Source organism: Ornithorhynchus anatinus, chromosome 5 (assembly GCF_004115215.2).
Source record: "Ornithorhynchus anatinus isolate Pmale09 chromosome 5, mOrnAna1.pri.v4, whole genome shotgun sequence".
NCBI lineage: Eukaryota > Metazoa > Chordata > Mammalia > Monotremata > Ornithorhynchidae > Ornithorhynchus > Ornithorhynchus anatinus.
Window position 1 is genome coordinate 82,824,225 of NC_041732.1, and position 288,358 is coordinate 83,112,582.

Consider the following 288,358-nt stretch of genomic DNA (forward strand, 5'->3'; position numbering starts at 1 on the left):
CACTGACAAAGTGTGGAAAAGCTGTTGGAGGCAAATGTATTCTCTCTGGAGTTATTAACTCCACAAGCTGAGAAGAAGTAGAAGAATTCAGACTTCTTTCTGCAGCAGGGACATTTTCTCACCTTTAGTATCCTCAAATTCATATTTAATTTTGATCAAATTTCTGTAAATGTTTGCTACGTGACATCTATTACAGAAAAAGTAAATTAAGAAATTAAATAAATATCCATTAGGTGGTCAAGATAATGGATGACTGAAGGGGATTTTCATACCAAATTGGAGCTATTAGCTCTTTTTAAATCTCTTCCCCTTTACTCTTCTAATTGAAAGGTATGCTATTTCTCGAGTCTCCAGAGTGCATGTAGGTTGATAGTAGTTTAATCCTCGCCCTGTCCCACTTTCTTCTCTCTAGTGAATAAAGGATAATAGTTCTATTTTAGTCTTCAGTGGAAATTATTTTCTAGGAGGAGTACCTTTGACATATATATTGATCAATATTAATTATTCAGTGATTATTGAATGGATAAATGCTTCATACATCAGAGTAGTAAGTAGACACGTAAGCGCCTTCTCTAGAATGTAAACTCCTTGTGGTCAGAGATTATGTCTACAAATTCTATTGTGTGTTTCTCTCCAAACTACTTGGTCCAGTGCTCTGCCCAGACTGAATGCTCAATAAATACCACTGATTGATTAATTGATTGATCCCTGATCTCAAGCAGTTTGCTGTCTGCATGGCTCAGTGGAAAGAGCCTGGGCTTGGGAGTCAGAAGTCATGGGTTCAAATCCCAGATATGCCACTTGACAGCTGTGTGACTGTGGGCATGAAACTTAAGTTCTTTGTGCCTCAGTTACCTCATCTGTAAAATGGGGATGAAGACTGTGAGCCTCATGTGGGACAACCTGATTATCCTATATCTACCCCAGTGCTTAGAACAGTGCTCTGCACATAGTAAGCGCTTAACAAATACCAACATTATTATTATTTACTGGGAAAGGCAGATACTAAAATCACTCATAGACGGAAGGAGAATTCAACACTGACAGCCTACAGTTTTTCTAGGACATCTCTATATGGATGACCATCACAGTACCTTAAACTCAACATCAAGCATTTAGTACAGTGCTCTGTACACAGTAAGTGCTCAATAAATACGATTGAATGAATGAACATACCCAAAACTGAACTTCTCACCATCCCTTCAACTCCCTCTTCCATCTAACATTCTCATGACAAATGACACCACCACCATCCTCCTAGTCTCACAAGTTCTTGACCATGGCATTTTCCTTGCCTCCTTTTTCTTTCCCCTTCCATAATCTGTCTGTAACTAAATTCCATTGATCTTTCTTTCCCAACATCTTCTGAATTCACCTCTTCCTCTGCATTCAAACCATGGTGGTCCTGGCATTTATCCTATCCTGACTTGATTACTGCAATAGGTTCCACAGAGGGCTTTCCTAAACTCCAGCCTCTCCACTCTACAGTCCTTACTTCATTCTACTCACTGGATTACTTTTGTATAAAAATTCCTCCAAGCACATCTTCCCATGTCTCAAAAACCTTTAGTGGCTGCCCATTCCTCTACATATTAAGCAGAAACTCCTGACCATTGGCTCAAGGTACTTAATCAGCTCTCTTCCCTTCACTTCCCTTCACTCCTCTCCCACTCCACCCCACCTTGTCTGCTTAGTATCTCTCATGCCAACCTACTCTAGTAGTTTATTCTTCTTTCTCTTGCTGTCAAATTTTTGTTCACACTCCTTTCTGCCTGGAATTTTCCTCCTTCATACCACCAGAGTAGAGCTCTCCCCATCTTAAAGCCTTTCTGAGCTTATGGTTTTCATTCAATCATATTTATTTGAGAGCTTACCATGTGTAGACCACTGTACTAAGCGCTTGGGAGAGTATAGTATAACAATAAAAAGACACACACTTTGCCCACAATGAGCTTACAGTCTTCTCTGATTAATATTTTATCTAGTTCGGTCTCCCCAGTTACTACCCTAACACTTTCCACCTATTGCAGACTTGTGGGACTTTTGTATGTACCCAATTATTTAAAGCACTGTATCATGTACATACCCACTTTTCCTTCTTCTTCCTAACTGTAAATTACTTTAGTGTCTGTCTCCCCCACAAGAATATAAACCCCTGGAGAGACGGGATCTTGTCTCCTAATTCCATTGTACATTTTCAATTACTTAGTTTAGTACTTTGAACACTGTAGGTGTTTACTAACTCCTACTGATTGATAGATTGAAAAAATAGGAAAATCCATATTGTGAAATGCTCTGATTTGGTAAACATGGCATAGAAACCACCTAAGGGAAAATATCAAAGCATCTTTTTAAAAAATACTTGTGTTAATTTAGTACGTATCTCTAGCTTCACATTTCAGCAAATGAGTTAGCCACTGGCTGACCATGGCTGTAATCTCTCCCCCTAGGGTATGTGGTTTTGTGTCTGAACAACAGCGATTCAGGAAGTGTCTGTTCTTAACTTGACTAGTGATCCTGAAATCCCCAACTCCACTACTAATTCATTGTTGAAGTCTAAGCACTAATTCCATTTTGCCTCATTACGGGAAGCTCATTATTTCTAACTCTATAAAATGTAGCTTGTGCATCCAACCTAAAATTACTTTGGAAGCAAAATAACTTTTCCATTACTTTTCCAACATCTCTTTTGAAGTAACTTTGGAGCTTCATAGATTAGTCATGGTTCCTTTTTCCAGTAACCAACACGGGCTGATATAAAACTGCTTCTTGGGTCAGCCGGTCATACTTTGAACTATGCAAATTTATCAGTGTGTAAGGAAGTGTGGTTTATAAGCTCAATGAATCAATCACAATCCACTTCCCAGTCTGTGCACATAGAGATTGTTCCAAAGCTGCTTTTCTGCATTTCTTATGCACTGTATCTGGCACTATTTCCACTTCTCCCTTTTTGCTTCACAATCATTTTGCAGTGTGTTTTTCATGGAGAGTCTTCCCATTTCCAATTGCTGAATGCCAGGTTAAGGGAATACCCCTCTGTTAATAGACTAGTGTTCGCCTTGCTGTTTTTCAGGAGTGGTGATGGGCTAGGACGAGTCATCCACACTCTCTTGCCAATAGCGTGTTTTTTTTTTCTTAATGCTATCTCTCAAGAAGCATTAGTAAGCATAGTAAGTGGCAAGTACTGAACAAATACTAGGGTAGATACAAGATCATCAGGATGCATAAATTCATGTCCCACATGGGGCTCCCAGTTTTAATTCCCATTTTACAGATGAGACAACTGCAGCGCAAAAGAGTTAATTGACTTTGCCCAAGGTCACACAGCAGATAGGAGATGTAAGGCAGTTGGTAGGGATAAAGGTAGAGTCTATGGAAAAAGTAGTTCTGTGCTTCTTCTTCAGCTTGTGTCTTCTGTATCTGTTTTTCTATCACTACTGTGTGATGTTCACACCTCCCTCCCCAAGAGGAAAGGTTAACTGTGCCATTATTTACTAGGTATTTTGCCCTGTGCTCAGTGATGAGATTGAGGCAAGATAATCAGATGAGACACGCTTCTTTTTCCACATGGGTCTCAAATTCTAAGTGGGAGGGAGAATGAGAATTTAATCCCTGTTCTACAGATGAAGAAACTGAGGTACTGAGAAGTTAGGGTGACTTGCCCAAGTTCACACAGTGGGCAAGTAGAGAAAGTTTGGCTAGAATTTGCCTGTTGTTGGGTAAGGACTGTCTCTAAATGTTGCCAAATTATACTTTTCAAGCACTTAGTATAGTGCTCTGCACACAGTAAGTGCTCAATAAATACTATTGAATGAATGAATGAATGAATGAATGAACTCAGGTCTCCTGATTCCCAGTCCCATGCTTTTTCCACTAGGACATGCTGCCTATCTTGGAAGTGAGTGATGCATGGCTTAGTGGAAAGAGCATGGAGTTGGGAGTCAGAGGTCATGGGTTCTAATCCCCACTCCACCACTTGTCTGCTATGTGACTTTAGACAAGTCACTTAACTTTCCTGTGCCTCAGTTTCCTCATCTGTAAAATGGAGATTAAGACTGTGAACCCCACGTGGGACAGCCTGATAACCTTGTATTTAAATCAGCGCTTAGAACAGTGAAGCAGAGTGGCTCAGGGGAAAGAGCCCGGTTTAGGAGTCAGAGTTCATTGGTTCTAATCCCGGCTCTGAAGCTTGCCAGCTGTGTGACTTTGGGCAAGTCACTTCACTTCTCAGTGCCTCAGTGACCTCATCTGTAAAATGGGGATTAAAACTGTGAGCCCCATGTGGGACAACCTGATCGCCTTGTATCCCCCCAGCTCTTAGAACAGTGCTTTGCACATAGTAAGCACTTAACAAATACCACCATTATTATTAACAGTGCTTGACACATAGTAAGTGCTTAACAAATGCCACTGTTATTATTAAATGACTAGAAAATATTACTGTTTTCCATTGGAGGAAAGAGTTTAACAATAGTCCAACAAACTGCTGAAGAAAATAGTCTCCTGTGTACTCTCAAGCAATTAATCAGTGGCATTTATTGAGTATTTACTATGTGCAGAGCATTGTACTAAGCACTTGGGAGAGTACAACAGAGTTGGTGGAGATGATCTTTGCCCACAAGGAACTTGTAATCTACAGGGGGAGACAGACATTAAAATAGATGATGGATAAGGGCAATAATAGACTATAAGAATATTTAAATATATACTGTGAGGTTGGGGTGAGTATGAAAGTGCTTAATGGTACTACTAGCTTAATCCAAAGAAAAACCCCAAGGATCTCTATGCTGTATTCAGTGGCCTTAAAAAACATTTGACAACGTTAGCAGACATGGATCCTGGAAATTGCTAAGCAAATATAGCTGTCCTGAGAAATTCACCAATATCCTAAGGCTCTTGAATGACTGAATGCTTGGTAGATTCTGAGTTGAAGTGTTTTATCTGAGCCAGTCACACTCAGAGGGAAGCAGAGTTGTTTGGGTGATGTGGTTCTGTTCGATTATTCTACGCCACCAGGCTTGAGGATGAAGTGAGAGATCTGCAAGCTGGAGTCTGAATACTCTTCACATCCACCAGGAAACTTTTTTGGCACAGCAGCCTTTGAATATCACCTCCTTTTTTCCTGTTTTAAAAAATACTATTTATCAAGTGCATGCCATCAGCTTTTAAGCACTCCATCACCTTATCCCTGCCTTCCTTAGCTCACTGATTTCCCAGCCCACAGACTTTCCTCCAACCTCAACCTACTCACTGTGCCTCGATCTCAACTATCTCACTACTGACCTTTCGTCCACATCCTGCAATTGCCCTGGAAAGTCCTCACTCTTCATATCCCACAGCCGATCACTCTCCCTGTCTTCAAAACCTTACTGAAGGCACATCTCCTCCAAGCGGTCTTCCCTGACTAAGCCCTCATTTCCTCTTCTCTCACTGTCTTCTGTGTTACCTTTGCAATTGGATTTTCACTCTTTATTCAATCCAATTCAGCCCCAAAGCCCTTACGTATATAGTCATAATTTGTTTATATTACTGTCTGTCACCCCCTCAGGACTGTAAGCTCTTGTGGACAGGGAACATGTCTATCAACTCTGTTATATTGTAGTAATAATAATAATAATAATGATATTTGTTAAGCACTTACTATGTGGCAAGCACTGTTCTAAGCCCAGGAGTAGATACAGGGTAATCAGTTTGTCCCACGTGGGGCTCACACTTTTAATCCCCATTTTACAGATGAGGTAAGTGAGGCACAGAGAAGTTAAGAGACTTGCCCGAGGTTACACAGCAGACAAAGGCAGAGCCGGGATTAGAACCCACGTCCTCTGACTCCCAAGCCTGTGTTCTTTCCACTAAGCCACCCTGCTCTCCCCAGTGCTTAATATAGTCTTCTGCACACAGTAAGCCCTCAATAAATATGATTGATTGATAGTCCCCATTTTACAGATGAGGTAACTGAGGCACAGAGAAGTGACTAGTCCAAGATCATATAGCTGACAAGTAGCAGAGTGAGGATTAGAACCCAGGTCCTTCTGACTCCCAGGCCCATGCTCTATCCACTTGTTCATGCTGCTTCTCATCTAAAGTCTTTGAGACAACCATTCAGGACCTGCTATAACAGATGTCAGTTTTCTAGAGGCACATATCCAAGATGATTCTGTATCACACCTTGGACTGACACCAGCCTGAAATAGCAAGATTTTCCTCAGCTATCGACACCCCTGCCAAATACCAATTCACTTTCTAGGGGAATTACTAGTTAAGGATCTCACAGAACCTAAAATTTTCTTAGAATTCAGAACCACCATCAACATTTTGTTAGTGGGTGTTGTATTTCTGTGTCTGTTAGTTTGGAGCCCAAAAGGAATAGTTTGCTTGAATTATTTCAGGATCAAGAGTGTGTTGATTCGGTTCTCTTCAAATTCATCATTGTCCTTTTTCAAAGAACCAGCTCTAGATAAAGGTTAGTGAAACTGTCTATATGTTGGTTGTACAGGCCAGCACTCTAATGCAAAATACCCAACAGCCTGTACCCTACCACCCTACAGAAAAAAGGAAGTCAAGAGTGGAGGACTCTGTCTGGCAGTAATCACAATCAATCAGTCAGTTGTGTTTATTGAGCACTCATTATGTACAGAGCTCTGTACTCAGTGCTTGGGAGAGGCACTACCATCCTTCCCTTCTCACAAGCCCACAACCTCAGTGTCATCCTTGACTCTGGTCTCTCATTCACCCCACACATCCAATCCGTCACCAAAACCTGCCGGTCTCACCTTCACAACATCATCAAGATCCACCCTTTCTTCTCCATCCAAACGGCTACCTTGCTGGTACAATCTCTCAATCCCGACTGGATTACTGCATCAGCCTCATTTCTGATCTCCTGTCCTCCTGTCTCTCCTCGCTTCAGTCTATACTTCACTCCGCTGCCCGGATTATCTTTCTGTAGAAATGCTCTGGACACGTCATTCCCCTCCTCAAAAATCTCCAGTGGTTGCCTATCAACCTTCACATGAAGCAAAACCTCCTCACTATTGGCTTCAAAGCTCTCCATCACCTTGTCCCCTCCTACCTCACCTCCCTTCTCTCTTTCTAGTGCCCTCCCCGTACACAGTGCTCCTCTGCCACTCACCTCCTCACAGTGCCTCGTTCTCAACCATCCCACCATCAACCCCTGGCCCACGTCCTACCTCTGACATGCAATCCCCTTCCTGCTCAATTCTCCAAACTAACTCTCTTCCCCTCTTCAAAGCCCTACTGAGAGCCCCCCTCCTCCAGGAACCCTTCCAAGACTGAGTCCTCTCTTTCCCTCTGCTTCTCCTCCCTTCCTCATTGCCCGCAATCCCTCCTTCTGCTCTATACCCTTCCCCTCCCCACAGCACTTGTATATATTTGTACATATTTATTGCTCTATTAATTTTATTAATGATGTGCATTTATGGTTCTATTTATTCATTTTGATGGTATTGATGCCTGTCTACTTGTTTTGTTGTCTTTCTCCCCTTTCTAGACTGTGAGCCCATTACTGGGTAGGGATTGTCTCTATTTCTTGTCAAATTATACTTTCCAAGCACTTAGTACAGTGCTCTGCACACATTAAGTGCTCAACAAATACGATAGAATGAATGAATGAATAGACATGATCCCTGTTCACAATGAGCTTATGGTCTAGAGGGACCTCTCCAGGAACTTTCTCCTCAGCTAGTTTCTTGAGCCCCAAACCCATTTTAATGAGCCTCTATAAGGCACTTCTAGTAGCTGCTGCACTGCTTCTAATACAAATGGCATTTCTTTTTTCCCTTTTATGGTGACATTCAGAAGTAGAATAAATGGACAAAACATGCATAAGCCTCCTTAAATGGTACGTTATTGAGTTTCATCCTCCTACCTTGATTACAGTGCTGAATTATAATGGGAACTTTATATTGGTTTTAGAAGAGCCATTGGGTGATATTGGATGATTCTCCTAAAGGCCAGAGGAAGTATACAAGTCTTTTTCATCCTCTTTTATCCAAATGGCCAGCTGTCCCTGAGACTGCACGTTGCATTCAGTGCCAGCCTTCATATCACTCTTCTTTGCTCTGTTCAAAGTTTAAGCTACTCACTGTGTTATATTAAACAATAAAGAACATTCTCTATTTGTGCAGGCTTTCCAGGCCAAATTTCCACCAGTTTCCCTCTTCCTTTCCTCAAATGTGGGACCCTTTATAGGAGTGAACCCCAGAAGTCAACAGCAGAGGCTGGGAAGTGGAAGCTTGGTTTTCGGGGAGAGAACATTCCCCCCCAGTCAAAAAAAATGACTGCGTCTCATGCCTGCTGTGTGACCTTAGGTAAGTAACTTAACTTGTCCGTGCCTCAACTTTTTTCACCTGTAAAAATGGAATAAGATATGTGTGCTCCAACCCCTTAGACTATGAGTCCCATTTGGGACAAAGATTGTATGTATCCTACTTCCTTTTATCCACCCTAAACTTAGCCCAGTGCTTGGCACCCAGTAAACACTTAACTAATCCACAATCAATTAATAGAAAATTCTACTTTGAGTGCTCAGGAATTTAGACTTCTTTCTTCCAGTAAAAAAGGCATCAGATCTCAGTAGGTGGGGAATCTCACCTGTGATGATAGTTCTCCTAAGAGGTTACCAAAGCCTTCCATGTCACAGAGCCTACTGTATCTTGAATAACTGTATCATCCACTCCCTGCTTCTTATAAGATGACATATTGACTGTCCCAGACATTCTGATGTATAATCTAGCTAAGATACTGTCCCAGAATATTTCAATGTAATGATTCATAGTGATATTTTACTCCCCAAAATAAAGAGGTGTAGGAACATTTTGAAGGTTTTACATTCGTCCTAGTTTGTCTTTTCAAGTGTGCATGTACGCTATTGATGAACAGATTTAAGTACTGTTATATTTCTTCAGCTCCTGTTAAAAATACTAGGACATTTTAAAATATATTTTAACTGAAGGAAAGCAGGTAGAAGTGATCAGCAGCTTATTATTTTTGATTTGGTATTTTGCTCCCAAATATGTGCAAATCAGCTTGATGTGATACATTGGGGACTGAAAAAATCAAGCTAAAATAAATGATACATTTTCATGACGATTGACAATTCAGCACATACATCCAATGAGATGTCCCTTGATATTTATCATTATGGACTACCAAATGCCCACTTTGCAATAATAAAGAGATCCTGAAATCAGGTAACATATATTGTAATGTACGTCCAGTCTTTCATTCATTCATTCAATCATATTTACTGAGTGTTTACTGTGTGCAGAGCACTGTACTAAGCGCTTGGAAAATACAATTCGGCAACAGAAACAATCCCTACCCAACCATGGGCTCACAGTCTAGAAGGGGGGAGACAGACAACAAAACAAAACAAGTAGACAGGCATCCAAAGCATCAATATAAATAGAATTATAGATATATACATATTATGAATAAAATAAATACAATGATAAATATGTACATATGTACACAAGTGCTGTGGGGAAGGGAGTGGGGTAGAGCAGAGGGAGGGAGTTGGGGCAATGGGGCGGGGAGGAGGAGCAGAGGAAAGGCTCAGTCTGGGAAGGCCTCCTGGAAGAGGTGAGCTTTCAGTAGGGCTTTGAAAGGGGGAAATGTGCTAGTTTGGCGGGTGAGAGGAAAGGAAGGCATTCCAGGCCAGAGGTAGGATGTGGGCCAGGGGTCGGCAGTGGGACAGACAACAACGTGGCGCAATGAGGAGGTCAGCAGCAGAGGAGCGGAGTGTATGGGCTGGGCTGCAGAAGGAAAGAGGGGAGTTGAGGTAAGAGGGGGCAAGGTGATGGAGAGCTTTGAAGCTAATTTTGAGGAATTTTTGCTTGATATGAAGGCTGATAGGCAACCACTGGAGATTTTTGAAAAGGGGTGTGACATGCCCAGAGCGTTTCTGTAGAAAGATAATCTAAGCAGCAGAGTGAAGTATTGACTGAAGCAGGGAGAGACAGGAGGACGGGAGATTAGAGGGGATGCTGATGCAGTAGTCCAGTCGGGATATGATGAGTGATTGTGCTAACAAGGTAGTCGTTTGGATGGAGAGGAAAGGGTGGATCTTGGTGATGTTGTGAAGGTGGGAGAGGCAGGTTTTGGTGACAGGTTGGATATGTGGGGTGAATGAGAGAGCGGAATCAAGGATGACCCAACAGCTGTTGGCTTGTGAGACGGGAAGGATGGTAGTGCCATCCACAGTGACGGGAAAGTCAAGGAGAGGACAGGGTTTGGGAGGGAAAATGAGGAGCTCAGTCTTGGGCATGTTGAGTTTTAGGTGGAGGGAGGACATCCAGGTGGAGGTGTCCTGAAGGCAGGAGGAGTTGCGAGCCAATCAGTGGTGCTTATTGAGTTCTTACTGTGTGCAGAACACTGAACTTAGAGCTTGGGTGAGAACAATGCAATAGGATAAGTAGACCCATTTCCTGCCCAAATGGAGCTTATGATCTAAAGAAGCTTAAAGCTCATGGCATGGATTCCCTTTCCCTCCTGACACCACACACACTGACTCTATGGGAAATATAGAATTAGCTGGGCTTGGGAGACTTTTCATGGAACAAGTTTTCTGGCATACAGAGAAAGGTCATTTTCATTTAAAGTATGAGAGTCAATGCTTATTATGTCTCTAGAGCACTGTTAGCCGTCAACAGGCTTGCTAGATTTTGGGCCACAAACACTTCCATCACCCCACAGTCCATCCACTGGCTCTGATCTTTTAATTTCATTTAGGCTGTCGATCTGGTCACTCCATCCCACTTTGCAGACATCATCATCCTCTGAGGTAAGAGGCCACAGAAGTCAGCCTGCAGGAGGTACAGATAATTTCTCCTGAAACAGAGATTCATCCTGCTCCCCAGAGCAAAAAATGCAATGGAAAGGAAGAGCAAAAGAGTAATTTCCTTTTGGACAATTGCCTAATTTCCATTAAGCCTGCTGCCTGGTTTCTTTTAAGCCCTGAGAGTGTAGGTGCAATTGATTCTCCTGATCAATCTGGGGCACAGCCTACAGCCAATCCTTGATTTCATTAGAGAGGAATGACACAATTTTTTAAAATTTTGTTTTGTCTTTTTTTAATGGTATTTGCTAGGTGCATACTCTTTGCCAGACACTGTACTAAGAGCTGGGGTAGATACAAGCTAATCAGTTTGGTGACAATTTATGTCCCAAATAGAGCTCATGGTCTTAATCCTCATTTTACAGATGAGATAACTGAGGCACAGACAAGTGACTTGCTCTAGGTCACACAACAGACAAGTGGAGGAGCTGGGATTAGAACCCAGGATGTTCTGACTCCCAGGCCCCTGCTCTATCCACTAGGCCATGTTGATTCTCAGTTGAAGCTTAAGTTCCAGCCAGGTACACCGAATTCTTCTCAGTGACCTTCTTCCATGCTGTGGTTTTTACCATCAATAGCTATGGTGCTCTCCTAACTCCAGTGACCAAAGTCCATCACATCTGATTGTGCATAAACCTTCCAGAGCTGACTACTTCCAAAATACATCCCTCAGCCTAGATAAAGGTAACTGAGATGTATGCATGCATCTGTGATTATTTTAATGTCTGTCCCCCACCTTCTAACTTGTAAGCTTGTTGTGGGTAGGGAATGTTGTCTACCAAATCTATTCTACTGTACTCTCCAAAGTGCTTAGCATAGTGCTCTGCCCACAGTAAGCACTCAATAAATGCCATCGATCAATTGATTTATTGAGACAAGAAAATCTATGGAGAAGGATTTTTAGCCATGTTTTTGAGTATTCCACACAGGTAGATGGGGTTTTACGGAAAGGCATTTAGACTGCAAGGCAGGCTCATGCTACACCAGATCAAAATTGTTAACATGTCTTTCTTTTGTTTACTACACATTGGTCATCAGGTGGGAGTAGTAATTATCCTTTAGTCGAACATCTTTGATGCTTTAACAAAATTAGGTAGGGAATTAAAATATTTTCTCAGCTCATACCTATTATAGTAGAGCAAGCATTAATTAGAGATGATCAGAGAACCCACAGATTATAGCTCTGGAATGACTGAGACACAAACTATATACAGACTCCCTGCTGACTCCTATTGATAAATTGGGTGGGTTTTCATTGGCAAGAAGACCACATATGTGATGATCATAGTCGCTGTGCTATGTTAAGTGCTTATTATGTGCCAAGCACTGTACTAAGCACTTGTTTAGAAGTATATGCATATCCAGACACAGTCTTCATCCCGCATGGGGCTCAATGTCTAAGGAGGATAGAGTGGGTGTTTCATCTCCATTTTACAGGTGAGGAACCCGAGACTTAGAGAAGTTAAGTGACTTGCCTAAAGTCACACAGCAGGCAAGTGGCAGAACTAGGATTAGAACCCAGATCCTCTTGTTTCTGGATCTGTGCTCTTTCCACTTGAAAACTGCTTCTGATGCCATGTGCCATATGCTTTATATGAAATTTCAATAGGCAAAACCCGGTTTGAAATATATATTTAAAAATGTGGTTTCTAAGAAATCCAGAGTAAAATATATCCAGACATATTGTGCTTTCATTTTCAAAGTTGACACAACTAATGATTAGATCTTATCCACGAGGGCAAACATGGCCAGGAAGACCAATTCAAGATTGACATTCCATTCCACAGTGCATGTATAAAAAGATAGAATAAAGTAGTAGAGATTCAATATAGAACTTGAAGTCCTGTTGTCACAGCGGTCTGTCAATTTGTCAAATGTCATTTTGGACTTTTTCATTTTGTTTCCTACTTCACTGGATCAGGTTAATAGAATTTTGGCCAGAGCATTACATTGTTGTGATATATCTGAATGTCTGACTCCCCCTCTAGACAGTTAACTTCTTGTGGGCAGGGAACAGGCCTACCAACTCTAATATTGTTCTCTTCCTAGTCCTCTAGGCACAGTAAGCACTCAATAAATGCAATTAATTGATTGACTGATGAGGAGAAGATATGACATTAGGATAGCCCAACAGCCGCTGTACGGAGAATTGAAAGAGGACACATTCAAGTCCTGAGGGCAGAATAAATGGTTTATACACACGGTGAAGCACAGTCTCAAAAATGCTCTCATAGCAGTGGACTACTGGGTGACCATTGTGGAGAACAGCCAGGGGGCCCAAAATTGGGAAAGGGATTGCTCTTTTTAAGAAGTAGTGGTATTCATTTAATACTCCCTGGGTGCAGTGCATGATGCCAAGCACTGGAGAAACCCCAAATAGAGAAATGACACACTCCTTATCCACAGAATGAAGATACCAAGAGGCAGACTTGGAGCCAGGCCCTTTGTAAGGGAGACCATCAACCCAGCATCTCTATGGTATAACACTGGTATTTTCAGCCATAATCGTAGGTATGGATAGGACCTCACATCGAAAGTGTAAGACAGTATAAAGTATGTGTACACACACACATCCCCACACACCAGCTTACAAACATATACACACGTGTATATATAAATATATACTCTTATAACTGTGAGTTTGTGGCTGAATCATTCAATGATATTTATTGAGTGCTCAATATGGGCAACACACTGTCTTAAGAATTTGGGAGAGTGTCATACAATTGAGTTGGTAGATACACCCGGCTCATCTTCCTGCAGAAACGCTCTGGGGATGTCACTCCCCTTCTTAAACACCTCCAGTGGTTGCCTATCAACCTCCGCTCCAAACAAAAACTCCTCACTCTAGGCTTCAAGGCTCTACATCACCTTGCCCCTTCCTACCTCTCCTCCCTTCTCTCTTTCCACTGCCCACCTCGCACGCTCCACTCTTCTACCGCCCACCTCCTCACCGTCCCTCGGTCTTGCCTATCCCACCGTCGACCCCTGGGCCACGTCCTCCCGCGGTCCTGGAACGCCCTCCCTCCTCACCTCCGCCAGGCTAATTCTCTTCCCCTCTTCAAAACCCTACTTAAAACTCACCTCCTCCAAGAGGCCTTCCCAGACTGAGCTCCCCTTCTCCCCCTACTCCCTCTACCGCCCCCCCTTCACTCTCCACAGCTTAACCCTCTTTTCCCCCCATCTCCCTCTGCTCCTCCCCCTCTCCCTTCCCATCCCCTCAGCACTGTACTCATCTGCTCAACTGTATATATTTACATTACCCTATTTATTTTGTTAATGAAATGTACATCGCCTTGATTCTGTTTAGTTGTCATTGTTTTTATGAGATGTTCTTCCCCTTGACTCTATTTATTGCCATTGTTCTTGTCTGTCTGTCTCCCCCGATTAGACTGTAAGCCTATCAAAGGGCAGGGATTGTCTCTATCTGTTGCCCACTTGTTCATTCCAAGCGCTTAGTACAGTGCTCTGCACACAGTAAGCGCTCAATGAATACTATTGAATGAATACATTGGCTGCCCACAGGAGCTTACAGACGAGGCGGAGAAGACATTAAAATAAATTAAGGATATGTATGTAAGTGCTGTGTGACTGCGGGTAAAGTGAATATCAAGTGCTTAAAGGGTACAGATCTTCTTTGAACATAGGTGACACAGAAGAGAGAAGAAGTAGGGAAAATGAAATCTTAGTTGGGGAAGGTCTCTTAGTTAAGATCTGAATTTAATAGGACTTTGAACAAGGGGAAAGTGGTGGTCTGTTGTATATGAAGAGGAAGGGAGTTCCAGGTGAGAGGGAGGGACATGGGCCAGGAGAGATAGATGAGAAGCAGCATGGTGTAATGTATAGAGCACGGGACTGGGAGTCAAAAGGTCATGGATTCTAATCCCTGCTCCATCACTTGTCTGCTGTGTGACCTTGGGCAACTCATTTCTCTTCTCTGTGCCTCAGTTCCCTCATCTGTAAAATGGGGATTAAGGCTGTGAGCCTATGCAGGACAGGGATTGTGTCCAACCCGATTATCTTGTAAATATCCCAGTGCTTAGAACAGTGACTGGCACATACTAAGTGCTTAACAAATACCATTATTATTATTATTGAAATACAGTGAAGAGGTTGGAACTGGAGGAGCAAAGCATGTGGGCTGAGCTGCAGTGGGGAATTCATTCATTCATTAGTATTTAGTGAGCACTTACTATGTGCAGAGCACTGTACTAAGCACTTGGAATGTACAATTCGGCAACAGATAGAGACAATCCCTGCCCAATGGCGGGCTTACAGTCTAATCAGGGGAAACAGATGGACAAAAACAAGACAACTTAAATAGCAATAAATAGAATCAAGGGGATGTACACCTCATTAACAAAATAAATAGGGTAATAAAAATATATACAAATGAGCACAGTGCTGAGGGGAGGGGAAAGGAGAGGGGGAGGAGCAGAGCGAAAGGGGACTTAGCTGAAGGGGGGTGCAGGGGGAGAAGGGGGAGGGAGTAGAGGGCAGAGGAGGAGCAGAGAGAACAGAGGGAATCTGTGAGGTAATAATAGTAATAACTGTGGTATTGAGCACTTACTATGTGCCAAGCATTGTGCTAAGTGCTCGGATAGATACAAGTAAATCAGGTTGGACACAGTCCCTGTCCCATATGGGCTCACAGTCTCAATCCACATTTTACAGATGAAGTAACTGAGGAACAAAGAAGTGAAGTGATTTGCTCAAGTTCACACAGCAAGCATGTAACATTAGAGGGGGTGAGTTGATTAAGTGTTATAAAGTTGATGGGAAAGAGTTTCTGCTCGATGAGGAGGTGGAGGGTACCACTGCAGGTGTTCAAGGAGTGGGGACTGAGTAGTTTTTAGAAAAATGTTTCAGGCAGCAGAGTGAAGTAAGGACTGGAATGGGAAGAGACAGGAGCCTGGGAGGTCACAGGGGAGACTGATGTGGTAGTTAATGTGGGAAATGATTCTAGATTGTGAGCTCTCTAGGCTGTGAGCCCTAGATTCATCCCCCAGACCCCATTCTAGAATGTGAGCTTAGTGTGAGCAGGGAATGGTTACTTTTTATTGTTGTACTGTAGTTTCCCAAGTGCTTAGTACAGTGCTCTGCAAGCAGTAAGTGCTTAATAAATATGATTGAATGAAAGACTGAAATGATAAATGCTCATTTCAGCCTAATAATAGTTTCAAGGGCAAGCAAAAGATGGATTTTTAGCAATGTTGTGAAGGAAAGACCAACGGAAATTGGTGAAAGATAGAATATGTGGGTTGAATGAAAGCGGTGAGTCAAAAAGGTTAAAATGACTGGTAATCGAGAAAGCACAATCATATCTGTTTGCAATCTAGGAAACTGAAATTCTTTAGTTTCTTCATAGGTCCATTATTATCAATTTAGATGATTCTAGGCAGGTCATTTTCATCTGCGAAAACTGTTTTACCAACCATAAAATGTGCAAGATGCTAACCTTCCTCAAAGATTTAAATGTCTAAATTGTCACGAAAAGAGATAGTCTAAATAGCATTTTAATCATATGTAGGTGTTAGGATGGTATCGATGCTAATTAGACTAGAAAAGTGAAAGCAATAACTGGGATCTTTTCTTAAAATTAAAGGCCTACTTGTCACCAAATATTAATGAATATCTCCATGGCCTATGGCAAATCACTGTGCTATATGCCAGTTGTCTGCATTCACAGTATCCACAAACTGAATTTTCAAATTTTTTTTAGATACTCCCAAGTCAGGGAAAGGGAACAATTTCTTTATATAATGCAACTGAAACTTTGCCACATCTTTTCAGATAATGGAGATAGACTTTCTTAGTAAAGTTTGTAGAAGCCGGATTTCTTACGTAGCCTAGGTTAGGCTACAAGAACTGAAGGCTTTAGAAAGTGCTTAGTGACATTACAGCATCTTTGTTCATAGTAAATGGACTTATCTCGAAGATACTGTTTATTAAGCAGGTTTAAGAATATAACTATGGCAACAGGCCCTAGGACTGGTTAGATTACTCGGTTATAGTTTTTATGGAGAACTTATTTTATGTCAAGTATTGTGCTAAATCCTAGGGTAGGTACAAATATAACAGATCGGACACAGTCATTGTGTGTCTTTGTGGGCAGGGAATGTGTCTGTTATCTTGTTGTGTTGAACTCTCCCAGACGCTCGCTTAGTTAGGTGCTCTGCACAGGGTAAGAGCTCAGTAAATACGATTGATTGTGTCTCACACTCTAGGTGGGGGTAAACAGATAACAGATACAAATACATCAAAGTGGATATAGTCCCTGTCCCTCATGGGGATCACAGTTTATCTTGTCCCCATTTTACAGATGAAGACACTGAAGCCTAGGCTTGACCAAGGTTCCACATCAGACTAGTGGCAGAGCTGAGACTGGAAACCAGGTCTCCTGGCTCCAAGCCCTATGCTCTTTCAAATAGATCATAAGGTCCCCCCGATCAGAGGTAGTGGCAATTGTCTAATAACCCCACACTTATCTTCAAAAAACGTCTATGAAAGCAAATCTCCAACTGAATCAAGTGGTTTAAAGCCACCAAGCAGGGGCTCAGAAAAACGCACCTTTTCAGATCTTCAGAAATAGCTTGAGAGCCAAGTTCTTAACTTCAGCTCTTACACGTCCTCAGCAACTAAGCGATCCAGAGATTAATACCACTCAGGGGCCATTTTTCTTCCCTGTCATTCTACCTGCCAAGGTTGTTCCTTGTAAAGTACACACATCCCTGGAGAAGGAACCTACTCAGAATCTCAGTTATTTTGCCAATAGTGTTTCCATCTTTTGAAACATTTTTGGCAACCTTGAACTCCCACTACTTTTGTGTAAGACTTCCAGGTCATGTTCAATAAGGAAATTCATTCATTTGATCGTATTTATTGAGCGCTTACCATGTGCAGAACACTATACTAAGTGCTTGGGGAATACAATACAGGAATGAAGAGAGACAATACCTGCCCACCACAAACTCACAGTCTAGAGGAAATTGAGCTGACATACAAAGCTTGAAGAAACTGAGTCAAAAATCTGGGAATCAGAAGGACCTGGGTTCTAATCCAGGCTCCATCACTTCTCTGGACCTTGGGCAAGTCCATGTCATGTCTCTGCACCTCAGTTAGTTCATCTGTAAAGTGCGGATAAAGACTGTGAGCCCCAGGTGGGACATGGACTGTGTCCAACCTGATTACCTTGTATCTACCCCAGCACTTACTACAGTGCCTGGCACTTAGTAAGTCCTTAGCAAATGCCATAAAACGTCAACTGAACAGTAATCAAATGTGTGTTTCAGCACCCTTGGCCTGTTTTTATATTGTTAGTTTAAAAATGAGTCTTTATTCTACATTAAACAGAATGTTTCTTCTGGATTGTTCAGTGAGATACTTAAAGCAGAGGGAGGAAGCAGTTGAGCCATATTGTTGTCCTGTTGAGGTGTCCCATCCCTTTGCCTCCTCTTAGGAGGATGTTGGAGACCCCATGGTCCAGATGTGGGATCTGGTGAGCCCTGGGGAAAATGAACCAGGGCCCCCTGGGCCAAAGTGCTTTTGTCCTTAAAGAGCAGAATCCACTGGCTCTTCATGCTCTAATGGCAAGAGCAAGGGCTTGAAAGTCAGAGAATGTGGATTCTAATCCTGATTCCATCACTTCTCTTCTCTGTGCCTCAGTTGCCTCGTCTGTAAAAGTGGGGATTAAGATGGTGAGTCCCATGTGTGACAGGGAATGGGTCCAACCTGATTACCTTGTATCTACCCCAGTGCTTAGAACAGTGCTTGGCACATAGTAAGGGCTTAATAAATACCATAATTATTGTTATTATTCTCCCTGCTTCCCACCTCTAGTGTCTTCTGGACAATTTTTGATGGGACAGTTGGCAAGAAGGTATGTAGTGTTTCCTAGCTAGCATCTCTGGGCCCTCCTGATGGCTGTGCTGGGTCACTTAGGCAAAGGATCCTTGGTAAAGGATCAAATAGTCGGTTGATAATGTGGCCCCTAGCATTCTTCTACTACTGACTTACAAATTCTGCTATTTAAGCACTGAATTGTCCATTCTGGACCTCTGCTGTATGGAGAGCCCCAACTTGGATGTTTATCATGTGCAGAGGGTGGGTTTCATCAATCTATGATATTCTGTGATCAGTGATATTCTGTGAGTGTTTACTCTATGCAGAGCACATTACTCAGTGCTTGGGAGAATACAATATGACAGAGTTGGTAGACACATTCCCAGCCCACAGTGAGCTTACAGTCTAGAGGAGGAGACAGACATTAATATGACAAAAAGAGTAACATATAAAATGTAAAGATCTGGAAATAAGTGCTGTGGGGTTGAGGGTAGACTGGAGCTCCCCTCCTCCAGGAGGCCTTCCCAGACTGAGCCCTCCCTTTCCCTCTGCTCCTCCTCCCCCCACCATTACCTCTTCTCTACCCCCTTCCCTTCCCCACAGTACTGGTACATATTTGTAATGATTTATTACTCTATTTTATTAATGATGTGCATATACATATGATTTTATCTATTTTGATGGTATTGATGCCTGTCTACTTGTTTTGTTTTGTTGTCTGTGTCCCCCCTCCCCCCCCCCCGTTTTGGACTGTGATCCCGTTGTTGGGTAGGGATTATCTCAGTTGCCGAATTGTACTTTCCAAGCACTTAGTACAGTGCTCTGCACACAGTAAGTGCTCAATGAATATGATTGAATGAATGAATGAATATAAAATGTTCAAAGGTCACAGAACAAAGTGCATAGGTGACACAGAAGAGAGAGCAAGCCAGGAAAAAGAGGCTTAATGGGGAAGGCCAAATGTTCTATTTATTTATATTGATGCTATTAATGCCTATTGTTTCAGTGTCTGTCTAACCCCTTCTAGAAATGTAAGCCTGCTTTGGCCAGGGATCGTCTCTCTTGATTGCTGAATATTACTTTCCAAGTGCTTAGTACAGTGCTCTGCACACAGTAAGTGCTCAATAAATATGATTGAATAAATGAATGAATTTGAGAACATACAGCAGGAGTGGAAGTACAACTGCCTGTACTGTAGGAGCTAATACCATCTTAAATGTGATCACTGGATATTAGTGGCAGGTGTTCAAGAAAAGAATCTCAGAGTTACAATGTAATAGAGGATCACTAACACACCTGCTGCCTGTGAAAAATGCACTGTACTTTCTAAGGCCCTTGGCTCACGGAGTTGGAATAATAAATGAAACAACAGGAACAGAACTCGTGGAATATCAAGGGGAATGAGTCTCAAAATGAGTGTCTCCAAGACCAAGTGAATGTGTGATGCATAGTTAAAAGCAGGATCTGTTGAAGACAATGGTAAAACAGTTGCAATCAGCCATTATGTGTAACCGAGACTTGGGGTGAAACACAGAAATGGCTTTGATACGGAAGGCAGCAACAGAAGGCAGCTCGAGTCAGACTAAATAGAATAAAAACCTTTTCAGTGGGTGGCTAGTGATTGATGAGAAGGAAAAGAAGGCTAAGCTCAATTGGGACTAGGAACCGCATATGGGACCGGGACTCTGACCGAACTGATTATCACATATGTCCCCCAGTGCTCAGAACAGTGCTTGATACATGGTAAGCATTTAACAGAGAAGCACTGTGGCTCAGTGGAAAGAGCCCCGGCTTGAGAGTCGGAGAACATAAATTCTAATCCCGGCTTCACCACTTGTCTGTGTGAGATTTTGGGCAAGCCACTTAACTTCTCTTTGCCTCACTTACCTCATCTGAAAAATGGGGATAAAGACTGTGAGGCCCACGTGGGGCAACTTGATTAGCTTAGAACAGTTCTTGACACTTAGTAAGCACTTAACAAATACCATAATTATTATTCTTATTTGATAAATATAATGATAGTACTAATACTACAACTAATAATAATAATAACTCCACTATTGAGCCTTCACTGGTATAAAGTGCTAAAAACTGCCCAATAACTGTGGATGAAGAAAATCAGTGACAAATATCCAAAGAGAAGGGAATGGAAATTTATAGAGAACACCTAGGAAGATTGTATACCAATTGTTAAATAATAATTATAACAATAACAATAAAAACAGTAATGGTTTTAAGTGCTTATTATGTGTTGGGGGAGATGGAGCCACGTGAAGTAGCACACAAGAATATTAGCACTTATTCATGTCCTTAATTCTGCCCTCTTGCTGAACTCCACTCTCTTCCTCTCTTGCCTTCCTTCTGTCGATTTTACAACTCTAATCCACAGCCCTGGATCATTCTACTGTGTGCTTCTTCCACTCCCATGCTGCTGTTGGTGGAAATCCAGGCACCAGGCCAGGACTTTGTTGATTTCAGATTCATTCTTACTAGCTAAATCTCTGTCCTCTCTTTTGCTTAGCAGCCGTTCTTCTCTCTCCTGCATTTCACTGCCCATTGCCCATCTTTAACTCCATCCTGAGTCCTCCAGTTTCCCTGCTTTGCCCACAGTGACCTGGTCAACTGCTTTGCTAACAAAATCAAAATGATCCAAGAGCTCCTCCAATCTCTCCCTCATTTCCCCAGCTCCTGGTCTTCCCAACATTCAATATCCCTTCTTTCTTGGGTGTCTCTCAAGAAAAGATCTCTGCCTGCTTTCAAAATCAACCTCTCCACTTGGTTGTCTGATTTCATCCCTTCTCACTTTCTAAAACCACCTTCCCCAAACTATGAGAGTAGAAGAAAGAGAGATAATTATTGGGGAGATCCTATCCATGAAAGCAAGTGTAGCTAGGAAGTCTCATCAGCCAATCAATCAATGATATTTATTGAGTGTTTACTGTGTACATTTGTAGTAAGTCCTTGGGACTGTATGCTTGTCCTCTAAATTGTAAGCTCTTTATAGGCAGGGGATGTTTATGCTAATTCTTACAATGTAGTAGAGGAGATAGACATTAAAATAAAAAACATCTAGTGGTAGAATAATAATAATTATGGTACTTTTTAAGCAATTACTATGTGCCAAACACTGTTCTAAGCACTGGGGTAGATACAAGTTATTCAGATTGGACACAGTCCTCTCCCAAATGGGACTCACAGTCTTAATCCTCACTTTACATATGAGGTAACTGAGGTCCAGAGAAGTAAAATGATTTGCCCAACATCACACAGCAGACAAATGGCAAAGCCAGGATTAGAATCCATGACCTTCTGACTCCCAGGCCTGTGCTCTAAGAAGAAAGTATAAGTACAAAAGTGCCGTGGGTCTGGGGGTGGGTTTCAAAGTGCTTAGCGGGTACCGAACCAAGGGCTTAGGCAATGCAGGAGGTGGGTGGCAAATAGTGTGGGGAAAAAAGGGGTTGGTTAGGGAAGACTTCTTGGATGAAATATGATCTTAATAGGGTTATAAAGTGGGAGAGAGAGGGGCCTGCATGACTAGCTATTTTTGGCATTATTTTCATGTAAAGATATTTCCCTGTTTTGCTAATGAGTTCATCTCATACAGCACCTGCCTGTTTCCCTTGGAATCCTGTTCTTGGTAAAGTCTTTGCTTAGGAAGAGCCATCCTTCCCCCAGTAACTGAGTAGGTTAGTCTATTGTGCTGGTTTTCTCACACTACTCTGTTGCATTATTTGAAACCGTGCTTCACTCTGACTTTAAACTACCAATTTTACACTCCTGGCTATAAAGGCACACTCCCAGTTCATCACATGGCAGCTTCTGGAGAGCCAACTGCATCCTGGGACCTAGTTGCTGGCTAATTTTTCTGCCATTTGATATTCAGTGTGTTTGCTAGGTGAAGCTGATCAAACTGGCTTATGACCTGCCCAGTAGTTCAGCAACAGCAACAGTATTAATATTTATCGACTGCCCACTTTGAGCAGTGCAGTGTACTATGTCAGGTCCTGATCCCACAACTGTATAGAGGATTGGACACTACAGTCACTTTCTAGATCTTCATTTTGGTGTAAGGTTTATTGTCTCATTCTCACCCTACTCTGTGTGCTTGTAAGACAAGAGCCTTTTTCTATTTCTTTGTCTCTATATGAATCGTTTTTTGTAGAAATCCCTGGTTGCCCCCTCTGACCTGGCTAAAACAAAACCTAGGTTTTCCTGCTTCAATGTATTATCAGTCCATAGCTCTGTACCTCTTCTACAAAATGATACATAATCACCGGTACCCCCATGTTTCTTCTGAATGTGTCCAAAGAGAACAGTCATCAGTTTGCAGAAGTTCCTAAATGACTATTTCAAAAAACCTAAGATGGTGCTTATCCACTGCTGAGTTAGAATAGTTTCATACTTGCCTGATCCTGAACAAATTTCTAAATGACTGTAATTGATCTTTCATACATTTTTAACAACTTAAATCTTGTGACTGTAGGCTTTCCTGACTTTCTGGCACATCTAGAGGCAGCTCACTCAAACTAATAATCTATAAATGAATCTGAAAGTCCAATTTGGAAAGAGCTCTTCAGGTTATGTCCAAATCTTTCCAGCTCAGACACCGTCTTGCCAAGATGACAGAGCTTGGAGAAAAACACTTTCTCTCCCAACTAGAAATTGTCCTCACCCATCTTACTGGGGGACTGGGTATGAGAAGCAGCGTGGCGCAGTGGAAAAGAGCATGGGCTTTGGAGTCAGGGCTCATGAGTTCGAATCCCAGCTCTGCCACTTGTCAGCTGTGTGACTGTGGGCAAGTCACTTAACTTCTCTGTGCCTCAGTTCCCTCATCTGTAAAATGGGGATTAAGACTGTGAGCCCCAAGTGGGACAACCTGATTCCTCTGTGTCTACCCCAGAGCTTAGAACAGTGCTCTGCACATAGTAAGCGCTTAACAAATACCAACATTATTATTATCTTACTCTTTTTCTCTGGATTACAATCAACCTACTAAATCATAGTTCAAAGAAGAGATGTGTCCAGGTGTCAAAGGAGGTTAGGTGAAGTGGAGGAGCTGAAGAGTGCCTGATGCCAGGGGGTGGAATAGGGTTAGGGAATTTGAAGAAAGTATGGAAAGGAGTATAGAAAGGAGTCAGGGAATCACAAGACATCAGGCGAAGAAGCTCCCTAATCAAGAGGTTGGATTTCAGTGTCCGGGTGGACAAAGAATCAAAAACATAGAAATGGAAAGCAAAAGAACAATATTCTATTAATCCTCAACAAGTATGTCAAACATTCACTCGGAAAACTGTCTTCCATATCTCAAGAGAGTGACACTAAGACCTTTTTGTTACTTTCAATAAATTTACAAAACATTTGATCCCATCAGTAGATTAGGGTTCTGAAAATTGCTCAGAAAATTTGGCTGTCTTGAGTTCACCCAAGTCCTTCAGCTATTCCCTGATGCTACAATTGGCTGAAGGTGGCCTGGGTGACCTTGTACTCGCTTCTTTCAGAGTGAGCAGGGTTATAAGCAGATTCAGTCCTCTTCAACCTGTTCTGTGCTGTTCTGCTTGAGAATGAGACAAGAAGTCTGGAAGCTGGAGTCAGAATGCACTTCTACTACTAGACCATCTCTTCCAGTTCCACAGGTAAAGAGGATCATCAAAAGTCTCTGAAACAGTGGTACAAGAACTGTTATAAACATACGATGGTACTCTTGAGGCATAAATGCAAGAAAACATGAAAATGATCAGAGGTTCATTTGCAGATGCTAGGGACTGAAAATAGTCTGGAAAAAGCTGAAGAGAGATTCACCTGAAAAACCTTACCCACACCAAGATTTTCATTAGCCTAACAGAATGTAAAGGACTTTTTAAAATGGCATTTGTTAAATGCTTACTACGTGCTAGGCACTGAACTAAGAGCTGGGGTAGATACAAGACTCTAGACTGTTCTCCTCTAGACTGTAAGCTTGTTGTGGGCAGAGAATGTGTTATACTGTACTCTCTCAAATGCTTAGTACAGTGCTTTCCACATAGTAAGTGCTCAATTAATACAGTTGAATGAATGAATGAAGACAATCTGGTTGGACACAGTCCCTGCCCCATATAAGGCTCCCAATATAAATCTCCATTTTCTAGATGAGGTAACTGGTGCAGAGCAGTTAAATGTAAGGACACACAGAGGACAAGTGGTGGATCCAAGAATGGAACCCAGGCCCTCTGACTTCCAGGCCTGTTCTCTTCCCACTAGGCCATACTGCTTCTTGCTGCTTGCCAATTGCTGCTTGATAGGTAAGTGCACTGTCCTACCATGCAAGAACAAAGAGAAAACAGAATAAAACAATTAAAAACACCATTAAGGCTTTCCACAGATTACAAGACAAAGGCTGTCGAGGGCTGGAAATCAAACACCAAGCTGAAAGCTTTTAAGGCTTCTCTGGTGTCCAACTTCCTATTTGGATTGGAGATCTGCATCTATTACAGAAGCTGCATCCAGATGCTAGAGGAATTTCACCAGCGCAACCTATGAACCATACTCAATATCAAATAGAGGGGTGAGATTCCTGAGAATAAGCTCCTGGAACACAGCTCAACATTAAAGTAGTGTTCATAGTGACACAGTGCCCAGTGAGGGACACTGAAGAGAACAGATGACAGCAGGATACCCAAGCAGTTTGCTCTACTATGGAGAGCTGAAAGAGGCCATATAACCAGATGGGAGGGCAGAAGAAATGATTTGAAGAATAGGGAAGCACAGCCCCATCCAATTATGATTTATCATGTGAAAAGATCTTAGGTCTGGGAGTCAGGGGACCGGGGTTCTAATCCGAGGACCTCCACTTGCCCGCCGGGTTATCTTGGGGAAGTCACATTCTCTTTGCCTCAGTTTCCTCTTCTGTAAATTAAATACCTGTTTGCCCACCTATTTAGACTGTGTGTCCAATGTGGGGCAAGGACTGTGTCTGACCTGATTATCCTGTGTCTATCCCAGTGGTTAGTACACTGATTGGCATGTAGTAAATGCTCAACAAATGCTACAATTATTATTACCAATGAACTGTTGGGAGACCGATGCAGTGGATAGACAAGGCTGGTGAGCAACCATTAGGACAAAGTTTTCTTTCCTCAAGTAAAGGCTTTGTCACAATCAAGATACCAATCGGCAATCTCAAAAACAGAGCTTGATCCTGCTAAGATAAAATATATCAGTATAGTAATTACTTCCTCTTACATGCAAACAATGCAGGAGATAGAGTGTCTGACCATCCCCCGGCCATATCTTTCCAGTCTCTCCCACACTCATGTACAGGATTTCACTCAGTAATGTTATCTTTGAGGAGAAACCTGGCTTAGTGTAAAGAGCACAGGCCTGAGAATCACGAAATCCAAACTCTAATTCTGGCTCTGCCACTTGCTGTTTGTGTTGCATTAGGCAAGTCACTCAACTTTTCTGTGCCTTGGTTTCCTCATCTATGAAATGGGGATTCAGGGCCTGTTCCCCCTCCCTCTTAGACTGTCTCTTCTGCTTGTAGCAGATATACCCCAATGCTTGGCACATAGTAAGTGCTTAAAATGTCCCATAGTTGTTATTATCATCTCTGAAAACAGTGGACCCAAAGGATGGATAATAGAAATTAGCAAAGTTAGATCTTGGTAAATGTCCATTGATGAAAATGACACCTCAGAGTTGTTTTATTTTTGAAGAGTTATTTTTGACTCATTTGATCCTTCCCTGATTTTCTCTACACCTTTCTAATCATCAAACTTCAATTCTATTCACTTGAGAGTTCTAAGCAGGGTAAGCATGGAGAGTTTCCTTTTCATACCAAAATAAGTCCATTCTTCAAAATGGGTTTTCCTGGGTTGTGGGAACTCTGTATAAAGCACTAGAGTAATGACTTGCAAGCCTTTGGTAATTATAGCTGTTTTAATTAAAATGGCAGTTCATTCTAAGCTTCTGAATTAATTATTTGTTGAACTGCCTCTCTGTCTTACTAACAGAGGGTTTGTCAGTTTGGAAAATGAATAGCTAAACTGGTAGCTGTTCACTTCATAAAGCTGATGCAGAGAACACAGAGTAAAATGAACTGTGATTCAAATATTTGTCAGTACAAGCTCATCCTGTTCTTTTAAAGATGGGAGACTTTCTGGGGTAATTTACGTATTTGAGCTTTGAGTGAAGGTTATAAAAAGAAATCAGAGCTCACACTAACATCACCATCCTAAAGATGTTGAATTTTATTCCAAGGCCAACTTTAAATGAGGGGTTCTTGTGTGTAAAAAGCATTTCTTTGGAGTCAAGTGCTTTCTACCCCATGGGAGAGCTTTACCAACGCCAGAATCTCACCCTTTGAAATTCTTGTATCAGCCGTTGGACAACAATTCAACTTTAGGAAGAAATCCCATGAGAAAACTGCTCCTCCTGCTCTGCATCATTCCTGAAAGAATTAGGTACATTTGGGTCATAAAGAGACAGCAGTAAAAATAAAATCACAACCTTTAGTCATTTCAGGAAACTTGCATCCTCTGTTCAATAACCTTGTGCAGGGGACTGTATGTTTTTCATTCAGTAAGTATATGGAAGTTTAATTTATTCAGAACTTGGACAGTATATGCGCTTTCATTTATATGCTTTGCTCTCCTTGCCAAAACTTAAGAATCTTAGTATCCCATAATAAGAATGATGGTATTTATTGAGCACTTATTATGTGCCAAACACTTTGCTAAACACTAAAGGAGAAACAAAAGAATCGGACCGGAAAAAGCCCATTTTCTACAAGGGGCTGAGGGACTAAGAGGGAGGTTAAACAGGTATCTCATCCCCATTTTACAGAGAAGGAAACCGAGGCCTAGAGATGTTAACCAACTTGGTGCAAGTCAAACAACAAGAAAATGCAAGTGGTAGAGCTAAGACTAGAATGTGGGCAAAGCATCACTCTCTGACTCCCCAGCACTGTGCACTTTCCACTAGACTTCCTTACCTTTCCACACAGTTCAGTAACTGCTTAGAACTAGAGCAGATTTTGAGGATGCAATGACTGAGTGCACCCGATAGAATTTTTTTGTTTGTTTAGCAGTAATAACGATACTTATTAAGCACTTGGTGCAAAACACTGTACTAATCCCTGGGAAAATAGATGAGAATTAAACTCAGTTCCTGGCCCTCAAGAGCCTTATAATCTAAAAGAAAGGCAGGGATGGGGGTGGCCACAGGGAAAGATGAAATCATAAATAGATTAGAAACAAGGATAACCATTAAAATGATAAAAGCAAATGGGTAACTGTAGCTAGAGAAGTAAGGTTTCAGGCTTCCTGCAACTGAGTCCTGCAATTACAGAAGTCACAGTACAGTTGCATAGGACTTTGAGAGAGATACTTCACCCTTTCCCAATCTTATTTCTAAGCTGCTCTTTGATTTGCTCATAATGTATTGCTCACTAATTGTCCCTCTTCACTGAAGTCAAGGAAGAAGCAGTATATTCTCGTGGAAAGAGAATGGACTTGGGAGTCAGAGGACTTGAGTTCTAATCCACACTCCAACATTTGCCAGCTGTGTGCCTCAGTTCCCTCATCTGTAGAATGGAGATTCAGTATGTTATCCCTCCTCTTTAGACTGTGAGCCCCATGATGGACTATGCCCAACCTCATTATCTTGTATCTAGTACAATGCTTGGCTCATAGTAAGCACTTAACAAACACCACAATTATTATTAGATTCCCTGATCTGTCAACTGAGATGAATGGACAGGGAAATAATTGGGGTGAGGCAGGCATCACTCTGAGAAAGAGAAAAATAGTAATAATAATAATTGTGGTGTTTAAGGGCTTACTATGTGCCGGGCACTAAATAGAAAAAAGTCACTTCTACTTTTGAACAAGAATCCCCAGGGGCATCCAGCTATATATGTACAGGGAGGTCTTTGCTCAGGTTGGAAAGGGACACCAAGGGTTTTTTTTGCCTACATGACGCGTGACCTCCTCCTACATCTTCAAACAGGGATGGATTCCAGACTAGAAAAGTTGGGGTGAGAAGCTCTGTTACACTACTCTGTCCCACAGTAGCAATTCTCTGAAGAGAATCAGCATGACAACTCTCACCTTTTGTAACAATCAATTTTTGTTGTTCTCTGTGGGAGCCTGCTGTCAGCTGAAGTCACCAGAGAATCAGCAGTCTATAGTTTGGTTTGCTGAAACTTTCAAAGAGACAGTGTGAAGCATTCCAATTTCAAGGCAAGAAGGGGACTCTGTTCCAGACCGGTTCAGGGGGTGCGATTTGCAGAAGAGGCGCTTAGTCGGCTTACAAAATTGTGTGGGCATCCTTTCGACTCTACCAATCCCTAGGTGAAGGGATTGAGCTACGGTCCAACATGGTGCCACCTCCCCCTTTCAAACACAAGATACAATCTGATGCTAGCCTGGTGTCCCTCCCCCATGTACGGCCCGTTCGTGGCGCTGCTTCTCTCATCGTATGATGTAATGTGACTCACAGTCCCACTCCTTTCCCGACTTGAAGTTGCCCCACCTCAGACTGCTGCTGCCTCTGGGGGATTTCTTTATTTAAAAATAAAAATAAGTCAAGCACAAAAACTTCTGGCAGGTGCTTCCTTGTTTTCCTTGCTCCAGTCTGGTGAGTGCTTATCAAGTGCTGACTGTGCATAGAACACCGTAGTAAGAGCTTGGGAGAGTACAATTTCAAGTCTCACGTCCTTCCTCTGGCCTGGAATGCCCTCGCTCCTCTCATCTGCCAAACTAGCACACTTCCACCTTTCAGAGCCCTATTGAAACCTCACCTCATCCAGACCTTCCCAGCCTGAGTCCCCCTTTTCCTCTGCTCCCCCTTCCCTCCCCATCGCCCTGCCTCCCTCTCTCTGCTCTACCTCCCTCCCCACCCCACAGCACTTGTGTAAAAATGTACATATTTATTATTCTATTTATTTTATTAATGATGTATATATATCTACAATTTTATTTATTTATATTGATGCTATTGATGTCTATCTACGTGTTTCGTTTTGTTGTTTGCCTCCCCTCTTCTAGACTGTGAGCCCGTTCAGTAGGGATTGTCTCTGTTGCTGAATTGTACTTTCCAAGCACTTAGTACAGTGCTCTGCACACAGTAAGTGCTCTATAAATACGATTGAATGAATGAATAAAACAGAGTTGGTAGATACGTTCCCTGCCCACAGCAAGCTTATAGTCTGGATGGGGAGACAGGCATTACTATGAATAAATCAGGGATATGTACATAAGTGTTGTGAGGCTGCGGGAAGGCTGAATGAAAGGAGGAAATCCAAGTACAGGTGTGATGCAGAAGGGAGTGAAATAAGAGGAAATGAGGGCCTAGTCAGGGAAGGCCTCTTAGAGGAGATGGGCCTTCAATAAGGCTTTGAAGATGAGGAGAGTGAATAGACAGGATCCCACCTCCCTGTTCCCTGGTACAACACCCGACTTGGAAGATTGGGTGACTTAGTAATTCAAACTCTTAAGAGATCAATCACTGGCATTAAATAGAGTAGGTTATCATATCATCTTGGAAAGACATCCACCTGAATAACATTTCATAGAATGAAGTGTGCCAAACCATCTTGGAACTCTCTTTTCTACTGCCATTTACGATTGAGAGTATTTATGAGTTTTTACAAGATTCAGGCATCAATCAGTCAATCATATGAATGGAGCATTTACTCTGTGCAGGGCAGAGAATACAATAGGATTGGTAGACATGATCACTTCCTTCAAGGAGCTGTCAATCTAGTGGAGTAGTAGGGCACTAAATTTAACTTTAGTCCAGAAATTTCTTATTCATTCCATCAATGGTATTTATTAAGTGCTTACTATGTGTAAGGCAATGTTCTAAGTTCTTAGAACTGCACTTATTATGGGAAGGAATCATGTCTACCTACTCCATTGTATTCTCCCAAGCACTTAGTACAGTGTTCTGCACATGGTTAGCACTCAAAAAATACCACTGATTTATGAACTACACACAGAAGGAAGAAATAAGAGTATAAAGATATGCACCTAAGTGCTCTAAGTAGGAGGGTGAAAACCCAACGCTTAGGAGACAAGGAAACATTGTAGTGGAAAATGGAAGAGATATAATGTGGGAAGTTGAGCGGTTAGCCAGGAAAAGCCTCCTGGAGGAGATGTGATTTCTGAAGGGCTTTGAGGATGGGAAAAGGTGTGAAGTGGGAGGGACAAGTGGTGGTAGGAAACATGAGAATGAGGTACAGTGATTAGATTGGCTTGAAAGGAATGATGTGTATGAGCTGCGATATGGGGAGAAGAGAAAGAGAGGAGCAGTAGAATGGAGAAAATTTGATAAAGTGCCTTAAAGCTGGTGGTCACAAGTGTCTGTTTGAGATGGAGAAGAATAGACAACCACTGGAGTATTTGGTGAAGAGAAGCACGGTTGCCTCGTGGAAAGAGCATGGATCTGGGAGGAAGAGGACCTGGGTTCTAATCCCAGCTCTTCCACTTGTCTGCTGTGTGGCCTTAGGCAAGTCACTCAATTTATCTACGCCTTAGTTACCTCACCTGTAAAACAGGATGAAGACTGAGCCTCACGTGGGACAGAGATTGTGTCCAACCTGATCAGCTTGTATCTACTCTAGTACTTAGTACAGTGCCAGGCATAGAATAAGTGCTTAACAGATATCATTTAAAAAATAGGGGGAGATGTGGACAGAACAAAATTTTAGGAAGATAATCCTGGCAGCAGAGTGAATTGTGGACTGGCGCAGGGAGAGCCTGGAGGTCAGAAGGTCTGCAATGAAGCTGATGCATTATTCAAGTCAGGATATGTTAAGTGCTTGGACCAGTGTGGTGACAGGTTGGATAAAGAGGAAGGAGCAGATTATGGAAATGTGGAGGAAGAACTGATGGGATTTAGGAGCAGACTGAATATGGAAGTTGACAGAGGGGGAGGATTTAAGGATCATGCCAAGATTATGGTTTTGAGAGAAGGGGATACAAGGGGACAGTTAAGGGAAGAGAAGATTTGGGAAAGAAGATGAGGACCTCAGCTTTAGGACAGACTGACTCTGAAGAGCTGGTAAAACATCCTGTACATAGCAGTATGGATCACTTATATTGAGTCCTAACTGTGTGGAGAGCACTGTACTAAGCTCTGTAGAGATGTCTTCAAGATTGCGGAGAAGGAGAGAGGTTGGGGCTAGCAAGGTAGATTTGTAAGTCATTCATGTAGAAGTGGGTTTTGGAACTAAGTGAGCAGATGAGCTTACCAAAGGAGCCAGTGGTACGTTGAGACGAGAAGGGGATGCAGAATTGAGCCCTGAGAGACGCCTCAATCATTTTGCCTATGTGGGGAGCACTTTGTATTGAGATAGTACAATTGATGGAGGAGACACTATCCCTGTCCACCAGAAGCTGGGAATCTAATGGGGAAAATCGACTTAAGGAACTTATTGAATGTCTATTTTGTGCAAGCAGCATGGTGTAGTGGATAGGACACAGGCCTCGGAGTCAGAAAGTCATGAGTTCTAATCCTGGCCTGGCCGCTTGTCAGCTGTGTGTCCTTGAACAAGTCACTTTTCTTCTCTGGACATCAGTTACATCATCTGTAAAATGGAGATTGAGACTGTGAGCCCTCGGTGGGACAGGGACTTTGTCCAACCCACTTTGCTTGTATCCACCCCAGCACTTAGTACAGTACTTGGCACATAGTAAATGCTTATCAAATACCATAATTAATTACTGAGCTCTTGGGAAAGTATAACAGAAGCAAATTGAGTAAAATAATATAATCATCCCAGTAAAAAGATATTTTCAAAATAATATAATCATCCCAGTAAAAAGATATTTTTTAACCCCAAAAAGGACAAATACATTTGATTTTATTGAGTAGAAAATCTTTTCCTTTTTTTCTGTCTTATTTTCATTCTACTCAGGGGGTGATATTTAAGCCCTGGTGGATAGAGCACAGGTCTGGGAGTCAGAAGGACCTGTATTCTAATCCCAGCTCCTCCACATGTCTATTGTGTGACCTTGAGCAATTCACTTAACTTCTCTGTGTTTCAGTTACCTCATCTGGAAAATGGGGATGAAAAATGTAAGCCCCATGAGGAATATGGACTGTGTATCTAGCCAACCACTTAGTACAGTGCCTTGTACAAAGTAAGTGCTTAACAAATACCATTGATAAAGAAAAATTTAAAAAAAATCACTTCCCCCATGGTGGGTCCTATTGTGTGGTGTAGAAATAAGTGTAAATGAAAGGTCACTAGAACTGTGACATAGTAAATAATTCATACTTATTCCATTTCAAATTGTTAGCATGAGATACCAAACAAAAATAATGCACTCATTCCCAACTTTTTTTAGATAAATTTAGATAAACTTCAATACATTTCTTTAGCAGCCAGTGGGTCTTGTTTGCACATCAATTTGGCTAATATTAAGAACTTTTTAAGGTATTTGCTAAGCGCTCATTATGTGCAAGGCACTGTACTAAATGCAGGGGTAGAAACAAAGTTGTCAGGTTGGTGACACCGTGCAGTTTAGCACTGTTGATGCTAATTGAAGACATGAAACTGGTTGGGTGGCTATTGAGCGTCACCATGGAAACCCTATGAGTGGCAGATGGCTAATCATTGGCCTCCATATGAAATCAGCCCTTTGAGATCTCAGCAGGCACCAGTCTTATTTTCCAGACACTGAAAAGCTCTTGGATAGATGAAGGGCTAAATAAAAGCGCCAGATAGGGAACCATGAAGACTGGGGTATCTTTCCAGCTCCGTTAACCTTGGACAAATCACTTAACTCCTCTGTGCTTCCATTTCTTCAGTGCGGAAATCCAAGAAGATCAAAAAACAAACCATCTCTTCCATCTGTCTGAGTAGTGAAGAAAGAATGAGGCAGGATATTGAAATCCTTTACCAGTCACAAAAAAGTCATCAAATTTTAAAGGATTATGACTATTTAATGTTTCCTTCTTACGTTTTCATGAAAGGGGAAAAAACATTCCAAGCATCTCCACCTGGGTCTCTACATCTCTATACCTTGAACTGTCCAGGAGTATGAAAATGATGCAATTGATACTGAAAACTTATCAATGCATGCAGGTGTAGTTGATTGAAATGGATGCACAACTGACAATCCCTTCCACATCACATAAATGTAAAGGTTGCCCTTTGGGCAATTTTGCATATTTTTCTCTGCTATTTTAGTTTCTCCCTGCTGTTGTTTTTTCTTCTTCATCATCATCTTCTTCCTCTTCTTCTTCCTCTTCTTCTTCCTCTTCTTCTCCTCCTCCTCCTCCTCCTTCTTCTTCTTCTTGTCCTTCTCCTCTTCCTCCTTCTCCTCCTCCCACCCCCAAACATTGTACGAAGCACTGGAGAAGATACAAGATAATCAGTCTAGACACGGTCCCTGTTCCATAGAGAGCTCACAGTCTAATTAAGAGGGATATCAGGTATTGACCTCCATTTTATGGATGAGAAAACTGAAGCACAGTGCAGTTAACTGACTTGTCCATTGTCACACAGCAGGGCAGTAGTGGAGTCCGGATTAGAACCCAGATCCCCTGAGTCTTAAGCCCATGCTCTTTCCACTAGGAAACACAGTAGTATCCTTCGCTTACTTCATTTTCCTGGAGTGGCTGTGACAGATACCCTAATTCTGATTTCTGAATATCAAGGTGGCCTGTTGTCTACACTGGTCTCTCAACTGTCCACATGAATAGAGATTTTGCTCCACTGTGCTTTGGAAATATTTCTTCTATTTTTTCTTTGATTACTCACTTCCCTTCATCCTAGAGCAATTATTCAGGGATCCTGTCATAGGCTCCTCACACAATCCTCCCAGTATAGTTATGATGTAGAAAACATTGATTTGATAATGGAGCTTTGTTCCAGGAAGCACTGTCTGTGTTGCCTAATGTGACATTTTTGGTAGTCCCATATCTCATGAGCATAGAGAAGCTGGGTGCTATCAGAGAAATAAGGTGGCTCCTCGTCTTCCTCTCAATCCCTAGTGGTGGGTGTCCTACATGACTGTGTTCTCGATCCCCTCTCTTCTCACTCGGGGAGCTCATCCACTCATATGGCTTCAGTTACCACCTCTATATGGATGACTCCTCAAATCCACCTCTGCAATATTGACCTCTCACCTAATCTGCACCTAATAATCTAATCTAATTCTGCCTCAAATGATTGTCAGCTGTGTGACCTTGGGCAAGTCACTTAACTTCTCTGTGCCTCAGTTACCTCATCTGTAAAATGGGGATGAAGGCTGTGAGCCCTACGTGGAATAACCTGATTACCTTGTATCTACCCCAGTGCTTAGGACAGTGCTTGGCACATAGAAAGTGCTTAACAAATACCAACATTATTATTATTACTAATAATAATCTTTCACCACATTTTCTCTTGCCTACTGGTCATCCCCACTTGGATGGCTGACTGGTGCCCCACTGACTGACTGACTAGTTTCAATAAAACATCTCTTGACTTGCATTTCTTCACTTCTCCAAAACCTCCAGTGGCTAGTGATATCTTTTAGCTACAAGAAGAAACTCTAACTAACTTCCTTGATTAATTTCCCAGCACCTCATGATGAATAAATGTCAACTGACTCTAATAATAATAATAACGTTGGTATTTGTTAAGAGCTTACTATGTGCAGAACACTGTTCTAAGAGCTGGGGTAGATACCGGGTAATCAGGTTGTCCCACGTGAGGCTCACAGTTAACCCCCCTTTTACAGATGAAGTAACTGAGGCACAGAAAAGTGAAGTGACTTGCCCACAGTCACACAACTGACAAGTGGCAGAGCCGGAATTCAAACCCATGACCTCTGATTCCCAAGCCTGGGCTCTTTCCACTGAGCCACGCTGCGACTCTAGCACTTAAGGACCTATTTACACCGATTCTCAGCACTGTTGTATTGGATTATTTTCTTTGGATTATTTTCAATGTAATAAATGGATTTATTACATTGGATTATTTTCTTTATTCAAATTTTTTTTCTTGTCTCCCAATTAGAGAATAAATGCCTTGTGTGTAGGGAATGTGTCACTTCTTTATTCTGGATTTTTCAAGTGCATATTCTCATTCGGTATGAGAAGCAGCATAGTGTAGTGTATAGAGCACAGGTCTGGGAGTCAGAAGGATGTGAGCTCAAATCCCAGCTCAACCAACTGTCTGTTGTGTGACCTTGGGCAAGTCACTTCACTTCTCTGTGCCTCAGTTACCTCATCTGTAAAATGGAGGTTGAGACTGTGAGCACCACGTGGGACAGGGATTGTGTTCAACCCAATTTCCTTGTATCTACCCCAGTGCTTAGTACAATGCCTGGCACACAGTAATCACTTAACAAATATTATTATTATTATTAATAATAAATATGACTAACATCTTGTGAATCTGTCTCAAATCCTTTCTCCTCACTTAAATTCTTAGTCCGTGAATCCCCCAAGGAACAGGGAACATACTACAGTATTTTACCAATACACAGCAATTATAATAATAATTATAATAATAATGATATTTTGTTAAGTGCTTACTAAGAACTGGATATCATGATTATTGTTATTATTATTATTTAATACCAATGATTGCTCGATTGATCCTCCAATCCCAAATAATTGTGGTATTTGTTAAGCATTTACTGTGTACCAGGCACCATACTAAGTGCTGGGGTGGATACAAGCAAATTGGGTTGGACACAGTCCCTGTTCCATGTGGGGCTCACAGTCTCAAATCCCCATTTTACAGATGAGGGAACTGAGGCCCAGAGAAGTGAAATGACTTGCCCAAGTTACACAGCATACAAGTGGTGGAGGCAAGATTAGAACCCATGACCTTCTTACTCCCAGGGCTGGGTTTTATCCACTATTCAATTGTATATTCAACTGTTTTTTCTGCTATTTCATTTTGACACACCCATGTTATTACCTTGTTGAAGCTTTTTTCTGTTTATTTTTTAATGGTATTTATTAAGTTATTTGTTAGAGAAGCAGCGTGGCTCAGTGGAAAGAGCATGGGCTTGGGAGTCAGCGGTCATGGGTTCAACCGCTTGTCAGCTGTGTGACTTTGGGTAAGTCACTTCACTTCTCTGTGCCTTAGTTACCTCATCTTTAAAAGGGGGATGAAGATTATGAGCCCCACGTGGGATAATATGATCACTTTGTATCTTCCCCAGTGCTTAGAACAGTGCTTTGCACATAGTAAGCACTTAACAAATGCCACAATAATAATGATTATTATTATTGTTTACTATGTGCCAGCTACTGTACTAAGTGCTGGCATAGATGCAAGGTAATCAGGTTGGACACAGTTCATATCCCACATGGGGCTCACAGTCTTAATTGCCATTTTACAGATGAGGCAACTAAGGCACAAAGTTAAGTAACTTGCACAAAGTCACACAACAGACAGGTGACAGAACTGGGATTATATTCCAGGTCTTCTGACTTCCAGACTCATGCTTTTGCCACTAAGCCATGCTGCTTCTCTGTTCTTTCTTTGACTCCCATCAGTTAGAACAGTGCTCAGTGCTTAGAATAGGGCTTGGCACATAGTAAGCGCTTAACAAATACCACAATTATTAGTATTATTGGAAAATAAATTCTCTCCTGTGGATCCTCCCCCGGCACTTGGTCCAGTGATATGCACAAAGTAAGTACTTTAGAACTCTTACTCCTAGTACGAACTGCCGCCTCTTACCACTGGCTCCAAAGCTTTCCACCAACTTTCTGCTACATAAATGCTCTCTTCAGCCACGAGTCCTCAGATAATAGTCTTTACTCCTCCCAAACTCACCTTCTAACTCTACCTTGCTTTCAAGTCTCCTAATTCAACCTTTGCTCCTGCCATTTCCTCTGCCTGGAACTTCTTAAAATACCAGACCAGAGCTCTTCTGATCTTCAAAATCCTCTTCAAAGCCTACCTCCTCCTAGAAGCCTTTCCAAATTAATTTCCAAGTCACTTCAAACCAACGGCCAACTTTAAAACTACTGTATTTTTCCCAATACACAGCAAGATGTCTGCATATTCAACTGTATATTCAAGTATGTAGCCTGAGTACAGTCGATTAGACTGTAAGCCCGCGATTAGACTGTAAACCCGTCAGTGAGCAGGGACTGTCTCTATCTGTTGCCTATTTGTACATTCCAAGCGCTTAGTACAGTGCTCTGCACATAGTAAGCACTCAATAAATACTATTGAATGAATGAGTATTCAGTATTCAGTATGACACGCATGTTCTACTACATGTTGAATCTTTGTTCTTTCTTTCACACCTGTCATTCGTAAAATAATTTGTGCCTTCTTGTCTCCTCTGAGGTTGTCAGCTCCCAGAGGGCAGGGACTCTGCTTTCTGTTCCTGGTGTTCCGTAGCGAGTACTTTGTACAATAGGACCTCAGTGAATACCATTAATATCATACTGGAACCACATTCTATCTTTGTGTCCCCTAAAGAGCACTCTGGCCTTCTTGATTCAGTCTTCCACCTCCTTGTCTATCCTTGCATCATCGCCCAACGTATTTTTCAGGTAATGGTATTCAGTAACAACATTCAACTCGATGTTATCCTTGGTTGTGCTAGGTTTTGCCAAGTGTGGTCTGGGAGATAATGACTTTTGCTTTTCTGGCTCTGAGAAGCAGTTCATAATCATCTGCATGTCTTCTTGGGTATTTGTACAGTCATCAGCAGACAGAAGCTCCTATGTGAGTCATTCCAGATTTTTGAAGTCGCTCTCAGTTTGCTGAGTTGAATATGGTTCAATAATTAAATGGAATTCTATCACCTGTGTCTAGATTATGTGTTCATCCTTGAAAGGGGCAGTGAAGAAAAGATTGAACAGAACTGGATCTAGTTCACAACCTTGAAATCCTCCTTTGGTGATGGGGGAAGGATCTGATACTAATCCTCAGGTCTTTCCTAGGCAACCACAGTATCGTGAAGTAAACTGAGGCTATTGATAAGCTTTTCAGAACAGCCAGTGTTTATTCAGTAGTTGCTAGAGACCCGTTCTACTGATAATGATAATGAATAATTTTTATATTTGTTAAGCAACTACTAGGTGCCAGACACAGTATTAAGCCCTGGGGTAGATTCAAGGTAATTGGGTTGGACATGGTCCCTGTACCACAATGGGCTCACAGTCTTAGTCCCCATTTTACAGATGAGGTAACTGAGGCACAGGGAAGTGAAATGACTTGCCCAAGGTCACACAGCAGAAAGGTGGCAGGGAGGGATTAGAATCCAGGTCCTTCTGACTCCCAGGCCCGTGTTCTATCCACTAGACCATGCTGCTTCCCAGTATTTTAGAATGTCAAATACTTTTGTAAGGTTGGTGAACAGTGTGGTTACGTCTTGTTAGTTTTCTTTGCATTTCTAAGGGGTCTGGCATGCTGCAAAGATCAGGTTTACTGTGCCCCATCATGGTCTGAAGCCCAGTTGAGAAACTGGCATTGGTGGGAACCTGTAGTCAATTATTTTCTTCAGGAGCTAGTAGAGGAGGATTCTGGCTGGGATTTTGCCAACAGTGGAGAGGCTTGGGGTGCCATAGTCGTTTCCACAGCAAACAACTCTCTCCTCTTTTATTCTTGAAGGAAGTGATATCTTTGAAATCTTGTGGCATTTCCACAAAAGCACTTGAGCGAGAGCCTGTGACTGAGATGAACAAGCAGATCCCCTCTGTGTGTAAAGCTTAGCAGAGCATCATAAGAGCAGGGGTCCTGGGTTCTAATCCCAGATTCCACTGCATGATGCTATGGGACTATTCACAGATCATTTCTCTATTTGTAAAATGGGAATTACGCAGTCAATCAGTGGTATTTATCAAGTATTTTTTCGTGTGCAGCACATGACTAAACACTTGGGAGAGTACAATGCAATGGATTTGGTAGACACTTTCCCTGTCCACCGTGACCTTATAAATACCCATTCTCCCTCCCTCTTCGACTGTAAGCTCCATATGGGACACTGACAAGGTCCAATCTGATAATCCTAAATCTACCCTAGTGCTTAGCACATCGGTGCTTTACAATTACTATTATTCTTATTACATCCTGAATTTTCGCCATCCTTAATGGCTCTGATTACAGGGGGATTTCTTCAAATGTCAGAATGAAAGCCATGTTTTCACATGAATGCAAGAAAATGAATTGGAGAAGATTAACTCACTTTAGGGTAGGAGTGATGTGGAAGAGGACACATATATACTCTAATGATGAATAATAGAAAAAGTGAAAAAACCTTAGTCAGACAGGCTTTCTTTCTAAAATATCAGAAGTTGTTCTGTACCTTAAGGCATAGGCTTGCTGTATCACCCAAATTTGACAAAGATCATCATTCATTTAGGATGTGGGAAAAAAATGGCTATCTATGAGAAAAACTTTTCTATTTCACTCACATTGTTCAGGTGATCTATAAAGAAATAAATGAAAATAGCTGTTTTGGCAAATTGCAGTTTTCTTTAAGATATTGTGTTTTTGCTAGTGGAGAGGCAGTCGCAAGAATGCAAATATTTTGTTAGTACTGTGGCATTGGCATATTGGCACCAGCCTTCAGTGTTATGGCTGAATCAATTGAGCATTTACTGTGTGCAGTGAACAGTAGTAAACTCTTGGAAGGGTACACTCCAACAACGTTGGTAAGCACATTCTCTGCCTACGAGGAGATTACAATCTAGAGGATGAGACAAACATGAATGTAAATCAATTACAGATATATACATAAGTTCTCCGTGACTGAGGGTAAGATGAATATCAAGTACTTAAAGGATATAGACCTAAGGGCAGAGGCTATACAGAAGGGTCACTTTTTATTGTTATATTGTACCTTCCCAAGTGCTTAGTACAGTGTTCTGCACACAGTCAGCACTTAATAAATGTGACTGAATGAAAAGGGGGAAAGAGGACTTAATAGGGGAAGACATCTTGAAGGAGATGTGATCTCAGTGAGGCTCTGAAGGTAGAGAGAGTGATGGTCTGTCATATGTGGAAGGAGGGTGTTCTAAGTCAGAGGAGGAGCAAGGGGTCAGCAGTGAAATAGAAGGAATTGAAGTACATTAAGTACTTTCCTATAAGTCCTAAACTCAAACCATTCTGCCATTTCTCCATTTGTCCTACTGCAGATGTACTCTATTGGTATTCTTTGGTTTTTATTTGAGGCAGATCAAATTTAAATCCATCAAGCAACAACTCTAGCAGTTATGAACTTATACCCATCCTCAGAACTGTTGTATAGCTTTACCAATTTTACATTGAATTATTTCTACTAAAGCTTAATTTTTCTTTGTTTTGCCCTGGACTGGGGCTGGGCATATCATATCACAAAAAAATGTAAATCATGTTGTAAATATTATCTTGTTTATAAATTAAACAATGTTTTTTAAACTATATTTTAGAAATTTTGACATCATAGAACCTTTTCTCCATTTCTTCCCAGTGAATTACAAAGTTATTCCAAAAAGAGAAAGCTAGACTAAAGGATAATGGCAGAAGAATTACTTAAACGTACAAACATAATTGTTATGATTATATTTATAAAGTGCTTACCCCATCAATCATTTTTATAGAGCACTTAATGGGTAGAGAGCAGCACGGGGAGAATACAATATAACAGAGTTAGTAGACATATTGCCTGCCCACAGTGAGCTTAGAGATTAGAGTTACCAAATACTGTTCTAAGCTCTGGGATAGATGCAAGTAAATCAAGTCAGACACAGTCCCTGGGGTTCATGGTCCAAGTAGGAGGGAGAATAGATGTTTATTTAATCCCCATTTTGCAGATGAGGAAACTGAGGCACAGAGAAGTTGTGACTTGCCAAAGATCACACATCAGGTAAGTGGCAGAGCCGGTATTGGAATCTGGGTGTTGCGATTCCCAGGCCTGAGTTCTTTTACCTGGGCCACATTGCTTCTTGTGGACACAAGGACAGATCATGCATCACATGAACAGTTGATCAAATCATGGACCACGTGGAAAGAGGTACATGCAACTTTCAGTGTTATTGTCTGGACTGAAACAACCCCCTGAATGACATAAACCTCAGTTTGTTCCCAATCCCTACCCAACTTCTAGACTACAAAACAGTACATGAGTCATTTGTTTCCTTAATGAAAAGGTGCATAATCAGATTTATACATACAAATTATATATATTTAGTTTCCATGGGATAGCAAGATTCTGTTCTAAATTTTAAGTCAAACGCTATTATCATTATCCTTGGGAAATTGTATTTAATTAAAATACCCCCCTCAGAAAATCACCCAAATAAAAGCTTAGTTAAGTTTTTCAATTAACTGCATTTAATTAGCGTTATATAATACAGACTAGATCTGCTAGTGCAGTTTGTCCTCATCAAGAAGGTTGTGGTTTGGTCAAATAGAAGAGGACATTAAATAAGTGTAATGAGTTGCAAAGGGAAAAAAACACAGACTTACCGCTAAATTAAGCCAACTCTAAAGTACAACACAAAACAATGAATTCCTCTAGAAACTATTTACATGGTCTGCTACGCTCATTCCGTGAGGCAGGGCTGAACTTCCAAACTCCATTCTATCATGCGCTGTTGTGTTCTTTCTACTCTTTGCCTATTCAAAAGACGGACACGAAACCTCCAACTTCCGTGATCAGTTCTTGCCTGATTTGAACCTAAGATTCAAAAGGGAAAGCAGCCTCGGCTGAATGTTCTCAGAAGCAGTGCAGCCTAGTGAATAGAGCATGGGCTTGGGAATCAAAAGGACCTGGGTTCTAATGACAGGCGAGGTAGAAGGGAGTAGGATTTAATCCTCATTTTACAGATGAGGAAACTGAGGCATAGAGAAGTTAAGTGACTTGCCCAAGGTCACACAGGACACATGTGGCAATCTATTGATCAATCAATCATATTCATCGAGCTTTTACTGTGTGCAGAGTGCTGTGTTGAGAACTCGGGAGAGTATAATATAACAATATAACAGAGTTGGTAGATACTTTCCAGGTCCAAAATGAGTTTAGCGGGATTAGAACCCAGGTCCTCTGACTCCCAGACCTATTCTCTTTCCACTGGGCCATGATCCAGATTATGAAGGTCAACCTCATGCTGGCTCATGTGCACACATTCACGTGCATGCACAGAAACACACACACACACACATACACACACACACGTCCTTTATATTCAAAATGACACTCTTGATGGTAAAATTCACCCAAGTGCATCTTTAGTTGAAAAAGTCAATGTGGGACCCACAGCTCTGGCCACGTAGTGCAACCCAAAAGGCTGTCACTTGTTGTGTTGTCATGTTTTATGTTTGTAGCATCTGGTGCTGTTTTCTTTTTGCCTCCTTGACTCATTAAGAAGCTTTTGTTCAGAAAGAGCCATTTCCTTCTTGATCGCAGTAACGTCTTGTGTTCTATTTTTGGCGGTTGTCTCCCATCCTGGCATTGCTTTTTTTTATGGTATTTGTTGTGTTTACTTTGTGCCGAGCACTGTTCTAAGCGCTGGGGTTAGATACAAGGTAATCAGATCGTCCCACGGGGGGCTCACATTCTTAATCCCTATTTTACAGATGAGGTAACTGAGGCCCAGAGAACAAGTGACTTGCCCGAGGCCACACAGCAGACAAGTAGTGGAGCTGGGATTTTGTTGTCCCAGCCTCAGCTTTCCAAATAGTTTTCTGGGTATCCTGCTACCATTCATTCTCCTCAAATGTCCTGCCCGGCATAGCTATGTTGAAGTGAGCATAGTTTGTGCGTACAAATACACACCCTCTCTTCTTCCCCTTTTAACCCATACCAGTCCCTCTCAATTGCCATCCCCTCTCCGTTCCCCACCCCCAGCCCTGAACAGGGGTGTTTAGGGCTGACTCAAGTTTGAAAACTGCAATTATATGCCCTGTTCTCACTTCCTCTCCCCTCCCTCTGCTTCTATCAGCTTTGCCAGTGCCTCTGAGTGTCCCTTTCTCCATTTCCCCTCCTCTTTCCCTCCCCTTCCTGGGAATCCGTAGCCTGCCTTTCTTTTGCGTGACAGCCATTTTCTTTCATCGGATTTTATAGAAAGTGCTGGATTTATAGTGGTGTACACTAAAACCTCAGCCTACGTTATAATCAATTCTGAGTTGTCAGGGTCCCAATTAATAAGGCTTTACAGTAATCCTCCTCATCATCATTTGTATTTGCACATTTCTTTCCTTCTGTACTCAGCTGGCTTTACTAGTAATCATTTAGAACATTTGCAATATCCGTATGAGAAGTAGGAGGCAGGGATTGTTATCTCCCTTAGGAAAGGAAGATAAAGAGATATTATGTCTTGTCTTTGATTACTAAGAACTAATCATCATACTAAATTACTTTTCCCGGAATTCCCACAAATTTGCTAGTTTCAGTCCTAGTCTCAGAACAAGTATTTCTCCCTGACCTCCAGAAACCTAAACACTACCAGAACCATGTCTAATTCCTTACTGTGCATTATCTCACATTTGGTATTAACCCCACATTTAGTCCCACAGCACTTATAAACCTATGCAGAAATGATTTATATTAATGTCTCACTCCCCCTCTAAATGGTAAGCTCAATTTGGGCAGGGAAAGTGGCTATCAACTCTGTTGCATTGTCGTCTCCCAAGTGCTTAGTACAATATTCGGCCCTCAGTCAGCACCCAATAAATGCCATTGATTAATGAAATTCCCAGCCCTTAGGTGCAACTTACTGCTGGTAGTACATTAATGACACTATTATTATTAAAATGAACCTGCCCTTCTTTCTCCTTTTATGAGATTTCCATCCTCTTTTCCCACCTCTTCCTTCTTTTCTATTCTGTTTTCTAGCTCTTCTTCCTCTCACTCTCTCCACATCTCCTTCTTACTCTCTCCACATCTCTCCACCCACCTCTATGCTCCGCCCCGCCTCTCTCTGTCTTCCTGTCTCACACCTTTTCTCTCTTTTTCCTTCCCACTCCCACTCCTGACCTCTCTCTTTTAGGGTTATGATTTAAGGTAACTATGAAGAAGGGGAAGAATCTCACTTGGTGCAGTAAATGTGGAGAAAAGAGAAAATGTGGGGGTAACATAAAAGACTCTGGGATCCAGAGAGCTGAAAAGAAAATCTGAAGAAGGGATATTACTGCTTGTGGAGAGTCCCCTCTAGAGCTTATATTTCCCTCTAGACTGTAAGCTTGTTTCTGGAGGGAATATGTCTATCAACTCTGCTATAATGTACTCTCCCAAGTGCTTAGTTCAGTGATTTGCATAGAGTAAGTGTTCAATAAATATGATTGATCAACTGAATGATTAATTGACTGGTTGGATAGCAAGGGACTTAGTCGAGGTGATGGTTATTTTCCCAGTGGATGTAAACTGAACAGGGGAGTTGGGATGAAAGGAAGAAAGGAAACTTTGTGGCACATAAAAAACAGAATCTGGGTCCCAAATGTAGGCTTCCTGTAAATGGAGACACTCCCTTTTTTTAAGGCAGGATTGGAATCAGCCTTTCATATCTGTGTGCTCTAGACTGCAGGTCCTGTTTATTTTCAAAGTCCTCCCTTTCTGAAATTTTTTGGACTCACAATAATTCTTTGTAGAAGTGGTAGAGAAGCAGCGTGGCTCGGTGGAAAGAGCATGGGCTTGGGAGTCAGAGGTCATGAGTTCGAATCCTGGCTCTGCCACTTGTCAGCTGTGTGACTGTGGGCAAGTCACTTAACTTCTCTGTGCCTCAGTTACCTCATCTGTAAAATGGGGATTAAGACTGTGAGTCTCATGTGGGACAACCTGATTACCCTGTATATCCCAGCGCTTAGAAAAGTGCTCTGCACATAGTAAGCGCTTAATAAATACCAACATTATTATTATTACTTTTATTCTAGCATTGCATAAAAAACTGCAGATTCTTACCCCACAAGCCCAAAGAATATTTTACCACCAGAGATTTTTTTTGGGTCCCAATACAGCTATTGTGTGTCATCTAAATATATGGCTAGGTAACCATTATCTTGATTGCAGAGGAGGAGGTGGTTTAGGGAGCTTAACTTGATTTTTCGGAAATTAGATTCAGTTTGCTGCCAGAAGTGGGGGAACTGTGTATTTGTAAAACTGAAGTTATTTTGGACACAAGAGTGTCACGCAGCACGCTTTTTTGAAACTATATCTTTGAAGGTTATGCGAAGATGAACGCAACCAATATCTCAGGAAGAGCTGCATTCCAAAGGCTTCTAACAGTGATGTCTGTTTCCTACATTTTCTCTCCGAAACATCGGCTTTGGGGCAAAGCTGGGGAATGGCCAGAGTATGGAGAATTCTTGATCTCCTCAGTTTCCTGATGACCTCAGGTTACAAACAAATTCCTTTTGGGAAAGGAATGTGTCCCCTCTAGACTGTATGCTAGCTGTAGGCAGAGAATGTATTTGTTATATGGTTATATTGTACTGTCCCAAGCTCTCAGTACAGTCCTCTGCATACAGTAAGTGCCCAATAAGTATGAATAGAAGAGAGACCACCCTGGGTTTACAATTCAGTATGGGGTGATGATTTAAGGAGAGTTTTTAAGAGACTGTAAAATGGGAGGGGGAACCGAAAATTGTAACAGGTACTGACTCCAGCGTTTATGAAAAGCAAGGAAAGTTATTAGCACACACAACGTGGTAAGGGTTGCTGGTTATTCGCTGGTTTTATCTCTCCACCGTTAAAGCACCGTAAAGGTTACATTTCCTCCAAGGGGTCTTCCCCGATTAAATGAGCCTGTCATTGGGCAGGGATTGTCTCTATCTGTTGCCGAATTGTACATTCCAAGCGCTTAGTACAGTGCTCTGCACATAGTAAGAGCTCAATAAATACTATTGAATGAATGAAGTCCTTTTTCCCCCGGCTTGCTCTCCCTTTTGCATCACCTATGCACTTGTATCTGTGACCTTTGGACATCTGATATTCTCCACACCTCCAACTCCACAGCACTTTAGTAAATATCTTTGAATTATAGATTATAAATTATTTGTTTATATTAATGTCCATCTCCCCTTCTAGACTGTATGCTTGTTTATTACAGGGGACATGCCCACTAATTTTGTTAGAAGCAGCGTGGCTCAGTGGAAAGAACCCAGGCTTGGGAGTCAGAGGTCATGGGTTCGAATCCTGGCTCTGCCACTTGTCAGCCGTGTGACCGTGGGCAAGTCCCTTAACTTCTCTGTGCCTCAATTACTTCATCTGTAAAAATGGGGATTAACTGTGAGCCTCACGTGGGACAACCTGATTACCCTGTATCTTCCCCAGTGCTTAGAATATGCTTTGCACATAGTAAGCGCTTAACAAATACCAACATTGTTATTATTCTTATTGTTGCATTGTACTCTCCCAAACACTTATTACAGTGCTCTGCACATAGTAAGCACTGATTGATTAATTTTCAGATAAACTTTTACAGACTGAGAAAATATCCCTTTCATTAACTTCATCTTTAGCTCCTTCTATAATATACTATAGTTTTTTTCTATATGCTAGTGCCTTAGAGTGCATCAGACCTTAATTTCCATAGCTCCGTGCAGCAAGTTGCTAATGGAAAGCAGCATGAACTAGACCAGAGTTCCCCCTTCCCCAGAAGAAAGGTACAATTGAAACAAGGAGATTAGCGCAGGTGGATTTGAGATGTAGAGAAGGTAGATTCGCGATACTGAGTAGGATGAACTACGTTCCCAAAATAAACTATAATTCAAATATCCACCCACCGACAAGCTTGCTGCTTGCTCATTTGTCTCAAAAACTGAGATTTTTCTGACTCGATAGCTCATTCGAAAATTGCTTTTCTCCTTGGTTTGTCCCATCACTTCAACGTCCTGGAGGGGAATCGGGAGTTGAGTGATGCCATCTCCCAGAAGCTGCATTCATTCAATCGTATTTGCACTGTACTAAGCGTTTAGCACTGTACTAAGTGCTTAAGCATTTAACGTTCAGGATTCCTTGCCTCTCTGTGTGTATGGAAGGCTGTCTCCATTCAGTTAGATCTCAGGCAAAGATGCTGCAGTCTCATGAGTTGAGTGTCCAGGGGAAGACGGGCCCTGCTTTGAAGAAGGGCATGGCAAAGGATACCATGTTCCATCTTTATGACAAAATATGACTCCCCATTGAAAGGAAACTGCAGACCTGTTGATGGGGACAGGTGTTCTGGTTTTTTACATCAAAACTCTTCCTTAAGGTAAATGCCCCAAATTGTATTTTTTTTTTCCCTGAATATTACTGTTGCGTTCCATTTCCCTCTGGGTACCTATTCTACTTGTGCTCATTACATCGCTTTATTGGAGGCAGAAAAGAATTGTAACAAGATTTGTGTTCTGCACAGAGCCTGATAACTTCGAAAAAGCCTTTTACTTCTTAGTGAGATCAAAATGATGTTTCACTTTAAAGAGTTCTTTTTTTAGAGCTTCTTTTTTGTAAGTGTCTTATCAGTTTCATCATACATGATTAGTTGTTTATTAATCGATATGTGAAAACTTCATGAATTTTAGTATTTCTCTGAATTTGAGTTCCTCCCTGTAATTTGTTTATTTCTATTGATGTATGGCTTCCCCTCTAGACTGTAAGCTTGTGGTGGGCAGGCAATGTGCCTGTTTATGGTCATACTGTATTCTCCCAAGGACTTAGTATGATGTTCTGCTTGCTGTATGCACTCAATAAATTTGATTGAGTGACTGACTCACTCTAAGTTTCCTCCTTGCCCATTTAAAATGATCTCTTGGTTCCTTTCCTTTCTCTTTCTTTCTTCCCTCCCTTCTCTTTTCTCTTTCTCTTCTCTTTCCCTCTCCATCTCTCTCCTCCGGAGTCCTGATCTCTTTCTTCTAAGGCTCATTCCCTCCTATTTCTTGCCATGGATGATCTTCACATCCTGGTGGTGGGTGAACCATGTGTAGTTCTTTCGGTTAGAAATAAGGCTTTTTCTGCAGACGTAACTCCTTCCTCTAAACTATGCTCCTCCCTCAGAATTCTAAGCCCCTCTCTCTAGACTGTGACCTCCTTGTGGGCAGAGATCTTGTCTACCAACTCTGTTATATCGTACTCTCCCGAGCACTTAGTACAGTGCTCTGCACACAGTAAGCGCCCATTGAATATCACTGATTAAGTGATTGGTTGATGTGGATTACGGCTCTCCAAAGTGATTCAGTGATTCCATCCAAATGCCACTGATCTAGTTTGCAAACACAAGTTCCCTTAACAAATCACTGTCTACTCTCTGCCAATATCTATTAATCTAATTCATTTCCACATGTCTTATGTACTAAAATAGATCTTTTTGGGGTATTTGTTGAGGCCCCGCCCCCCACCCTTTGTTTGCCAAAGGAAAACAAAGCATTTCTTGGCATTCCCTAATGTCCTCTTCTGCTGAGTGTGAAAGAGATTGGCAGGTGAAAGAGAAACTGGAACAAAGAACTGGGAAATGTCTTAGCCACAGATACAATGGGACAATTTACTTTCATTTAATAAACAGTGTTCTAGATATGATTTCTGTACCTCACAGCCTCAGGATTTTTCTCATCAGGCCCATCTTGCTCTCTCTGCTCCCATAACTCCAGAACTGTGACTTTACAGAAATCTAAAAATTATTGGTCAATACCCAAAAGACCAATAATCTTCAGGATGGCTGTATAGTCAATGAGAGGGAAGGACAGGAGATGATCTAGTAAATGGGACAGTATAGACAAGGAGTGATTCCTAGTGGAGAGAGCACGGGCCAGGGAGTCAGAAGACATAGGTTCTAATCCTGGCTCTGTCACTTGTCTGCTGTGTGACCTTAGGCAAGTCATTTCATTTCTCTGGGCTTCAGTTCCCTCATCTGTAAAAGGGGATTTAAGTCTGTGAGCCCCATGTGGGACATGGACTGTGTCCAATCCAATTAGCTTGTATCTATCCCAGGGCTTAGTGCAGAGCCTGGCACATAGTAAGTACTTAACAAATCCCATAAAAAAATCAGATCATTCAAGTCAGTAGTGGCAAACCACAGGAATCTGCCCTCTTGACTGCAGACCTCCTGAGCCAACTTTGTCTCTGGGCCTCCGGGCTGAGCCCCAGCAAGTCCAGGCACCAGCGATTCAATGCTGCTCTTCACAATGTCTGAAATCTCCCTGCTCTGGGAAGTAGTGTGGCTTAGTGGAAAGACTCCAGGTCTGGGAGTCAGAAGACCTGGGTTCTAACCCAGGCTCCACCATGGGTCTGCTGTCTGACCCTGGGCAAGTCACTTCATTTCTCTGTGCCTCAGTTACCTCATCTGAGAAATGGGAGTTAAGACTGTGAGCCCCATATGGGACAAGGACTGTGTCCAACCTGATTAGCTCGTATCTATCTCAGCCTTTAGAATAATGCTTGACATATAATAAGTGCTTAACATTATTATTATGATAAGAACTTAACAAATACTACTTTAATAGTAATAATAATAACTCCAACTCTGCCACTTGCTAGCTGTGTGACCTGGGGCAAGTCACTTCACTTTTCTGTGCCAAAGGCTCTTCAGCTGAAAAATGGGGATTCAAAACCTGATCTCCCTCTCTCTTAGACTATGAGCCCCAAGTGGGACAGGGACTGTGTCTGACCTGATTAACTTTATCTGCCCTAGTGCTTATAACAGTGTTCAGCACATAGTAAGTGCCTAACAAATGCCATAAATAAATCACTTAGTCTGCCCTACCGGCTTGGGTCTGGCCCCTTCAGTTCCCCATAAAGCAGTTGGGCATCATGCTGCTTTCCATTCTCCTCTGTTGAGCAGTGCTTTAATGCTGCTCAGCTGCCTACATTCCAGGACCTAATCACTGGGAATCTTATCCTTCTATCTGATGTAGAGGGAGGACACTGATGAAACTGCTTGAGAAGCTGGATATGTTTCTGGGATAGACCCAGTTCTCTTGGAGAAGCAGCGTGGCTCAGTGGAAAGAGCCCGGGCTTGGGAGTCAGAGGTCATGGGTTTGAATACTGGCTCTGCCACTTGTCAGCTGTGTGACTGTGGGCAAGTTACTGAACTTCTCTGTGCCTCAGTTACCTCATCTGGAAAATGGGGATTAACTGTGAGCCTCACGTGGGACAACCTGATTACCCTGTATCTACCCAGCGCTTAGAATAGTGCTCTGCACATAGTAAGCACTTAACAAATGCCAACATCATTATTATAGCCGCAAAGCAAGGTGGATGTTGTAATTGCTTTGGTGATCTTTAGTTTGGTAAGAAGGGGTTAGGTGCTCCACTGTCATCAACCAAAGTCTGTCTCCATCCCTGCAAATGCTGCCCTTCTTCCTCTGGCCTCTTTTTCTTTCTGAGCTTCGTTAGCTAATGGTCACCCTAGGTAGCAGAATTTGATGACACCAAATTTTCCTTGCCTGTAAAAAATCTTTTATCACATATAGGGTAGCCCAGATACATACTAGCCCCATCCTTGGTTTTCTTCTGTTTTACTGATGGTCGATATTATTGTGCTTCCTCTAGGATGTCTATATGTCTTCTGATGTGTGTACCTCAAGAATCCATTAATCAGCATACAGGAGTTCTTGAGTCACTGTCTCAAAGACAGCCAAAAGTAGATATACAGGGTTCTGGGAGCCTATTTTCCATCAATCAATCAATTGTATTTATAGAGCACTTACTGTGTGTTCAGAGCACTGAACCAAGCGCTTGGGAGAGTACAATAATAATGTTGGTATTTGTTAAGCGCTTATTATGTGCGGAGCACTGTTCTAAGCACTGGGGTAGATACAGGGTAATCAAACTGTCCCACGTGAGGTTCACAGTCTTCATCCCCATTTTCCAAATGAGGTAACTGAGGTACAGAGAAGTGAAGTGACTTGCCCACAGTCACACAGCTGACAAGTGGCAGAGATGGGATTCGAACCCATGACCTCTGACTCCCAAGCCCGGGTTCTTTCCACTGAGCCACGCTGCTTCCCTACAATACAATATACAATATAAATGAAGTACAATGTAACAATATAAATGGAGTTGGTAAACGTGATAGTGCCAGGGCTTGGCATATAATAAGCACTTAACTAGTACCATTATTAATATTATTCTTATGATCCTTTTCCATAACGCGCTTACAGTCTAGAGTGGGAGGCAGACACCAGTATAAATGAATAATGGACTTAATGGAACTATGGCTAAAAATAAAATTGCTCAATGTTAACTTTGATGCATTACTTACAGAGATCAAGGGAAAGCCTCAATATGAGAGGCAATAGACTCAAACATTAAAGGAAATAGGATACAAATTAAGAGCACTTAGAACAGTGCCTGGCACATAGTAAGCACTTAACAAATGCTGTTGTTATTAGATGGGGCCTTCAAAAGCATATATACTGTTAAAGATTTCTTTTTTTTTTTCAAGAAGTTACTTTGATAAACTCTGGGTGTCTATGAGATCCATTTGGGATTGGGTAACTATAACTTCTTTTGGGTAGAAATGGAGCTCCTGCTTTACCCAGGGTTTATTCTGTGGATTCGTACTCCATGGTATTTGCCAATGTCCCTCGAGGTCAAAGGCAATGCCTGGGAGCAGGGCCAGTTCCCCTGCAGCCCTTGATTTTTCAACCATTTTACCCCAAAAGGCAGAGCAGCAGCAGGCTCATTTATTGATGTTTGAACTCCAAGCGCTGGGCTTGGTCTGTGGTGTAGTGGATGGAGCATGGGCCTGGGAGTCAGAAGGTCATGAGTTCTAATCCCAGCTCTGCTACTTGTCTGCTGTGTGACCTTGGGCAGGTCACTTCACTTCTCTCTGTCTCAGTTCCCTCATCTGTAAAAGGGGGATGGAGACTGGGAGCCCCATGCGGGACAGGGACTCTGTCCAACCTGATTTGCTCGTAACTACCCCAGAGCTTAGTATGGTGCCTGGTACACAGTAAATGCTTAATGAAAACCACAGTTATTTTTATTAAGAGGCAGGGTTTGAAGCGTGACCCTGGGGCTCTCTGCACCAGACTGACCGCCCTGAGACCAGAGCCTATTGGTGGGGACTCTGAGATCAAGAGCTTGGTGGACAGAGAGAGCCCTGGCAATCCCGCTGGAATGCCAGTGGAAGGGGATGATTTCCATCTTCCTCTGGGAGGTATGTGAGACATATGGGGCCGGGGCTGTGTCCTTAGTTTGGAGCGTCTTCCCAGAGCCTTGCAGCTGCTGTAGCCTTGCCAAGCCTGGCCCAAGATCTCCTGGGTTCAGCCTCACCCTTCTGTCAACTTGGGGAAAGGACAGAAGGGATGGTCAGACTGGGGATGGGGACCTGTCTGGGTGAGGCCAGTAAGCAAAAATGGCTTGGCTTAGTGGAGAGACAATTAACCTGGGAGTCAGAAGGATCTGGGTTATAATCCTGCATCTGCTACAGGTCTGCTGTGTGAGCTTAGGCAAATTGCTTCACTTCTCTGGGCCTTAGTTGCCTCATCTGGAAAATGGGGATTAAGACTGTGACCCCTATGCGGGACCTTGTATTGACCCCAGCGCTTAGTGTAGTGACTGACACATAGTAAGCGCTTAACAAATACCACAATTATTATTATTACTATTAATAATATGTATACATAAGTATTAGTAAGTACGCATACAGTGTGTATGTGTACTCACGTGACTACATACCTACTTAAATGCACATGTACCAATTCATCAATAATTTATATTGCACACCAGCTGTGTGCAAAATATTGTTCCAAGTGCTTGGATGATTACAATATAGTACACATTAATCCTTGCCTTCAAGGAGCTAGAACTGTTGCTGAAGAGACAGATACTAAAATAATTTATAGTTAAGAAGAACCATTAGAGTATAAAGATAGGCACTTAAGTGCTATAATGCTATCTATATATGCTATATAATAATAATAATAATAATAATAGTGATATTTGTTAAGTACTTACTATGTGCCAAGCACTCTTCTAAGCTCTGGGGTAGATACAAGGTAATCAGGTTGGACGCAGTCCCGATCCCGCACGGGGCTCACAGTCTTAATCCCCATTTTACATATGAGGTAACTGAGGCCCAGAAAAATGAAGTGACTCGACCAAGGTCACACGGTAGACAAGTGGCAGAGCCCGGATTGGAACCTATGTCTTCTAACTCTTAGCTCTGTGCTCATCCAAGTGCTTAAGTGACGTGTAAGCACTAATGTGGCATTTGGAGGGAGTCTAAGAAAAGGGGATGTGAACTTCATCACAGAAGACCCTGTGGAGAGATGATTTCAGAAGGGCCTTGAAGACGGGGAGAGGAGCGGTCTGCAGGATATGAAGTGGGAAGGGGTTTCAGGCGAGAGGAGGAGGATGTGAACAGAGAGTAGAAGTATGTGAGGTAGAGTGTAACAGGAGAACAAGGCTAAGTAGGGGGGAGAGAGCCAATGGGGTGCCTTAAATGGACAGAGGCACAGGTCGTTGAGTTTATCCACCCCTACACATTCAGACATGCATGGCAGCATGTATACATGAGCATGTGCATGTAGACATAGATACACACCTGTGCGTTTATGAACACACCCACGGTCTCCCATACCCATAAATGCTCAGGCACACTTACGAAATGCACTTACACTCACCCACACATAAGAGGACTGCCTGTTCAAGTGCTTCCATAAATGCACATTCACATGCGAACACATGCACATGAAGCACACATCCTGGCACGAGCCCGAACTCTCCGCACCCCACTTGGCCCTCCGTGGGGGCAGAAGCCGGTGCCGGTGGAGAGGGAGTTATCCTGGCCGGACGATCTCTGCGGACCGACCGGGAGTCTGCATTCTATCTGTGGCTCCCCTAGGATCTGGGGTGATTTCTAGTGGGCTACGGCATCTTCGGATCCCCCGCGCTGCCATGGCCTTCTGTTTAGGGAGTGGAGGGGTGTGGAGGGGGCTGCCTCTAGCAGACAGAAAGCCCTGGGAGTCGACCATCCCTTGGGCCCGAAGCCCACCCAGCTTCGGAGCAGCCTTCACTCGTGCCCCTGCTGGATGCTCACAAGGACCTGCTGATGTCCAGGGTGGGGGGGTGTGCCCGTGGGTTTAGGGAGGGGGGAGGGTCTCCCGGCTGCCTCTAGCAGACAGAACGTCGTGAGAGGGTCGAGCCGCCCCTGGTCTCGAAGCCCACCCGGCTTTATAGCAGCTTTTACTCGAGCCCCCGCTGGATGCCCACGAAGGACCTGCTGATGTCCAGGGTTGGGGGAGGGCGGGGCATGCCCGGGGGCCTGGGTGTGTGTATGTGTGTCTGTGTGTGTGGAGGGGGGAGGGCCTCCCGGCCGCCTCTAGCCGACGGAAAGCCCTGGGGGTCGACCATCCCCTGAGCCCGAAGCCCACCCGGCTTCAGTGCAGCCTTCCCTCGTGCCCCTGCTGGATGCCCACCCGGGAGGCCCGAAGGACCTGCTGATGTCCAGGGTGGGGGGCGTGCCCGGGTGTGTGTGTGAGTATGTATGTATGGAGGGCGGGGGGTCTCCCGGCCGCCTCGAGCCGACAGAAAGCCCCGGGGGTCGACCATCCCCTGGACCCGAAGCCCCCCCCCCGGCTCCGGGGCAGCCTTCCCTCGTGCCCCTGCTGGCTGCCCACGAAGGACCTGCTGATGTCCAGGGTGTGGGGAGGGGGACGTGCCCCCGTGTGTGTGTGTTGGGTGGGTGGCTGGGTGAGGAGGGGTGTCCGAGGAGCGCCCCGCCCCCCCGGTGGGCGGTCCCCGCCTGCTTTTGCCGGGTCCTCCCGGTCCTCGGCGGAGCCGGAGGGGAGGGGAGAGGAGGGGAGGAGAGTGGAGGGGATGGGATGGGAGGTGCTGGCAGCCGGCGCTCGGAGCCCCAGCCCCCGCTCCAGCCCCCGGCGGAGGAGCGGTGAGCGCAGCGAAGGGCCCCCGGCGGAGGAGCGGTGACGGCGGCCGGAGCAGCGAGCGCCGCGGCCCCCGGAGCGGCGGCGGGGCGGGACGGGACGGGACGGGACGGGACGGGACGGGACGGGGCAGGGGAGGCGGGCCAAGGCGCCCCCGCCCCCGAGGCCGGGCCCGGCCCAGCCCGGCCAGCGGCCCGCCGCCCGCGCCCGCCGGACCCCGCCCCGACTCTCCATGGCCCTGGGGCCGCCCCGAGCCCCCGGGGACAGGGACGGCCACTGGACCAGCCATGGGCCCCGGACGCTGCTGCTGCTGCTTCCCCCGTGAGTGACCGTCGTGGCCCCGGGGGTCCGTGCCAAACTTTCCTCCGGCCGCGGGACTGGCCGGGCCCGCCCGCCCGGGGGGCGACGGGGGTCGGGGGGGGGGGTGGGGGCCGGGGCCAGGACCCGCTCTCCCGGTGCGGGACGGGGGAGCCAGGCGTCGCAGGGGGTCTCGGAGCCCCCTTTTCGCCACGCCCAGCATCACCCTCGGGACGGTGCCCTCTGGCTCAGGGCGCTGTCCTCTCGCACCACTGCCCCATCCCCCCGGTCCCGGGACCCGCCCTTCTCACCCCCCCAATCCTGGGCACTGCCCCATCCCCCCGTTCCGGGACCGGTCCTGCCCCCTCCTCTCTCCCCCCATCCTGGGCACTGTCCCGTCCCCCCCCCTCCCGGGACCGGTCCTGCCCCCTCCTCTCTCCCCCCATCCTGGGCACTGCCCCATCCCCCCGTCCCGGGACCCACCCTGTCCCCCCATACCCATCCTGGGCACTGCCCCATCCCCCCCGTCCCGGGACCCGCCCTGCCCCCCACCCCCATCCTGGGCACTGCCCCATCCCCCCTGGCCGGACCCGGGTTGAAGGGGAGGGGAGAGGAGGGAGCTTCAGCCGGGGCGGGGGTGGTGGTGGTCTAGTCTGGAGGATCCCCGAGTGATAATAATAATAATAATAACCGTGGCATTTGTTAAGCGCTTACTATGCGCCAGGCACGGTACTCAGCCCCGGGGCGGATACCAGCGAATCTGGTTGGACACAGTCCCCGTCCCAGGTAGGGGCTCACCGTCTCCATCCCTATTTTCCAGACGAGGTCACTGAGGCCCAGAGAAGGGAAAGGACTTGCCCGGGGCCACGCAGCAGACCAAAGTAGCCAGGGCAGGGGAAGGCAGCGGCTTGGGTGGTGGCCCCGGTCCCCTGGCCTCCCCGGGCACGGAGGCCCAGGATGCGGGGAGCATCTCTAGCTCCCGGAGCGAAGGCGGCCTGCGGCGGGCGGGGGCGGGGGTATGGGGGTGCGGGAATTAGTGGAGCCGATGCGGATGGTCCAAGGCAGAAAAGTTAAGCCCAGGAACATGGCTGCCCAGAGCAGGGCCCGGAGATTTTTCGGGAGATTCTCTTGCTGGTGATGAGCAAGCTCCAGGTGGAAACCCACACCGCGTTGGCCGAGGTCCCCGGCTGGACCATTCGTCTCGGTGGGGTTCCCGGGGGGCACGGAGGTCAGAAGGAAGCCAAAGAGAGGTGGGGAGCAAACCCAGACCTGCTTTACGGGGGACAGATTCAAATCCAACAACCTCCAAACTTGCGATCTCTCCCCAGTTTGGAGGCTGAAGCCACTTCACTTCTCTGTGCCTCAGTTCCCTCATCTGTAAAATGGGGATTAAGACTGTGAGCGCTATGTGGGACGGGGACTCTGTCCAATCCGATTATCTTGTATCTACCCCGGCGATTAGAACAGTGCCTGGCACATAGCAAGCCCTTCACAAATACCATCATTATTATTATCACTGAAGCCAAGGGAAGAGGGAATGGATTTATTCCTTTTCAGTCATTCTAATAAGGGTATGTTACTGGTGAGAAATATCTGACCACTAATGAAGGTCCAGTTTCTTGATTACAATGGGGTACTGAGTCAAAGTCTTTAACCTACAAGGCTACAGGGGGAAATTTCGCCCGTCCCTTAAAGACCTAAGACAGCAGTGGTTATGCTTGGAGAGCCTTGCCACTTCTGTTTGTTTTCTTTTTTTTTCCCTTTGCTTCTTGCTGCTTCTCTTTCAGAAAGAAGCCGGGTTTGTCTTTTTTTTTTTATAGATAGGAGAAGTTAGAAACTTAGGATACTTGCTAGGAACATGGTTTTCTGCAAAATGAAGGGAAACGTGGTGGAAAGCTTTGATATGGGCATCGCCTTTAAGGATTTCGGTTGCCCTCCCCTGGCCAACCTCCATTAACTCAAAATTGAAAATCTCAACCTTCCCTGAGAATCCGTGACTAACAAGTGACATGGCTTCAGAGACTGTGGGGCCGGAGGAAAATAAAGCATTTTCTTTCACCTGAATCTGTTGTTATACCTCCAAAATTCTGTAAGGAAGCAAGACATGAAACTGAGGGATTCCCTGAGAGATTTTGTGCTTTGTATAATTCAGTGTAATGGTTTTAAGCTTCTTAGTTTAAGCCATAGGTGAACAGGTTTGTACAAAATATGTGAGGGATTTTACAGATCGGTTATGATGTATCCTTGAACTGGATTCTGTGCTGGATTGTTTCCATTCTTCCGTGTACTGACACTAACCCATCTTTTATCTCTGTTTCAGTTGTTGCAAGTCTCATCATCCTTCATTTCTGTGGGGCAACAAAAAAAGGAATAGGTATGTTCTTTTGAAAAGAAATTCATCTGTCAACTCTTTCCCATTATTTCTGAGTCTTTCATATTTAATAACATATCGGTGCTCTCTGAAACCGTGACAGTGAACACAGTGGTTTGTTTTTGCCTAAAACGAAATAAGGACAGCTTATAAGCTAATTTACAAGTGAAGATCACCACAGAGGTTGTTACATCTATTTTAGCTAAGTAAACATTGAATCTGGGTTGTCTTTTTTTCTTTTTTCTTTTTTCCTTTTTCAGAAAAGCAAACCACTTCAGAAGCCCAGAAAACAGTGCAATGTGGATCTTGGACAAAACATCCAGATGGAGGCATCTTCACATCTCCCAATTACCCCAGCAAGTACCCACCTGACAGAGAGTGCATCTACATCATTGAAGGTAAAAAACAAAACAGAAATCCATGATCCTAAAAACTGAGCCCCTTTCACTGGGTAACAATTTCCCCACCAGCAATTTTTTTTTTCAACTAGCTAAAGACCAAGGCTGAGATTAAGTCCGTGGAAACACTGCTCAAAGACCTAGGGATTTTGACAGGTTAATAATCAGAGATATTAGAATTGAAAATCAAAATACAAAGCTCAAAATATTTGACACCCACCATTGATAAATACATCTATATCATTCATCTGAATGATGAATTCATTCAGTTTTAGCCAGTTGTTCCAATACTACTTTCCTGAAGCATTTGATGTGGTGTAAACTCAGTCTTATTTTGATTCCCTGAACTTCAGCCGTGCTACTCTAGACCACTGCCGGGCAACATAACTTAGTCTTTTCTCGTATTTCCCCGTGGATCACAAGATTAAAGTCTTGTTTGAAGACCTTGCCTCTCAGTGACCATTTTCAGACATGCGGTCTTTTGAGGCAGTTTCTGGATCTCCCGATCTTCTCAGAAGTCCCTGCACTTGAAGAGACTCTATATGTCAGACCCGTGTGTCTGCTGCAGTTGTCTGACTGTCACACCACTGTGCTTGAGACTGTTTTATTGTGGCTTGAAATGTATATTCTCCTTATGTGAGGTCTCATTCAGCTCACCACATGGCAATATATATTTTTCTGACATGGCTTGCCCAGGGCTATAGTGGTGCTGCAGCGATCGCCTCAAAGCGCCTGAGCCGATTGCAACCGGGACTGCGTCGTTGATGACCTTGTCTTGCATTTGATGTTAGGTAAGGCTCTTAGGTGAAGTTGAAGAGTTTCCTAGTGATCTGGATTTGCCTTCTGTGGTAGGTCCAAAGGTCATAACTATTTAGGAGATTTGAACACCTTCACAATTTTGAGGGTGGCTTAATTTTGGTATGAAACTTGATAGTCCAGCAAAGCCACACAGTATCTTCCAAATTGGTTGATTTTAGTGATTAACTTTTCAAATGTTATCTCTTCATATATTGTGGCGTATACATTGTTGGCAATAAGTACCACTGATTGACTGATTAATTCAGTAGGAGAATTCAGTTATTGCATTTATTTCTGGGTTGCGGATGAAATTATTTGGTCGTTAGTAGGGTTTTCTGAGGACATAAATGTGGATTCATTGCTGATCCATATCACTGGGCTGAAATGGAACAATTCATATTCATTTGCATATATTCTTATGCAGGTGCTCAACAGCTCGACGATTACCCCAATTTTTTAAGACAATTATCCAGGAACATCATCAGCAAACTATTATACTGGATAATTGTCTTAAAAAATTGGTAATCGTCGAGCTGTTGAGCTGGAGGAATTTCTCCAGCTTGCGGATCTCTCATTGCATCTTCAAAGCTGGACGCATCGAATAGATGGAAGAGTATCTATCTCACAACCCTGTTCTACTCCCTTGGAGTCGGTGAAAGAGTCCGACCTGGCACTTTCAAACAATCATTCAGTAGAATTTATTGATTGTCCACTGTGTGCAGAGCACAGTGCTAAGCACCTGGGAGAGTATAATAAAGTTAGTAGACATGCTTCTGGCCCTTAAGGAGCTTACAGTGGATTGGAAGAGACAGACACCAAAATAATTTTCAAATAGGAAGAAGAAGAAGGAAAAAGGGATATGCTCCACCCCCCAACCTCACCCACTTGAATACACACTTGATCTCATCATCTCTAATCACAATCTCAACCCTCACCAATTCTGAAATCCCTCTACTAATTGTGGTATTTGTTAAGCACTTACTACGTGCCAGACACTCTTCTAATCGCTGGGGTAGATCCAAGACAACCGAGGTGGACCGAGTCCCTGTCCCACATAGGGCTCACAGTCTTAATCCCCATTTTACAGATGAGAGAACTGAGTCATAGAGAAGTGAAAAGACTTGCCCAAAGTCACGCAGCAGACAAGTGGCAGAGCTGGGATTAGATCCCAGGTCCTTCTGATCACCAGGACCGTTCTCTAGCCACTAGATCACGCTGCTTCTTGTCCAACCACATCCTCCTCACCTGACTTCTCTCCCACAAACCCCCTCCCTGCAACTCCCTCCTAAAACCCACTCCACCCCCCACCTACCCCAACTCTTGCCCTTAATGACCTGGCTGCACTCTCTATTGAGAAAATTGAAACCATCAGGCATGATCTCCTTAGAATCTCCCCTGCTCCCTCCAGTCCCTCTTTCCTCCTGTCTTTCTTCAACTCTCCCTTCTGTCACAGCAGTATCTGGAAAGGAGATCTCAGATCTTGAGCCCCCCGCCCCAAACCCCTTGACCCCTTGACCCCATGATTCCCTCCAGTCATCATCCCATTTCTTTCCTACCATTCCTCTCCACACTCCTTTAGTAGGTTTTGCCAACACCCTTGTTCTCCACTTCCCCCGATTAGACTTTAAGCCCGTCAGTGGGCAGGGACTGTCTCTATCTGTTGCCAATTTGTACATTCCAAACGCTTAGTACAGTGCTCTGCACATAGTAAGCGCTCAATAAATACTATTGAATGAATGAATGAATGAACTTCAGCTCCTCCAATTATCTCCTTGACAACCTCCGATCTGGCTTCCCCTCCCTTCACTACATGGAAACTGCCCTCTCTGTGGTCAAAAATGATCTCCTTCTTCCCAAATCCAACAGCTTCTACTTCATCCTTATCCTCCTCAGTCTCCCAGCTGCCTTCAACACTGTTGACCAACCTCTTTTCCTGGAAACGATACCCAAACTTGGTGTCACTGTCCTCTCTTGGTTCTCCTCCTATCTCTCTGGCAGCGTCCTTCTCAGCTTATTTCATGGGCCCCTCCTCTGTCTTCCACATTCCGACAGTGGGAATTCCCCAAGGCTCAGTTCTAAATCCCCTTCTGTTCTCCATCTGCACCCACTCCCTCAGAGAACTCATTCAGTTGTATGGCTCCAACTACCATCTCTATGATCATGATTCCCAAATCTACATCTCCAGCCCTGTTCTCTCTCCTCTACAGTCTCGTATTTCCTCCTGTCTTCAGGACCTCTCTATGTGGATGTCCTGCCAACACCTCAGACTTCACAGGTCCAAAACAGAATGCCTCATAATCCTACCTAAATCCCGTCCTCTTCTTGACTTTCCCAACGCTGTAGGCAACACCACTGTCCTCCCCGTCTTGATGTTACCCTTGACTCTCTCTCTCACTCAACCCACATACTTAATCTGTGACCAGTTCTTGTTGATGCACCTTTCACAGCATCACTAAAATCTGTGCTTTCTTCTCCAACCAGACTATCACCACGTTAATCCAAACACTCTCATCTATCTCGCTGCCGATTTGCACCCTTCATTCACTCTTACTCGGCCTCATAGCGCTTATGTACAAAGCCATAATTTATTAATTTAAATTTATGCCTGTCTCCCCCTTTAGACCACAAGATCACTGGGAGCAGGGAACATATCTACCAGCTCTGTTATAATGTACGCTCCCAAGTTCTTAGTATAGTGGTCTGCATGCGGTAAGTGCTCAATAAAGATGATTGGTTGATTAATTGATGTATATGAGTTAGTCCATATAATAGAGTGTGCTATGGGAGGTTACAAGTGCCCAACTGATGAGCGGTAGAAATTAATCAGGGAAGGCTTTCTGGAGAAGAAATAATGTCTCCAAGGGCTTTGGAGATGTTGAGATCTGCAGTCTGTTGAATCTGAAGGGGGAGTTCCAGATAGGCAGAAAGGAATGAACAAGAGATCAGTGATGAGAGAGATGAGAGACATTGGAAGTTATTTTGAGAAGAACGAAGAATGCAAGCTGGAATGTAGTTGAAGAAAATGGATGAGTAAAATATTGAGAGTTGACACTGTCAACCATCCCCTCCTCCTCCACACCTTATCTCACCTTGGCTTCACGGACTCCGTCTCTCCTGATTCTCCTCTTATCTCTCTGGCCGGTCATTCTTGGTCTCCTTCTCAGGCGTCTCCTCCCCCTCCCATCCTTTAACTGTTGGAGTTCCTCAAGGGTCAGTTCTTGGCCCTCTTCTGTTCTCCATTTACACTCACTCCCTCGGTGAACTCATTCGCTCCCACGGCTTCGACTACCATCTCTACGCAGATGACACTCAGATCTACATCTCTGCCCCGTCCTCTCCCCCTCCCTTCAGGCTCGCATCTCCTCCTGCCTCCAGGATGTCTCCACCTGGATGTCGGCCCACCACCTAAAACTCAACATGACCAAGACTGAACTCCTCATCTTCCCTCCCAAGCCTGGTCCTCTCCCAGACTTCCCTATCATCGTGGATGGCACGACCATCCTTCCCGTCTCTCGGGCCCGCAATCTCGGTGTCATCCTTGACTCGTCTCTCTCGTTCACCCCACACATCCTATCCGTTACCGAGACCTGCCGGTTTCACCTTTACAATATCGCCAAGATCCTCCCTTTCCTCTCCACCCAAACGGCTACCTTACTGCTACGGGCTCTTGTTATATCCCGGCTAGACTACTGTGTCAGCCTTCTCTCTGATCTCCCTTCCTCCTCTCTCTCCCCGCTCCGGTCTATTCTTCACTCCGCTGCCCGGCTCATCTTCCTGCAGAAACGATCTGGGCATGTCACTCCCCTTCTTAAACACCTCCAGTGGTTGCCTATCAACCTCCGCTCCAAACAAAAACTCCTCACTCTAGGCTTCGAGGCTCTACATCACCTTGCCCCTTCCTACCTCTCCTCCCTTCTCTCTTTCCACTGCCCACCTCGCACGCTCCACACTTCTGCCGCCCACCTCCTCACCGTCCCTCGGTCTCGCCTATCCCACCGTCGACCCCTGGGCCACGTCCTCCCGTGGTCCTGGAACGCCCTCCCTCCTCACCTCCGCCAGGCTAATTCTCTTCCCCTCTTCAAAACCCTACTTAAAACTCACCTCCTCCAAGAGGCCTTCCCAGACTGAGCTCCCCTTCTCCCTCTACTGCCCCCCCTTCAGCTCTCCGCAGCTCAACCCTCTTTTCCCCCCATCTCCCTCTGCTCCTCACCCTCTCCCTTCCCATCCCCTCAGCACTATACTCATCTGCTCAACTGTATATATTTACATTACCCTATTTATTTTGTTAATGAAATGTACATCACCTTGATTCTGTTTAGTTGCCATTGTTTTTACGAGATGTTCTTCCCCTTGACTCTATTTATTGCCATTGTTCTTGTCTGTCTCCCCCGATTAGACTGTAAGCCCATCAAAGGGCAGGGACTGTCTCTATCTGTTGCCCACTTGTTCATTCCAAGCGCTTAGTACAGTGCTCTGCACATAGTAAGCACTCAGTAAATACTATTGAATGAATGAATGAATGAGAGTTGATCAGGTGCCTTGACATCAATGGTTCAGCGTGTATACTTAAGGCAGAGAGGAATGAGTAACCACTGGAGGCTTTTGAGGAATAGGAAGACATACAGAATAATGTTTCAGAAAAAAAATTCAGGCAGCAGAGTGAAGTATGAACTGGAAAGGGAAGAGAATGGTCAGGAGATTGGTCAGGAGACTGATGTAGTAGTTGTCAGAATATTCTGCACTCAGAATAATAATGTTGGTATTTGTTATGTCTATGTGCCAAGCACCGTTCTGAGCACTGGGGTAGATACAAGGTAATCAGGTTGTCCCACGTGGGGCTCACAGTCTTCATCCCCATTTTACAGATGAGGGAACTGAGGCACAGAGAAGTTAAGTGACTTCCCCAAGGTCACACAGCTGACAAGTGGCAGAGACAGGATGAGTACCCATGACCCCCGACTCCCAAGCCTAGGCTCTTTCCACTGAGCCACGAAGAGTTTGGATAACTCCTCTGGACAGTCAAAATTTGCTGAGAAATGTCTCAGTGTTTTTTTTTCTCTGCCCTTCTTTATCCCTTGCTGCAAAATCATGGCTGTCAAGCCTGGACTTGGTTCGAAGCCATATTGTAATCTTGGTAGTAGTTCATGGTTGTCTACATTCTTCAGTTGTCATTCAATAAAGAATCTGGTTAGAAACTTGCTGGAAACAGAAAGCAATATACTACTCTGATTGGTCCTACATTTGTCATTCTTCTCATTCTTTTGGAATGTGGTGATCAAGGTGATGTCTTTAATATTTATGAAAACTTGAGAAGCAGCATTGCCTAGTGGATATAGCACGGACCAAAGAGTCAGAAGGATGTAGGCTCTAATTCTGGCACCACTACTTGTCTGCTATGTAACCTTGGGCAAGTCACTTCAGTTCCCTGTGCCTCAATTACCTCATCTGAAGGATGGCGTTTAAGACTGTGAGCCCCATGTGAGACATGGACTATGTCCAACCTGATTACTTTGTATCTACCCCAGTGTTTAGAACAGTGCCTGGCATATAGTAAGTGCTTAAGAAATAGCATTTTAAGATGTTTAAGTAATTTTTATCATCAAAATAACTACTGACTCTGGGATTTGTTAAATATTCATTATTTACCAAACTCTGTGCTAAGCCCTTGGGTAGATATACTGTAATTAGATCAGACATAGTGCCTGTTCCACACAGGACACAAGTTTAAGGGGCTAGATGAGGAAACTGAGGTAGCCAGTGACTTGCCCGAGATCATGCAGCTGATAAGCAGCAGGGCTTAGATTAGAACCCAGTTCTTCCGATTCTCAGTCCCATGTGCTATCCACTAGACCACACTGCTTCTCTTGGGCCATCCTACTTATTATTATTCCTCAAGCTTGTTATTCCACGTGTTGAGGGAAAAGCCCATTTCCTCCCAAAGATGAAGTCCTCTTTTAGCCTCTAGGTTTTGACAGGAATGCCATAAAAATCATAATCACTACTTTGTAAATCCCTATAAAATTCTAGTCATCGCATTCTATGGTATTTCTTGAGTGCCTAATGTATGTGAAGCACTGTACTCTTTGGGAAAGTACAATAGGAGGTGGGATTTTCGGAAGGCTTTGAAGATGGAGATAATTATGGTTGGTCACATTTTGTGGGGAAGAGAGTTTCAGGACAGAATGGCTGTGAGCAAGGGGTCTGAGGTGGGAGCGTTGAAAAGAGGGTTCAGTTTAAAAGTACACTTTAGAAGTATGAAGAGTAGAGGAAGTAAGGAGACACAAGTTGAAGTTTAAATTGGGAAAAAACCTGGAGGAGGGCCTTGACTGACTGATCGATGGATTGAAGTGATTGATAAGTTATTTCTGCTGGATGAGGAGGGGGATGGGTAGTTCCAAGAGGCTTTTGAAGATGTGTGATGTGGGAGATTCATTGTCTGTTCTCCCTCCTACTTAGATTGTGAGCGCCACAGGGGACCTGGTTATCTTGTAACTACCCAAGCACTTAATACAGTGCTTGCCACATAGTAAAAAATAATAATATTAATGACATTTGTTAAGCGTTCTCTATGTGCCAAGCACTTTTCTAAGCACTGGGGTGGATACAAGGTAATCAGGTTGTCCCACGTGGTTCTCACAGTCTTAATCCCCATTTTATAGATGAGGTAACTGAGGCACGGAGAAGTTAAGTTACCTGCCCAAAGTTACACATCTGACAAGTGGCAGATCTGGGATTAGAACCCGTGACCTTTGCCTCACAAGCCTGTGCTTTTTTCACTAAGCCATGTTGTTTCTACTAAGCACTAAGCCATGCTGTAGGTGAGGGATTCCTAAGTAATAGGGTATGCAAGATGTTGTGTATAGAAGTGCTCCTGGCGGCTGTTACTACATTGCCAACGTCCTGAAGTTGTGGTTTTAGTTGTTGAAGATGGAGAAGCAGGGAAGAGAATTAAAGAGGGAAGACCTTAATAATGTTGGTATTTGTTGGTATTTGTTAAGTGCTTACCATGTGTTGAGCACTGTTCTAAGCGCTGGGGTAGATACAGGGTAATCAGGTTGTCCCACTTGAGGTTCACAGTTAATCCCCATTTTACAGATGAGGTAACTGAGGCACAGAGAAGTGAAGTGACTTGCCCACAATCACACAGCTGACGAGTGGCAGAGCCAGGATTTGAACCCATGACCTCTGACTCCCAAGACCGGGCTCTTTCCCCTGAGCCACACTGCTTCTCTAAGCAGCTTCTCTAAGGCCTTCTGGAGAAGGTGTGATTTCAGAAGGGTTTTTGAAGATGTGATCCAGGAGACATGAAAGATGAGGGAGCTCCGTGAAAGTGGAAGGACATGAGCCAAGGATTGGAGTAGGAGAGAGAGGAGAGCGAGACCCACTGTGTAGGTTAACTTGAGAGGAATGAAGAGTGTAACTAGATGCAATGGAGAAGAGAGTGGATAATTAGAGTGGAAGGTCTGCATAGAGGTATAATGCTCTGCACATAGTAAGCACTAAATAAATACCACTGATTGATTGATTGATTGAAAGAAGCGACATCTTACATGAGCAGATCTTTCATTCAATCGTATTTATTGAATGCTTACTATGTGCAGAGCACTGATTAATAATAATAATGATGTTGGTATTTGTTAAGCACTTACTATGTGCAGAGCACTGTTCTAAGCACTGGGGGAGATACAGGATAATGAGGTTGTCCCACGTGAGGCTCACAGTCTTCATCCCCATTTTACAGATGAGGTAACTGAGGCACAGAGACGTTAAGTGACTTGCCCACAGTCACACAGCTGGCAAGTGGCAGAGCTGGGATTCGAACTCATGACCTTTGGCTCCCAAGCCCTGGCTCTTTCCACTGAGCCACGCTGCTTCTCACGCTGCTTGATTACCTCCCCAAGAGAGGGCATGTAAAGTTAGAAGCGTACCAATTGCTGAGAACAGTGTTTTGCACACAGTAAGTGCTCAATAAATTTGATTGATTAATTGATTAAGGACTTAGAACACCACCTTGTGGGACACCCTTAGTTAAGAGTTGAATGTTTATTTCCTGTTCTCCTTCCCCTTTAGATTTGGAGCCTCAGGTGAGACAAAGACTGCCTGACCTGATTATCTTGTCTCTATCCCAGGACTTAGAATAATGTTTAGCACGTAGTAAGTGCTTAACAAATACCACAGTGGAGTGGTCAGAGAGGTAGGAGGAGAACCAGTACTGTAGGTTGTCATAAAAAAAAATTTGAAAATGTGCGAATGTTCCATGGTATAAAAGGTGACAAAGAAGTGTTATGCTGCAGGGCCACCTGTCTACCGTTTCATTTACGTATTTCTAAACCACTTTTAAACAATGACATTAATGAAGCATCAAGACCTAATGGAAAGAGCATGGGCTTGGGATTCAGAGGATGTGGGTTCTAATCCTGAGTCTACCACATGTCTGCTGTGTGACCTTGGCCAAATCACTTAAGCAGCATAGCATAGTGGATAAAGCATGGGCCTGGGAATCAGGAGATCATAGGTTTTAATCCTGGCTCTGCTAAGTGTCTGCTGTGTAACCTTGGGCAAGTCACTTTGCTTCTCTATGCCTCAGTTTCCTCATCTGTAAAATGGGAATTGAGACTGGGAGCCCCATATGGGACAGAGACTGTGTCCAACCTCATTATCTTGCACGTACCCCAGTGCTTAGAATAGTGCTTGGCACATAGTAAGCACTTTATGAATACAATAATAATAATAATTAACATGGCTTAAATATCCCCTACACTTAATAATAATTACTAGATACTGGTATGGACAAACAATATACCTGGAATATATGAGCATTAAACCTCATTTTCAGAATTTTGTTACTTCCAAGATGCCTTGAATTGGATTGTTATATTTTAATTATTTGTGGGACCAAGGTCAAATTACAATAAGTGTGAGCTGGCTGTGATGTCAACCTCAGAATATTGGTAATGATTCATTGAACGTTTCTCCAATTGTTTCATTAGGAAATTATCACTTTGGATGCAGTCATTGAAAGCATTCAGAAAGAATAACCCTGTACTTTCTTTAGAAGTCACTTATACTTTCCCTCTGCATTAATGGATTTACCTAATTACAATTTGATGCACAGTGTAGTTGCTGTAATTGCATAAATTATGGAGGTCGGTAAACACTGGGCTTATGCAATGATTGTCATATATGCTACGATGATGTGTTAAACCATATGCTTCCCAGTTTAGATCACAAATGCAACCAAATTGAATGACATAAAAGCCATTTTTGTTTCTGAACCTGCTTCAGTATTTTTCACTCATAATCAAAAGTGGGCAATTGGGTGCATTTGGAATTTTTAGGCACTTTTCTGTATAATCAGAATAGTAGCACACAATGACATTTAATTCCATAATGCAGAAAGCAAAAACAGAAGGCAGAAATATCCCAGAAAAATCTGAATTACACACCCCCTGACCTGATCACTGAAATCTCTACTGATGCATTTCTCTGGGAAGAAAATGAGGGGTTATCATTTTAATCAAGTTCTAAAAAAAAAGCTATTCCTAGCATCTGGTGAAAATCTTTCCCAAGAGACAGCCAAGTTCAGGATTGGAGTGGAAGCTTGCCCTCTACATCTGTGAAAGCCCTGAACTAGGATTCAGGAATATAGGAAGCTCCTAGGGTGCTTTTTCTTACTACTTGTTTCAACTTTCCTTCAGTCCCTTAGGCTTACCTCTAAAAGGTGCCTGAAAGTTTATGAGAAGCAGTGTTGTCTAGCGAGTTGAGCACAGTCCTGGAAGTAAGAAGGACCTGGGTTCTATTCCCTGCTCTACCAGTGTCTGCTGTGCGACCTTGCGTAGGTCGCTTGACTACTCGAGGCCTCTGTTGCCTCATCCATGACTCCCATGAAGCGGCTCTGAATACCATAGTTTGAGATAGCTTACAAAAAGGAGGAAGGCACAGTACTGTCTGCTGCATTGAATTTCCAGACACACTCTGTTCCTGGACTGCTGATATCCATTATACCTACAATATTTCTCATAATGTGTAGCATTGGGCAGGAAGACAGGAATGGCGACTACTGACTTTGTTGATTTCTTTCAGTGCTTAGTGTAATACTGTGTACACAGTAAGGCCTTAATAAATAGCATTGGTTGATAGAACGATTATGTACTAAAGGACTTATACATTTATGTACATATACGGTATTTATGTACATAGCACAGCACTTATGTACAGATCTGTAATTTATTTTAATTTTGTCTCCCCCATACACTGTAAGCTCCTGGTGGGAAGGGAGCATGTCTCCCAAATCTGTTATATTGCACTCTCCCAAGCACTTAGTACGGTGCTCTGTACACAGTAAACTCTCAGTAAATATGACTGATTGATTGATTGGGTGAGAGAGTAGGAATTGTTCAGCACAAATCATCACCGTCACTGTAAAAAAAACTCAAGTCTTTGTCCTGCTCACAGTAGAACCTACCTTCCATCTCTCAACCACTGGTGCCTGAACAAGGGACCTGAAAGACAAGAGCCTAGGAAAGGGGCATTATTGAATTTTCATGGAGAAAATGTTCATGCGTGTCAGAGACTGTCTTTGTCCATCACTCTCAAGGAAACCCTCCTACTGTCACTAGCAGTTTCTTCAAACTGAACGCCACTATACCTTGACCTCATCCATCTCACCCCTCCCCCTCGCCCACATCCTCTCTCTGTGTCCTCTTCCCTCCCCCTTTATAATGCCAGGGTACCAGTCCCGCCACCTTCAAAGACTTACTAAATTCACATCTCTTCCAAGAGGCCTTCCTCAGTTAAGCCATTTTTCTCTTACTCCCTTCTCCTTGTGAGTCACCTAAACTCTTGGAGCTGTAAGATTTAAGGACTTCCTAGTCACGGCACCCTCAGCCCCTCAGGGTTTCTGTACCTTTCCGTAATTTATTTTATTTTAATGTTTGACTCCCCATATAGACAGTGAGTTCCTTGTGGACAGGGAAAGTGTCTCCCAACTCTACTGCAGTAAGCTCTCTCAAGCGCTTAGTACAGGGTTTGTGCCCAGTAAGCACTTAAATATCACTGATGGATTAGTTGATCAAAGAATTATCTAATACGATAGTGAAAGCTCGCCTCTATAACTAGCCGTTTATTCAATTTCCCATTCTCTGACTCTTTTGAATTGAAACTTTTTTTGGTTAGCTTTTGTTGCCAATTGCTCTGGTATACAGACTCCTGAGATTGAAAATCCTATAATTGTGATGGCTTGCTGCAGCTATTCCTTAACTGAAGCTAGAAACCAATGTTTTTCAGCAAATTAAAATTTTCCAGGTGGTACTTGCTGTCCGAAAATGAACTAAAGGATACACAAGTGTTTAGAAACCTATATCAGCATCACAATTCTCTGAAAAAGATGTTTTGGAGCTGATTAACTTGTATCTTCTCGGATCTACCGTAATTAATTAGTTAATTAGGCAATTCAGTGAACAACTGAGATAGCGTGTAGAAATATTACTTAGATGTAGTTTGTTCCGGGGAGGTGATTAAAACCTGAAAACAATTTATATTTAATAATAATTATAGTACTTGCTAAGCCTTAACTATGTACCAGACACTGTTCTAAGCACTAGGATAGGTCAAGGGCATGCCTACAGTCAGACAAGTTAAATGTAAGACTAGAGAGTGATTCCCTCAGCTCTTAGGCTCCACCACTCAAGAACCATTCCAAATATCTATGCCTATCTTAGTGTGGGATAAAGAGGGACAGAGGATGAGAAGAAGAAAGGGAGATAGAGAGAGACAGATCGAGCGAGACAGAAGAGAGAGAGACTCTCTGAGCTGTCTTCGAGGTTTGAAGATGACATTACCAAAGTGAGATTTTTTTTATCACTTGTGGACGAGTAAGGATGATATTATAGATGTGTAACCAACACTCTCTTCCATATCAGTTGCATGTAAAGCCTGCCCAGGGTCCACTGTATCAGTCAATCAATCAATCATATTTATTGAGTGCCTACCTGAGTGCAGAATACTGTCCTAAGAGTTTGGGAGAGTATGATGTAACAGTCAGTAGGTCGGTTATATTGATTGAACATTTACTGTGAGCAGAGCACTGTTCTAAGCTCTTGGGGACTTACAATTTGGCAATATAACAGACACAGTCCCTGCCCACAGTGAACTTACAGTCTAGAGTAGGAGACAAGCAATGATATAAATGAATAAATTATGGATATGCACATAAGTACTTTGGGGCTAAGGGAGGAGTGAATAAAGGCTGCAAATCCAAGCGCAAGGACAACACAAAAGGGAATGGAAGAAGAAGAGATGAGGATTTAGTCAGGGAAGGCCTCTGGAAGAGATGTGCTTTTAATAAGGTTTTGAAGGTGGGGGAGAGTGATCACCTGTGGGTTATGAAGTGGGAGGGTATTTCAGGCCAGAGGCTGGATGAGAGCAACAGGTTAGTGATGAGATAGATGAGAGAGAGAGAAGGTGAGTAGGTTGGCATTAGAGGAGCGAAGAGTGCAGGCTGGGTTTTGGTAGGAAATCAGAGAGGTAAAGTAGGAGGAGGCAAGGCGATTGCATGTTTTAAAACTGATGGTAAGGAGTTTCTGTTTGATGCAGAGGAGGATTGACACCCACTGGAGTTTCTTGAGGATTGGGGAAACGTGGGCTGAATGGTTTTATAGAAAAATGATCTGGGCATAAAATTCATTCATTCATTCAATAGTATTTATTGTGCAGAGCACTGTACTAAGCCCTTGGAATGAACAAGTCGGCAACAGATAGAGACAGTCCCTGCTGTTTGATGGGCTTACATTCTAATCAGGACTGACTGGACTGGAATGGGGAGAGACAGGAGACGAGGAGGTCAGTAAGGGGGCTGCTACAGAAATCAAGGTGGGTGAGGACAAGTGCTTGGGTTAATAATAATAGCAATAATAATAATTGTGGTATTTGTTAAGCTCTTACTACACATTGTACTAAGCACTGGGGTGGTTTCAAGCAAATCAGGTTGGACACAGTCCCTGTCCCACGTGGGGCTCTCAGTCTCAATCCCCATTTTACAGATGAGGAAAATGAGGCACAGAGAAGTGAAGAGACTTGCCCAAAGTCACACAGCAGACATGTGGAGGAGCCAGGATTAGAACCCATGAACCTCTGACTCCCAGACCTGTGCTCTATCCACTATGCCATGTGCATGGTAGCAATTAAGAGTAGTATTGCCTATTCACAAGACCTGTCCATTTTGTTTTCTCCCTCTCAGAGCTGCAATAATTTTGAAGATTCTGGTGTAAAAAAGTCACCTTATTTCAATTTGCTGTATTTTAGCCTAGTCTTTCTTCTGCTGTTGTCTCTCAGATGTCCACCTAAGCCACACAGAAATTTTTCTTTACTGGATCTCTAAAATGTTTCTTCTATCCTCTCTACCAATGGTCCTCTGATTTTAGCTGACCAAAGCAAAGGTCTCTAGAGGAAATGTAACGTCCAGCTCTGTACACAGCTCTGAGAATCGAATTTACCTTAGGCTCCTTATTAGATTCCTAGAGCAGTTCCACTAAGTGTCACATGGCACGATACTATCAGTTGTCGAGACAGACTCATATACAAAGAGGTCCTGAAGCCTAGTCAGGCTACAGCCCTAGAAGGGATGCTTGTCACACCATCAATGACTGGAATGGTTGAGGAGAATGAATGGCAACAGGATTCCCAAACAGCTGAACTCCAACTTTCTGTTGAGAAATATTCCCAAAACAAAGAAGGGTGTTTTCTCTCTGAAAGAGTGTACTTATCACTAAGATTCTCCTGCCATTTATAGCAATCTGTAGAGGGTCTTTGGAGCCCTCATCCTCAGTTCCTGTTAGAGGGAAACAGAACTGCATTTATTATTATTATCATTATTATTATTATTATTATTATTATTAATGGTATTTTTTAAGTGCTTACTATGAGCCAGGCACTGTCCTAAGTGCTGGAATAGATACAAGCTAATCAGGTTGGACACATAGAGTCAATATCCCACATGAGGTTCACAGTCATAATCCCCATTTTAAAGATGAGGAACTGAGCCACAGAGAAGTGAAGTAACTTGACCAAGGTCACACAGCTGACAAGCAGAGGATCTTGGGATTAGAACCCAGGTCCTGTGAATCTCAGCCCCATGCTCAGTCCACTAGACCCCACTGCTTCACTGTGTGTTTACTATGTGCCAAGCACTGTACTAAGAGTGGGGCAGATACAATACAATCTAATCAGACATAGTCCTGGTACCTCATGAGGTTCATCTTCTGAGGCATAGGGAGGACTGGAATTATTCATTCATTCATTCATTCAATAGTATTTATTGAGCGCTTACTATGTGCAGCGCACTGTACTAAGCGCTTGGGATGAACAAGTCGGCAACAGATAGAGACAGTCCCTGCCGTTTGACGGGCTTACAGTCTAATCGGGGGAGACGGACAGACAAGAACAATGGCACTAAACAGCGTCAAGGGGAAGAACATCTCATAAAAACAATGGCAACTAAATAGAATCTGTAATTCCCCATTTTACAGATGAGGAAATTGAGGCACAGAGAAGCTAAGTGAAGGGATTTCCCCCATATGGCATAGCCAGCAAGTGATAAAGCTGGGATTAGAACCCAGGCCTCCTGACTCCCAGTCCTGTGCTCTCTCCACTACACCATGCTACTTCTCTTGCTATGCAGCATTTTCCAGGCCTTACCCCCTGGACCTTTAAAATTTATCCCTTGTGAATGATTCTGTGGATGAATCTTTTCTACAGTACTGAAAAACTCACTGAAACAAGTGAGAGGATTGTGGATCCATCCACCCAGCATTTTACTGAGGATCATTTCTTACTGCTTGGTCAAAACTAGGGAATGTTCAAGTGGTGCCTGGAGTAATGAAAAATTCATCATGTTTGTTTTGAAATTCACCCCAAGTAAAATCATAGAGCAGACTTTGAGGGAGATTAAAGATGGAGGCAGCTGTGGCTGGCCTCGGAGTCTGTCTCAATAGAGTCGTCAAATTAAGGAGCTTGGGCCAGAGTGCCTGGCACAATCAACCTTTCATTGCTGAGTTTCAGAGAGCGGAGCTCCCTTCCTCTCTTCTCTCGGCAGAGAGGCATGGATTGCAGTCAAAAAGAAGTGGGCTGGGCCGGGGTCGACCCAGACAAATGCCGACAAATGTTACGAGGGTAATAGGAAGGACAGGGACATTTTGTGTGGGGAAACTCAGTAATTGTCTGACGTTACTTCCTGGGCACTTACTCAGAATTCATCTAGGGATGAACAGCGTGGCCTAGTGGGAAGAGCTTGGGCCTGGGAATTTGGGTTCTAATCCAGGAATCACCCTTGACTGCTGTGTAACCTAGAGCAAGTCCCTGAATTTATCTGGGCCTCAGCCATTCTCCTTCTCCCTTATATTATGAGCCTTGTTTGGGACAGGGACTGTGTCAAATCTGACTATCTTTTATGTATCCCAGTATTTAGCATAGTTCTTGGCACATAGCAGTCAGTCAACTGATTATATTTATTGAGTGCTTACTGTGTGCAGAACACTGCACTAAGTTTTGGGGACACTACAATATAACAATATAACAGACACGTTCTCTGCTCACAGTGAGTTTTCAGTCTAGAGGGGGACACAGATATTAATGAACGTAAATAAAATGACAGAAATGTGCATAAGTGCTGTGGGGTTGTGGGTGGTGAATAAAGGGAGTAAATCAGGATGATGCAGAAGGAAATGGGGGAAGAAGAAAGAAAAGGTTAGTCAGGGAAGGCATCTTGGAGGAGATGCACCTTTAATAAGGCTTTGAAGGTGGGGAGAATAATTGTCTGTCGGATAAGAAGAAGGAGGGTGTTCCAGGTCAGAAGCAGGACATGAACGAGCATCAGGATGGAGGACATCAAGGTGCAGTGATTAGGTTGGCATTAGAGGAGCAAAATGTGCAGGCTGGGTTGTAGTAGGAGAGTAGTGAGGTGAGGTAGGAGGGGGCAAGGTAACTGAATGCTTTAAAGCCTGTGGTAAGGAGTTTTTGTTTGATGTGGACATGGGTGGGCAACCACTGAAGGTTCTTGAAGAGTGGGGAAAGATGGACTGAAAATGAAATTGATCTGGGCAGCCGAGTGTAGTGGGGAGAGACAGGAGGGAGGAAAGTCAGAAAGAAGGCTGATGCAGTAGTCAGGAGGGTTAGAATAAAGGCTTGAATTAATGTACTAATAATAATTATGGTATCTGTTAAGCACTCACTATGTGCCAAGTACTGTTCTAAGCCCTGGGGTAGATACAAGATAATCAGAGTGCCCCAAGTGGGGCTCACAGTCTCAATCCCCATTTTACAGATGAGTTTACTGAGGCACAGAGAAGTAAAATGACTTGCCCAAGGTCACACAGCAGTCAAGTGGCAGAGCTGGGATTAGAACCTTCTGACTCCCAGATCCGTACTCTATTCATTATGCCATGCTGCTTCTCTTTAGCAGTCTGGATAGAGAGGAAAGGGCAGATTTTAGGGATGTTATGAAGGTTGAACTGACCGGAATTCATGTCAGATAGAATATGTGGGCTGAATGAAAGAGAGGAGTCTAGGATAACGCCAAGATTAAGGGCTTGTTAGACAGGGAGGATGATAGTGCTGTCTACAGTGACAGAAGAGTCAGGGGGAGGATTCAGTTTGGGTGGGAAGTAAGGAGTTCTGTTTTGGACATGTTAGGTTTGAGGTGTCAGCAGGACATTCAAGTAGAGAGGTCCCTGAAGGCAGGAGGAACTGGGAGACTGCAGAGAAGGTGAGAGCTCAAGGGGGGAGATATGGATTTGAGAATCATCTGCAAAGAGGTGGTAGTGGAAGCCATAGGAGAAAATGAGTTCTCCAAGGAAATGGCTGTAGATGGAGAATAGAAGATGACCCAGAACTGACCTTAAGGGACACCCACAGTGAAGGGGTGAAAGACAGAGGAGGAGCCCGTGGAGATGTACAAATATTTTATTATCATTATCATTTATTATTATTATCATCTTCATAGTTATCAGGGATCCTACCCCTCTGGGGATGGGCACAATTTGATTCCTTTAGATGAACCTAAAGAAAAACAGTGTGGTCTAGTGGAGAGAGCATGAGCCTCGGAGTCAGAAGGACCTGGGTTCTAATCCTAGCTCTGCCACCTGTTGAGAAGCAGTGTGGCTCAGTGGAAAGAGCCCGGGCTTTGGAGTCAGAGGTCATGAGTTCGAATCCCAGCTCTGCCACTTGTCAGCTGTGTGACTGTGGGCAAGTCACTTCACTTCTCTGTGCCTCAGTTCCCTCATCTGTAAAATGGGGATGAAGACTGTGAGCCCCACATGGGACAACCTGATTCCCCTGTGTCTACCCCAGTGCTTAGAACAGTGCTCTGCACATAGTAAGCGCTTAACAAATACCAACATTATTACCTGTCTGCTGTGTGAAGTTGGGCAAGTCACTTTGCTTCTCTGTGCCTCAGTTATCCCATCTATAAAATGAGAATTAAGACTGAGAGCTCCATGTGGGAATTGGATGGTGTCCAACCTAATTGGCTTGTACCTATCCCGGCACTTAGTAGAGGGCTCGGCACATTGTAAGCGCTTAACAGATACCGTAAAAAATAACCCCTTCCCCAGGGTCTGTCTTCCTCCAGTGCCATGTCAGGGTACATCCAAACCCACCCTTGTCCCCCATTGGCTATTGCAGCCCCCACTGTGGAGTGGGATGCCTCCCCCCTTCAGCTTCCCCTCTACCTGTCTATTCAGAGAACACTTCCCCTGCACTAGAAGAAGTATGGCCTTATGAAAAGCATTCAAGCCTGGGAGTCAAAGGACCTAGTGCTAATCTCTAGACTGAAGATTCGCTGTGGTCAGGGACTGTGTCTGCCAACTCTGTTATAGCGTACTCTCGCAGGGGCTAAATACAGTACTCTGCACGTAATCAGCGCTCGATAACTTCCACCAATGATGATGATAATCCCGGCGTGCCTGCTTTGTGACCTTGGGCGAGTCACTTGATTTATCTGAGCCTCAGTTTCTTTAGCTGTAAAACAGGGACTCAATGCCTGTTCTCCCTTCTGCTTAAGACTGTGACACCCTTGTGGGACCGGAACTTTGTCCAACTTGTTTATCTCATCTCTAGCCTGGTGCTTAGCACAGTGCTTGGCATATAGTAAGCACTTTACAATTACCATGATCATTATCATTACTGCCTGGAGTTTATATTGGTGTGTGATGCAGAAGCTGCCTGGCCTAGTGGAAAGAGCACGGGCCTGAAAATCAGAAGATGGGGGTTTTAACTCAGGCCCTGTCACATGTCTGCTCTGTGACCTTGGTCAAGTCATTTAATGTCTCTGGGCCTCGTCTCTAAAAGGGAGATTAAGATTGTGAAGCAGCGTGGCTCAGTGGAAAAAGCCCGGGCTAGGGAGTCAGAGGTCATGTGTTCTAATCCCAGCTCCACCACTTGCCAGCTGTGTGACTTTGGGCAAGTCACTTAACTTTTCTGTGCCTCAGTTACCTCATCTGTAAAATGGGGATTAAAATTGTGAGCCCCACGTGGGACAACCAGATCACCTTGTATCCCCCCAGCGCTTAGACCAGTGCTTTTGCACATAGTAAGCACTTAATAAATACCCCCATAATTATTATCATTATTATTATATGGGACAGAGACTGTGTCCAACCTGAATACCTTATATCTACCCCTGTGCTAAGAACAGTGCTTAGCACATATAGTAAGTGTTTAACAAATTTCACAATTAGTATGAAGACCCCTCCACCCCCCGTAGATTGTAAACTCATTATGGGCAGGGAATATATCTGTTTATTGTTGTATTATACTCTCCCATGAGCTTAATATAGTGCTCTGCACAAAGTAAGAGCTCAATAAATATGATTGAATGAATGAATATTCTGGACCTTGCAAGTGGGATTCAGACCCTAGTCAGATAAGCAAGCCTGCTGGTCCTTTTTTGGTCTTACCTAGCTACTCTTCTTTGTCCGCGTTTCCCCAGGGGAAATGCCAAGGTGGAATCTGCTAGATCCAAGTTCTGCAGAGTGCAAAAGCTCTGTTCCTCCTGGGAAAGGGGGAGTCTCAATCCATAATGCAGAAGAAAGAGTCATTTTGGGATAAAGCCCAGACCAGGGTAGAGCCTGCAAATAGGAGAGCCCCAGGGGAAAGAGTCTTCTTGATTTCAGGAAGCCAGAAATGCTCTTTGAATGTCACAGTCTGCAAGTGCTGCAGTGAGCAGTAGCTTCAATACTCACAATACAAAGTGGTGAAACATGTTCAGATTGAAATTGCAGAAATTCTGCTATTGCAGCATCTCTAAGGGCACTTTACAGTGGAAAAGTAAGTAAAATGGACACCCTGGAAAGCCTATTCTAACCTCATAAATATTGGCCTTTAGTTTGGACTTTGCTTTCATTCTTAAGCAATAATTCCTCGCTTTTCACAAACGAAGTTGTTTTCAAGCAAAATGGTATAATTGTTAAACAGATTTAAACAGACCAACTCGTTACTGAACTCAAAGTTTGATTCTCATATTGGTGATTTTTCTTACCTTGATAGAGTTGGGGTGGCATACACAGCTCTTCTCATATGAAAAGAACCAAGTATATAATTCAGCCTTGCAATCGACCAGTAATAGTTCCTGAGTGCCTACTGGATGCAGCAGCACTCTGCTCAGGACTTGGACAAGGGCAATAAAATTGGCAGACCTGATTCTTGCCCTCCGGGAGCTTCCAATCTAGCAGAACGTGACCTTTCGTGCTTGAAAGGAACAGTTTATGTTGGCAACTTGTCTTGCTTGCAGCCTCTGTTATCTGGGGATCAGTGGTGTGACAACACAATTTGTTTCAGGAACCTAGGTTCAAAGGTGTGATCGAATGAGTTTGAGCTATATATTCCTCTTTCTGTTCTCCTCCCTGCCCATAAAATCTCTTTTATTTCCCTTTCCCACTGGGGAATTCATTCATTCAATCATATGAATGAATCACTGTATGTAAAGCATTGTATTAAGCTCTTGGAAAGTACAATTCAGCAATAAGAGAGACAATCCCTGCCCACACCAGGCTTATAGGCTAGAAGAGGGAGACAGATGTCAAAACAAGTAAACAAGCATCAATACAAATAAATAGAATTTATTTATATAATTTATTTATATATATTTATATATATGTGTATCTATATATATATATATATATATGCACATCAAAAAAAGTAAACAGGCATTGATATAGATAATTATAGATATGCACATATATACACAAATGCTGTGGTGCCGGGAGAGGTGGGTAAAGCAATGGGAGTGAGTCAGGGTGATGCGGAGGGGAACTGAATCTCCTTCTCCCAAAAGCAGGGTAGGAGAGATCAATCAATCAATGGTATTTATTGAGGGCTTACTGTGTGCAGAGCACTGTATTAAGCTCTTGGGAGAGTACTGTACAACAGAGTTGGTAGACATGTTCCCTGCCCACAAAGAGCTTACAATTAAGATGGGAAGACAGACAATAATATAAATATTAACGTTAAATATTTATATAAAAATTAACATTCAGTCATGTTTATCCACTCCTCAAGAAACTCCAGGGATTGCCCTTCCAGCTCCCATCAAACAGAAAGTCCTCACCATTAGCTTCAAAACACGCAATCACCTTTCCCCCTCCTACTTCACCTCACTACTCACCTACTACAACCCAGCCCGAACACTTCACTCCTCTAATGCTAACCTTTTCACTGTACCTCAATCTCGTCTGTCTCACCACCAACCTCTTGGCCATGTCCTGCCTCTGGCCTGGAATGCCTTCCCTCCTCAAATCCAACAGTCAATTACTCTCACCCCCTTCAAAGGCTTATTGAAGGCACAACTCCTCCAAGTGGCCTTCCCTGATTAAGCCCTCCTTTCGTCTTCTTCCCCTCTCTTCTGTGTCCTGCTCCCAGCCCCACAGCACTTATATACATATCTGTAATTTATTTATATCAATGTCTCCCCCTTGAGATTGTAAGCTCAATGTGAGTAGGGAATATGTCTGTTTGTTGTTATATTGTATTCTCCCAAGCACTTAGTACTTTATGCTCTGCAACCAGTAAGTGCCCTATAAATACTTTGAATGAATTAATGCATGTATAAACAATTTATAGACCTGTACTTAGGTTCTGTGGAACTAAGGATGGGGTGAACACCAATTACCCACAGGTCACATTTCCAAATGCATAGGCAGAGCAGAAGGGAGTGGGAGCCTGAGAAAAGAAGGCTTAAATGGGGAAGGCTTCTTGGAGGAGATGTGACCTTAGTAAGACTTTGAAGGTGGGGAGCATGTTGGTCTGGCATATAAGGAGGGGGAGGGCTTTCCAGGCCAGAAGGAAGATGTAGGAAGGGGACTGGCTGTGAGGTAGATGAAATCGAGGCACAGGGCCCAAGCTGGCACTAGAGATAAGTGTGTGGATGGGTCTGGAGTAGAAGATCCCTGAGTTAAGTTAGAGAAGCAGCATGGCTTAGTAGATAGATCACAGCCCTGAAAGTCAGAAGGACCTGTGTTCTAATCCCAGCACTGACACTTTTCTGCTGTGTGACCTTGGGAATTAACTCCTCTGTGCCTCAGTTACCTCATTTGTAGACTGGGAATTAAGACTGTGAGCCCCATGTGGGCCGTGGACTGGGTCCAACCTTGTGTCTACCCAGCATTTAGTACAGGGTCTGATACATACTAAGCACTAAGCAAATATCATAAAAAAGAGGGAGCAAGCTTGGTGAATGCTTTAAAGCTGATGGTAAGGAGTTTCTATTGGATGCAGAGGGAGATGGGTAATCACTGTTTGTTTTTGAGGAGTGGGGAGAACTGGACTTAATTTTTTTTGGAAAAATAATCTGGGCAGCAGAGTGAATTACGAACTGGAGTGGGGAGACAGGAGGCGGGCAAGGCAGCAATGAGACAGATGCAGTAGTCAAGGCAGGATAGGATAAGTGTTGAGATCAGGATAGTAGCAGTTCAAATGGAGCAAAAGGGGTGGATTTTAATGATGTGAAGGTAGAAGCAATAGGATTTGGTGACAGATTGAGAGATGAGTCGTCTTACACTTCTACCCAAGGGAGGGAGAGGGAGAAAGAGCACCCCACTTCATTTTTGAAGTTGATGCTACATGCAGTGTGGCCCGATTCCAGTTTGGGAGCTTGGCTCCTTAAAGGAATAAACAGGGAAAACCTGTTCTGATCGACCTTGATACAGTAGCCAAATATCCAAAACTGGCAATAGAAGCCAGGGCAGTTCCTTTCATTCATTCATTCAATCATATTTATTGAGTGCTTACTGGTGCAATGCACTGTACTGAGCACTTAGGAGAGGGCACTATAACAATAAATTGACACTTCCCCCCCCACCACAGTGAGCTTACAATCTAGAGGGGGAGACAGACATTAATATAAATAAATTATAGATTTGTACCAGGGAGTTAGCACCTAATTCCTGCACCTGGGCCTTTACTTGACATAGCCTGCCTTCCTCCCTGTTTCTTTCTCATGGAGCTCATGATGTTATTCTCATTTTACAGATGAGAAAACTGAGGCATAAAGAAGTCAAATGGCCTACCTAAGTTCACACAACAGACAAGTGGTGGAGTTGGCTCTAACCTCTGACTCTTGGTCTCATGCTCTTTCCCTAGGCCATCAATGCTTTCAAGGAACCTCAGAAGCCATTACTGAATCCTGGGTGGTCTGATGAGCTGAATCATAAAATCAGCCCCTTAAGGAACTCAATCCACTGGAATTGGGGTGCTGATTTTGTCTTGCAAATCTCTGATCACACCATTTTCAGTGGATGCAATTATCCAGTTGGAATCTTAAATTTATGGGGAGATGTAAATAATATAATAAATGTAAATTAACAGGACAGGACTCTGATGATTTACCAAAACTATTTCCTTTTCTTCAGCTGCCCCCAGACAGTGCATTGAACTGCATTTTGATGAAAAATACTCTATAGAACCTTCTTGGGAGTGTAAGTTTGATCACATTGAAGTACGCGATGGACCTTTTGGCTTTTCTCCAATTATTGGACGTTTCTGTGGACAGCAAAATCCACCTATAATAAAATCCAGTGGCAGATTCCTGTGGATTAAATTTTTTGCTGATGGAGAGCTAGAATCTACGGGATTTTCAGCTCGCTATAATTTCACACCTGGTAAGTAGAGTTTCCTTTTCTGATATGAATAGGTTTATTTTCTTCGGGAGACATCTGAATGCAGAAGTTCATCTTTTTTCAAGAATAGCATATTTTAATTCGGTAGACCATTTTATGTATCTCATTTTGTTCAATTCAGAAATGTACAGATTAAAAATCACCTCTCCACAGTGGACTTTTAAAACCCGTAGTGCAAGTGATTGAGGTCTTTCTGAACTAAGCAGTTTGAGTGAGATTTTGTAATGCAAAAGCCCTCTGGATTCCTGGAATCACAGAGAGGATATGAACATTCACTGCAGCACGTAAAATAATTCCAGGAAAGTGACCCATGGAGAAGGACTTTTAAAATAGGGTAAATCATTTCTGAAAATAGCATTATTTTTTACTTGTTTAGATCCCACTGAGGAGAAAACTAATCTCCCTTCAGAAAAGCAACTAAGAAACACCTCAAGGATACCTCTACAGCGAAGTTCATTTGCTCTTTATAATTGGCTATTGTAAAGAAAAGTCCACAGTGATCATACCACATCTGGCACCATACTGAGCTGATATAATATGATAAAACATGTCCTTTCCAGTCTCTCTATTTTATTTTGGTCTTGGGGCTGCAGGGGGACTGCACTGCAGTGATTGAGGTTTTGATAAAGTCGGAAATGTTTCTGATGTACGGAACTCAAATCACCCAAGCTAAATGCAAGGAGCGGGGCTTGTAATCATTTCTCTAACTGTCGGTGTCTGGCCACTGTCTCTCTGGTTGTGGCACAGCTAATAACAGCTCTGGAACAGAAATAACCCAGTTTGGCAACTGGACTTTTGGGTGATTGTTCTCAGGGAGAACGTAATGTCCGTGAGTGAGTGCATCTGTGGTTCTATTCCAGTAATGATCTCCTGCTTCTCAGGCCAGATGTGCTTTTTGTGACCTTGGAACCCATATGGCCAAAGGCCTCATTTATCTCAAAGGGGAAGGGGAGATAATCAAAGGGGAACTGGATTATCTAGCAAAGTACCTGCCCTAACAATAGGGGATGTCTCAGAATTTCTGCGTTTGAGTCCTGGTCTTCTGGGGGACTTTGACACTCTCTTTTTATTTCTGTCTCAGTCTCTCTGGTTTCCTTTGTGAGGATTTCTTTCTGTGTATATCTATTTTACTCATATGAGTTTCCCCACTGGGTGTTTTTGTGTGTCAATCCACTGGGGTGTATTCTCTTATATCTGCTACTATATTTATGTGTTTCTGTGTGTGCCTGAATATCCTTAGGTGGGTCTCCAAAACAGACTATGGTATGTTTGTGTGTGTGTGTGAATGTCCTTAGATTGTGCGTCTCTCTGATTCATTCCCTGCATCTTTATGTTTGCCTATGTGTCCTTGTGTGCTTTGTGTGTTTGTATGTGTGTCTGGGTGTGTGCATGAGAGTGTAGGTAGGAATGTGTGTGTGCATGATCTCGGTGCATGATAAACATATGCTCGGATGTGTTTCCGGAACCTTGTGTGCATTTGTAGAGGCATGTTAAGGTTTATTCGATAGTATTTATTGAGCACTTACAATGTGCAGAGCACTGTACTAAGCACTTGGAATGTACAATTTGGCAACAGATAGAGACAATCCCTGCCCAATGACGGGCTCACAGTTTAAATGACTGTTTCCAGGTTTCCAGTGTTTGGAGGTATGTGCTTATCTCTAGGCTTGTGTCACTATGTTTGTTTGTCTGATTGTGTATCTGTCTGTGTTTTCATTGGCCCTGAGACCTGGGGAGCACCAGGGGTCTGGGAATCCCTGGGGACTTGGGCAGCTCCAGTGGCCTGAGGAGCTCTTAGCTAGAAGAGGGAACGGGCTCCTGGTGTAAGAGGGAAGGCAACTCGGCTTGGCCCAACCCGGCTGTCGGCTCTCCCATCTCCACCCCTTGCCCAGGAGTCCTGGGACGCTGGCTGCTTCCTGCCTGAGATCTGGGGGTCGGGGGGGATGTCCCAGATTGGGGTCACAGCCAGATCAGGTGCCTTTTCTGGGTTTTATAGGCAGCAGTTGCAGCTTGAGTTCTGGGGGCAAGGCAGTGACGTGGTGTTTAGGAGAGTTGGCAGTGCTCCAGGTTGGAGGGAGGGTGGGGTCTGGTCAATCAGGTTAGGTGGTATGTAACCAGTACTGTGGCTGCAAAGGATCATAGTTCTGTGGGAATGTAGTGATCTAGGGTGAGGTGACCTTCTTCCTTGAGCAGTACCCAGTTGGATCTGAGAATTAAATGTGGAAACTGTGATTTTTCTAAGAGACAGAGACTGAACAATGTCATTTCTGCATCAGCCCAACGGTTGGCTCTGCCCAAGATTCTGACTCCAAAAAAAGCCACAGAAAGTTTGGAGGAACTGAGTGGGGGTTGCGCTTCTGGGTGTTCTGGAAGCAGGGTGACCTTATGGAAAGAGCCCAGGCCTGGGAGTCAGGTCTTGTTCGGCTCTGTGGTTTGCCTGCTGTGTGATGTTAGGCAAGTCACTTTACTTCTCTCTGGCTCAGTTCCTTCATCTGTAAAATGATGATTAAATGTGAGCTTGCCCTCCCTCTCAGAGAGTGAGCCTCATGTGTGTCAGAGACTGTGTCTGATCTAGAGAAACTTACTAGAGAAGCAGCCTGGCGTAGTGGAAAGAGCATGAATCTGGGACTCAGAAGGCCATGGGTTTTAATCCTGACTCTGACACTTGTCTGCTGTGTGATCTTGTGCAAGTCACTTCAATTCTCTGTGCCTCAGTTCCCTCATATGTAAAATGGGGATTGAGACTGTGAGCCCCATGTGGGCCAGAGATTGTGTCCATCCCAATTTGCTTGTATCCACCCCAGAGCTAAGTACGGTGCCTGGCATACAGTAAGCGCTTAACAAATACTATTATTATCGAATTTCCTGGTAGCTACTCCTGGGCTTAGTACATTGCTTAGCACAGACTAAGAGTTTTAAAAAAATCACAATTATGATTAGTGTATGTATCCTTATATTTAGGGATGAAGTTTCTATCATACCCACCTTTTCCTTGACTAACACTTCATGGCCCTATTACTCATGAATCTAATTTGAACACTGTTTTGAGGTTTCCAACATCCTTCATAGTTCCTTCTACATTTTTTTTGTGTGGTATTTGTTAAGTGCTTATTATGTGTAAGGTCCTCTACTAATCACTGGGGTAGATAAGAACAAATCTGGTTGGATAAACTCCCTTTCCCATATGGGTCTCATAGTCTTAATCCCCATTTTACAGATGAGGTAACTGAGGCCCAGTGACTGAAGCAAGTAACTCATCCAAGGTCACACAGACAAGGGAGAAGTAGCATGGCCTAGTGGATAGAAACTGGACCTGGAACTTAGAAGACCTGGGTTCTAATCCCAGCTCAGTCAATTGCTTGCTGTGTGACCATGGATGACTCACTTAACTATTCTCTGTCTCAATTTCCTCAACTGTAAAATGGGGATTAAATTCAATTCCCTTCTACTAAGGCTGTAAACCCCAAGTGAGACAGAGACTATGTGCAACCTGATTAACTAGTATCTAACTTGGCACTTAAGCAGTGCTTGAGACATAAAGACTTAACAAGTGTAAAAATAATAAAATTATTATTAATAATAATGATCATCTTTATTGGGTGTCCCCTCCCCCTTCTGTTGGGGAGGGATTTGGGGAATGATTCTATGTTCACCTTGTCTACACCCTTCATGATGTAGTAATCCTTAATCATATCCTATCTCAGCCTGCAACTTTCCATATTGAAGAGCCCCAGCCTTTTATATCTATCTTCAGATGGAAACTACTCCTTTTATCTGAACATCTTGGTTCACCTCTCTGTACTTTCTCCATCTCTATAATGGTATCCCTGTAGATATCTACAAACGAGAGGGAATTTAATCCTCAGATGTCTGCACAAGACATTCTTCTCAGCATAGAGAACACTGAGGAAAGGACATAGAACCAGAGATACCTCCATGATCACTACTGTCAGGAAGAAAGAGGAGAGAGCTAATTGTGGAAACTATTGGCCTCTCACCACTTTCTGGCCAGATTCCTTCTGGAGATATTACTGAAAAACTGAATTGTAATGTGGCTTCAGACCAAAATGCAACCCGGCAGATATAATCTTCACAGCATGACAGTTACAGGACAAATGCAGAGGGCACATCAAGACCTCTATACTGTGTTCATTGACCTTACAAAAGCATTCGACCCCATCCACAGGCCAGGGCTACAGAAATCAAGTGAATATGGTTGGCCTGAGACATTCGCCAAGACCCTTAGGCTACTACATGACGAGATGGATGGTTGTGATAGATTGACAGTGACTCTGTCTCAGATCTTTTCTTCCATCACCGTTGGAGTGGATCAGGGCTGTGAAGTTTCTCCCATCCCATTTAACCTACTTTATACTAGTGCGTTTGAGCATGTTACAAGAGATTCTGGAATCTAGAATCAGAATACACTCCCAATTCGGTGCTGTACCATCAAAATTCAGCAGGCGGTTGGTTGCCTGGACAGGTAGCTGACTCAGTAACTGCGGCAGTCACCACTGCCCACATTCACAAGTTATTTTCAGGATTCCTTTTTTGTAAAAAACACAAACCGGTATTTAAATGCTTACTATATACAAGGCACAAAAGTGCTGTGGTAGATTAAAGTTAACCAGGTTGGACACAGTTCATGGGGCTCACAGTCTTAATCCCCATTTTACAGAGGAGGTAACTGAGGCACAGTACAGAGAAGTGAGGTGATTTGCCCAAGGGTACACAGCAGACAAGTGGCTGTGCTGGGATTCAGGTCCTTCTGACTTCCACACCTGTGCTTTATCCACTAGGAAACTGCTTCTCTCTTCTGTTATAACTTCCTTATAACTATAAGCTTATTGACTGTATCACTATTGAGTGGCAGTATCTGAGATTGGAACTAATAAAGTAGCCACAGTTTACCAAATTAATGTTTTGTATCCCTTGACTATAAATGGGACTCTAGAGATAGTTATTTCTTGGCAGCTGGTCGAATTCCTAAGAGACTTATTAGCCTCTGCTACCTCTCTTCCCATTAAACCTATTCACATACAGCTGCAAATAGCATCATCAAGCAATGTTTGGAAATAAAACTATCTGTCTCAAAACCCTTTAATGTTTCCTCATTGCTTCTTGAATAAAACAAACCCCCAGGTCATTAACTTCAAGGCTTTCCACCAGTAGAGCGCCATGGCCTAGTGGAAAGAGAACGGGGCCTGGGTGTCTGAACCAGGGTCTTCCACATATCTGCGGTGTGACTTTGGGAAAGTCATTTCACTTCTCTATGCCTCCTTTACCTCATCTGTGAAATGGGGATTAAGACTGTGAGCCCCACATGGGACTTGGAAGGTGTCCAACCTGATTAACTTGCATCTACTCCAGCACTCTTAGTACAGTGCCTGGAACATAGAAAGTGCTTAATAAATGCCATTAAAAAACCCATAAAAAACAAAAATTAGTGGTTCCCTATCACCAGCTGTTCTTTTCTCCTGCTCTACCCCAATTATTAGCACTTTCTAGGCAAACATCCTACAATTCATTGCTTGTGACTTTTTGCCTCCTGCCTTAACTCGACTTAGAACATCCTCCCCATGCAGCGATACCAAATCATGTTCTTTCCCTCTTAAAAATCCAGGAGTCATTCCCCAATTAACTCCATCATTTTCAGCTTTCTGGTAATGCCAACCCCTCAGCCACTTCCACATTCTTGAATAGAAGTCGTCTATAATAACGATGATAATAATGATAACAACTGTTGTGCTAAGTTCTTATTATGTGTCTCTGGGGTAGATGCAAGATAATCAGGCGAGATACAGTCTTTTCTGAAGACCATGCTTTACTCTGAGGCCTGGATCATTTTTCTAAAATGTCATCCTGCAAATGCTTCCTCACTCCTCAAAACCTTTAGTGATGTCTATCACTACATCAAGCAGAAACTTCTGACCACAAGATCTCGCTCCCTATTTTTCACATGCCTCCCATAACACCAGCCTTACTCTTTGTTCCTCTCAAGCTAATGTAATCACTGTACCTCATTCTCAGCTCTCCCACTTCTTACCCAGTGCTCACGCTCACCCTTCTCCCTGGGCCTCCCTCTCTCTCTCTGAATACAGCAGACTAGAGCTCTCCACCCCATTAAAGCCCTTTGGAAATTATATCTCCTCTGGGAGACCTTGCCCATTTATTTTTCTTTTCCTAATGCCATATTCTCCCAACTGAGAAGCAGCATGGCCTAGCGGAAAGAGCAGAGGCCTGGGAGTCAGAGGACCTGGGTTCTAATTCTGGCTCTGCCACATGTCTGCTCTGTGACCTTGTGCAATTATTTTAGTTTTCTATGCCTCATCTGTAAAATGGTAGTTTTTTTAATGGTGAGCCCCTTTTGGGAAATGGACTGTGTCCATCCTGATTAGGCTATACCTACCTCAGCATTTAGTACAGTGATTGGTGCATAGTAAGTGGAAAGAGCACAGGCTTGGGAGTCAGAGAAAGTGGGTTCTAAGCCTGGCTCCACCACTTGTCTGCTGTTTGACCTTAGGTAAGTCATTTAACTTCTCTGTGCCTCAGCTCCCTCATCTGGCTTCCGGCCCCTCCACTCTACCGAGACTGCTCTCTCTAAGGTCACCCATGACCTCCTTCTTGCCAAATCCAATGGCTCCTACTCCATTCTGATCCTCCTTGACCTCTCTGCTGCCTTTGACACTGTCGACCATCCCCTCCTCCTCCATACCTTATCTCACCTTGGCTTCACGGACTCTGTCCTCTCCTGGTTCTCCTCTTACCTCTCTGGCCGATCATTCTCGGTCTCCTACACTGGAGCCTCCTCCCCCTCCCATCCTTTAACTGTTGGAGTTCCTCAAGGGTCAGTTCTTGGCCCTCTTCTGTTCTCCATTTACACTCACTCCCTCGGTGAACTCATCCGCTCTCACGGCTTTGACTACCATCTCTACGCAGATGACACGCAGATCTACATCTCCGCCCCTGTCCTCTCCCCCTCCCTTCAGGCTCGCATCTCCTCCTGCCTCCGGGACGTCTCCACCTGGATGTCGGCCCGCCACCTAAAACTCAACATGAGCAAGACTGAGCTCCTCATCTTCCCTCCCAAGCCTGGTCCTCTCCCAGACTTCTCCATCACCGTGGATGGCACGACCATCCTTCCCGTCCCGCAGGCCCGCAATCTCGGTGTCATCCTTGACTCGTCCCTCTCGTTCACCCCACACATCCTATCTGTTACCAAGACCTGCCGGTTTCACCTCTACAATATCGCCAAGATCCGCCCTTTCCTCTCCACCCAAACGGCTACCTTACTGTTACGGGCTCTCGTTATATCCCGGCTAGACTACTGTGTCAGCCTTCTCTCTGACCTCCCTTCCTCCTCTCTCGCCCCGCTCCGGTCTATTCTTCACTCCGCTGCCCGGCTCATCTTCCTGCAGAAACGATCTGGGCATGTCACTCCCCTTCTTAAACAACTCCAGTGGTTGCCTATCGACCTCCGCTCCAAACAAAAACTCCTCACTCTAGGCTTCAAGGCTCTCCATCACCTTGCCCCTTCCTACCTCTCCTCCCTTCTCTCTTTCTACCGCCCACCCCGCACGCTCCGCTCCTCTGCCGCCCACCTCCTCGCCGTCCCTCGGTCTCGCCTATCCCGCCGTCGACCCCCGGGTCACGTCCTCCCGTGGTCCTGGAACGCCCTCCCTCCTCACCTCCGCCAAACTGATTCTCTTTCCCTCTTCAAAACCTTACTTAAAAATCACCTCCTCCAAGAGGCGTTCCCAGACTGAGCTCCTCTTCCCCCTCTACTCCCTCTGCCATCCCCCCTTTACCTCTCCGCAGCTAAAGCCTCATTTTCCCCTTTTCCCTCTGCTCCTCCACCTCTCCCTTCCCATCCCCACAGCACTGTACTCGTCCGCTCGACTGTATATATTTTCGTTACCCTATTTATTTTGTTAATGAATTGTACATCGCCTTGATTCTATTTAGTTGCCATTGTTTTTACGAGATGTTCTTCTCCTTGACGCTGTTTAGTGCCATTGTTCTTGTCTGTCCGTCTCCCCCGATTAGACTGTAAGCCCGTCAAACGGCAGGGACTGTCTCTATCTGTTGCCGACTTGTTCATCCCAAGCGCTTAGTACAGTGCTCTGCACATAGTAAGCGCTCAATAAATACTATTGAATTGAATGAATGAATGAATGATCTGTAAAATGGGAATTAAAAGTGTGAGCCCCACTTGGAACAACCTGTTTACCCTGTATTCACACCAGCGATTAGAATAATGCTTGGCACACAGTAAGCGTTTAACAAATACCATAATTATTATTATTATTATTTTGAAAATACCATTTAAAAATTACTACCTCAGCATTTTTGCACTAACAGTGTATTTATGCACTTCGACCCACCTGCAAAGCATTTATATAAGTTAATTTACAAACCCTTCTATGCAAGCACTTAATCAATATATCTGTTTTTCCTTATTCTTCTTCTATCTGGAAATTATTTTGGGTCTTTCTCCCTTGCTATGATGTAAGTTTCTCAAGATGCTCAATAAATACTATCACTAAAATTTAGGAATAGTGGACACTTGTCCAAGGAAACTGCTGGGAAAAGACACATTTTATGTAAGGTTCAATCATGCCTCCATACTTTATTGGAGTTGTTGGAATGGATCAGACTAAGACTAAGACTAAATCCCACTTTTCCTCAGCTCCCCTTCCCTTCCACGTCACCATGACTTGCTCCCTTTGCTCCCCCCACACCCCGCCCCACAACACTTATGTATGTATGTATATATCTATAATTCTATTTATTTATATTGATGCCTGTTCCCCCCGCCCTTTCCTCCTCTCCTCCCCACCCACCCCCCAAGACTGCGAGCCCGTTGTGGGCAGGGATTGTCTCTCTTTATTGCTGTATTGTACTTTCCAAAAACTTAGTGTTGTGCTGTGCACACAGTAAACACTCAATAAATACGAATGAATGATCAAATGAATGATTGAATGATCGAAGAGCCTGTGCATAAAGAGGAACCAGCAGAAAGGATATTTTTTTCCTTTTCCAAAGTACTTTGTTCAGAGAATATCCTGCCAGCAACTGAAAATCATTAAAAATAGGAAAGAGGAAGGGATAAATGGCCAGTTTGGGGATCAGTCAGTCATTTATTGAATACTTTCTATGTGCAGAGCACTGTACTAAACACTTGGGCGAGTACAATTTAACAATAAACAGACACATTCCCTGCCCATAACAAGCTTTCAGCCTAGAGGGGGAGAGTTGTGTCAGGTGGTGGCTGCTTGGACTTAGTTTAGTTTAGTTTCACATCTTAATAAATGGCCTGAAAAAAGAAGGAAAGACAGTGACAGGACATAATTGAGATTTACAGTAGCCTGTCTGGGGATATCATCACTCCCTCTCAGGAAGAAAGCAGTAGATTTGGAGAGGGGGCAGAGAAGGGAAACCAAAATGAATGCTTCCTTCATCTGTAAGATGGGGATTTAATTTTATTTCTTCCTACTTAAACTGTGAGCCCCGTGTGGCTTCTTATCTACCCCAGTGTTTAGTACAGTGCATGGCACATAGTATGTACTCAACAAGTAAGTGCACAAGTACCGCACACAGTACGCGTTCAATAAATATGATTGAATGAATGAACAAGTACCATAATTAATTAACAGAGAGAGGGGGCAGAGAGAGCACCTTCTTGATGCAGATAGATGAGAAGAGTTCATATCCTTAGTCTGGAAAGATTCAGGCTGATGGGGGAATGAGATTGAAGTTTACAAAATCATAAAGAGAATAGATAGGAACTGTTCCCTAAATCTCACAGTACTAGGGTTGAACCTCCACTTGGCAAGTTAGAGAAACATAAAAAAATCCCACCACACATAATAATAATGTTGGTATTTGTTAAGCGCTTACTATGTGCCGAGCACTGTTCTAAGCGCTGGGGTAGACATAGGGGAATCAGGTTGCCCCACGTGGGGCTCACAGTCTTAATCCCCATTTTACAGATGAGGGAACTGAGGCACAGAGAAGTTAAGTGACTTGCCCACAGTCACACAGCCAAGTGGCAGAGCTGGGATTCGAACTCATGAGCCCTGACTCCAAAGCCCGTGCTCTTTCCACTGAGCCACGCTGCTTCTCTGGCACACATGTTGCCAGCCTGGTGCCCCAGAAGGAAGCCTAGACCCCTGACCCCATCTAAGAATTTGAAGAGGAAGGCCTAGGTTGGAACAGTGAGGAGGCCAAGGCTAATGGGCCACCCATTAATAGGAATGATGATAATAAGAACTGTGCTATTAGTTAAGCGCTTAGTATGTTCACGGCACTGTACTAACTACTGGGATAGAAACAAGATAATTGAGTTTCTGTTTTATTATTTTGTTGCATTTTTTTAGTCTGGTACTTTTTTTCCTTCTGGGTCAGCCTCCTCCGGTGGGAGCTCCCTGAGGGGCCAGGGACTGTGTCTGAAACTGTGTGCTTAGTACAAGTGCTTTAATGCATTGTAAGTGCTTGATAAATGGTATTCGTTAGCCAGTTGATATAGAATATGTACCACTGGAAAACATGCTGGCAGAAAATATCAGTGGATTTGAAAGGATTTAGAGACAGTTGTGGATGACAGATATGCAGTGGGTTATTTGAGGGAAAAGTTTAGATGTTAGAAGATCTTTTCCTGGTGGATACATATCCGTGGGCAGGCATCACACTTTTCTCTCTGAGCATTCTGGTGCCACTGCCGGAAGCAGAATGCCAGTCTGGACTGAGCATTGGTCTGATCCAGGATGACATAGGAGTCAGAAGGACCTGGTACTAATCCCACTTCCTCCACTTGTCTGCTGTGTGACCTTGGGCAGGGTACTTCTCTTTGCCTCAGTTACCTCATCTACAAAATGGGGATTTCGACTGTGAGTCTTAAGTGGGACAGGGACTGTATCCAATGTGATTAGCTTGTATCTACCCCAGTGCTTAAAAGAGTGCTTGACACATAGTAAGCACTTATAATAAATAGCATCATCATCATCATGGAGCATGGATCTATGTTGCTATGTTCAAAGTCTAGTTTATTTACTCCCTACTAGCCTAAAGAAAACAAATCAGGCTTTGATAGTGACCATGTCTCAATGGACACAAAATATACTTAATAATAATAATGTTGGTATTTGTTAAGCGCTTACTGTGTTCCGAGTACTGTTCTAAGCGCTGGGGTAGACACAGGGGAATCAGGATGTCCCATGTGGGGCTCACAGTCTTAATCCCCATTTTACAGATGAGGTAACTGAGACACAGAGAAGTTAAGTAATAACGTTGGTATTTGTTAAGCGCTTACTATGTGCCAAGCACTGTTCTAAGCGCTGGGGTAGATACAGGGTAATCAGGTTGTCCCACGTGAGGCTCACAGTTAATCCCCATTTTACAGATGAGGTAACTGAGGCACAGAGAAGTGAAGTGACTTGCCCACAGTCACACAGCTGACAAGTGGCGGAGCAGGGATTCGAACTCATGACCTCTGACTCCCAAGCCTGGGCTCTTTCCACTGAGCCACGCTGCTTCTCTATTACTTCTATTTCTATTACTTGCTAGTAATAGAAACCAAATCATTTAACATAAAGTGGCTAGAGCTCAGAATCGACCTCAAACCGATGGCCCCTCTTGAATGGATTTCAACTGGACTCGTGTGAATTTCTTTCCTAAGCCACAAAGGAGAGAGGTTCTGTCACCAGCATGACTCAAATGGTCTCGTCGTACTGAGTCACAATGGACCAGAGGGTTCTTTGTAAGTTTTTGATACAAGCAGTCTGGTAGAGCTGGTGAGATTCCTCTGTCTCGCTCTTGCCATCCTTCCTCATTAGACTGAGGTGGGTATGGAAGGTCCTGTGACCCTGTGAGGTTTGGGAGGCAGGGTTGTCCCGAGATTGAGTAGTGTACAGAAAGACATGCTGGATTTGAAGATTAGCGTGATGCTGAGTACTTGGGATTGGGTATTCTCCCAAGCACTTAGTTCAGTGCTCTGCACACAGTAAACTCTCAATAAATATGAATGATTATATACCCAAGCAACAGAACACTGCAGCACAAGGGAGCACAGGATAAGTTTCAGAAATGGAGCAATATGCGATTTGTTTGGGCAAACAGTTTGGCAAGAGATGAGGCCTTTGGAACTTCTTGGCGTTCTATAAATGAAACGGAAAATGATCCAATGCATGGGCATTCTGTTCCCATATAAATGAAGCAGCAGAAGACATTGAATGTGTTGGCATCAAATGTCGGATGGAAAGAATTTTTAAAAACTGCTCTGCTTTTTGACTCATTAGAGCTAATCGTGGGAAGGTTTAGACTGAAGTCATGCCAGCTCTCTACAAAGGCTGCCGCCCCAACCCTGTCTCTTGTTTGGCTTGAGTGCCCATTTCATCGACAGCTACTGCTTGGAAGACTGATGATCTTGCCCTACTCTCTGTCCACATTCCCCTACTCACTTTTCTGCCAGCTTGTGCCACATGAGGCTCACAGTCTAAATTGGAGAGAGGAGGAGTTAATCCCCATTTTACAGATGAGATAACTGAATTAAAGGTTGTTTAGTGGTGTTCTCAGCCTACTAAGCTGAAAGAATTTCCCATAGGATCAGAATCATTCTGAAATCAGTTTCTAGATTCCTTGTTTCATCTTAGAGTCTTGCTGTGTAGAATAGGTGGAAAAAGCTTGGACCAAGTCCATGGTCCTGTTTCTCTCTGTTCATGCCGAAAAGGCATTCCCAACTAATTTCTACCTTCATTTATTCATTCATTCAATCGTATTTACTGAGCACTTACTGTGTGCAGAACACTGTACTAAGCACTTGGAAAGTACAATTTAGCAATAAATAGAGAGAATCCCTGCCCACAACGGGCTCACAGTCTAGAAGGGGGGAGACAGACATCAAAACAAGTAAAAAGGCATCAATAACATCGATATAAATAAATGGAATTATAGATAAAAACATCATTAATGAAATGAATAAAATTATAAATATGTACATATATGCACACTAGTATGTATATATGGGGGCGGTGAGCAGAGGGAGGGAATGGGGCCGATGAGGAACAGAGGGAAAGGGGGGCTTAGTCCAGGAAGGCCTCCTGGAGGAGGTGAGTTTTTAGTAGGGCTTTGAAGGGGGGAAGTGTGCTAGTTTGGAGGATGTGAGGAGGAAAGGCATTCCAGGCCAGAGGTAGGACACGGGCCAGGTGTTGACGGCGGGACAGACAAGAACATGGCACAGTGAGGAGGTTAGAGGCAGTGGAACAAAGTGTGCAGGCTAGGTTGTAGAAGGAGAGAGGAGAGGTGCAGTAGGGGGCAAGGTGACTGAGAGCTTGGAAACCAATAATGAGGAGTTTTTGCTTGTTATGAAGGTTGATAGGCAACCACTGGAGATTTTTGAGGAGGGGGGTGACATGCCCAGAGGGTTTCTGTAGAAAGATGATCCAGGCAGCAGAGTGAAGTATAGAATGAAGTGGGGAGAGACAGGGGGTTGGGAGATCAGAAAGAAGGCTGATGAAGTAATGCAACTATGATATGATGAGTGATCATACTAATAAGGTAGTGGTTTGGATGGAGAGGAAAGGATGGATCTTGGCGATGTTGTGAAGGTGGAACTGGCAGTTTTTGGTGACAGATTGGATGTGTGGGGTGAATGACAGAGCTGAGTCAAGGATGACACCAAGGTTGTGGGCTTGTGAGACGGGAAGGACGGCACTACCATCCACAGTGATGGGAAATTCAGGGAGAGGACAGGGTTTGGGAGGGAAGATAAGGAGCTCAGTCTTGGACTTGTTGAGTTTTACATAGCAGGAGGGCATCCAGGTGGAGATGTCCTGAAGGCAGGAGGAGATGTGAGCCTGGAGGGAGGGAGAGAGAACAGGGGAGAAGGTGTAGAGTTGGGTAGGTTACCTCCCTAGTCACGTCATCCTGCCAGTCACTCTGGGTACTTGTGTTTATGTCTGTTTTCTAATTCCATCATTTATCCCACTCATCTATTCATTTTCACTTCCTTGTGTTTCAATCAGTTGTCTATACCAAATTTTTTACTACTTATTCTTATCGAGAATCAGTGTAGCTTAGTGGAAAGATACTGACCCTAAGAGTTAGAAGACCTGGATTTTAATCCCAACTCTACACTTACCTGATGTATGACTTTGGGCAAGTCACAACTTCCTAAGGACTCAATTTCCTCATTTGTATAATGAGATTCAATACCTGTTCTCCCACCTACTTAGACTGTGAGTCCTGTGTGGGACCTGATTATCATGCTTCACCCCCAGCACTTAGTACAGTGCTTGGAACATAGTAAATGCTTAACAAATTATTGTTATTATGGAATGTTTACAATTTGTTGTGTCTACTTGTCTGCCTCATTAGATTGGCAACTCCTTGAGGGTAGGGGCACTGAATTCTCAAGCCTCAAACTGTACTCTGTCCACACCAGGGGCTTGACAAATACCGACGGTGATGATGGCAACCAATCCCTTCCAAATTATCACTTGGCCACCCATCTCAGCATGGAGTCATGTTCAAATCGTAGGATTTTCTCAAGGCAGTCAAACCTTTTAGAAGTTGCCAGAACCTAAATCTACTGGTGTTGTCAAACGCTTTGGTCAGGTCTTGGAATTCTGTGCAGTAGTCGTGACACTGATATCAAGACCTCTATAGCATAACCTGATGGAAATAGCACAGGGCTAGGAGTCAGGGGACTTGGGTTCTAATCCTGCTTCTGCCATTTGCCTACTGAGAGACCTCAGGCAAGTTGTTTAACTTCTCTGCGCTTCATGTGCTAAATGGAAATTAAATGTCTGGTGTCCCTCTCCATTAGACTGTGACCCCCATATGGGACAGGGATTGGGTCAGAACTTATTATCTCGTGTCTCCTCCAGCGCTTAATATATAGTGAGCACTTATCAAATACCACAATTACTATAATTATTACTACATAGTTCCTATTCCTCACCAAAGCATTTAATACAGAGATTGTGTTTGCTGGGCCCCACTATAATTAGAAGCATTGTTGAAAACCTGGGAGGATTGAGCTAATAATGTGCATGGTTAATGATGCTCTTCAGTAGTCATTCCAGGAGGGTCCTGGCTAGATGCTTGCCAGTAATGGAGAAGTGATATCTCTTTTTTGTTTACATGGTATTTGTTCAGTCCTTACTATGTGCTAAACACTATACTAACAGCTGGGGTAGATACAAGCTACACAGTCCAAGTCCCACAAGGGGCTCACAGTCTTCATCCCCATCTGTCAGCCAGTCAGTCATTTTTATTAAGCACTTATTGTGTGCAGAGCACTTGGGAGAGTATGTACTTAAATAGACACATTCCCTGCCCAAAACAAACTTACAGTCTAGAAGGGGACACAGACATTAAGATAAATGAGTAAATTACAGATAGGTACATAAGTTGTGTCGGTCTGGGGGAGGGGTGAATAAAGGGAGCAAGTCAGTGTGATGCAGCAGGGAGTGAGAGAAGAGGACAGGAGGGCTTAGGGAGGGCCTCTTGGAGGAGATGTGCCTTCAATGTCACTTTCTATCAGCTATGAGGAGGAGGGTGTTTCAGGCCAGAGGTCAGTTGTGGGCAAGGGGTTGGCAGCGAGATAGATGCGTTTGAGGTACAGTGAGAAGGTTAGCATTAGAGGACCTCTGTGTGCAGGCTGGGTTTCTAGTAGGAGAGTAGTGATGTGAGGTAGGAGAAGGCAAGGTGATCGAGTTCTTTAAAGTCAATGGTGAGGAGTTTTTGTTGGATGTAGATGTTGATTTTACAGATGAGGTTACTCAGGCACTGAGAAGTGAAGTGATTTGCCCAAGGCCGCACAGCAGACAAGTAGCCGAGGCGGGATTAGAACCCAGGGCCTTCTGACTCCCAGGCTAATGCTTTCTCCACAAGGCCATGCTGCTTCTCTAATGTTGCTATGAGGGCAAGCGGAGTGGTGAGCAAACAGGTGGGTTGTGGTCCAGCACACTGCAGAGTACATATGCACTCTGTGTTCCTTAAAGCCAAGCTGCAAGCAGAATTGGGACTAGAAACCAGGTGTCCTGCTTTTTAGAACAGATTTCTATTTACTGGGGTCAACAGCAGGCTGCTTGGATGTCCTCAACGTGGCTCAGTGGAAAGAGCATGGGCTTCGGAGTCAGAGGACATGGATTCTAATCCCGGCTCTGCCACTTGTCTGCTGCAAGTGACCTTGGGCAAGCCACTGAATTTCTCTGTGCGTCAGTTACCTCATCTGTAAAATGGGGATTTAGAGTGTGAGTCCCACGTGGGACAACCTGATTGTCTCCTATCTACCCCAGGGCTTACAACAGTGCTTGCCACATAATAAATGCTTAACAAATACCATAATTATTATTATAATGATTATTCTCATGAAGTTTCTCATGTGTATGTGAGACCTCAGTGTGTAGTAGTTTGATGTTCAGTCACCTGGATGTTCTGAGTTCCTTTTTGGAATATATTGGCTTTATTGTTAATGAACCTTAATGAGTGTGTCAGACGAAGGTCAGTCTTCCATTTAGTACCACACTCAGAAACAGTAATAGTAATAATCTGCACATTTTTCAGTTGCCCGATGACTTCATCAATGAGGATTTTCTTTTTAGAGAAGCAGCATGGCTAAGTGAGTAGAACATGGGCCTGGGAGTCAGAGGCCCTATGTTCAATTCCCGGCTCTGCCACTTGTCTGCTGTATGACCCTGGGCAAGTCACTTAAATTCTCAGTGCCTCAGTTTCCTCATCTATTTAATACCCGTTCCCCCGCCCCTCCCCCCCCCCCCTCCTAACTTAAACTTCTAGCTCTGTGTACGGTCAAAACTGTGTCCTGCCTGATTATGTGGTATCTAGTTTACTACTTCCCCTACTTATAATGTATTTTAATATCTGTCTCCCACTGTAATTAAGCTCCTTGTGGGCAGGGATTGATTCTAACAACTTTGTCATGTTGTATTTGCCCAAGAGCATAGTATAGTGCTTCGCACTCAGTAAATGCTCAGAAAATCCCATTGATTGATTGACTGTTTGACTATCTACCTTGGCACTTAATACAGTATTTGGCATATAGAAAGTGCTTAACAAATACCACAGTTGTTATTATTTAGATTTTGGATGTACAATCATGTCTTTTCTTTGCTTAAGAAGCAAAATACTGTGTTGTTGGTTATGATCTGCTATTTCACTAGTTCTAATAATAATACTGTTAATAATTTTAGTATTTAAGTGCTTACTGTGTAAACAGTATGCGAACTGCTGAGGGTAGATACAATACTACAATATCATCAGGCACAGACCCTGCTCAACATAGGGTTCAGTCAGTCAGTGGTATTTATTGAGTGCTTACGGTGTGCAGAGAACTGTACTAAGTACTTGGGAGAATACACTATAACCATAAGCAGATATTCCCAGCCTTACAGTCTAGAGGGGGAGGCAGACATTCATAGTGTAAGGGAGAGGGAACAGACATTTAAATTGCATTTTAAGAATGAGACAACTGAGGCACAGAGAAGTTAAGTGATTTGCCAAAGGTCACACAGCAAGTGAGCAGAAATTAGAATCCAGTTCCTCTGACTCCAAATCCTGTGCTTTTTATACCTTGCTATGTCTTTCTATTCCCTGATCTGTCTTTCTTCCCCTCTATTCTTTCCTTTTCTCCTTCTCCCTCTTTTTCTCACTCCCTCAATCTCTTCTTCTCTTCCTACCTTACCCTCTCTCCCTCTCTCCTCTCCATCTCTTCCTCTCTCTCTGTCTTTTTTCTTTCTTCCTCCCTCTGCCCCCAACCCTCTATCTCTTTCCCCTTCCCTCTATCTCTTTCCCTCTCTTTTTCTCCCTCTCTTTCTACATGTACACAGCAGCTAGGCCAAATTTAGTGCCTGATAAAAACATCTTCAAAAGGTTAATTGAAATGGCTTGTTCTGCTCCCATGACTATGTCACACTTAGTATTCCCGCTGATTTCTAGGCAGTTTGCTTTTCAACAACATGGTCTCTGGGAAAGCTGTGTGGCTCCTGAGGCTCTGGGAGTACTAACAGGTTTTATGTGCCAGTTGGCAGTGCCAAGAAAACCTGAAAACCAGAAACATGGGAGGCAGCAGGTAAGCCTTCTGCTGTCTCCTGCCCATACTGTCTCTGGCAGCCTGATCTCCCCTCCGACAAAACACACACTCAGTGGACCCCTAGATCTTGGACTCTCATCTTGAGACTGCAACCTCCAACAGAGCTGACGTGAACCTGGCCTGAGAGAGGGCTGGAAGTCCTTCAGGAAAATTTCCACTGGGTGGAGAAGGATTTGCATCCCTCAGGTTATCTGTTTCTGCGGAGTAAGTGGTGGGATATCTGGTGAGGCCATGTATGGTTGTTGACTGGTCAGAGATGGCCCTTGGACCTAGGTTCTAATCCCAACTTTGCCCTTGTCTGCCAAGTGTCCTTGGGCAAGTCACTTCACTTCTCTGCACCTCAGTTACCTCATCTGTAAAATGGGGATTAGAACTGTGAGCTCCTTGTGGGACAGGGACTGTATCTAACCCAATCACTTTGTAATCATTCATTCATTCAATCATATTTATTGAATGCTTACTGTTTGCAAAGCACTATAATAATGATAATAATGATGATGATGATGAGGTATTTGTTAAGACCTTACTATATGCAAAACACTGTTCTAAAAGCTGGCGGGGGGATACAAGGTGATCAGCTTGTCCCACGTTGGGCTCACAGTCTTAATCCGCATTTTACAGATGAGGTAACTGAGTCACAGAGAAGTTAAGTGACTTGCCCAGTCACACAGCTGACAAGTGGCGGAGCGAGGATTAGAACCCATGACCTCTGACTCCCAAGCCCATGCTCTTTCCACTGAGCCACGCTGCTTCTCTAAGCACTAAGCACTTGGAAGAGTTCAATATAGACACATTCCTGCCCACAACGAGCATCTTCCCCAGGTGTTAGTATGGTGCCTGACATATAGTACAAGCTTAACAAATACCACAGTTATCATTATTATTATCATTACTGGGTATCCCTTTGCCAGCCCAGAAACAACGGGCACATGTTACCTTACCTCTACCTCATAGGCTTCATAGCAGAGTTTATTGACATTCTAAGGATCATAAGAAATTTTTTGGCCAAAATCCAGAGGACCTAGAGCACACTGCTGGGGTAAACCCATCCCTTGGCCCAAATTCATTCCCTTTCCTTCCCAGATGCCTGTACATAGAGGCAGCCCTTCCTGACTCAGCAGCCGGAGCCACGGCAGAGATTGGTTGGGGATTAAAAGTGAAAATATGGGATAGATAGGCATCTAGTAATGGTCAATGTCAGACAGGGCCAGAGAAGCTGATAAAAGAACCTCTTCAGGGTAAAACTGGACCAGTGGCTTCCCTATGTATATATGAAACTGAGAGGACACTGGTAATGGTGTTAGCTAAGAGAGGATAGGGGTGGTGAGTGACCAGTTTCCCTTGTGGCAGGCAGACCAAGCTAGTAGAACATGTCCTGATACATGCCCTGCCCTCAAGGAGCTTATATTGTAATGGGGTAGACAGATATGAAAATATCTTCTGCATTTAAATATGTTTAAAGTTCAATCAGATATACATACATATATAAATAAGTGTTGAGAATGGGGGTAAATAAGGGCTCAGTGAGGATGTTGGGTTAATAATACACAGCAGCACACCAAGAACCAGCATGGTCTAGTGGATAGAGCCGGGCCTGGGAGTCAGAAGGACCTGGGTTCTAATTTTAGGTTTGCCACTTGTTAGCTGTACTACCTTGGGTAAGTCACTTAATTTCTCTGAACCTCAGTTACCTCATCTGTAAAATGGGGATTAAGACTATGATCCCCATTGGGGACATAGACTGTGTCCAATCTGATTAGTTTATAGCTACCCCAACATTCATTCATTCAGTCAATCATATTTATAAAGTGCTTACTGTGTGCAGAGTACTGTACTAAGCGCTTGTACTTAGTACAGTGTCTGGCACATATAGTAAGTGCTTAACAAACACCATAAAAATGCTAACACACACACACACACACACACACACACACATCTGCACAAGCACACAGGGTTGGGAAAGGCAAAGAATTTTGAAAGGATTTTAAGAGGGCTCTGAAGGTGGGCTGGACTGAGATCTGCAGCAATCAATCAGTCATATTTATTTAGTGCTTACTATTTGCAGAGCACTGTACTAAGCACTTGGGAGAGTGCAGAGCAGCAAAATTAGCAGCCCTGTTCACTTCCCCTAATGAGTTTATAGTCTGCATCTTCCCAAACATAAAATAGGCTAGATTATGATATCTAGGCTGATTTCCAAGTCAGCTCAGGAACTAAAACCTTAAATTTCAGGATTGAGGTAGAGAATTAAATGAGTAAGTCTTAGAGTGCTCTAGTTAGGAAACATTTCCCGAAGGAAAGACAAAGACTGGGGATCCTGGTATTATAAATACCACCAGAGATTTGGCAAAATAATAAATGGAGCTGTTGTCCATTTCACAGCTAGAGAATTGAGGCGTTTGGTAAATTTAAAGTGAGAGAGAGTTTCAGGTGGTGGGGCAAGAGGAGAGGGCATTGAGATGTCACCAGGTAGGGACATGAGAATGAGGCACAGTAGGTAAGTTAGTGTGAAAGGAATGAAGAGTGTGAGCTGGGTATAGTAGGAGAACAGAGTGGATAAGGAGAAGGAAAGAGCTGGTTTGGGCCTTTAGGCCAGTGACTTTTGAGGGGTGACGAGCTTTGAACAGAACAAAGGTTTAGAATAACGACCGGGGCAACAAAGTGCAGTATGGGAAAGAATGGAGACAGGGAGCCTGGGGAGGAGGCTGATTTAATAGTGAAGGAGGGAAATGACAAAAGCCTGGATCAGCATGGTGACAGTTTGGACAGCTAGAAAAGGTCTGGAGGGAAAAACCCACCTGATTTAGTGACAGACTGAATATTTCCAATAGGTCAGTCAACCTTGGATCCTCCTCTTTGGGAATCGGTCTTTGAATCTGGCAAATGAAATAACTAGCACTTGCAGAGTCTCTGAGCGTTCTCGTCATCCTCTCTGAGATGAACTGTGAGGTTGAAACAGGCCTGAAAGAGAAATATATGGGTCGATAAATCTTCCCTATACCTGTCAGGACTATTAAAGGCAAAGGCAGGTTTCTGAAAGCAGAATTGTACGGGGCACACAGCGGGAGTTGCTACATGATCAACAGCACTGATGAAGAGGAAACCGGAGAAGCTGGTTGTCATGGCAATGGCGGCGGTGGTATGAAAACTCTAAGAAAGGCTTTTCTGGGTCTGAGTGTGATGCCTTCCTCATTTCTTACCCCTGATGACCTGGCCACATACTTTACTGAGAAAATTGAAGCCTTCAGGACTGATCTCCCTAAAATGTCCCCTGCTTCCCTAGTACCCTCCCTCCTCTTGCCCCTTCTTCAACTCTCCCATTCATTCATTCAATCGTATTTACTGAGCACTTACTGTGTGCAGAACACTGTACTAAGTGCTTGCATCTTTCCCAGCAGTATCTCAAGAAGAGATCTGACTTCTCTCAAAATCCACCCTCTCCACCTGTACCTCTGACTCCTTCCCTTCACACCTCATCAAAGCATTATCAGGAGTCTTGGATAAGTGAGGCTTAGAGTCAGTCACTCAATCAGTTGTATTTATTCAACACTTACTGAGTGTAGAGCACTGTACTAAGCCCTTGGGAGAATACAATACAACAAACAGATACATTCCCTGCCCATGGCAAGCTTACGGTCTAACGGGGAAGACAGACTTTAATATAAATAAATAAATTACAGATGTGTACATAGATGCTGTGGAGCTGGGAGTGGGGGGAGGGAGGTGCTCAATAAATACAATTGATTGATTGATTAATTTATACAGGGCTAGTATTTGTTTGCAAACCTGGGGTAACTGCAAAGCCTAGTGGATAAAGCACAGTCCTGGAAGCCAGAGGGCCTAGCTTCTAAACCTGGCTCTGCCATCGGCCTGTTGTGTTACCTTGGGCAAGTTACTTAACTTTTTTGCCTCAGTTTCCTCAACTGGAAAATGGGGAATCAATACCTGTTCTCCCTCCCACTTAGACTGTAAACCCCACATGGGACAGGGACTGTATCCGGCCTGATTAACCTGCTTCTACTCCAGCGCTTAGAATACCGCTTGACAAATAGGAAGCGCTTAACAAATATCATGAAAGAAACTACCTTCTCTGGATATTTTCCAAGCCTTTGTTTGAAGGGAGAATATGCTTCTTATCTGACAGTCCACCACGCTCTCCACCTTCAAAGCACTACTCAAATCAAATCTCCTCCAAGAGGCCTTGACCGATTGAACCTTCATTTCTCCTATCCCCTCTGCATCAACTATGCATTTCACTGTGTACTCCTTAAGTACTTTGCTATTAACCCCAGGCCCACAACAAGAGTGTCCTGTACTCTTCTATTTGCCCTATCTATAATTTATTTTATTGTCTGTCTCCCCCTCTAGACTGTAAGCTACTTGTGGTCAGGCATTGTGCATACCTATTCTATCATATTGTACTCTCCCAATGCTATTTACAGTGCTCTGCACACAGTAAGGGCTCAATAAGTACACTGAATGATTGAAGGGAGCAACCAACCCCTTGTCGGGTTGCTGTCTGCCTGGCTCATCGGTCTGCTGCAGGGATCTCTCAGCATTCACCTGAGGGTCACATGATTTGAGACTGTGCTTCCCCGTGACTATCAAAGCACTCAATTCCCTTGTCCCTTCCTACCTCACCTTGCTACTCTCCCACTAAACCCAGCCCGCACACTTCGCTCCTCTAATGCCAGCCTTCTCACTGTATCTCTATCTCATCCATCTCACTGTCGAACCCTCATTCACATCCTGCCTCTAGCCTGGAAAACCCTCCCCCCTCGTCTCCATTAGACAGTGACTCTCTCCACCTTCAAAGCCTTCCTGAAGGCACATCTCTTCCAAGAGGTCTTCCCTGACTAAGCCCTCCTTTCCTCTTCTCCCACTCCCTTCTGCGTCACCCTGACTTGCTCCCTTTATTCATCTCCATCCCAGCCCCACAGCACTTATAATAATAATAATGGTGGTATTTGTTAAGCACTTACTATGTGCCAAGCACTGTTCTAAGCGCTGGGGTAGATACAAGGTAATCAGGTTGTCCCATGTGGGGCTTACAGTCTTAATTCCCAATTTACAGATGAGGTAACTGAAGCACAGAGAAGTGAAGTGACTTGCCCAAAGTAACACAGCTGACAAGCGCTGAGCCAGGATTGGAACCCATGACCTCTGTCTCCCAAGCCCATGCTCTTTCCAGTAAGCCAAGCCGCTTCACTTATGTACATATCTGTAATTTATTTATTTATATTAATGTCTGCCTCCCTCTCTAGACTGAAAACACATTATGGGCAGTAAATGTGTCTATTTATTGTTGTATTGTTCTCTCCCAAGCACTTAGTTCAGTGCTCTGCACATAATAAGTGCTCAATAAATACGATTGAATGAATGAATGGATGAATGAAATGCTCATTTTACCTTTTTGACTTGTCGATGCCCCCATTCAGTTCACTGGACAACAGTTGCTTGGGTATCTTCCTTGTCATCTGGTCTTCTCATAGGTCTGTCCACTGGAGCTGTGCTGCATTGGTATCCACCTCCTGTGTTCTGAGACCTTGTTGGTAACTTTTTTTGGCCAGTTCATTTAGACTTTGAATATTATCAGCCTATCCCTTGATCTCTTCAGCTCTAGCGTCTCACCAGTGGTCATTAACATTCCTTAGCATATTCAGTACATCCGTTGCAGATGCTATTCATAGAGCACTGTACTATGTGCTTCTTCAAATGCCGTTGAGTCATTTCCAACCCATAGCAACTCCATGGGCACGCTCTCTTCAAAACTTTCCATCTCCTGTCATAAATTCATTCTGATATATGTGTCTGTAGAGTTTTCTTGGTAAAGATACAGAAATGGTTTACCATCACCTTCTTCTGCGCAGTAAAAATTTGAGTCTGCTGTTGTCTTTGATCAATGTTTGATCACTTGATCATTCACCTTTGTTTCTTTCCCATGACGCTGTTGCGCAGCATAGGTGAATAGACTTTCCCCGATGCTTCGGCTTAGACCTTTTCATTTTGAGTAGCCCTATTTGGCAGAGCTCTAAGCTTCATCAGCATATGCAAACTCTCCTGCCCATGATAAGGCATCAATTCATGGGAGAGATTATGTGCTTGGGAGTAAACTATTTAGCAAGAGACATGGACCTATCCTCCATGAGTTTATGGTCTTCTTGCTGGCCTTCCATTTGATTTATTGAGTCGTATTGAGAATATTGGAATTATAATATTGCCTTTTTTCTCATTGCAAAGAAAAAAGGGAAATTTTTTTATTATAATTATTAATAATAACAATAGTACTTGTTAAGCGCTTGCTGTGCCAATCGCTGATGTAGATTCAAGTTAATCAGGTTTGTCACGGTCCCTGTTCCACATGGGATTAACACTCTTAATCGCCATTTTACAGATGAGATAACTGAGGCCTAGATAAATTAAGTGACTTGCCCAAGGTCATACATCAGACGTGTGGCTCAGTTGGGATTAGAACCCAGATCCTCCTGACTCCCAGGCCCATGCTCTATCCACTAAGCCATGACAATACAAAGAGCTTGTTAGGTAGTAAGGACTAGGGTAATAATAATAATCATGGTATTTGTTAAGTGCTTACTATGTGCCAGGGACTGTACTAAGCACAGGGGTGGATATAGGCAAATCGGGTTGGACACAGTCACTGTTATTCATTCATCAATCATATTTATTGAGCGCTTTCTGTGTGCAGGGAACTGTACTAAATGCTTGGGAAAATACAATACAGCAATAAAGAGAGACAATACCTGCCCACAACAAGCTCAGAGTTTAGAGGTGGGGGAAGACAGAAATCAATACAAGTAAACAGGCATTAAATAAATGAAATTACAGATATATACGTCAGTGCTGTAGGGTGGGGAGGCAGGGGAAGAGCAAAGGGTGACGCAGAAGGAAGTGGGAGATGAGGAAAAGTGGGACTTAGTCTGGGAAGGCCGCTTGTCTCTCCCCGCTTCTGTCTATACTTCACTCCGCTGCCTGGACTAAATTTCTACAGAAACACTCTGGGCATGTCACTCCCCTCAAAAACCTCCAGTGGTTGCCTATCAACCTTCACATGAAGCAAAAAACTCCTCACTCTTGGTTTCAAAGCTCTCCATCATCTAGCCCCCTCCTACCTCACCTCCTTTCTCTCTTTCTGCAGCCCAGCCCACACACTCTGCTCTTCTGCTGCTAACCTCCTCCCTGGGCCTCGCTCTCGCTTGTCCCGCCATCGACCCCTGGCCCATGTCCTACCACTGACCTGGAATGCCCTCCCTCCTCACATCTGCCAAACTAACTCTCTTCCCCTCTTCAAAGCCCTACTGAGAGCTAAACCCCTCCAGGAGCCTTCCCAAGACTGAGCCCTCCCTTTCCCTCTGGCCCTCCTCCCCACCCCATTGCCCCTACTCCTTCCCTCTGCTCTACCCTCTTCTCCTCCCCACGGCACTGGTGAATATTTATATATATTATTTATTACTCTATTTTATTAATGATGTCAATATGTCTATGATTCTATTTATCTATTTTTAATAGATTTGATGCCTACTTGTTTTGTCTGCTATCTGTCTCCCCCTTTTAGATTGTGAGCCCGTTGTTGGGCATGGATTGTCTCTTTCTGTTGCCCAACTGTACATTCCAAGCACTTAGTACAGTGCTCCACACACAGTAAGCACTCAATAAATACAATTGAATGAATGAATGAATTTGCCCCATTTTCCCACCAGACAGCTGTGTGACATGAAGCAAGTGACTTAATTTCTGTTTGACTGAGTTTCCTCATCTGTGAAATGGACATAAGATACTTTCCCTCCCTTCCCCTTAGATCACAAGCCTTATAAAGGCAGGGACTGTGTCTGATCTGATTATTTTGCCTCTGAGATGGAGAAAAAAGAGCGGATCTTGGCAATGTTGTGAAGGTGAGACCAGCAGGTTTTGGGGACGGTTTGGATGTGTAGGGTCAATGACAGAGCACAGTCAAAGATGACACCGAGGTTGCGGGCTTGTGAGACTGGAAGGATGATAGTGCCGTCCACAGTGACGGGAAAGTCAGGGAGAGGACAGAGTTTGGGAGGGAAGATAAGGAGCTCAGTCTTAGACACGTTGAGTTTTAGGTGGTGGGCGGACATCCAGGTGGAGATGTCCTGAAGATAGTAGGAGCTACAAATACAGGTCATCCTGACAATCCTCTGCTTTTCCACTGGACCCAACTGCCTCCCGCCAAGCAAACTGCCTCCTGTGAAGCTGGTGTAGAGAAGAAAGTGAAGGTTTTTCACAGGACATCCTTTGTGTGGGTGTGTGGGAGACAGGGAGGGGAAAATGGGCCGTGGTCTTGAAACTACCAGATCTAGTACTCGAACATCCCTTAAGATAAAAGAGAGTGGAATGTTGTGGGCTGGCCAGACTTCCTGCCCGTATTATACCAACTCCCTTCTGTTTGTCAATATCCTCCTTTTTCCTCCTGCATTCCAGGGGAACCATCTCCTCCGCCAAGGCTAAAACCAGATTGAATTGTTCCGTTAATTCAGTGATTGGTATTCAATTGTTCACTGCGTTAGGGTAGAATATTTTACACGTTTACTGGGCATTTCAAAGTGTTGGGCAGTTTACAGAATGTGCTCTCATTAAAACAGTGTCGATAGAGGACCCATTAGTCACTGCATATAAGGGAATTTAGGAAAATAATTAGGAGATGGATAAAACTCAGTGGATAAGAAAAGTAAAAGCACATTATTGCAGGGTAATGAATTGATCACCTGAGTGCATCTCTTACTGAAACCAGGACAGAGGAAACAAATTTAGTTAGTCTCTTCACATACTGGTCCCCTAGATAACTGAGAGGAGCCAGAAGATGTTGTGTAATAGGGCTTACAAACATCGATTGCCAGATGTTATCTAGTAGCTCAGGGGACAGTGTGATCAGATCTGCTGTAGGCAGCTTGTGGTTTAGTAAAAGACTGCATCATACCTCTTAGATTTTGGGTTTTCTTTTTCTTTTCTGCAGAGTAACTTCTAAAAGGCATTTCCATGCGAATGAATGAAAATGAAACTAAGCCAAAAAGTGAATTTTTTAGCTAGAAAACATTTGTTCTATTGGACTCTGATGCAAATATTATTATTACAATGAGGTCACATCTCCTCTAAGAAGACTTCCTGGATTAAGCCCTCTTTCTCCCAGCTCCATCTCCCTTCTATGTTGTCTATGCACTTGGATCTGTGGTCTTTGGACATTGATATTCACATGACCCTCAAGCCCAATAGCACTTATGCACATATCTGTAAATTATATATTTATAAATTATTTGTATTAGTGTCTGTTTCCCCCACTAGTCTGTAAACTCTCCGTGGGCAGGATGGTGTTTACCAACTCTATTGTATTGCACTCTCTCAAGCACTTAGTACAGCCCTGCACACAGTAAGCTCTCAATATATGCCGCTGATGATGTAAATGAGTTCCGATCTGAGGTCTACTACTTCAGCAAATTGTTCATTAACACTTAGTCTTCTTTTTGTGCTCTAAACTCTTTGGAGAGTACAATATAATTTGTACGTGTGAAAAAGCATGGTCTAGTGGATAGAGCATGAGAGAAGAACTTGGGTTCTGATCCTGAATTTGCCACTTACCTGCTGTGTGACCTTGGGCAAGTCATTTAATTCCTCTGTCCTTAGGTACCTCATCTGTAAAATGGTGATTTAAGACTGTGAGCCCCTGTGGGACAGGGATTGTGTCCAATTAACAAACTTGTTTCCACCCCAGTGCTTTGTACAGTGCTTGGCACAGAGTAAGCACTGAACATATATCACAATTATTGCTAATATTATTATTACTATTATTATCATCATTATATAATCCCCATCCTCAAAGAGCTTATAATAAAGTGGGGTAGACAAACACTAAAGCAAGTTACAGAAAGGAGAAAGAAATGGAATCTATAAGATATGCACATAGGTGCTACTTGGTTGCTTTTGGGAATATATTAAAGTGCTGAAGGGGGAACTGAGAGATACACGGGGAGAAGATTAAAAGTTAATTAGGGATGGCTTCCTAGAGGAGATGTGATTTCAGTGGAGCTTTGAAGAAGGAGAGAGCTGGAGTATGTTGCATATGAAGAGAAAAGGGGAGGAAAAATTGATGCAAAGGAAAATAGGGATATGGAAAGCCAATCCATGAATAAATAAGGGAATGATAAATGAAATCTGTGAATGCATAAGTGCTGAATGTGTGTTAGATCATATACAAAGAGTGGTGGAATATTATTTTGGAAGGTCTCCTGGAGTAGGTGGGATTCCAGGAGGCTTTGAAGTTGGGGGTGCCTTTGATGTGGCAGATTTGCGTCGACAGAGAGCTTCAAGCGAGTGTGCTTATGTATATGTTCCTTTATTCAGTAGTATTTATTGAGCGCTTACTATGTGCAGAACACTGTACTAAGCACTTGGAGTGTACAGTTCGCCAACAGATAGCTACAATCCCTACCCAATAACGGGCTCACAGTCTAAATGGGAGAGACAGACAGCAAAGCAAAACAGAACAAAACAGAACAAGCATTCTAGCGCAGACATCATCAAGATAAGTAGAATCATAAAGATATACACATCATTAACAAAATAAATAGATATTTGTATATATGCATAGTGCTGAAGGGAGGGGAAGGGGGAAGAGCAGAGGGCAGGAGAGTAGTGGTGGGGAGGGGAGGAGGAGCAGAGAGAAAGGAGGGGCTCAGTCTGGGTAGGCCTCCTGGAGGAGGTGAGCTCTCAGTAGGGCTTTGAAGAGGGGAAGAGAGTTAGTTTGGCGGATGTGAGGAGGGAGGGCATTTCAGGACAGTGGTAGGACTTGGGCCAGGGGTCGACAGCGGGATAGGCGTAAATAGGGGACGGTGAGCAGGTGAGCGGCAGAGGAGCAGAGCCTACGGGGTGGGCAGTAGAAAGAGAGAAGGGAGGCGAAGTAGGAGGGGGCAAGGTGATGGAGAGCTTTGAAGCCAAGAGTGAGGAGTTTTTGTTTCCTGTGAACCACTGGAGGTTTTTGAGGAGGGGAGTGACATGCCCAGAGTGTTTCTGTAGGAAGATGATCCTAGCAGGGAATGAAGAACAGACTGGAGTCAAGAGAGACAGGAGGATGGGAGATCAGAGAGGAGGCTAATACAATAATCCAGTAGGGATATTATGAGAGCTTGTACCAGCAAGGTGGCAGTTTGGATGGAAAGGAAAGGGCGGATCTTGGCGATACTGTGAAGGTGAGACCGGCAGGTGTTGGTGACGGATTGGATGTATATGTGTTTTTGTATGTGTTTGGGTGTATGTTTGGGTGTGTGCACATGCATGCAAATAGACAGTAGGTTAGAGGCTGGAGTGTTGCAATCAAGGTACAATTTTCAGGTTAGCTTGGGAGGAACAGTGTGATCTAGTGGACAGAGCACGGTCCTGGGAGTCAGAAGCCTCTGGGTTCTAATCCTAGCTCTACCACTTGCCTGCTGTGTGACTTTAGGCAAGTCACAACTTCTGTGTGCCTCAGTTACCTCATCTGTCAAATGGGGATTGAGACTGTGAGCCCTCTGTCCTATGAGGCTGTGTCCAACCTAGTTAGCTTGTATCTAGATTGTAAACTCATTGTGGACAGGGAATGTGCTTACCAGCTCTGTTATATTGTATCTCCCAAGTGCTTAGTACAGTGCTCTGCACACAGTGAGTGCTCAATAAATATGATTGATTGATTGACTGATCTATCTCAGCACTTAGAACTATCCCTGGCACAAAGTAGATGTTTAACAAATACCATTAAAAAAAGGAGCAAAGAGTGCAACATGGGGTATAACTGTGTATCTAAGAAGAGTGAGAGCCTAGAAGCCAATGGAAAGGAGCTTCTGATGGATTCAGAAATAAATAGATAGTGGTTGGAGGATTGAGAGACCAACTGCATATAGGTGGTAAAAGACAGAGAGTCTAATCTTGAGGGCAGGGATCGGGTGGGCCCACTCTCCTCTCCCAAGGATTTAGAACAGGGTTCTGCACAGATTAGATGTTCAACAAAACCTAGATTAATTGATTGATTAATTGAATGACGATGACACCAAGGTTGTAAGCTTCTGGGCCAGGGAGGTTGGCGGGGTTACCAACTGTAATGAGAAAATTAGGATAAGTAGTGGGTGGGGAAGTAAAGATGAGTCGTTCACTGTTAGGATGTGATGTGGAGTTATCCTTGAGGCAAGAGGAAATCTATCAGTCATTTATTGAGCACTTACTGTGTGCAGAGGACAGTACTAAGCGCTTGGGAGAGTACAATATAACAAGAATCGGTAGACAAATTCCCTGCCTACAAGGAGCTTAGAGTTCCAAGTGGGAGACAGACATTAATATAAATAAAATAATTATGGATATGCATTCATTCAATCATATTTATTGAGTGCTTACTGTGTGCAGGGCACTATACGAAGCACTTGGGAGAGTACAATACAAGAACAGATACATTCCCTGCCCACAATTATGTAGATAAGTACTGTGGGGCTGGGTGTGGGGTGAATAAAGGGTGAAATCGAAGTGCAAAGGCAATGCGGAAGGGAGAAGTTATAAGGGAAAATGAGGGCTTATTCAGGGAAGGTCTCTTAGAGAAGAAGATATGCTTTTAATAGGCTCTGAAGGAGGGAGAGTGATGAGGTTATATATGAAGCGGGAAGGAGTTTCAAACCAGAGTCAGTCAATTGTATATATTGAGCACTTACTGTGTGCAGAGCACTGTACTAAATCACTTGGAAGAGTACAATATAATACTGTAACAGACACATTCCTTGCCCACAACGAACATATGGTCTAGAGGATTGATTACCACAGGCAGGATGTGGGCTAAATAGATGAAATTGAGGTGGGTGGGTTTGCATTAAAGGATAAATGTGTGAGGGCTGGGTTGTAGTAGGAAATCAGGTGGATCAAGTAGGAGGGGGTGAGTTGATTGAGTACTTTAAAGCCAGTGGTAAGGAGTTTCCATGAGAGGTTTCTGAGGAGTGGGGAGATTTCAACTGAGTATTTTATTTTAAATAAAAATGGTCTAGGCAGCAGACTGAGGTATGAACTGAAGTGGGGAAAGAGGAGGCAGGGAGGTCAGCAGGAAGGCTGATGCAGTAATCAAAGCAGGATAGGATTATAAGGAAATGTAAGGTTTTAAGTAGATGAGGAAGTTGTTGCTAGTGAAGTAAATTTGAGAGTTATCTTAGGGAGATAAAATAATAATAAGGTATCTGTTAAGTGTTTACTATGTGCCAGGCACAGTTCTAAGCTCTGGGGTGGCTGTAAGCAAAGTTTGTTAGACATAGTCCCTGTTCCACATGAGGCTTACAGTCTCAATCCCCATTTCACTGATGAGGTAACTGAGGCCCAGAGAAGTAAAGTGACTTGCCCAAGATCACACAACAGACAAGTGGCAGAACAAGGATTAGAACCTGTGACCTTCTGACTCTCAGGCTCGTGCTCTATCCACTGTGCCATGTGGCTTCTCACAAGCCGTGTGTAGAACAGTTCCAAATGAAGTTAATATGAATGATTTCTGGAAGAACATACTTTAATTACAGACCATCCAAATTGAAGATTTCATTCGCGGTGAGGAGAGACTTACTTTCTCTGAGCTGCTGAATCCAAGGTTAGTCTACAAAAATTGAAGGTTTGAAAGGAATATTAACAAAATTGTCACATTGATTCTCCTGCCTGCTCCAGGTAGGTCATTAATCCCAAGTGCAAAAAGATATTAAATTGGACTTCTCTTTCATATCTCCCAATGCTAACCCAGCTGTTTCATTATGAGAGCTGGAGTCTGCTACTAAAAGGGAAGCACAAACCTTAGAAAGGATTCCCAGAACACCTATCCTATCAATCAATCAGTCATTTTTATTGAGTGCTAAATGTTTGTGAAGCACTTGGAAGAGTACAGTTCAACTGACTTGGTAGACATGTTCTCTCCCCACCAGGTGCTTGCAGTTTAGAAGGGCAGTCAGAAATTAAAATAAATTAGAGATATGTGCATAAGGGCTGTAGGGTGAGGGTGGATTGAATATCAAGGGTGTAAGGGATACAGGTCCAAGCACAGAGGTGATGAGGAATGAAGAGAGGGTAACTGAAATTAGAGTTTATTCAGAGAAGATCTCTTGGAGGAGATTAAGTTTTAATAAGGCTTTGAAGGTGAGGAGACTGGTGGCAAGGTGTTTATGAAAGGGGAGGGAATTCCAGGCCAGAGAGAGGACATGGGCAAGGGGAGAACTTGTGTCAGTACTGTAGCAGTTTGGATGGAGAGAAAAGGGTGGATTTTAACAATGTTGTTAAGGAAGAACCGACAGGATTTAGTGACAGATTGAATATGTGGCTGGGATGGGAGAAATGAGTCACAGACAACACTAGGGTTAAGGGTTTGTGAGGTTGGGAGGAAAGTGGTGTTGTCTACAGTGATGGAAAAGACTCTGGGAGGACAAGGTTTCAGAGGGAAGATAAGGAGTTCAGTTTGGACATGTTTTATTTGTGGTGTCTGTGAGAAATCCAAGTAGATCTGTCGTGAAGGCAGGAGGAAATGTGACATTGCAGGGGAGGAGAGAGATCAAGGCTGGAAATGTAGATTTGGGTATCATCTGCATAGAAGTGGTAATTGAAGCGGTGGGAGCAAATGAGTTCTCCAAGGGAGTGGCTGTAGAGGGAGAATAGAAAAGGGCCAAGAATTGAGCCTTGGGGAACCCCCACTATCAGAGGGTGGGAGGCAGAGGAGGAGCCAGCAAAAGACAATGAGGAGTGGTCAGAGGAGAACCAAGAGAGGACAGCATCAGTGAATACAAGGTTGGATTAAGTTTCAAGGAGAAAGGGGTGGATTACAGTGTCAAAAGTGGCTGACAGGTCTAGGAAGATTATGATGGGGTAGAGGCCATCATAGTTGGTGAGAAGAAGGACATTGGTTACCTTAGAGAGGGGCTGTTTCTGTGGATTAAAGGGGGCGGAGGCCACATTGGAGGGGATCTAGGGGATTTAGAAAATTGGAGGGTAGGAAGTAGAGACAACGAGTGTAAACAACTCTCTCAAGGAGTTTGGAGAGAGATTCATTCAATCGTATTTACTGAGCACTTACTGTGTACAGAGCACTTACTAAGCACTTGGGAGAGAAATGGTAGCAAGCAGGTCGGTCAATACAGGAGGAGCTGTGAGGTCAAGGGAAGGTTTTTTTTAGAAATTCCTAAAACCAATGGTAAGGAGCTTCTGTTTGATGCCGAGGGGGATGGGCAAAAACTGGAAGTTCTTGAGGATTGGGGAGATGTGATCTGAACATTTTTTCAGAAAAATAATCCAGGCAGCAGAGGGAAATCAATCATTAGGGCCTGGAATGGGGAGAGACAGAAACCAGAGAGGTCAGTGAGGAGGCTGAGGCAGTAAATCAAGATGGACTATGAGAAGTGCTTGGTTCAAAATACTAGCAGTCTGGATGAAGAAGAAAGGGCAAATTTTTGCAATCTTTTGAAGGTAGAACTGACAGGATTTGGGGACAGATTGACTCTCTGAGCTGAATGGGAAAGATGAGTTGAAGTTAATAATAATACTGGCATGTATTAAGCACTGCTCTAAGCTTTTGGGTAAATACAAGTTAATCAGGTTGGACACAGTTCCTGCCACACAATGGGATCCAATTCTAAGTGGAAGGGAGAACAGGCATTTCACCTCCATTACACAGATGAGGAAACTGAGGCACAGAAAAGTTAAGTGATTTGCCCAAGGTCACATAGCAAGCAATTGGAAGAGCTAGGATTAGAACCCAGGTCTTCTAACTCCAAATCCTGTCTTTTTCCCATTTTCCCTTGATTAAGGAAGTAGAGTAGACATGACCCACATGTAATAGACATCTAATTTAAATCCTCTTCACATGACTTAAAGACTGTAAATTAGTTGTGGTTTGTAAATTTAATTACCAATTCTGTTGTACTGTACTCTCCCAAGCACTTAGATCAGTAACTGTGCACATGGAAAGTGCTCAATTAATACCATTAATTGATTGATTAACACCTAGGTTCAGGGGAGTTCCCCCCCCCCAAACCCAGAAGGAGTTTACTACTCTTTGATTGTTGTTTCTGATTTTTGATAATCTTTCTAGGCAGAAATTTCTTCCTATCAATCAATAATCAATTGTATTCATTGAGTACTCACTGTCATCATCATCATCAATGATATTTGAGTACTTACTATGTGCGGAGCGCCATACTAAGTGCTTGGGAACATGCAATGCAACAGAATTTGCTGACACATTCCCTGCCCATAAGGAGCCAACAATCCAGAGTATGCAGAGCACACCACTGATTACTATAATTAATTAATTAATCAATTACTAAGGGCAGAGTTGCCCCACATCATGCAGGTTTTTCCCTTTTTAGGCAACTCCTCGTTCCCTTTTTTTCCTTCTCCAACTATGTCCCATTGAACACATCATGCCCAATCCCATTTAACACCCATTTACTGGACAAATTGTGAAACTGCAGGGATTGACACTTTCAGTTTCTCTGGAAGGTTATTGCTGGGCAACTGGTAGGGGTAATGGGCAACCACCCCCTTCCTGGATTTCCCCACTCAGAGAAGGGACCCGGGACCAAACTTAATCAACGAGACCTGCACTTGGCCCATTAGGAGGAGATAGGCTCAATTTGTTCACAGTTTCTTCTTTATAATAATGTTAATAATGTTGGTATTTGTTAAGCGCTTACTATGTGCCGAGCACTGTTCTAAGCGCTGGGGTAGACACAGGGGAATCAGGATGTCCCACGTGGGGCTCACAGTCTTAATCCCCATTTTACAGATGAGGTAACTGAGGCACAGAGAAGTTAAGTGACTTGTCCACAGTCACACAGCTGACAAGTGGCAGAGCTGGGATTCATCCCCCTGCTCCCTTCCATGCCTCACCAATTTTGCTCCCTGATATTCTTCAAATCTTGGCTAATAATAAGATTCATATATTGCATCCAAGCTACTCGGGAAGCCAAATGGCATATGATTTCCAGTGTGTATCTTAAAGAAGACATCAATCAATAGTTCAATCGTTTTTTCTCTTAGGGTGTGTCACTATGTGTTTTGGCTAGAACACTATTAAAGGATTAGGAAACATTCCTAAGGCTACTCGAGTCTGGGAGGTTATAGTACCATGCAATTTCAGAAGAAGTGGTTATTCCCACATGCAAGGGTGCTTGGCTTTGGACACATGTGAGTACTACTATAGCACAAGCTTTCCTAAATGTGGGGTTTTGAAAGACTCTAACTCCCACATTGTACGAACGACGGGTGTATTTAGTGAGCACTAGACTCTTGTATGAGTACAGTAAACATGAAATCCATGATCCCTGACCACTAAGAGTTTACATTTTCATGAGAGACACAGGCAGGCACTAATTGTTTTCAAGTAGTGAAACTGCTTTTTCTGCTTTGGACTCTCACAGGCAGGGCTGGTCTAATCTTCAAAAAATCAGCCCTGACCCATTGACAATACCTTAATCATTACTGAGGGATAAAAATCATTTTCCCTATGTATGCCCCAGAGCGTGTAAAATTTATACCTCGATTTCCATAAACCGTGAACTATCAAGCTAACAAATCTACCTTCTTTGAAATCACACTGGAGGAAACCTCCAGCAGAGAGAGGAAGAAAAAATGATCAGTCTTGCTCTCTGATCGAAAGAACTCATTTTCTATCATGGTCATTTTGGGTTTGAGCGACTGATTTCTGAAGCCCTGAATGGCCTGACCTGCTTGTTTAAAATTGATTTGAATTTGAAAGAAAAATTGGCCTATTGTCATTGAGGAAATGAAGGTGGTGATTAAAGGACATAAGCTCAAGCCTGACAGCATTCCCTTCTATGTAAGGACTAATTGATTCAAAGATATTCGTTTTTCCTTTTGAAGTCCAGCAGGAAGCATTTAGATACAAAATGTAGAATGTGGACTCTCTCGTTTGATTATTGATACTATATTTGCCTCAATAGAGAAATATGCATCTGCATTTGATTGATGATTTGTTTCTATAATAACAGTACTTTCAGATAATTGGAGAATACACACCCTGACTGTTCCCCACAATCACTCAATCAATCAGTGGTATTTATTGAACACTTACTGTGTGCAGAGAACTATACTAAACATCTGGGAGAAGACAATATAACAGTGTTGATAGACATGTTCCCTGTCCCCAAGGAGCTTGCAAGTCTATAATGGAACAGGATAATTTTGAAAGATGTTTTCTGATGGAAATTTTCTAGGAAGATAGGAGATAATAGAGTGCATTAGGCTTGGAACTCACTGGACTCATGAAGGAGGAGATCACTGGTGACTTGGGAAAGTGTAGGCTCAGTAGAGTGAAGGGGGAGAAAGTACGACTAAGGTGGGTCAATTAATAGAGGTGATGGAGAGGAAGTGGCGACAGAGGGTGAATTCAATCCATCTGGGGAGTTCAGATAGAAAAGGGAGATGGAAGAAAAGGCAAAAAAATGAAGTGAGCTTTAGGATCCTAAGTAAAAAGCTGTGATAGCCATTGTAAACTGATATTCAGTTCATTCACTGCTCAATAGTAGGTCACTGCCATTCAATTTACCAATCTCTTGTTATTCAGTGCTTTATTTTTGCAACTCCAGATGAAGGTCCACAGGTCAGTGTCCTCTGAGGATCCTGGTTTGATGAGGCAGGCAGTTTTTAGAGACATTTTCTTTCATCCATCCATCCATCCATCCATCCATCCATCCATCCATCCATCCATCCATCCAATCATGTGTATTGAGTGCTTTCTGTGTGTAGAGCACTAGGATGAGCTTCGTAGTTGTCCTATAATTTGACAATGATTCTGCTAACAGCAAGATTGCATCCCTGAAGGTGGGTGTCTTTGAGAGAGAACTTCTTGCACACTCACACCCTTCATCCCTGATAGTTCAGCAGTATACTCTTTCTGCCCCCTTGCTGTTGTATGAGCATTTCTTTTTTTCAAATAATTGAGAAGGATTTAATCTCCCTTTGCCCAGTGACAAACATTGTGCAGTGGCTGGTAGGGAGAATGGGTACAAGCTGTGGTCACAATACACAACAGGACAAGTATCAAAGTAAACTTAAGTTTTATAAAGCTGGAGAGTTGGCTTACCTTCTATGTGGATATCTGAACTATCTATATATCAATTGATTAATCAGTGCTTTGTTTCCCAGGATGATGTTACAGTTAGTATGATCCTATACATATAAGCAATAGTTTTTGAAAAAAGCAATGCATAGCCATACTATGCTACGTCGTCTACTTTTAAAAAATGGATCCTTTCTGCATAAATGTGTCTGTCCCATATAGGACCTGTCACTTTTCTAGCCTACCTCTTGGTATCCCAATCTTCGTGAAGTCTTTGTTTATGGAAAGAAACTTTCTTACGATTCCTGACTACCTAGCTGGTCTTTCTGCTTAGTAATTGTCCAACAGTCCACTGAAATATTACCTTATTTGGGGCTGAGTTTCACTACATCTCTGAACTGTTTATTCTATCCTGGTTTGTGTGTGGCCCCCTTTCAGTTCACTTTAGGTAGCCTGCTGTTGTCCTTTGTTAGTATTTGCCCTGCCCAGTGGCTTCAACTACCATTTCTATGCAGATGATACCCAAATCTACATCTCCTTCCCTGATCTCTCTCCCTCTCTTCAGGCTCGCATCTCTTCCTGCCTTCAAGACATCTCTACTTGGATGTCCTCCCGTCACCTCAAACTTAACATGTCCAAAACTGAGCTCCTTATCTTCCCACCCAAACCCTGCCTTTCCCTAACTTTTCCATCACTGTAGATGGCACCACCATCCTTCCTGTCTCACAAGCCCATAACCTTGGCATTATCCTTGACTCCTCTTTCTCATTCAACCCACATTCAATCCGTCATCAAATCCTGTTGGTCTCACCTTCACAACTTCATGAAAATCCATCCTTTTCTCTCCATCCAAACTGCTACCTCGTTAATATAATCACTCATCCTATCCCGCCTAGATTACTGCATCAACTTCCTTGCTGACCTCTCAACTTCCTGCCTCTCCCCATTGCACTCCATATTTTAGTCCACTGCTCAGATCATTTTTCTACAAAATCACTCAGGACATGTCATCCCTCTCCTCAAAAATCTCCAGTGGTTGCCCATCCACTTCTGTATCAAACAAAAACTCCTCCCCATTGGCATTAAGGAGTGTGACTCAGTGGAAGGAGACTGATCTTGGGAGTCAGAGGTCATGAGTTCTAATCCCGACTCTACCGCTTGTCAGCTGTGTGGCTTAGGGCAAGTCACTTAACTTCTTTGTGTCTCAGTTACCTCACCTGTAAAATAATAGTGCTTTGCACATAATAAGTGCTTAACAAATATCATAATTATTATTAAAATGAGGATTAAGACTGTGAGCCCCACGTGGGACAACATGATCACCTTGTATTCCCCCCCAGCACTTAGAACAGTGCTTCACATATAGTAAGCACTTAACAAATGCCATTATTATTATTATTTAAAGCACTCCATCACCTCACCCTCTCCTATCTCACCTCATTTTTCTCTTTCTACAACCCAACCCGCACACTTCACTCTTCTGGTGCTAACCTTCTCACTGTTCCCCAATCTGACCTGTCTCACTGCCCACTTCTGGCCCAATTCCTGCCTCTGGCCTGGAACATCCTCCCTCTTCAAATCTGACAGACAATTACTCTCCCCTAGCCTTCAAAGCCTTATGGAAGGCACATCTCCTCCAAGAGGGCTTCATAGACTAAGCCCGACTTTTCCTCATCTCCCACTCCCTTCTGCATCATCCTAGCTTGCTCCCTTTGCTCCTCCCTCCCTTCCCAGCCCCACAGAACTTATATATATATCTATAATTTTATTTGTTTGTACTGATGTCTGTCTTCCTAAAATGATGTGTATATATCCATAATTCTATTTACTTATATTGATGCCTGTTTACTTGTTTTAATGCCTGTCTATCCCCCCCTCCCCAGTAATAATAATAATTATGGTATTTGTTAAGCACTTACTATATGCCAAGCACTGTTCTAAGTGCTGGAGTAGATACAAGGTCAGCAGTTTGTCCCACGTGGGGCTCTCAGTTTTAATCCCCATTTTTCAGATGAGGGAACTGAGGCCCAAAGAAGGAAAGTGGCTTGCCCAAGGTCACACAGCGGACAAGTGGCAGAGCCAGGATTAGAACCCACTAACCCTGACTCCCAAGCCCGTGCTCTTTCCACTAAGCCATGCTGCTTTCAGACTGTAAGCCTGGTTTGGACAGTGATTGTCTCTATTGCTGAATTGTACTTCCCAAGCACATAGTACAGTGCTCTGCACACATGAAGCACTCAATAAATACGATTAAATGAATGTCCATGAGCTCATTGTGGGCAGGGATTGTCACTGTTTATTGTTGTATTGTTCTTTCCCAAGAGCTTAGTAGAGTGGTCTGCACATAGTCAGCGCTTAATAAATATGATTGAATGAATGGAGTGTTGCCATGAACACTGCTTCAATTTTTGTTAGCTAATTGTATTTCAGGACCTTATTGTTTGTAATCCAGTTGTAATATTGTTGTTGAGTGTATTTGGTTAATGGTATTCATGAATCTGCTCTGGAAGCTTAATATTTCTTCTTCAGTAGTTCCAGGGCTACCATGTTAATCCAACCACTTATCCTATCCCACCTTGATTACTGTATTAGCTTCTTTGCTGACCTCTCAGCCTCCTGTCTCTCCCCACTTCAGTCCACCCTTCACTTTGCTGCCTGGATCATTTTTCTACAGAAACATTCAGGCCATGTTTCTCCTCCCCTCAAGAGCCTCCAGTGGTTGCCCATCCACATCCGCACCAAATAGAAACTCCTCACCATTGGCTCTAAAGCATTCAATCATCTTACCATCTCCTACCTCATCTTGCTACTCTCCTACTACAACCCAGACCCCATATTTCATTCCTCTAATCCTAACTTTCTCATTGTGGCTCAGTCTCATCTATCTCGCGGCTGAACTCTCACCCATGTCCTGCCTCTGGTTGGGAACGCCCTCCCGCTTCATATCCTACAGGCAGTCACTCTCCCTATTTCAAAGTCTTATTGAAGGCACAAGATCTCCAAGAGACCTTCACTAACTAAGCCCTCCTTCCCTCTTCTGCCATTCCCTTCTGCATTGCCCTCACTTGTTCTCTTTGTTCATCCCCCATCCCAGTTCCACAGCATTTATGTACATATCTGTAATTCATTTATTTATATTATTGTCTGTCTCTCCCTCTAGGCTGTAAGCTTGTTGGCAGGGAATCTGTCTGTTAAAGTGTATATTGTACTCTGCCAAGTGCTTAGTAGAGTGCTATGCACATAGTAATCACTCAATAAATATATTTGATTGACTGACTGACTTTGTTGTCACATCAGAATGTTGGACTTTTGCTCACCTCCATCTCTTCTTTCTTTCTTTGTTGGACAGAGATCTACCCAGGAATAATAATTTGGTGATAGATTTTAAATGTTCTGCTGTTGAGGAAAACCCTTGATTTCTTTTATAAGATTTCCTGGCTGTGGGTTGATTTATGATTTCTGTCTTCAGACTAATTGCCAGGTTACAGCTCAGTGTGCCATCCTCAGTGCTCTGCACATAGCAAACACTGAGTAAACACCACTGATGGACTGATAATCAGTTGCAAATCTTTTTGTGTGTGTGGAGAAAAATATCTACATAAAGTCATTCCCGGAACAAGTTTTGGAAATGCTCATAATCCATGGAACTGAACGAGTATTCTGGGGGATCAAAACTTGATTTACACTCCATGCAGATTCCTTGTTTCCTCCTCAAACAACATAGATTCAGTGGAATTGGACCAGCTCTCTCAAAAAAGCCCTGCTTTGCTCCAGTGGTGAAATAGAGTCAAAGGATCAACTTTGACTTTACCAACCATTCTGTCATGATATAGCATGAGAATCTTGGTGATTTTCCCAGAGCCCTGGCCTCTAATCATCGAGCAGCAGCTTGGCCTAGTGGATAGAGCACTGGCTTAGGAGTCAGAAGGCCCTGAATTCTAATCCAAGCTCTGCCACTTGTCTGCTGTGTGACTTTGGTCAAATCATCTAACATCTCTCTGCCTCAGTAACCTCACCTGTAAAATGGTGATTAAGACTTTGATCCCCATGGGAGATAGGGACTGTGTCCAACCTGATTATCTTGTCTCTATCTGACTGCTTAGTATAGTGCCTGGGACATAGTAAACACTTAACAAATACCATTTTTTAAAAAATGGTTTCAAATGCTTTTCTAAGGGAAAGGTACTGGTTTCATTTTCTGCCCTTTTCCTGTATCTGTCGCACTGCAAATATAATAATATCTACTGGGTGTCCTTAAGTCTGAAATCAAATTGAGATTCAGGAAATGTGTGATTGTCTGTTTTTTGTAGTAGTGTGTTCAGAAGGATTCTGAGAAGGGTTGATATGTAAGCTAGGGCAAGTCACAAAAGACTCAGAACAAATGTTTTTGCTACAGTTTTACTGTTTTTAAACTAGATTTGTATGTTTACTGTGCTTTTACTTTGCTTTAAACCGTTGCAAACCACAAGCCTAAACAGTGTGCTATAGCACTGGGTTCTTTTCAGACTGTTGCTACAGAGAAACCAGCTTGGCAGGTAGCATTCGGGACCAGAGTCTCTTTGTGAGTGGAGGCTTGGAAACGGTAGGATAACAAGAGTCAATCTTGAAACCATTGAACTGTCCAGCAAGTGGCTAAGATACCAATACAAACATAACTCTCTTTATATGAAAACTGTGTGGAATTGCTTATCAATCTTTTCATTTTAAAACGCATTAATTTTGAAGATGAAAGACTTCTACCTACTCTCATGTGTGCACAAACACACACACTTCACCACCAGTCCTTTGTTTAGGAAAATGACTTTATTCATAATTAAATTCTAACCATGTGTGCAAATGTGACTGAAAAGATCGACCAGAGATGGACATATATATTTGTGGTGTTTACAAGAAAGAATAAAGCCTTGCTGCCCCAATGGGTTTATTCCTTATAGAGTCCATCTCTTCCCTGTCTCTCTTTTCAACCTTGTTCCTCTTCTCTTGTTTTTCTTTCCCTGCCTGCCATGCTGATCTACCTATTGCAAAGGCCTCTGCCTCCCAATCATCCCCGGCTATGTTGTAACTGCTTCAGACTCCTTCACCATCAATCAAGCAGCATGACCTAGGGGATAGAGCTTGGGCCTGGGAGTCAGAAGGACCTGAGTTCTAATCCCAGTTCCAACACTTGTCTGCTGTGTGACCTTGAGCAAGTCAGTTTACTTTTCTGTGCCTCAGTTACCTCATCTGTAAAATGGGGATTAAGACTGGTTACCCCACGTGAAAAAGGGATTGTCTCCAACATGATTAGCTTGTATCTACACCGGCGCTTAGAACAGTGCTTGACATAATAAGAGCATAACAAATATCATCATTACTATTATTATCAATTATAGTTTTTGAATATTTACTCTGTAAAGAGAACTGAACTAAGCACTTGGGAGTGTACAGTTGAACCGAGTTGATAGATAAGTTCCCTGCCCGAAAGGAGCAATCGTCTTGCCCCCTCCTAGCTTACCTCACTGATTTCCTACTACAGAATTTTCTTGTATCATTCCCAGTGCTTAGTACAGTGCCTGGAACATAGGGAAAGCTTAGCAAATACCACCATACCACTACCCTCTGCCTCACATAACTTATGTACCTATCCATAGATGTTGATATGTATATAAATATTGTGGGGTTGAGGGTGGGGTTACCATCAAGTACTAAAAGGGCACAGATCCAATGTACCATGACTTGAAATAATTTGTTCTACCCTTCTGGTTCTGTTCCGTTCCTTATTCAGCAGCCACAGTGTCCTGCTGTTGTCCGTTCTCTTCTGGTGCCCTGCCCAGTGGAGTTGTGTTGCTATGAACATTGACTCAATTCCACTGAGGTGACTGTGTTTCAGAGCCTCATTCTTGGTGATCTTGCCCTGGCTTGTGATGTTGGTTCATAGATGGCACTGGTGAAACTGCTCTAGAATCTGCTGCAACAATTCTCTATGAGAGGTTAGATACTACAACAGCCTGATCAATCTTCTACTTGGCATAGAGTTCGATGACCTGTTGTCTCCACATTCTGTTTTGTAATCTACCAAAAACCACAAGGGCCTTTTTGGCTTTTATGTCTTTGTCTAGCTGTCCACTGTTGGGAAGTGTACTGCCTAGGTAGCAAAATTCAGGCATAACTTTGAGATCTGTGTTGTGCCGAAAACCTGTAAGTGTGTAAAGGGCTTACACATGAGCCTGTCGAACTTACTGCCATCACAAAGAGGTGTTCTGAAACTGCAAAATGATTCATAATCACTTGCATTGCCTAGAGCTGTAGTGTGGCCTAGTGAATAAATCACAAGCCTGGGAATCAGAAGGACCTGTGTTCTAACCCCGGCTCTGCCATTTGACTGCTGTGTCACCTTGGGCAAATCATTTCTCTCATTTCTTTGTGCCTCGGTTATCTCATCTGTAAAATGGGGATTAATGCTTTGAGTCCCATATGGGACAGGGACTGTATTCATCCCAATTATCTTGTGCCTACCCCAGCACTTAGTGCCTGGCACATAGAAAGTGCTTAACAAATACCACAGTTATTACTGTCATTGTTATTATCATTATTATTATTATTATTCCCCTCCCTGCCAAGTAGAAATGCCTGACCATTGCCTTTAAGACACTCATTCAGCTCTCTCCCCACTACTTATCCTTGCCCCTCTCCCACTACACCCCAATTTTCTTATTTCTCTCCTGTCAACTCAACCTACTTACTGTGTCTCACTCTCATCCACCGTGATGCCAACTTCTTTAGCACTTCAGCATCACTTAAGCACTTGGGTATTCACTTTCTGCTATCCTCAACATCCTTGAGGTTCTTACGTACACTTCTTCACAATGAATTACTTCCCTCACCTTGAAATATACTTTAACATCTGCCTAGATTTCAAACTAATTGAGGACAGGAATCATGCCAACTACTATAGTGCTCTGCACAAAGGAAGCACTCAATAAATACTATTTATTGATTGATTCTTTTGTGTGTGTGTGTGTGTGTGTGTGTGTGTATGTGTGTGTGTAACTCTGGAGCAAAAATATACAACTCAGGCACATAATGTACTGTACCAGTATCTGAGGAAAATACAGTGATAGTGACACGGCAGGAGTCTAAAGAAGAGGAAGCATCCACGTATGAACAACCCTTCAGTTCAGGCTAGCTATCCGATTAGGGCCTCAAAGATTCCTGTTTCCATGAACCACAAAGCTGTCAGTGACTCGTGGCTGACCCCTCACCTGTCTCCTTGGAGTTTCGAAGACTACTGTCCACTCCTCTCGTGGGTGGAATTGGGTGTATCTCCCGACCTCATTGAGCCAATGCCACTGGGCAGATAGTGACAGCAGCATTTTGCATTTTTACAGAGTGGTAGTAATAATAATAATAACTCTGATATTGGTTAAGCATTTTCTATGTGCCATGCACTGTACTAGATGCAATATAACCATGTTAAACACAATCCCTGTCTCACAGTCTAAAGGGAATGAGAATAAGTATTTAATTCCCATTTTACAGAGAAGGTAACTGAGGCTGTGAAGTTAAATAATTTATCCAAGGTCACACAGTAGGCAGTGGTAGAGCTGGGCCCTCTGACTCCCAGTTCAATGCCCTTTCTACTGGGTTATGCTGCTTCTGGTCCGCAGTTTAGCACTGTTGCCCTCCCCCAGGTCCCTACTCCTTGAGAATGACATAAATGTTGTCACGATCTCGTGAGAAGCTGATGCTGGGGTTTTTTCATGTTATTTGTTAAGCACTTACTATTTGCCAGGCACTGTACTAATCACTGGGTTAGATATAAGCTAATCAGGTTGAACACAATCCCTGTCCCATTGGGGGCTCACAGTCTCAACCCCCATTTTATAGATGAGGTAACTGAGGCACAGAAAAGTTAAGTGACTTGCCCTAGGTCACACAGCAGAAAAGTGGTGAGGCCAGGATTGGAAGGCAGGTCCTTCTGACTCCCAGGCTCATGCTCTATTCACTTGGACATACTGCTTCTTGAAACCAGTCTTGAAAACCTTACACAGACCCAGGAGTCGCAGATATTTGCTGGCCTGCTAGACGGAGGCAGCTCCTTTCACTTTATCACCCCACACCAAAATGGGACTGGGAGATTACTCCTTTCTTTCAATTGGAATGGGCAACCCTCTACAGAGTTTTACCATTGTTTCGATTGGATTTGGTGTCTTTGCTTTTCAGTCAAGCAATCAATAGTATTTATTGAGGGCTTTCTCTGTGTGGAGCACCGTAATAAGCGCCTAGTCAATTGCACAAAACTGCAGGTCCTTCCTTCTCTTCCTACCTCCTCCTTATGAAGGGCATCAAGCCCTTGAGTGCCCTCTTTCTGTCCCATAGTTCCTGAATCTGTTCACTTTCCATACCCTTGATGCTCCTGACAGTTAGTTCAAATGGAATCTCAGAAACATGTCCTATTTTCCATCACCTCAAGTTTCATTTCATTTTTGAACTGTCAGTGAATTCTCTTGCTGTCCTTACTGTAGCAAAATGAAATGTGGGGTTTCTCTCTGAGCTGTCTGGTTTGAGTTACAACAACGATAAATATTAGTCCCCAAATGAGAAGATGGAATATTCCTTCATTTTCACACAGAACAACAGCAAGGACAAGCATGAGCTTGATTTTTCCCAGCCAAAAAGAAACCAAGGATCCAGCTAATCTAATATTCTGTTCTATTTGTTACAGTGCTTCAGATGCTCTTCGGAGTTGGGGTATCATAGCTTGAAAGAGGAAAATTGAGCATAGTGGGTTTGATAAATGCATCTCTATGCGGTTGACACACAAATCTACATCTCTGCCCCTGACCTCTCCACCTCCTTTCAGGCTCGTATCTCCTATTGCCTCTGGGACATCTCTTCCTGGATGTCTGTGCATCACCTAAAACTCAACATGTCCAAAACTGAGCTCCTTATCTTCCCTCCCAAGCCCTGTCTTCTTTCTGACTTCCCTATCGCTGTGGATGGTACAACCGTCCTTCCCGTCTCTCAAGCCCGCAACCTTGTTGTCATCTTTGACTTGGCTCTCTCATTCACCCCACACATCCGATCTGTCACTGAGACCTGCCGGTCTCACCTTTATAATATTGCCAAGATCCGTCCTTTCCTCTCCACCCAAACGGCTATCTTACTGGTACGGGCTCTCATAATATCCCGGCTGGATTATTGTGTCTCTCCATCACCTTACCCCCTCCTACCTCTCCTCCCTTCTCTCTTTCTACTGCCCACTCCTTAGGCTCTGCTCCTCTGCCGCCCACCTCCTCACCGTCCCTATTCTCTCCTCTCCTGCCGTCGACCCCTGGGCCACGTCCTCCCGCTGTCCTGGAATGCCCTCCCTCCTCACCTCCGCCAAACTAATTCTCTTTTCCTCTTAAAACCCTACTGAGAGCTCACCTCCTCCAAGAGACTTTCCCAGACTAAGCTTCTCCTTTCCACTCTGCTCCCTCTGCTGCCTCTCTACCCCTGCCTTCACCTCCCCTCAACTAAGCCTCTTTTTCCCCCCCTTCCCTCTACTCCTCCCTCTCTCCCTTCTCCCTTCCCCTCCCCTCAGCATTGTTCTCGTCTGCTCATTTGTATATATTTTTACTACCCTATTTATTTTGTTAATGAGATGTACATCCCCTTGATTCTATTTATTGCTATTGTTTTTGTCTGTCTCCCGCGATTAGACTGAAAGCCCAACATTGGGCAGGGACTGTCCCTATCTGTTGCCCATTTGTACATTCCAAGCGCTTCGTACAGTGCTTTGCACATAGTAAGCGCTCAATAAATACTATTGAATGAATGAATAAATAAATGCATACAGCCAATCTAGATAATTCAGCTTCAAAAATAAATTTTTCTCCAGCAGTTTTTTGACCTGAATAAACCAGGTGATCAGTCAACCCTCCATTGCCTGCAAAGACAGTCTATTTAGAAGTTTGTGATATGTCTGTAAATACTTTGGTCAATCTTCCCCTTTTAGTGCATCACTTCTGATGGGTAGGAAATGAGTGTTGTGCTTCTGTTGTACTTTCCCAAGCACTTCGTTCAGCACAATGAACTAAGCAGATGCTCAGGAGATCGTAATACTATTACAGAGAAACACCTCGGCTTAATGGAAAGAGCATGGGCTTCAGAGTCAGAGGTCGTGGGTTCTAATCCCCACTCTGCCACTTGTCTGCTGAGTCACCTTGGGCAAACCACTTAACTTTTTTGGGCCTCAGTTACCTCATCTATAAAATGGGGATTAAGACTGTGAGCAACGTGTGGGACGATCTGCTTACCTTGTATCGACCCCAGCACTTAGAACAGGACTTGGCGAATAGGAAGTGTTTAACAAGTACCATAATTATATTACTTATATGCTTCTGCTGTACTCTCCCAAGCACTTAGTTTAGTGTTATGCACCGAGCAGGTGCTTAGTAAATACTATTGATTGCCTGATCTTCTACATCCCAGAAGCTACCCCTTAAACCTCCCTCATTGTTTGGCTCTGAATCAGCTCTGTCAGCTCTTTTTGGCTTCTCTGTTTACTGTCTCTCTTCAGTTAAGTCTCTCCTACTTTTTGCTGCCTGAAACCTCTTCCTAAAACACAATTCAGAACTCATTCACTCCCTCCACTGAAAACTCCAATTGTCACTCATTTCTTTCTGTATCAAATAAAAACTCTTTATTGTATAAAATGTATGCCACCAATTCTCTCCTGCCTTAAAAATTCCGCATTTCCACTGTCTTAAACATTCTAAATCTCATAGCATATTCTTTGCTCTTCCAAAGCTATCTTTGTCCTCAACTCTCCCATCTCTGACCTATTATGTAACCCCTTCCCCCTGCCTTCAAATACACCGGATTACATCCCTCTGCAATTTAAAATCTATTGAAAACTTTCCTTCTCCAGGAGATATTCCAATTAATCCCCTTCTCCTGACCCATGCCATTCCAAAATATGCACTTTGTGTAGATTAGGGAAGGAAAATTTACAGAACTCCCCCAATAGTAATTTATCACCTCGAGAGATTATTTTAACGCGAAACAAGTTTAATTTCTTTCATATTTAAATCTGACTTGCTGAGAACTGTCGTCAAATTGACAGTGTTGTGATATAGTGATACGTATTTTGTGGGCATTTGTCTCCTGGAACATAGTACTGAGTTTGAAGTCATTTTAGTAAGTGCTGAACTTGGCATTTATTATTATCATTATTCTTATAATTTGAGTCCCACATTTTTCAGAGATGAAAAACAAACATGTAGGCACTAAAGAAGATAACTGTAGCACAGTCATTAACTCTACAGTCTGTGAACTCTCTGGGAAATTAGTAGGCTATTAAATGATAAGAGAGAACAATTTGGCGAGGACTGATAACTCCTGAATAGGGGAATCATGCTTCAATAAGATGTACCATGCTTATGTTTCCATTAGTGAATTTCTCAGTTGTAACTGGGGACAGAGAATTCACTGGTGTCTTGAACTATAGAAGAAGTTTTTGTGTGGAATATCAGAAAACGGTTCCCGTATCTTATGCTGTGTATACTTAATTCTCCAGACCTGTGTGGGATTTCTAGGGGTAGGTGGTCACTCATAGTGCGAAGTAGTGCCCATGCTGATAAATTATGATGATTGAAAAATGAAACTACATGGGAAAAACACCGTGACCAAGAATTTCTTTAATCATTTATCAGTCTTTCTCCATTCAATACCCACGTTTGCCATTATTAGACAAACACATGCATATCAAGGTCTTTACCTTTAATTCAAGTGAACTATTCTTCCACATTGCTTCCTGTATTTTTTGTAATGAAGTTTCTCTCAATATACTTTCTTAAACCACCTATGGAAGAGGACTAATTGTCTTTTTCTCAATTTTTAAGATCCTGACTTTAAGGACCTTGGAGTTTTGAAACCATTACCAGGTTGGTATACTGGATGTTAAAAACAAAACCAAGAGGCCTTTGCATTCCGTTGGAGAAACGCACTTTCGGTTATTATTCAAGTTCCTTTCCTTCTTTGTTTGGTATTTTGTCATTTAGTGTGTGAGTTTGAGCTGGGCGGAACTGATGGCATTGTGGAGTCTGTGCAGATTGCGAAGGAAGGGAAAGCTCCGGCCACAGAAGCGATTGATTGTAAATGGTACATCCGAGCGCCTCCACGATCCAAGGTCAGTCGCCGGCCCTCCGAACCAATCCTCCCACAAATGGTCAGACAGCCTGTGTTGATCTCCCCCCCGAGAGTGCACGCCGCTCTGATGCTTTCAGCCCTTGCTCAGCCGTTGTGCCAAACTCCACTTGCAAGCTATTATCTCCTTTCTGCTGTGGAAAGGACTGTGTCACCTCGCTGCCGGTGTAACCTTCAGTGCTATAAATAACCACTCGGGGAGCCCACTGGGATGGCCCGTCCACCCTACGGGCAAAATGGTAAATGGCAACTTGAGTGGTTAGGCTAGTCACACTCGGATCTCAGGGATCGGTGGGGTTGGCTGGCTGCGGTCACTTTTACGCTTTCTCCCTGTTCCCTAAAGGCTATCCCTACCCTACAGTCCTGGACAGGAAGGAAACCACTTTCAAGGACATGAGAACTCCCCACCGTGGCTTAGTGGATAGAGCACGGGCCTGGGAGTCAGAAGGGCCTGGGTTCTAAACCCGGATCCTCCACGTGTTTTCTCTGTGACCTTGGGCAAGTCACTTCCCTTCTCTGGGCTTCATTTACCTCATCTGTAAAATGGGGACTAAGAGTGTGGGCCCCATGTGGTACAGGGGCTGTGTCCTACCTGATCAAATTGTATCCACTCTAGCGCTTAGAACAGTGCTTGGCACATAGTAAGTGCTTAACAGATTCCACAATTACTATTAATGCTGGGGAATAGGCTGGGGAAGAACTCTTACCTCAATCTGTCAGTAATATTTATTGTTAACTCTGTGGAGAGCACTATACTCAGCACATTGTGTGGAACAATATTCATTCACTCATTCAGTTGCATTTATTGAGAGCTTACTGTGTGCAGAGCACTGTGCTGAGCCCTTGGAAAAACACTACATAACACATTCGCTGCCCACAACCAGCTTACAGCCTAGAGGATGAGTTTACAATAGAGTTGATAGACCTGAGCCCTGCCGTGGGCAAGATCACAATCTAGCCGGGGAGGCAGACACTAAAATACATTAAAGGTAGGAGGAAGCAACAAAGACGCGTATATCATGAGGAAAGAGATTTGGGATGAGTTTCTAGATGCTTGGGGATTGCTAGGGGAGTTCAGAGACTAGTCAGGGAAGGCTTCTTGGAGGAGATATAGCAAGGTGTGGGCTTCATTGTCCAACAGCCTGAATCCCCTTTCTTTTTCATTAGAGGCAGAATAGCCCTGGATGTAGGGCAGGACTCTTTCTCAGGCCCTCTTCCCCTCACACATGACAGCAGGATGTTACAGGAAGAGCTTGATGTTGGGTGGGTGATAGGCAGTGATAGTTTGGCCGTGTTCTCTGGGAGGCTTAAACAATCCATTGTGGGAGAGGGCCACATTCTCAATGGACACATCCCCTGCTGAGTTCCCAAACCCAACTTAGTTGGGAAGCCTATAGTTGAGAAGCAGCAAGGTCGATAAAGCACGGTCCTGGGAGTCAGAAGATCTGGATTCTAGTCTCAGCTCCTCCACTCGTCTACTATGTGACCATAGGCAAGTCACTTCACTTCTCTGTGCCTCGAGTACCTCATTGGTAAAATGGGGATTAAGACTGTGAGCCCCACATGGGACATGGACTGTGTCCAACCTGATTACCTTGCATATACCCCAGTGACTTAGAACAGTGCCTGACCCATAGTAAGCGTTTAACAAATGCCATTAAACAAACAAAGAAGCAAAAAATACCGAGGCAGCTGGGAGTTTGCTTGTCCTGTGCTGGAAGCTGCTCAGAGATAGCAACCCATCTATGGATGGTAGCCTCCCTGGATCTCAGGGTTTCTAACAACTTTGGATGTCCCGATCCACCAGGCCCTGAACCCTGGGCTCAGCTGCCCCACTCATTGTCCTGATCTCTGACTAATCAAAATGGAGGATTAATACTGTGAGCCCCATATGAGGCATGGACTGTGTCTAGCTGGATTATCTTCTGTCTACCCCGGCACTTAATCCAATACCTGGCACATAGTAAGTGCTTAATAAATACCAAAAAAACAGTTCCCTGGCTCCCTGGAGCCAGAAATGTGGACCTGGTGCTCAACCAGAACATATTCTGGGAATGTGATTGTGTTTTCAGATTCCCAGGGCACAGGCTGGCAGAGAACTTACTTCTTGCTAGGGATTCGACTTTAGGCAATCTTCTTGGTTGAGGGCCCCCTTGGGTGACATGTGATTAAAGTAGATTGCCCCAGGCAAAGTGGTTAATGCTCATGGCTTCTGGATTGATGAGAACTCATTCAATCCTCAGAATGTCCTGGTGAGATGCCAACTAAGGAACAAGGCATGTGTCCTTGTGTTGAGTCTTGGGAAATTTGAGCCTGATTCTTACCCAGGTGCTAAGAGCCGGTGAGTGGCCCAGTCAGGTCAAGCAGCCAAATCTATTGGATCCCAGTCAAGGATGCCAGTGTTTGCATTTTGAGCAAAGGGGTTAAACTGGGGTGGTTCTTTATGGGGAAGTGGAGGAGGGATGGAATAGGCCTCCTTGGTTTCCAAGGAGGAGGCTCAAAGATTGTTGCTGGGGCCTGATGGTGAAGCTAAGCCCCCAACCTTTCCTCAATCAGCCAGCACTGGAAACTAATTGGATGCGGAGATCCCTCGAGGGACCAGCACCCAGCAGAGGTAAGATATGACCTCGGCTTACGAAGGAGCTGTCATCGGGCTGATAGAGCAGGCTGGGGGTGATAGGGGAAAGAATGCTGCTTACCTTAGTCTTCTGTCATCAGGAGGCTTACAGTCTAGAGGCAGAAAGGAAGCACACTAAACTAATTTATAGAAATAAGGAGAAATAAGGAGTCTGAATCTGAATGAGTACTGAAGAAGCAGCGAGGCTTAGTGGAAAGAGCACAGGCTTGGGAGTCAGAGGGCACAGGTATCCTGGCTCCGCCACTTGTCTTCTATGTGACCTTGGGCAAGCCACTTAACTTCTCTGTGCCTCAGTTACTTCATCTGTAAAATGGGGATTAAAACTGTGAGCCCCACGTGGGACAACCTGATTACCTTGTATTTACCCTGGCACTTAGTACAGTACTTGGCACATAGTAAATGCTTAACAAACACTGTAATTATTATTATTATTATTATTAAAGAGACAGGGTATGTAAGAAGTGAGGTAAGATATCTTGAAGCAGCCTCGCCTCGTGGATAGAACACAGGCCTGGCAGTCAGAGGACTTGGATACAACTGAATGAATTCTGCCACTTGTCAGCTGTGGGACCATGAGCAAATCACTTAACTTCTTAACTTGGGCAAGTCACATATACACATATGTGTGTGTATATTGGCATGGGGAGGGGGAGGAAGAGCTTATAGGGAGCAGGGATGGGGTTCCAGAAAGGGGAGGGGGATTGAGAGAAGGGCCAAAGTGGGGAGGGGGAAAAAAGGAGAAAAAAAGGAAAGGAAGGAGGGATAGCATTTATCCTCTCCTGTGAAATTGCCTCTTGTCACCATCATATCCAATCAAAATTGTCTGGCTTGAGCAACCCAGTGCTACTCCTTTGTGGAGGCAAACCCCTCATAATAGTAACAAAAATAATTGTAGTATTTGTTAAACACTTCCTATATTCCAGACATTGTACTAAGCACTGGAGTATATACCAGCTAATCAGATTGGACAGTCCGTGTCCCACATGGAGCTCATAGTCTTAATCCCCATTTTACGGATGAGGAAACTAAGGCACAGAGAAGTTGAGTTGCCCGAGGTTACATAACAGACAAGAGACAGAGCCGAGATTAGAATCCAAGTCCTCTGACTCCCAGACCTGTGCTCTTTCCACTAGGACATGCCGCTTCTTATTATACCTATGTTTGGTCCCTTCCCTCAGACCCCATCATTCAATCCTGGCAATCAGGCAACATGGTTCTTCTGCTGAGACAAGAAGAAGCTGACAACTCCAAGCCCAGGGATGGAGGAGGTTAACTAAACTGAGTCACTCCTGTCATTCTTTCATCCCTCAATTCCGAGCTGTGAGTTTGGTGAGAAAGAACAAGTGGGGAATCAGTCTTATCACAAGCATCTCTTCCCTTCACCTCCAGGGAGCACAGAACCTCAATTTGCAGGAAAAATCAGTTAGGCCATGGAAAGCAGCGTGGCCTAGTGGATACAACTTGGAACTGGGAGACAGAAGGACCTGGGTTCTAATTCCTCTCCGCCACTTCTTTGCTGTGTGACCTCGGGCAAGTCAATTCACTTCTTGGAGCCTCAGTTACCTCATCTGTAAAATGGAGATTAAGACTGTGAGCCCCATGTGGGACAGGACAGTGACCAACCTTATTTGCTCATATCTACTCCAGTGCTTAGTACAATGCCCGGCACATAGTAAACGCTCACCATATGTAAAACAAGTGCCATAAAAAACAAACTTATTTTGGGGTTTCTCCTATCTTCCGTTGCTACCTGAGCTGCACTACCTTCTCCTATCCTACCACTCTGAACATCTTGAGAGAGAAGAGGCCGGTCTTCTTTCCTTCAAGCTGAAACCCCGTGACAACTCCTGCATTTGTCCAGGAAGTGGTCAGAAGGAGGCAGAGTCTAGGATCTTGCAAATTGCAGACATTTTCTCATAAGACGCAAAAACCCCCAACACCCCTTACCCCTGTGAAGGCCCGCTTGGGCATGATCAGCTTCCCTCACCACTCCATCAGTAGGACTTATTGAGTACCTACTGGCTGTGGAGCACTGTACTGAGTGGTTGGGTGAGGGCACTATATTTAATAGATCTCATACCTGCCATCGGGAGGCTTACAATCTAGAGGAAGAAAAAAACACTTTAATGGAAAGAAATGCCGAGATATAGGAATATGAATGGAATGAGTACTAAAGAGACAGGGTATATATGATATCGGGAGAGATTTCTTGAAGCAACATGGTCTCATGAATAGAGCACAGGCCTGGGAGTCAGAGGACTTGGATTCTGCCACTTATCTGCTGGGGGACCTTAGGCAAATCAATTTCTCTGGGCCTCAGTTACCTCACCTACAAAATGGGGATTAAACTGAGAACCCTTTGTGAAACAGGGACTGTGTCCAACTTGATTATCTTGTATCTACTCCAGTCTTTGTACAGTGCCTATAAGTTGTTCAGGTAGTTGTAGAGCAAAGCTGCATAGGTGGTATATGAATGTTGAAGTGAAAATTAGAGATGTTATAGGGTGGGGAGATGAGAGATTAATCAAAGAAAGCCTGCTGTAGGAGATCTGCCTTCAAGATCTTTAAATAATTATGATATTTGTTAAATGCTAAACCTTGCATGTGTTGAACCTTGTTCAAACTACTGGGGTAGATACAAGTAAATTCATATGTGACACAATCCCTGTCCCACATGGGGATCACAATCTAAATAGGAGGGTGGACAGATATTTAATCTTCATTTTACAGAGGAGGAAACTGAGACACAGAGAAATTAATAATAATAATAATCATGGTATTTGTTAAGCGCTTACTATGTGCCAATCACTGTTCTAAGCGCTTAACAGGGTAGATACAGGGTAATCAGATTGTCCCATGTGGGGCTCACATTTTTTATCCCCATTTTCACAGATGAGGGAACTGAGGCACAGAGAAGTTAAGTGACTTGCCCAAGGTCACACAGCAGACAAGTGGTGGAGCCGGGATTAGAACCCACCACCTTTGACTCCCAAGCCCGATCTCTTTCCACTGAGCCACGCTGCTTCCAAGTAACCGATACACCCAAGTGGTGGAGCCAGAATTAGAACCCAGAGTCTTCGAGGCCCAGGCTCTTGCTGTTTCTTATGCTTGAAGATGAGGAAAGCTGTGGTCTGGTGGCTTTGAGGGGAGAAGGAGTTTCAGAGAGAAGAGAGGGCGTGTAGGAAGCAAGGGGTATGTGGTGGGTCTGGAAGAGATGAGCGCAAGGAACAGTGAGTAGGTTAGCTTGAGTGGAACCAGGAGTGCAAGCTGGGGTGTCATGGGAGAAGAAGTGGATGAGAGAGGAGGATCAGCATGGCATAGTGAATAGGGCATGGCATGGGAGCCAGAAGGACAGGGGTTCTAATCCCAGCTCTGCCACCTGTCTGCCGTGTGACCTTGAGCCAGTCACATCACTTCCTTGTGTCTCAGTTACCTCATCTGTTAAAAAAAAAAGGATTAAGACTGTGAGTTCCAAGTGGACTGCATCCAACCTGATAACCTGGTATCTGCCCTACGGCTCAGCATGGTGCTTGGCACATACTAAGCATTTAAATGCCATCATTATTATTATTAATTAGGAATGGATTACTCCTGACATCTCTCTCAGGGTCACACCTGGAGAGTTTCCAGTACTCTACCAGTCTCGACTCTGGGAGGGAGAGTCAAGCAGAGGCATAGCAGCAGCGTGGCTTAGTGGAAAGAGCCCGAGCTTGGGAGTCAGAGGTCTTGCATTCTAATCCCGTCTCTGCCAATTGTCTGCTGTTTGACCTTGGGCAAGTCACTTAACTTCTCTTTGCCTCAGTTACCTCATCTTTAAAAATGGGGATTTAAAAATGTAAGCCCCACGTGGGACAATCTGATTACCCTGTATCTACCACAGTGCTTAGAACAGTGCTCAGCACATAGTAAGCGCTTAACAAATACTATAAGTATTATTATTATTATAGTTATTCCGTTACTAGCTTGGGCAGTGGCTAGTGAGTAGAAGGCAATCTTCTACAAGTCAAAACTCACCTGTGTTGGGCAACAGCGACATGGGAGAGAGTCGAGGTTTACTGTGCAGAAGGAGGCAATAGTAAATCACTTCCATACTTTTGCCAAGAAAACTCTATGGATATGCTACCAGAATGATTGCAGATGGCAGTGGGGCGTCTGGGAGAGATGTTTCTGTGGCATCATTATGGGTTGGACATGACTTGACAACATAAAACAACAACAAATCTTGACAGCAAAGAAGTTTTACACACTGGGGCTTGAAAACCTTCGCTACATGTCCTGCCAGCACAGACTTCCATAACAACATCTAGCCTACTTGTTTTATTTTGTTGTCTGTCTCCCCCTTCTAGACTGTGAGCCGTTGCTGAGTAGGGATTGTCTCTATGTCTTGCCGAATTGTACTTTCCAAGTGCTTAGTACAGTGCTCTGCACACAGTAAGCAATCAATAAATATGATTGAACGAATGAATTTAGCAGATAGCAGAAATCCCACCTTCTCACCTGCCCTGTATTTACCAACGGGTAATTTATTAGATGGGATTTACCAAGTCTGTTATATTGTACTCTCCCAAGGGCTTAGTGAAGAGCTCTGCACACGGTTAGCACACAGTAAAACCACTTCTTGACTGGTTTCTACTGCTTGACCTGGTCATCAGTGTGAGAGGACCCGGGTTCGAATCCCAGTCCACCACGTCTTCTGGGTGATTTGAGCAAGTTTTTTAACTTCTCTGAGCCTCAGTTCCCTCATCTGTAAAATAGGGATTAATGCTGTGAGTTCCATGTGGCACATGGACTGTGTCCAACCTGATTATCTTGTATTTGTCCCAGGGCTTAGTACAGTGCCTGGCACATAGAAAATGCTTAACAAATACCATCGAAAAAGTGCCTATTAGTTGTTACCTGCATTTACCCTTTTTTTGATAATGCTTGTGAGAAGAGGGTATTGAATAATCCTGGAAAATTGCCTTCCTTCTTCATGCCCACGGTCATGGTAGTAATATTACTGATGAAGTGCTACATATCCAAAACACTTCAATAAGTGCTGGGAAAAAATGCGCAGGTGACAATTAGACATGATTGCTCACCCCAAGGGGTACACAATTGAAATTAGTTGTTGGAAGTAGCAACATATGGAAGTACAACAACATAAAAGATGATAAATACAAAAAAAATGAGGATCCAAGCACTTATTCTATTCCTCCTTATTACCACATCATCCTCCTCATTGACCTTCCTTGGCTCCTTTCTCTTCCAACTCCAGTCCATAGTTAACTTGGCTGCCCAGATCATTTTTCTAAAAAAAGTTCAGTCCACTTCACCTGACTTCTGAAGAAACTCCAGTGGTTGCAAACAAAAACTCCTCACCTTCTGTTTTAAAACACTCAATCAGCTCACCCCCTTCTACCTTTCTTGACTGCCTTTCTAGAAGCTCTAATTCCTTGTTCTTCTAGTGCCAGCTTGCTCACTGTGCTTTGATCTCATCTACCTCACTGCCAGGACTCTTGTCCTTGTCCTACTTCTGATCTGGAAATCCCTCCCCTTTCATATGTCAGCCCACCACTCTCCCCCTCATCGAAGCCTTATTAAAATTCCATCTGCTCCAAAAAGACTTCCCCAACTAAGCCCTCTTTTCCCTGACTCCCTCAGCATAGCCTAGTGGCAAGAGCATGGGCTTGGGAGTAAGAAGTCATGGGTTCTGATCCTACCTCTGCCACTTGTCTGCTCTGAGACCTTGGGCCAGCCACTTAATTTCTCTGTGCCTCAGTTACCTCATCTTTAAAAATGGGAATTAAGACTGTGAGCCCCACATGGGACAACCTGATTCCCTTGAATTTACCCCGACACTTAGTACAGTGCTTGGCACATAGTAAACGCTTAACAAACACCATAATTATTATTATTATTTTGTCATCTTTGCACTTAGATTTGTACCTTTTGTTCACTTCATATTCACCCCACCCTTATCCTCATGGCCTTTATGTACATATCCATATTTTATTTATATTAAAGTCTGTCTCCCCTTTAGATTGAAAGCTCCTTGTGGACAGAGAACCTGTCTACCAACTCCCAGGCATTGTAATCTTCCAAGTTCTTAGTAACGTGCACTGCACACAAATGTGCTTAGTACAGTGCTCTGCAAACAGTAAGCACTCAATATATACGATTGAATGAATGAATGAAAAGTGCTCAATAAATGTAAATGGTTGATTGAACATCGATGCCTTTATGTGTGGTATCACAGGGTCTGATTCACTTGGGAAATGCCAGGTTAGCAAATAGTTTACTTAGGTTAAATTTCCTGGATGGATTCTGTCCAATGGCATAAAATAAATAGTAAAGCCCAGGTTTCCCAAATGGAGATCAAGAGTGCTATGCTATCTTTGAGCAGGAAGGAGAGTAGTCTTAGTGAGGCCAGAGTAAATGCCCCCCAAAATCTATTTTTGAATGCTCCTCACATTGACCGATATTCTAACAAAGGATGGTAGCAGACATGATTTTTCAGTCACTGAGTCCAAAGGAGGGAGGAAAAATGTCCTAATGAAAAGAAACTGGCCTGATTCCATGAAAAATATATTTTTCCTATATTCTGCTTGATTTTCCTCCTAATAAATCTTCTTTCATCTTTGTTCTATGAGTCAGTCTGGAACTGGGCCACTTCTCAGCTAAAGCTTGGGTAATCCCATCATTGTACAGTTTCTATTTTATATACCATTGAGGATGGAGGAGGGGAGGGACAGATAAATGTCTAGCCCCTTTTGGCTCTGCACATCAAAAAGTGATTCCTTCTTTTCGTTCATCAAGTCTGCCCATGAAGTCAGGGATACTTGGATACCATTGAAATGTTCTGAGTTTTTGCCTGATCTAGTTAGTCAATCATGCTTGTCAGTTCCAACCTTCAGTGATTGATTAAAATGAAGAACTTATCCAAAGAGAATCACTACCATGGAACTATAACCTTGGAACTACAAACAATCCACACTCTTCATACTCTTCCTTTTCCTATTGTTGGGTGATGCTTCTTATTTCCTAATATAAATGAAAATAAAAATAGTAGACATTTCTTTTGTATTATCAATCGATCAATTGTATTTATGGAGTTTTTCCTCTGTGCAGAGTAACGTACTATGCCCTGGGGAGAGCACAGTATAAAAGAGTTAGCAGACGTGTTCCCTGCCTTCAAGGAGCTTACAGTGTAAAGGGACTTACGGCAATACGATGACACCAGGCTTCCACGTGGCAGAGCGATGATTTGGCTCTTGATGGGGACAGGGCTGGGCATGATTGGCAGAGGCTGTGGCAGTGGAGCACTCAATAGCATTTATCCAGTACTTATTGTGTGCAGGACAGTATACTAACTTTTGTGACCCCTGACCTTGAAGATTTTACAGTCTAGCAGATACAGTAATAATAATAATTATTATAATGGTATTTTTAAGTGCTTACCTATGTGCCAGGCACTGTACTAAGCGCTGGAGTGGATACAAGCAGATTGGGTTGGACACAGTCCCTGTCCCATATGGGCTCGCAGTCTCAATCCCATTTAACAGATAAGGGAACTGAGGCCCAGAGAAGTCAAGTGACTTGCCCAAGGTCACACAGCAGACAAGTGAGGTACCGGGATTAGAACCCATGACAGTACTTCCCCCCCATTCACCTCCCCTCAGCTAAGCCCCCTTTCCCCCCTTTCCCTCTGCTCCTCCCCCTCTCTCTTCCCCTCCCCTCAGCACTGTACTCATCTGCTCATTTGTATATATTCTTATTACCCTAATTATTTTGTTAATGAGATGTACATCCCCTTGATTCTATTTATTGCTATTGTTTTTGTCTGTCTGTCTCCCCCAATTAGACTGTAAGCCCGTCAGTGGGCAGGGATTGTCTCTATCTGTTGCCGAATTGTACATTCCAAGCGCTTAGTACAGTGCACATGGTAAGCGCTCAATAAATACTATTGAATGAATGAATGAATGAATGAATACTTTGACTGGTGTGGCATTGGAACTCAGGATGCCAATACCTCCTGTGGAATTTCCTGTATTCCTTTCTCCCCAAAAGACTCAAACGATGTTTTTGAAATAATAATAATAATAATAATGGTATCTGTTAAATGTTTACTATGTGCCAGGCACTGTACTAAGCACTGGGGTGGGTACTAACAAATTGGGTTGGACACAGTCCCTGTCCGTTGTGGGGCTCACAGTCTCAATCTCCATTTTACAGATGAAATTACTGAGGCACAGAGCATGGGGGACCACGGGAGCATGGGGAATGGCAAGCCGTCGAGCCAAGAAGCGAGTACCTAGCAAATAGGTCCATTCCCCGTGCTCCCGTGGTCCCCCACGACAGAGAAGTGAAGAAACCTGCCCAAAGGTCACACAACGGACAAGTGGGGGTACGGGGATTAGAACTCATGACCTTCTGACTCCCAGTCCCATGTTCTATCCATTAGGCCTTGCTGCTTCTCCATAATTCTAATGTTACTAATAATAATCCACCTTCTCATCAGTCAACTGGATTTATTGAGCATTTACTGTATGCAAATCACTGTACTAAGTGCTTGGGAGAGCACTAATTCAGCTTGCCTACTCCTACCTTACAGTGGAAAGAGCACGGCTTGGGAGTCAGAGGTCATGGGTTCGAATCCCTGCTCTGCCACTTGTCAGCTGTGTGACTTAACTTCTCTGTGCCTCAGTTACCTCATCTGTAAAATGGGGATGACTGTGAGCCTCACGTGGAACAACCTGATTTCCCTGTAAATCTCCCCCAGCACTTAGAACAGTGCTCCGCAAATAGTAAGCGCTAAACAAATACCAACATTATTATTATTATTTCCTTACCTGATCTGTTTCTGCAGCCCAGCCTGCACACTTTGCTTCTCTAGCACCAATTTACTCTCTGTGGCCTGAACTCATCTATCTGGCTGCCGACCCCTTTCCCACATCCTCCCCCTAGCTTGGAAATCCCTCCCACTCCATATACACCAGACCACGACTCTCCCCCACCTTTAAAGCACTATTAAGGTCACATCTTCCCCAAGAGACTTTCCCTGATTAAGCCCTCTTTTTTCTTGTATTTTATTGTATTTGTTAAGGGTTTATTGTGTGCCAGTCACTGTACTAGGCGCTGGGGCAGATACAAGCTAGTCAGTTGGATGCAGTCCATGTCTCACGTGGGGCTCACAGTCTAAATCGCCACTTTACAGATGAGATAACTGAGGCAAAGACAAGTTAAGTGACTTGCCCAAGGTCACACAGAGACAAGTGGCACAGTCAGGATTAGAACTCAGGCCCATGTTCTGTCCACTAGGTCACACTGCTTTCTCCTCCAGCTCCCTTTCCCTTCTGTGTCATTTATGATCTTGGACCTGTGACCTTTGGGCATTTGCTATTCATTCCACTCTCAGTCTCTCAGCACTTATGTACATATCTATAAAATAAATATTATAAATTATTTCTATTAATGTTCTGCCCTCCCCCCACTGTAATATTGTGGATAGGGAACGTTTGCACCAAATCAGTTGAATTGTACTCTCCCAAGTGCTTAGTACAGTGCTCTGCACATTGTAAGTGCTCAAAAAATACCATTGATTGATTGATAATCCTTGTACTTGTTAGGGTTAAGGTTAGGGTTTGGGTCATTGATTGATTGATAATCCTTCTATTTGTTAAATGCTTATTATGTGCAAAGCACTGTAATGAGAACTGGAGTAGATTCAGGATGATTATATTAATAATCATAATAGTGATAATTAAGCTTATTACATGCCAACCACTGTACTAAGAACTGGCATAGATATAAGGTAATTGAGTTGGACACAGTCTCTGTCCCACATAAGACTCACAGTCTTAATCCCCATTTTACAGATGAGGTAACAGGCATAGAGAAGTGAAGTGAGTTGCCCAAGTTCACGCAGCAGGCAAATGGTGGTGACAGGATTAGAACCCAAGTCCTTCTGACTCCCAGGGCTATGCTCTATCCACTAGGCAATGCTGCTTTTAGTCAGGTAGTTCACAGTCCTTGTCCCACAGTGGGGCTCACAGTTATTACATGATTTCATTAAAACCTTCAGAAGGAAATATAAATGAAAGAGGGACAAAGATTGTGCTTCTCTTGTTAAGAGCACAGTCCTTTTGAATAAAAAAATGATCTTTAAATGCAAAATGTGCTCATCTCCACTCACCAGTTTTACAAAGTTGCGATACATTAAATATTGACAGCACAGAGGAATGATAACAAAATAGATCTGAAAAAGCAGATTTTACTCTGCAGATTCCCATTCCAGGAATAGTAGAACTCCCCTCTTCTGGTGGGCTGATTTCATGTGAAAATAAATCTGGGATATTCTTTTTTCAGGGGATGCTTATTTCTGACGTGTCAACATTTCCCTTCTACACATACACACACACATATATATACACACACACACATTATATAATAAGTGCACACACACTTATAGGGAGAGAGAAAGAGAGGGAGAGGAGAGAGTCTTATTGTGATAATCATGAGTGTGTGACTAATTGAGAAAGGCAATGTAGGACCCACAGGCCTGACAACACTTTGCAAACAAATAGGTCTGCTCTTTGTTGGGCACTTGCAGTGCCTGGTATTATTTTCACTTTTGCTTCTCTGTCTTATGAGCCTTAAGAAACTTCTTGTAGTGCACCATGCTGAGCTATCTGAGATCACTGACTCTCAGTGTTCAACTAAGAATGAAACTGTTTCCCTGTTTACTATTACGGTATGTGCAATATTCAAATGTGATAGTAGGGCTGTGTTTTCTTTGAGAAGATGGTGCTTCTGGCCGGGAGATACTATCGAAGCATCTGGTTGCGACTGCAAAGATCTACGTGCGATCAACACTCCATTCCACACGATGCCTTTGCCACACCAATATGTTGCTATTTTCAGAGCCTGTATCTGCTTCTGGTCCTCTCATTCTCCCCTAAACCTCCACTCAAGGAGAAACCCCTTCTGATAATCACTTGTCAGATGGGTTCTTCTGCTATATCTGTCTCCGAATAGTTCACTGCTGAATGAAATTGTTTGACAGGTGGTGCTTTTAAACCTTAATTCTGCACACTCTGCTTTGAGATCATTATGCAGTAGCTCTTTGGATAGCCCGCTATTGATTCTTTTAAAAATTTCCTGCAAATCTGGTTTGCTATGAGGATTATCCCAGTGCTGATAGATAGATGACATTCCTGGACCTCATTATTGACATTTCACATTGATTATGGATTGACTGTGTTACTCATGAAGTTGATTAAGAAGCTGAATGTGCTTTCTGAGGGGTAGATTAAATTCTCATAGACATATAGAAGGTTAGACACTACTACAACCTTGCCGGTCCTTCAGTTTTGTGTAACGTTTGATATATTGCTACCAAACTCTGCTGCCCATTTCCTAAAATGTATGCATGCTTTCTTGAGTCCTTGAATGTAAAGCACAATAAAGATTCTATCTAAATGAAGAAGGGTTCCATTTCCAACAGATGAGAGATGGCTATTTATATATTTTTTGTATAATTACATATTTTAAATATAATTTATAAATAATCTGCACATATCTTCATTCGAGCGCTTACTAGGTGCAGAGCACTATACTAAGCACTTGGAGTGTACAATTCGGCAAAAGATAGAGACAATTCCTGCCCAATAATGGGCTCACAATCTAAATGGATAATAATAATGGCATTTTATTAAGCGCTTACTATGTGCCAAGCACTGTTCTAAGCACTGGGGTAGATACAAGGTAATCAGGTTATCCCAAGTGGGGCTCACAGTCTTCATCCCCATTTTACAGATGAAGGAACGGAGGCACAGAGAAGTTAACTGACTTGCCCAAAGTCACACAGCTGTTAAGTGGCAGAGCCGGGATTAGAATCTCGACCTCTGACTCCCAAGCCCGTACTCTTGCCACTGAGCCATGCTGCTTCCCTTATACACACACACAAAGATTATTATGTGAGAGAAGCAGTGTGACTTAGTGGAAAGAGGAAATGCTTTGGAGTCAGAGGACGTGGGTTCTAATCCCGGCTCTGCCACTTGTCTGCTGTGTGACCGTGAGCAAGTCACTTAATTTCTCTGTGCCTTAGTTTCCTCAGCTGTAAAATAGGGATTAAGGCTGTGAGCCCCATGTGGGGCAACTTGATTACCTCATATCTACCCCAGCACTTAGAACAGTGCTTAGCACATAGTAAGTACTTAATAACTACCATTATTATTACTATTATTATTATATGTGTGTGTTTGTGTGTGTGTGTATGTGCAGGTAATTTATAAATTTCAGTAGGTGGCATTCTTTTGAGTGGAAGGACAGCTCTCTTTCATATATATATATATGATAATGATGGCATTTGTTAAGCACTTATTATGTGCAAAGCACTGTTCTAAGTGCCGGGGAGGATACTAGGTGATCAGGTTATCCCACGTGGGCTCACAGTCTTAATCCCCATTTTACAGATGGGGTAACTGAGACCCAGAGAAGTTAAGTAACTTGCCCAAAGACATTCATTCATTCAATAGTATTTATTGAGCACTTACTATGTGCAGAGCACTGTACTAAGCGCTTGGAATGTACAATTCGGCAACAGAGACAATTCCTGCCCATTGACAGGCTTACAGTCTTTTCTTAGACACATAGCTGACAAATCAAAGACACACAGCTGACAAGCGGCAGAGCCGGGATTTGAACCCATGAACTCTGACTCCCAAGCCCGGGCTCTTTCCACTGTGCCATGCTGCTTCATATATATCTATATGAGAGATAGTTTTCCTTCCCACTCAAAAAAATGTGACAACTAGAACTGTGAAATTCATCTTGAGGTCCAGGTTTGACTGAAAAAGTCAGGGAAGGATTCACACTCCCAACTTTATAATGCTCCCAGAGAGATGGTCCCTTCTTTCCCTGTCTTGTCCATTGTTTAAGTGCCTGGTGCACATTTGCCATTTTGTCCATATCCTGACAATGGGCAAGGCTGCACGGCCTCATGAAGGAGGCTTATGGCGATGAGATCTGGATACCCCTCATTTTGGAAAGGTCTTTCATCAATGAAACAGTCACTGAGAAGGAAGTGGTTTCCCAGCCAGACGATTGCTAGGGTCAGGTCATCGAGTCTGCCCACCCAGAGATAGAAATGACTGTCTGGTGTGACAACGTGGTGCCTGAAATAGCTACCCTTGACTCACATATGCCCTGCTCTGATGCTCCTGCATCACAGCTATCTAGCTGTGCCGAGGACAGATATGTGCTTTTGTTGTGGTGGGGGTTGTTTCTGTTGTTGTTCTGAGGGGTTATTTTGTGTTTGGTTGTGTAATAATAATAATAATACTTGTGGTATCGGTTAAGAGTTTAATATGTGTCAAGTACTGTATTAAGCAATGGGGTATTCATTCATTCAATAGTATTTATTGAGCGCTTACTATGTGCAGAGCACTGTACTAAGTGCTTGGAATGTATAAATCAGCAAAAGATAGAGACGATCCCTGCCCACTGAGGGGCTTACAGTCTAGTTGGTTTATAGACCCAGTGATTACATTATGGCCAGGGGCAGGGAGAAGGGGTGTCACTGTAACCACTGATTTTGCTTAAGCTTAGAAATCAATTAGTGCTTCAAGATTTGAGAGCACATTATCAGGTCCCTTCACAGGGAAGGTGAAATAAATTCTCAAGGAGTAGATGAATGTCACTGGTATTTTAGACATACACTGCCCATGAAACTGATTAGATCAGCAGGTTCCACATGGGGTTCACAGTCAAGTAGGAAGGAGAACAGGAATTGAATCCTCATTTTGCAGATATGGGAATGGAGAATTTAAGTGACTCACCCAAGGTCATGCAGCAGACAGGTGGCAGAGCTGATTTAGAACCAAGGTCTTCTGACTCCAAGGCTCGTGCTCTTTACATTAGACTGTGCTTCTTCTCGTGGGCCACACTGCTTGTCTGCTTTCCCTTTGACTTTCCAAGAAAGTGGAAAAGACTCCCATGACAAAGCCTGGACCTGGGAGCCAGAAGACTTGGGTCCTAATGCTGGCTTGATTTATCATTATTATTATTATTATTATTGTTGTTGTATTTGTACTCTCCCAAGTGCTTAGTACAGTGCTCTGCACACAGTAAGAACTCAATAAATATGATTGAATAAATGATTGAATTGGTGGTATCTTTGGGATCCTGTGGCATTTCCTTCAACTATCACTCAATCAGTGGTATTTACTGAGCACTTACTATTCATTCAATCGTACATATTGAGCGCTTACTTTGTGCAGAGCACTGTACTTCTACTAATAATAATTATGGTATTTGTTAAGCACTTACTATGTGCCAAGCGCTGTTCTAAGCACTGGATAATATTGGTATTTCTTAAGCACTTACTATGTGCCAAGCACTGTTCTAAGCGGTGGTGCAGAGAGAAGGTAATCGGATTGTCCCACATGGGACTCACAGTCTTAATCACCATTTTACAGATGAGGTAACTGTGGCACAGAGAAGTTAAATGACTTGCCCAAAGTCACACAGCTGATAAGTGGCAGAGCAGGGATTAGAACCCAAAACCTCTGACTTCTAAGCCTGTGCTTCTGCCGCTAAGCCACACTGCTCACTTGGGAGACTACAGTATACCAGAATGAGGAATGATGAGTGAGGAAGAGCTTGTGTAACTGTTTAAGCAAGGTATCCTCTTTATTCTTGCTGAGGTCATTTTTTATTATTATTATTTCTTAAATGCTTACTATTTGTCAGGCACCTTAGTGAGCCCTGGAGTATTTACAAGATAATAAAAAGTTGGACGTGGTCTATGTTCATTCCTTCATTTACTCATTCATTCAATCAATCATATTTATTGAGTGTTAACTGTGTGCAGAGCACTCTACTAAGCACTTGGAAAATTTAGTACAGCAATAAAGCACTTGGAAAGTACAATACAGTCCCTGCTTTCAACAGGCTCACTGTCTTGAGGTGGGGAGACAGACATCAGTACAAATAAACAGGCAACAATATAAATAAATAGAATTATAGACATATACATATATACATAAGTGTTGTGGGGCGGGGGGGGGGGGGGCGAAAGAGCTAAGGGAGTGAGTCGTGTGATATGGAAGGGAGGGGAAGTTGAGGAAAAGCAGAGCTTAGTCTGGGAAGGTGTCTTGAAGGAGGTGTGCCTTCAGAAGGGCTTTGAAGAGGGGAAGAGTGATTGTTTGGCAGATTTGAGGAGGGAGGGCGTTACAGGCCAGAGGTAGGACGTAGGCCAGGGGTCGGCGGTGAGACAGGCGAGATCGAGGCACAACGAGGTTAGCGGCACCAGAGAAGTGGAGTGAGCAGGCTGGGTTGTAGAAGCAGAGAAGGGAGGTGAGATAGGAGGGGGCAAGGTGAGGGAGAGCTTTAAAGCCCATAGTGAGTCCCACATGGTGCTAGGTCTTAATCGTCATTTTACAGATGAGGTAACTGAGTCAGAGAGAAGTAAAGTGACTTGCCTAAGGTCACACAGCAGACAAGTGGCAGAACTGGCATTAGAATCCAGGTCCTTCTGACTACTAAGCCTGCATTCTTTCTACTAAACACTGCTTCTCATTAATAACACTGATACTCTAGAGCTAAATATGGTCACTATGGTCACTGAATTTTGCTGCTTAGGGTGCCAAATTAAGAAGGTGAAATATTTCGTTAGGGAGATAAACAGAGTGGGCTTCTAACATAACATGGAGCCCAAAGTAGCCCCACAGAACTTTCTGTACACATCCGTCATTTATTTATACTGAAGTGTGTCTCCCCCTCTAGATTGTAAGCTCTTTGCAGACAGTGAGCTTGTCTCCCACACTCTGTTGGATTGTACTCTCCCAAGTGCTTAGTACGGTGCTGTGCACATAATAAGCACTCAATAAATACAGTGATTTATTGAATTGATTGATTGATTAAAATCTGACTGTAGCTTTTTAGAGCAACTATTAGGGGGAGACTTCTATACTCTGGGAATCTTGTATTCTTATCTTGTCCCACATCTGACTTCTAGGAGTCCCACAAAGTTCTCCTAGCATAATGAATGCTGACAAACTACATAAGCCAGGCCACTAGCGATGCTGATCGATCAATCCCCTTGACCACAAGTGCCTACTTGTTATTTGGAGAGCAGAGATTTTAAGAAAGATGTGAGAGGGGAGGGGATCCTCTAGACTCTTAGCTTGTTGTGGGCAGGGACCGAGACTACCAACTCTGTTGTACTGTACTCTTCCAAGTGGTTAGTACGGTGCTGTGCACAAGGTAACCCCTCAATAAATGCAATTGATTGATTGACTTCCAAGAAGCAGGCAGGACGGGAAGATACCATTTGAGATCTTTTATTCCTGAACAAAAATACTCAGATCTTGTTAGGAGTCTTGGCTAAGTGAAGCTTAGAGGCAGTCAGTCAGTCGAATTTATTGAGTGCTTACTGTGTGCAGAGTACTGTCCTAAGGACATGGAAGAGTACACTAAAACAACAGACAGACACATTCCTGCGCACATCGAGCTCATGTTCTGGAGGGGGAGACAGACATTAATATTACTTAAATAGATAAATTACAGATATGATTTATATTTAGTAGGGCTTTGTAGATGGACAGAGTGCTCATCTCTCATGTGAGTGGAGTGAGAGTTCCAGAATGAGGTAAAAGAGAGAGAGAGAGAGGGAGAGAGATGAGATGAGATCAAGGCACCGTAAGTAGTAGGCTGGTGTGTAGGAGCTAAGTGTGTGGCTTGGGTTGTTGTGGTAGGGGAGTGAGAAGAGATCTGATTGAGTGCCTCCAAACCAGTGCTGAGAAGTTTCTGTTTGATGTAGAGGTGGTTGGGAAACCACTGAAGATTTTTGAGGACATGTCGACTCAGTGGCTTTCCTGAAAAAAATGATCCGGGCAGCAGAGTGAAGGAAGGACTGAAGAGAGGAGAAACTGGAGACAGGGAGGTCAGTGAGGAGGTTAATGCAGTCAGTGCTGATGTTCTGCTGAAGCAGGATCTATCCAGATAGGTGCTAATGTGAACACATGTGATTGTGTGTGTGTGTTGTGTATGCTTGTTTAAAAGCTATGGAAGTGCTATTGAGAGTTGAAAGATGAAGTTGAGATTTTCTACAGTCCAGAAGTCGTGATCATTTTTTTAATTGCATTTGTTAAGTACTTACTATTCGCCAGGCACTGTTCTTAGCACTGAGGTACAGACAAGCTAGGGAGATTGGACACAGTCCTATGTCCCATATGGGGCTCACACACAGTCTTAATCCCTATTTCATTCATTCATTCATTCAATCGTATTTATTGAGCACTTACTGTGTTCAGAGCACTGTACTAAGCACTTGGAATGTACAATTCGGCATCAGGTAGAGACAATCCCTGCCCAACAACAGGCTCACCGTCTAAAACGGGGAGACAGACAGCAAAACAAAACAAGTAGAGAGGCAGCAAAACAAGATTTGACAGATAACAATAACAATGATGGTATTTATTAAGTGCTTACTTCATGCCAAGCACTGTTCTAAATGCTGGGGTAGATACAGTTATCAGATTTTTAATCCTCAATTTCCAGATGAAGTCACTGAGGCACAGAGAAGTGAAGTGGCTTGCCCAAGGTCACACAGCAGACAAGCGGTGGAGCTGGGATTAGAACCCACGTACTCTGATGCCCAAGCCCGTGCTCTTTCCACTCAGCCACGAGATGAAGAAACTGAGGCACAAAGAAGTGAGATGACTACCCGAAAGTCACACAGCAGACAAGTGGTGGAGCTAGGATTAAAACCCAGGCCCATTCTCTATCCACTAAATCATGCTTCTTCTCTAAGTGCTTCTTTTGTCCTCAAATAGCATCTCTTGTCCTCAGTAGCATATAGTCAAATGGGGGGTGGGACAGACACAAAATATATTTGTACTACTTGAACCAGAGGAGACGCAAAGAGACAAAATTAAGCACAAGCAAATAAATGCATGAACAAGTAGAAGAAAAAAATGAACATACACATACAATTCCAGGTCTTTTTATTGACCTCTTTTGATTAAATCAGGAAGCAGTTTGGCCTATTGGAAAAAGCACAGGTCTGGATCTCAGAGGACCTGGATTATAATCCATCTCTGCCACTTGCCTGTTGTGTGATGTACGGCAAGACATTTAACTTCTCTATGCCTCAGATACCTTATCTGTAAAATGTGGATTCAATACCTGTTCTCCCTCCTACTTAGACTGTGAACTGAGGGTGGGACGGACAGGGACTGTATCCGAACAGATTAATTAATACTCTGTTGGGCACATAGCAAACAATGAACAGTGGCTTAGCAGATAGAGCACAGGCCTGAGAGTCAGAAGGACCTGTGTTCTAATCCTGACTCTGCCACATATCTGCTATGTGACCCTGGGCTAGTCACTTCACTTCTCTATGTCTCAGTTACCTCATCTGTGAAAAATGGGGATTAAGAGTGTGAGCCCAATGTGGGACAGGGATGGTGTCCAACCTGATTAACTTGTATCTACCCCAACATTTAGAACACTGCTTGGCACATAGTAAGCTCTTCTTAACAACCATAATAATAATAACCGGTATTAACAAATACACCGATTGTTATTAAATTGGGTTTTGACACTAAAGGAAAGCAGAAGCGAAATCCATTATGACCTCATGCAATTGGGAAAATAATTCACTTCAAACGGTGAAATTCAGCAGATTGAATGGAAGATGGTGGACTTAAAGACAAATTATCCAACACAGGTCCAGGGTGGAGAAAAAAGTTGTTGAGCCAAAAACATCTTGGAACTTATAGTGGACCGCAGGTTAGATAGAAGCAAGCAATATGGTGCTTGTCACTACAAAATACACTGGGGTCCTGGCCTGTATTTCTCTGGGACACATTGTTAGAATCCTGTTTCTAGGTCTGGCCACCATTGAGAAGCATTATGCCCAAAATTACCCAGTGATAATATATCACCCTCAATTAGTGGTTGGTCTTTGACCCATTGGAGGAGTTGTATGCTGACAGCATCACTAATAGTTACAATAATATTTATGAAGTCTCAATGGTGTGCAAAACACTGTTCTAAGTGCTGGGATAAACCACATTGGTGAAAATGATGGGCTTGTGATCTAAAAGTATTCATAATAATAATAATGGTTATAATGATAATAATCATTGTGATATTTGTTAACTGCTTACTTTGTGCCAGGCACAAATATGCTATGTGCTGGGATAGATGCAAGATAATTGGGTTAAACACAGTCCCTGGAGCTCCCACATGGAGCTCACAGTCTTAATCCCCATTTTACAGATGAGGAAACTGAGGCAAAGAGAAGTGAAGTGATTTGCCCAAGACCATACAGCAGACAAGTGGCAGGGTCGGGATTAGAACCGAGGTCCTCTGACTCTTTCCACTAGACCATGCTGCTTCATACCCATCATCAATTTTGATTGCCTGCTGGGTGCCCAGCTATGACTGTAGGAGCTCCATGGGAGCACAAATTATATTGTAATCAGTCGACAAAAAAGTAAGCAAAAATGAACAAATAGAACAAATTAACCAATATGCATATAAATGGCCCTTGGGACAATAATAATGTGTGTTGAGGGAGATGGAGCTTGATCAGAAATGCCTCCTGAGGGGGATGGCTGTTTTGGAAGACTTAGAAAGATGGAAGGAACATGGTTATGTGAATTTGAGCAGGGTAGGAGTTGACGGTTGAGGAAAGGATGTGATTAATTAATTAAGAGAGAGGCAAGAGTAAAGTACAGCTAGGACTTTTGCTTGAGAAAACTGGAGAAGAGAAGCTAGGAAATAGCTGAAGAAAAAAGCATTATATTAAGGAGACATCAGTAGAAAGCCCTGGTCAGGAGTTACTGTTTGATGTGGAGAGAAATAGATAGCTACTAGAGGTTCTTAAGGAAAGGAGTGATAAATGTGAATGACGTTTTAGGGAGATGATCTGGGCAGCAGTTTGTAGGATAGAATGAAGAGTGGAGAGGCATAGAGCCAGAGAGACTAAAAAGCGTACTTTGTCAGAAATCCAGTCAATAGGTGATGAGAGCTTGGATCTAGGTGGTGGGTGTAAAGGTGAAGAGGAAGAGACGAATATGGAAGATACTGCAGAGGAAGAACCGGCAGAATTTTTAAAAAGACTGACTATGGAAGGGGAAAAACAAAAGGAAGCCTAAGATATCACCAAGGTAGCAAGCTTCCATGACAGAGCTTCTGTCATGTGGGAGAAGCAGCGTGGCTGTGAGAAGCAGCGTGGCTCAGTAGAAAGAGCCCGGGTTTGGGAATCAGAGGTCATGGGGTTGAATCCTGGCTCTGCCACCTGTCAGCTGTGTGACTGTGGGCAGGTCACTTCACTTCTCTGTGCCTCAGTTACCTCATCTGTAAAATGGGAATTAAGGCTGTGAGTCTCATGTGGGACAACCTGATTACCCTGTATCTACCCCAGCGCTTAGAACTATGCTCTGCACACAGTAAGCGGTTAACAAATGCCAACATTATTATTCTGCTAACAGGCATGGTGGCAAAGTTAATAATTATAATAATAATAATGGTATTTGTTAAGCATTTATTAAATGCTAAGAACTGTTTTAAGCACTAGGATTAGGATGGAAGATACGGTGTTCAGTTTTTGCCACACTGAGTTTAGAGTATATATGGAAGGATCAGGGTTCATGATGTTTAACTGGAAGTCAAATGTGAAGAGATTATAATTGAAACCTTTAGAACCTTCTGACTAAGTGTAGAATGAGAAAACTAAGAGACCCAGAACAGAGACCTGTGGGCCACCCCCAGTTAAAGAATGAGGCGTGCAAAGGTGCCTAAGGTTCAAACAACTATCCCCCTCCTACTTCACCATACTCATCTCCCACTAGGACCCAACCTGCACCCTTTACTTCTCTAAGTCCAAACAACTTAGTGGACCTCCATCTCATCTCTCTTGCCGTCAACCCCTTGTTCACATCCTTCCTCATTCCTGGAATCAATCAATCATATTTATTGAGCACTTAATGTATGCAGATCACTGTACTAAGCACTTGGGAAAGAACAATATAACAACAAATGGACACATTCCCTTCGTATCTTATAGACCACCCCTCTCCACATGATCATGTCTCATCTAAAAAACTTTCCCTCGATTAGCCTCCTATTCCCCCACTATTTGCCCGCCCTTCTGTTTTGCATGTGCATTTGTGTTCGTACTCCTGAACCACTTTATTTCAGATCCTGCCTCCATCCCCATAGCACTTATATACATATTCTTATAAAGCACCCCTTTGCCTATAATTAATTTATTTGCATTAATGCCTATCTCCCCTTCTAGACTGTGAGCTCGTGGTTGGCAGGGAATGAGTCTGTTGTATTATTGTGTTGTATTCTCCCAAGCATTTAGTACAATGCCCCCCAACACAATAAGTGCTCAATATACACTATTGATTGATTGAGGACATTGTTGTGTAATGATGATGATGGTATTTGCTAAGTGCTTACTATGTGCCAAGCACTGTTCCAAGCGCTGGGGTAGATAAAAGGTAATCAGTTTGTCCCACCTGGGGCTCACAGTCTTAATCCCCATTTTACAGATGTGGTAACAGAGGCACGGAGAAGTTGAGTGGCTTGCCCAAGGTCACACAGCAGACAAATGGTGGAGCCAGGATTAGAACCCATGTCCTCTGACTCCTAGGCCCATGCTCTTTCCACTATAGTAAATGCTTACCAAATATCACAGTTGCTATTATTATTGATCTGGAAAAAATTCCCAGTGAATCAGCGTGTTCTGATTCCAGTTTCCAATCCCTCCTTGGGGTCTCAAGTACAGAGGTATGGAAGAAACAGAACAGGATTGTATCAATCAATCAATCAGTCCTATTTATTGAGCACTTATTATGTGCAGGGCACTATACCAAGTGCTTAGGCGAGTAGGACACAACAATACAGCAGACACATATGATAGATTGTTTTCCCACACCTGGGGCAGAGGGACGGGTGAATAAAGGCTGTTAATCTAAACTCAAGGGCGATACAGAAGGGAGTGGGAGAAGAGGAAAAGAGGGCCTAGTCGGGAAAGACCTCTTGGACAAGATGGACCTTCTGTAAGGCTCTGAAGGTGGGTATAGTGATCTCCCTTTGGATATGATGAGGGAGGGGCGTCCCAGGCCAGAGCATCGTCAGCTGAGTAGGAGGTTTCAATGATGGGGAGGAGGAGGAGACAGTAGGTCACAACTGCCTAGAATAAAGGAGAGGTTGCCCATGATGGAGGTAATGTCCACAAGGCACAGCAGAACAAGACATTTGGGGAGGGAGGGCTTCTTGGTTATGATCTAGAGGATGAGTTTACAGTCTCGATAGCAGCTGTCATGCAGTTCAGCTGTTAGATGATGTTGTTGCGGAGTATTTTGGGGAGGTGGTGAGCGGGGGATGGGAAACTGGGAAGGGAGAAGAATCCGGCGGGGGGGAGGCGGAAGGGAAATAGAACCATCAGTAGCCAGATATTTCTTGCTACTGAGAGTGACCCTCCCCTCAGCAGCATGGCCTAGTGGATAGAGCACTGGCCTGGGATTCAGAAGAAGCCGGGTTCTAATCCCGGCTCTGCCACTTGTCTGCTGTGTGACTTTGGGAAAGTCACTTAACTTCTCGGTGCCTCAGTTACCTCATCTGTAAAATGGGGTTGAAAATTGTGAGCCCCATGTTGGACAGGGACTTTGTCCAACCTGATTAGCTTGTAGCCCCCGCGGCACTTGGATTGGTGTTCCACACATAGGAAGCACTTAACAAATACCATCATCATTATAATTATTACTATTATAATTATTACAGCCTTCGTGATGTTCTAAAAGTTGCAACAGTGATGACTTAACACTCTGCTCTCACAGCAGGGGGCTAGGGGTGGGAGGAGGGAGGTACCGTCTGCCGGCTTCAGAGGGCCGGTGGTCGGGACTGAAGCTGGAATCTGGAGGTGGTGACTGGGCTTCCCTCCAGAGATTGTTATGGGACAAAAATACACATTTGGGGATTTATTTATTGCCTCCTAGATGTAGGTCACCAAGGAGATGCCCGGGGTTCACATTCTCGGCAAGGATGCAGCCTGACAACATCCTACAGCCGACCGTAAACACACAGGCCCAGGAGGGGAAGGGCCAGCTGGCTTGTGACAGGGTGTGCCATCTTAGCCTCTGGTGTAGGAAGTGGTGACCATTTGATGTGTCCCTCATTTCAGATAATTTATTTGGAGATTCAGATGGGAGGACAGAAATTCAGGGTTCTGTGCGGCTAGCCTTGCAGCTGGTTCAGACTGCTGGCTTGATGAATGTTTCCTAGTGGGCAAAACAGGATAATGCTTTGCTGAAACAAATGACCTAACTGCAGGGGAAGTTTTCAGTCTGTTCAGATCTTGCCATATTCCCTCTCCTTAGGAATGGAGTGCTCCACATCTCTCTGCAGCCACAGTTGGGCATCCTGTCTCAGTGTCACTGGGCCCCACTGGAAGTCCAGTATTCCCAAGTGAAGAGGGCAGGGAGTCATCGAGCAATTGATCAATGGTCCTTATTAATATTGGTGGTATTTGTTAAGCGCTTATCAGGTGTCAAGCACTCTACTAAGATAAACAGGTCCCACTGTCTAAGTAGAAAGGGGAACAGGCATTGAATCCCCATTTTGCTGAGGAGGAAACTGAGGCACAGAGAAGTTAAGTGACTTTCCCAAGGTCACTCAGCAGGCAAGTGGTGGAGCTGGAATTAGACCACGGGACCTCTGACCCCCAGTTCTGTGCCCTTTCCACCTGTCCAGAATTGAAGCTTTACTGTGTACAGAGTAGGTAGGAGCAATCCCTGCACACAAGAAGTTTACAGTGTAGGGTTGGCAGAGTCATCTTGACTACCCCATTTTTTCTCCTCTCCTTGGGATCCCATTGTCCAACTTGAGTCTGAGGAAGAAAGGTGGAGGCAGAAACCAAGAGTTGGACTGCCCGCCACCCAACTCTATCCATAAGGGGCTCATACCTCTAACTACTGGCTACTACTACTGGCTAAAAAAGAAGCGGGGCTCAGTGGAAAGAGCATGGGCTTGGGAGTCAGAGGTCATGGGTTCTAATCCCATCTCCATCACTTTCATTCATTCATTCAATAGTATTTATTGAGCGCTTACTATGTGCAGAGCACTGTACTAAGTGCTTTGAATGTGCAAATCAGCAACAGATAGAGACAGTCCCTGCCCTTTGACAGGCTTACAATCTAATCGGGGGAGACAGGCAGACAAGAACAATGGCAATAAATAGAGTCAAGGGGAAGAACATCTCATTAAAACAATGGCAAATAAATAGAATCAGGGTGATGTACATCTCATTAAACAAAATAAACCAAATGAATAGGGTGATGAAGATATATACAGTTGAGCGGACGAGTACAGTGCTGAGGGGGTGGGACGGGAGAGGGGGAGGAGGAGAGGGAAACGGGGGAGAAGAGGGTTTAGCTGCGGAGAGGTGAAGGAAGGGGGTAGAGGGAGCAGAGGGAAAAAGGGGGGAGCTCAGTCTGGGAAGGCCTCTTGGAGGAGGTGAGCTTTAAGTAGGGATTTGAAGAGGGGAAGAGAATTAGATTGACAGAGGTGAGGAGGGAGGGCATTCCAGGACCGTGGGAGAATGTGGCCCAGGGGTCGACGGTGGGATAGGCGAGACCGAGAGATGGTGAGGAGGTGGGCGGCAGAGGAGCGGAGCATGCGGGGTGGGCAGTAGAAAGAGAGAAGGGAGGAAAGGTAGGAAGGGGCAAGGTGATGGAGAGCCTTGAAGCCTAGAGTGAGGAGTTTTTGTTTTGAGCGGAGGTTGATAGGCAACCACTGGAGGTGTTTAAGAAGGGGAGTGACATGCCCAGAATGTTTTTGCAGGAAGATGAGCCAGGCAGTGGAGTGAAGAATAGACTGGAGTAGGGAGAGAGAGGAGGAAGGGAGATCAGAGAGAAGGATGACACAGTAATCACTTGCCAGTTGTGTGACTCTGGGCAAGTCACTTAACTTCTCTGTGCCTCAGTTGCATCATATGTAAAATGAGGATTAAGACTGTGAGCCCCACATGGGACAACCTGGTTACCTTGTATTTCTCCCAGCGCTTCGAACAGTGCTTGGCATACAATAAATGCTTAACAAATGCCATCATTATTATCATTATTATTATTATTACTGCTTCATTTCCCCCTTCATCCTTGGACCATGATACTTTAGGAGTGAGGAGGAGTGGAAAACAATCTATCAATCAATCAGTATCAATCAATCATATTTATTAAGCACTTACTGTGTGCAGAGCACTGTACTAACCGGGTGGGATAGTAAAATATAACAGAGTTGGTAGACATCTTCCCTGCCCTCAACAAGCTTACAGCCTAGAGGAAGAGATAGACATTAATATGGATAAATAAATTATGGATATGTACATAAGTGCTGTGAGGCTGAGGGGAAAATAAAGGGTAGATATCTAAGTGTGGGGACATTGCCAAAGGGAATGGGATGAGCAAATAACTGCAAAAAAAGGGTACTTTCCCCTCATCTCTACCAGCCAGAGGAACTTGTACCTGTAGTCCTTCTCATTGACTGGTTTTCCATAATTTATGTATTCTTTTTTGTTATATTATATTGATATTAATTTTTGTCTCACCCTTCAGATTGAAATATCCACATATTGAGTGCTTACTCTGTTGTATTGAACTCTCCCAGTGGCTGAGGATGGTTCTCTGCATGTAGTAAGTGCTCAGTAAATACTGATTGATTGATTTTCAAGGCTGGGACACAGTAAAGTACCCTGTAAAGCTTACCCTTCGCAGCTAATTGCAGTAACACCTCTTTGCAAGATGGTGAAAATCTTTTCTTGGTCTGGTCAATTTGATGATGTTTCTATTTCCCTTCCATCCTAAAGTTCTCTTTAGAGCCTGGGGAGCGTAGCATCCAAAAGGGGGAAGTTGCCGACTGCTAGTTGGGTTGACTGGTGGAACCTTTCATCCTCCCCATGGAAATAATAATAACAATGATGGTATTTGTTATACACTACTATGTGTCAAGCAATGTTCTAAGTCTGGGGTAAATACAAGCTAATCAAGTTAGAAACAGTACAAGTCACTCATGGGGTTAACAGTCTTAATCCCCATTTTGCAGTTAAGGTAACTGAGGCACAGATGAGTGAATTGACTTGCCCAAAGTCATACAGCAGACAAGTGGTGGAGCCGGTATTAGAACCCAAGTCCTTCGACGTCTAGGCCTGTGCTCTGTTCACTAGGCCACGCTGCTTCCTTAAGAGGCAACACTTATCAGTGAATGTTCATGGTTTTTTTGTTTTGTTTTGCTTTGTTTTGTCACAGCTTGCTGGGGGATGTTGGCAAATCATTTTGTCTCCATCTCTGGTGAATAACTGAAACAGAATAGTCCTGTGGCCAGGAATAACCTTATATCTTGAGGATGCCCTGTTTACTGCAGCTATGGGAAAGGGAAAAAGATAAGAGACAGATGAACAATCATTCAACCAGTGGTACTTACCGAACACTTACTGGGTCAGTCAGTCAATCGTATTTACTGAGCACTTATTGTGTGTAGAGCGTGCTACTGAGTGCTTGGGTGCATATGATACAATAGAGTTGGTAGACACAATCCCTACCCACAAGGAGAAACTGCATGGCTTAGTGGAAAAAAACAGGACCGGGAGTCAGAGGACTTGAGTTCTAATCCTGCCTCCGCCACTTGTCTGCCTTGTGATGTTGGACAAGTCACTTTTCTGTGCCTCAGATTTCTCATTTGTAAAATGGGGATTAAGACTGTGAGCCCCATATGGGACATAGACTGTATCCAACCTGATTATCTTATAACTACCCCAGTGTTTAGTACAGTATCTGGCACATAGTAAGCACTTAGCCAATACCTTTTTAAAAAATGGAGCCTGCAGTCTAGAGGAGGAGCTCATAGGCCAGAGGAAGCCAGTCCTTCCCAGGCAGACAGAATGGAACAAAGCCAAATTGAAAATAGAATCTTAATATGGTGATACTATTTCAATCACACTGAATCCTGAGGAAATGCTGGCAGGGCAACCATTTTGTAAGCAGGAGCAAATAAGACAAATTAGGAATCATTTGGATCCAAGCACTCCAAACATCTCAGACAGGTTACCAAAGCAATCAAGACCCTTTTGTGTTTCATTATTACCTGACAGTAGCTGCAGAATATCAATCTGATTGCGAGCAAGAGATTGTCTCTTATAGAGATGTTATTTATTGAAACATGTTCACCATTTGATTTATGGGACCACTTGATTTTTGTTGTTTTGTAGATATACTTACGGTTCTTGGACTATGAGATGCAGAATTCAAACGAATGCAAAAGGAATTTTGTGGCTGTCTATGATGGGAGCAGTTCAGTGGAGGATTTGAAAGCTAAATTTTGTAGCACGGTGGCAAATGACGTCATGCTACGCACGGGCCTCGGTGTTATCCGCATGTGGGCAGATGAGGGCAGTCGAAACAGCCGATTCCAGATGCTCTTCACATCTTTCCAAGAACGTAAGGCTCTGCATTCGTCTGTCGGTACTCCAAACTTGTCATGGGATTTCAGGCTCATAAACTATGAATGATGTTTTATTCATGCGGTAGGAACACACCTGGATTTCCTTAAACAAGTTGCTCAAACCTGCTAGAGTTCCCCCCCCAATTTGTGTGCCATTGACAGATGACACCTGAACATTAGCTCTCGATTGTCTATGCCAGAAAATGTGTCATATCCTCACCCAACTCGCCTGGGAAATGATGAATTATGTTTGTCTTGGGTTTCACTCTTATGAAGCATAAATGAATGAGACAGATGAATTTGAGTTTAAAGTGTGAAAGTCTTTACAAAGATGATTTAGTAAGCTCCTGTTATAGTCACTTTAGAACGACACTAAGTCTTGCAGCAGAGAAAAGAAAAGAGAGAGTTTAATGGACAGATCACCAAGGTGAAATGTAAGTGGATGAGCCTCCAGAAATTCGTTGTGGGCAGGGAATGTGTCTGTTGTATTGTTGTGTTGTATTCTCCCTAGTGCTTAGTACAGTTCTCTGCACACACTAAGCACTCCATAAATATGACTGATTGATTGCAATGATCGAACAAGAAGTGGTTGAAAAGAAGTAGGTCTCACCATTCCTGTATTAATGAATGGGAATGGGATGGCCTATGAACCCGACTGTTAACGTAGAATGAGCCATTCAGGAACGCCCACGAGAATGAGACGACACTGTAGCAGGAAATTAGTCAATCAATCATATTTACTGTGGGCAGAACACTGCACTATGACCTTTGGGTAGTATAGTAGAATTAGTAGACATGACCCCTACCTCAGGGACTAAAAATCTCGTGGGGGAGAGGACTCTAAAATAAATTCCGTATCAGAAGGAAAAGAAAAAGTGGATATATAGACGCATGAGTGCTTAACTAACAGGATATGTAAAATGTTATATACAGGTAGTCGTGAGCAAAAAACTTTTCATGTAACTGAAGAGACACAAGAGGTAGGAGTCGGTTAGCTGGGGAAGAAATCACGATCACCTTATTTAATAGCTTCCTCCAGAGTCAGGGAAATGGGGATCTCTGGTGTGAATATGGTTAAAAAGGGAGAGCCAGGGAGAAAAAGCTCTGAATATGGATAATGGCAAAGCCATAGTCCTTTGACCTGGTAGCCTCTGGCTCCCCGGCTTCCCACTTCTCAGTCACATGTTTTAGGAAAACCTCAAAGCTCATTCCTCTTTACCTGAGTTGGGATATTTTGGCTTTAATAAAACTATCAGAATCTATACAGTAGCACATGAGACACCCTTCTGTAAGTGTGAGCATTATGGTGTGGAAGGGCAAAGGGTGTGATCGTAAATTTCAGAACCATGAGCAGTGTATGGCTGCATTCCTGTTAAAGATGCTGAACTCTGGTGAACTGTTCTTTCGCACCATGTGACATGAAAGCAGTTACTTCTGGAGCAGCCGCAAGGAAGCCAAACAAGCCTCAGTGCTTCTGAATGGTGGGATAGTAAGCATTAGTCCCCAGTGCAGCGTATACATGGCACCTGTTGGCGAAGGACAAGCTCCACTGAAGATGTTGCCTAGCAGCAGCGACGTTAGTCTTAGCACAATCTAAGCTTGGCTGTGGCCAATGCAGCCTCTGGATCAAGTTGCCTTTTCACCTTGGTGGTGATGTTTTCCTACCTTGTCTCAGGAGGTATGGTGAATAGTTCCTCTACACCCCAGTCCAGTTCAGAGTAACGCACACTAGAAATCCTTGGGCATCTCCGAATGCCCACACAAAGGACGGGTTTGTTAAGCCTCATTCAGAAAGTTAGTCACGGGGTCAGGGGAGACTAGTGATGGCCAACAGGATATTGGGTTCTGCTCTGAAAACAGAGGAGGTCAGGGCACTTTCTGCAACCCCATTCATCAGCCGTAGATGGTAGCAGTTGATGGTCAGCCTCTTGAGCGCCAACAGCACAGTGAGTATTGCACATTCATGTATTTCCTCCTGCAAGGCCAGAAAAAGGGAATCGCTACTTGAACTGTCTATCGATAGCGTCACTGACTGCAGTGGAAGTGAGCAATTAGCAACTGCCTGATCCAGATATTAGAAAAAGAAATCTTTACCACTGTCACACCTGTACAAATTCTGCAGTAGAATGCCAAATAAGGTTGATGTTTGTCACCTTTGTCCCTCCTGCTCATTTGACCCCATCCCTTATTTCCCAAAGAGTCTCAGTAGGACCACCCTTCAGAGTTCCCTGCTTGGAGGCACTCCCCATTGGGTACTCTTCCAAGTGCTTAGTTGAGAAACAGTGTGGCTTAGTGGAAAGAGCCTGGGCTTGGGAGTCAGAGGTCATGAGTTCTAATCCTGGCTCCGCCACTTATCAGCTGTGTGACTTTGGGCAAATCTTTTAACTTTTCTGTGCCTCAGTTACCCCGTCTGTAAAATGGGGATTATGACTGTAAGCCCCACGTGGGACACCCTGATTACCTTGTATCTACCCCAGTGCTTAGGAAAGTGCTTGGCACGTAGTAAGCACTTAACAAATACCACCATTATTATTATTATTATTACAGTGTTTGTGCCCAGTATGCGCTCAATAAAATACCATTGAAAGGTCTTACCTTGGTTCTGTCTAGCTGGGTCCCGCCAATCACAGCGAACAGACTGGGGAAACTGATCCCCCTCCTAGGCTACCCTGATCCATGATCTTAGTTTAGAATTACCAGCAGGTGGCCAAGATTTATTTCCTTTGATTTATGTCCCTTTTGGAAAGAATCCTTTGTTGAAAAGAACATGGCATTTTATTGTTTCTCCTAACTGGTTTACTGGGGAAAAAATCTAACAGCCATAGTGAAGCAAGAACTCATGGATGAGGTTCCATTTTTCCTCTGAGTTGGAATGAAATGGAGAATGCCTATTTAACAAAGATATACAGGACTCCACGAGATGAAGAGATGGAAAATATTAACTTATGCAACTGAGTCTTCCCTAGGTTGTTCCCTTAATAGTAAATGGGCTTTCTTTCCATGGAAAGATTATGGGACTGGAACTCAGAAACTCCAAGTTCATTCATTCATTCAGTAGTATTTATTGAGCGCTTACTATGTGCAGAGCACTGTACTAAGCACTTGGAATGTACAATTCGGCAACAGATAGAGACAATCCCTGCCCGATGACGGGCTCACAGTCTAATCATCTAATCCCACACTGCCACTGGCCTACTTGTGTGATTTTGAGCAAATTACTTCATTCATTCATTTAATCATATTTTTTGAACACTTATTTTGTGCAGAGCACTGCACTAAGTGCTTGGAATATACTACAATTCGGCCACAGATTGACACAATCCCTCCCCCACAGTGGGCTCACAGTCCCTGTTCCTCGGTTTCCTTATCCATTCATTCATTCCTTCAATTGTATTCATGAAGTGCTTACTGTTTGCAGAGCACTGTACTAAGCACTTGGAAAATAATAATAATAATGTTGGTATTTGTTAAGCGGTTACTATGTACCGAGCACTGTTCTAAGCACTGGCGTAGATAAAGGGTAATCATGTTGCCCCACTTGGGGCTCACAGTCTTAATCCTCATTTTACAGATGAGGTAACTGAGGCATCGAAAAGTCAAGTGACTTGCCCAAAGTCACACAGCTGACAGGTGGCGGAGCCGAGATTAGAACCCACAACCTCTGACTCCTAAGCCCGTACTCTTTCCACTGAGCCACGCTACTTCTCTATGAACCATACAACAATAAACAGAGCAATATCTGCCAACCACAAGCTCACAGTCCAGAGGTGGGGAGACAGATATCAATACAAATAAATAAAATTACAGATATATATGTAAGTGCTGTGGGGCTGGAAAGGGGGGATGAGCAAAGGGAGCAAGTTAGGGTGACACAGAAGGGTGTGGGAGATGAAGAAAAGCGGGGTTTAGTCTAGAAGGCCTCTTGGAGGAGATATGCCTTCAATAAGGCTTTCAAGTGGGGGACAGTAATTATCTGTCAGATTTGAGGAGGGAGGACGTTCCAGGCCAGAGGCAGGACTTGGATCAGTGGTCAGCAGTGAGACAGGTGAAATCAGGGCACAGTGAAAAGGTAAGCACTAGAGGTGCAAAGTATGCAGATCTGGGTTGTAGAAAGAGAGAAATGAGGTGACGTAAAAGGGGACAAGATGATGGACTGCTTAAAAACTAATGGTGAGGAGTTTTTGTTTGATAAGGAGGTGGTTGGGCAACCACTGGAGATTTTTGAGGAGGGGGTGATGTGTCCTGAAAGTTTTTGTGGAAAGATCATCCAGGCAATAGCATGAAGTATTGACTGGATTGGGGAAAGACAGGAGATTGGGAGGTCAGGAAGGAGGGTGATGGAGTAACCTAGATGGGATAGGATGAGTTATTATATTAACATGGTAGCAGTTTGGATGGAGAGGAAAGGGCAGATTTTAGCAATGTTGTGAAGATGGGATTGACATTTTTTGCTTATGGATTGACTGTGTTGGTTGATTGAGAGGAGTCAAGGCTAACAGGCATTTCATTTATTCAGTCATATTTTATTGAGCACTTACTGTGTGCAAAGCACTTGGAAAGTACAATTTGGGAACAGATAGAGACAATCCCTACCTAACAATGGGCTCAGAGTCTACAAGTGGGAGACAGACAACAAAACAAAACAAGTAGACAGGCATCAATAGCGTCAAAATAGATAAACAGAATTATAGATATATATGCATCATTAATAAAATAAATAGAATAATAAATATGTACAAATATGCACAAGTGTTGTGGGGCAGGGAAGGGGGTAGAGTGGAGGTAGGGAATAGGGCTGCTGGGGAGAGGAGGAGGAGCATAGGAAAAGGGGGGCTTAGTCTGGGAAGGCCTCCTGGAGGAAGTGAATTCTCAGTAAGACTTTGAAGGGGAGGAAGAGAGCTAGTTTGGTGGATGTAAGGAGGGAGGACATTCCAGGTCAGAGGTAGGACATGGGCCAGGGGTCGACAGCAGGGCAGATGAGAACGAGGCACAATGAGGAGGTGAGCGGCAGAGGAGTGGAGTGTGCAGGCTGAGCTGTAGGAGGAGAAGGCAGGTGAGGTAGGAGGGGGCAAAGGGATGGAGAGCTCTGAAGCCAAGAGTGAAGAGTTTTTGCTTCATGCAATGGTTGATAGGCAACCACTGGAGATTTTTGATGAGGGTGGTGACATGCCCAGAGCGTTTCTGTAGAAAGATAATCTAGGCAGCAGAGTGAAGTATAGACTGAAGTGGGGAGAAATAGGAGGTTGGGAGATAAAAGAGGATGCTGATGCAATAATCCAGTTGGAATATGATGAGAGATTGTACCAACAAGGTAACGGTTTGGATGGAGAGGAAAGGGCAGATCTTGGCGATGTTGTGAAGGTGAAGGGATCGGCAGGTTTTGGTGATGGATTGGATGTGTGGACTGAATGAGAGAGTGAAGTCAAGAATGACACCAAGGTTGCGGGCTTGTGAGACGCGAAGGATGGTAGTGCCATCCACAGTGACGGCAGATGGGAAGGATGGTGGTGCTATCTACAGTGATGGGAAAGTCAAGGAGAGGACATGGTTTTGGTGGAAAGATAAGGAGCTCTGTTTTGGACCTGTTAAGTTTCAGCTGATGGGAGAATATCCAAGTAAAGATGTATTGATGGTAAAAGGATATTAGAGCCTGGAGAGAGGGAAAGAGATTAGGGGAGGAGATGTAGATTTGGGTATCACCTGCATAGAGATGGTAGTTGAAGCCTTGGGAGTGAATGAGATCTCCAAGAGAAAGAGTGTAGATGGAGAATAGAAGGGGAAACAGAACTGAACTTAAAGGGACCCCCGAAGTTAGGGGATAGGAGGCAGAGGAGGAACCCACAAAAGAGACTGAAAATGAATGGCCAGAGATAAAAAGGAGAACCTGAGTCAAGTGAAGCCATGACTGGATAATGTTTCCAGGAGAAGGGGGCGGTCCACAGTGTTGAAGGCATCTGAGAGGATGAGGAGGGTTAGGGTGGAGTAGAAGAAGATTCCTGCTCTTCCCATTGGAAGGCCCATGTGAGCCAGAAACTGCATTTTGTGTCTATCCCAGCACTTACCGCAGTGTGTGGCACATAGTAAGCACTTAACAAATACCACAATTATTACTATAATTATTTTATTTTATTAGTATCATTATGCTGTCATTTTTGTTGGCCAACAACAACATCATCATTTATCAAGCAGTAAAATACACAGTCTTTGCCCCAAGAAGCTTGCACTCTAATGGAGATTCAGCAGACCCACAGAGCCAAATATAAAATATATACAAAAGTGAGAACATAGATACAAACAATAAAAATTAAAGCAGGCTATTATATATGTGTGAAACAGTGTGACCTAGTAGATAGAGCATGGGCCTGGGATTCAGAGGACCTGGATTCTAATCCTGGCTCAGCCACATATCTGCTGTGTGATTTTGGGTAAGTCACTTCCATCCAAATGGCTACAAGCTCTCATAATATCCCGGCTAGATTACTGTGTCAGCCTTCTCTCTGACCTCCCTTCCTTCTGTCTCTCTCCACTCCAGTCTATTCTTCATTCTGCTGCCCGGATCATCTTCCTACAGAAACGCTCTGGGCATGTCACTCCCCTCCTTAAAAACTCCAGTGGTTGCCCATCAACCTCCACATGAAACAAAAACTTCTCACTCTGGGCTTCAGGGTCTCCAGCAGCTTGCCCCCTCCTACCTCTCCTCCCTTCTCTCTTTCTACTGCCCACCCCGCACGCTCCGCTCCTCTGCCACTCACCGTCTCCCGTTCAGGCCTATCCCGCCGTCGACTGCTGGCCCATATCCTATCGCTGTCCTGGAATGCCCTTCCTACTCACCTCTGCCAAACTAAGTCTCTTCCCCACTTCAAAGCCCTACTGAGAGCTCATCTCCTCCAAAAGCCCTTCCCAGACTGAGCTTCCCCTTTCCCTCTGCTCCCCCTCCACCCTCTGCTCCCTCCCCCTTCCCCCCTTCACCTCCCCTCAGCTAAGCCCCCTTTCCCTCTGCTCCTCCCCCTCTCCCTTTCCCTCCTCTCAGCACTGTGCTCATTTGTATATATTTTTATTACCCTATTTATTTTGTTAATGAGGTGTACATCCCCTTGATTGTATTTATTGTGATTATGTTGTCTTGTTTTTGTCTGTCTCCCCTCACCTAGACTGTGAGCCCGTCATTGAGCAGGGATTCTCTCTATCTGTTGCCGAATTGTATATTCCAAGCACTTAGTACAGTGCTCTGCACATAGTAAGCACTCAATAAATACCACTGAATGAATGAACTTCACTTATCTGTCCCTCAGTAACCTCATCTGTAAAGTGAGATTAACACTATGGACCCCACATGGGGCAGGGACTGTATACAACCTGATTAATTTGTACCTTCCCAGGTGTTTAGTGCCGTGTCTGGCACATGCTTAACAGTAAGCACTCAATAAATACTATTGAATGAAATACCATTTAAAAAAATCAAGTTTTAGAACTACTGTTCACAGCACTGGAAGGTTTTTCTAGGATTTCTGCTTAATTATAATTTGATGATCTGTGACTAATGTGAAAAGTATTGTGTAGGTAGTCTTATTTGATGAAAGGTGACCCTCAGTGACTGACAACTCTGATTCTCCCTAACTTGCTTTTCAGTCCTGAGAGACATCAGTCCCCTTGAGGAAGATGGAACAGGGGAACTGATTCTATTTTAAGAAGTTTATAAGAGAATGGAGGAAGACAGCTTAAATAATCATGAGTATTGCCACGTCAAATTTTGTTTTCCATAGCAGTTTCATTTTTGGAACAATTTTGTGTTTTCCAAAATGTTCAGAGTTCTGGAGAAATACCTATCCCATGTCAGAGAGTTGAAACTCTCACAGTGATTATTTATTTATCATGGTATTTGTGAAGTGCTTACTGTGTGCCCAGCACTTTTCTAAGTACAAGATTATATTATAGTCAATTTGGGGAAGAGAGAGAGCAAAGAGTTTTATTCACTGTGCATTTTAGAAAGGCAAAATTAAGGAGCAGAAGGAAGCCCTCATTATCATTGAGTGTGGAAAGGAATGAACAAAAAGAATAAATGACCTACAAAGAAACAATAAAATAACTGGTACTTGGATACCCAGGGAAATGGAGGATCTACTTTTTTGGAAGGTATTTGTGTCTCAGAGAAGCTGGAGTCCTGAAAAACTGAATTACAGTTAAGAAAAATGTGTAGGAGTTATGGATAATTCATTATTTTTCAGATTAAAAATCATTTACTAAACAGTTGAAGGTACTGGAAACTGATGATTGCATTGGTGGGGAATTCATAATTTATCCTCTCTCCTACCAGTTTCCTGTGTCAAAAATCTCCTCCTCCAGCTCTCTCTCCCTCTCTCTCTCTCTCCCTCTCCCTTGCCCTCTCTCTCACCCTCTCTCTCTCCCTCTCTCTCTCTCTCCCTCTCTCTCTCCCTCTCTCCATCCCTCCCTCCCTCCCCTGATTGAGCTCCTCCTTGGGGCAAACCTAAATCCTCACCTGCTAATTTTCACACAACTTCTGTACCTGTATGCCAGCACTGTTTTAGCTTCCTTTTGTTTCCCCTTTCTAGTCTCAGTTACCTAGAGCCTTAGTGGTCAAAAGCAAATTTGAGGGAAAAAAACCCCAACATTATTTTTCCTTCGGGTATAACAGCATAAGTTTATGCAAACTGTTGAGCGGATACGAAAGGTAGAAATGAGAAAACATGCAAAATCAGTAGTCTTTTGGATCAATCTTGCTATTAATCAATCAATCGTATTTATTCAGCTCTTACTGTGTGCAGTGCACTGTACTAAGCACCTGGGAGAGTACAATATAACAGAATTGGTAGATACGTTCCCAGGCCTATTAGAGTGGAAAAGAGATAAGTCCTTAAATACTGTCAACACCCAAACTACTTTTTTGTTAAGCATATTACATTTTTAAATGCATTACAAAAATGAATAAAGCATGACTCTCAAATCCAGTTTATATTTTTCTTTCTTTCTAAGACACTGTTTCCCATTGCACCTTTAAGGAAAAGAAAAAAACAAAGACAGCATTAAGCTTTCAAGTACACTATGTTTTTTCTTTTATTTATTGTGGTATTCATTTATAAAAATAATAATAATTATAATGGTATTTGTTAAGCACTTACTATGTGCCAAGCACTGTTCTAAACACTGGGTGAGTTACAAGGTAATCAGGTTGTCCCAAGTGGGCTCACAGCCTAAGTCCCCATTTTACAGATGAGGGAACTGGGGCACAGAGACGTGAAGTGACTTGCCCAGGGTTAGACTGCAGGTAAGTGGTGGAGCTGGGATTAGAACCCAGGACTTTCTGACTCCCAGGACCGTGCTCAATCCACTAAGCCATGCTGCTTCTCAGTTTTGTTATAAGTTTAAAAGTGACACTCACACTCTCTCATCCCTGCCAGAGTGCAATGAGAGTAGCCATATGGGTGTGGCCCTTTGTGAAGTTCACTGATGATCCTTCTCCATGTGATCCAATTACAAGCAGGACAGGCACATATCAAGTGCTTACCAACATCATGCCAAACACTGTGCTAAGAGATGGGGTTAGAGAAATGTTAACAGATTTTTTAATAGTATTTTTTAAGTGTTTACTATGTGCCAGACACTGTACTAAGCTCTGGGATAGTTGCAAGTTAATTATTCATTCAATAGTATTTATTGAGCGCTTACTATGTGCAGAGCACTGTACTAAGCGCTTGGGATGAACAAGTCGGCAACAGATAGAGACAGTCCCTGCCGTTTGACGGGCTTACAGTCTAATCGGGGGAGACGGACAGACGAGAACAATGGCACTAAACAGCGTCAAGAGGAAGAACATCTCGTAAAAACAATGGCAACTAAATAGAATCAAGGCGATGTACAATTCATTAACAAAATAAATAGGGTAATGAAAATATATACAGTTGAGCGGACGAGTACAGTGCTGTGGGGATGGGAAGGGAGAGGTGGAGGAGCAGAGGGAAAAGGGGAAAATGAGGCTTTAGCTGCAGAGAGGTAAAGGGGGGATGGCAGAGGGAGTAGAGGGGGAAGAGGAGCTCAGTCTGGGAACGCCTCTTGGAGGAGGTGATTTTTAAGTAAGGTTTTGAAGAGGGAAAGAGAATCAGTTTGGCGGAGGTGAGGAGGGAGGGCGTTCCAGGACCGTGGGAGGACGTGACCCAGGGGTCGACGGCGGGATAGGCGAGACCGAGGGACGGCGAGGAGGTGGGCGGCAGAGGAGCGGAGCATGCGGGGTGGGCGGTAGAAAGAGAGAAGGGAGGAGAGGTAGGAAGGGGCAAGGTGATGGAGAGCCTTGAAGCCTAGAGTGAGGAGTTTTTGTTTGGAGCGGAGGTCGATAGGCAACCACTGGAGTTGTTTAAGAAGGGGAGTGACATGCCCAGATCGTTTCTGCAGGAAGATGAGCCGGGCAGCGGAGTGAAGAATAGACCGGAGCGGGGCAAGAGAGGAGGAAGGGAGGTCAGAAAGAAATTAGGTTGGACACAGTCCCAGTCCCACATGGGGCTCACAATTTTAATCCCCATTTTACAGATGAGGGAACTGAGGATGAGAGAATTAAGTGACTTGCCCAAGGCCACATGGTAGACAAGTAGCGGAAGTGATATTTAAACCCAGGTCCTTCTGACTCCCAAGCCTGTCCTCTATCCACTAGGCCACAATGTTTCTCTTAAGATTTGACATAGTCCCATCCTACCCAGAGAGAAAATATGCTTTCACTACGGTTTTTGGCTAGAGGTGATGATAGAGTTATGGCATGTTCTTCAGGTATCTCAGAGCTTTTTGAATTCAGCACAGTAATGTCAGAAGAAATCCGTGTTTAGACTGTGAGCCAGTCATTGGGCAGGGATTGTCTCTGTTGCCGAATTGTACATTCCAAGAGCTTAGTACAGTGGTCTGCACATAGTAAGCGCTCAATAAATACTATTGAATGAATGAAGAAACGGTCTTGCACGTGCGTTTAATGCCAGACATGGGGTAAAATCTGCAGTGGAATCTACAGAACATCAGGCTCTGCAAGAACGCAACCTCCATGCTATAAAAGGAAAACAGAGGAGAGTGGTTTAGTAGAAAGCATAAGGCTGGCAGTCAAGGGACCTGATTTATAATCCCAGCTCTGTGATGTGCTTCCTGAGCGATCTTGGGCAAGCCCTCTAGACTGCAACCTCGCTGTGGGCAGGGAATGTGTCTGTTGATTGTTGTATTGTACTCTTCCAAGTGCTTAGTACAATGCTCTGCACATAGTGAGTGCTTAATAAATACGATTGAATAAATGAAGGAATACAGTGTTCTGTTCCTAGGAAGCTCTCAATTAATATGATTGATTGATCGATTGTAAGCCCTCAATAAATACCATTGATCGATTTGACTGATGGATTCTAAAAGTTATGAGACAGGGTGCATCCCTTCCTGTTCCCATTCCACTGCCGGAAGAGATGAAAGCAGATGGCTATGGTTTCAGGTGTGTGACCGAACTGTAGTCGCAGGATGTAGAAAGGAAAGCTCTGCCCTGCATGTAGAGAAACAGCAGTAAATGAGAATGCCAAACTTCACGTGGATAGGATTATACTAATCTAAGTGACAGGAGTTTTGTCAGGGGTTATTCTACAGAGGTGGCGTTTTGGTATATTCAGGTGAGAAAAATGGGTTGTCTGAAATTTTTGCCTTTGTTCTAAAGCCATTTTCCAACTGGGTTTACTAGTTTACTCATGCTGAGCTCTCATCCTCCTCAGTCATCCATCATTCTGAGTGCTATTTCTGCATTGAAACAAAATACAGACCCATACAAGCTTCCAATTCAGTTTTGAGGCAGGGCACAGCCTTATGATCTCCCTCAACCTCAGGTCACTAGCATTTAAACACTATTTAACTAGCTGTCCTGACTCATCTCATTAATCAAGCTCCTACGGGGTGGATTCTATCAGTGTACACAATTGCAACTGATAACTGCAACATTATGCATATACAGTGTTTGTCTCTAGCACATAATTGCATTAGCCACTCAAATCTGGTGTCATTTACATGTGGCTGTGAAATTTTTGCTTAAATTGTTCTTGTTCCTATCCTTGTTTTCAATTTCCCCATTTCAATTGACCATTCATTAACTGTATGGGGATTCATTATCATATATTCTCCAACCCAGAGGTGGATTTGCTGCCTTTATTCACCCCTCCCTCAGCCTTATAGCTCTTTTTATATATGTTATTTATTTATTTATTTATTTATTTATTTATTTATTTATTTATTTATTTATTTATTTATATTAATGGTTGTCTCCCCCTTTAGTCTTTAAGCTCACTGTCGGCAGGGAACATGTCTACCTACTCTGTTATATTGTATTCTCCCATGCACTTAGTACAGTGGTCTGCACACAGTAAGTATTCAATAAATATTCATTTATTCAATAGTATTTATTAAGTGCTTACTATGTGCAGAGCACTGTACTAAGCGCTTGGAATGTACAAATCGGCATCAGATAGAGAAAGTCACTGCCCACTGATGGGCTTACAGCCTAATCGGGGGAGACAGACAAAAACAGTAGGAATAAATAGAATCAAGGGGATGTACATCTCATTAAAAAATATATAAGGTAATAAAAAATATATACAAATGAGGGGACGGGCACAGTGCTGAGGGGAGGGGAAGGGAGAGAGGGAGGAGCAGAAGGAAAGGGGGGGAAAAGGGGGCTTAGCTGAGGGGAGGGGAAGGGAGAGGGGCAGCAGAGGGAGCAGAGGGAAAAGGGGAAGCTCAGTCTGGGAAGGTCTCTTGGAGGAGGTGAGCTCTAAGTAGGCCATTGAAGAGGGTAAGAGAATTAGTTTAGTGGAGGTGAGGGGGGAGGGCATTCCAGGACAGCAGGAGGACATGGCCCAGGGGTTGATGGCAGGATAGGCGAGAACGGGAACGGTGAGGAGGTGGGCGGCAGAGGAGCAGAGTGTGCGAGGTGGGCAGTAGCAAGAGAGAAGGGAGGAGAGGTAGGAGGGGGCAAGGTGATGGAAAGCCTTGTAGCCTAGAGACAGTAAATATGATTGATTGAAGTAGCTTACCATCTAAATGGGGTAGCAGACATTAATGCAAATAAAAAGGCTTTGGATATGTCCATGAGTGCTGTGGTCTAAGGCTGGGGTGAATATCAAGTGCTTAAAGGACACAGATACAAGTGCACAGGGGACACAGAAGAAAGACCGAACAAGAAAAAAGGGTTTAATCCCTCCTGCATCATCCATGTACTTGAATCTGTGACCTTTTAACATTTGATATTGACTCTGCCCATAACCCCACAGTATTTATGTACACCTCTCTGATGAATCAATGCCTTACTTGGACAGGAGAGTTTACGTATGCCAAAGAAGCTTAGAGCTATGCCATTGAGAGATACTCTTGCTAGGGTTACCCATAATGGAAAGGTCTAAGTGAAAGCATCAAAGTTAATTCACCTGTGCTGGGCAGGAGCAGCATGGAAAAGAGTCAAAGGCAGTTGATCAAATGATCAAAATGTTGATCAAAGACAATGGTAGACTCAGGTTTTCAGCACAGAAGGAGGCAATGGAAAATCACTTCCATATTTTTACCAAGAAAACTCTATGGATACACATACCAGAATGACTGCAGGGATATTGCTGGAATATGAACCCCTCAGGTCAGAAGACACTCAACAAGCTACTGGGGAAGAGTGGACGATGTCTTAGAGTATTGCAGGTTTTTATGATGTGTTTGGAATAAAGCCTTTAGGACCTCCTGTCACTGATGTTGCCATACTAGAAATGAGTGTCTGAAGCTGTAAAGATACCTTTATTATTGCAACATGAACTGTGCAAAGTATGAACCAGGAAAAGTTGGAAATAGTCAAGAATGAAATGTACCGATTGAAGATTGACATCCTAGGAATAAGTGAACTGGAATGGACTGGTATTGGGCATTTCCAATCGAATGAGCACATCATCTACTACTCTGCCCATGCTGAAAAAACACGAAATGGCATAGCCATAATTGTGACAAAGAAAATCGCTAATACAGTTATCGGATATCATGCTGTCAATGACTGATTGATATCTGTTAGATTCAGAGGAAAACCATTCAGTATGACAATAGTACAGGTGTACACCCTAACAACAGATGCAGAGCAAGAAGAAGTGGATAGGTTTTATGATGAAGTGCAGTGAGAGACTGATAAAAGCTGCAAGCAAGATGTTTTGATTATCACTGGGGATTGGAATGCAAAAGTTGGTAATGGAATGGAAATGAAGGTTGTTGGGAAATATGGCCTTGGAAATTGGAATCTAGCCGGGGACCGACATTGATTCTGTGACTCAAATATCTTTTTTTATTGCCAACACCTTCTTTATCCAACTTAAACGATGACTGTAGACACAGGCTTCACCAACTGGACTATATAGAAATCAAATAGACTATATTATTTGTAGAAAGAGATGGAGGAGTTCTATTTTGGCATAAAAACATGGCATGGAAATGATTGGGGAACAGATCTTGAGCTGTTAATGTGTAAACTCAGGCTAAAACTTAGAAAGATCAATCATGCCTTGCAGCTGCCCAAATATGACCTGATTAATATTCCCCCTGTATTTAAGGATTGTGTAAAAAATAGATTTGAAGTGCTTAATCTCACAGACAAGGAACGAGAGGAAATGTGGATGGAGATTAAAAATGAGGAAGAAAGTAACACAGTGTATTGCAAAAGGTCAGGAAGAAGAAAAGGCCGAAATGTATGTCAAACATAACTCTTGAAGTAGCCAAAGAAAGAAAGGAAGCAAAAATCAGAGGACAAAAGAACCTGTTTAAAGAACTGAGCCGAGAATTCCAGCTTTCTGCCAGGAAGGACAAACAGGAATATTTAAACAGCATCTGTAAAGAGGTGGAAGTCAATAACATATGTGGCTGGACAAGATCACTCTTTCACATGATTAAGGAAATTAAGGGAACATTTCTTCCTCAGATTGTCTTTGTCTAAAGCAAAGATGGACAGACAATAAATGATGCCAGTGGAAACAAACAGAGATGGAAAGAATACACACAGGAACTATACCAGAAAGGGCAAAATACAAGAAGTATTTGAAGAAGCTCCATTTGAATTAGAGCCACTCATCATAAAAGTGAAGTTAAATCAGCTTTAAACTGTCTTTACACTGTTTTGCCCAAAATTAGGCACCTGGCTTTGATAGGCTTCCTATTGAGGTGTTTCCAGCAGCTGGAGAGGAATTGGTTAAAGTTCTTACCAAATTATGTCAGCAGGTATGGTTAACCACTCAATGGCCATCCGATTGGAGGAGATCAGTTTATGTTCCAATACTGATGAAAGGAGATACAACAAAATGCGACAATTATCACAATGTTTCCTTGATCTCATATGCCAGCAAAGTACTGATAAAAGTTATAAAGCATTGAATGGAGACCTACATGGAATGCAAATTGCCCTGTATACAAGCAGGATTCTGGAAAGGCCAAAGGACGCGTGATATTATTGCTGATGTCTGTTGGATAATTGAAAGGACAAGAGAATCTCAAAAGGAAGTTAGCATGTGCTTTAGTGATTATAGTAAGGCCTTTGCGTGGATCACGAGAAACTCTGGAGCACATTAAGGAAAATGGGCATGTTGGACCATTTAATTGCATTAATACGGAACCTATATGGCAATCAGGAGGCTTCAATAAGAACAGAATATGGAGAAACAGATTGGTTTCCCATCAGTAAGGATGCAAGACAAGAATGCATATTATTACCTTATCTGTTCATCCTTTACACCAAATTCCTAATGAAAGAAGCCAGATTGGATGAAGATGAATGGAAAGTAAAGATTGGAGAAAGGAATATAAGCAACCTTGTTTATGCTGATGATACAAACCTACTAGCAGAAAGTGAAGAAGATCTAAAGAGCTTATTATAAAAAGTTAGGGAACAGAGTAAAAAGATAGGCCTACATTTGAATGTCAAGAAAACAAAGATCAGGACAACTGGAAGTAGTGGATGGAGAGAAGATTGAAATAGTTGGCAATTTTTCCCTCCTGGGATCGATAATAATAAAGGAACTAGTAAAAAATATGCTGAAGATTAATGTTAGGAAGACTTGCTATGAAGAGCCTGGAAAAAGTCATGAAATGTGCTGATGTAACAATTGCCACAAAAATACAAATAACATCTAAACTCTAAGCTCCTTGTGGGCAGGAAATGTGTCTATCAATTCTATTGTATTGTACTTTCCCAAGTAGTCAGTACTGTGCTCTGCACACAGTAACCCTCAAAAAACACCGTTGACTGATTGCTTGATGGATTGATTGACCTGCTCTAAAAATTAGATGTGACATCCTTTTAAGATCTGATCTGGGTGGTTCACCCACAGGAGGTTGAGCCCTGTAGTTGTTTCAGAGATTTTCACTTTCATCTTGATTCTATATTAAAACAACTCTGTCAGTCTCCAAGGGACACAAGGGACACGCTTTTCTACCTCTTTGCCTATCCTTGCCTCATCGAACGGTGTGCTGCCTAGGTAACAGAATTCAGTGAAAGCATTCAATTATATTCAACTCCAGTGTGATCTGAAGTAAAGTTGTGATTCTAGCAATACATAATTAATCATATTTGCAAAGGAGAAACTTTTTAAAAGCAATTTTTTTGGTAGAAAATTCTTTTTAGATTCCTAAAGCACTACTATAATTATAAGATTATAATTCATAGTCTTTTGCCACCGGTGCCACATCAAATTGCTTCTGGAAATTATGGTGTTAGTTGATATAACAGAGAAATGGGCGTGGGGAAGTCGGGTGGGTGCTGTATGTTTGAAGGTGATGCTAAAATGACTCAAACAGAGGTAAAGATTAAATCATGACTGAAATTCCATTCGCTTTTTTCTAGCAAAATTTGTTCCTTGCTGCCCTGAGACATCTGCTTCTTGTAGAGCCTGTCTCTGTTTTCTAACCTTCTTCAATGTCCTGAGCTTCAGGATACTCCTACTCCAGGCAAACAGTCTCCTGATTGCTTTCCATGAGTCTGGTTTATTGGTCAACAGACCAAGGTCTACGACATTGCCCGATACTGTGCCACACCATCCTTCAAATGTTTGTTCTGTTTTGTGTTTGCCCCCTTCCAGTTCAGTCTGTTCCATCTGCTTCAGAATCCTGCTAATTTCCCTGTCAATTTCCCTAACCTATCCCAGTCAGAGAAGCTGATTTACCATGAGCATTGCCTCAAATCTGGTAGTGGCATCCCAGGACTTCACTCTTGATAATCTCATCCTGCCATTTGATGCTGACGATGGTTTGTAGATGGGGCAGGTGACACTCCTCTAGGAGATGGATGTATCTTCTAGAGTTGGCCCAGGTCTCACCACTATATATATCTTTCTCTATATACTTATATAATAATGATAATAATGGTATTTGTTAAGCGCTAACTATGTACCAAACACTGTTAATAATTTTGGGAGTTGTTAAGCGCTTACTATCTGCAGAGCACTGTTCTAAGCACTGGGGTGGTTACAGGGTAATCGGGTTGTCCCACATGAGGCTCACAATCTTCATCCCCATTTTACAGATGAGGTCACTGAGGCCCAGAGAAGTGAAGTGACTTGCCCACAGTCACACAGCTGCCAAGTGGCAGAGCCAAGATTCGAACCCATGACCTCTGACTCCCAAGCCCGGATTCTTTCCACTGAGCCACGCTGCTTATCTAAGTGCTGTTCTAAGTGCTGGGGTAGATATAAGTTAAGCAGGTTGGACAAAGTCCCTGTCCCACTTGGGGCTCACACTCTTAATCCCCATTTTACAAATGAGGGAACAAAGATCCAGAGAAGTGAAGTGACTTGCCCAAGGTCACACAACAGACAAGTAGGGGAGGTGGGATTAGAACCCGGGCCCATGCCCTATCCACTAATCCGTGCTGCTCTGTGCCATGCTATTTGTACATTAAATACAACCTGCTATGGAATTGATGTTCCAAACTTCCCAAAACTCAGCCAGTCTTCCAAAAACCTTATTTTATAACTGTATTTATCATTTCTTTTATATTCCTGCATTATTGTGTTCTGTTCTGCCTGGGTAATAGAATACAGTGACAGTACATCAAGTTCTGTGTTGCTGATTATTATTTTTGCTGTGTTGCTTGTAGGGATAGGCTGGTATAGGGTTTGGAGTTTCTATAGGATTACTATCAACTCCTAGCACTGTGGTGACTGCAAAGTGCTTGATAATCTGACGGGCTGCTTCTCAGGCCCTTGCTCTCACCTTGACCCATTACAACGGTAACTCATCCACTTTGGATGGATTCAGGGCAGTCTTAGGAGCCCAAGCAGTCAGAGGGTAGTGCAGATCTCAATGCTACTGCCCAAATAGCTGTGGCCAATTGGATGGACGCTCAGGCCAAATAGAAGGTATAGCGGAAATTGCAATCACTCTGAGTTGGTCATGCTCTCCTTGTGAAACTGGAGCTAGTACAAACCTACCCATCAGTAGTTTTGGTTGAATAGCTGCTATCTGTGGGGCATTATGTTAAGCACTTGGGAGTGCAGAAGAGTTAGTAGGAACTATATCTGCTCTCAATCTACAGTGGGAGACAGAGACTAAAATAATTTATAGATAGAAGGAAGATGCTGCAGAACAAATCAAATATTGCAAGTTCTTAAAATTGTTTCACCTGATGATGCCTTTGTCCCATGTACAAAGAGGAACAGCAAAGCACATTGGTTAGTGCACGGACCTGGGAGTCAGAAGGTCATGGGTTTTAATTCCCACTCCACACTTGTCTGCTGTGTGACCTTGGGCAAGTCACTTCACTTCTCTGGGCCTCATTTCCCTCATCTGCCAAATGGGAATCGAGACTGTGAGCCCCACATGGGACAAAGGACTGTGTCCAACCCAATTTGCTTTAATCCACTCCAGCACTTAGTACATTTCCTGGCATATAGTAAGCACTCAACAAATACCACAGTTATTATTATTATTATTGTTATATACAGAGAAGAGGTCTTGCAACTCCGTTATATTGTACTCTCCCAAGTGCTTTGCACAGTACTCTTCACAAGGTAAATACTCAATGAATATGATTGATTGATTGATCAATGTAGGCATAAGCAGTGTTGTGCAATACCAACTTCGGTGAACCTTCACATGATATCTAGATCGTAAGCTCCAAAAAGGCAGAAACCTAACTAGTGACTCTACTGCACTCTGCCAAGTGGTTAAGACAGTGCTCTGTATGCAGTAGGCAGTCAGTAAATATTACTGATAGATTAAGTGTTTCTACCTTTCTCCTTCATTACATTTTCGTGTCAGAATGCAATGTAGCAGACACATTCCCTGCCTACAAAGAGCATACAGTCTAGACGGGCAGATAGACATTGATATAAATAAATAAATTATGGTTACATATATAAATGCTGTGGGGCTTGGAGGGGAGATGAATAAAGGAAGTGAGACAGGATGACACAAAAAGAGTGGAAGGAAAGGAAAAGGGGGCTTAGTCAGGGAAGGCCTCTTAGAGGAGATGTGCCTTCATTAAGTCTTTGAAGCAGGGGAGAGTAATCATTTTTTGGATATGAAGAGGGAGGGCATTCTAGGCCAGAGGCAGGACATGGGCGAGAGATCGGTGGTGAGAAGGATGAGATTGCAGTACAGTGAGTAGGTTGGCATTAGGGGACAGAAGTGTGTGGGCTGGGTTGTAGTAGAATAGCAAGGTGAGGTAGAAAGGGGCAAGGTGATTGAGTGGTTTAAGCCAATGGTAAGGGGTTTGAGTTTGGTAAGGAGTTATGGGAGAGTTTTGCCACTTTAATTCCCTTTGCCTAGAGAGTGAGTAGACTTCAGAGGCAGGAGGGGTGGGTGGCAGGGTCAGGTAGAATATTCCAGGGTAAGCAATTTTGGAAACCATTTTCTAAGCCAAAGAAATTGTGTTTTAAGCAACTAGTTCCTGGGTAGCTTTGCTCAGCAAAGGCTGATCTTCCAAGATAAGTGGTATGCAAAGATAATAAAAAGTACTATATCATGTATCTTCCAGAAAGAATTATTCTTGATCATAATTCTTTGTTATTCTTTATCTTCATTGGCAAACATCTTCCAAATAAGATATTATTAGTTTCTTCCAACAGTCTAAGGATGTCTTTTTGCTGTCGACAATCACTCTTCTCACCTTCAAAGCCTTATTAAAAGGCTTATTATCTCCTCCAAGAGACTTTTCCTGATGAAGTCCTCATTTCTTCTTCACCCATTCCCTTTTGCATTACTCTTACACTTGGATTTGGACCCTGTATTCACCCCACCCTCAGTCCCACAGGACATATGTACATATCCTTCTTGCCAAATCCAATGACTCCTACTCTATCCTAATCCTCCTTGACCTCTCAGCTGCCTTTGACACTGTTGACCATCCCCTTCTCCTCCACACCTTATCTCACCTTGGCTTCACAGACTCCATCCTCTTCTGGTTCTCCTCTTGTCTCTCTGACTGTACATTCTCAGTCTCCTTCACCGGCTCCTCCTCCCCCTCCCATCATCTAACTGTTGGGATTCCTCAAGGGTCATTTCTTGGCTGTCTTCTGTTCTCCATCTACACTCACTCCCTCGGTGAACTCATTTGCTCTCACGGCTTCAACTATCATCTCTATGCAGATGACACACAGATCTACATCTCCGCCCTGTCCTCTCCCCCTCCCTTCAGGCTCGTATCTCCTCCTGCCTCCAAGACGTCTCTACCTGGATGTCTGCCCACCACCTAAAACTCAACATGTCCAAAACTGAGTTCCTCATCTTCCCTCCCAAGCCCTGTCCTCTTCCTGACTTCCCTATCACTGTGGATGGTACAACCATCCTTCCCATCTCTCAAGCCCGCAACCTTGGTGTCATCTTTGACTCGGCTCTCTCGTTCACCCCACACATCCAATCCATCACCAAAACCTGCCGGTCTCACCTTTATAATATCGCCAAGATCTGCCCTTTCCTCTCCACCCAAACGGCTATCTTACTGGTACAGGTTCTCGTAATATCCCAGCTGGATTATTGTGTCAGCCTTCTCTCTGATCTCCCTTCCTCCAGTCTCTCCCCACTCCAGTCTATTCTTCATTCCGTTTCCCGGCTCATCTTCCTGCAGAAACACTCTGGGCATCTCACTCCCCTTCTTAAAAACCTCCAGTAGTTGCCTATCAACCTCCACACGAAACAAAAACCTCTCTAGGCTTCAAGGCTCTCCATCACCTTGCCCCCTCCTACCTCTCCTCCCTTTTCTCTATGCTCCACCCCGCACGCTCCGCTCCTCTGCCGCCCACCTCCTCTCCGTCCCCGGTTCTCGCCTATCCCGCCGTCGACCCCTGGGCCACGTCCTCCCGCTGTCCTGGAATGCCCTCCCTCCTCACCTCTGCCAAACTAATTCTCTTCTCCTCTTCAAAGCCCCACTTAGAGCTCACCTCCTCCAAGAGGCCTTCCCAGACTGAGCTTCCCCTTTTCCCTCTGCTCTTCCCCCTCTCCCTACCCCTCCCCTCAGCACTGTGCTCTTCCACTCATTTGTATATATTTTTATTACCCTATTTATTTTGTTAATGAGATGTCCATCCCCTTGATTCTATTTATTGCTATTGTTTTAATGAGATGCACATCCCCTCGATTCTGTTTATTGCTATTTTTGTCTGTCTGTCTCCCTCAATTAAACTGTAAGCCCATCAGTGGGCAGGGACTGTCTCTATCTGTTGCCAATTTGTACATTCCAAGCACTTAGTACAGTGCTCTACACATAGTAAGAGCTCAATAAATGCTATTGAATGAATATCTGCAATTTATTTATTTATTAATGTCTTTCTTCTCCTCTAAACTATAAGTTCCTTGTGGACAGGGGTTTTGTCTACCAATTCAGTTATATTGTACTTTTCCAAGCACTTAGCACAGTGCTCTATACACAAGTGCTCAACACACATCATTGATTGATTGAGTTGTAAATGTTCATGAAGCTGGTAGAAGTTTCCATACATTGCAGAAGAATTTTGTCTATTATTTTCCTGTTTGATATAGGAACTCAGTTGAAATGTTTGCCAACTAAGTGTGTTCAGTTAGTGTGGTCCAGATGTTTTCAAAGCTCCAGTGGCATCAGCAATTGATTGTGTCTGAAGCAAATTTCTACATTCCTGTAATACTTTGTTGACTAAGGAAGACCCAAATTTGCCTTAATAAATAATAATAATGTTGGTATTTGTTAAGTGCTTACTATGTGCAGAGCACTGTTCTAAGTGCTGGGGGAGATACAGGGTGCTCAGCTTGTCCCACGTGGGGCTCACAGTTTTAATCCCCATTTTACAGATGAGATAACTGAGGCACAGAGAAGTTAAGTGACTCACCCAAAGTCACCCAGCTGACAAGTGGCAGAGTTGGGATTCGAACCCATGACCTCTGACTCCCAAGCCCAGGCTTTTTCCACTGAGCCACGCTGCTTCTCTTAATTATGTGCAAGACTCTTCTCCCTCTCCTGCAATTTACCAGTTCATAGCTCTCCATGGCTTCAAAGTGTTTCTGAAGTCCAGGAGCAGTTCTTGATTCACTTTTCCTCATTCAAGATTTTTCTTTATTATTCTTCTCATTATTTTTTATTATGATCATTATATTGTTAAATATTTACTATGCATCAAGCAGAGTACTAAGCCTTGGGGGAGATACAAGTTAATTAGGTCAGACATAGTCCCGGTCCCACTTGGGGTTTACAGTCTAAATAGGAGGGAGAACAGACATTGAATCCCTATTTAACAGGCGAGGAAACTGAGGTACAGAGAAGTGAAGTGTCCAACCAAAATGTATGATTTTTCTGCTAAACAGCCCTTGACCAATACAGGATCAAGATCAGGGGAGTTCAGTTTTAAAGATTTCTCCATACACTGGCACTGGAAATCAAACAATGTCTCCCTAGCCTTACTTACCTAATTTAAATGGAGTGTAAGGATGCAAGTAGCTTCTCTTCATCCCAGCTTCTGTCTTTGCCTCCAAGAGCCAGATCTAATGATTATGGATATAAGTAGCATCATCTGTCTCTAGTCTGAAAATTCCCTATGGGCAGGGATTGCTTACACCTTCTCTTGAACTCTCTCAAGTATTTAGTACAGTTTTCAGTATACAGTAAAAGTTAAATAAATTCCATCAACTGAATCATGCAAATACTGATTTATGTACTTAATTGCCTTTTCATTTTCTGGCTATTTAGAGTTTCATCCCTATTTCTTCCTCCTCCTCCCGTTATTTGAAATGATTTTGACTATGAGTCTCCTGGTTAGTTTGTAAATTGCTTGAAGGCAGAGACAATGTCATTTACACTGTAGACATACGGTCTTCATTTGAGTTCAATTCAATTCAATCACATTTACTAAGAGCTTACTGTGTGCTGAATACTATACTAAGCATTTGGAAAAGTACAATGCAACAATAAAGAGTGACGATACCTGCCCATAGTGAACTTACAGTCTGTTGGGGAGGTGGGGTCCAAGGAAAAAGGCATCCAGACAATTAAACAGACATCAATATAAATAAATAAAATTACAGATATATGCATAAGGGTTGTGGGTCTGGGAGAGGCGGAAAGAGCAAAGGGAGCAAATTAGGGTGATGCAGAAGGGAACGGGAGATGAGAAAAAGTGGGACTTAGTCTGGCAAGGCTTCTTGGAGGAAATATGCCTTCAGTAAGGCTTTGAAGTGTGGGAGAGTAATGGTCTGGCAGATCTGAGGAGGTAGGCCAGAGGTAGGATGTGGGTCAGGGGTTGGCAGCAAGACAGGCAAGATTGAGGCACAGTGAGAAGGTTAGGACCAGAGAAGCAAAGTGTATGAAGTGGGTTGTAGAAGGAGCAAAGTGAGGTGAGGTTGGAGGGGCCAAGGTGATGGAGTGCTTTAAAGTCAATGGTGAGGAATTTTTGTTTGATACATAAGTGGATAGGTAACCACTGGAGATTTTTGAGGAGGGAAGTGACATGTCTTTAACGTTTCTGTAGAAAGTTGTTCCAGGCAGCAGAGTGACGTATGGACTGGTGTGGAGAGAGACAGGAGGTTGGGAGGTCAACAAGGAGCCTGATGCAGTAATTTAGGTGGGATAGGATGAGTGATTGTATTAATATGGAGGCGGTTTGGATGGAGAGGAAAGGGTGGATTTTACGATGTTGTGAAGGTGGCACCTATAGGAATTGGTGATGGATTGAATATGTGGGTTGAATGAGAGAGAGGAGTCAAGGATAACACCAAGGTTATGGGCTTGTGAGACAGGGAGGATGGTGGTGCCATCTACAGTGATTGGAAATTCTGGGTGAGGACATGGTTTGGGTGGGAAGATAAAGACCTTAGTTTCGGACATGTTGTTTGAGTTGATGGGAGGACATCCAGGTAGAGATGTCTTGAAGGCAGGAGGAGATGCAAGCCTGGAGAAAGGGAGAGCGATCAGGAGAGAAGATGTAGATTTGAGTTTCATTTGCATAGATATGGTAGCTGAAACTGTGGGAGTGAATGAAATCTCCAAGAGAATGAGGGTAGATGGAGAAGAGAAGGGGAATGAGAACTGAACCTTGAGGGACCACCACATCTCATTGTGCTCAGCATATGTGTCTGTTTATTGTTCTATTGTACTCTCCCAGGTGCTTATTACAGTGCTCTGCACACAGTAAGCCCTCAGTGAATATGATTGGATAAATTAATTTTAACTGCACTCTGCCCAGAATTTAGCACAGCGAGTGGCACATAGTAGATGCTTAATATATGCTGTTTATGTTGATGATAGGTCGGTGATAGTTTGAGTTGAGCCATCCTCATCCTCCCCACCTAGTCTCCCTGGGACCAGGAGATGACACTGGGGGAATAGCTGATTTGACTTACAGATTCATTGTCTGGCCAATTGATCAATTCATCAAGGATATTTACTGAGTTCTTTCCATGTATAGGACACTGTACTAGGTGTGTGAGAGAGTAGAATAGAAATTCCCTGCCCTAAAGGAGCTATCAGTCTAGAGAGCAAGACAGATATGAAAATAAATTGCATATATATACAAACGTGCTGTGAGACTGAGTGTGAGGTGAATATCAAATGTTTAAAAAGTACTCATCTAAGACCAGAGGTGACACAGACGAGAGAGGGAATAGGGGAAATGAGGGCCAAATCAGGGAAGAGCTCTTGGAGGAGATGTGCTTTTTAGTAAGGCTTTGAAGGAGGGAAGAATGGTGGTGATGAGGCCTCTGTGTATATCTGTGTGCCCTTTGCAGCCCTCTGTGTACTCACTCACCCTTTGTGACATAGCTAAATATAGCAGTCACAAGCTAATTGTTGAGGCCTTCTGTCCCTGTGTATTTTTTTAATCATTTTTTAACTGAGTAACAAACTATGAACATCAGTTATTAGGTAGGTCTGTGAAGTTGGACAGTGGAAGTTTTGAAGGATAATGGGGAGTGGGGAAAGAGTAATACCAAGTTTCCTTCCTCTAGCTTTAACAATGACATTCCAGCTCCGTGGAATGAGAAGCTGAGAAGCAGCGTGGCTCAGTGGAAAGAGCACGGGCTTTGGAGTCAGGGCTCATGAGTTCGAATCCCAGCTCTGCCACTTGTCGGCTGTGTGACTGTGGGCAAGTCACTTAACTTCTCTGTGCCTCAGTTCCCTCATCTGTAAAATGGGGATTAAGACTGTGAGCCCCACGTGGGACAACCTGATTCCCCTATGTCTACCCCAGCGCTTAGAAAGTGCTCGGCACATAGTAAGCGCTTAACAAATACCAACATTATTATTATTATTATTAGCTCCACCCTCCTCTCCCACTCCTGCCTCCAGAAACACCAGTGATTTCAGGAATGGAAGTGAAAAGGGGGATATTCCCCACCAAGCCAAAGCCTGTGCCAGATTAGTGGTCAACCAACATATCCATAAAGAGAACAGCTTTTTAATGCTGTCACATTTCTGCAAATGTCTTTATTCTCCACAAGTCCTCTTGCCCTGTCCCCATTTGGTGAGCAGAACAGTTGGCCAGGGTTAAGTTGAGAATTAGTGTGGGCTAGTGGAAAGAGCACCGACTTGGGAGACAGAAGAGCCTGAGTTCTAATCTCAGCTCCCCCACTTGTCAGCTGTGTGAACTTGGGCACCTCTCTGTGCCTCAGTTATCTGTAAAGTGGGGATTAAGACTGTGAGCCCCATATGGAATAGGGACTGTGTCCAACCTGATTTACTTGTGTCCACCCCAAAACCTAGTACGGTGCCTGGCACAAAGTTAAGTGCTTAACAAATACTGCAATTATTATTATCATTATTATTATTATTGGTTCAATGGCTCCATGGTCTTTCCCAGGAGCAGGATAATGCTCTTTATACAGTGGCTGGGTGTGGCCTTTGCCTATGTGGAAAACATTCACTTCTAAGTTAACACCTGTATTCCCCTGTAGATTGTAAGCTCCCTGTGGGCAGGGCTCACTTAGTATAGTGCTCTGCACACAGTAAGCACTATAATAACATTGAATGATTGATTTGGGACTGGCCAGTCTACGTAGCCCAGACTGTAAACTCACTGTGGGTAGGGAATGTGTCCGTTTATTGTTTTGTTTTACTCTCCCAAGCACTTAGTGCAGTGTTCTGCACACATTAATCACTCAATAAATTTGATTGAATGAATAAATATTATCTGAATAATCCAGGATTGAAGTGCCAAGAGAAAACTCAAGTGTTATGAACTGAGGAAACTAAACATGCAATCTTCACCCAGCTCAGCCTCTGCCATGGGACATAGAGGGTTGAGTGTGTGAGTTGAGTGTGGGGTTGGTCCTTTTGGCTTGATCCCTCGCTCCTATCCTTCATACTTTCCTCAACTGTATTTATTGAGTGCTTACTGTGTGCAAAGCACTGTACTAAGCACTTGGGAGAACACAACACAGAACAGACACATTCCCTTCCCACAATGAACTCACAGTCTAGAGAGAGAGGCGGATGTTAATATAAATAAATATATAAATGAATGAATGAATTACAGGTAGTTACATAAGTGGTGTGGGACTGAGAGGGCAAATGAATGGGAGCCTGTTCCCAAAAGGCTCTGCTCTTACCCTAGGAGTCCCAAAGCACAACACTTAATTTTAACAGCCACACTTATTCAATTGGCCTTGTGCTGTGATAACTATGCATAGAATTTCAAGTAATGATTCCTGACCTCTGGGAGTTTGCAATCTTGTGGAGAGAGAGCAGGCAGAGATTATGAATATATTACAGATAAAAATCAAGAGCATAGATTTTAATGATAAACATAAGGGGATCAACCTATTATTTAGCTCCCAAGAAATGATTGATATACTAGAGCAACTGAGAAACCCTTGTGAGATCATTTATCATGATTTATAATAAAGTTATTTTTGTCTCTTCTTTCTTAGGGATGAGTTTAATTTTCTGTTGAGCATCACTGATGTATTTTTTCTCTTCTTTTAGCTCCCTGTGAACCCAATGCATTCTTTTGCCATAGTAACATGTGTATTAATAACACATTGGTGTGCAATGGACTCCAGAACTGTGTGTATCCTTGGGATGAAAACCACTGCAAAGGTAAAAAAAATCCTCAAGAACACTAAAATTCTCCACCCCTTTTCAATGCAGATTTTCCAAATATTAGTAATTTATGGAGGAGCTTCAGGTAGTATTTCAGAGGGGAGCATTAAAATGAATGAATAGTTCCCGGAGTGGCAAATTTTCTTGTCTCTTTGCAATAATTTCAACCACTCTATTTGCTCGGATTCCTAAACATTAAAGCATTATCATCCCTGGAAAGCTGAGGGAGCTAAGGGGGAGGACAGAGTCTAAAGTGGGGGCTGTAGCTGTGTTGGGAGAAAAGTTCTGTGTTGCATCATGCCCTGTTTCATGCCATTGGCAGACAGACAAAAGCCCTGATGTGTCCAAGAAACAGCTGTCCCTTGAACTGCTTCTCACCCTGCTGGAAGCTGTCTGCCAGTCTCCTCTCCCTTCTTCCCTGAAGAGGTAACAGGGACTGAAAGATTCACATAGAAAAGAGTCAATCATGCAGATTTCTGGGTGGGCAGGGAAAGGGTCCAGCATCTTTGGTTTATTTTTTATGGTATTTAATAATTGTGGCATTTGTTGAGTGCTTACTATGTGCCAGGCACTGTACTAAGCTCTGGGGTGGATACAGGCAAATTGGGTTGGAAACAGTCCCTGTTCCACATGGGGCTCACAACTCAACCCCCATTTTACAGATGAGGTAGCTGAGTCACAGAGAAGTAATGTGACTTGCCCAAGATCACACAGCAGACAAATGGCAGAGCTGGGATTAGAACCCATAACCTTCTGACTCCCAGACCCGTGCTCTATCCACTACACCTTGCTGCTTCTCAATACACCATGGTATTTGTTAAATGCCTACTATAATGATAATAATGATAATAATAATAATTGTGGTATTTGTTAAGCACTTACTATGTGCCAGGCCCTGAACTAAGCACTGGAGTAGATACAAGCTAGTCAGGTTGATCCAAGTCCATGTCCCAAATGGGGCTCACCATCTTAATGCTCATTTTACAGATGAGGTAACTCAGACACAGAGAAGTGACTTGCCCAAGATCACACAGCGGACAAGTGGCAGAGGCAGGTTTAGAACCTAGGTCCTTCTGACTCCCAGGCCTGGGCTCTTTCCATTAGGCTACGCTCTATTATATTTTACTCTACCAAGCACTTAGTAGAATGGATGGGGCAGATCCAGAAAAACTGGGGAGAAAAAAACTGGCAGGAGGTAGAGACACACTGAGTGTGGGAGAAGAAAGACAGAGAGGTGCCACAGGTGACATCAAGATGGCAAGCTTCTTGGACCAGTGTATTCACCGTGGTGGGAAAATTAGGAGGAGGAGCAGAAGAGTTCTACTTTCGATACTCTGAGTTTGAAGTGTCAGTGGAATGTCCATGTGGCATTATCCTGGAGGCAGGAGAAATCATGAGTTTATACATCAGATGAGAGAATGGGTCAGGGGATGGAGTGAGGAGGGTGAGAGTTAGTTATCTAGAAGAGTTTGAAGCACTGTGAGTGAATGAACTCCTTGAAAGAAGGACTCAAGAGTGAGAAAAGTAGGGAACTCAGGACAAAGTCTTGTTGGGCTGACGACTTTTAGGGAGTGTAAGGCGGAAGAAAGAATCTGAGGAGAAAAGCCAATTTATGGAGGCTTGGGCAGAGATTTGGTGAAGTGAGGATAAAGGGAGTTTGCGGTCCATTCAAGATGCTTGGACCAGAACAGGAGCAAGAAGATGAAGTGGCAACAACTGGAAGACGACACTGGGGTTGAGAAGATTTTTTTGAGGATGGCACATTAGCAGAGGGGAAAGAGCCAGAGGAAATTGACAGATTAAAATCATGTCTATAGACAGGAGGAGAGGAAGACTGGAGAAAGCATTTTGAAGAAATTTAAGGGATTCAATTTTAAGGTCAGGTATGAGACTTCTTCTTAGAAGACAGTGGCCAAGGAGCAGGATTGGGACCAATGGCCTATGAAGTCCGGGATTCTTTCTCCAGCAATGCCATCAGGATCCTTGGCAGGATCATGCGGAAGTTGCACTTCTGGACATACATGATCATGATTCTGAGGATGGGTGTGCTCAGTTAAGTACTCATTCATTCATCATTCAATAGTATTTATTGAACGCTTACTATGTGCAGAGCACTGTACTAAGTGTTTGGAATGTATAATTCAGCAACAGATAGAGACAATCCCTCCCCAATGAAGGAAGGAAAGGGGGCTCAGCTGAAAGGAGGGGAAGGGGGAAGGGGGAGGAGCAGAGGGTGGAGGGGGAACAGAGGAAAAAGTTGGGGGCTCAGTCTGGGAATAAATACTCAATAAATATATCAAAGCCCCCAATTTTTTCACTCTAATAGCAGTGATAACAGTGATAATAATCCTCCCCAAATGTGTTGAAATCCTTATTGGACATTTTAAAAACAGCTCAAATCATTTCCTCTCCACCCGCAACCTTTCTTTGAGTACATCATTAGGGACTTCTCACCCATCTTGAATTACTTTTTGAGTTCAGCCTGCACAGAGTCCAGTGACAAAAGAATTCCAAACTTCCAGGTTCTGTATGAAGAAATGTGTTCCTTTTGTTTATTTTTGAGCTACCACTTTCAGGCATCATTGCCTGTCCCTTTGTTCTCATGGTCAAGTTCCCTCTCAGCCTTCCTCTATCCAGATTGAACAGTCGTAGCTTTTTTTCAATCAATTGTATTTGTGGAGTGCTTACTGATTGCAGAGTACTGTACTAAGTGCCTGGAAGAGTTCAATATAACAGAGTTGGTAGACACGTTCCTTGCCCACAACAAATTTACAGTTCATTCTCATATAGAAGATGCTCTGTTCCCTCAGATTCCCAGAGGCCGTGTATATCCATCTTATTTTAAGTCCGCTGTTTAATTCTACTCACTTGTGGGCAGAGAATGTTCCAATTGTTGGAAAAATGCAGTACAGAACACCCCACCCCATTGAGCACTTAATAAATACTATCATTACCTGGGTTTTAATCCCAGTTCCGCTCCTTGTCTGCTATTCATTCAATCATTCATTCACTTGTATTTATTGACTGCTTACTGTGTGCAGATGTGACCTTGGCAAGTGACTTTAATTTCTCTGTGCCTCAGTTAACTCATCTATAAAATGGGGATTAAGACTCTGTGACCGATGAGGGACAGGGACTGTATCCAACCCGATTATCTTGTGTCTACCCCAGAGATTAGTACAATGCTTAGTATATGGTAAGTGTTTAACAAATAACCTATCTACTATAACAAAAACAATAATTACTACCTGCTGCTGCTGTCTGATTTCCTTTAAAACCACATTAACTACTCTTTAATCTTGGGCTAAATGGCACAAACTTAGTTTCAAGACTTCTCTAAGAATGAGATGTTTCAATGATCTAAACTCCTGATCTGTCTGTGGTGGTTGTAGGTGGATTCAGGGATTGCTAAGGCCCTTTCAGAGTCCCAGCATGGTCCAGCTTGAGCCCACATGTTCTTGAAGAGGCTTGGGGAGACCATTCACTGCTGTCCCCAGGACCTTGGGCAAGTCACTTCACTTGCCTGTTCCTTGGTTACTTCATCTGTAAAATTGAGATTAAGAGTGTGAGCCCCCAGTGGGACAAGGACTGTCTCCACCCCAATTTTCTGGTATTCACTCTAGGGCTTAGTAAGGTTCCTGGCACTTAGTAAGCACTGAACAAATATCAAAATTACTACTATTATTACAAGAAAGTTTGTAATAAACTCCTTAGGAGATTCTGGTCACCTCTCACTGCCTATGATTCATTCCACTGGGAATCTAAAGAAAGAAGAGTTTCCCTCTATAATGAGATATGGTATTTACTGTGTGCAAAGCACTGTATTAAGCAATGGAGAAAAACCAGATCTATCATTCAGATATGGTCCCTGTCTCACAGAAGGATCACAACCCAGGTCAAGGAGGTCAAGGAGGGCAGACCCATAGAAAAGGCCTTGACTAAGCCCTCATTTACTGTTTTCCCACTCCCTTTTGCATCACCCTGATTTGCTCCTTTTATTCACCCCTCCCTCAGCCCCACAACATTTAGGTAGAGAAGCCATGCTCTGGCTTAGTGGATAGAACATGGATGTGGGAGTCAGAGGTACTCGAGTTCTAAATCACTTATGCATAATTTATTTATTTATTTGTTTCCCCCTCTAGACTGGGGGAATGTGTCTACCAACTCTGTTGTATTATATGCTCCCAAAGACTTAATACAGTGTCCTGCACACAGTAATCACTCAATAAATATGATCAATTGATTGATTGAAAAGGGAACTAAATTATAGAAAGCAAATCCAGATATGGAAATCACATTAAAAATGACAGGAATCATAAGATAAGGGCAGAGGTAGGAAAAAGAATGGGTCTTGGAGGGGTCAGATCAGGACTCAGCCTTTGATTCCAAAGTGCCAGCTTTCTAAAGTCTTCTGATGTTTCCCTGCTTTTGGGAGTGGGTTGAGGGTTGAGGGCTGAGGAGGCAGGAAGCTGAGGCTGCACTCTTGTGAAAGTGATTGTATGACTGGGGAGGGGGGCATTGCCCCAGGAAGGGGCAGATCCTAGAGGATGCTGGACCCCCCCAGAGTTGGGTCTTCTGGGCTGAACATTTTTTTTTCCTGTCAGTCAATGGTATTTTTTTGAGTGTGTCTAGTGACAAGAGCACAGGCTTGGGAGTCAGAGGATGTGGGTTCCATTCCCGGCTCCATCTTTTGTCTGCTTTGTGACCTTGGGCAAGTCACTTAAACTTCTCTTTGCCTCAGTTACCTCATCTGTAAAATCGAGATTAAGGCTGTGAACCCCATGTGGGACAGGGACTGTGTCCAGCCTGATTACCATGTAGTAATAATGTTGGTATTTGTTAAGCGCTTACTATGTTCAGAGCGCTGTTCTAAGTGCTGGGGTAGATACAGGGTAATCAGGTTGTCCCACGTGAGGCTCACAGTCTTCACCCCCATTTTACAGATGAGGTAACTGAGGCACAGAGAAGTTAAATAACTTGCCCACAGTCACATAGCTGACAAGTGTCAGGGCCAGGATTTGAACTCTGACTCCCAAGCCCGGGCTCTTTTCACTGAGCCACGCTGCTTCTCTACCTACCCCAGAGCTTAGAACTGTGCTTGGCACATAATAAGCACTTAACAAATATATTTATCATTATTATTATGCAGAGTACTACACTAAGCCCATAGGAGATTATTATAGAGTAAATGCTGTATCGAGAATCACCACTGAGAAGCAGTGTGGCCTAGTGGAAAGAGCATGGGCTAGGGTGCTGGGAGTGGGTTAAGTATAAAGGTGCTTATAGGGTTTGGACCCAAGTGCATAGGTGATGCAGAAGGATGGGAGAATGGGGTGGGGAGATGGGAATTTGGACTGGGAAGGCTTGAATTCAGAAGTTTGGGCTTGCTTCAGAGATGGGTGGACAACCATTCAAGGTTGATGAGGAGCGGGGTGAAGTATGACTGGAAAGTGGGGAGGCTGGAAGCAGGGATGTCAGCAAGGAGGTTGACACAGTAGTTGAAATGAGATTTGAGCAGTGCTGGGTAGCAGTTTAGGTGCAGAGGAGGGGACAGATTCTAGAGATATTGTGCAGGAAGAACTACCAGGATTTGGTGACTGCCTGAATATGCAGGTTGAAGGCCAGAGGTGAATCTAGGATAGTACCGAGGTTGTGGGCTTATAAGACAAGGAGGATGGTATTGATATTTACATGTTTATTATTGGTCAACCAAAGAGCAGTGCCTTTTTGCCTCCTGCAAGAGCATGCAGACATTATATCAGCTTGGTAGAATTAGACAGCAGTGTCCAGCCTGTCCCTCTAGAGATTCTAATTGCAGTAAATCAAACAATGTCATATTGTGAATGTTTACTCTGTGCAAAGCACTGAACTAACCAGTCAATAGAGTACAATAGGATTAGTAGACATGATCCCTTAGCTCAAGGAGCTTAAAATCTAGTAGAGGAAGCAATAACTAAACTAAATTATGGATAGGGGAAAGTGATAGAGTACATAAGCTAAAATTAGAGGGGAGAATGAATTAATCAAGAAGGCCTCTGGGAGAAAATGCCTTATAATCCTAGTAGATTGTAAGCTTCTTGAAGGCAGGGATCGTGTCTGCCAATTCTAAATGTGGCGTACTCTCTCAAGCACTTAATACAGTGTTCTGCACACAGTGATTGCTCCTTAAATACCATTGATCGATAAATTAATTAGTAATAATAATGGTATTTGGTAAGCGCTATGTGCCAAGCACTTTTCTAAACACTGGGGTAAATACAAGGTAATCGGGCTGACCCGTGTGGGGCTTTCAGTCTTAATCCCCATTTTACAGATGAGGTAACTGAGGCACAGAGAAGTTAAGTCGTTTGCCCAAGGTCACACAGCAGACAAGTGGAGGATCCAGGATTAGAACCCATGTCCTCTGACTTGCAAACCCGTGCTTTTTCCACCAGCCATGTTGCTTCCCAAGCTTCTCTTTGCTTGATTAACATAATTTCAGAAGGGCTTTTCAGGTAGAGGGAACTGAGGCCAAGTGGATGTGAAGTGGGAGAGGGTTCCAGGCAAGAGGAAAGTATAAATTAGGTGTGGACGTGTGTTAGAGGTGGAAGAGAGGCAGGAGAGAAGTGCGACTGAGATGTCTTCAGTAGTTTAGCTCTCATTCCAAATTAGCCATGAGCTCTTAACTACTTAAGAGAAGCAGCATGGCTTACTGGAAACAACATGGACTTCGGAGTCAGAGGTCATGAGTTCTAATCCCCGCTCCACCACTTATCAGCTGTGTGACTTTGGGCAAGTCACTTAAACTTGTCTGTGCCTCAGTTACCTCATCTGTAAAATGGGGATTAAGACTGTGAACCTCATGTGGGACAAACCGATTACCTTGTATTTATCCCAGTGCTTAGAATGGTGCTTGGCACATAGTAAGCCATCATTATTATTAATGTTATTATTACTTGTTAATCCAGCATTCATTCTGAGATTTTCCTTTTTCTTCCAAAACTCGCAGAAAAGAGAAAGGCTAATCTCCTGGATCAGCTCACCAATACCAGCGGGACCATCATTGGGGTGACGTCCTGCATCGTCATCATCCTCATCATCGTCTCGGTCATCGTCCAGATCAAACAGCCTCGAAAAAAATTTGTCCCGAGGAAACCCGACTTCGACCAGACGGTGTTCCAAGAGGTGTTCGAGCCACCTCACTATGAACTATGCACTCTGAGGGGGTCAGCTTCTGCAGCAGATTTTGCAGAGGTTGCAGATGACTTTGAAAATTATCATAAACTGCGGAGATCGTCCTCAAAATGCATTCACGACCATCACTGTGGATCACAGCTGTCTAGCACTAAGGGCAGCCGGAGTAACCTCAGCACAAGAGATGCTTCCGTCTTGACCGAAATTCCACCCCAACCCACCAAGCCCCTCATCCAGCCCACAAACAGGAGAAACATTCTGGTCATGAAACATAGCTATTCCCAGGACGCTGCTGATGCGGGTGAAGTGGACGAAATAGAAGAGGTCCCAACCACGAGCCACAGGCTGTCCAGGCACGAGAAAGCTGTCCAGCGGTCAGTATCCATAGATTTTTGATGGCGAGTGTGATGTGAGGACTTCACTGTCCCAGCATATCTTAGTTTCATGAGTTTTTCTTAGATTGCTAAGTTGTTTTCTTTCTCTTAGAAGTTCCATTAATATTCTGGTTTCCTTCCCTCTCTTACACCCTCTTCCTCCCTCCCCTATTGTACAAGGTGACATGGCTGGTAGTAGAGGATGAGGGTAAATATTTTGGGTGTGGGTCATGTGTGGGTCACTCCTTCTTGTTCTGCGTTGGTAGTAATATTTATAGTATAAATTAAGCTCTTACTGTGTGCAGAGCACTGCACTAAGGAAAGGAGAGAATGCATAGGTCGTCAGCATTCCAATATCCCGGAGTGCCCAGCTTCTGAGAGGCCTTGGGAGCTACCTGGTGGTAGTCTGCTTCTGGTCCAAATCCTTGATGTATTTTGGGTCTCATGAACCCATGCCAGTGGTGGTAGTTGTCACATCTCTGTTACCGTGGTCACTGTGGTGATTTCTCCCGTGCAATCTATTGAGATGGCCAGGCAAGAGCTAAGTCACTGGACATCCCTTTTGCCCCAGGTACCAGGGCGAAGTCAGTCACTCAGATCATTTATTTATTGAGTGCTTACTGTGTGCAGAGCACGGCACAAAGCTCTTGGGAGAGTACATTATAGCAATAAACAGACATATTCCCTGCCAACAACGAGTTTACCATCTAGAGAGGAAGACAGACATTAATATAAATAAATTACAGATAGGTATATAAGTGTTGTGGGGCTGGAAGGGGGAGAAGAACAAAGGGAGCAAGTCAGGGTGACGCAGAGGGATTTGAAGAAAATGAAAAGAGGGCTCAATCAGGGAAGGCCTCTAGGAGGAGAAGTGCCTTCAATAAGGTTTTGAATGGGGGGAGAGTAATTGTCTGTTGGATTTGAGGAGAGACGGAGGGAGAGCCAAAGGCAAGACTTGGGCGATAGGTCAGTGGCAAGATAGATGAGTTTGACATATAGTGAGAAGGCTAGCACTAGAGAAGAGAAGTGTACAGGTTGGGTTGTAGTAGGAGAGTAGAGAGGTGAGGTGGGAGGGAGCAAGATGATTGAGTGCTTTAAAGGTAAAGAGGAGTTTCTATTTGACACCGTAGGTGAATGGACAATCACTGGAGATTCTTGAGTAGTAGGAAAACTTGTCCTGGATATTTTTGTCAAAAAATGATCCAGAAGACCATGACCCTAGGACTCGAGCTGAGTCTTTGCAAGCCTGGAGTCAATCCACATTCAATCAGTGGTAGTCAGTGAGTATTTACTGTGTGCAGAGTATTGTACTAAGTACTTGGGAGAATACAATACAACAGAGTTGGAGACACATTCCCTGACCACAAGGACTTCAGAGTCCAGAGGAAAAACCAATCCAGAAGAGTAAACTTTGGCGAGGGTGAGGGAAGTTCTCAGACCATGGGTAATCCGAGATTACTGGAATCCTGTGAGGTTTTGCATGACAACAGATTTGAATCAGTCAAACTGAAAGAAGTGTTTCCACTGGTGAAGACCCATCTGCAGTAGTGAAGCAAGCCAAAACAACAACACCAGCCCTTGAGGTGACTAGAAAACAGGATAGTGCTTCAAGTCCTAAAATCTCCACCCTGGCCCAGTTTAACTTCCTGACTATTGTAGGGGCAGGATAACAAGGTAGACAAATACTTTGAATAGAAAATCGAAGGCCAGAACAGAAGAAATGTCCGGCCTGTACTCTCCCTAATTTAGAACAATCATCTGACCAATGTCCAAACGGTCATTTACACTCCCTACTGCCCCATTAGTTAAGGCTGAGCTATTTGGTTCATCCCACTTTTCCAGTGTGACCATTCATTAATTCCTTCATTCATTCATGCAGTTGTATTTATTGAGCACTTACTGTGTGCAGAGCACTGTACTAAGCCCTTGGGAGAGTGCAGTGTAACACTGAACAGGCATATTCCCTGCCCACAAGGAGCTTATAGGCTAGAGGATGAGCTGACCAGCCTCGCTTCCCAGCTGGTGAGTTCCTGGGGTCATATTATAATCACTGAAGGAGATCAGAGTCTCCTCCACACTGCAGCTGTTGACCACCAGCTCCCAGCAGACTTTATCACCCATTCTGGGTTTAGGGGGGAAGCAGGGTGATCCTCTTCAGGGAATTACCACCGCAGGAACAAAGCCATTAAAGTCTCACCCACAGCCTCCTAGGTAAGGATCTTCTGGGTAAGGGAAATAGCATGGCCTGGTGAATAGGCACAGGCCTGGGAGTTAGAAGGACCTGGGTTCTAATCCCACCTCCACCACTTTTCTGCTGTGTGACCTTGGGCCAGTTACTTCACTTCTCTGTGCCTCAGTTACCTCATCTGTAAAATGGAGATTAAAACCGTGAGCTCCATGTGGAACGGGGACTGTGTCCAACGTGATTTACTTGTATTCACCACAGCATTTAAATCAGTGCCTGGTACAAAGTAAGTGATGAAGAAAGCCACAAGTATTATTATTGTTGTTATTATTAGGGACATCTGCCATAGCTAGCCTCCAGAAAAGAGCCAGAGGGGCAACAGCTGACAGGTCCTCATTGGCCTACGCCAGCAGGACACTACTCTTGGCTAGACCCATTAGCCTGGAGGATTCCAGTCACCGCCACTGGACTTTCAGGATGATCAGGGCTACTCTCAGCCCAGCCTCTGTGCCCATCCTAACAAGGCACCAGAAACCCCTGTGGAGGCAGTTGTAAGCTGCCATGAGCCATGGTGAATGACCCCAGCTGGCTCGTTCTTGACTGCCCCAGGGTCACTGCTTAACTAATAATGGGGAAGAAGGGCAGTGCCAGCCAGAAAGGGGGCACCATCTTCCTTGAGGGGCTTACACTACCTCTGTAGGGGCTCTGGGCAGTTCATCCTTATGGGCGCTGGAACCACGGGAGAGAACAATGTTTGGCTCAGCTCAGGGCCTTGTGAGGATGAAGTAAATGTTGGGAGAGGAAGCAGAGGAGACAGTGAGGCAGGGGGAATAAGTTCTTTCACTTAGCACCTCTCTTGTGAGGAGCACCCTTCTAGGTTTTTGAGAGGGTATTATTAAAGGTAGACACTTAGTGGGTAAGGACTCAAGTGCATGGGTGATGCAGTAGTGATCTGAAATAGGATGGGGAGAGAGGAGATGAGTCAGGAAATGCTTCTCGGAAGAGATTTTATTTCAAAAGGGCTTTGAAGTTGGGGAGAACTGTGTTCTGCCAGATGTGAAGGGAGAGGGAGTTCAATAAATGCTACTACTCCTATGATTCCTACTCCTGCTACCATTACTCTTGGACCAGAACCAGAACTGGGTAGCCAATAGTCCTGCGCAGACAGCCATTCTGGAAATACCAGATGAACCATAATGGAAACAATACAACAAAGGCTGCTGCATATTGCAATATGTAACCTCCCCATCTTTTACTGGCCTTGGATTCCTGGACATAGCAATATACACACCCACATCCACCCACAGAATTGAACTCAAGGTATTCGAAAGAACGAGTTCCTACTGATTTGAATATCTGATCATTTCAGGCAGCTGGGAGTGACCGAAACTTGGGTCCTCTTCTCCATTTCCCTATTAAGTATGGCAGTGTGTCGGGGGGAAGAATCCCGGACTGCATTTTGGGGTCAGGATTGGGACCCAGGCATTTATTGAGAGCTAACTATGCGCAGAGCAATGCAATAAGAGGGTACAGTACAATAGGTTTAGCAGACTTGTTTCCAGCCTGTAATGTGCTCCTTCCTTGCCTTGTACTCCTGAACTCTGGAGAGACTATGTTAATTCATATCCTGCACTGGGCCTGATATCATCACTGCCTTCTGAAAATCAAGGGGCGTTCTCATTACAGGTGGCATTCAGATAAAGACTAGGGCATATCTGTATTTGAATATGATATAATACAGGGAAATGCAATCACTTCTCCTATAATATGGGAGATGTATGCCCAAAAACTCATGTTCTAAGACTTGTGCCTTGACTGACACTGATTATATGCAGAATCCTTTCTTCTGGCCCATCATCGTGTTCTATCAAAGATGCATGCTGTGGGAAGAACAATTTCTAATGCCTCACTGTTATCCCCAAAATACACTGTGAAAACAATACAGAATTCAGGATTCCACATTTTTGTGAATGATTATTTTCTATAAAATGAATTATATAGCAAAATTTTGTACCATAATCTGGGCCATTTTAAGCAAATTCATTTCCCTCCCAGTATATGGAAAAATATTATGACTCTAAATGACCTCATGTTCACTATGGAATTCTGAATATTTTCCTGAGACAAAATGTTGCAAAAGTAGCTTTGTCAGGGAGAATAAGTTTAGTGGATTGTTGCTTGATTTTCCATTCAAAAGTCAGTTTTGTCCTTTGATATTCTGAAAATAGCTACGAATAATGAAAAGAAAACATTAGGAAAAAAGGAAAATTGGGTAGAAACCAGATAGTTTCAAATCCCAAATATTTGTCTTGCATGCATTTTGAGCTTTTGGGATTTTTTGTTCCTGACAATTCTCCTTTTTCTCTTTAAACATTTGTTTTAGTTAAGTACCCCAAATCTCTTCAGGTATTAATGTTTCCTGCAAACGACTGTGTTTGAATAGTTGGCCCAGATTACCAGGTTTACTTTTAATTAAAAATATGGATGCATATGTTTCTTTTTCTTTTGTGCAAACATTTCTTTGTTGAATGAAATAGCCATAACATTCCAGGTTCTGCCTCATTGGGTCTCTAAGCAAACATGAATCTGAATACAACACCACTAGGGTCTAGAAGGAAAACTCAAGGTAAGCAAAAATACTTGGAGGCCAATGAAAATCTGTTGTGTTTGTTTTGTTTTATGTGCCTTGTAGTTCTTAAGGAATATGCTGGACATTGTGTAAGTTTGGACATTTGAATGCAGAGAGAGTGTAAGTGCATTCATTCTCCATTCACTTGATTATCCATGTGGGTGGGGAATGGATATTTGATGTTTCCAAGTAATCCAAAACCCTAATTTTGCTCTATAACCTCCCTTCCTTCTACCACCAAATCTTTCCCAAGAATTATGATCAATGTACTAAATCTCAGGGGTTTCATGTTCCATTTGCCCCCTTCGAAATGTCACTGGGAAACAACTGAAGGGAAGAGAAATCAGGCGTTTGAATAATCCACAGACTGGATTTCCAACCCATGAATAATCAAGTGTCAGTGCTTCATGATGGCTAGTAATTATTATTTTGTTTAAAGACACACAAACCCTGCTAAACCTCCATATCATTTCGAGATTAGTGTTATCGCATGAATGTAATGTTTCATTTTTATTTTATGAAAATGAGATACAGGGTGAGGGATATAAAACCCAAAGACAAACCCCTAATGATAAAACAGCTTTTATGACACAGCAAATAGCGATTTGTCATCCATTCATTTTAATCATTAAGAACTGTGAAAGGTCAGATTCTGAGGTTTTAGCAGTCTCATTTTAATATTTATTCTTTGCATAGCCAAGCCATTTGATTCATTATCAGTTCATTTCTTTGAATTTCCCTGAAGCACCCACACTATTTTGTGTTAATGTGATGTATAGATATATTTGTATACTTTTTTTCATGGGGAGAAACTATTTTCACTGTGTTTTATTTTCAGAGAAGAACTGTTTATACAAACATGGGGACTGTGAAAAAGAAAAATCTATAGTGAATTGTGACCAGTGGACATGCAGTATTTCTAAATTCATTCCACTGCCTTTATCCAAACCTAAGAATTACAGACATGCATTGTTCCTTCTGCAAGACCCCTGCTGCACAATGATGTTTCTTTTGTAATTTGGTTGCTGGCCACCAAGTGCTCCTTAGTTTTTAAATACGTTTTTGAGATTTACTGGAAACTTGAAGAAGAAATTAGTTCCTGATTAAGACCATCACAGCTTCGTTTTGATTGTGACTTTTACTTTTCTTTCTCTGTTGTTCGTGTCTTTGTTACCCACTTGTTTATTGTGCGATATGTGAAAGAAACTTATTTTCCATGAACTCTGTGTTACAAGTACAATATTTCCATCGTATAAACTGCTTGAAAATGATGCATTCTTGGGGGATTTTTGAGCACGCTCCAATGAAATGTGAAAATACCGACCTTGGAGACATCTGCTAGAAGTTTTAAGGACTCCAATCAACTATTCCTGTAGGGTGATAAAATGGAGATTGCCATAGGAAAATGATGGATTTTTTTCCCACTTGCTGTAATTTCTCTTATGTTTGTTTTTGTCACAAAGGAAGTCACCCAGTTTCAGGAACAATTTATTGAAATCAGGTATTTAGCCATTACTAAGAACTTCCATAGAAACCTTTGGTTATTTGTTAAGCATTTAGCAATATGAATAATTGACAATTTGAGAAACTATGCTGCTGCATGTCTATGCTGGATACTTGAGTTGACAAAGATCCTTTTCATTAGAAACATTGTAAAAAGCATGCATTCATAAATACCCCTGTTACTGTTGCATTTCTTTGCATCAAGTGCTCGCTACTTGTAACTTTTTATAAAAAGAGACATAAAACTATGTATAATAATTTCCTATCCCAAGTTTAAGGAAAGACTTTATTTTACAAAGGATAAATTAATACAAAATGTTCAAGAGTAATTTTCACATTCTGGCTTTCAGATTTCTTCATAATGAGGTATCATAAATTTCCATAAATCTTTTATTTTAAAATTTTCTGTGAACATTCATGTGCTTTGGCAACCAAGAGAAAAGAGATGCTCCACTCCAGATTGGAAAATCATTTATATAAGTGTTGAATTGATCATTTAGTGATTATTGCTTAGCTACATAGACTGGCTCTCACAAAAGGAGCAGCTGCAAAGGATTGCTGAGGGTTTTAGATCAAAATGACATCCCAGATATCTCAGTCACACCTTCATTTCCAGGGCAGTTTGAACTGTTGGCCACATGAACCTAATTAGAAGACCTTGCAATATCAATCTCTGGATCCAGATTGCTGAGGAAAAGGAAATTAAAAAATACAGCACTTTTTTTAGCCAATTCAGCAAGATTGTCAAAACCTGTCTTTCAGAATTGAGTTATTTTTAAATCACCCTTCAAACTTTACAGCTTAAAAATAAAGTTAGAAAGGGACATAGAATTTGATTTTTTATTTTTATTTATTTCATAGTGAACAGTGTTATTAGATACATTCCCTGTCCACAAGGAGCATACAGACTAGAGGGAGAGACAGACATTAAAATAAATCCTGGATATGCACATAAGAGCTGCTGGACTGAGGATGAGGTGAATATCAAGTACATAAAGAGTACATAATTGCAAGGGCACCACAGAAGGGAGAAGGAATAGAAGAAATATAGACCAATCTAATTACCCACAGATCCCAGGAAATTAGATTTCTGGCCGATTCTTTAATTGGTCTCTTATTTGGACATCTTTCACCGGGCTTAAAGGTATTGGGGGAACCTGGGTTTCCATTCATCCTGAGATAACTGGGTTGTGCCCTCTTGTCCTTTCTGTTGCCTCTACTGCAAGAGTGGGACCACTCTGCTGTGGGCAACTCTAGCTCTGAGAAAGGGCCACACCCCCAATTTCATATCTGCCTGAGTAGAGTCACAACACCCCTGCTGTCTACTCCCAAATCTGTTTATTCTTTGTCAATACTATTGTTTGCTTTAATGGCTACCGCATGACTTTAATGGTGGCTAAGTCTTGAATGGGAAGGCAGATTTTTTGAAATAATTTCTCACTGTAAATATTTGGACTGGATCCGCACCTGCACAGGGCAAATGAATGCTCTACATCAAAGAAATATTTGCAGGAAGAACCCTTTCAGAAACAGGTAACGGTATGTTTTGAGATTTCCAATCCTAAGTCTTCTGTCATTCTCTGTGGTTCCCTGGGGATTGTCACAGTGTCCCGAGAGTCTGGGCTGACTAGCAGTGGAACTGGGAGACAGCTTAGAATAGCCAGCAGGCATGGGCATAGTGAGACCATGCTAGGGAAAATCAACCAACAGCCCTCAGCCAGTCCTTACTGACTAATACCATGCCACATCCTCCATTTGCCAACTTGAAACCAGAAGATGACTGTGTTTAGTGAGGAAAGATGGATTTAAACTTTTCTTTTCAATGGGAATTCATCTTGTGCATGTGCCACGAGACATTGACCCATAAGACATTTAAAAGGAAGTTCAAAGAGATCTTATGTCCACACAGAGCCCTTTTTCTGAACTGCACACAATGTAACCACATGTGGAGGGGTTGTCAGGGAAGAGGGAATTTGGGAAAGAGGAGAAGTGTTAGAGGAAGTGCCATGTTGCTTTCCTTCCTACACCAACATTGTACATCTCGCCATACACCTGGCCAATGAGTGATGGTGTTGTTCTATTAAACCTCAATAGTGAACATTCTCAAGTCCAGCATTTGGGGTGAGCAGTGCTATCTCCTGAATACCATCCTTAAATAGAACCACCTGCAAACAGATAAAAGGAGGGGAAATTGAAAATTCAGGAGAAATCAGTGTAAAATCTACTTAGATTATGAGTCCAATGTGGGAGAGGCAGTGTTTCTAGCCGGTCCAGCTTGTTTCTACCCCATTCATTCGTTCATTCAACCACATTTATTGAGCACTTACTGTGTGCAAAGCACTCTACTAAGCACTTGCACTACACTAAGCACTTACCATGGCACGGTATTTTTCATGTTATTTGTTAAATGCTCACTATGTGCCAGGCAATCTACTAAGCATTGGGATAGATAAAAACTAAGCAGTTTGGACACTTAATCCCCATTTTATAGATGAGGTAACTGAGGCATGGAGAAGTTAAATGACTTGCCCAAGGTCACACAACAGACAAGTGTGTTTGGCACATAATAAGTACTTGAATACTACTATAGCATGGCTTAGTGGAATGAGCACAACAGGCCTGGGAGTCAGAGAGTCTGGGCTCTAATCCCAGTTCTACCGCTTGTCTGCTGTGTGACCTTGAGAAAGTCATTTAATTTCTCTGTGCCTCAGTTTCCTCATCTGTAAAGTGGGGATTAAGATTGCAAGCCCCATATTGGACAGAGATTGTGTCCGGCCCAGTGATCTTGTATCTGCCCCAGTGCTTAGTACAGTCCCTGGCTCATAGTAAGTGCTTAATAACAACAATCAGTTGTATTTATTGAGAGTTTACTGTGTACAGAGCACCATACTAAATGCTTGGGAGAGTATAATATAACAATATGAGACATATTCCCTTCCACCAGTGAGATTATTGTTGTTATTACCATGGTTATTAGCAATAATAATGATGATAATGATAATAAACCTTGGATTTAATGGAAAAGTATTAATAACCATTACCTAACCTCAGCTGTCTTGAACAGTTTAGCCTTCAACCCAGATAATTTGATCCATCATTTTACATTCTGACTCTTTATGTCTGGATTTCAAACAACCCCATCTTTTTTGTCAAGGACCAGAGGTCAGATGTCTGGCATTTTGTAGTAGTTTATACAAATCAGTACCTCTGTCATTTAGATTTTCCAGTGGCAGAAAAAAGTTCTTTACATATATCCTCTGCCGGAAAAGCATTGAAAGTGCATTTTCCACTGGTGATGGGAGAAGCTGAACAAAAGCCTTAAGGGAAACTGAGATGGGGGAATTAGTTGCTCAGTTGACCTTATGGCTGTATCATAATTCTGAAGCACCCTGGGTGTTAAAGCAACTCTATTTAGGAATAACCTGCTCATCCTGAATGGAGAGGAGCTTAAAATGGTTCAGAAACATTGTCTGCTCCATCCAAATCTGAACTAGGTTGATCAGAGGACCATGACTGGAGAGATGATACCTAGCAATGCAAATACAAATTAAATCCCTTCCAAATTCTAAGAGAATAACAGTTTGTCACATCATGTGACCACAAGAATAGTAGTAGGAAAGCACTGTGGCCCAATGGAAAGAGCATGGGCCTGGAATTTAGGGGACCTGGGTTCTAAACCTGGCATTGCCACTTACCTGTTTTGTAACTTTGGACAAATCAGTTTACTTCTCTCTGCCTCCTTTTCCTCATCTGCTAAAAGGACATAAAATGTCTATTCTCTCTCCTAAGATTGTGAGCCCCTTGTGGGGACAGAGACTGTGCTGGATCTGATTATATTGTATCTTCCCCAGTGCTTAGTACTCTCCTTGGCACAGAGTAAGTACTTACCACCTATTATTATCATTATTATCATCATCGTTACTATTGCATTGCAAGACGGAGAATTGTACTCGCTTCCCTGGAACTGACTAGTTAAGATGGAGTTAATATCTTAAAACTGAGGGAAATAAGAATTTCTGTTGGAGAAAGCTTACAGACCAGGGGTCCAGTTCTTTGTGGATGTGAGCCTTTGAACACCATACCTTGAACACCATAGTGCTCTTCTAGAGCAGTTTGACCCAGCTGCCTACTTAAGTATTATACTTCAAGACTCAGTCACCCTCACTGAAGTCCTGAAGCTCAATGAGATCTCAAGCAATAAAGTAATGTTCATCATATACCTGGGCAGGATTTGTGAAAAGAAATGACTTGGGAGGAGCAGTGTGGTTAACGTGAATCCCATTAGGGATTGTATTTAATTCCCACCTATATATTTTCTCCCAGCACTTAGAGTGCTTAGCACACAGTAAGCATTTAATGAATACTATTACTACTACTACTAGTGGAAAGAGCACAGGGCTGGTAGTCAGAGGAATTGGGTTCTAATCCTGCCTCTGCCACATACCTGCTCTAAGACCATAGGCAAATCATTTAACCTCTTTATGCCCCAGTTTCCTTATCTGTAAAATGGCCATTCAATACCTGTTCTCCCTAGTACTTAAATTGTGAGCCCCATGTGGGATTTAATTATCTTTTATCTACACCTGTCCATAGTACAGTGTTTGACACATACTGTTTAACAAATACAATTATTTATTTAATATTATTATTACTATTATTATTATTCTTGCCGTCAAGTCATTTCTGTTTCATAGTGATGTCATGGTTATACTTTCTCCAGAATGTCCTGTCCTCTGCTATAATCTGCAACCTTTCTAATGGTTCTTCCATTATCGTTGTTATGGTCTCTCTCCATCTAGCTGCTGGTCTGCCTCTTCACGTTTTCCCTGGACTTTTTCCAGCATTAGTGTCTTCTCCGGAGAATTAGTCCTCCTGATTATGTGCCCAAAATATGCGAATCTAAGTCAAGTCATTTGGCCTTCCAAAGACCACTTTGGTTTAATTTGCTCTAAAATCCATTTGTTTGTCTTTTGGGCAGTCCGTGGTATTCACAAAAGCCTTCTCCAACTCCACATTTCAAAAGAATCGATATTCTTTCTACTCTGTTTATTCACTGTCCAGCTTTCAGATCCATACATTGTCAGTGGAAATACCATAGAGTTGACAATTTGTATTTTTATGGCAATCGATACATCAGCACATTTGTTAGGCAGCTGCTGAAATGGGATAAGCATTGAATGGATGAACAGAGGCTCTCTTCAAGTGAAAACTCAAAAAATGTGGCCTAGCAGTATATAATTGCACAAAAGGATAGGTCAGTCTGGCATGTGGCAGTTACAAATGGGTTGACGGTCTCACAGCAGGAGCTTCAGGGGAGATTGTTGATACCAAAAAAGTCGTGCCAAGCAAATGCATCAGTGTAGCAGGGGGCTATCTTAACAGGTCCACAAGAAGGAAGGAATTTCCATTCATATAATGTTTTTATCAGCCACACCTGCACATTTATAAAATGTGATCATCAATAGTGTTATCTTCTTATTTTCAAACTAATAGGAGAGTGCTGTCCTGTTCGGGAAGCAGAATGGTGCTAGTGGCAAGAGCACGGGGTTGGGAGTCAGAGGTCGTGGATTTCAATCCCAGCTCTGCCACTTGTCTGCTGTGTGACCTTGGGCAAGTCACTGAACTTCTCTGTGCCTCAGTTACCTCATCTGTAAAATGGGAATTTAGACTGTGAGCCCTATGTGGGGCAGGGACTGTGTCCAATCTGATTAACTTGTATCTACCCCAGAGCTTAGAACAGTGCTTGGCACATAGTAAGCGCTAAACAAATTCCATAATTCTTAGTATTATCTCTGTCTCTGTCTCTCTCTCTGACTCAATCAATCAGTCAATCACAGTTACTGAGGATTTATGGTGTGCAGAGCACTGTACTAAGCACTTGGGAGAGTAGAGAAGCAGCAAACGTAGTGGCTAGAGCACGGGCCTGGGATTCAGAAGGTCATGGGTTCTAATCCCACCTCTGTCAGTGGTTGGCTGTGTCACCTTGGGCAAGTCACTTCACTTCTCTTTGCTTCAGTTACCTCATCTGTAAAATGGGGATTGAGACTGTGAGCCCCAAGTGGGACAGACTGTGTCCAACCCGATTTGCTTGTATCACACCAGAGCTTAGTACAGTACTAGGATTATGAATTAATTATTAGTATTACAGAAACACAAATTCTCAAAAACACAGTATGAGTTGGTAGACATGATCCCTGCCCACAACAGGTAGCATTAGAAAAGTGAATGGATAAATGACAAATAAGGAAACAGAAGCAACTCTTTCAAGAATCAGTGAGCCTGATGTGTAGAGTGTCGCTCAGTAGGTAAATAATTGAGATTGCCAACTCACACTACAATCTGGAACTCCAATATCAAAGTGAATGTTAACAGAGCATTTGAAGTTGTATCTGCAGAACTCTCTTGTGATTGGTTCTGAGCTCTAAAATAGTTATTCAAGCTACCCAAAACATGGCCTACATACTAAAACATTTTCAATTAGAGTTCTAACAGCTTTCTATTCCTGGGAGAAATCCCCACAATGAATCTTTTGGCATTGTATGAATCCAAATGAAGTCACTAGCTGTACACGTTGGGTGGAACAGAAGTGGAATCTCTCCCCTGTCTGGCCACCGGGAAGAAGACTGGCTGCGAAGTCACGGGTCTTGCTCTCAGCTGTCCTGGTGGCTGTGGAGGCCATGCAGTGGCGAGGTGAACCTGGAGTTCAGAGTGGGGAAGACAGCAAGGGTAAGACACAAGCAAGCCGTCCTTCAGTCCCCCTATGCCAGCACCATCATTCCCATGTCCTCAGCTGCTAAGGGACTCCAGCAGGGCATCCGAGGCTAAGTGAGGAGTTAATTCGCATCATCGTCGGGGCAGCAGGAATGATGGTGTCATGCAGTGTGGAGGTGGAATAAGCTATGTTTCCCTGTTCCCGCCACTCCTTCCTGCCCCATGCTGAGCATATCATTCAGATTCTGCCAGCTACCAAGGTGGGAGTCTGAGTTTCTGAAACGAGGTTCATTTAAGTTTCTGTAATAATTGTATTCTACAACCTGGCGGATATTTGTTGTTCCCTAGTTAGGAATGTGAATTTGTGTTTCTGTAAATCTGTGTGTGTGCACGTGTCTATGTGTGTTCCAGTCACTGAATGTGTCCTTCTGTCCCCGTAATTGTTGATGCATTTTTGTTCCTCTGATTATGTGCATTTGTGTTTCTAAAATAGTGTATTTTAGTTCCAGTAACTACGTATTTGTATTTATTTCTGTACTGTCTTTATACATTTCAAGCAAGCAGTCAAGTTATTAAGCACTTACTGTATGCAGAGGACTCTAGTAAGTGCTTGGGAGAGTATAATAAAACAGAGTAGGTAGACACGTTCCGTTACTCCAAGAAACTAAGAGTCTAGAGAGGGAGGCGGACATTAATATAACTAAATATATTACAGATATGTGCATAAGTGCTGTGGGACTGATGAGGGGTGAATGAAGGGTACAAATCCAAGTGCAGGGACCACACAGTGACCACTCACCCACATTCTGCCTCTGGACTGGAATTTTCTCCCTCCTGATATCTGACAGACAATTTACCTCTCTTCAAAGTCCCACTGAAGGCGCAGCTCCTCCAAGAGACCTTCCCTGACTAAGCCTCTCCTTTCCTTTTCTCCCACATCTTTCTGTGTCTCTCTAATTTACTCCCTTAATCCAACCCCCTTCCCAGCCTCATAGCACTTATGTACATATCTGTAATTTATTTATTCATATTAATGGTAGTCTCTCTCTCCTCTAGACTGTAAACTTGTTGTGGGCAGGGAATGTGTAAGTTTATTGTTATATTGTACTCTCCCAAGCACTTAGAACAGTGCTCTGCACACAGTAAGTGCTCAGTGAATACAACTGACTGACTGACAGAGAGAAGGAATAGAGGAAATGAGGCCTTTGTGCGAGAAGGCCTCTTAAGGAGAGGTGATTTTAAGAAGGCTTTGAAGGAGGAGAGATCGTCTGTCAAATATGAGTGGGAGGGAGTTCCAGAAGGAGGTTGGTGGTGAGGTAAATGATATTGAGATACATTTAGTAGTTTGGCATTAGAGGAACAAAGTGAGCATGATGTGTTGTAGTACGAATTCGGCAAAGTAAAATTGAGTGCTTTAAAGCCAAAGTTAAGGAGTTTTTGTTTGATATCGAGGTGGGTGGGCAAGCACTGGAGGTTCTTAGGAGTGGGGAAACATGGACTGAAAGATTCCATAGAAAAATGATCTATGAACCAGGTGGACTAAATTAGGGAGAGAGAGGAGACAGGGAGGTGAGAAAGAAAGCCGATACAATAGTCAAAGCATCAAGGCATTTGTTTTTCTGTAGCTGATTGGGTGCATTTGAGTTTCTGTGTTTGGATTTATTTAGGTTTGCAAGTGTGTATTTTCTGAAACTGCTTAGGGATTTGTGTTTCTGTGGTTGTGTGGGTTTGTGATTCTCTAGCTGTATGTGCATTTGCATTTCTGTTCCTTGGTGGATATTTTGTTTCTGAAACTTTATGTGTGTGTGTTTTTGTTTCTTTACAAATTTGTATATTTGTTTATATGTTGGTTGTCTCTTTCCCTCCTCGTCCATCTCTCCCAGTCAGGCTTTTTGCATGACCTCTCTCTTCTATCTGCATGCCTGTGTTCATCTGTTCTCTAAGTCTCTTTCAGTTTTCTTCCCCCTTACATGGATCATTAGACCCAGAGACTGCCCCCATCCCACTCTGAGGTCCCGAACACATGTCCGGGGCTTTTGTGTAAGTTCAGCATCCTCTTTCTCATCTTCTTGGAGTCAAGATTCTGAATCTCATGTAGACACCTGCCTCAAGGCTCTCCAAAAACCTCACAGCTTGCATTTCCCTTGACTGAACCCTGAAATGTGGATATGCACCGTCTTTTCCACGGAATGGAGCCTCAACCTTTCAGTAACACAAGGCCTGAATAGAATTTTCAAGTGTTTCTCGATTTCCCCAAGCAATCAAAAAATTCACACACACTCTATGCCACGGGGAAGAGCAGAGACTTCAACTGAATTGGAGCCACGAAGAAAGAAGAGCAGCTACTTCCCGGACAGGAAGTAGGTAAAAGTTAACTATGTTTTTGAGCCTCAGCTCTGTGTTAAAAGCAGTGAGGAGAGTCAGGATGTTCCTCTCCAATATTACAGCCATGTGGTGAGGTCTGGGGAACTGTTTGTCCAGGATATCTCTGGTAAGAGCAAGGATCATAAATGATAAGATAAGCCAAATCCCCCCCGTTCAGATTTAGATGGACTCATGGAAGGTACAAACAGAGGTTACTGGTGTAACTAAAGGGGGAAACAGACATTAAAATAAATTACAGATATGCATGTGAGTGCTGTTGGGCTGAGGATGGAGTGAATATTAAGTGCTTAAAGGATACAAAATCCAAGGGCAAGGGTGATGAAGCGGGGAGAGGGAATAGGTGAAGTGAGGACTTTTTCAGAGAAGCCTTAGGAAGATGTGACTTTATTAAGGTTTTTACACTGTACTATCTGTTGGAGCTCTTTTGTCAATTAGTGTTGGTTGTTACCCTTGGTTTATGCATTTTAACTAATATTTTTCTTTTTCTTTTTCAAGAGACAATCAGAGCTCCTCCTTTCCCTCCTCAGAAACCTCCAGTTGTTCCTCAGTGCTCCTCACCTAAAATAAGGATTCCTAACCATCAGCTTCAAAGCTCTGCACCACTTCTCTCCTTTTAACCAATCTGCTCTATCTGGCTGCACTTCAATTTGCAATCTTTGCTCTTCCCAAGGTAATCTCTGGGTAGGTGTGGGAGTGGGTGTGAATTGAGGGTAGAAACATTTTTCTGGATGTGCTTGCTGGAATGATGGAGTGGGAGGAGCCTTGGGAGTGTAAGAGGAAAAGGGAGAAAAGAAGACCGAGACAGAGGAGAAAGATGCGAAATGGAGAAGGCAAACACAGAGGAATAGAAGCTGGAATGAAATTAGCTTAATGTGAAGGAGGGAAGCAGGAGAGAGCAAAAGGTCAATCATTCAATTAGTCAATCAATCAGTGTCATTTATTAAGTGCTTATTTTGTACAGAACACTGTACTGGGTGTTTGGAAAAAGGCATGGTCTAGCAGAAAAAGCACGGGCTGGGAATCAGAGGACCTGGATTTGAATCCCAGTTCTGCCAATTGCCTGCTGTGTGATTTTGGGGAAGTCACCTAACTTCTCTGGGCCTCAGTTTCTTCATCTGTAAAATGGGAATTCAATACCTGTACTCCCCAAGCCCCACATAAGAAAGGGACTACGTCCAACTTGATTAAGTTGAATCCACCCCAGAAAGCAGTATGCCTTAGTGGAAAGAGCAAGGGCTTGGGAATTCGAGGTCATGAGTTCTAATCCTGCCTCTGCCACTTGTCAGCTTTGTGACTTTCAGCAAGTCACTTAACTTCTCTGTGCCTCAGTTACATCATCTGTAAAATGGGGATTAAGATTGTGAGCCCCATATGGGGCAACCTCATTACCTTGTATTTCCCCCAGCGTTTAGATCAGTGCTTGGCACATAGTAAGTGCATAACAAATACCATTACCATATACCAAATACCAAATTTGTATATACCATATACAAATACCATAATATCATTATTATTATTAAGTTAGAACAGTGCTTGGCACATTACAAGCAGTAAATACAATTATTAATTATTCCTATTTTGGGAGAGTAATAATTGGGAGAGGGAAGACAGATCCTTACCCTCAAAGAGCTTACAGTCTAAGTTCATCGATGATAGAGTACAGGAGGGAAAGTGGGCAAATAGAGCTGTTACAAAAACACAGAAAGTTGGTGAAACAAATACCATATGCATTTACCAAGGATCTCAGGGTCTGTTTTGAGCTCTACTTACATTGAAAGCTAGCTAATCAAATTTCCTGTTCAGTAACATGCTCCATCAGCAAATTTGATAACATTTCTTCTTTCCAAGAAGATATTTACGTTTTCTCCCTCCCACACTCTCTAGCCCCTTGTTGGTGTTTCTCAGCTTTACCAGGACCTGGAGCTGCTTCAGTACAGTGCTCTGCACACCGAAAGTGCTCAATAAATCTGATTGAATGAAGGAATGAAGTGACAGAGCCAGGATTAGGACCCAGATTCTTCTGACTTCCAGGCCCATGCGCTATACAATAGCCCACGCTGCTTCCCTGGGATAGCCACTCTCTGGCATGCAAAATGACCACACTTTTGAAATGTGTTGTCATTCCCATAGTGGTGTGAAACTGAATCAGCCATAGATAGAGAAGGGCCTATCGGGAAAGCATTCATTCATTGTCAGTGCTGTACACAATATCACAAAGGGGATTTTATCCAGACTGACAAAGAACACTGATAACCTGATATGCTTTTCTAACCTCTTGGAGGTATAAATTGGTTTATTTCAGGACAGCATATGCAAGTTGCAATAGCAAGACAGTGAGAAATCTATTAGCTGGAACAAAAGCCTGGATCTGTGTCTATTTAGTTTTTAATTTTTTAACTAGTCTCATCAATGATAAAAGAGCTGTCATTTTAAGGCATTAACTGAGCACTCTTCAGAATGCAATTTCGAGCCCCCGGGGATACCTTTCATCCTCACAGTGGGTTGGAAAGGGCTGTGTAAATTCAGCCTGCCAGTAATTCTCTCTCATCACTTACTGCAGTTCTGCAAAGCCACTGCTGGGCTTCCTCTCAAGCAATCTCAGCACCCGACCAATAACCTCAGGTAGAAACACCAGGTGATAATATCTGGGACTCTCGATAAGTCACAGAGGTAATGACAGGTGCTAGACTCTAGGACATGAGGCATGAGGCTGCTACTTTTTGCTGCCTGATATCTGGATTGCAGTGTCCTTCTTGCTGACATCACAGAACTGTGGATTAAGGATGATCCCTCAGGTTAATCCCTAGACTATATTAAGACATGAAAATGTCAAGGAAAGAATATAGAGGCAGTGTATCCTGATGGAATAAACTGAGGCTATCCCGAGGTCCTGGCATACCGTGTGACCTTGTAACTATCTTGTGCCTCAGTTTCCTTATCTATAAAATTTTCTATCTACCCCAGAATTTGGCATGGTGCTTGGAGCATTGTAAATGCTAAAGGACATTATTATTATGATGATGGTGTGACTTGTGGATGTTAGATAAAACCTGGGATTTCTTGATGTTTAGTTTCTAAAATAACCACACTGATATCTGTTTTCCCATCACACTCATTAATCATGCAACTCCAATGCAATTGTTCCCAGCTACTAAAGCAGACTATGGTTATCTCTGAAAACTGTACCAAAGAAAAACATCTGAATCTTGGAAACGCCTGCATTTAAGAAAGAAAACAGGATGCACACTTCGATGGAACATTAATACGGGAGTGGTGCCTGCTGCTTGGAGTCCCACTGATATTCTGTTCCGTGCACACGGATTGTCTGGAAAGCCGTCTCCCATCAAATCCAGCAGACCTCAGCTCTCCCCACCTTCACAGTCCCTCTGAAATCCTCTTCCAGCAGGTCCTCCCTGATTAATTTCTCATCTCCCCAACCTACATCCCACCATCTGCCATGTCAGCACATCCACACCACGTAAGTATTTGTGTAGTTACAATTCCTTGTAGCCCCTAAGCCCATATCTTCCTAACCAATTACTTTAGCACCAACCTTTATGCACACTCCCTGTTCCTTCTTCAGCCTATCTCTAAATTATTTTTAGTGTCTATCTCCCCAGACCTTAAAGAGGGCAGGTGCAATATCTACTAATTCTATCATACTCTCCCAAGTGCTTAGTGGAGTGCTCTATACAGGGTAGGAACTCAGTAAATTCTCCTGAAGATAAAGTTGGTTTTGCCTGAATTTTACTTGTCTTTGCCTCCCCAGAAATGTGCTGTTCTTTTTTTTCCCCACTGTTTTGCTCTCTGAACAGTTTTGGAATTAGCTTCAAAGCTAGGCATCAACCCCCCAAAGTAGGAAGATTGGGAGGAGAGAGGGAATGGGCTCACCACTGATTGTCCTTCAAAGATAAACCACACTTCCCTTTTCCACTGGCCACTGCTGGCCCTCCTAAATCAGAGCCATTGAGGGCAGAAAGGAGAATGTGTCTGAACCACAGGTTAAACTATTTTCAGAGAAGCAGTGTATCTAGCCAGGTCAGTATTAAATACTCCTGAACCTTACCAAATAGGTAAGCTATTAGAGTGCCCCAGGAACTAAATGCATGGTCCAGCTCTAACTGCTTGTTAAAAGGCTGGTTTTGTTCTTCTCTCTGCAGTTCCCCATCTCTTACCACCAGAGCTGTTCTGCATTTCCTAATCCAAGCCAGTCTTGATTAGTTCCCACACAATGTGTGCAGTTTATCCTGATTGATGGGAATAAATACAATGCAAAAGAACATAAGGTTCACACAGTGACCTTTATTATCCTACCATCACCATGGTCAGCACCCAACTTAGCTTGTCATTCATCTAGCATGACTACATACTCTTCCAATTGACTTCTACCCATGTAATAATAATATTCAATAATAATTGTGGCATTTGTTAAGCCCTTACTATGTGCCAAACATGGTTCCAAGTTCTGGGGTAGATACAAGTTAATCAGGTCAGACACAGTCCCTGTCCCACATAGGGCTCACACTCATCCCTATTTTACAGATGAGGTATGAGGCACAGAGAAGTGAAATGACTTGCCCAAGGTCACGGAGCATACAGGTTGTGGAGCAGGGATTAGAACGCAGGTCCTTCTGACTCCCAGGCCCATCCTTTATCCACTAAGTCACACTGCTTCTCTTGTCTGGCCCCTTAACACCCCCATAATTTACCTTGAACTCACCCTCAGTGCATCCTAGTTTAAGCCCATCGCTATTCACTGTCTTCCTTTTTACCAGTGGAAACAACAGTTTTTCCCTTTCCTTATCTTCCTTTATCAGTCTGATCCATTCTAGAATTCGCTTTTCAGTCACGGGTGTGCAGGCGTTCACACACACAAACACTCTCTCTCTCTCTTTTGTGATAGTCTCTCCATCCCCTGTTGTGGTTAGGTGTCTTGCTCATAACCTCTTCCCCGAACTGTGTCCTTCATCCTGTTTGCATCCTCCTAACATTAATCCCACAGCTCTCGTCCTGTGTGTGCCCTTTGAGCTCTCAGGGATTTATAAATGCTGCCAGCTGGAAGTCTTTGATTAATAGCCACATAAGATGAATTTCTCCTTTCAGAATTAAGAGTCCCACTAACCCCAGGTCATTATTTCTTGAAGCAGCATGGCCTAGTGGATAGAGCCTGGAAGTCAGAAGGACCTGGGTTCTAACCCTGCCTCTATCACTTGTCTGCTGTTTGACCTTGGGCAAGTCACAACAGTTCTCTGTGACTCAGTTACCTCATCAGTAAAATAGGGATAATAATATTCATTCATTCATTCATTCAATAGTATTTATTGAGCGCTTACTATGTGCAGAGCACTGTACTAAGCGCTTGGGATGAACAAGTCGGCAACAGATAGAGACAGTCCCTGCCGTTTGACGGGCTTACAGTCTAATCGGGGGAGACGGACAGACAAGAACAATGGCAAGAAATAGAGTCAAGACAATAAATAGAGTCAAGAATACTGTTGGTATTTGTTAAGCACTTACTCTGTGCAGAGCACTGTTCTAAATGCTGGGGTAGATACAGGGTAATCAGGTTGTCCCACGTGAGGCTCACAGTTAATCCCCATTTTACAGATGAGGTAACCGAGTCACAGAGAAGTTAAGTGACTTGCCCACAGTCACACAGCTGACAAGTGGCAAATCTGGGAGTCGAACCCAAGACCTCTGACTCTGAAGCTCAGACTTTTTCCACTGAGCCACGCTGCTTCTCTAATAGTGTAAATCCCAATGGGACAGGGCCAGTGTCTGACCTGATTAACTTTTATCTACCCCAGTACTTAGTGCTTGGCACACAGTAAAGGTTTAACAAATAGCATAATTATTATTATTATTATTATCTCCTGCCTCTTGTAGAAACCCTGGACGTGGCTTCCTGCAGGCTGAGCCGGTGACAAATGCCTGTGAATCATCCAACAGCAGTTGAAAGCTGTCAGTGAATTTGGTCTCTTGTTTCGCACAGTGTCCAGGGATAGAGAAGCAGTGTGGTTCAGTGGAATAAGCAAGGGCTTGAGAATCAGAGGTCATGGGTTCTAATTCCGGCTCCATTTGTCAGGTGTGTGACTTTGTGCAAATCACTTAATTTCTTTGTGCTTCAATTACCTCATCCGTAAAATGGGATTAAGACTGTGAGCCCCATGTGGGGCAACCTGATTACTTTGTATTCCCCACCCCCCAGCACTTAGAACAGTGCTTGGCAAATAGTAAGCACTTACCATTATCATTATTATTATTATACAAGCAGAGAACAGAAAATGTGTATTTTTATGGCTTTGGTTAAGCACCCACAATACATCAAACACTGTTCTAAGCACTGGGCAGATACAAATTAATTAGCTTGGATACATTCCTTGACCCACATAGAGTTACAAGCAAAGTAGAAGGAAGTAGAATTAATCCCCATTTAGATTTGAGGAAACTGAGGGCACAGTTAAGTTGAGTAAGTTTCCCAAGGTCAACACCAAGCAATTGATGATGATGATTTTGTTATGCGCTATAAGTCAAACATTGTTCTAAAGTCTGGATAGATACAATCTAATTGGTTGGATTAGAGTCTCTGTCCCATATGGGACTCACAGTCTTAATCCCCATTTTATGGATGAGGTAATTGAGGCCAAGGTCACAGAGCAGACAAATGGTGGAGCCAGGACAAGACAGAGCTGGGATTAGATACATGCTATCTCTCCATTTTAGACTGTGAGACTTGTATGGGACACAGTACAGTGGTCTGCACACAGTAAGCACTCGATAAATGTGATTGAAAGAAGGGATTAGTCCAACACAATTTTATGTCCCTACCAAGGATTAATACAGGGCTCAGCAGATAGTAAGTGCTTAAACAAATTACCGATGATTATTAATTAATGCCACTACTAATCTACCTTTTCACCTGCTTGCAATATTGCATTTTCATTCTGCATCCAGAAATCTCCATCTGGTCCCCTAAACCAGGAATGACAAAATCTGCATTCCTCATATTTTTTTCCTCTCATTTCTCCTTCCTTTCCACCTCTCACTTGCCCATTATGATTGATGATATTACCATTCTCTCTGTCCCAGAAGCCTACGGTGACTTTTCTTTGTCCTTCACATTTAGAGACAGACTCATTTCACCTGACTCTAAATTGTGCAGTTCTTCCCTCCACAGTATTTTTGGATTTGTCCCTTCCTCTGCACATCATAAGCTTCTACTACAGCTCTCTGAACACAGCAGGTGTACAGTGAAGTCTCCTTTAATAGTACAGGAACTATACCGATAATAGTAATAGTAGCTTTAGTTGTACTTACTTAAGTAATATTAGTAGTAGTAGCATTTATTGAATGTCCTCTTGGTGCAGTGTTCTGTACTAGGTGCTTGGGAAGTACATATCAATGAAGTGATGTGTTTCCTGTCCTCAAAGAGTTTATACTCCTACGTGGAGAAAATGAGCATAAGAATAATTATAAGTAGGGAAATCAACTATAAATGACAAAAGCAGACATACATGAGTATTAAGAGGGTGTAAATAAGTCTCTAAATGCTAGAGAAGCTGTGTGGTTTAGTGGAAAGATCACAGGCCTGAGAGTAAGAGATGTCTAATGTCTAATGTCCAATCCCAGCTCTACCACTTGCCTGCTGGGTGACCTTAGGCAAGTCACTTCACTTCTCTGTGCCTCAGTTTCCTCTTTGGCAAATGGGAAATTGCCAAAATTAATTAGTTTGGATACAGTTCTTGACCTGCATAGGGATTACAATCAAAGTAGAAGGAAGTAGAATTTAGTCCCCATTTAGAGTTGAGGAAACTGAGGCACAGATAAGTTTTCCAGGGTCACATAACAAGCAATTGATGATGATGATCTTTGTTATGCGCATACTATGAGTCAAACATTGTTCTAAGGTCTAATCTCTCTCCCTCTTAGACTGTGAGCCTCATGTGGGATAGGGACTTTGCCCAATCTGATTATATTATTCCTACCCCAGCACTTAGTAGAGTTCTTGGACCATAGTAGGTCCTTCAAAAAACAGAATTAATGTCATTATTATTATTATTAGCTCTTTGAAGGAATAATTTGACTCGAGGTGCTGGGAAATAAAGTGGGGAAAGTTGGTTAGAGGAGGTGTGACTTTAGGAGTGATTTGAGTGTGGGATTGAATCCGAGAGCTGTGGTCTCTCAGATGTAGGGAAGGAGAGCATCCCAAGCAGGGACAACAGCCAGTGCAGTGTCTGTTTTATGTAGAGGCACCCTGCACTCGAAGACCCTCAAGTGCACAGCCCTGAAAACTGTAAGCGCTTCCCAAATGCTGCTGCAGCTGCTATTCCTGCTAACCCAGATAATTCTTCAGGGAGGGAAACGAAGTCGCGCAGCTGGAAGGGAGAAATCAATCATCCCTACCTGAAAAGGCCTTAAAATGGGACAAATCATTAGGTATGGAATTACTTTCAAAACCTGACACCCCACAGCCTTCATTCAGGGGCAGCAACATTTCCTCTACTCCAAGGCATGTGCGGATCAATGCGGTAAGTGCTTTCGAGTCATAGAGCAGTTCATTCTAGATTTTTCGTAATGGAAACATGAAAATTCCATCCATTCTTAAATTTTCTGAGGGTTTCACAGCAGAATGGAAAATGAAATGGATCAGGACTTCTCCCAGGACTCAGCAGGAATTAAACAAGTAGCCTAGGGGCCAGAATTGCTCATTTATTACACAGTGGCATCTGATGACTGTGCCCCAGTAGCATAGCGGGTCAAGTTTGGTCCAATGAAAAGATTTTATGGCCCCGGAGCCAGAGGACCTGGATTCGAATCTGTACTTTGTCACATCAGTCAAACAATCAATCACATTTACTGAGTGCTTACTGTGTGCAGAGCACTCTACTAAGGTCTTGGGAGAGTACAGTACAACCGAGTTGGTAGACATATTCTCTGCCCCCAGTGAGCTCACAGTCAAGAGGGGGAGATGGACATTTCTATAAGTAAATAAATTGCAGATATGTACATAAGTGCTTTGGGGCTGAGGGAGGTGTGATTAAAGGGAGAAAATCAGGGTGACTCAGAAGGAAGCTGGATGACCTTGGGCAAGTCACTTAACTTCTCTGTGCCTCAATTTAATGGGGATTAAATTCCTGTTCTCCCTCCCCCTTGGACTTTATACCCGATGTGGGAGAGGGAATTTGTCAGACCTTAATACTTTGACTCTATCCTAGTGTTTAGCACAGTGCTTGGCACATAGTAAGTACTTGATTAATTCCACAATTAGTCAAGCCAATTAATCAATATGATAGTTCTGAAATGTGGTGTTAGAGAAGGCTTTTGTGAATACCGTGGTCTGCCCAAGAGCAGACAAATGGATTTTGGAGCAAATTAGACCAAAGTGGTCTTTGGAAGACCAAATGATTTGACGTTGATGAGCATATTTTGGGCACATAATCAGTAGGACTAATTCTCTGGAGAGGACATTAAAGCTAGAAAAAATCCAGGGAAAAACTGGAAGAGGCAGACAAGCAACTAGATGGATAGAGACCATAACAACAATAACGGAAGAACATTATTAAGGTTGCAGATTATGGCAGAGGACAGGAGGCTCTGGAGAAGTGTATCATGGAGTCGCTGTGAATTGGAACTAACTCAACAATAATAATAAAGTATTCATAGGCTAAATTCATCACCACAGTTTCCTTTTTACAGGACTTTCAAGCCCACCTTTGTTGTAACTTTGGAAAATAAGTCAATTTTTGGTCCAATCTTTGTGAGAGAATTGAGCAGAGAGGCTAAGAGCCTTGTTTGAAGTTCCACAAGAATTTGAAACACCATATCTTGGCCACACTTTCCCGCGAGTGTGCTGACAGGAGCAGGTCTCTGTCTGTCTGATGCTATCCAGAAGCCCTTCCCTGGCTGATTCCTCATTTCACCATTCTTTCTCCCTCCCTCCTTTGCTTCTAGGGTGTTGTCATCTGCAGTACCACAGTATCTTAAATAACCATATCTGGGGTAGTAAATGATGCTTCGAGTCTGTGTTTGGTTGGTTCTCCAGAGAAACAGAGACACATTTCTAACACCTTCATCCAGATCTCTTGTTGCATCCCCCAGCGTGGCTGCTAGAAGAAATTGAAAGGATCAGGCCCCCTGCTCACCTCCTCTTACTCGCCCTTCTTGTACCATTGACAGTGGACAACACCAGCTCTGACGTGTCCATATAGAGGTATGTCAAGTCAGGTCAACTGATCTTTGTCAAATACTTCCATAAAGTCTAGAAAAGTGATATTGAGGACTTAGCACTCTATTTCCTGTACTTTTCCCTTTATTAGGGTATTTGTTAAATGCTTACTATGTTTCAAGAACTGGACTAAGAGCTGGGGAGATACTAGATAAATCAGGTTGGATACAGTCCCTGTCCCAAATGGGACTCACAATGTAAGTTGGAAGTTAGGAAGATTTAATTTACATTTCATCGGTTAGGGAACAGAGGCACAGATAAATTAAGTGAATTTCCCAAAGTAAAACAGCAGACAAGTGATGATGATGTTGGTATTTGTTAAGCGCTTACTATGTGCGAGCACTGTTCTAAGCGCTGGGGTAGACACAGGGGAATCAGGTTGTCACACGTGGGACTCACAGTCTTAATCCCCATTTTACAGATGAGGTAACTGAGGCACAGAGAAGTTAAGTGACTTGCCCAAAGTCACACAGCTGACAAGTGGCTGAGTGGTGGAGCTGGGATTAGAACCCAGGTCTTTTGATGCTCTGGACATGAGGGCCCACTGGATAGAGGAAGTAGCATGCCCTCATGCCTCATGCTACTTCCTCTATCCAGTGGCTACAAGATCATAATATGCTGTGCTACACTATCATCTGAAGCCACCTTGGTGACTCAGGTGCATTTGGTCAACTATATTATATCAGTTATATTCTAATGCTAATCTTCTTCCAATGCTAACCTTCTTACTGTACTTCGATCTCATCTTTCTCTCCACTGACCACTCACCCTTGTCCTTGCTCCGGTCTGGAATGACCTACCTCCTTAAAACAGTCAGATAATTGCTCTCCCCCTCTTCATGGCCTTATTCAAGGCACATTTCCTACAAGAAGTGTTCCCTGACTAAGCCCTCCTCTCCTCTTCTTCCACTCCCTTCTGCATTACCCTGACTTGCTCCCTTCATTTATCATCCCATCCACCCAACACATACGTATATATCTGTAATTTATTTATGAATATTAATGTCTGTCTCCCCCTCTAGACTGTGAGCTTTTTGTGAACAGCGAATGTGACTGTTGTTTTGCTGTACTCTCTCAAGTGCTTAGTACACTCCTTTGCACACAGTAAGCACTCAGTAAATACAATTGAATGAAATAGTCTTCAATAATCAATCCAGGAGTACACTGGCTAGGCTCTAGCAGCCATGGAGAGTAATCAAAATACTTGGTAATTGCTGCAATCTAATCTTTCACCAGCAGAGCATAGTGCATGGAGCATGGGTCTGGGAGTCAGAAGGTAATGGGTTCTAATCCTGACTCCACCACTTGTCTGGTGTGTGGTCTTGGTCAAGTCACTTCACTTCTCTGTGACTCAGCTACCTTATGTGCAAAATGGGGATTGTGACGGTGAGCTCCTCCTGGGAACAGTGAGTCTCTCCATCCTGATTTACTTGTATTCACCCCAGTGCTTAGTACAGTGCCTAGCACATAGTCAGCATTTAATAAATACCATAATTATCATTATTGTTATTATTTTGAAATACTGGGATTCTGTGGTATAGCTTGAATGTTCTATATGTTGCAGAAGTGCCATAGTGCAGCAGTATTTATTGAGCGCCTATTTTGTGCAGTGCAGTGCACTAGGTGCTTGGGATTGACAATACAATTACCTTGAGCCCCTACAATTTTATCTGAATTTTGGTGCCATTTTGGCACCACAGTCTGAAGATCTCTGAGTCTCTCAAACAACACACTCACTTTCTTGTCATGTCCGTCCTTATATCACTGGACAATTAGATTCAACTCTGTGTCACAGATGTTAATCCTCAGGAGTGGGTAGGAATCTTCAGGAAAAGGGGTGGAATATAATCTTACATTAATTGTTGATCCGTAGTGTTTCATGCTAAATTCTACAATTTCAACCTTCTCTTATTTAGGGTAATTTTAACAGCTGAACTAATTTCTAAATATCTATAATATTGAAAGTTTACACAGCTTTTTTTTTCTCCAAATGCTTATACAGCAGTAACTGTAACATATTCAGTGACCCATAACACAAATTTAAATACCTTCTGTGAATATGTGTGCCACTTTCAGAACAATCAACCCTTAATAAGTCAGGGTTCTCATTATTTAGATTTTTATGCCCCCTTCTTGTCATACTCTTCTTCCTTTTCTTCCTTCTTTTTCTTTTCCTCCTCTTTCTCCTCTTCAAATTCCTTCTCTTCATCCCTTTCCTCATCATATTCCTTACTCTGGCCATGTATCTACTTCTGAGCTTTTCTCCCCCAGAGTCCATGGAGAGAGAAAAGAAAGATAATAAACCTGTGCAACTTATTTTTTAGCAGCTCAAAGGAAATGCTTTGAGGCAGAGAAGATTGAAACTCATTGACTCTTGGGGATTATCTGTGCTAGCTCTAGCTCTGAAAAAGGAGGGCACTTGAGAGATTATTGTCCTGAAGAAGTCATTTCTAGTGTGTTGGGGAGGGTTTGAGAAGTGCCCTGTCCTGCCATGAAATTTAGACCTAAAACTCAATGACACTTAATAATAATAATTGTAGTACTTGTTAAGCTCTTACTACGTGACAGACACTGTTCTAAGAGCCGGGGTGGATACAAGTAAATAGGTACACAGTTCTGGTACCATATGAGGCCTCAGTCTTAATCCCCATTTTACAGATGAGGTAACAGGAGCACATAGAAGTTAAATGACTTTACCCAAGGCCACATGGCAGACAAGTAGCAGAGGCAGGGTTAGAACCCATGACCTTCTGACTCCCAGGCCCCTGCTCTATCCACCTCGCCATGGCACTTCCATGGTAGTGAGTTCATTTGGGAAATTTGAGGGCTATTAACAACTCAGTTGCATTTATCGACCACTTGCTGGTGTTCAAAGCTGTACTAAATGTCTGAGAGTACACTGGAATTAGCAGACATGATCCTTGCCCTCGAGGAGCTTACAACCTAGTAAGGGAGAGGGATACTAAAATAAATGACTACCTTTGCAGGGAAAGGAGAGGGATCTTTTAGCTACATGCAGTGAGCTCCAGCAGGAAAGGTATGTAAGGCTTGCCAGGGACCTTGACTCATCTCTCTTTCTCAGTCAACCCACATATTCAGTCTGTCATGAAATCCTGTCACTTCTACCATCACAACATCTTTAGATCCGCCCTTCCATTCCATCCAAACTGCTACCTTGCAGATATTAACACTCTCTCCACCTGCAATCTGGCTTTTGCCCTCTCCATTCTGAGAAACGACCCCTCTAAGGTCATCCAGTGATCTCCTTCTTGCCAAATTCAATGGCGACTGTCCCATCTTAATCTTCCTTGACCTTTCTGTTGCCTTTAAACTGTGGACCACCATCTTCTCCTGGAAACATTATTTAACCTTGGCTTTACTCACAATATCCTCTCCTGTTTCTCCTATCTCTTCTCTGCCCGCTCTTCTCAATCCCTTTCTTGGGCTCCTCCGCTGCCTCCTACCCTCTAACTGTGGATGTCCCTCGAAGTTCAGTTCTGGGTTCCCTTCTATTCTTCATCTACAACCACTCCCTTGGAGAACTCATTCACTCCCATGGCTTCAACTACCATCTCTTCCCCTAGTGGATAGAGCACGGGCCGGGAGTCCAGAAGGACATGGCTTCTAATCCTGGCTTGGCCACTTGTCTGTTGTGAGATTTTGGGCAAGTCACTTCACTTCTCTGTACCTCAGGTACCTTATCTGTAAAATGGGGATTAAGACTGTGAACCTCATAATAATAATGATAATTATGGTGCTTGTTAAATGCTTACTGTATGGCAAACACTGCTCTAGACTCTGGGGTAGATATGAGATCATCAAGTTGGACACAGTCCTGTCCCTCATGGGGCCCACACTCTTTATCCTCATTTTACAGATGAGGTAACTGAGGCTCAGAGAAGTTAAATGACTTGGCCAAGGTCACACAGCAGATATGTGGTGGAGTTGGGGATTAGAACGGAGGTCCTTCTGCCTCCCAGGCCTGTACTCTATCCACCAAGCTATGTTGCTTCTCTAAAATAATTTTTCCTGACCGGGATTGGAAACTGAGCCGCAGCAGTGAGAAGCTGAATCCTAACCACTAGACCACGAGGGAACTCATCTGTCTCATGTGGGACAGAGACTGTGTCCAAGCCAGTTTGCCTGTATTCACCCCAGTGCTTAGTGCAGTGCCTAGTACATATGTGCTTAGGAAATACCACAATTACTGTTATTATTCTACGTGGATGATTCCTAAATTTTCCTCTCTATGCCTGATCTTTCTCCTTCTCTGCAATTTCAAATATTCCTCCTGCCTTCAGGACATTTCTACTTGGATGCCGCCGCTGACGCTCAAACTAACATGTCCAGAACAGAACTCCTCATTTTCCCACCTACACCCCTGTCCTCCCCCAATATTCCTATAATTTATAGACAGCACCACCACCCTTACTGTCTCACAAGCCTGTAGCCTTAGCATTATCCTCGACTCATCTCTCTCATTCAACCCACACATTCAATCTGTCATGAAATCTTGCCGGTTCTACTTTACAGCATTGCTAAAATCTGCCCTTTCCTCTCCAACCATACTGTTACCATGCTGATCCAAGCATTCGTCCTTTCCTGCCTTTACTACTGCATCAGCCTTCTCACTGATCTCCCTGAATACTCCTCTCCCTCCTCTCCAAGCCATACTTCACTCTGCTGCCCAAATCATTTTTCTGAAAAAACATTCAGTCCATATCTTCCCACTCCTGAAAAAACTCCAAACTTTGCCCATCCATCTCTGCACCCAACAAAATCTCCTTTAAAGCTTTAAAGTACCCAGTGAGTTTTCCTCCTCCTACCTCACCTCTCATCTCCTAATAAAACCAAGCATGAACATTTCTCTCCTCTAACACCGACCTATTCACTATACCTTGACCTCGTCTGACTTGCCCTGAACACTTGCCCACGTTCTTCCTCCTACTTGGCACTCCCTCCCCTTCATATCCACAATTCAACACTCTCCCCTCCTTCATAATCCTCCTAAAATTGCATCTCCCCCGGAAGGTTTTCCCTATCTGCCCTCTCTCCTGCATGGGCTATGAACTTGACTGTGTACCTCTTAGGCACTTTGATACTCACTCCAGCCCCACAATACTTATGTAAATATTCTTCTACTCTACTACTTTCCCTATCCACTTCCCCTGATTAGACTTTAAGCCCGTCAGTGGGCAGGGACTGTCTCTATCTGTTGCCAATTTGTACATTCCAAGCGCTTAGTACAGTGCTCTGCACATAGTAAGCGCTCAATAAATACTATTGAATGAATCCCTAAACTACTTTAGGTCTTGCCATGTTGCAATAATAACAGTGTTATTTGTTAAGTACTTATTACATGCTAAGCACTGTACTAAGCACTGTAGTAGAAACACAATAATCAGGTCACACATGCGGTTCACAGTCTAAGTAGGCAGGAAGATAGATAAGAATCCCCATGTTGTTCTACATGAGGGAATTGAGGCACAGAGAAGTTAAGTGGCTTGCCCAAGGTCACACAGCAGTGACAGAGCCAAGAATTGTATATTCCAAGCACTTAGTACAGTGCTGTGCACATAGTAAATGCTCAATAAATACTATTGAATGAATTAGAACCCAGGTTATCTGACTTCAGACCCATTCACTTTCCAATCGGCCATGCTGCTTTGCTGTAACCTCTGAGCTCTATGTGGGCCGGGATCACATCTACCAACTCTGATGTACTGTACTTTCCGAGTGCTTCGTATAGGGGTCTGCACATAGTAAGTGTTCCATAAATATCATTGATTGATTACCTTTCGTTGCTAATTTCCTACTACAACTCTGTCTGTGCACTTCACTCCTCTAACACCAACCTATTCACTATTCCTTGATCTCATCTATCTCACAGCCAACCCCTTGACCAAGCCCTCTCTAGGTCCAGTAGCTTCCTCTCATTTCTTATATGATGGACCACCGCTCTCCCCACCTTCAAAGATCTACTGAAACCTCCGCTTGTCCAAGAGGCCTTCCCCAACTAAGCCCTCATTCCCCCTACTCCATTTCCCTTCCTCTTCATCTATGCACTTGGGTCAGTATCCAGAAGGAACTTGATATGTACCCCACCTTCAGCCCCATAGCACTTAGGCACGTATCCATTCTTTATTTTAGTGTCTGTCTCCCTCTTTGGAGTATAATCTCTTTGTAGGCGAGGGAAGTGCCTACCAACTCTTTTGTACTCTTCCAAGCACTTGGTGCAGCGGTCTGCACACAAAAAGCACTCAATAAAGGTCATTTATTGATTGATTCCAAATTTTCAGCAATGTTCAAATAGCCCATTCTTTCAAATTGTTAATAATAATGATGATGATGATGATGATGATGATAGAGTGTTACATGAGGAATAATGGATGAGCCTGGGTCCTTAGTCTTCAGGATGAAGAAAAGGCACGAAGGAATTGATTTTAGTCCTATTTGATTGAGCAGTGCCACTCGCACACACACTTCCTGCTAGTCCTGTTCATTCATTCAGTCATATTTACTGAGTGTTTACTGTGTGCAGAGCACTCTACTAAGTGCTTGGAAAGTACAATTCAGCAATAGAGAGAAATAATCCATGGGTTTACGCACTGGGGTTGGAGTGCATGGACGTAACAATTGAAGTGCACATGGAGATCATTTAATAAAAATAACTGTGATATTTGTTAAGTGTTTACTATGTGCCAAGCACTGTACTAAGCACTGAGGTGGATAAAAGCAAATCAGGTGGGGCTCACAGTCTCAATCCCCATTTTACAAATGAAGTAATTGAGGACCAGAGAATTGAAGTGCCTTGCCCAAGGTCACACAGCAGACACATGGCGGACCTGAGATTAGAACTCATGACCTTCTGACTCTCTCTGACACCACTTATGTGCTGACCCCTTGCTGCAGTTCACCAGCTTAGTGTTGATGCTGTGCAGTAATAATAATAGTTGTGGTATTGTTATTTACTTTGTGCCAAGCATTGTATTAAGCTCTGGGGCGGGTACAAGCCAATCAGGTTGCATACAATTCCTGTCCCACGTGGGGCTCACAGGCTCAATTCTATATTTTACATATGAGATAACTGAGGCCCAGAAAAATGAAATGACTTGCTCAAGATCTACACAGACAAGTGACAGAGCTGGGATTAGAACCCAGGCCCTTCCTCTATCTGCTGGCTATGCTATTTCTCAGTAGCACTGTACCCTGGCATGAGTTGCCTTCTAACCACATTGGCCAGTTTCATTTTATGATTTCTGCAGGCCTTGCCCATCTCAGAGATCATCCGAGGTGGTTCTTCAGACAGAATCCTTCACCACAGAGGCAGAACCCCAACAGCCAAAATCAGGATGAGAATCCAGGCCTCCTGATTCTCGAAAAAGCCCTCTTTCCCCCAAACCAACAGCAGAGCTCTTTCAAAATACACAATAGAATATATTAAGTGGTGGATAGAGAGTGGCTGAGTCTCAATGAGTCCTGTATGTTATGCTTTCTTCCTTCCTGTTGAATGCTTAGGAGCTCTTAATCAATCAATCAACCAAAGACAGAGGGAGGAACAGGTTTGGGTGGAAAGATGAGGAGTTCTGGTGTGCACATGTTAAGTTTGAAATGTTAGCAGGTCATCCAAATAGAGCTGTACTGAAGTCAAGAAGATATGTTAGCCTGCAGAGAAGAAGAGAGATCAGGACTGGAGATATAGATTTGGGAATCAGCCATTTAGAGCTCATAATTGGAGCTCTGGGAATGAATGAATTTTATAAGGGAGTGGTGGTTAAAGGAGAATAGACGGGGACGCCAAAATGACCTTGAGAGACTCCCACATTTAGAGGGTGAGGAGGCAGAGGAGGAACCTGCAAAAGGAACTGAGGAGTAGCCAAAGAGATAGGAGGAGAACCAAGAGAGGACAGTGTTGCTGAAACCAAGGTTAGATAATGTTTCCAGGAGAAGGGGGTGGTCTACAGTGCTGAAGGCAGTTGAGAGGTAGAGGAGGATTAGGATTTCTGGGGGAATTGCCTACTGGCCTAGTGGATAAACATGGACCTGGGAGACAGAGGACCTGGGTTCTAATCCCAGCCTCACCAAGTGCCTGCTGTGTGACCTTGGACAAGTCTCTCAACTTCTCTGTGACTCAGTTTATGCAACTGCAAAATGGGGATTCAACTAAGACAACGAGCCCAATGTGAGACAGTTACTTTGTACCTACCCCAGTGTTTAGAACAGTGTTTGACACATAGTAAGTGCTTAAGAAATGCCATACCAAAAAAAAATAAATCTGGGTGGAGTAATTGCTGACACAGAATTACATTTGGATTGAAGCAGAAGTGATCCTAGCAGTTCTCAGGGGCACAGAGTCAATGATGCCCCTTCACTATGCGAGACCCTCGCTCTAGCAACTGCATGGCCTAGTGGAAAGAGCACAGACCCAGGAGTCAGAAGACTTGGTTTCTAATCCCAGTTCTGTCACTTCTCTACTGTGTGAGACCTTGGGCAAGTCACTCAAATCCTCTGGGCCTCAGTTTCCTCATCTATAAAATGAGGGTTCATTGACTATTCTCCTCCATACTTAGACTATGCGCCCTATGTAGAACAGGGATTGTGTCTGACCTAATTTACTCCCACATTTCATTCAATAGTATTTATTTATTCATTCAATAGTATTTATTGAGGACTTACTATGTGCAGAGCACTGTACTAAGCACTTGATGCTTGACTCATGGTAAGTGCGTTACAAATATAATAGTAACAATAATGATAATAATAATGATAATAATAATTCCTTTTTCATCCTCACAAGAGGGCTTGCGTAATAAATATCCTGCCCTTCCTCTCATCTCTTAGACCGCACATATTGGAGACCGCAACATCAGAGAGATGATATGACTGGAGTCTTGGCTATAACTCATTCCGTGTCCTGATTTCCTGGCCTGAACCAAAATATATTTGTTGGTGCTCATGGATTGTGAAAGAGAGAAGTCATCACCATCTCACTTGCGGTCAGGCTGGGGTGACTGCTTTGCCTGGAACATCATCCCACATCAGTGTTTCGTGGTTTACTTATCACCTAGGAACAGCTGGTGGGTAAAATTGCGTACTGTGCTGATTGATCTCGCCCATATTTTGAAGAGTATTTATATCTGACAGTGAGCGGTTTTATATCTTCCCTCTTGCTTTTTACAGCAACAGTATTAACTACAACTCATGATGCTCGTTTACTATTCAAGGGACAGATGGTAAACTAAGCTTGCTTTCCTGCAATAATTAGTGGCTCAGGCTTTATAGGAGCAACCCTGTTGTATACCACCAGTAGCGTTCTTCTTTCCTCCCTCCAAAATCTGGGCCAAGAGGGATGCCTTTCTCTTCCAGTTCTGTTTTCAGCAGGGCCCTAGTGCAGGATCACACTCAACTAAATTCTCAGAAAAAAAAGGATTTTTCTATTAAAATAAGTAATAGTGGAATGTTTTCAGGGCTTGAAATGGTTTGAAATTTTATGGTATTTGTTGAGCACTTACTACATGCCATGCACTGTACTAAATGCAGGGAAGATACAAGATAATCAGGTTGGACATAGTCCATGTTCTATGTAGGGCTTACAGTCTTAACCCTCATTTTACAGTTGAGGTAACTGAGGCTCAGTTAAGTAACTTGCCCAGAGTCACACACACCAGAAAATGTGCCCACTGTTGGGTAGCGATTTCCTCTATCTGTTGCTGAATTGTACTTTCCAAGTGCTTAGTACAGTGCTCTGCACACCGTAAGCACTCAATAAATATGATTGAATGAATGAATAGTAGAGCCAGGATTAGAACCCAGGTCCTAGTGACTTACTGGCCCATGCTCTATCCACAAGGCCACACACTTCTCAATGTGATAGATTCAGAATAATTGGATTGGACATGGTCTCTTTCCCACATTGAGCTCATAGTTGTAGGGCAAGGGAAAACAGGCATTTTATTCCCATTATGCAGATGAGGAAATGGAGGCATAATGACATTAAATGTCTTGCCTGTGGTCACATAGTAGGTAAATGGCAGAGCTGGGATTAGAACCCAGGGCTCTTGACTTCCAATCCTGTGCTCTTTCCATTAGGCCATGCTGCTTCCATCTCCATTTGAAACCAGATGGAACTCACTGCACAGATTCTCAGCTCTGGAAATATAATCTCTCCTTCTCTTTCTTCCTAAATTGAGGATTTTACTAAAAAGAAAATCAAGCCACTCTTAATGGTTGTGAACTAATAGGGTGGGGATTAGAAATGACATTTTTATCAGGATTTATTCCAGTTAGAAAGCCAATTCTTGCTCAATACCAGTTTCCTTCGTAAATAAAATCTTGTGTTAAATTGCTGCCAGGCTGCTGCCCCAGTAGCAACAACAAATTGCTGTAATTGGAAATTTTACCCCAGGACTCAGTCCCTGGTTAAGAATAGCCTGGGATAGAAGTACTAATACAGCTTTGGCTGATGACTTCAATTCCCTTGAAGCCTGTGATTTGAGTCTGAACAAAACTTTTCTTCTCAAAGTAGTAATCCCATTTGTGAATTAAAATGGTGACAGGGAATTGAATAAATTTAAATTTTTGAAACTAGCTTGTTTACTCTACATCAAAAACCAATTTTCATTTTACAGTCACACTACATATCATTTTATTTAAAGATGCTATTGTAGGCTTCTCATCATGATCATAAACAACGTTTATTGAGCACTTACTGTGGGTAGAACACTGTACTAGGTGCATGGGAAAATGTAACAGCATAAAAATTATGGTCCCAGCCTTCTAATCAATCAATAGCATTTGTATACAGAGCATTGTACTAAACAACTGAGAGAGTACTATGGAGTTATAGAGTAGAATGCAAAGTCTAATGGAGGGGATAAAAATAAACAGAAATTGTCCAATATACAGTAGGCAAAAGTCCTATCAGAGATGCAAATAACACAAGCAAAAATAACATATTAAAAGACTAAATTCACCAGTACTAGTGGCTGATGGGGTAAGATGGCCAGTGAGGTGGGAATCAGTGTGCACATGTGATATTGCATGACTATTACTCTTCTCTACGTAGGCATATTGCCTGCCTTTCATGCTATGCCTGTGCTAGGAAAGGATGTATAAATAATATTCCTTTATAGCGTAGTTCCTTGTTCAACAAGGGACAGCCTTTTTGTGTGCATAATGTGACTGGGTCCATGGATCCCAAAATGGCCTTTTCAGCCACATACACGTTCATAGCTTAATTTCCCCATTAGAGATTTCTTCTCTGAATGTGAAGGACAATTATATGTATGTAACCACCTAATATCCACTAGCAAACGTATATATAAACTATCAGCATGGTTTAGTTGATAGAGCATAGGCCTGGGAGTCTGAAAATCCTGGGTTCTAATTCCGGCTCTTCCGCATGTCTGCTGTGTGACCTTGGATAAATTACTTATTCTCATCTGTAAAATGGGGATTAAGAATGTGAGCCCCATGTGGGACAGGGATAATTTATAGATAATTTATACCTACCCCAGAGTTTAGAACAGTGCTTGGTATATAGTAAGAGCTTGCAAGTACCATTATTATTATTATTGCTATTACTATATATTGTTCCCTGCTCATATTTCCTGGAGGATCCTAATTCAGTATTAATGGTGGATTTCTTCCCAGAAGCAATCGACTATTTCTGCTGTTCTAGGGATACAAAATCCAAATTAGAAAATCCAAATCCAAATTGAATAGCTGTTCAAAATATGTCACTGCCTCCTTCAGCGAGACAGTGTCTTTCGACCGGTTAGTGGGTCACCATTCCAAATAAGATTCCTTTTGGAATTAGACTGTTAAACTCATGGTGGGCAGGGAAAATTCCTACCAACTCTATTGTATTGTATGAATTGCTTAATACAGTGTTCTGCGTGCAGTATACACTCACTAAATACCACTGATTGATCAAGAGCAGCTTTTTCAGGGGAGGAGTACCTAGAAACAATATCCAGAGTGATTGAAACTGTAGTGACTGTCTTCAAATGAGCCATCACTCCATAGGGAAGCTGGCAATAACTCTCTGAGAGGAGTATAAGGACACCAAGTTTTTCTTTTCATGGTCCAGCACCCAACAGGCACTCCTAACCACTACATGCTTGAAGGCTCACATCTTGCTGCTTCACATTTGCTGGCTTAATGAGAATTTAGCATACATATGGTTTTGGTCTAAATCAGAATTTGAGTGTCTTCATTGCTATTACTTTCTGTACCCTTAACATTAATCTGCACCCAAATATCATTTAAAATATGACTTGAAGATTGTGTTTGATGGCATTTAGATGAGGGAAGACTTTCTACCAGATTGGTGGATAATGGAAACTGAGGACTTTCCTGTCCTTACCTATAATCCCCTTTGGCATTGCAGTTGTGGATTGGTTGTAGGTAGAATTATCCCTTTTTTACTGAAGTAATTGATTTTGGGGCTTCCCAGGTGACGGGAAAGTAAACACCGATGCAGTGTGTAAGAGGGATATCAATCATTCTTATTTATTGAGTGTTTATTGTGTGCAGAGCATTGTATCAAGTGCTTGGGAGAGTACAATATCACGGAGTTGGCAAACACATTCTCTGCCCACAATATATGATCAGAAAACATTATTGATCTATGTCACCTATTCAGTTGGATCTGTACCTTCCAAACACTCCACTTCCACACACTTTTATACTCTCCCCTCCCTTATCCACACACAAGACTGATGTAAATATCCTTAATACTTTGTTGTTTCCCTATCTGTAATTTATTCTACTGTGTGTTCCCCCCATTGGATTATGATTCCTCACGGGAAGGAATGGTGTCTACCTTGTTGTAGGCAGAGTATGTGTCTGCTTACTGTTATATTCTATTCTCTCAAGCGATTAGTACAGTGCTTTGCACAAAGTGCTCAAGAAATATGACTGAATGAATGCCAACTGATTGTATTAAGCTCTTAATACGATGCTCTGCACACAGTAAGAGCTCCATCAATACACTGATTGATTGATTGATGAACAATACTATTTCATTCAGTGGCTTACATCCTCCCTCTCCAAACATAAGCTCCTAAAATACAAAACATTTACCATGAAGAAGAAGTTGCTTAACTATGTAGGTTATAGCTTCACTCTGGGAATCGGGCCCAAAGATCATAGCTTCTCTAATTGTGCATGTCATCCACTGTGAAGTGATAGACTAAATGAACATTTGCAATTGGATTTTCAGGATGGGTTAGATCTGAACTGGGGAGTCCAGATAAAGACCACTCCATAGATAAGTTGGTCAATGTCCCTGTGTACTACCAAAGCTGTTAGTATTATTCACAGTCTCTGCACATAAATATAGGGTCAGTTATTCTGAAACGGGAGTTTTCACAGTTTATTTTGAGTAGATCACTTGTGAGGAATTAGAGAACATCCCTCAAGATGGTAAGCACCTTGTGGGCAGGAAATGTGCCTAACAACTATGTTATATTTTACTCTTCCAAGCGCTTAGTAAAGTGCTCTGCATGCATTGACTGCTCAATAAATATGATTGATTTATTGACTGATTATTCCCAAATGACCTAGTTGTCCAAATAGAACGTGATGATGTGTCAGAAGAAAAGACTCCCTGCAGGCATCTGTAGGCAATCTATAATACATATTTTCTTTCAAGCAAAATTCTTCAGGGACACAATCAGTAAATCAATCAATCATATTCATTATTATTATTATTACTATTATGGTATTTGTTAAGTGCTTACTATGTGCCAGGCACTGTTCTAAGCGCTGGGGTAGATACAAGGTAATCAGGTTGTCCCACATGGGGCTCACAGTTTTAATCTCCATTTTACAGATGAGGTAACAGACAGAGAGAAGTTAAGCTTGCCCAAGGTCAGACAGTAGATAAGTGGCAGAGTCAGGATTAGAATCCATGTTCTCTGACTCCCAAGCCCGTGCTCTTTCCACTAAGCCACCCTGCTTCACTTACTGTATACAGAGCACTGTGCAAACACTTGGGATAGTGTAATATAACACGTTCCCTGCGCACAAAGAACTTGCAGTCTAGAGCAGGAGGCAGATGTTAAAATAAATTACAAATATGTATATAAATCCTCTGGAACACAACCACTGCATCGTAAGAGAACTGACGGTATGTGCTTCTGCTACTTAGAGCCCGGCCTTGGGAGTCGGGGTCATGGGTTCAAATCCTAGCTCTGCCACATCAGCTGTGTGACTGTGGACAAGTCACTTAACTTCTCTGTGCCTCAATTCCCTCATCTGTAAAATAGGGATTAAGACTGTGAGCCTCACGTGGGGCAATCTGATTACCCTGTATCCACTCCAGCGCTTAGAACAGTGCTCTGCACATAGTAAGCACTTAAATACCAACATTATTATTATTATCTATGTGTCTGCTTTGTTTCCTAGATCAACACCCCCACACACTTCCTCATCACCTGTTGCCACTGTCGAAGTGGTTCGGACTGCCACTGCAGATCGCCCATTGGCCTGGCTTGGGATGGTGTTTCTTCTGGTCTTCGGTTCTGGGATGCTGAGGAGCTCTGGAGAAGTTACAGGCCCCAAGTATGGCCTAGTGGATCAAGCATGGACCTGGGAGTCAGAAGGACCTGGGTTCTCATCTCAGCTCTTCCACTTGTCTGCTTTGTGTGACTTCTGGCAAATCATTTCACTTCTCTGGGCCTCAGTTCCCTCATCTGTCAAGTGGGGTTTAAGACTATGAGCCCCATACGGGACAGGGACTTTGTGCAACCTGATTTGCTTGAATCGATCCCAACAGTTAGTACAGTGCCTGGAATACAGTAAACGCTTATCACAATGACACCATTGTAATTATTATTATTACCAAATAGATGCAGGTGATCTTGGGGTTAGTCTGTCTAGGAGAAAGGGAGCTCCTCACTGCATCTTCAATGGAAGGCAGCCTCTCTAGGCCAGATTTCCTGAAAGCCCTGAGTGGTTTGTAGAGTTCTGTGACTTCTTTCAATAGTAACTTCAAATGTTTCTGTTGGAAAAGCAGCCTTTGAGACGTTCAAAAAATTATTAGTTTCTACTCCTAGACTAAAAAAAGAGATTATTGATTTAAGTTCTTCTAGACTAAATGGCAGGCTGGCTTTGAGTTTCAGTTTCTTGAAATCCAGTGCACCTTTTGCTTAATACTTGACCCACTAGGTAAAAAAGATGATTTCACCATAAATGTTTGCACTGGATTTGGCTCTGGGTAGAGCAGTTCATTCGAAGTTACTCTGGTGATTCAGTATTTCTTGTGGCAGCATTTGGCCATAGCTTTTCTCAGCCTGGCCTGGTGGCCCTACTCTTTAAGTTTAAGTTTATTTAAGTTTGGAATTTTGTTTTGTTTTGTCATCTGTCTTCCCTGTTTAAACTGTGAGCCCGTTGTTGAGCAGGGATTGTCTCCATCTGTTACTGAATTGTACATTCCAAGCACTTAGTACAGTGCTCTGCACATAGTAAGCGCTCAATAAATATGATTGAGTAAATGAATGGAAGAAGAACTGGCTCTGAGGTTCTTTTACTTAAGGACTCTTATGCCTATGATAATAAACTTGTGCTAAATGTCCTGGGAACTGATGGTGTGGGCCGAAAGACCTTTGCTCTATAAGAAGCTGCCAGCCACTTAATGCCTGTGTAAAGTGTCTTGTTCATCATTCTCTCCTTTCCATCCTCCCCTTACCTGTTTGCTAATGTTAGCCTTTTGTTCATTCATTCATTCATTCATTCATTCATTCGATTGCATCTATTGAGCACTTACAGCATGCAGAGCACGTAGGAGAGGCAATACAACAATAAACAGACACATTTTCTCCCTACAACTAGCTTATGGTCTAGAGTGGGGGAGACAGACACTAATATAAATAAATAAAATTACAGATATAAACATAAGTGCTATGGGCCTAGGAAGGGGGAAGAACAAAGGGAGCAAGTCAGAGAGTCATTGAAGGGAATGGGAGAAGAGGGTCTTAGTCAGGGAAGGCTTCTTGGAGGAGATGTGCCCTCAATAAGACTTGGAAGCTGGGGAGAGTAATTGTCTGTAGGATTTGAGGAGGGAGGGTGTTTCAGGCCAGATGCAGGAAGTGGGCAAGGGGTCGGCACCAAGACAGATGAGTTTGAGGCACAGTGGGAAAATTAGCTTTAGAGGAGTGAAGTGTGTGGGCTGGATTGTGTAGGAAAGTAGGTGAAATAGGAGGCTTTGATAATGAGGAGTTTTTGTTTGATGTGGAGGTGGATGGGCAACCACTGGAGTTTCTTGAGGAGTGGGGAAACCTGTCCCGAGTGTTTCTGTAGGAAAATGATCCAGGGAGCAGAGTGAGGTATTGACTGGAGTGGGGAGATACAGGAGGCTGGGAAGTCAGCAAGGAGACCGATTCAGTAATCCAGGCAGGAGAGGATGAGTGATTGTATTGAGGTGGTAGCAGTTTATATGGAGAGTAAAGGTCAGATTTTAGTGGTTATGAACGTGGGACTGACAGAATTTATTGATGGATTGAATGTAGGTTGACTGAGAGAGAGGAATCTAGGTATGAAAGATGGTTCATCTAGAATATAAGCATAAGAAATTTTGGGGTCAGGAGAAACAGGCAGAGAACCAGCTAATGAGCTCCTTTTTCCCACCCCCTCTGGAGCAAGGCCAGAATGCTCAATCAATTAGCGGTATTTATTGACCGCTTATGGTAACTGTGGTATTTGTTAAGCATTTATTACGTGTCAGGCATGGTGCAAAACACTGGGGTGGATTCAAGCAACTCGGGTTGGACACAGTCCTTGTTTCATGTGGGGCTTAGTCTCAATCTCCATTTTACAGCTGAGGTAACTGAGGCACAGAAAAGTTAAGTGACTTACCCAAGGTCACACAGCAGACAAGTGGTAGAGCTGGAATTAGAACCTATACTGTGTACGGAGCACTCTACTAATTCTCCAAATCAAGCTCCAATCAAGCACGGTAGGCTTCATGACATGTCTCATCATTAGGAAATGACCAGTTCCTGTTTTTTTGTGGTGGGCTGTTGTTTCCTTGAGTAGGAATTGGAATTGGCATCCCCTTGAATTATGCTTTCTCATTTTTCCAGGCTCATGTTGTTTGGTATTTAAAGGTGAAAAAACAAAACAAAACAGAAGGGGGAACAAGGCAACCATTAAACCTTCTTCATCTGCTTCATCTTCTCCTTCTCTGCTTCTCCTTCACGATTACATTTGCCAACTACTTCCTATGTGACAAGGACTGTTCTAACCTCTGGGGTAGATATAATAAGAATAATAATGGTGGTATTTGTTAAGCACTTACTATGTGCAAAGCACTGTTCTAAGCACTGGAATAATAATGATGGCATTTATTAAATGCTTATTATGTGTGAAGCACTGTTCTAAGCACTGGGGGGTGGATACAAGGTGATCAGGATGTCCCATGTGGGGCTCAGAGTTTTAATCCCCATTTTACAGATGAGGTCACTGAGGCACAGATAATAATAATGTTGGTATTTGTTAAGCGCTTACTATGTGCAGAGCACTGTTCCAAGTGCTGGGGTAGATACAGGGTAATCAGGTTGTCCCACGTGAGGCTCACAGTTAATCCCCATTTTACAAATAAGGTAACTGAGGCACAGAGAAGTTAAGTGACTTGCCCACATTCACACAGCTGCCAAGTGGCTGAGCTGGGATTCAAACCCATGACCTCTGACTCCCAAGCCCGGGCTCTTTCCACTGAGCCATGAGAAGTTAAGTGACTTGCCCAAGGTCACACAGCTGATAAGTGTTGAAGCTGGGATTAGAACCCAGGACCTCTGACTCCCAAGTCCGGGCTCTTTCCACTGAGCCACGCTAGATATGAGTAAATCAGGTTGCAAGTCCGTGCTCTTTCCCATCAGGTTGCACTGCTTAATGGCAGTAGGTTCAAAACAAGTGAAAGGAAACACTTCACATAGGAGAGGGTAAATATATAGCAATAGTTCCCACAATAAAAACTGCAGCAGAAAATATCAGTGGGTTCAAGTGGGGACTTGAATGCATGAGAGGTCCATAATGGATTTCTAGATGCAAATTAAGAGATGCAAGATGGGAAGCAGCATCGCCTAGTGGATACAGCATGGTCCTGGGAGTCAGGAAGACCTGGGTTCTAATCCCCACTCTGCTATTTGTCTGCTGTATGACCTTAAGCAAGTCACTTTACTTCTCTTTGCATTAGTTTCCTTTATCTGTAAAATGGGGATTTTACCCCTGTGAGCCCCATGTGGAACAGGGACTGTGTCCAACCTCATTATCTTGTATCTACTCCAGAGCTTAGTACAGTGCCTAACACATAGTAATAGCTTGACTGATTCCATTATTATTATTATTGTTATCATTATTATTATTGTCCATGTTTGCCAAGATGTGCACCCAACCAGTCAGAGGGATGTTCCTGGTGAAAATGTGATTGCTTCCTTCATTGAACAGAATCTGCGAAGATTATGTCTATAAACTGCCCCTTTTAACCTCCCACAGATAAAAATCAAGGGATGCAAAACTAACTGATTTTGACCAGAAAATTCCTAAGAATTTTCTCCATCTTCAAACACAGCACAGAGTAGCTTCCTGCTGACACCTACTGTGCCTGTCCTAGCATCATCACCTTGAGAACAACTCAAGGAAATTTCACCCTCATTTGATTGTCCGGTCAAAAGGTTAAAAAAAAAATAATATCCTGATAAAGTTCTGCATTGATTGGGCCCTAGAGGAATATGGTTGTGATTACCGTTCGGTGTCTGTTCTGTTTTTTTTTTCCTTTTTATATCTACCCTAGGGCTTAACACAGTGTATTGAGCACTAACTGTGTGCAGAACACTGCATTAAGTGCTCGGGAGAGTACAATATAACAGTTGGTAAACATGTTATTGCTATTGTTCTTGTCTGTCTGTCTCCCTCGATTAGACTGTAAGCCCGTCAAAGGGCAGGGACTGTCTTTATCTGTTACCAATTTGTACATTCCAAGTGATTAGTACAGTGCTCTGCACATAGTAAGCGCTCAATAAATACTATTCAATGAATGAATGAATGAATGTTCCCTGCCCATTTTACCTCATCTGTAAAATGGGGATTGAGACTGTGAGCCCCACATGGGACAGGGATTGTGTCCAACCCAATTTGCTTATATTCACCCCACTGCTTAGCACAATGATTGGCACATAGTAAGCGCTTAACAAATATTCATTCATTCATTCAATAGTATTTATTGAGCGCTTACTATGTGCAGAGCACTGTACTAAGCGCTTGGGATGAACAAGTCGGCAACAGATAGAGACAGTCCCTGCCGTTTGACGGGCTTACAGTCTAACTGGGGGAGATGGACAGACAAGAACAATGGCAATAAATAGAGTCGAGGGGAAGAACATCTCGTAAAAACAATGGCAACTAAATAGAATCAAGGCGATGTACAATTCATTAACAAAATTAATAGGGTAACGAAAATATATACAGTTGAGCAGATGAGTACAGTGCTGTGGGGATGGGAAGGGAGAGGTGGAGGAGCAGAGGGAAAAGGGGAAAAAGAGGGTTTAGCTGCAGAGAGGTAAAGGGGGGATGGCAGAGGGAGTAGAGGGAGAAGAGGAGCTCAGTCTGGGAAGGCCTCTTGGAGGAGGTGAGTTTTAAGTAGGGTTTTGAAGAGGGAAAGAGAATCAGTTTGGCGGAGGTGAGGAGGGAGGGCGTTCCGGGACCGCGGGAGGACGTGACCCGGGGGTCGACGGCGGGATAGGCGAGACCGAGGGACGGTGAGGAGGTGGGCGGCAGAGGAGCGGAGCGTGCGGGGTGGGTGGTAGAAAGAGAGAAGGGAGGAGAGGTAGGAAGGGGCAAGGTGATGGAGAGCCTTGAAGCCTAGAGTGAGGAATTTTTGTTTGGAGCGGAGGTTGATAGGCAACCACTGGAGTTGTTTAAGAAGGGGAGTGACATGCCCAGATCGTTTCTGCAGGAAGATGAGCCGGGCAGCGGAGTGAAGAATAGCCTGGAGCGGGGAGAGAGAGGAGGAAGGGAAGTCAGAGAGAAGGCTGACACAGTAGTCTAGCCGGGATATAATGAGAGCCTGTAACAGTAAGGTAGCCGTTTGGGTGGAGAGGAAAGGGCGGATCTTGGCGATATTGTAGAGGTGAAACTGGCAGGTCTTGGTAACGGATAGGATGTGTGGGGTGAATGAGAGAGACGAGTCAAGGATGACACCGAGATTGCGGGCCTGAGAGACGGGAAGGATGGTCGTGCCATTGACGGTGATAGAGAAGTCTGGGAGAGGACCGGGTTTGGGAGGGAAGATGAGGAGCTCAGTCTTGCTCATGTTGAGTTTTAGGTGGCGGGCCGACATCCAGGTGGAGACGTCCTGGAGGCAGGAGGAGATGCGAGCCCGAAGGGAGGGGGAGAGGACAGGGGCGGAGATGTAGATCTGCATGTCATCTGCATAGAGATGGTAGTCAAAGCCGTGAGAGCGAATGAGTTCACCGAGGGAGTGAGTGTAAATGGAGAACAGAAGAGGGCCAAGAACTGACCCTTGAGGAACTCCAACAGTTAAAGGATGGGAGGGGGAGGAGGCTCCAGCGAAGGAGACCGAGAATGACCGGCCAGAGAGGTAAGAGGAGAACCAGGAGAGGACAGAGTCCGTGAAGCCAAGGTGAGATAAGGTATGGAGGAGGAGGGGATGGTCGACAGTGCCAAAGGCAGCAGAGAGGTCAAGGAGGATCAGAATGGGGTAGGAGCCATTGGATTTGGCAAGAAGGAGGTCACGGGTGACCTTAGAGAGAGCAGTCTCGGTAGAGTGGAGGGGACGGAAGCCAGATTGGAGGGGGTCTAGGAGAGAATGGGAGTTAAGGAATTCTAAGCATTGATTGTAGACGACTCGTTCTAGGATTTTGGAAAGGAAGGGTAGTAGGGAGATAGGGCGATAACTGGAGGGGGAAGTGGGGTCAAGAGCGGGTTTTTTTAGGATGGGGGAGACGTGGGCATGTTTGAAGGCAGAGGGGAAGGAGCCCTTGGAGATTGAGTGGTTAAAAATAGAAGTTAAGGAAGGTAGGAGGGCAGGGGCGATGGTTTTAATAAGGTGAGAGGGAATGGGGTCCGGATACCATAATTATTATTATTATTATCACCTCTGGCCTGGAACGTCCTTGCCTCACCCTTCATATCTGACAAACCATCACTCTCCTCACCTTCAAAGCCTTATTAAAATTCCATCTCCTTTAAGAGGCCTATCCCGACTAAACTCTCATTTCCCCTACTCCCTTTCCCTTTTGCCTTGTCCTTGCACTTGGGGTTATACACTGTATTTACTCCATCCTCAGCCCCAAAACACTTAGCGGCAGAAGAGTGGAGTGTGCGGGCTGGGCTATAACAGAAAAGGGAGTTGAGGTAGGAGGGGGCAAAGTGATGGAGAGCTTGGCAGCCAACAGTGAGGAGTTTTTGCTCGATGCAAAGGTTGATAGGCAACCACTGGAGATTTTTGAGGAGGTGGGTGACGTGCCCAGAAAGTTTCTGTAGAAAGATAATATAGGCAGCAGAGTGAAGTTTAGACTGAAGTGGGGAGAGACAGGAGGCTGGGAGATCAAACAGGATGCTGATGCAGTAATCCAGTTGTGATATGATAAGTGATTGTATAAACAAGGTAGTGGTTTGGATGAAGATGAAAGGGCAGATCTTGGTGATGTTGTGAAGGTTTAGGTTGTGAACCTAAAACGGCAGGTTTTAGTGATGGATTGGATATATGGGGTGAATGAGAGAGCGGAATCAAGGATGACACCAAGACTGTGGGCTTCTGAGATGGGAAGAATGGTAGTGCCGTCCACAGTAATGGGAAAGTCAGGAAGAGAACAGGGCTTGGGAGGGAAGATAAGGAGCTCAGTCTTGGACATGTTGAGTTTTAGGTGGTGGGCTGATGTCCAGGTGGAAATATCCTGAAGGCAGGAGGAGATAGGAGCCTGGAGTCAGGGGGTGGGGAGAGAACAGGGGGGGAGATGTAGATTTGGATATCATCTGAATAGAGATGACAATTGAAATCGTGAGAGCAAATGAGTTCACCAAGGGAGTGGATATAGATGGAGAACAGAAGGAAACCAAGAACTGACCTTTGAGGAAGTGCTACAGTTAGGTGATGGGAAGGGGAGGAGGTGCCTGCAAAAGAGACAGAGAATGAATGGCCAGAGAAATAAGAGGAGAACCAGGAGAGGACAGAGTCCATGAAGCCAAGGTTGGATAACACGTTGAGGCAGAGGGGATGGTCGACAGTGTCAAAGACAGCTGAGAGGTCGAGGAAGATTAGGATAGAGTATGAGCCATTGGGTTTGGCAAGAAGGAGGTCACTTGTGACTTTTGAGAGGGGGTTTTTGGTGGAGGGATGGAAGCCAGATTGGAGGAGGTTCAAGAGAGAGTTGGAGGAGAGTAATTCGAGGCAGCGAGAGTAGACGACTCACTCCAGGAATTTGGAAAGGAAGGGTAGGAGGGAGATGGGGAGATAACTGGAGGGGGCTGTGGGGTCAAGGGAGAGTTTTTTTTAGGATGAGCCAGACAAGGGCATGTTTGAAGGCAGAGGAGAAGAAGCCATTGGACAGTGAGTGGTTGAAGATGGAAGTTAAGGATAGGAGGAGGGAAGGGGTGAGAGTTTTTATAAGGTGAGAAGGAATGGGGTCAGAAGAGTATGAAGATGGGGTGGCACTTGAGAGGAGAGAGGAGATCTCCTCTGAAGATACTGCTAGGAAGGATGGGAAAGTAGAGAGGGGGTCGGGGGTGATGGGATGGAGAAGGGGGAGGGGTGACTCAGGGGAGCTCAGACCTAATGGTGTTAACTGGATATGGTGGTGGTCGTAGAGGAAGTGCAACTGCCCAGGCTCTTACTACAATGCTGTACATACAGTAGGGACTCAGTAAATACCATCATGTGATTGATTCATTCATTCAATTGTATTTATTGAGCACTTATTGTGTGCAAAGCACTGTAGTAAGTGCTTGGAAAGTACAATTCAGCAACAGAGACAATCCCTGCCCACAGTAGGCTCACAGTCTAGGAGGGTGGAGACAGACATCAAAACAAGAAAACAAGCATCAAAACCATTGATATAAGTAAATAGAATTATAGATATATGCACACCAAAACAGGTAAACAGGCAATAATATGAAGAAATAGAATGTACACCATTCTAGAATAGAATAGAATAGAAATAGAATAGAAATAGATATGTACATATATATACCTGTGCTGCGGGGCAGGGAGCAGGGGTAGAGAAAAGGGAGCAAGTCAGAGCGAGGGGGAGAGGGAGCTGAGGAAAAAGGGGGACTTATTCTGGGAAGGCCTTCTGGAGGAGGTGAGCCTTCAATAAAGCTTTGAAGGGGGGGAGTGTGATTGGCAAATTTGAGGAGGGAGGGCAATTCAGGCCAGAGGTAGGACATGGGCCAGGGGTTCCTCATTGACGAGAATGAGGCACAGTGAGGAGGTTAGTGGCAGAGGAGCTGAGTGTGCGGGCTGGGCTGTAGAAGGAGAGAAGGGAGGTGAGGTAAGAGGGGGCAAAGTGATGGAGAGCTTTGAAGCCAATAGTGAGGAGTTTTTGCTTGATATGCCAGTTGATAGGCAACCACTGGAGATTTTTGAGGAGGGGGTGACATGTCCAGAAAGTTTCTGTAGAAAGAAATTATTTGCCAATTGATTGCCATTAGGAGCCTCTAGCCCTGGTAAGTTTGCTTCTTGCCAAGCTGGAGATCTCCATCCATCAGGCAGGGCTGCAGCACTTCTAGGGGCTGTGACAATAAGCAGTGACGGTTGGGCAAACTGCTCCTCCACCCCAGTTGAAGAACACCGGGCTGGAAGCCGGAAGACCAGGGTTCAAGTCAGAGCTTTACCATCGGTCTGCTGTATGACCTTGAGCACTTAACCGTTCCTTACCTCAGCTTTTTGAAAGAATAGGGATATAATGCCTGCTCTTTCTCTCCCTTAGACTATAAGTAAAAATGGCAATAGTAATGGCTGCCTTTATACTTACCTCACAAGGTCATAGACTGGGGCAAAGAGAGTTGGGTGGCGACAAGGTGCTTTGGAAATGAAGGCACTGTTCATGCCCTGCCAGCACAGAGACACTTTACTGACATCCAGACCTTAGGTGGGACCCCGGTTATTCCCATCTTTGGGGAGAGAGAATCCCCAAAATAATAATCATTACGGTATTTGTTAAGCAAAGATATGTGCTATGTGCCAAGCACCTTTGTAAGCACTGGGGTAAATGTAAGTTAACCTGATTGAACGCAGTCCCTTTCCCACATGGGGCTCACACTCTTATCCCCATTTTACAGCTGAGGTAATGGAGGCTAGAGAAATGAGTGCCAATTGCGCTATTTATTTTGTTAATGAGATGTACATCACCTTGATTCTATTTACTTGCTATTGTTTTAATGGGATATTCATCCATCCCCTTGATTCTGTTTATTGCTATTGTTTTTTTCTGTCTCCCTGATTAGACTGTAAGCCCATCAAAGGGCAAGCACTGTCTCTATCTGTTACCGATTTATACATTCCAAGCGCTTAGTACAGAGCTCTGCACATAGTAAGCACTCAATAAATACTATTGAATGAGTGAATGAATGTCGGCAAGTAGCGGAGTCAGGATTAGAACCCAGGTCCTTCTGACTCCCAGGCCAGTGATCTGTCCACTAAACCACACTGCTTCTCTGGTATGGTCAACCCATCTATTTCATAATCATGAGGAACAAAGGGCTGACAGCCTAAGGAAGTCTCGAAACAGGAGGAGCCAGTTTATTTATAGGAAGCTAATCCCCCTGCACTCATTAACCATGGAAGGAGGTAGAAGCCTACAGAGATTTTGAACAGCTGGACAAGCAGGGCATTTGCCTTGAGCTCTCATTCAGCACTCCTTGAAATGATTTTGCTTTTTATGGCTGAAAGTAAATGTTAAACAGATGGAGATAATTTTTTCAATGAATGATTTCTCTGAAACTGCACCTCACGGAACGAAGAAGCGAGAGACCGAAGTGGAAAGAAGCACTAGAATAACGTGGGGAAATCTTTAACTGTGCGAGGCCATTCTTCGAAAAGGCAACAGGGACATCTGCTGGATAAAAACTAGGACACAGCATTTTAGCTGGGCGAAATTCCACTTCTGGGAAAATTTGGACATTCCATTTTCGTTGTCTTGGACTCTGCTTCCAAAATCCTCCTGGATGTGATGTGTGGTGTCAGGTGACTGAAGACCTGGAGTAGGCATTCAGTGTATGATCAGTACCTTTTAGTCGCTCAAGCCCCAGCTCTAACCTTAACAGAGTTGGTGAAGGTCAGGGTTGGGGTGAAGGGCAAGTAAGTGTTGCTGGGACTCAAAGTCCCAGAAGTAGAAAATGATGATAATGTTGGTATTTGTTAAATGCTTACTATGGGCAGAGCATTGTTCTGAGCAATGGGGTAGTTACAGGGTAATCAGGTTGTCCCACATGAGGCTCACAGTCTTCATCCGAGATACATAGCCTGAATCTAGAAGCCCGGTGCTCTCTATTTATGGCAGGGTTACCAAAGGACTGCAGAGTGGTTCAGTGGAAAGAATACATCCTAGGAATCAAGAGTCCTGAGATCTAATACTGGCTCTACCACTTGCCTGCTATGTGACCTTAGCAGATCACATAACTTCTCTGTTCCTCAGTTTCCTCATCTGTATAATAGAGATTAAATACCTGTCCTCCCTCCCCTTCAAACAGTGGACCTTATGTGGGACAGGGGTCATGTCTTATCTGATTGCACTGTGACTACCCCAGTGTTTAGCACAGTGCTTGGTGCATAGCAAGTGCTTAACAAATACCACAGTTATTTTTCTTAACATCTGAGCTCCCTACCACAAAGGGTCCCACATCGAGTTTCCACTCTTTCCCGATGTCCAAGCTATCATAACCCAACCGACCCATATTTTGTACTCTCCCAAGCCCTTAGTACAGTGCTCTGCTCAGAGTTAAGTGCTCAATAAATCTGATTGATTGATTGAAGTCCGGGGTTGAACTCAACTGACTTCAGCTCCTTGTACCCTGTCCCTCCAGTGATCACGAACCACCAACCCACCCTGGATCACCTCCACATTACCGACTCCCCTGTCTGCCAGCTGTTTCACATTTTAACTTCCTCCTTAACCCTCCTGCCCCAACCCCATCTCTTGTCCCTAATTATCTTGCCATGTATTTCATCAAAAAAATTGGAAGTATCAGCATGATTTCCCTAAAATAATAATAATGCTGGTATTTGTAAAATGTTTACTACATGCAAAGCACTGTTCTAAGCGCTGGGGGATACAAGGTGATCAGATTGTCCCACGTGGGGCTCACAGTTTTAATCCCCATTTTACAGATGAGGTAACTGAGGCACTGAGAAGTGAAATGACTTGCCCAAAGTCACACAGCTGGCAAACGGTGGAGGCGGGATTAGAACCCATGACCTCTTATTCCCAAGCCTGGGCTCATTCCATTGAGCCATGCTGCTTCTCTAAAAGTGGTATTTGTTAAGCGCTTACTATGTGCAAAGCATTGCTCTAAGCACTGGGGGGATACAAGGTGATCAGGTTGTCCCACGTAGGGCTCACAGTTTTAATTCCCATTTTACAGATGAGGGAACTGAGGCCCAGAGAAGACAAGTGACTTGCCCACAGTCACACAGCTGGCAAGAGGCAGAGCCGGTATTAGAACCCCTGACCTCTGACTCCCAAGCCCGGGCTCTTTCCACTGAGCCATGCTGCTTCTCTAAAATCTCTTCTGCCCATTCTCCAGACTCATCCTCCTCTTGCCCATTCTTTTACTCTCCCATGCTTCCCTTGAGTATCTCAAGAGGAGATCTCCCACTTCCTTCTGAAATCCTTTCCCCTTACCTGTGATTCCTACAGATACTCGGGAGTCGGCGGACATGAGTTCTAATCCCGGCTGTGCCACTTGTCTGCGGTGTGACCTTGGGCAAGTCATTTCATTTCTCTTTGCCTCATTTACCCCACCTGTAAAATTGAGAGTAAGACTGTGAAGCCTCTCGTGGAACAACCTGATTACCTTATATCTACCCCAGCACCTAGAACAGTGCTTGGCACTTAGTAAGCACTTAACAGATACCATTATTATTATTAGCACCCCATCCCTTCTCACCTCATTAAAACTTTGTCCTCTTTCCTATGGCCACCATCTTCAAATCTCCCCGCTTTCCAATGGCTCCTTCCCTACTGCTTTCAAACATGACCTTGTATCCCCAATTCTAAAAAAAAAAAACACTCTCTCTACATTCCATTTCACCCACCAGTTCCCACCCAATCTCCCTTCTACCATTCTTGTCCAAATTCCTCAAATGAATTGTTTTACATCCGTTTCCTCTAATTCTTCTCTTCCAATTTGAAATTGCCCTCTCCAAGATCACCAGTGACCTCCTTCTTTCCAAATCCAGCAGAATGTACTCCATTCTAATCTTCCTAGACCTGCCAGTTGCCTATGACATTGTGGACCACCCCCTTCTCCGGGAAACACCTTCAATCCTGGGCTTTACTGACACTGTCCTCTCCTGGTTCTCCTCCTCTCTCTCTTCGACTGCTTCTTCTATTAATAATAACAGTAAGAAGAAGAATGGTATTTGCTTACTATGTTTCTGAGCACTGTACTAAGTGCTGAGTAATTGTAAGATAATCAGGTCCCACAGGAGGCTCACATTCTAAGTAGGAGGGAGAACAGATATTGAATCCCCATTTTGCACATGAAGGGACTGAGTCTTAGAGAAGTTGGGAGACTTGCCCAAGGTCACAGAGCTGGCACATGGCAGAGCTGAGATTAGAACCCTGGTCCTTGGACTACCAGGTCTGTGCTTTTTCCATGAGGCCACACCACTTCCCTTTTTAGTCTCTACAGCAGGCTCCTCCTCCGCCTCCCACCCTCTGACAGTGGGATTCCTCAAGGCTCACGTATGGGTCCCCTTCTATTCTCCATCTACTTTCACTCCCTTGGAGAACTCACTTCCTGGCACAGCTTCAATTACCATCTCTATGTGGTTGATTCCCAAATCGACCTCTCCAGTTTCGAACCCTCTCCTTGACTGCGACCTTACGTTTGCTCTTGCTTCAGGACATCTCTACTTGCATGTCCCACAGGCTCCTCAAATTTAAAATGTCTGAAACAGAACTTATCATCTTCCCACCACAACCCTCTTTTCCCCCATGCTTTTCCCATCATTGTTGACAACCCCATCATCTTCCTCTATAGCAAGCCTGCAATTTGGCATTATCTTTGACTCATCTCTCTCCTTTAACTCACACATTCAAATCTGTCATGAAATCGAGTCACATATCTAGTAACTACACTTTCATATCCATCCAGACTGCTATCATAGTGATCGAAGAACTCATCATTTCCAACTTTGACTGGTGTCAGCCTCCTTGCTATACTCCCTGCATCCTATTTCTCCCCTCTCCAGTCCATTCTTCACTGCTCTTTGGATCTGTTTTTCGAGAAACTGTTCAATCAATATCTTCCCAATCCTCAAATTCTCCAGTGGTTGCCCAAACACTCATGCATCGAATAGAAACTCCTTACAATCAGCTTTAAGCTCCTATCTATCTATCTATCTATCTATCTATCTATCTATCTATCTATCTATCTGGGAAGCAGCGTGGCTCAGTGGAAAGAGCCTGGGCTTCGGAGTCAGAGGTCATGAGTTCGACTCCCAGCTCTGCCACTTGTCAACTGTGTGAATGTGGGCAAGTCACTTAACTTCTCTGTGCCTCAGTTACCTCATCTGTAAAATGGGGATTAACTGTGAGCCTCACATGGGACAACCTGATTACCCTGTATCTACCCCAGCACTTAGAACAATGCTCTGCACACAGTAAGCGCTTAACAAATACCAATATTATTATTATTATCTATCCTAGTTCTCCTTCCACTACAACCCTTCCTGTACACTTCATACTTTTTAAAACAATCTCCCTCTCTCTTCATATCTGAAAGACCGCCACTCCCCCCATATTCAAAACCATTCTAAAATTATATCTCCTCCTAGGAACCTTCCCTCATAACTTTCCACCTCCCCAACCTATTTTCCCTTCCTTCTGTGTCTCCTTTGCATTTGAATCCATAGCCTCTTGACACTTTGATACTCACTTTAACCTCACCCTCACAGCAACTGCAAACATATTCTTATATGCTATGGCTATCTATAATTTATTTTAATGCCATTTTCTCCTACTAGATTGTAAGCTTCTTGAGGGCAGGGGATGTACCACTCCTACTTTAACTCTCTAATATCCTACTATTATCCAGTCAACACACATTGCTCCTCTAATATCAGCCTACTCACTATACCTTCATTTCCTCAACCTTGACCTCCAACTCTTCTCCCTCATCCTACGTCTGTCATGGAACTCCCTCTCCCTTCACATATGACTGATGATAACTCTTCCCACCTTCAAAGCCTTGTTAAAATCATATCTCCTCCAAGAAGCCTTCCCTGATTAAGCCGTCATTTCCTCTTCTCTCATTCCCTTCTGTACCTCCCTTGCACATTGATTTGCACACTCTATTCACCTCATGCTCAGCCCCACAGCACTTATCTACATATCCATAATTCATGCATTTGTATTAATGTCTGTCTCCCCCTCTAGACGGTAAAATAATAATAATGACAATGTTGGTATTTGTTAAGCGCTTACTATATGCAGAGCACTGTTCTAAGCGCTGGAATAGACACAGGGGAATCAGATTGTCCCACCTGGGGCTCACAGTCTTAATCCCCATTTTGCAGATGAAGTAACTGAGGCACAGAGAAGTGACTCGCCCACAGTCACACACCTGACAAGTGGCAGAGCCGGGATTTGAACCCATGACCTCTGACTCCAAAGCCTGTGCTCTTTCCACTGAGCTATGCTGCTTCAGGGGTTGTGTCTATCAACTGTTGTTTTATACTCTCTCAAGTACTTAGTACAGTACTCTGCATACAGTAAATGTTCAATAAATACCCTTGATTGACAACAGAGAAGCAGTGTGGTTTAGTGGAAAGAGACCCGGCTTGGGAGTCAGAGGTCATAAATTCTAAACCTGGCTCCGCCACTTATCAGCTGTGTGACTTATGGCAAGTAGCTTAACTTTTCTGTGCCTCAATTACCTCATCTGTAAAACTAGGATTAAGACTATGAGCCCCAGGTGGGACAACCACATTACCTTGTATATACCACAATGCTTAGAGCAGTGCTTGGCACATAGTAAGTACTTAACAAATACCATCATTATTATTGGGGATTTAGTCATTTGATAGACAGAGACAGCTGGGAAATCACAATGTGACTTGTCTGCAGAGGTAGCAGATAGAACAAAACATTATAACAGACTATAAGACTCAGAAAGCAATTTCTCATCTCAAAATTCTCTCCAGCTTATCAGAGGGGTAAAATACATCAATCAATCAATCCTATATATTGAGCACTTACTGTGCAGAGCACTGTACTAAGCACGTAAAATGAACTGGGTGAGGACCCCAGCCCAGAAAAGCAGGGTGGGTATCCTGATCTTGTCTTAATTGTCCCCCACAGTTCATACCCCAACTTCATCTTTCTGACAAGTGGAACTGCCCTGTCATTGAGCTTATGATCAGGAACTGGAGCCCTAGGGATATTCTGAATAAGGCGTGGTTCCTGACACGTGATATACTCACAGCTTGTGAGATAAGTGACTGGGGGCAGGTGGAGGGGTGCAGAGGTGGTCCAGTTACAGTCCAGCTTCAGGACTTCTAGCTGTGATAGGAGAGCAGAGGAGAGGAGACGTCAGCCAACGGTCAGTGTAGCTAAGAGTGGGGTTGTGGGTCTCGGTGGAGAATTCCGGGTCAGAAGCTACATTGTTGAGTTTTCCTCCTGCTACTACTTACTTCTTATTCAGCCTCACAACCCAAAGGACAGCTGGACCACAGGGAGAATAGAGAGCAGGGGTGATAATAATAATAATTATTATAGTACTTGTTAAGTGCTTACTATGTGCCAAGCACAAGCGTAGATACAAGAAAATCAGGTTGGACACCGTCCCTCCCCACATGGGGCTCATCCTCTTAGTCCCTAATTACGAATGAGGTAACTGAGGCCCAGAGAAGTGAAATGACTTGCCCAAGGTCAAATAGAACACAAATGGTGGGATTAGAGCTCAGGTTCTTCTGACTCCCAGGCCCGTGCTCTATCAACTATGCCAGCAAGTTCAGCTCCTGTGTGTAACTTCGTGAGGAGGGAAAGCCTGGACCTGAGAGTTGGGGGCAAACAAACATGTTGAAGTGGGACTCCCCAGGGCTGGAGGGAGAGGGTCCCTCTAAGGATCTAGGGAGGAGAGGAGGAAGCAGGAGAAAGGAGAGGAGGAGGTGGTTCCAAAGGGACTCAGCCCACCTTGCAGGATGGAACAGTAACCCCTCTCACATTTGTCTCCTCAGGATCCATGGTTCGGAGCCTCCGGGATGGAGTGTCCTGCCCCATCAATTGGACAGCTTCTTTACTCTCTGGGTTCATTAAATGAGGCCACAACAACCCCAGTTGCTCTATCCTTGGTGATGCCAAGAACAACCCAGCGAATCTGCCCCTGTACTGAGCATGGGAGGACATTCCAGACCAGGAATCACCTCTCTGGTTGGCCAGTTCATGGGGAACTGGCTGAGACTGTCCAACTGAAAGGCCTGAGATTGAGTAATGCTTTTCTGGGATTTAGAAGCCCCTTGTGAGGGCTTTTTTCAAATAGCTCTAGTAGAGATGGCTAGGTTGCCATCCTTTTGGAGCAGTGGGTCTCCCTTCTTCATGCCTCTGTGAGGAAGTCTGCCTGCTCAGCACGAAGCAGTGGGGTTAACCTGCCTTCAGCAGAGAGGTCCACTTCAGACACTGCAAACAACAAACACAACATAGCAAAGGATGATCTGTATGTGTACAGTGTCGCTATGACCAGGTGTCCTAACTCAACATATTTCCCATTGGCAGGATCACTCCAGGAATTTCCTAAGCCCCAACTTCGTCGCCCAGCATCTCACTGCTCTGCCTGGCTACCCAGGACTTCCCAAGAGGTCAACTCATAGCCCAACAGAAAGGGGCAACTAGAACAGAGCAGGCCGTGGTTATGTGTTCCACAGGACAACTGTCTAACCCCAAACCTCCATGTCAGCACGACTTCAATCAGCCACACAGAAGCGAAGAAGAAAATGCTATTAACAAATGCTAACTCATCACCCAGCTAACCACTCCGACACCACTGCATTCCTAAGCCACCCTGGCTTGTATGTCTTGGGCAGATAGGCCAGAGAAGTTGTTCTATAAGAAGCATGCCTGTGGGTTCAGCTTTGCAACTTCCGGGTGTTTAGGTGAACGAGACCATTAATGGTTTTGTAGAACCATGCTGCTGATGGAATCCCTTGACGAGAAGGGTGGATGAGAATTCAGCCCGGAGAACCTGTGCAAAAGAATGAATTATAATGTGAGGGGTGGGCAGCCCCACTGGCATTCTCATGGCCTGACGTTGGTAGTGTTCCTGTTGGGGGACAGCGTAGGGAGTGAATTGCCGGTCAGTGATGCAGCACATTGTAAAGAACATGCATGTTTTTTTTTAATCAGCAGGACCTTCGGCAAGGACTGTCAATGTGATAATCTGGGCATTACTGTCCTCACCGTTGCACCCGTGATCCTTTGCCCCAGCTCTGGCACCACATAGCCCTCCCCTTCCTTGGCATGGCAAGTTATGAGGCACATTCTTCTTTGTGTCTATTCCCTCCTTCTAAGGACACACTAATGGGAGTTTCTAGCATCCCCTGCAAGAGAGGGCTGTCTCCAGCAAGCCAGGGCTCATGTTGCTACCTATTAATCAGGTTGATGCGCAAATTTCCCCTGGGTTAACCTAGCCATGAGAACTCAGCTTTATTCTTGTTAAAATATCCCCAGGGTGAAATCATAATTTTCATAGACTCTTGAATAAATGGAAGAAATGCATTTCCTGAGTGAGATTTCTCAATGCTTTTGGATAGTAACGATGGTGATGAAAATAATAGTGATATTTGTTAAGCACTTTGTACCAAGCACTGTCCTAAGCGTTGGGATAGATACAAGGTAATCAGGTTGTCCCACTTGGGGCTCACAGTCTTAGACCCCATTTTACAGATGAGGTAACTGAGCACAGAGAATCTAAGTGACTTGCCCAAAGTCACACAGCTGATAAGTGGCAGAGCTCGGTTTAGAACTCTCGACCTCTGACGCCCAAACCCAAGCTCTTTCCACTGAGCCACTGTGCTTCTCTGATGACAAGTGTGGATGACAATCTTGAATTTCTACTACCCTTCTTTATTGTTCCAAAATGCTTTCACTCTGGAAGTCTCAGAAGGACTGGTATCAACTCTGGAGGGCCTAGAGGAAATGCAGGGGAATCCATCATGACAAAAGAGTCATTCCCCAGACTACTACTAGTAGCAGTAAATAGTAGTGTTTAATGAGTAGTGGAATGATGGTAATTAAATGGTAGTTGTATTAACGGTTTTTATTGCTAGTAGTTGCCTAACTTATTGGATAGTCAATCAGTCAATGGTAATGAGGGCTTATTGGCTAGAAAACACTGTACTAAGTCCTTAGGTTAGTAGTACAATAGACACGATCCTTGTCCTCAAAGAGTTTACGGTATAGAGGGTATTTACTGATGAGGAGGAGTATTATTATTAATAGTAATAGTAGAGTTCCCTCCAGGTAGCACCTGGAGAGTTTCCAGTCCTCTACCAGTCATGACTCCAGGAGGAAGAGTCAAGGGGAGGCCTACCCATTCCATTCCTAGCTTGGGCAGTGGCAAGCGAGTGGAAGGCAATCTGCCACAAGTCAAAACTCACCCGTGCTGGGCAGCAGTGGCATGAGAGAGTCTAGGGCAGAGACTCAAGTTTACTGCGCTGAAGGAGGTGGTAAACCACTTCCATATTTTTACCAAGAAAACTCTATGGCTCCATTACCAGAACAAATGCAGATGGAAGTGGGTCATGCTGGGAGAGATATGTCTATGGTGTCCCTGTGGGTGGGACATGACTCGCCGGCATAAGACAACAACAAGTAGTAGTAGTCATAGTTTTAATTGTTCTAGTAAATGTTAGATTGTGAGGTCCTTGTGGGCAGGAATGCGTCACAAACTCTGTTGCATTGTACCTTCCCAACCACTTAATTACAGACCCCTGCATACCGTAAATGCTCAACAAATACTACTGATCGATTGATTGTTAGTTGTACATAATAAGTGATAAGCATCCTGACCTAGTGGATAAAGCCTCAGCCGGGGAGTCAGAAGGACCCGGGTTCTAATCCTGAGTCTGCTACGTGTCTGCGGTATGGGCAATTCACTTAACTTCTCTGTGCCTGTTACCTCATCTGTAAAATGGTGATTAAAACTGTGAGCCCCATATGGGACATGAACTGTGTCCAACCTGATTAGCTTGTATCTAACTCAGTGCATAGTACAGTGCCTGGCATATTGTAGGCACTTAATACCATAAAAAAGGAGCTTCCACTGGGTACAATGAATTGTACAAAGTGATTGGCAAAATACAGAGAGAACTGATGCCTTCCTTGGCCTCAAGAAGCTTCCACTTTAATCTCCCCAGAACAAACCTGTTCCTGCCTCATTTTGCAGAACTAGTGCAGACCCTTGATTTAGGGAGAGAGAGGGCAGAAGAGAAGTACTACAGTCCTGAGAGCATAAGGCAGTGAGCCTTGGCCCAAGAGTCAAAGGGATTGTGTCAAGTTGCCTGTGGTGTCTCTAAATGGCTGATCTCCATGAGGGCTCATCTTATAATAATAATTCATAATTATGGTACTTGTTATGTGCTGACTATGTGCCAAGCACCGTTCTAAGCGCTGGAGATGTTCCAAGTTAATCAGGTTGGACACATTCCCTGTCTCACATGGGACTCTTACTCTTAATCCCCATTTTACAGCTGAGGCCAGAAGATCTCCCAGTCTCAATCCCCCATTTTATAGATGAGGTAACTGAGGCCCAGAGAGGTAAGCAACTTTCCCAAGGTCACATGGTAGGCATGTGGGGGTCAGGATTAGAACCCGGATCTAATGTCTTCCCCACATCTGACCTGTTTGAGTTGCAGCTGCTTCTATTCCTGGGAGAAATCCATTCTTACAAATTCTACAAATTCCATGTGTGTTCTTAGGCCCTGTCACAATTCCAAATGTCTATTAGGAACCGTTACCAGCCAGGTCGACCTATTGGTTTGGTGGATAAAATCGTTGGGAGCAATATCAAACAGTCCACCAGAGGGTACTAGGATCTTACCAAAAAGGCAGTTTTCCTTCAAATAAATTGCAGGTTTTGGGTTTTGGTTTTTTTTTCCTGTAAAAGGCATCTTACTTTAAAGTGCTTTTGCGGTAGCTCCCTAGAGGTGCTGCTCTAACCATTCCAGTCCGGAACCCTTGGTTTTGGTTAGCTTGGTTTTATGGTTTTACAATTCTTCAGAGAACCACATTCCTGTACCCTGTACTTTCACATAAAAAGCATTGGTTAAGAGCAAAATGAAAGGCATCTTCAAGCTGAAGTAACAAAGTAAATCCAAAGAGACAGACCTCCCCCAAAATGTTGACGCCTCCCATATCACGGCTCTCCCAGTTGCATATGAAAACTAAGTCATTAGTTGTGAAATGTGTTCCTACTTCTTAGTGTGGATTGATTGATCTTTAATTTTAGCTTCTGTCTCACCGATGTCACATAGTGAGTCCTCCCCTGTAGAGATAGATTGTGCGACCAACAGAATTACCTTCTGTTGTTGTGGACCTAGTTGGTCCTCTATTGAGGAAGTAGACAAAGTCCTCAACACTTAAGACAGAATTGGGACTGGGTTTGCACCACTCTGGCACCAGGCTTGAACCTTGGGACCCAAATTCAATTCTCCAGGGAAAACATTCTCAGTTGCATTTATTGAGCTCTTACTTTGATAAGAGCATTGAACTAAATGCTTGGGAGAGTATAACAGACACATTCCCTGCCCACAGTGAGCCTACAGTCTCGGGGGGGGAGACAGACAATAACATAAATAAATAGTTAGATATGTACATAAGTGCTGTGGGGATGGAAGAGGGGATGAACAAGGGGAGCAAGGCAAGGTGACGCAGAAGGGAGTGGAAGATAAGGAAAAGAGGGCTTAGTAAGGGACGACCTCTTGGAGGATATGTGCCTTAAATAAGATTTTGAAGATGGGGAGAGTAATCTGTCTGTCAGATATGAAGAGGGAGGGTATTCCAGGCCAGAGGCAAGATGTAGGTGAGAGGTCAGCGGCGAGATAGACATAATCAAAGTATAGTGAGTAGGTTGGCGTTAGTGGAGCGAAGTGAGGATGCTGGACTGTAGTAGGAGAGGAGTGAGGTGAGGTAGGAGGGGGCAAGATGATTGAGTGCTTTAAAGCCAGTGGTTCCCTGTTCAACTGAAGGAAGGAGAGGGAGGAAGACTTATTTTGCTGAGATATGGACAGAATCCTGGCTGGGGAAGAAGTGCTGGGTCTGCCTTCTCGTTTGTCTCATAATTTCCATTCACCTAACCTAAAATGGCTTTCAGTCTGAGGTTGTGTAAGGAAACAGCATGGTCTAGTGGAAGGTCTCTGGCCTGGAAAAGTCAGGTTCAAATTCTGGTTCTTTCACTGGCTTGAAGTGCCAACTTGGGTGAATAGTTTAACCTCTCTGTTCCTTTGTTTCCTCTTTAGTAACAAGGAGAGAAGAAAGATGCCTGCTCATTTTTATGGTATTTTTTTTATTGGTATTTGTTAAGCGCTTACATTGTGTCAGGCACTGCACTAAGCACTGTGATAGATATAAGCTAATCAGATTGGACAATGTCCATCTCCCACATGGAGCTCACAGTCTTAATCCCCATTTTACAGATGAGGTAACTGAGGTAAAAAGAAGTTTAGTGACTTGTCTTAGGAGAGCTGGTGTGAGAACCCAGTCTTTTTGACTCCCAGGCCTGTGCTCTATCCACTAGATCCCACTGCTCTTTGTCCCTCTTGGATTGTGAGACCCAAGTGGAACAGGAACTGTCTTATCTGATTATTTTGTATCTACTCCAAGGCTCAGGGAAGTGCTTGGTATTCGGTAAGGACTTAAAACATACCACAGTGAACTGTTTCCTTTCCAATTTTCCCTAATATTCTCTGACCCTTACATTTCCTCTGGCCACTGAGCTGGGGCTAGGGAGAGCTCTTGCGGTAAGTAGCATTGCCTCATACTCCACATCAGATTCGTGGTGTTATGTGACATGAAATGAATATCTATTCAGGAGGCCTGGGTAGAAAGAGATGGCAGGCAGTAAGCCTAATGAAGCCAACCTGCAGGCCTTGTACATTTCTTCTGTTATAGCACTCCTACCTGTTCTTTCAGTTGGACATCACAGGGACCTCAATTTGGGGGAATGAGATTGCCTGCTGACCTGGGAAGTGACCGACAGTGAGTAAGCAGATGTTAGAATTAGGACACAAGGTGAACTTGCAGCCTCAGAGGCATTTTTGCCTCATGTCTAGAGAAGCCTGGAATGAAGGAGGAGCTTTCTTTTCGCCTTCCCTCCCACATCTTCTGTCACAACCCTTCCCACAGAGATGGTTCAGCACCACCAGAAAACCAGGCCACCATAATAATAATAATAATGTAATAATGTTGGTATTTGTTAAGCGCTTACTATGTGCCGAGCACTGTTCTAAGCGCTGGAGTAGACATAGGGGAATCAGGTTGTCCCACGTGGGGCTCACAGTCTTAATCCCCATTTTACAGATGAGGGAACTGAGGCACAGAGAAGTTAAGTGACTTGCCCACAGTCACACAGCCGACAAGTGGCAGAGCTGGGATTCGAACTCATGAGCCCTGACTCCAAAGACCATGCTCTTTCCACTGAGCCACGCTGCTTCGCTATGACCATGACTCTAGCCACATCAACCCCAGAGTAAACATGCTGACTCTACATCAGTCCTACCACCTCCAAGCCTGCCTCATCACCACCACCTGCACCTGTGTGCAGAGCACTGCACTAAGCATTTGGGAGAGTGCAATATAGCAATATAACAGACCCATTCCTTGTCCAAAATGAACTTACAAGTCTAGAGGGGAAGACAGACATTAATATATATAAGTACATTACAGATATGTATATAAGTGCTGTGGAGCTGGGAGGGGTAATGAATAAGGGGAGCAAGTCAAGACAACACAGAAGGTAATTGAAGAAAAAGAAAAGAGGGCTTAGTCAGGGAAGACCTCTTGGAGGACTTTAGCCTTCAGTAAGGCTTTGAAGATGGGGAGAGTAATTGTTTGTTGGATATGAGGAGGGAAGCACATTCTGGGCCAGAGGCAGGATGTAGGCCAGAGGTCAGTGGAAAGATAGAAGAGAAAGACGTGTATTGAGAAGGTTAGCATTACAGGAGCAGGATGGGTCGAAGTAGGAGAGTAGAAAGATGAGGTAGGAGGGGGCAAGGTGATTGAATGCTTTAAAGCCGATCATGAGGAGTTTATGTTTGATGCAGAAGTGGATGGGCAACCACTGGAGCTCCTTGAAGAGTGGAGAAACATGGCCTGAATGTTTTTGTAGAAAAATGAGTGGGGAGAGACAGTAAGCTTGGAGGTCAGCAAGGTAATCAAGTAATACATTAATCAAGGCGGGATAGGAAGAAGCACCACCCCCAGACCCACCATGCCATCTCCAAGCCCATGGCAAACACACAGCCTCCAATTTCATTCTATGGTCCCTAGTCAGGCCACGTGGCTACCATGACTACAAAATCCACCAGGTCCCTTTTCTCTTCATGCAGGAGAAGACTTTGGAAATTGGCTAGGAAAGACTGGGGTAAAGGAAGTATTATTCCAACTCCAGTTTCAACACAGGTCACTTTCAACTGGATCTGAGACCCCACATGGATGCTTTCTGGATTTGAGAGGATGCCTTCTTGTCTGAAACAAACAGAATGCAAGGTAAACGAGCATTTTAGGTTTAGGAAATACAATGGTGTGGGAGGCCTATCCCCAGGTCTTCACTTACAGATTTCTGATCTTGATATTAACTGCTTTTCCTCTGAGGTTGTATTCTTCAAAATAGTTCAGCTAATCTAAGCGTACAACTATTTTCCCGTTTGAGGGTACTGGAAAAACCAAGTTTTTAATTTTTATTCTTTACCCTCACATTTTGCTGTGCAAGCTCCTCAAGTAACAAAAAAGACTCTAAGCCAGTTTCACTAGCTGCCAAGTTGACACTCAGGAGAAAACTCAAAATAATGAGAATTCATAATGATCTGAAAAATCCTTGGGATTTTAAATAACCACTATTCAGTGTTGAACTGCAGCTCCCTAGAAAAACCCACACAAACCCACATGTCCATTCTCCTGGACTATTAGGTCAGGGGAAATGGCTAATTCATGTGCCCTCAGTGACCACTGTTTTAGGGGGTGTTCTAGCATTCTTAGGATGCCTAGATTGGGCTTCCCCATCCTCTGGAGATAGGAATTCCATGGAGTGCTTATGCCCTAGCACAGATCTGTTATTTCAGTGGGGCCTCTGGAGATCAGTGAGATACCAGACCAATATGCTGCTGAATAGTGTTGGTTAATTCCACCATGAGTAAGCAGACCCTGACCCGAAAGAAAACCATTTCCTTTCCAGGTCAGTTAACTCACTAGGTGATACCTGCTGATGAACAGCACATGTCCCAGTGGGAATTGGGGGGGGCAAGGGAGAGACCGGGAATATACATTCTTGAGAATAGGAACTTACTCGGTTCACCAGCACTGAGGTGAAAATAATAATGACGGTATTTGTTAAGCACTTACTATGTGTCAAGCACTGTTCTAAGCTCAGATGTAGATAGAAGCTTGTCAGGTTGGACACAGTCCATGTCCCACAAGGGGCTCCCAGTTTTTAATCCCCATTTTACAGATGAGGTAATTGAGGCACAGAGAAGTGAAGTGACTTGTCCAAGGTCACACAGCAGACAAGTGGCGGAGCCGGGAATAGAAACCAGGTCCTTCCGACTCCAGGCCCGTGCTCCACCACTAGACCATGCTGCTTCCCTAACTCAACAGCAACACAGCTTCCATGTGTGTGAGAAGGGGGGGCATATCAGCAGAGTATCCAAGCAGCTTCAGTGCCATAAACAGGAAATGGTCCTGCAAATACTAGTAAGGCAGAATAGACCATTTAAAGACATAGTAAAAACCAGCCTCGATCAAGGAAACATAATGGTGGACTTCTGGGAGACATTGCAATACAGATAAACCTAGTTTGTGGTCATCAGAAGACTGGAAAACAAGGGAAGATAAGCTCATTGTGGGCAGAAAACGTATCTACCAACTCTTTAATATTGTACTCTCCAAAAACTTAGGACAGTATTCTGTACACAGTAAGTGCTCCATAAATATGTTTGATTGATTAGGAAGCTGTTTTGAAAACAACCGACAATGCAAGTTACAAACTGAGCATCTCAGCCAGGAATCATCTATTATGTGAATTTCACAGCATGTTCTTCATTTCTACCACTCCCACACTTGGATAGAATATCCCTCTGCAAAATCACATCCTCAGAAAGATAGACAGGTATTCAGCAAAAAAAAAAAAGGGGTTGGGTAGCCCAAACTGACTTAACCTGTCTAATCCTCAGTTTCTCTATGCAGATTGAGAGCATTATTGGAGGTATAATGCAAGTCGCCAATTAGTGGGCAAGTTGATGAATGATCATTAAGTGTCACTACCCAGTGCCTTTGTGCCACTTTGTTCAGGTCTTACTTTGTGCCTAATGGAAGGGGCTTTCCTAATGCTCCAGTTTTTAGGGTTCAAGAAAATACTTCATTTATTCATTCATTCATTCAATCATATTTATTGAGACCCATTCCCTGCCCACAACGAGCTTACAGTCTAGAGGGAGAGATAGATATCACCTTCAACCACTCCACATGCATTAGGAATAAAATGTCTTTAATTACTGATTTATATATGTACCTACACTGGTGTATTGTGTTCTCCCAAGTGCTTAGAACAGCACTCAATAATTTCCAATGATTGATTAGGTTAGCTTTGATAACCTACATCACATTGAGATGTCTAAATCATGGAAGGTGCCTGAAAGTAAAGCTCTCACAAAAATCTAGCTAACTTTCCATTTTTGACAAGCATATTTTACAAACCTTTTACATCACCTTGATCAAAGTATCTTTTTTTGTAAGGACCAATGACTATCACCCAACAGAACCTAGAGGTGCCCAATGTAGAACAGATGGAAATACATTTATGTAGGATAGCCATGAATAATTCAGCATTCAGACAGCAGTCTAATTTTCCATTAAATTAGATGGATACAGACTATCAGGTCCTGGTGGAAGTCTAAATTTTCAGCCCATTAGATCTACTCTCAACCCTGACCCAGTTGCGTATTCCCTGGATGATCTTAATAATCCAGAATGCTTTCTTTTTCTTTTGCTCCTTAAAATGGTAGTTACCAGCCGCTGGCCTCTGTTGACCCTTTTCCTCTGAGTTTATTTTGGAAAATGATTGTTCAATTGAACAGGGTAATGTAAGCTCACTGGAGGAAGGGAACTTGTCTACCAACGCTGTTATTTGGTACTCTCCCAAGTGCTTATTATATAGTGCTCTACACACAGTAAGCACTCAACAGATATGATTGATTGAATGATTAGTAATACTGGAAAAGTTGGGAGTCCAGCAGCTGACCCACCAGACTGATATGCAGCAGTTAAGAAAGAGATTTCTCTCCTTGAGCAGAGGCTCCAAGAAGACTGGGACCAAGATGAACATTCAGTAGCAAAATAATCAGACATTGCAAGTGTCCAAAATCAGCCCAGAGAAGCACAACCTTTCTACACACCTTGATCAGTCCCTCTATCTCATTCATCTCACTGACAATACCTCACCTGCAGCATGGTGTAGTGGTTAGAGCATGGACCTGGAAGTCAGAAGGTCATGGATTCTAATCCTGCCACTTTTCTGCTTTGTGACATTGGACAAGTCACATCACTTCTCTGTGCCTAGGTTTCCTCATCTGTAAAATGGGAACTGATACTGTGAGCTCCTCGTGGGACAAGGACTGTGTCCAATCTGATTTGCTGGTATCCACCCCAGCGCTTAGAAAAGTGCCTGGCACATAGTAAGCACTTAACAAATACCATAATTATTATGATTATTACCTCTCGCCTGGAATGTCCTCGCCTCGCCCTTCATATCTGACAGACCATCATTCTCCTCACCTGCAAAGCTTTATTAAAATTCCATCTCCTTCAAGAGGCCTTCCCTGACTAATTTCTCATTTCCCCTACTCCCTTTCCCTTTTCTTTGTCCTTGCACTTGGGGTTATACCCTGCTTTTACTCCATCCTCAGCTCCAAAACACTTACGTACATATCCATAATTAATTTTAATTATTGTCTTGTCTCTCCATCCAGATGGTAAGCTCCCTGCTTGCAGGGAACATGTCTACCAACTCTGTTATAATGTACTCTCCCTTGCTCTTAGTACAATTGACTGTATTTATTGAGCACTTACTGTGTGATGAACATTATACTAAATGTTTTGGAGAATCCAATATCACAATATAACAGACACGCTCCCTAACATCTTACAGTATAGAGGGTGGAGACAGGCATCAATATTAATTAATAAATTAATGGATATGTATTTAAGTGCTGTGGGGCTGAGGGAGGGATGAATAAAGAGTTCAAATCCAAGTGCAAGGGTAACACAAAAGGGAGGGCGAGAAGAGGAAAGGAGGGTTTAGGGAAAGCTTCTTGGAGGAGAGGTACCTTCAATAAGGCTTTGAAGGTAGGCAGAGTGATAGTCTGAAGGATATGAAGATGGAGGGCATTCCAGGCCAGAGGCAGGGTGTGGGCGAGAGGTTGGAGGCGAGATAGGTGAGATCGAGTTTCTCTGAGTAGGTTGGCACTAGAGGAGTGAAGTGTGGGGGCTGAGCTGTGGAAGGAAAGCAGAGAGATAAGGTCGGAGGATGCAAGGTGATTATGTGCTTTTTAAACCGATGGAGTGTTTGATGCAGAGATGGATGGGCAACTACTGGAGGTTTCGGAGAAGTGGGGAAACACAGACTGAAGTTCTAAGCACTCAGTAAGTACAATTGCTTGATTGCTTGATTACACACATGGGAGGCTCAGTGGAAAGATTAAAGGACTGGGAGTCAGGAAATTTGGATCCTAATCCAAGCTCTGCCCCTTGCCTGCTGTGTGACCTAGGACAAGTCATTCACTTCTCAGGGGCTCAGTTTCCTCATCTGTAAAATGGGGATTCAATACCTGTTCTCCCTTTTTCTTAGACCCATGGGACAGGGAGTGTGTTCAACTTTATCTTGAATCTACTTACCTTGCATCTACTCAGGGCTAGCTTCTGTGTTTGGTATACACTAAATACATCAAATACCACAGTTATTATTATTATTATGATGTAGAGTGTCCCTTTCATTCATTTATTCATTCATTCAATCATATTTATTGAGCACTTACTATGTGCAGAGCACTGTAGTAAGAGCTTAGAAAGTACAATACAGCAATAAAGAGAGACAATCTCTGCCCACACAGGCTCACTGTCTAGAGGAGGGGAGATAGACATCAAAACAAGTAAACAGGCATCAATATAAATAAATAGAATTATTGATATATACATATATGCCTATGTACTGTGGGGCAGGGAGAGGAGGGAAGAGCAAAGGGAGTGAATCATGGTGACCCTGAAGAGAGGGGGAGCTGAGGAAAGGAGGATGAATCCCTTGCACATTGCTGTTTTCAGTCACACTGGTTACAAAGGTCAGCTCTTGATGTCTGCATTGTCTTGAAGGAGAGCCACATAAGAAATGTAATATTAATTGTATTGTGCTCCCCTGAGCACTTAGTACAGTCTGCAAATGAGCACATGTTCACTGTAATTTTTCAGCGACATGCACAGTAAATTTATGTTTCTATCAATGTCTGTCTCCCCCTCTAGACTATATGCTTGTTGAGGGCAGGGAATGTGTCTGTCATATTGTTAGACTGTATTCTTCCAAGCACTTAATACAGGGCTCAGCACACAGTAAGGGCTCCAGAAATATGACTGCCTGACTCACTTCTCTTTACATAGTAAGTGCTCAGTACCATTGATAATTTGGGGAGGGAGTGGAGTGGGCTGGTGTGATTTGTCTTTGGGGTGGCCTTAGCTGACCTTCCTATGCAAGAGATTCTTTAGAGAGGCCCCGTACAAGTTCCAGTGCAATCTAGGTAGAAGGTTGGCTGACCTCAGAAAGTGACAAGAGATGTTGCAAACCATGAAACTGGGAAATGAGTAAAGCTTCTATTCTTTCCAGCTGAAAGACACTGGGTTACTATGTTTACCTCTGGAAGTATTCAGTTTTAGACCCAAAGGTATGTAGTTTCACAGATGTGAAGCAGCAGCAATGCTTAGCAGGTAGAGCATGGGCCTGGGAGAAAGGACCTGGGTTCTAATCCCAACTTCAGCATTTGTCTGCTGTGTGACCTTGGGCAAATCTCTTCACTTCTCTGGGCACCTCATTTACCTCATCTGTAAAATGGGATTTAAGATTGGGAGCCCCATTAGGGGTAGGAACTCTGTCCAACCTGATTTTCTTGTATCCATCCCGAAAGTAAGTAGAGTGCCTGGCACATAGTAAGTACTTAACAAATATGATGGTTGTTATTATTGTTACTATCATTATTATTATTATTATTAAGCATAGCCTAGTGAATAGAGCACAGGCCTGGGAGTCAGAAGGACATGGGTTCTAATTCCGGCTCCACCACTTGCCTGCTGTATGACCTTTGGCAAGTCACTTCACTTCTCTGTCCCTTAGTTACCTCATCTGTCAAATGGGGATTAAGACTGAACCCCATGTGGACAGGGACTGTGTTCAATTCAATTTTCTTGTATCCATCACAGTGCTTAGTACAGTGCCTGACACATAGGAAGTGCTAAAATTATCATTTTTCTTATTATTATTACCTTTAAGCAGCTTGGCCTACTGGGTAGAGCACAAGCCCGGGAGTCGGAATTACTTGGGTTCTAATCCTGGCTCCCCAAGTTGTCTGCTGTGTGATCTTGGGCAAGTCACTTAATTTATCTCTTCTTCACTTACGTCATCTGTCAAATAGGGATTAAGACTGTGAGCCGTATGTAGGATGTGGACTGGGTCCAACCTGATTAATAATAATAATAATAATAATGATGATGGTATTTGTTAAGTGCTTACTATGTGCAAAGCACTGTTCTAAGCACTGCGGGAATACAAGGTGATCAGGTTGTCCCACGTGGGGCTCACAGTCTTAAACCCCATTTAACAGATGAGGTCACTGAGGCACAGAAAAGTGAAGTGATTTGCCCAAAGTCGCACAGCTGGCAAGCGGCGGAGCCGAGATTAGAAACCATGACCTCTGACTCCCAAACCCAGACTCTTGCTACTGGGTAGATTAGCCTATATCTACAAAGAATTTAATACTGTGCTTGGCACATAGTAAGCACTTAACTAATGTCATAAAATTAATAGTTTCAGGAACTATTTTGTTTTAGTTTTCCATATTTCAGATTCTTGTATTAAATGTCCAGGTTGTTATGTACATAAATACATATAATAAGAATAAATGGTAATTGTTAAGGGCTTACTATGTGCCAAGCACTAAAGTAAGCACTGGAAGAGCTACAGATAATAGATAATATTAGCTATATAATCAGGTTGGACATAGTCCGTGATCCACTTGGGCCTCCCAGTCTAAAGTGCCATCTTACGGATGAGGCGACTGAGGCAAAGATAATTTAAGTGACTTGCCCAAGATTACACAGCAGACAAATGGTAGAGGTGGGATTTTTGTTATTTGATATATCATTGTTCTATGTTTGGAAGATGACATTTTAACTGTGGGCCCCAATGGCATTTCTGCCTCATCCACTGCTATGCTGCATTATCTGAGGCTGCGCTTCACCATGTCTTTGTATCTCAAAGAACTATCTTTAGGTACTCACAGTGTGGAATGTCAGCCACGCATCATTTCTTTCCACCTCACCATAGATAGCATCTCATCTTCAGACACATCATCTTAGAAAATGGACAGGTCTTGGCAGCAATGCCAATTTTCAGTGCTCTACCTAAGAAAGAGAAAACCTTCTAATAATTGGGCTAAGTGTATTCATCATCGAGAAATGCCTGTAAAAATAGGCCATATATTCTGATTTTGCAGGCATACTTTTTACAAAATGAAATTTTAAAAAAATTTCTAGATGAATTATACCTCAAATTGAATTTGGAGGTTAATATGTACATGTTTGCTATAATTCTTCAGGGAGATGCACAGGTGATTGTTATGCGTACCAAGGATGCTCTATTTGTTTTATTTTCTGGGTCCCTTCCGCTTTTTTTAAAAAAAAGAGAAAATGAGCTAGTTAAACCATCTCCTTCAGGATGGATTGCTGACAGTGAAGTTAACAGAAACAATATTGCTATTATGTTAATTCTGTGGCTTTCAGTTGCCTGCCAATTGCAAAATGACTCCTGATGCAGCTTAATAAATAATGTATGCACTGTTAATAGATACAAAATCAAAAGTTCCTGTTATAGATAGGTATTGTGCCAGGTTGTCAGAGGAGTGCTACTTTAAAAAAAAAAAAGAGTGATACGCCAAGTTAAAGTGCTTAATGCTATTTAGTGAAAATGTCCAAACCAATAAAATGCAAACACTCAGGCCATTAGGAATAAATGTAATTTCAGACTTCATATGACTCCATGTAACTCTATCTCTCCCCATCTTCCTCCATGGTACATTGGATTACAATTTTTCTCTCTATCATTTTGGGGACAGAGCCCAAGGTCCATGCTGCTGATTTGTCTCTTCTATTCCACATGTTGTGTTGTGATGCCCTGCCTTGGGTAAAGAGGTGCAGGACAAAAATTAGACTGGCTCAGATGAGCCTTTGCCTCCCTGTCATGACATCTACAGAACAAAGCCCAAATGTGTTCACATGGGCACCCACAGACATGGCCACCTCCCCACCTGACTCCAGGAATTAAGACTGGTCTTTTAAGGACCCAGACTGGAGACAAGTTCAAACTCCTGATTGGATGGATGGATGGGTAGCTATAGAATATGACACCGAAAGTGTAATCCCCTTTGAGTTTCTGCTCTGACAGAACTCCCACGATCCTGCAATCTTCCTGAGGGAAGGGATCATGTCTACCAGATCAATCAATAAATCAATGGTATTCATCGAGCAGTTAATGCATGCAGGGCACAGTACTAAGTGCTTGGGAAAAGACAGTGCAACAGAGTTGGTCGACACATTATCTGTCCTCAAGGAGCTGACAGTCTATAGAAGGAACTTGCTCTATTACATTGTACTCTTTGAAGTGCTTAGTGCAGTGCTTTGTACACAGTAAGTTCTCTGTAAACTCCTTTTCTTATTGATTTATTATATCATCCAAGCAGGTGGCTTAGGCAGGTAACGTAGTTGGGTTGGTCCAACCCAGTAGAGCTTGTCCCCGGAAGCCTGCACAGTGTGGCTTAATGGAAAGAGCACGGTCTTGGAAGTCAGAGTAGGTGGATTCTACTGTGAGGAGAGGTGGGAAGAGTGATAGTCTGAAGCGTCTGCTACTTATCTACTGTGCGGCCTTGGGCAACCCATTTAACTTCTCTGTGCTCCAATTACCTCATCTATAAAATGTGGATTAAGACTGTGAGCCCCAAGTGGGACCACCTGATTACCTTGTATCTACCCCAGTGCTTAGAACAGTGTTTGGTACATACCATTATTATTATTATTATTACACATCTGCTTTATTAGCAAATCCTTGGAAACTTCCATGGGAACTTTAAGGGCAACTAAGCTCCTTTTTAGCATGGGAAAGGCTGGTCCAAAGAGCAAAATCTACTAAATGCCCAAAGCAGCAACTCCAAATGTAGCAGGGTGGCATTAACAGACGAGGGTGTGTTGCTGTTTATGTACTGGCACATTGGTTTACTTAGTTGCCAGAAAAAAAAATAGTAAAATTGCATCTAAATAATTGTAATTGAAAACAATGTGGTTGCCTATGCACTTGGATCTAGGACCTGTAAGCACTTAATACCCATACAATCCTCAGCCTCACAGTGTATATCTTTATATCCTGATATTTTTCCTATCTGTACTCCTTGGGGGCACGGACTGTGCTTACCAACTCTGTCAGTTGTATTTTCCTAATAAATATGGTATTTGTTAAAGGGTTACTATGTGCCAGGCACTCTACAAAGTGCTGAAGTGGGTACAGGCAAATCAGGTTGGACACAGTCGCTTATCCCAAATGGGCCTCTCAGTCTCAATCCCTGCTTTACAGATGAAGTAACTGAGGCACAGAGAAGTTAGCTGACTTTCTCAAGGTCACACAGCAGATAAGTGGTGAAGCCGGGATTAAAACCCATGACCTTCTGATTCCCAAGGCCTGTGCTCTATCTACTATGCCAACACTTCGTAGAGTGTTCTGAACACAATACCAATAATTATGGTAATGATTGTAGTACTTGTTAAGTGTTTACTATGAGCCATGCATCATCCTACATGAGGCTCACATTTTAAGTAGGAGGGAGTAGGATTTAATGCCCATTTTACAGAAAAGGAACCTGAGACACACAGTCAACCAATCATATTTATTGAGCTCCTACTGGGTGCAGAGCACTGTACTAAGTGCTTGGGGAAGTATAATATAACTATAAGCAGACATATTCCCTGCCTGCAATGAGCTTACAGTCTAGAGGGGAAGAAAAGCATTAATATAAATAAATAAATTACAGATTTACAAGTGCTGTGGGACTGGGGGAGGGGGATGAATAAAGGGAGCAAGTGAAGGTGACACAGAAGAGAGTTAAGAAAAGGTAAAAGGTGCTTAGTCTGTCTGAGAAGGCCTCTTGGAGAAGATGTGCCTTCAATAGGACTTTGAAGCTGGGGAGAGTAATTGTCAAATATGAGGAGTGAGGGTGTTCCAGGCCGGAGGCAGCATGGGGGCAAGAGGTCTGAGGCAAGATAGACAAGATTGAGGTACAACAGGAAGGTTAGCAATAGAAGAGTGAATTGTTCAGGCTGGGTTGTAGTAGGAGAATAGTGAGGTGAGGTAGGAGGGGGCAAAATGAGTGAGTGCTTGCGAGTTAATGGTAAGGAATTTCTGTTTGATGCCTTATTAAAACCATCGCCCCTGCCCTCCTACCTTCCTTAACTTCTATTTTTAACCACTCAATCTCCAATGGCTCCTTCCCCTCTGCCTTCAAACATGCCCACGTCTCCCCCATCCTAAAAAAACCCGCTCTTGACCCCACTTCCCCCTCCAGTTATTGCCCTATCTCCCTACTACCCTTCCTTTCCAAAATCCTAGAACGAGTCGTCTACAATCGATGCTTAGAATTCCTTAACTCCCATTCTCTCCTAGACCCCCTCCAATCTGGCTTCCGTCCCCTCCACTCTACCGAGACTGCTCTCTCTAAGGTCACCCATGACCTCCTTCTTGCCAAATCCAATGGCTCCTACTCCATTCTAATCCTCCTTGACCTCTCTGCTGCCTTTGACACTGTCGACCATCCCCTCCTCCTCCATACCTTATCTCACCTTGGCTTCACGGACTCTGTCATCTCCCGGTTCTCCTCTTACCTCTCTGGCCGGTCATTCTCGATCTCCTTCGCTGGCGCCTCCTCCCCCTCCCATCCTTTAACTGTTGGAGTTCCTCAAGGGTCAGTTCTTGGCCCTCTTCTGTTCTCCATTTACACTCACTCCCTCGGTGAACTCATTCGCTCTCACGGCTTTGACTACCATCTCTACGTAGATGACACGCAGATCTACATCTCCGCCCCTCTCCTCTCCCCCTCCCTTCAGGCTCGCATCTCCTCCTGCCTCCGGGACGTCTCCACCTGGATGTCAGCCCGCCACCTAAAACTCAACATGAGCAAGACTGAGCTCCTCATCTTCCCTCCCAAACCCGGTCCTCTCCCAGACTTCTCTATCACCGTCAATGGCACGACCATCCTTCCCGTCTCTCAGGCCCGCAATCTCGGTGTCATCCTTGACTCGTCTCTCTCGTTCACCCCACACATCCTATCCGTTACCGAGACCTGCCTGTTTCACCTCTACAATATCGCCAAGATCCGCCCTTTCCTCTCCACCCAAACGGCTACCTTACTGTTACGGGCTCTCGTTATATCCCGGCTAGACTACTGTGTCAGCCTTCTCTCTGACCTCCCTTCCTCCTCTCTCGCCCCGCTCCAGGCTATTCTTCACTCCGCTGCCCGGCTCATCCTCCCGCAGAAACGATCTGGGCATGTCACTCCCCTTCTTAAACAACTCCAGTGGTTGCCTATCAACCTCCGCTCCGAACAACAACTCCTCACTCTAGGCTTCGAGGCTATCCATCACCTTGCCCCTTCCTACCTCTCCTCCCTTCTCTCTTTCTACCGCCCACCCCGCACGCTCCGCTCCTCTGCCGCCCACCTCCTCACCGTCCCTCGGTCTCGCCTATCCCGCCGTCGACCCCTGGGCCACGTCCTTCCGCGGTCCTGGAATGCCCTCCCTCCTCACCTCCGCCAAACTGATTCTCTTTCCCTCTTCAAAACCCTACTTAAAACTCACCTCCTCCAAGAGGCCTTCCCAGACTGAGCTCCTCTTCTCCCTCTACTCCCTCTGCTACCCCCCCTTTAACCTCTCCGCAGCTAAACCCTCTTTTTCCCCTTTTCCCTCTGCTCCTCCACCTCTCCCTTCCCATCCCCACAGCACTGTACTCGTCCGCTCAACTGTATATATTTTCGTTACCCTATTTATTTTGTTAATGAATTGTACATCGCCTCGATTCTATTTAGTTGCCAATGTTTTTACGAGATGTTCTTCCCCTTGACTCTATTTATTGCCATTGTTCTTGTCTGTCCATCTCCCCCGATTAGACTGTAAGCCCGTCAAATGGCAGGGACCGTCTCTATCTGTTGCCGACTTGTTCATCCCAAGCACTTAGTACAATGCTCTGCACATAGTAAGCGCTCAATAAATACTATTGAATGAATGAATGAATGAATGAATGAAAGGTGGAGTTTCTTGGCAAGTGGTGGTACATGGCCTGAACATTCTTGTAGAAAAGTGATCTGGGCAGCAGAGTGAAGTTTGGAGTAGAGTGGGGAGAGACAGAAGGCAGGGAGGTCAGCAAGGAGGCTGATGCAGTAATCCAGGAGGGAAAGGTTGAGTGATTGTATTAACATGGTAGTAGTTTGGATGGAGAGAAAAGGGTGGATTTTAGAAATGTTGGAAGGTGGGACAGACAGGATATAGTGATGGATTGAAAATGTGGGTTGAATGAGAGAGAGGAGTCAAGGATAGAAGGCTTGTGAGATAGGAAGGATGGTGATGGTGTTTACAGTGCTGGGAAAGTGAAGGGGAGGACAGGGTTTGTGTGGGAAAATAAGTTCTGTTTTAGACATATTAGGTTAGAGGCGATGGGAGGACATTCAAGTAGAGGTGTCTTGAAGGCAGGAGGAAATGCAAGACTACAGAGGGGGGAGAAGTTAAGTGACTTACTCAAGGTCACAAAGAAGACAAGTGGTAGAGCCCATACTCTTTTCACTAGACCTCATTTCTTCGTTAAGTAAACATTCAGTAAATAATGTTGATTGCTTAGTTGGTCTGCACGTTATTTTGATGTCTGTCTCCTCTTCTGCTGTATGACTTTGGGCAAGTCACTTAACTTCTTTGTACCTCAGTTTCCTCTTTTTCTCTTCTATTCCACATGTTGCGTTGAGATGCCCTGCCTCGGGTAAAGTTTTGACACAGTTTTGACACAGTTTCCTCATCTGCAAAATGGGGATTCAAAAGAAGTTTGATACATTAGTAAACTCTTAAAAATACCACAATTTTTAGAGTAGAGTAACTATACATGATCCCTGAAAGATTTTATAGGAGAGAGGCACTTGAATAAATTAAAGATAGGACAATATAATTGAGAATGAACATATGAGCATCAGTGTTTTAGGAGCTATGAGTACTTAAGTAATTAAAGTAGTATAAAAGAGCTGAGAGAAGCAGTATGGCCTAGTGGATAGAGCAGGGACCTGAGAGTCAGAAGAACCTGGGTTCATTCATTCATTCATTCATTCATTCATTCATTAGTATTTATTGAGCGCTTACTATGTGCAGAGCACTGTACTAAGCGCTTGGGATGAACAAGTCGGCAACAGATAGAGACAGTCCCTGCCGTTTGACGGGCTTACAGTCTAATCAGGGGAGATGGACAGACAAGAACAATGGCAATAAATAGAGTCAAGGGGAAGAACATCTCGTAAAAACAATGGCAACTAAATAGAATCGAGGCGATGTACAATTCATTAACAAAATAAATAGGGTAATGAAAATATATACAGTTGAGCGGACGACTATAGTGCTGTGGGGATGGGGAGGGAGAGGTGGAGGAGCAGAGGGAAAAGGGGAAAAAGAGGGTTTAGCTGCGGAGAGGTAAAGGGGGGGGTGGCAGAGGGAGTAGAGGGAGAAGAGGAGCTCAGTCTGGGAAGGCCTCATGGAGGAGGTGAGTTTTAAGTAGGGTTTTGAAGAGGGAAAGAGAATCAGTTTGGCGGAGGTGAGGAGGGAGGGCGTTCCAGCACCGTGGGAGGACGTGACCCGGGGGTCGACGGCGGGATAGGCGAGACCGAGGGACGGTGGAGGAGGTGGGCGGCAGTGGAGCGGAGCGTGCGGGGTGGGTGGTAGAAAGAGAGAAAGGAGGAGAGGTAGGAAGGGGCAAGGTGATGGAGAGCCTTGAAGCCTAGAGTGAGGACCTAGAGTGAGGGTTCTAAATCCAGGTTCTGCTACTGGTCTGCTGTGTGACCTTGGGCAAGTCGCTTCACTCCTCTGGGCTTCAGTTACTTTATCTGTGAAATGGGAATTAAGACTGTGAGCCCAATTAAGACTGTGAGCCCCACTTGTGAGAGGGACTGTGTCCAACCTCATAATCATCTATCTACCCAGTGCTTAGATTAGTGCTTGACATATAGTAAGCATTTTAACAAATACCATCATTACTATTATTGTGATATAGGTAGGGGACATATATGTTGGAGATATTTGAAATTACTAGGGATAAATCCACTAAAGAAGATCATTTATTCATTCATTCAATCGTATTTTATTGAGTGCTTACTGTGTGCAGAGCACTATACTAAGCTCTTGGAAAGTACAACTCAGCAATAAAGAAAGCCAATCCCTGCCCACAATGGGCTTACAGTTTAGAAGAGGGGAGACAGATAGCAGAACAAGTAAAAGGCATCAATAGCATCAATATAAACAAATAGAATTATAGAGATATATGCATCAAAACAAGTAAACAGGCATTAATATAAATAGAATTATAGATGTGTACCTCTGTACACAAGTGCTATGGGGTGGAGGGGTGGGGGTAGAGCAAAGGGTGGGGAGGGTGGGGAGAGAAGGGAGACCTGAGGAAAAGGGGGGCTTAGTCTGGGAAGACCTCCTGGAGGAAATGAGTCTTCAGTAGGGCTGTGAAGGGGGAAAGTATGATTGTCTGGCAGATTTGAGGAGGGAAGGCATTCCAGGCCAGAGGCTGGACGTGCGACAGGGGTCGAAGGCTGGACAGGCAAGAACAAGGCACAGTGAGAAGGTTAGCGGCAGAGGAGTGGAGTGTGTGGGCTGGGATGGAGAAGGAGAGAAGGGAGGTGAGGTAGGAGGGGACAAGGTGATGGAGAGCTTTGAAGCCAATAGTGAGGAGTTTTTGGAGATGCGTGTGGCCTAGTGGAGAGAGTATGGGCCTAGGAATTAGAAGGACTTGGGTTCTAATCCCAGCTCCACCACCTCTCTGTTGTGTGACTTTGGGCAAATCACTTCACTTCTCTGTGCCTCAGTTCACACTTACGTAAAATGTAGATTAATATTTTGAGCCCCATCTGGGACAGGGACTGTGGACAGGGACTGTGTCCAACCTGATTACCTTATATCTACCCCAGTGCTTAGTACAGTAACTGGCACATAGTAATCACTTAACAAATACCACATTTATTTTTATTACTATTATAATGTGTTGGATCATGAAGAGGGGGAGGGCTGTGTTCTGTTGCATGTGAATGGGAAGGAAATTGTGAGCTTGTTTTGGGCAGGAATGTGTCTGTTTGTTGTTATATTGTGCTCTCCCATGTGCTTAGTATAGTGCTTTGTGCTCAATAATTACATTTGAATGAATTGAATGCATGAAATTCCAGGCCTGGGGACAGTTGTAAGATGCTGATGGCGGAAGAGGCGAGGGCAGTCACTGGGGGTAGGTTAGCTTGAGGGGAGCAAAAGGTTTGAGCCGGGGTGTAGGGGAGAAGAAAGAGGGTAGGTAGCAGGGGGGTACTGGTATGAGAGCCTGAACCCCATCTCTTTCTTCCTTCTCGGGCTACTCCAGCTTTTTCATTCTCCAGCTCCTTTTTGTTTTGAAGAATTCTGCTGGTAGGACATATCTTTATGAGAAAACTATTGAGTTCTACAATCTAGTCATGGTGCCACTCCCTTTTTACTCCCCATCAGAATACATTAACATTAGGGATGCAGGAAAGGGTGGGGGGATTTTGAGGGGGCAACCCAGGCTTCTGGGCCCAAAGTGCTTCCGGAGAGCAACCCTCTGCCATTACTGTGGGCAGTGAATGTCTCTGTTTGCTGTTATTCTATTGTATTCTCCCAAGCTCTTAGTTCGGTGCTCTGCATACAATAAACACTCAATAAAGCTTGAAGCAGCATGGCTTAGTTGATAGAGCATGGGATTGGGAGTCAGAAGGACCTGAGTTTGAATCCCAGCTCTGCTACATGCCTGCTGTATAACTTTGGACAAGTCACTCCCTTCTCTTGGCCTCAATTACCTCGTCTGTAACTTGGGGATTGAGAGTGTAAGCCTCATGTGGGACAGGGACTGTGTCCAACCTGATTGACTTGTATCTACTCCAGTGCTTAAAACAGTACTTGGCACATAGGAAGCGATTAACAAGTACCATTATTTATTCATTCATTTATTTTCTAATAAATACGATTGAAAGAATGAAGGCATGAATGAATAAAAACTCATCTCAGAGAAGAATTGGGTCATTTGAAAAGGTAGCATTCACCTTCTGTCTTGACCTGATTTAGCTTTGCCTGACTTCCAGGAAGAAACTTGGGAAGTCTTAGGATGAAGAAGGAGTATAGAAATGGCAGCTCAGGCCAGCACAGAGGTCAGAATGAGGTTTTTTTTATAGTATTTGTTAAATGCTTACTATGTGCCAAGCACTTTCTTTAGGGCTTGAGTAAATACAAGATAATCAGGGTGGACACAGTCCCCGTCCCACATGGGGCTCACAGTATAAGAAAGAGAGAGGATATTTTATAGATGAGAAAACTGAGGCCTGAGAAGGGAATTGACTTACCCAAGGACTCACGCTGCAGGCAAGTGGCAGAGCCGGATTTAGAACTCAGGTCCTTTGAGTCCCAAGTTTGTGCTCTTTCAACTAGACCACGTTGATTCCAGTTGCTGGAGTGAGGTAGTAAGTGCCACCCTATATTAGGCAAGAACCCTAGCCCCTCCCACATAATGGAGAGAGCTTTGAGCTTTATCCTGCCCAGTCCACATTCCCTCTTCTTCCTAGCTCTCGCCCAGGCAGATTCTCCCAATTTTAACTGACTCTTGCTTCTTTCTTTTTCATGGTTACACTATAGTATCAGCCTCCTCGCGGGTCTCCTTGCCTCCAACCTCTTCTGCATGTAGTTGGCATTACACAGTACTATCCTAATCATCTCCCTCGATCGCTGCTCAGCCACTATCTCTCCATTTCTCAAATACCTCCAATAGTTACCCATTACCCCCTTCATCAAGTAGAAATTCCATAGCATTGGTCTCAAGGTTTACCACCAACTTTCTCTATTTCAGTTGGCAGCGTGGCTCAGTGGAAAGAGCACGGGCTTAGGAGTCAGAGGTCATGGGTTCTAATCCCAGCTCTGCCACCCGTCAGCTATGTGACTTTGGGCAAGTCACTAAACTTCTCTGTGACTCAGTTACCTCAAGTAAATGGGGATTAAGACTGTAAGCCTCGTGTGGGACAACCTTGTATCTATTCCAACGCTTAGAACAGTGCTTGCACATAGTAAGTACTTAACAAATACCAACATTATTATTAAACTCATTGTCATCTGTTTGTTGTTTGTTAACTCATGTTTTAAGTGCTTACTATGGGCAAAGCACTGTACTAAACCCTGGGGTGGATACAAGCAAATCATGTTGGACACAGTCCCTGTCCCACATGGGGCTCACGGTCTTAATCTCCAGATTGCACATGAGGAAACTGAGTGACAGAGAGGTGAAGTGACTTGCCCAAGGTCACATAGAAGACAAGTGGTGGAGGAGGAATTAGACCCCAGGTCCACTAGGCCATGCTGTTTTTCTAGATATCCTTTAGAATGCCCCAGAAAAATGCAAAAATATTACAGGAAATAATAATTATGTTAATTTATTAAGCATTTACACTGTGCCAAGAACTAGGATAAATATAAAATAATCAGATTGAAACAGCCCCCAACCCACATGCTCATGATATGAAAGGTAGGAGGAGCTGATATCCTCATTTTAAAGATGAGAAAACTAAGGCCCAGAGAAATCAAGGTTGAGCAGCAGTCAAAGGTGGAGCTGGAACTAGAACTCTGAGTTTTCCAACCAGTCTTCTTTTGACTATGCCATTTGTTTTTATCAAATATATATATCGTTAAACAATGAGTCCTTTTAATCAATCATCCAAAAGAAAAGAGATCTTTGATTTTAAATATTTCAAGCACCGTTTAAAAAATTGTAAAATTCAGCTTACTCATACGTGTTCTGTTAAACTACTAACAAAGAATATGTTCTAACACATGTTCTGTCCTTAAAATTCAAGTTTCCTTCCAGGGGTGAAGAGGGGAAAGCAGAATAAATTTCCAGAGTGAAGTTCTCATTTTCCTTCCAATTTAAACCATTTGTATACTGCTTCTTGGAAACAATCAAAGAAACAAATGAATCACTTAGAGCCTCTCGGATTTAGCTACACAGTAAGCCTGCTTGCTTTTTTCCATCAAGATACATTGAAATCATTTTTCATTTCTATTTTTAAAAAATGAGTTTATAATAAGTACTTAACAATTAGCCATAATGCAAAATGAGTTTGATGTCCACCACTAGACAAAAATAACACACAGAATTCTTATGGACCTGGGAGTCAGAAGGTCATGGGTTCTAATCAAAGTTCTGCCACTTGTTTGCTGTGTGACCTTGGGCAAGTTACTTCATTGCTCTGTGACTCAGCTCATCTGTAAAGTGGGAATTCATTCATTCATTCATTCATTCATTGAATCATATTTATTGAGAGCTTACTGTGTGCCAAGCACTATACTAAGCACTTGGAATGTACAATTTGTCAACAGATAGAGACAATCCCTGCCCAGCAACCGGCTCACAGTCTAAAAGAGGGAGACAGACAGCAAAACAAACCAAGTAGTCAGGCATCAATATCATCAAAATAGATAAATACAATCATAGATATACACACTTCATTAATAAAAAAGAGAAATAATATATACAAATATACACAAATGCTGTGGGGAGGGGAAGGGGGTAGAGCAGAGGGAGGGAGAAGGGGCAGGGGGAAAGGGAGGGCTCAGCCTGGGAAAGCATCCTGGAGGAGGAGAGCTCTCAGTAGGGCTTTGAAGAGGGGAAGAGAGTTAGTTTGGCAGATGTGAGGAGGGAGGGCATTCCAGGTTAGTGGTAGGGCATGGGCCAGGAGTCAACAGCGGGACAGGCGAGAAAGAGGCCCAGTGAGGAGGTTAGCAGCAGAGGAGTGGAGTGTGTGGGCTGGGCTGTAGAAGCAGAGAAGAGAGGTGAGGTAAAAGGGGGCAAGGTGATGGAGAGCTTTTAAGCCAAGAGTGAGGAGTTTTTGCTTCATGTGAAGATTGATAGGCAACCACTGGAGGTTTTTGAGGAGGGGAGTGACATGCCCAGAACGTTTCTGTAGAAAGATAATCTGGGCGGCAGAGTGAAGTATAGACTGAAGTGGGGAGAGACAGGAGGATGGGAGATCAGAGAGGAGGCTGTTGCAATAATCCATTTGGGGAATTGAGACTGCGAGCCCCATGCAGGAAAGGGGTTGAGCACAACTTGTTTGTTTGTATTGACCCCAGTGTTTAATATATAGGACAGGGGTTGAGCACAACTCGTTTGTTTGTATTGACCCCAGTGTTTAATATAGTTCCTTGCACATAGTAAGTGCTTAACAAATATTATTATCATCATTATCATTATCAGTACCCAGTTTTATAACCTTCCTGAATACCTACATTCTAAAAAATTCCAGACATCATATTTTATTGTGTTATTTCTGATTAATCAAATTTACAAAGTTCCACTCTCAATTAATAACAATTATAATAAAAATGATAACTGTGGCATTTGTTAAGTGCTTGCTATGTGCAAAACACTGTACTCTGTGCTGGGGTGGATGCAAGCAAATCGTGTTGGACACAGTCCCTGTCCCACATGGGGCTCATAGTTTTAATCCCAATTTCACAGATAAGGATAAGCTGTGGCCGAGAAAAATCAAGTGATTTGACCAAAGTCACACCGCAGACAAATGGCGGAGCAGGGACTAGAACCCAGCTCCCTCTGACTCCCAGGCCTGGGTTGCTTCTATGTATAAAACTTACATAAAACAAGCTTGGGGTTTATGTTCATCGTATGATTATCCAAAATGAATTAAGTTCGGGATGAATCATTTTGGGTGAAGGTATTTCACCCAGGAGCAAAACCTATTCCATAAATTTCAGTTAATGCATGCCTACCATTCCAATCTACATAACTTTAAATTGTATATTATAGATAGTTTTTTCATAACACTGTCTGCCTCCCCCTCTAGACTGTAAGCTCATTATGGATAGCGAAGGGATCTGCTAAATCTGTTGCTTTGTACTCACCCAAATGTTTATTACAGTGCTCTGCACGTAGTAAGCACTCAATAAATGCCATTGATTGATACTGAGAAACATGAAGCATTAGCCTCAAAGGCGGCACACACGCACACGTATATCATCAGTTTAGTTTTGTTAGGAATGGAGGTGGGGGAATCGTCCTTCAGAAAGAACACTGAAGCCATTTGTCCATGGACAAGATTTGAAATCAATGGGCATTGGCCCCAGTTCACTGAAGAAATGAATAAAGAGAACATCTCTCGCTTAGGGAGCCTTTTTTAAGAATGCCTGCTCCTGCCCTCCAGCTCCCGATCAAGGCACAGCCATATTTCTCTCAAAAACCGCTGTTCAAGTGAAATGGCTTATATAAACAGGCCTATTTCAGGTGAATGGTTAGGTGGAGAAAATGTGCTATTCTTAGCTGATGCAATGTGCACTTTTATGGGACAGCTGCTATAAAGTTGTGTAGCAGGGAAAAGTGAAATTCAATATTATATAAATGTATAAGCATATACATCTATCTTTATTTTCTAAAATGACTATATGTGGTGAGGTGCTATCCATGCTTGCAAGTGTAGCTTAATATACATACAAACACCCACACACATGCACACACACACACACACACACACACACACGTATATGCTTCCTTGGAGCATGAAAGGCAACCATTTAAATTCAATCAATCATTCAGTGATACCTATTGAGTGCCAAACACTATGCTAAGCTCTTCCCTCTGGACTGTAAAATCACTGAGGGCAGGGAATGTGTCTAACATATTGTTATATTCTACTCCTCAAGTGTTCAGTACAGTGCTCTGCACACAGTAAGTGCTCAGTAAGTATGATTGAATGATTGATTGGGAGAGTACAATAGAACAGAGTTGATAGACACATTTCCTGCCCACAAAAAGCTTACAGTCCAGAGGGGGAAATAGACATTGATATAAATAAAAAATTTATAATTCTATAATTTGTAGATACGTATCTATGTGCTGAGGGTGGGGTAAATACAAAATGTCTGAAGGCACAGATCCAGCTGTATAGATGATGCAGAAGAAAAAGGGAGCCAGGGAAAAGACAACTTAATTGGGGAAGACATCTTGGAGGAGATGGGAATAATGTATAAAACATATATATGTATCTGGTTTATTTGAGCATATAAAACAACCATATAAATTATATGTAATTAATATATGGTTGTCTTTTGGGGTCCAAGAAAATACCACATGACAAGACTCAATCACAGGCAACCATAAAGGCCATGGCAGCACATTCGGCATATTCAGTCCTTAAAAACAATGGATTACTCTTGGCTCAGGGACTGTATCAAATAGCAGATTGGAATCACCAATATCAATGCAGTTTGATTGTCATCATATAATGAGAATACATCTTGGATGCTCCTAATAGCCAAGCAGTGACATCAATCAATCAATTGCATTTATTGAGCACTTACTGTGTGCAGAGCACACTACTAAGCACTTGGGAAAATACTATATAACAATATGACATAGTTGGCAGGTACATTCTCTGACCACAATAAGCTTACAGTCTACCTTACTTTGTCTATCATGACACCTGAAGAATGTTTGTAATATTGCTTTTTTTCATGCCTCTGGGGGATCTGGGGGTGGACTGACAATCACCCATACATTTTTTAAATTTATTTTTTAATGGAATTTTTTAAGTGCCTACTATGTGTCAAATACTGTTCTAAGCACTGGGGTAAGTACGACTTACTTAGGTCGGATACAGTCCCTGTCCCACATGGGGCTCACAGTCTAAGTAAGTTTGGAAGATAACCTTCCAATCTGGAGGATAACCTTCCTTATTCTAGGAAAGATAACCCTGGTATAGATAACCTTCCAAACGTCCACTAAACCTAAAGCTGGTGAATGATACAGGAGAAACTAAATTATCCAGGCAGTTGGATGTCCATTTCCTGATGGGGAAATGCCCAAAGGATTTTATGAAATCATCAAACTAACCGTATTATGGGCAACATGCTCTATCAGCCTCGACAAAGATTGGGATTAAGTCTTCAAGATAGCGACTGCTACTCGAAGAAATCCACAATAAGGATATTTTGGTATTGCAAATGCAGCAAAGTCACCAAGGACAAAGCTTCATGAACTCACTGGTCTTTTTAACTTTGTCAAAAATAACTAAGGAAAATGATGCAGAGAAATCTAAAGCAGCACTCACAAAATGACCAACTATTAGTTGTCTTTATAAGGCCATGCTTACTGTGATTACTGGATACTTTTATTAGTAAATATTACTTGTCTAATTTTACATAAATTCAGTTTCTCCATTGGCTTTGCTTTTGGGTTCCTTTACCTGATCTTTGCGCCTGACTTATGCTTTGTTCTATTTTTGTAATGATTTGGAAATTCTGTGAAGGAAGGGAGCATGTCTGTACTTATGTATATATAAAATATATATGTGTGTGTGTGTGTGTGTACACATATACACAGACATACATTTACATTTACATATTTCCTTCATTTTTAACAATGACCCAACTGATGGGGAGAGCCTATCTTTTGTGAAGAGATCCACAGTCACTCACTGATACATTCATTCATTCATTCAATCATATTTATTGAGTACTTACTGTGTACAGAACACTGTACTAAGCACTTGGGAGAGTACAATACCACAGGAAACAAACACATACCCTACCATGTGTGATCAACACACCCTACAACACTTTCTAGCTAAGCCCTCATTTCTTTTTCTCCCATTTCCTCTGTATCGTCCTTGCACTTGGATTTCCACAGTTTATTTTCTCCTCCCTCAGGTCCACGACATTTATGTCTTGTCTTATGCTGTCGAGTCGTCTCCAACCCACAGCATCACCACGGGCACATCTCTCCCAGAACACCCTGCATTCATCTGCAATCGTTCAGGTAGCAGAGCCACAGAGTTTTCTTGGTAAAAATACGGAAGTCGGCTTTACCACTGCCTTCTTCCGCTGTCAACTTGAGTCTCTGCCCTCGGCTGTTTCCCATGCCTCTGCTGACCAGCACAGGTTTGGTTTGACTTGTAGCAGATTGCCTTCCACTAGCTAGCCACCACCTAAGCTAGGTATGAAATGGATATAATAATAATAATATTGGTATTTGTTAAGCGCTTACTATGTGCAGAGCACTGTTCTAAGCACTGGGGTAGACACAGAGGAATCAGGTTGTCCTACGTGGGGCTCACAGTCTTAATCCCCATTTTACAGATGAGGTAACTGAGGCACAGAGAAGTTAAGTGACTTGCCCACAGTCACACAGCTGACAAGTGGCAGAGCTGGGATTTGAACTCATGACCTCTGACTCCAAAACCTGTGCTCTTTCCACTGAGCCACCCTGCTTCTCAATATGCTTCTGCTTGACTCTCCCTCCCATAATTAAGACTGGTAGAGTACGGGAAACTCTCCAGGTGTGACCCTGAGAGGAGAGCACTTATGTACCTATCAATAATTTATTTATTTATATTAATGTCTGTCTCCTCCTCTAGACTATAAACTTGTTGTGGGCAGGGAACTTGTTTACCAACTCTGTTATGCTGTAGGCTTAAAAGAGTACTCTGCATACAGTAAGTGTTCACTAAATAAAATGTATTGATTCAGTGCTGTAACATAGGTGTTGGGAAGGTTTATGCAATCCATATTATGCGTTAGGGAAAAATTTAAATAGTGTGCAAAGAAGATCTATTTGTAAAGCCAAAGAGAGAAAAAGAGTGATGTTGGGTTTCATGTAATGGCAGAATGCAAAGATCCTGTGGAAAGAGAAGAGTTTTCAGATTGCCGATTGAAGTAATTAATATTATGAAAAAAGCAGTGAAAACTTCCCAAATCTCCTCTTTAGGACGTGGCCTGATGTGTAAGCAGAGGGCCTTGTCAGGAAGTGAACGGCAAGCAGCTCTTAAACCAAAGGAGATAATTATCCACTCTATTCTCTGACAGCCTGCAGAACTCACTCCCACAGAGTTTCAGCCTTGCAACTGGATTTGAAAAGAGTCTATTAATTTGGGGGCCTTCCGAGTCTCAAATTTAAAGGTCTAAGTGGATTATCAAAGACTTGACCAGGTAACCGCTTTCATCAGTTACTACCAAATGCTGGACAAAAATCTCAGCCTCAGTGAGACCCCATGAAGTCTGGGTTCTGAGAGCTACCAGGGAGATGGAACGACTAGGGGAGAGGGAATAGTAGTAGGCAGGCGGGCTGGGAAAGTTGTTCAGAGTTCCGCAGTTCACTAGCTTCAGGGTTGCTGACTGAGTGGCTTGAAGCTGGTGGTCAAGACTTTCTTTTTGATGTGAAAAGGAATGAATAGTTAGGATGCATCCTTAAGATCCCAAAGCCCAAATGAGTGCCCAGGGTCACAAAGCAGACCAGTGGAAGAGTTGGGATTAGAACCCAGGTCCTCCTGCCTTTCAGGCCCATGTTCTATCTACTAGGTCACGTTGCTTCTCTGACCTGATACTAACACCAGTTTGAAAACTGAGCTCTGCCAAAAATTGTCCCCTGGAGAATCGTAGAGGCTGCTGTGCACAAGGCTTGCCCTAGTTTAAAGCTCTGCATTTTGGCCCAATAAACCTCGAGATTTTTTTCAAAAAGAGATGTCCCTTTAATAAGAGCTGAGGGTCATATTTGTCTGTCAACAACTGAGAAGCAGTCTTGCCTAAGAGTGAGAAGGACCTGGGTTCTAATCCTAGCTCTGTCATTTGCCCACTGTGTGACATTGGCAGGTCACTTAACTTGTTTGTACCTCAATTACCTCATCTGTAAAATGGGGATTAAGACTGAGAACTCTATGTGGAACAGCTAGAACAGGGCCTGTGTCCTACCTGATTACCCTGTACCTACCCCAGCTCTTAGTATAGTGCCTAGCACATAGTATGCACTTCACAAATACTATTAAAAAAAAACAACTCCTCCTCATTACAAGGTATGTTGCAGCAAGACCTTTTATATCCTGTCACTCCCTTCAACTCTCCATGCAGAAAGTGGTTTGGTAACTTTCTGCCTGCAGGACAAGATAAGGTGGTATGAGATTGACTTCAATCCTCATTGCTTGGAGATTCCCAGAGTTGGGAATTGCCTGAAGCTATCGCACATGGATCTTATACATTGCAGTTTAATCACACATGAGAAAAATCTGTGGGAAATACCACCAAAACAGACTCCACCTGCCAACACATCTACTACATGTATTTGCCCAAGGCAAATTTGACAGTAGGTAGAAAAAGTAGGTATTTCATAAGTATCTTCTGTTTCTCAAGAGCACTAAGATTAAGATTGTGAGCCCCATGTGGGACAACCTGATTACCTTGTAACTACCCCAGTGCTTAGAACAGGGCTTGGCACATAGTAAGTGCTGAACAAATACCATAATTATTTAACTATAGATTCATTTTACACCTATCAGAAGAGGCTCGTAAATAAGACTGTAGCTAAAATTCTGGGCCTTCAGCACTCTGCTTGTTCTGATTGACGTGGATCCTTCAAAAAAAGTAATAATAACTGGGGTATCTGTTAAGTGTTTATTACAAGCCCAAAACTCTCTACATGTGCTCATTTGTACATATTTGTATTTTTTTTATCCTATTTATTTTGTTAATGAGGTGTACATCCCCTTGATCCTGTTTATTGTGATTATGTTATCTTGTTTTTGTCCGCTGTCTCCTCCGATTAGACTGTGAGCCCACCATTGGGCAGGGTAGAGAAGCAGTGTGGCTCAGTGGGAAGAGCACGGGCTTTGGAGTCAGAGGTCATGAGTTTGAATCCCTGCTCCGCCACTTGTCAGCTGTGTGACTGTGGGCAAGTCACTTAACTTCTCTGTGCCTCAGTTACCTCATCTGTAAAATGGGGATTAAGACTGTGAGCCCCACGTGGGACAACCTGATTCCCTTGTGTCTACCCCAGCGCTTAGAACAGTGCTTGGCACATAGTAAGCACTTAACAAATACCAACATTATTATTATTATCTGTTGCCGAATTGTACATTCCAAGCGCTTAGTACAGTGCTCTGCACATAGTAAACACTCAATAAATACTATTGAATGAATGAATGAATACATACTAGAGTAAATGCTACATATTTATCTCACATGGCACTCACAGTGTAAGAGGGCAGAAAAATAGGTATTTAATTATATTTCTACAAAAGGGAAAACTGAGGCACAGAGGAATTAAGCGAGTTGCAAGGTCACACAGCAGGAGAATTGCAGATTAGGGATTAGAACTCCTGACTCCCTGGTCCAAGCTCTTTCTGCTGGGCAACACGGCCTTGTGAGCACAGAAAACAACTGAATCGATCAAGTAGTGATTGATAGCTCTTGCTCAGTGCTGCTGGTAACCTTTCCTGTCCCCACAACTTCACCTCCAGCCTGGATTTGGGAACTTGCCTGTCACCACCCAGGTCCTCCAAGGAAGGGAGAAGGGAAATGGGTAAAGAGGGTGGAAAAAACTGAGATGGTCCCTATCTATTAGGTGAAGGAACAGACAGATAATGAGGTTCTCAGGGAAGTCTCAGAGGTAGAAATGTGGCTTCCAAATATTGGATTTCTCCACTGCTTGGTCTGGACGCTGCTAATGGCACCATCAGGGCTCCAGGGGGCTCCTCACCTACCTGCTTGCCATTCTGGGGAACTGCCTTTTGGTGAACAGAGCTTCAAAGATCTTAAAATCATTTCTTCCTTTCTGGCTTGCAAGTGTCTGCTTTCAGTTCCCCATACAACAGCTA

General features: G+C 43.4%; 1 protein-coding gene and 1 long non-coding RNA gene across 9 annotated transcripts; both read left to right on the forward strand.

Annotated features, from left to right (window-relative positions):
- Positions 1-55,665: 55,665 nt before the first annotated feature.
- On the forward strand, positions 55,666-203,820 carry NETO1 (neuropilin and tolloid like 1). 6 transcript variants are annotated; one of them, XM_029064300.2, is made up of 11 exons: positions 55,666-55,751; positions 58,048-58,101; positions 58,359-58,496; positions 82,193-82,441; positions 131,523-131,564; positions 131,682-131,809; positions 161,730-161,958; positions 189,369-189,482; positions 196,474-197,032; positions 201,769-201,843; positions 202,685-203,820. In XM_029064300.2, the coding sequence occupies exons 1-10, from the start codon at positions 55,718-55,720 to the stop codon at positions 201,827-201,829; spliced, it is 1,608 nt and encodes a 535-aa protein (XP_028920133.1). In that variant the 5' UTR covers positions 55,666-55,717; the 3' UTR covers positions 201,830-201,843; positions 202,685-203,820. The 6 variants fall into 6 exon arrangements, with proteins under 6 accessions (XP_028920133.1, XP_028920134.1, XP_028920135.1 ...); XM_029064301.2 differs by having other exon boundaries at positions 203,050-203,820; XM_029064302.2 differs by having other exon boundaries at positions 201,793-201,843.
- Positions 203,821-211,570: 7,750 nt separating this feature from the next.
- On the forward strand, positions 211,571-238,040 carry LOC114812232. 3 transcript variants are annotated; one of them, XR_005660035.1, is made up of 5 exons: positions 211,571-212,424; positions 212,941-213,115; positions 215,594-215,923; positions 231,511-231,746; positions 237,082-238,040. It is a non-coding gene; the product is annotated as an uncharacterized LOC114812232 (long non-coding RNA). The 3 variants fall into 3 exon arrangements; XR_005660036.1 differs by having other exon boundaries at positions 211,571-212,420; XR_005660037.1 differs by lacking the exons at positions 211,571-212,424; positions 212,941-213,115; positions 215,594-215,923 and adding an exon at positions 222,097-222,655.
- Positions 238,041-288,358: the final 50,318 nt, after the last annotated feature.

What these genes read in the sequence shown, in the direction of transcription:
- NETO1 (XM_029064300.2), top strand. Translation starts at nt 55,718, where the DNA reads ATGGGCCCCGGACGCTGCTGCTGCTGCTTCCCCC. An exon ending in GAGCGCCTCCACGATCCAAG is followed by an intron (nt 131,810 to 161,729) that starts GTCAGTCGCCGG and finishes GTTGTTTTGTAG; the next exon opens with ATATACTTACGGTTCTTGGA. An exon ending in CTTCACATCTTTCCAAGAAC is followed by an intron (nt 161,959 to 189,368) that starts GTAAGGCTCTGC and finishes CTCTTCTTTTAG; the next exon opens with CTCCCTGTGAACCCAATGCA.